Source organism: Hypanus sabinus, chromosome 3 (genome assembly GCF_030144855.1).
Source record: "Hypanus sabinus isolate sHypSab1 chromosome 3, sHypSab1.hap1, whole genome shotgun sequence".
NCBI classification, from domain to species: domain Eukaryota; kingdom Metazoa; phylum Chordata; class Chondrichthyes; order Myliobatiformes; family Dasyatidae; genus Hypanus; species Hypanus sabinus.
The window spans coordinates 34,358,827-34,623,113 of NC_082708.1; the positions used below are offsets into that span (position 1 = coordinate 34,358,827).

The 264,287-nt window shown below is 39.6% G+C and overlaps 6 protein-coding genes across 15 annotated transcripts; 3 read left to right on the forward strand and 3 right to left on the reverse strand.

Moving 5' to 3' along the window:
* Nucleotides 1-20,906: 20,906 nt before the first annotated feature.
* Nucleotides 20,907-84,615, forward strand: supt20 (SPT20 homolog, SAGA complex component). Of its 9 annotated transcripts, none has more exons than XM_059964056.1 (25): nt 20,907-21,076; nt 30,486-30,572; nt 32,364-32,399; nt 32,506-32,564; nt 32,650-32,716; nt 37,957-38,083; nt 38,317-38,420; nt 40,083-40,199; nt 40,629-40,682; nt 42,639-42,778; nt 44,237-44,393; nt 44,489-44,545; nt 45,333-45,404; nt 52,337-52,503; nt 56,359-56,391; nt 56,482-56,599; nt 58,002-58,110; nt 59,579-59,734; nt 66,097-66,409; nt 67,679-67,833; nt 71,469-71,527; nt 77,976-78,095; nt 82,528-82,627; nt 83,393-83,514; nt 84,374-84,559. In XM_059964056.1, exons 2-25 carry the CDS (start codon nt 30,570-30,572, stop codon nt 84,512-84,514), a joined length of 2,586 nt encoding a protein of 861 aa, XP_059820039.1. In that variant the 5' UTR covers nt 20,907-21,076; nt 30,486-30,569; the 3' UTR covers nt 84,515-84,559. The 9 variants fall into 9 exon arrangements, 6 of the variants coding, with proteins under 6 accessions (XP_059820039.1, XP_059820040.1, XP_059820041.1 ...); XM_059964057.1 differs by having other exon boundaries at nt 84,377-84,559; XR_009511113.1 differs by lacking the exon at nt 82,528-82,627 and having other exon boundaries at nt 84,374-84,509.
* Nucleotides 84,616-84,662: 47 nt separating this feature from the next.
* On the reverse strand, nt 84,663-106,514 carry exosc8 (exosome component 8). The gene is made up of 11 exons (XM_059964063.1): nt 106,464-106,514; nt 103,640-103,676; nt 103,365-103,428; nt 99,267-99,340; nt 98,842-98,887; nt 95,837-95,942; nt 95,655-95,700; nt 92,685-92,781; nt 88,582-88,702; nt 86,158-86,264; nt 84,663-84,876 (listed from the first exon to the last, which is right to left on the reverse strand). Exons 1-11 carry the CDS (start codon nt 106,478-106,480, stop codon nt 84,707-84,709), a joined length of 885 nt encoding a protein of 294 aa, XP_059820046.1. The 5' UTR covers nt 106,481-106,514; the 3' UTR covers nt 84,663-84,706.
* Nucleotides 106,515-110,290: 3,776 nt separating this feature from the next.
* On the forward strand, nt 110,291-158,482 carry alg5 (ALG5 dolichyl-phosphate beta-glucosyltransferase). Its single transcript, XM_059964064.1, has 10 exons — nt 110,291-110,530; nt 113,240-113,414; nt 122,634-122,680; nt 123,067-123,135; nt 127,785-127,877; nt 136,086-136,199; nt 136,735-136,794; nt 147,306-147,457; nt 147,987-148,072; nt 158,207-158,482. Exons 1-10 carry the CDS (start codon nt 110,471-110,473, stop codon nt 158,320-158,322), a joined length of 972 nt encoding a protein of 323 aa, XP_059820047.1. The 5' UTR covers nt 110,291-110,470; the 3' UTR covers nt 158,323-158,482.
* Nucleotides 158,483-165,281: 6,799 nt separating this feature from the next.
* rfxap (regulatory factor X-associated protein) lies at nt 165,282-170,943 on the reverse strand. The gene is made up of 3 exons (XM_059964065.1): nt 170,460-170,943; nt 166,660-166,776; nt 165,282-166,452 (listed from the first exon to the last, which is right to left on the reverse strand). Exons 1-3 carry the CDS (start codon nt 170,901-170,903, stop codon nt 166,348-166,350), a joined length of 666 nt encoding a protein of 221 aa, XP_059820048.1. The 5' UTR covers nt 170,904-170,943; the 3' UTR covers nt 165,282-166,347.
* A 5,912-nt stretch (nt 170,944-176,855) lies between these two features.
* On the reverse strand, nt 176,856-186,025 carry ccna1 (cyclin A1). Its single transcript, XM_059963256.1, has 8 exons — nt 185,873-186,025; nt 185,504-185,759; nt 185,241-185,353; nt 184,615-184,838; nt 183,749-183,953; nt 181,298-181,411; nt 180,748-180,881; nt 176,856-180,673 (listed from the first exon to the last, which is right to left on the reverse strand). Exons 1-8 carry the CDS (start codon nt 186,023-186,025, stop codon nt 180,610-180,612), a joined length of 1,263 nt encoding a protein of 420 aa, XP_059819239.1. The 3' UTR covers nt 176,856-180,609.
* A 45,560-nt stretch (nt 186,026-231,585) lies between these two features.
* On the forward strand, nt 231,586-257,599 carry sparta (spartin a). 2 transcript variants are annotated; one of them, XM_059964066.1, is made up of 9 exons: nt 231,586-231,965; nt 232,619-232,720; nt 234,413-235,254; nt 239,111-239,308; nt 241,007-241,136; nt 247,497-247,691; nt 250,380-250,538; nt 253,791-253,881; nt 256,264-257,599. In XM_059964066.1, the coding sequence occupies exons 2-9, from the start codon at nt 232,705-232,707 to the stop codon at nt 256,454-256,456; spliced, it is 1,824 nt and encodes a 607-aa protein (XP_059820049.1). In that variant the 5' UTR covers nt 231,586-231,965; nt 232,619-232,704; the 3' UTR covers nt 256,457-257,599. The 2 variants fall into 2 exon arrangements, with proteins under 2 accessions (XP_059820049.1, XP_059820050.1); XM_059964067.1 differs by lacking the exon at nt 232,619-232,720 and having other exon boundaries at nt 231,588-231,965.
* The last annotated feature ends 6,688 nt before the right edge of the window (nt 257,600-264,287 follow it).

Consider the following 264,287-nt stretch of genomic DNA (forward strand, 5'->3'; position numbering starts at 1 on the left):
AGTATGCGCTTGGAGTCCTGTCGATCTTTGGATCCACATATGTATGTGAGCAGGTGTTCTCCAACATGAACTTTATTAAAAACAAACATCGCGCACGCAACACAGATGACAGCTTGCGATCCTGTGTAAAGATTAAGGTGATGTCATACAGCCCTGATGTGCAGACGCTGTGCGCTGAGGTCCAGGACCAGAAATCCCATTAACCAAGTATGATAAATATTTTAATTGCCTATTATTTTATGTATATTCATATTTTTTCATTGTTCAGTGAAATAGTCCTTTTATTTTTCAGGCTGACAGCTGGCTGATGTTATTTTTGGTTTGCTGCTGGCGGAAAATTTAAGTTCGGCGTTTTTCATAAATACAAGAAGGACTCAAATAGACATTGAGTATTTTACTTAAAAGTAACTTTCAACCCAACGTCTTTTTTTCAGAGTTCAAAATGTTTTTGTTGCATGCAGAAATGTAATTTCGTTTTCTCTGCAGGAGTTCATCAATTTCATAAATGCAACACATTATAGTTTGTTTATACATAGCATAAAGGCAAAAAAAACGTTGTATGCAGTGTTATTTCATTTTAAATGTCAAACGGGTTTTGCGGCTCCCAGTGTTTTCTTTTCTGTGGGAAACGGGTCCAAGTGGCTCTTTCAGTGGTAAAGGTTGCTGACCCCTGACCTAAACAGTATCTTACTGAGGAAGTTCTCTCTCTCTCCCCGCACCCCACCCCCAGTTCTCTCTGGTGTTTATAACAGGATTTTGATTACATTTACTTTTGCTAAAGCCTGTAAAAACTCTAAAGTAAAGGATAAAATTCCTACTGTGGCCCAGAAACGCAGCCCTGTGGCATTGGAAGGCATGTATCCAAGATTTTTTAATGGAAAAATGGATGGATCAAAATGAAGTACTAGAATCCGAGATTAATACAACTTCACAATACTTTTCAGATGTTTAGTTATGAATTCTCTCAGTCTCTGATTTTAAACCCCTATTGTTTTACATTGCCAAGATGTTGATTCTATTATGAAAACAGAATTGAAAGCATCCCATGTTGTTTTCCTCTTACTGTATGTGGGCATCACTAAAAGAGCCAGCAATTACTACCCACTCTAAATCGCAGGTAATTGGAAATGGAAATTAGTAGTCAGTCTTAATAATATGTCTTAGGGGTTACTGATTGGTCAAAACAGGCAAGGACATCAGATTTTTTTTACATTTCCATAGAACAAAAGGGATTTTATTGTAATTGTTCAACAGTTAATAATACTCATACATTCCATTCATTTCATGCTGAATTAGAGCTCATTTTACTGTACTAGTCCAGTAACATAAACATTTCACTATCACTGGGGTAACTGGCACTTCAGTACCTAAGAACCTGGGGTGTATGGGCTGTTCAGGGAGGGGCAGCACATCCGCTGAAGGGGTTCGTTGCATTCATTCTGGGACAGCTCACTCTTCCTTGGGCCCCACTGGACACTCACCCTCACCTGGGGCTCCAGCAGCCACAGCCCAGTACATCACGTCAACAGACAGGCTAAACCAGGTGAGGGGAGCCAGAGGGCCTCAAACTCCAGTGAGAAAGGGGACGTGCCTGCCTAAGCATGTGAAGTCAGCTACGGAGGACTGGGCAGATGAGATCAACAGTGAGATTTAATGGACAAGAGGGTGGTTCTGCAACGCTTTGTGGAGAGTGAAGGGCAACTCCGGTAAGATGCCAGTGTGCTTAGATGCAGCAGCCAGTGTTACTCACTTTCTAAAATTTATCTTTTTATGATCACGAGATCTTGCTGGACATGAAGATCTTAATGTACTGCAGGTCTACCCCTCGCTGGTAGAGAAACTAAAGGAGCTGGACTTACTGTGGATCATGTGCTGTCTGTGTCAGAGAGGCATTGGAGGAGTCAGCACGCAAAGGAGGCATGCAGTGTAACAGAGAGTGATCATCTTAGTTGCTTTTCTTGTGATTGCAAGACCCTGCTGGCGATTGTTAATGCGGAATGCTGCATGTCCAGTCCACTGCTTTATTGGCGGATGGATCATTCATAGCAACGACTAGGCCTCAAGCCTAGGTGTCGCCTGTTTACAGCCATCCAGGAGAGAGGCATCAGAGTCAGTGCATTCCACCAGAGACAGCGTGGCACAGCACACAGCATCCACACTGACCCCAGTGTTCGCTAGGCATAAGCCCGTCCGTATTGTACTCGACTGCAGACTGCTGCAACGTTCGTGGACTCAAGGACTTGGATGACAGTATATTTTTTGTGTGACTGCATTTGACAGCTATCTCATCTGTGCTTGCTATTTTATATTTGCTATCTTATATGTGCTGTGCTAAATGTATCTTGTGTTTTGTCTGACTGTTGGTATGGCGTTTTGCACCTCAGCCCCAGAATAAAGCTGTTTCATTTGACTGTATTCATGGATATTCATGCATGGCTGGATGACAATTAAACTTAAACTTGAACTTGAAATAAGGATAGTTTGCCCAATTACTCTTTTTCTTTGGTTCACTGTGTTGAATATTATTAGTCCCTATCTATTGTAAATCACAATTGACATTTATGTAAACCATAAAATGGGGCATTAAAAGGAACTTAACTTCCAGCTACAGAGTCAGAGCCACAGAGTTATATAGCATGGAAACAGGCCATTCAGTACACCTCATCCATACCAACCAAGATGCCTCACTAAACTAGTTCAGCGACTCTGCATTTGGTCCATATCTCTGTAAGCTTTTCCCTTCTATGTATCCATCCAATATCTTTTACACACTGTAATTCATCTGCACTTAGCCCATATCCCTCTAAACCTTCCCTAATCCATGTACCTGTCTTTTAAGTGATGCAATTACACCTGTCCCTACCACTTTCACGTACGCACCATGCTCTGTGTGAAAATCTTGTCCCTCAGATCCCTTTTAAACTTTTTTCATCTCATACTAAACCCAAGCTCTCTAGTTTTTGACTCTCTTATCCTGTATATCTATGCCACCCAAGATTTTATGATCCTCTACAAGTTCACCCTTCAGCTCTTTCACTCCAGAGAAAAGAATCGCAGCCTCTCCAGTCTCTCCTCCTAACTCAAGCCCTTCAGTCCAGGCAAAATCTTTGTGAATCTTTTCTGTACCTTCTCCAGCTGAATCACATTCTTCCCATGGTATGGTGAACATACTGTAACTGCACACAATATAGCCAATACTGTGCCTGTGACATTGTATAGCTTTAACATAATGTTGCAACTCCTGTATTCAATGGCTCAGCCAATAAGGCCAAGCATGCCATAAATCACCTTCACCATCTAGTCTATCTATGTTGCTGTTTTCTTGGAACTAATGATAAGTGCCATTAGGTTCTTCTGTTCTACAACACTCCAGGGACCCACCGTTCACTGTTGAGTTGTTGTCCGATTGTTGTTGACAAATTTACTTGCAAACGTTTTGTTGCCATGCAAGGAGATATCATCAGTAAGATCAGAGGACAATTCAATCCAACCATCCACCACCCGAGATATACATCTTTCTGCCTCAACTCATAAGCCAATTTTGTATCCAGTTGGCTAGTTTATCCTGGATTCCAGGAAGGTAAATTTTAATATAAATCAGCAGAATGTGTTAGAATTCTTGCCAAGGAGAATATATCTTGGCACACTACTTGTAAATCTAACATAGTAAAAATAAACAAAACAAACATTATTGCTTTACTGTTCATTGAGAGCAAAGAAAAAGTGCTAGGTAGATTGTTGTGATTGGCTTTAGCAAGGGATCCTGGAGCTTGGCTTCTCACATGCATTATAACCTACAAGACAAATTAATTCAGGAGAAAACTCAGCCAATAACAATTTAACTTGAAGCCAAAATTGGTTATGCTTATTTTGTTCGTCTATCTGGAAACTATATCTTGTTTAAGGAAAACGTATAAATTGAAAACTTTAATCTTTAATACTTACATAGTCTCTAAAAGTTATTTAAACAATAAGATATAGGAGCAGAATTGGGCAAAATAAGTGGGAAGGGGGAGAGGCAGAGGAAGAATATGTTGAAGGTAAATGAGAGAGTGAATGGAATTTGCTCTGCAGCATACACTGAATAGGTGAATGTCTTCTTTCTTCCCTGTTGTATATATGACATGTTAAGAAATGTGAAGGAAGTGTTCTGGAATCAGGTTGCAGAACCCACTTCCATTTGTATAAGCATCAATTTTGTAGAGAGCTGCGGAGTGGGAAAATTTGAAAGATACTTGAAGGGTAGAGCACTACAGGAGTTAATTTGCATGGTAATGAAAAGCCAAGAGGGGTTCAGATTCAATAATGGATTATAATTATGGCAAACATGAAGGGTGCTGTAAGATTCAAGTGGTGGAATATTAATAATAAGATTAAAAACATTTTAACTATATTAAATACTAACCAAACAAAAAAGGTTAAACTGAAGATGCATATTGAAAGCCAGGCTCTTTTTTTTCACTTATTTATTAAGATACATTGTGGAATAGACCCTATTCACCTTTCAAGCCAGGCTGCCCTGTAACCCTTAACTAATCATGGGAGAATTTACAATGACCAATTAACCTACCAACCGGTACTGGTACTTCTTTGGACTGGGGGAGGAATCTGCAGCACCAGGAGGAAACCCACACGGTTCATAGTGAGAATATACAACCTCCTGACAGGAAGTGGCAGGAATTGAACCCGGGTCGCTGGTACTGTAAAGTGTAGTGCTAACCACTACTTTTAGTTATTTCATTGTCATCTGTTCATTTTGGAATGAGATGAACAATTTTATTATAGTTTACGTAATTTTGTTTAAAAACATGTAATGAGAATATACAGAGATAATAAAGAGATTAGACATTGCCAATCACTATGTATTTTTACCAAGCTTCTTCTGGAAGGGGAAACTAGAAGAAGAAGCCCTAGATAGCTGATACTGAGAGGCAATGTCCATAACTGCTGTACCACCATACCATGCCATGGGATCTGCCAGGTTCTTCCCATTGAGGGAAAAAGTACTGCTTGGCCAGAATCATTTGTTTTATGGTGAATTTCAATACGCAGAGAGACTGCCACACAATACGCACAAAGTTCAGCATTCGCTATCCAAGACCTGGCAACCTTCAGTAAGAAGAGACGGAAACAACATCCCCACCTCACTGCCAATCAACACTGGCCAGCCTCAGGGACGTGTGCTTAGCCCACTGCTCTACTGTGCCTGCACCCATGAATGCTGGCTAGCCACAGCTCAAATGCCAATTATAAGTTTGCTGATGACACAGCTATTGTTGGCAGAATTTCAGATGATGGTGAGAAGGTGTACAGGAGGGAAATTTATCAGCTATTTGAGTGCAGGTGTAGCACTTTATCCGCTTGCAAGGATAAGTACCAGGAGGGAGTCAGTGGGGAGGGACAAATGGACCAGAGAGTCACAAAGGGAGCAATCCCTGCAGAAAGTAGAAAGCGGGGTGGGAGGGAAGATGTGCTTTGTGGTGGGATCCTGTTGGAGATGGTGCAAGTTATAGAGAATTATGTGCTGGACATGGAGGCTGGTGGGGTGGTAGTTGAGGACAAGAGGAACCCTCTTCCTGGTGGGGTGGTGGGACAAGTGTTACACCTACCCCTACACATCCTCCCTCACTATCACTCAGGGCCCTAAACATGTCATGTCCAACATGTCAGTCCATGGCCTCCTATATCGTTGCAATGAGGCTACACTAAGGTTGGAGGAGCAACACTTTATATCCTGTTGGGGTTGTCTCCAACCTGATGGCATGAACATCGATTTCTTGAACTTACAGTAATGTCCCCTTCACCATTCCCCATTCCATTTCCCTCTCTCACCTCATCTCCTTACCTGCCCATCACCTTCCTCTGTTGCTCTTCCTCCTTTTCTTTCTTTCATGGCCTTCTGTTCTCTCCTATCAGATTCCTCTTTTCCAGCCCTGTATCTCTTTTACCAATCAATTTTACAGCTCTTCACTTCACCTTGTGTTTCTTCCTCCCCTGCCCCCACCTAACCCTGACTCTTCTTTTTTTCTCCAGTCCTGATGAAGGATCTCACCCTAAAACATCAACTATATTCTTCTTGTTTTTTTGATGCTGCTAGGCCTGTTGAGTTCCTCCAGCATTTTCTGAAGAACTGCAGAACAAAACTGAACAATATTTTTCCTCCCTCTCAACACAGATGTATGATTGGGTGAGGGACACTTCCTCTGAATCTTCTGCTCAGCCTGAGAAATTGACTTTGAGAGAAGAGGGAAAACTTGTGAGCTGCACTCTGATCACGCACTCAAGATGGGATTTACTGACCTGCTCCTGGACAAGTTCTGGATTTCTGTGAAAGAAGAGTATCATGTCATTCATAGGAAAGCAATGAACACTTTGCTGCAGTTTTCAACTTCTTACATGTGTGAACAAGTTTTTCTTGTTTAACAAGCATCAAGAATAAGGATAGAAATTATCTCATTTCAGTTGAAGGTGAAATCCATGTGTGCCTATCTCAAGTTTGACCCAGAAATGAGAATTTGTGCAGCAGAAAACAAGCTCACATTTCACATGCTAGGCCTATATTTGAGCTTGATCATGTGAGTTAGTATAAAAATGTTTTTTTCAAAGTCTTGCATAAAATTGTGTCTTAGGCTATATTTTTATTCATATTGCTTTGGCTCATGGTTATCAGTAACTTTACTATTCAACATTGTCAATAAATTTTCAAGTTGAAAACAGCATTAATTAAAATCAATTTACAACCTTTATTTAAATTAGATCTACCAAACCTACTTTTAGAAAAGTTAAATCCCATTTTGGCCTAAGCCACTTAGTTAACAGAAATTTATTATGTTTGCCTTAAGAGTTTTTAAAATTTATGTAAGGGAAAGAAAGATTAATTTCAAGAAAGGGAAGCTTCCTGTTTTGTTCAAGAATAGTTTACTAAAAATGCATTCTCTACTCAAAAGAGCTTTGACAATTATTTTTGGATTATTATATCTACAACTTACTGATCATGCTAACGTACCATGAGCTGTAGATATAATCATTTATATATGAGACCCTGAGACTTGAGTTCCCTGAGACCGGAAAATTATTTCAAGGATTCCTCCAGGGCAAAAAGGTTGAAAATGGCTGATCTAGTACATCTGTAGTATTAGATATTTCAGCCAATAAAAAGTGTGAACTGGACATTATTTTGCAGAGGAGGTCTGACGATAACCACCATGGAAAAGTAGATCAGGGATATTACTGTACTCCAAATTAAATGGTGCAAGTTGGACAAAGGATCACAAGTTTCAAATAGCAAAATGTTGTACTAAGACTGTGCCCTTTATAGAGCTATTAACATGAGAAATTAATTGTCAAGCTGAGTGAAAAAGACAGAAAACACAAAGAAACATTTAAGAACTAACTAGACACAGGGCAGGAAAATATATACGTCTATTCTGGTGACATAATTTGAAATAATACAAGTTACTTTGTCAAGTCCTGATTCATTACGCAAAGTGATGTCACAGGTGACAATATTGAAATTAAAATGCAATTCCAACTCTTACTGATAGAATAACCAGTTAAGGATAAAATGATGCATGAAAGTGTTTTTGCTAGCCAACTCCCAACAAATAACAGAACAAATAAGTCTCTGCATGCAGTCTTGTTCATCTGCTGGGGTACAAATCTTTACGGCAGTGGACAAAAATTATATGAGCCTTAAAATTTCTGAGGTTGTGCCAGTCCTTCACTGTAACTGGCGAGAAACCAATGTGAAACAGTGTGGATCTCTAAGTAAACAAGACTCTGCAACTTTCATCACTGCCCTTTATAAACGGGAGCCCAGCCTGCTGCTCATCAAACAGACAAATGGCTGAGCCAAAGACAGTGGTTTTGTGTATTAGGAATCTGCAATCTACGGTTCAGTGGATAGCCACAGTGGCAAAGTACTTTTTGTAAATTTGGACATTCTGTGCATCTTGCATAAGTGAGAAATGATTCACAAAGGCACTGTAAAGCTCACTCTGTTTAGCATTAACGATGTGGCTTAGCTCCAACTAGGAAGCCTTGAACATTCCTGGGAATGAGGAATCATTTAATGTCACGAGAAATAGGATTAAAATGTACCAATAATTTTTTTCGTATGCACTACTAAATCATGCAAAAGCAACAAGGAGACGTTCGTCATCATTTTCAAGAAGTAATTCTTACATGGGAATAGGTTATCCGTAGATATTTAGTAAACATAAATCACTGATTCGGTTCCTGGAACAGCATAAACTAGAACATATTCTTCTGAGTGCCCCCTGCTGAATGTGCAGATGCAGTCACTCAGCTCATATTTTTATGGCAATTCTTTCTTCAACTGTTTCCCAGTTCAGCTGGCTTAAATCAGATGTCCATTTATGTACGAAATAAGACCAGAAGTAGACCATATCAGCCTATTTACCCAATGCAGCCAATTCCACCACTTAATATAACAATCGATGATCCGATTGTAACCCCGTCATTCCATTGTATCCCCTTTAAACTTATCTTCGTCCACTTTTTTCAAGAATCTGTCTACTGCTGTGTGGTGAACTACATATACCTGTCTGGACACGCCCCCCCCCCCCCCCTTGCTGACTGCTCCTGTGGCTCCTCCCACGAACCCCGGTATAAAGGCAATTGGAGGCACAGCCCCGGCCTCAGTCTCCAGGATGTTGTGTGGTGGTCACTTGCTGCTTGTTCTTTCTTCCAGCAAATAAAAGCCTTTATCTCGCCTCACGTCTCCGAGAGTTATTGATGGTGCATCATGCTGCTTTAAAAATAGTTGAATATCTGCTCCTATTGAACGTTCAGAAAAAGAGTTCCAAAGACTCATGAAGAGAGTTTGCCTCCCTTGTTTTCAGACAGTGACTCCATTTTCTTCATTTCATAGAAACATCCACTCTGTCAAGAGCCCTTGGGATGTTGAAGTTTTCAATAAAATCCCCTCCCAAACTCCAGCAGATACCAGGGATTACCCATCAACCAAATATTAACAAAAAAAAAGCCTTTCCAATTCCAAATCTTGCATGAAATTAGTAAACTTTAATTATCTATTTATAGTCTGAATTACAAATATGCTTTCTCCTCATAACCTATTCCCTTTATTGTATTATTTCAAGACAGAGACAGGATTGGTGCAACAAGTACAATGGCTGAATGAAAGAAAGTTAATCATAAAGTAAGTCTGCAAATGCTGGAAACCCAAAGCAACAAACACAAAATGCTGAAGGAACTCAACAGATCAGGTAGCATCTATGAAAAAGAATAAACAGTCAACATTTCAGGCAGTAACCTTTCTTCAGTTAATATTGCATTTGATTCCATGTGTACTGTAAAAAGTGGATAAGAATTCTTTCTTCTAACACCAGAAATAGACTTTGCACTGACAAGGAAAAAGTATTACAGAATAAATCTTCACAAGATTGCATATTGAAAATGTTGCCAGAATGAAACTTCTCCTTTTAAAGTTGATAGTTAACTACCGTAAATTGCCTCTGGTGTGCAGTTAAGTACTAGAATCTAAAGCAGGGGTTCCCAACCACAGACCCTTACCATTAACCAAAGATTGCATGCACCCCCGGTTGGGATCCCCTCATCTCGGGGGGAGTTGATGGGAATGAGTGCATGAGAAAATGATTTAGAATTTGATTTGTGTAAAATGGGTGCTTGATAATCAGTACTGATCCAGAGGGTCAAAGGGCTTGTTACTGTGTTGATTCTGTCACTTTGAGACCTGTGATCTGTCTCAAGAGGCTGAAGTCAGAAGATCTTTCTGAGAGTGCAAGACGTCAAGCTCCAATGATGTACATGGAACAGCACTGAAAACCTGTGCCAATTAAATGGCTGGAATGTCCACAGACATCTTCAATCTCTCACTACTGCAGTCAGTGGTTCTCACCTGCTTCAAAAGGGCAACAATCATACCAGTGCACAAGAAGAACAGAGTGAGCTGCCTCAAGTCAATCGCCCAGTTGCAACTCCCGTTTTTTGTGAAGTGCTTTGAGACTTGGTTAGTCTTGGCCAGATTTAACTCCTGCCTATGCAAAGACCTTGACCTGCTGGAATTTCTCTACCACTGCAATAGGTCTACAGCTGATGCAATCTCATTGGCCATCCTTTGACTTTGGATCACTTGGACAATAATAATAGCTACATCGGGCTGCGGTTTATTGATTTTAGCTCAGTGTTCAACACCATCATACCCTCAGTACTAATCATTAAGCTCCAAAACCTGGGCCTCTGCAACAGGATCCTTGACTTCCTCATCATGAGACCACAGTCAGTGCAGATTGGGAATAACATCTCCTCCCTCACTTACAGTCAACATCAGCACACCTCAAGGATGTGTACAGGAGTGAGATAGATCAGCTGACTGGTGTCAAAACAACAAATTTGCACTCAATGTCAACGAGGAATTGATAGTGGACTTCAGGAAGGGGAAGTTGAGGGAACACACACCAGTGCTCATCAAGGAATCAGCAGTGGAAAGGGTGAGCAGTTTCAAATTCTTGGGTGTCAACACCTCTGAAGATCTACCCTGGACCAATATACTTATGCAACTACAGACAAGACACAACAGTGACAATGTTTCATTAGGAGTGTGAGGAGATTTGGTATGTCACCAAAGATTCTGACAAATTTCTACATAAGAATATGGCGAGCACTCAAACTGGTTGCATCATCATTCAGTAAGGAGAGGACACTGCACAAGATTTTTTAAAAGCTACAGAAGGTTGCAAACTTAGCCAGCTCCACCATGGGCACAAACTTCCTCAACATCGATGACATTGTCAAAAGGTGATGCTTCAAAAAAGGTGGCATCCATCATTAAGAATCCCCCATCATTCAGACATACTCTCTGCTCATAGTTACCATCAAGGAGAAGTAACAGGAGTTTGAAGACACACACTCAATGCTCTAAAATAGCTTCTTTCCCACTGACATCAGATCAGACAATGAATCCAAGTACACTACCTCACTCTGCTTTTCTCTCTTTCTGCACAACATTTTATATATATACACACACAGTGCCTATAAAAAGTACTCACCTCCCCCCCCCAAGAAGTTTTCATGTTTTATTGTTTTACAATTTTGTATCACAGTGGATTTGATCAAGAGAAAAAGGCTCTTTCGTGTCAAAATGAAAACAGATGACTACAAAGTGATCTAAATTACTTACAAGACTCCACCAGAGCTGTCATAGGCCTCTTGGTGACCTCCCTCACCAATCCCCTTCCTGCACGGTCACTCAGTTTCTGAGGATGACCTGCTTTAGGCAGATTTACAGCTGTGCCATATTTTTTCCATTTCTTGATTATTGAATTAAATGTACCCTAAGGGATTTTCAGTGACTTAGAAATTTTCTTGTATCCATCTCCTGACTTGTGCTTTCCAATAACCTTTTCGTGGAGTTGTTTGGAGTGTTCTTTTGTCTTCATGGTGTAATTTTTGCCAGGATACTGAATCACCGGCAGTTGGACCTTCCAGATACAGGAGTATTTTTACTACAATCAATTGAAACACCTTGACTGTACACCTTTCTCCAAAGCCAGATCTCCATTTAACTGATTATGTGACATCTAAAACAAATTGGCTGCACCAGTGATGATGTGGTGTGTCATATTAAAGGGGGGGGGGAGTGAATACTTATACAATCCATTATTTTGTGAAGGTTGAGGGTAAAACGAAAGCAGCAAAATACAGGGAAATCCTGGAGGAAAACCTGATGCAGTCTGCAAGAGAACTGCAACTTTGGAGAAGATCTGTTTTCCAGCAAGACAATGACCCCAAACATAAAGCCTATGCTACACAGTAGCTGCTTAAAAACAACCAAGTTAATGTCCGTCCTGGAGTGTCCAAGTCAGATTCCAGACCTCCATTTGTGGCTGGGTTTGAAGAGGGCGGTTCAATCATGATCCCTGTTGCAATCTGACAGAGCTTGGGCAGTTTTGTAAAGAGTAATGGGGGAAAATTGCTGTGACCAAATGTGCAAAGCTGATAGAGATCTATCCACACAGACTCAAGGCTGTAATTTCTGCCAAAGGTGCATCTACTAAATACTGACTTGAAGGAAGAAAGTAATTACACAATCAATTAGTTTCTGTTCATATTTGTAATTAATTTAGATCAATTTGTAGAAATTTGTTTTCACATTGACATGAAAGAATATTTTCTGTTGATCAGTATCAAAAAAGCCAAATTAAATCCAAATGTCAGCCCAGTACAGATATTGAAAGTACTGTATTTTTGAACTGCTTTAGCTGAATTGTTAAATAATAGACTTTCTGGTTCTTCAGATAGAACTGTACATGCACAGAACTATTCAAAGAAGAGCTCCATCAGACTGCTTCATTTATTCATGCAGAAGTTCCCATGATTTTCTGCCTACTGCTGACATTCAGTATGGATTCCTGACACTTTTTTCAGTTTAGGAAGGCAAGTTGGATGATTTTTTTTATTTGTCTATTATGAAAGGGTACACTTTGTTCTAGGTTTATGATAATTTTGTACAGCTGATTTATATTGTTGATATTATGGGATATTCTTGATGGATCAGTCACAATTTTGCTCTCTGCCATTTTTATGTATCAGACTAAAAATTACGTTCAGGAGTAAATCAATCGTTGTATACCACAAACATTGTTGACGGAGGAGATAATTTTTCTAATTCTTTATATTAAGCTCAAATTCATTAATGTTTTTCACATTCCAGAAGAGAAGAGCTAATCTTCAGATCTGATGGGAAATTGTCAAAGATATGACAGCTACCTTCCAGAATCAAGGTCACTCAAACATCAGCATGCAAATGATGTTCATGTTTGTGTGTGCCTGGAGGCCAAGCTCTAAGGCATCATTGATGTGTTCACTACTATTACTATAAAATAGGCTTTACTCTCAACACCAATAGACCAATGTCCACTACCAATCTGCTTTTCAACAAATAAGGTTCATGACAAGATCCTGGAATATATGCACTACCTTCCTTATCGCACTGCTATAGGCAGAAGTTCCCACTTACCTCAAAGAGGCAACAATTATACCAGTGCCAAAGAGTACAGTGTGAGCTGCCTTAATGACTATCATCCAGTAGCACTCACATCTACAGTGATGAAATGCTTTGTGAGGTTGGTCATGACTAGTCTGAACTCCTGCCACAGCAAGGACCTGGACCCACTGCAATTTGCCTATCCCCACAATAAGTCAACGGCAGACGCCATGACCTTCAATGTTCCAAATGAGCCTTTGGTCATTTGAGGTAACAGATCTTTGAAGATCTGTTTCAAAGGCAATGGTCTACAAGGCAATAGTGATTTCTGTGTTTTATATGATTCTGAGACCTGGACTACCTTTGGATGGTTCTTCAAGATTCTGGATAAAATCTACCAATGTCATCGACACAAAATCCTCCAAATTCATTGATAGGATAAGCAAACAAAAGTTAACATCCTCTAGCAGACAAACATCCCCAGCACTGAGTCCTGGTTATTCATTTTGACAAAGCTTGGCTGGTCATATCACTTGTGTTACCTAATACCAGACTTCTGAAACAAAAACAAACCTGATTTAATTCTTTGAGGATGTAACAAAACATATTAATGAAGGTAAAGCAGTGAATGTAGTGTATATGGATTTCAGTAAGGCATTTGCTAAAGTTCCCCATGCAAGGCACATTCAGAAAGTAATGAAGGATGAGATCCAAGGAGACATTGCGTAGTGGATCCAGAATTATCTCGTCCACAGAAGGCAAAGGTGGTTGTAGATGGTTCATATTCTCTATGGAAGGTAGTGACCAGTAATGTTCCACAAGGATCTGTTCTGGGGCCCCTCCTGTTTGTGATTTTTATAAATGACCTCGATGAAGAAGTAGAAGGGTGGGCTAGTAAGCTGTCTGATGACACAAAGGCTGGGGGTGTTGTGGATAGTCTGGAGGGTTATCAGAGGTTACAGAGGAACATCAATAAGATGCAGAACTGGGCTAAGAAGTGGCAGTTGGAGTTCAATCCAGCTAAGTGTGAAATGGTTCATTTCAGTAAGTCAGATTTGAAGATGGAATATAATATCAATGTTAAGACTCCTGGCAGTGTGGAGGATCAGCAAGATCTTGGGGTCCATGTCCACAGGACACTCAAAGCTGCTCACAGGTTGACAGTGTTGTTAAGAAGGTGTATGGTGTGTTGGTCTTCATCAACCATGGGATTGAGTTCAAGAGCCATGAGGTAATGTTACAGGTGTATAAGACCTTAGTTAGACCCTACTTGGAGTACTGTGTTCAGTTCTGGTCACTTCATTACAGAAATGCTGTGGATACTATAGAGGGAGGGTGAGGAGGAGATTTACAAGGATGTTGCCTGGATTGGAGAGCCCACTTTATGAGAATAGGTTGAGTGAACTTGGCCTTTTCTCCTTGGAGCAAATGAGATGTGACCTGATAAAGGTGTATAACATGACGAGAGGCATTCATCGTGTGGATAGCCAGAGGTTTTTTTCCCAGGGTTGAAATGGCTAATGCGAGGGAGCATAGTTTTAAGGTGTTTGGAAGTAGGTACAAGGGGGATGTCAGAGGTTTTTCGCACAGAGAGTGCTGGGTGTGTGGAATGCACAGTCAGCGAAGGTGGTAGAGGCAGTTACAACAGGGTCTTTAAGAACCTTTTAGCTAGGTACATGGAGCTTAGAAAAAGTAGAGGGCTATGCGGTTGGGAAATTCTAGGCAGCTTCTAGACTAGATAACATGGTCGGCACAACATTATGGGCCAAAGGACCTGTAACGTGCTGTAGATTTTCTATCTTCTAAAAAATAAACTCTATTTGAAGTTTTCTCATGGGAGGAGATTGAGAAAAAGGTTCAAGATATGCTCAGAATTTCTCTGTGGAAATGGAAAATGTCCACTGACACCTGGAAATCTTCGGTCCATAGTACCCTAAACAAAGAAGGAACATTCAGGATAGTTATGAGAACCTTAGGGCTTTGACCATAAACACCATAAGGAATGCTCTAAATTACCTATCCAAACAGTCTATAAGCCTCCTCTTACCCTGTCATTGGAAGAGCCCAAGAGTCATTTGCCATCTCAGAACTGGGATGGAAGCAAGTCATCTTTAATTCTGCCTTTGAAAAGATGTGAAGTACCTCATCAAAATATTCTGTACTTATTTCATGTCAGAACTACTTAAACAATTCTAAATTAACCTTGGTTCAGTTCAGAATGAATTAAGAATCCTTTTGGAAGTTCAGCCTTACACTGAGATTATATATTTATTTTACAAAATAGTAAACAGCAATAATCAGAAGAAAGAGATAAAAAGGAGTAAAATAAAGACCTATATCATACACCGGTGTAAAAATATGTGATTGTAAGGAGTAAAGAAAGAAACTAATAAAACTAAATTGGAACAATGGACTTAAAAGTAATGAGAGAACAAAATAATAAATGATGGCCTGCTATTTTTTTTGAATTCTGATATTTCCAAATAGAACTGTTGGTTTTATGCTTGGGGCCATTGTCTTGCTGGAAAACATATCTACTCCCAAGTTGCAGTTCTTTTGCAGACTGCATCAGATTTCTTCCAGGATTTTCCTGAATGTTGCTGCATCAATTTTACCCTCTCCCTTCATAAGCCTTCCAGGGCCTGCAGTAGTAAAGCATCACCACAGTACGTTGCAGCCACCACCATGCTTCACGATAGGTTTTGGTGTGTTTTTGATGATATGCAGTGTTTGACTTGCTTCAAACATAGTATTTAGTCTGATGGCCAGAGCTCAATTTTGGTTCCATCAGACCATGGAACCTCCTTCCAGCTGACTTCAGAGTCTCCCACATGCCTTCTGGCAAACTCTAGCTGAGATTTCATGTGAGTTTTTTTAAACAGTGGTTTTCTCTTTGTCACTCTCCCTTAAAGCTGTGACTGGTGAAGCACCCGGACAACAGTTGTTGTATGCACAGTCTCTCCCATCTCAGCCACTGAAGCTCATAACTCCTTCAGAGTTGCCATTGGTCATTTGGTGGCCTCCTTCGCTAGTCGCTTCATTGCATGGTCAGTCGGGTTTTGAGGACAGCCTGCTCTCAGCAGATATACAACTGTGCCATATTCTTTCCATTTTTGATGATTGACTTAACTGTACTCCAAGGGATTTTCAGTGATTTAGAAATTTTCTTGTATCCATCTCCTAACTCGTGCTTTTCAATAACCTTTTCGTGGAGTTGCTTGGGAGTGTTCTTTTGTCTTCATGGTGTAGTTTTTGCAAGGATACTGACTCACCGGCAGTTGGACCTTCCAGTTACCTGTGTTATTTTACTACAATCAATTGAAACACCTTGATTGCACACAGATCTCCATTTAATTAATTATGTGACTTTTAAAATCAATTGGCTACACCAGTGATGATTTGCTGTATCATATTAAAGGGGGTGAATACAAATGCAATCAATTATTTTGTGCTTTATATTTGTAATTAATTTAGGTCATTTTGTAGAGTTCTGCTTTCTCTTTGACACAAGTTGTTTTCTGTTGATGTGTCAAAAAAAGCAAATTAAATCCACTGATAAATGGACTCTTGGCTTACAATTTACCTCAATATGATTTTACACCTTATGGTCTATCTGCCCTGCATTTTCTCAGTAGCTATTATACTTTAGTCTGCATTCTGTTATTGCTTTTTTTTTGTGTTATCTCAATTCATTGTGTAATGAATTGGTGGGTGAACAGTATGCAAGACAAGCTTTTCATTGCGTTTTGATACGTGTGACAATAAGAAACTATTTTTTGTGTTTGAAGTGGCCTCCACTTTAAAAATGAGAGCTGTTGCTGCTCATTCTGGGGCCTGAACATCTGAATGCACCAAGAACTTACGTTCCCAAGTTTAGTATCCCCATATTATTAAACTAATCTAAATAATTGCTTTTTACTTGAATATGCATTTGAAGACTACGGCCCGGTGATATTAGTATGTGCTTGACCGTGATATTAGATTGGGCAACTTTTTTTTGATTGGCACAGATTTAGAGTCGTACAGTTTAGAAGCTGGCCCTTCAGCCCATCTGGTCTATGCTGACCAAAATTCCCATCTAAGCAAGTTCCACTTGCCAATGCTTGGCTCTTATCCATCATAAGGCCCTCTGTTGGTCAGGGTCAACCATTGATTGTGTATTCTAGCTGTCTACATGATAAGCAAGCCAAGACAGTACGATACGGAGAGCAGTTGTTACCCTTACAGCAGGCTCCTCCCTCTCCATGCAGCTGATGAATCTAAAGGAACAGCAGAGACCAATACAATCTAGCACCAGCAGGAGTTGCCAGTCAGAGTTGAACTCAATGTTAGACTACCTTAGGGACTCAAGCTCAAGATTTTTCCTCGGTGGGTACTCCCAAAGCCTTCCCATGAGTGGGTATAGCCACAAGGCAACAGTGGTTTGAGAACAGAGTTTGCCTTCTCCTACAGGAGCTGCCAGTCATGGCTCATGCCCGAAGTGACCGGCTTTAAGATACCAGTAAAACACCTTTGCCCCTTCTCAGAAACAGTTCCATCGAATTTAATATCTAGGTCACATGTGAAGGCCAGGAGGTGGACTTGGTTGTCAGAGGCTATGTGAGACACATGCCATCGGGAGCATTTAACAGGTAGTGGGAGTTTATCCCCACTACTTCCCCCAGCTATGACAACCTTAATGAATCTCATATCCCTCTAAATAAACCTTTCCTATCCATGTACCTGTCCAAGCAACTACTAAATTATATCAATCATAGGCCTGTCAGTTTGACGTCAGTGGTGGGTAAGTTAATGTAAAGTATTCTTAGAGATGGTATATATCATTATTTGGATAGACAGGGTCTGACTAGGAATAGTCAGCATGGATTTGAGCGTGGAAGGTCATGTTTGACAAATCTTATTGAATTTTTGGAAGAGGTACGAGGAAAGTTGACGAGGGTAAAGCAGTGGATGTTGTCTATATGGACTTCAGTAAGGCCTTTGACAAGGTTCCGCACGGAAGGTTCGTTAGGAAGGTTCAATCGTTAGGTATTAACATTGAAGTAGTAAAATGGATTCAACAGTCATTGGATGGGAGATGCTAGAGAGTAGCGGTGGATAACTGTTTGTCAGGTTGGAGGCTGGTGACTAGTGGTGTGCCTCAGGGGTCTGTACTGGGTCCAAGGTTGTTTGTCATTTACATTAATGATCTGGATGATGGGGTGGTAAATTGGATTAGTAAGTATGCAGATGATACTAAGGTAGGAGGCGTTGTGGATAATGAAGTAGGTTTTCAAAGCTTGCAGAGAGATTTAGACCAGTTAGAAGAGCGCGCTGAACGTTGACAGACAGGGTTTAATGCTGGTAAGTGTGAGGTGCTACATTTTGGTAGGAATAATCCAAATAGGACATACATGGTAAATGGTAGGGAATTGAAGAATGCAGTAGAACAGAGTGATCTAGGAATAATGGTGCATAGTTCCCTGAAGGTGGAATCTCATGTGGATAGGGTGGTGAAGAAAGCTTTTGGTATGCTGGCCTTTATAAATCAGAGCACTGAGTATAGGAGTTGGGAGGTAATGTTAAGATTGTACAAGGCATTGGTAAGGCCAAATTTGGAGTATTGTGTACAGTTCTGGTCACCGAATTATAGGAAAGATATCAACAAAATAGAGAGTACAGAGAAGATTTACTACAAAGTAGAATGTTACCTGGGTTTCAGCACCTAAGTTACAGGGAAAGGCTGAACAAGTTAAGTCTTTATTCTTTGGAGCGTAGAAGGTTGAAGGGGGACTTGATAGAGGTATTTAAAATTATGAGGGGGATAGATAGAGTTGACGTGGATAGGCTTTTTCCATTGAGAGTAGGGGAGATTCAAATACGAGGACATGAGTTGAGAGTTGGGGGCAAAAGTTTAAGGGTAACATGATGAGAAATTTCTTTACTCTGTGTAAAGAAATTCCCCCTCGTGTGGAACAAGCTTCCAGTAGAAGTGGTAGAGGTAGGTACAGTATTGTCATTTAAAGTAAAATTGGATAGGTATATGGACAGGAAAGGAATGGAGGGTTATGGGCTGAGTGCGGGCCAGTGGGACGAGGTAAGAGTAAGCGTTCGGCACGGACTAGAAGGGCTGAGATGGCCTGCTTCTGTGCTGTAATTGTTATATGGTTATATAAATGATGACATTTCTGCCTCAAGCACTTCCTCTAGGGCTCATTCTGTCATACTGACCACCCTCTAGGTGGAAAGTTGCCCTTCAGGCTCCAATCACAAACAATCCAAGCAACACACAAGATGCTGGAAGAACCCAGCAGGCCAGGCAGCATCTATGGAAAAGAGTACAGTCAGCATTTCAGACCAAAACCGGCATCGACTGTACTCTTTTCCACAGATTCTGCCTGGCCTGCTGAGTTCCTCTAGCGCTTTGTGTGTGTCCCTCATGAGGAACTGAGAATATAAAAAAATCATTTTGAACCTATGCAACCTCTGGCTAAAAGAATAATAGGGACTGAACAGGAATTTTTGAACTGAAATAAACTCTGCCTTCAGCAGTCCGCTAAAACAGGTTTGTACTAGTTCTCCACAGCTTGCAGAGAGACATTGAAAACTTGATAACATTGTACATTGTACCCTCGTTTGAGTAGAAAGGAGGACTCACCGATAAGGACAGGAAGGAAGATCCACCTGTAATTAAGTCAGAGCCTAGCAAAGGGAATAACTGATGAGGACTGGACAGCACATCCATCTGTAATTAAGCCTTGATTTAGCAGATTCTCTTATCTTTAACTAAGTTTCCACCAACAGACTTGGGCGTACCAGTTCAAATAACATCTTGCAACAGTAACATATGGAGCTTACTATGTATAAATATACAGCTGTAACCTGAGGGAGAAGGCCCACTTGTTGGATGGTGGCAGTACTTTGACAACTGGGTCTCAAACTCCTGCAGGAGGGTGAGGAATAAACTGTTGTAACTATAAGAAGCTGATCTCCCGAGTTTTAACAACACACGCAAAATGCTGGTGGAACACAGCAGGCCAGGCAGCATCTATAGTGAGAAGCACTGTCCACGTTTCGGTCCGAGACCCTTCGTCAGGACTAACCGAAAGGAAAGGTAGTAAGGGGGAGGGGGAAATGCGAAATGATAGGAGAAGACCTGAGGGGGTGGGATGAAGCTAAGAGCTGGAAAGGTGATTGGCGAAAGTGATACAGAGCTGGAGAATGATCATTCTCCAGCTCTTAGCTTCATCCCACCCCCTCAGGTCTTCTCCTATCATTTCGCATTTCCCCCTCCCTCCACTACTTTCAAATCTCTTGCTACCTTTCCTTTCGGTTAGTCCCGACGAAGGGTCTCGGCCCGAAACGTCGACCGTGCTTCTCACTATAGATGCTGCCTGGCCTGCTGTGTTCCACCAGCATTTTGTGTGGGTTGTTGTTTGAATTTCCAGCATCTGCAGATTTCCTCGTGTTTGTTCTCCCGAGTTTTATTCAGATTCAACTTTACCACTCAGATTCCAATCTCTCTCCTCTCACCTTAAACCTAGACCTCTAGTTCTTGATTCCCTAACCCTGAAAAAGAACTTTGCGCACTCACCCTATCTATGCCTCTTCAGATTATGTACACAGTTATAAGATAGCACTTTATGATACTATAGCTCTCATCATCCCTCGTTCCCCTATACCCCCAAGGAAAATCGGCATAACCTCTGTCCATAACTCAGTCACTCAAGTCCCGGTAACATTAACGTAAATTTCCTCTGCACTCGTTCCAGCTTAATGGCATAACCCATATGATGGTTAATTAGCCCACCCTGCACCTATCGTAGCTCCATAAACTTTCTGCAACGTTATTGCGTTGCTTTTGCTAGTCAGGGGCAGGCCGACGCTTCGCTCCCCAGGACCGGACAGGTACACACCCCGCCTGCCGCGAGCGGCCCCGGCTTCCGCCTCCAGACCGGAAGTTTGGTCCCACGGGCGGAAAATGGCCGCCCGGTGGCTGGCGGTCTGTTAAATCGAGTAACGGCTCCGGATTTAAATATTTACAAACAAAAAAGCGAGCAGCCAAGAGCTCCAAATCTCCGCGAATAGCCGGCAATGGCACGGGAACCGGCAAGTCAGCTTTTTTGCATCGATTGTAGTGTGTGTGCTGGGACGGTGGGTGGGTGGCCGAGGCGCGGGGGTCCGGCACTGTCGGACTAGCTTTGGTTGTCCCCTCGGTGCCATTGCACCGGATTCTGGGCGCCTCCGACTGAGGTTATAATTCTGAGTGACCTGTCTGGGAGAGGCGGCCGAATCCTCCACCCTTTTCTACAGGTCGGAGTGGGTGGAAACGCTTCATCGGGTCTCATCGGCCTCTACTGGTGTAGCGAGCACATAAACTAGTTGCTGACAGTTCTCGTGAAGGTACATGTACACACACCACACTACAGAAACGTCCGCTGCTTGTAAGATTGTTATTGAATTGATGTGCCGATAGTTTCTACATTACACCTGAACCATCAACCCTTCTGAGAAATTGAGACTTTTGAGATGAGGTCCGGAAAATAACGTGCTGTTTATCCCGTTGAGTTTTCCCAGTTCCTTTTGTCTGCTCCAGATTCCAGCATGTGCAATCTCTTGTGTCTCCGTAGACAGGAATGTTGTGGTCACAGAATGGGCCCAGTCAGGAAAGGAACTACCAGTATTTTGACCCTCAAAAATTTTGGGACTTGACCATAAGCTCAGCCAATCTGAGGTCTGAAATTATCTGGCGATCGCGTGTTATTGCATCTTATCTAAGTTTGAGAATACTTTTGAGCAAGTTACTATGAAAGAGACTAATGTCATAAAAATAGAAGTAGGTCGTTTGGGTTGTAAGTTTTAAAAAAAAAACCGCTTCCCTCTGGCCGAAGAAGTTTCTTTTTATCTCTTTCCTGAATTGATATTTTTTGAGACTCTGACACTCTTAGTTGTAAATTCACTAGTCAGTGAAAAGATCCATCCTAGCAAGCCCAATAAGAACTTTGTATGTTTCCGTGTGATCACCTTTTATGTACTAAACTATGGAGATTATAGACACACTGAGCTGAATTTCTTCTCATACCAGAATCCTTCCGATTGAAGAATCTGCCCTGTTGATATACTTGTTCTAGTCACAGGGTTGCATTACTTTGGTTTTATTGTTTTAAAATTTCTTATATTTCCAAATAAATTAATTTTTAAATAATTTCAAGTAGATCTAAATAATTTATAGACATGAGTAATAAAATATCTTTACTTTCAAAGACATTTGGTAAGAGTTCAGTTGCCATACTTTCTGCTATTGACAACCCATCAAAATACAAAATCGCTTGAGTATTATTCTGAGTTTTATTCACTTCTTGTGACCCATATCTGGTATGGCAGGGAGTAGAGAGGGGTGCTACTGCACAGGATCGAAGTAAGCTGCAGATACTGTAAAATTAGCTCTGTCATGAGCACTAGCCTTTATAGTATTCAGAACATTTTCAAGGAGAATTGCCTCAAAAAGGCAGCATCCGTCATTAAGGACCCCTTTTACCCAGGATGTGTCCTCTTCTCATTGCCACCATCAAGAAGGAGGTACAGAAGCCTGAAGGTACACATTCAAATATCCAGGAACAGCATCTTCCCTTCTTCCATCCAATTTCTGAATGGACATTGAAACTATGAACAATACCTCACTATTTTATTATTTCAATATATTTTACTAATTTAATTTAACTAATATATATTTTACTCTAATTCAGTTTTTTCTCTATTATTGTTTATTGTGTTGTACTGCTGCCACAAAGTTAACACACATCATGACATATACCAGTGATATTAAACCTGATATGGATTCTATTGGATGCAGAGGGGATATTCAGCCCTCTGCATCCAACTTAAGTACAAGGGGAAAGATTTAAAGGGGACCTGAGGGGCAACTTCTTCATGCAAGTGGTGCTATGTATATGGAAAAGTAAAGTCAAAGTAAAATTTATTATCACAGTACATGCATGTCACTGCATACAACCGTGAGATTCTTTTTCATGCAGGCATACTTAGTAAATCTATAGAACAGTAACTGTAAACAGGATCAATGAACAACAAACTGTGCAAATGCAAATATAAATAGCAATGAATAACATGTGCAGTCAGTCTGCACATTTTCCACCAATACATCTATAAAAGTTTGTCAAGATTTTTAAAAAAAAATTTTTGTTAAGTTTTCAGATGATTACAGAAAGAAAAAAATAATACCCTTCCCCCCCTTCCCCTTAGCTCCTCCCCCCCTAACATCCCTATAGAAAAAAGAAAGAGAAAGAAAGAAGGAAAGAAAGAAAGAGTGCCTGGATATCGGAAGATCCCCACATGCTCCACAGAGTTCGTAATAACTTTAGTTTATATATTTATTTCTTTTCCCAAGTAACCAATTATTTTATCTTCAGAGCACCTATATATTTAATCCTGTCTTTTGTAAATAAGGGCACCAAATTTTCAAAAATGTTTCGTATTTATCTCTTAAATTATAAGTAATTTTTTCAAGTGAGATACAGCTGAAAATTTCATTCTTCCAACGACCTATACTTAAATATGCATCTGATTTCCAAGTAACTGCAATAGTCTTTTTGGCTACTGCCAGTGCAATTTTTATAAATTCTTTCTGATATTTATTCAATTTGGGTTTCGATTTTATCCCTTCAATTTTGCCTAATAAAAATAATATTGGATTATGTGGAAGTTGTGTTCCAATAATTTGTTCCAATAAAACTCATAAATTTGTCCAAAAAGGTTGAATTTTTAGAACAAGACCAAGTAGAATGTAAAAAAGTACCAATTTCTTGGTTACATCGGAAACACTGATCAGATAAATTCGGATTTAATTTATTTATCTTTTATGGTGTAATATATAATTGATGTAAAAAATTATATTGCACTAATCTTAACCAGACATTTATTGTATCTGTCATACTATCAAGACATAGTCTTGACCAATTTGTTTCTTCAATTTTAATATTCAAGTTACTCCCATTTTTGTCTTGACTTATGGACTCCTTGTTTAGTTGCCTGTTATTGAATCAAGCTATACATACAAGAAATAAATTTTTTAGTTTTTCCTTTTTGGATTAAAGTTTCTATTTCACTAGATTTCGGCAATAACATTGTTTGACTTAATTTTTCTCTTAAATAAACCCTTAATTGGAAGTAACAAAAAAGAGTGTTTGATACTTGATATTTATTCTTTAATTGATCAAATGACATTAATATGCCTCCTTCAAAACAATCTCCTATATATCTAATCCCTTTTTGAAACCAGTTGTATAAAAGTTGGTTATCCATTGTAAAAGGAATGTTTATTTTGAAATAAAGATCTCTTTGCTAATAAAGATTTCAATAGACAATAGACAATAGGTGCAGAAGTAGACCATTCAGCCCCTCGAGTCTGCCTCATCATCAACGTTTATCTTATTCCATAAATCAATCAAATGTTTTAGTATTGGAGATTCTTTCTTTTCCCGCATCCATTTAGATTCCCACTTATATATAAAATCTTCTGGTATATTTTCTCCTATTTTATCTAGTTCTATTCTAACCCATGCCGGTTTATCTTCATCAAAAAAAGATGCAATAAATCTAAGTTGATTTGCTTTATAATAATTTTTAAAGTTTGGAAGTTGTAACCCTCCGAGGTCAAATTTCCATGTCAATTTTTCCAGTGATATTCTTGACATCTTACCTTTCCAAAGAAACTTCCTCACATATTTATTTAACTCTTGAAAAAACTTCTGGAGTAATTGTATTGGTAGTGATTGCAATAAGTATTGTAGTCTAGGGAATATTTTCATTTTTATGGTATTTACTCTACCTTCTAATGTTATTGGTAATATCATCCATTTATCAAGATCTTCTTGAATTTTTTTCAATAATGGTAAGTAATTTAATTTGTATAAGTTCTTTATATCATTATCGACTCTTATACCTAAATATTTTATACCATTTGACGGCCATCTAAATTGAGTTATTAATCGACATTGACTATAATCTCCTTTAGTAAGAGGTAAAACTTCACTTTCATCCCAATTTATTTTGTAACCTGATATTTTCCTATATTCTTCTAATCTATAGGATAATTTACGCAACGAGTGCAATGGGTTTGTTAAATAAAGCAGAACATCATCAGCAAATAAGTTAATCTTGTATTCTTCCTGATTAACTCTGAAACCCTTAATATCTGGGTCCATTCCAATTAATTCAGCTAATGGTTCTATTGCCAACACAAATAAAGCAGGTGATAATGGACAACCTTGCCTAGTTGACCTTGCTAACTGAAATGATGTTGAAGCTTGACCATTTGTTACTACTTTAGCTTTGGGATTAATATTTAAGGTTTTAATCCATTTTATAAAAGATACCCCTAATCCATATTTTTCCAATACCTTAAATAAAAAATCCCATTCCAATCTATCAAATGCTTTTTCTGCATCTAAAGCAACTACCACACTCATTTTCTCCCCCTTTTGGCCAAATAAATTATACTAAATAACCAAGTTACATTATCTGCTGATTGTCCATTTTTAATAAATCCTGTTTGATCCATATGTATTAATTTTGGTAAGTATTTAGATAGTCTGTTCGATAAGATTTTTGCTATTATTTTATAATCAGTATTTAACAAAGAACTAGGTCTATATGATGTTGGCTTTACAAGATCTCTATCTTTTTTTGGCAATACTATTAAAATAGCTGTCGAAAAAGATTCTGGAAGTTTATGCGTTCTTTCCGCTTAATGTATTAACTCCATAAAAGGAGAAATTAATAAATCTTTAAACTTTTTATAAAATTCAGGCGGAAAACCATCTTCTCCTGGAGATTTATTACTTTGAAATTATCCTAAAGCTTCTTCAACCTCTTTTAATGTAAAAGGCATATCTAATCTCTCTTGTTCTTCCATATTTAATTTTGGAAGAGTTACTTGTGATTAAAAACCTTTCTATCTTGACATTATCATTTTGTGATTCTGATTTATACAAATCAGAATAAAAATTCTTGTAAGTTTCATTAATTTCTAAAGGTTTATAAGTAATTTTATTTACTCTTGTTCGAATTGCATTTATTGTTTTAGAAGTCTGGTCTATTTTTAACTGCCATGCAAGGACCTTATGTGATCTTTCACCTAGTTCATAATATCTCTGTTTAGTTCTCATAATTGCTTTTTCTGTTTGATATGTCTGAAGTGTATTATATTGTAACCTTATTAATAAGTTGTCTTCGTTTTTCTTCTGTCATATCTTTGAGATTCTTTCTCTAATTTTGTAATCTCTTTTTCCAATTGATCTATTTCTATCATATATTCCTTCTTAATTTTAGAAGTATAACTTATTATCTGACCTCTCAAATATGCCTTCATTGCTTCCCACAATATAAATTTATCATCAACTGAATGTGAATTTGTATCTAAAAAAAACTGAATCTGCTTTTGCATAAAATCACAACAATCTTGACGTTTTAGTAACATTGAATTAAATCTCCATCTATAAATTGATTCCTCTTTATCTATCGTTATCATTGTCATTATCAAAGGAGAATGATCTGACAATATTACTTTATATTCCATGTTTTTCACTCTATCTTGCATATTTGTTGATAATAAGAAAAAATCTATCCTTGAATATGTTTTATGTCTATTTGAATAAAATGAATAATCTCTTTCTTTTGGGTTAATTCTTCTCCAAATATCAATCAAATTTAAGTCTTTCATCAATGATAGAGTTAATTTTACTACTTTTCATTTTGTGACAACTTTGTTGATCTATCTAAAACTGGATCTAAACAAAAGTTAAAATCTCCACCTATTAATATTTTGTCATGTGCATTAGCCAAATTCAAAAAGACCTCTTGTATAAATTTTACATCATTTTCATTTGGTGCATAAATATTCATAAGAGTCCATAATTCTGAAAAAATTTGACAATGTATAATTACATATCTCCCCGCCAAATCAATTAATACATTTTGTATTTTAATTAGTAAATTTTTATTAACCAAAACTGCAACTCCTGTCGCCTTTGAATTAAATGAAGCTGCAATAACATTTCCAACCCAGTCTCTTTTTAATTTCTGATGTTCTTTCTCCATTAAGAGTGTTTCTTGTAAAAAAGCTATATCTATTTTCATTTTTTTTTATGTATGTTAAAATTCTTTTTCTTTTCACCGGTCCATTAAGTCCATTAACATTAAAACTTAAAAAATTCAGTAAATTAGTCATTATTTTCAATTATGTTACTCCAATCTATAATAACACCTAATCTTTCAACTTTTGTGGTATCTTGGGAAATCTTTCTAAAATTCTCCATGTTACTATGTGTATCTTCACCGATCATCCAGGCAGAAAGATAGAAGAAAAATAGAGTGTAAGGAAAAAAACAAAATACCCCCCTACTAATGTTGTGAAAAAAAAAACACATTACCCCACTCTATTGTACGGGTCATGGCGATCACCATGATTACATACATGAATCCCGTAGTAATCGATCCAAAGCTCCCCAGCCCCCCCCCCCCCCCCGCAACATAAAAAAGTGTGTGTGTGTGTATATATATATATATTTTTTTTTTAAAAAAAAGAAAAAAAACACTATTCTCAGTATATCAGAAATTTTGCTTTTCTCCCCTATGTCATCCTTAAATGTCCATCACTTCCATTCATTGTCTCTGTCTTCATCTTTAATCCATTACACTTGGAAATCTCTATGTGTAATTAGTCTGGAAGTTTTTGTGCGAACTTCTCGATAATCGGTAAAAAATCTTCTTTTTCCCTCCTCCAAAAAAATTATCAGTGTTGCTGGGTGATGCATTATAAATTTATAACCCTTTTCCCATAAAACTCTTTTCGCTGGGTTAAATTCCTTCTTTCTCTTCAAAAGGTTATAACTTATAAAAGGATAGAAAAGAACTGCCTTCCCTGCTATCATCAATGGCCCGTTTCTCTTTTTGGCACATTGGGCAGCCGCCTTCAGGATCTTTTCTTTATCTTGGTATCTTAAGCATTTTATCAAAATTGATCGTGGATTTTGGTCAGCTTGAGGTCTTGACCTTAAGGCTCTATGAGCCCTTTCAATTTCAATTAGAGTTTCTCCTTCCATTTCCAATTTTTCAGGAATCCATTTTTGAAAAAAATTTATTGGATCTTCTCCTTCTATATCTTCTTTAAGTCCAACAATTTTAATATTATTTCGTCTACTAAAATTTTCAAGCTCATCAACTTTTTCCAACATTTGTTTTCTTTCTGATGTCCAGGCAGTAATATCATCTTCCATTTTATTCATTCTTTCAACCATGTCTTCCGTTGTAGCTTCCAAATCTATAATTGTCTTTTCCATTTTTCCTGTCTTTTTGTCATTTTATTAAACATAATCTCCACATTTATCTTTTTTTTTTGATTACTTTTAATGTGCCTAATTTACGCATTATTTGCATTAAAGTCTTTTCTATATTTCCAGAAGAACTTTTACCTCCATCTTTGTCTGATTTTTCCAGAGAATCTGACTCTCCCTCCAGTTCACTTTCACTTTCGGTTTCATTCGTAACTGGGATTTGTAGTTCAGGTTGTTCTCGTTTGCGCATGCTCCTTCCTTCACATTTGCGCAGTTCTCGTTGGTCTTTTTCTTTAGAAATGGCCGATGTTGCCGCAGTTTCCTGTTCTATATCGCCGGTGGTATAATGTACCTGAGCCTGCGGTTCTTTGGCAGAGGTGGGACTTGATTCTGTTCCAACTTGCTTTGTCTTCATGGTAGTAGTTTTCTTCATCTTCTGTTTATAAGGCATAGCTTGAAACAATCCGGAGTAGTTTATAAGTAACTTTTAGAAAGTATTAACTAACTTTTCTTCACTTAAACATTAATTTACTGATTTTTTATGGGAGGGCTGGGTTCCAGCATCTCGATCCTACGTCATCATGTGACGTCCCCCTGTTTGTCAAGATTTTTGATGATATGCTGGATCTCCACAGACTCTTGAGGAATTATTGTGCTTTCTTTGCAATTATATTTATATGATGGGCCCAGGGCAGGTCCTCTGAGATAGTGACACCCAGGAATTTAAAGTTACTGACCCTCTCCACCTCTGATCCTCTGATGATTACTCACTCATGGACCTCTGGTTTCCCTCTCCTGGTCTATGAAAGGAAATGGCTGAGGGAGGTGTAATAACCATATTTAAAAGAAATTTAGACAGATGAAGTTTGAAGGGATGCAGGTGAAATACGGGCAAAATGGACTCACTTAGATGGGCACCTTGGTCTCGTGGATGAGTTGGTCCAAAGGGCTTGATTCAATGTGGTTTTGTTACATGCTCGATGTTGGGTGAATAAAGGGTTCATAGAAAGACACGTAGAAATCAGGAAGTTGTGCATGTCATGGCAGGGGGAGGAACAGCTCTTAAACAGACTGGGTTACTGTGAAATTGATGAGAAATTTGGAAGATAGTATGAGGAATAGAAGTCTAAGCAGGAGTATGCCATTTGGTCCCTCCCAGCTGCTGCCACATTCAATAAGCAGTGTGGCACAGTTAACAGAGCTGATACCTCACAGTTACAGCAACTGGAAATCAATCCTGACTCTTGCTAAGTTGGTGTTCCATAAGTTCCAATTTTATACACTGAGTACCTTAAATTTCTTATCAATTAGCTATACGCAAAGCCCTAATGCTTTCTGGAAGTGATAATCCTGCGCTTTTCAAATTTGACAAATGTATTGACAAGCGGGGGGGGGGGGGGAGTGTTGATATGTTTTACATATGTATGTCCAAATCTGACCTTGAGGAACCATAATTCAGTTCAACGTAAATCTAAGAAAGCATGTTTAATATGACAAAATATTCTGTATGCATTCATATACTCGAGTGGTGGGCTAACAGAAAAGTTGTAAAAGGAGGAAGAAGTGGAGGAATATTGGTGAGAATAGTGTGATACAGATACTGAGTGTTCAGTTAAAAGGCAAAGACAGTTAAGTGACAACATAAATGGTAATAAAAAATCTTTATAGGCGGATGAATTTGGGTAGAAATCCATCCTTTGGAAGCATCCCTAATCCTCATTAGTTTCATTTTCTTTAACCAGAATTTTTTTTGTTGTGGCTGTCAGAAAAATGTGGCTTAATTCCAAGGTTCTTTAAATTTGTCATAGCCAGGGCAAGTAGTAGGGTTAGGCTTCAACTACCTATTAAATGTTCCCAATGACATGTAGCCTCTGCATACCAAGGCCTTCATGTGTGGCTTACCTGCTAAGCACAACGGAATGGTTTCTACTGACAGAAGGGGCAAAGGTGGGTTACTGTTGCTTTAAAACCAGTTACATCAGGCAGATGGAGCTCGTCAGCCATAGTTGGCAGCTCATCTCAGAGAAGGAAAACTTTGATTTCAAACCTCCACTACCTTGTGGCTACACCCACTCATCAGGAAGGCTTTGGAAGTAAACCTTGAGGAAAATAGAGTCAATTATTGATACTTCGTGAAAGCGCTGCTAAATTATCTTTGTTTTCAACAGAATTCAAGATCCTTTGGAGAAACATGATTTTCTGTCTGTATTCACAACTTCTCTCCTAATACCCAAGGCCCAATTTCCTTCATAATGGTGAGTTTTGTTCCAGTGAAGAAACTTTATTGTTAACCACTGACTTGAAATAGCTGCTAATTAGTTTCCCTTTCAAAAAAAATTCTTACATGTAAATTGACTTTGCTAAAGGAATTATTTTGATAAAATCTTTTCAAGAATTATACTTAATTCATCAATTAATTTTGAAATAGTGTCATTCCTTACTTAGAATAGTCAATAAAGTGTACTACAAAAAGCAGAATTAATATCTGACCTTAAAATTTAATATTTAGCTGCTAGTTTATTTTGCATGGGCAGTGCTACTTAAACTGGGAACTGACATGAGCTGTACAAGCAGTAAAAAAGTAGTACAGGTCCACAGTCCCTTATCCAAAATTCTGAAATCCTTTTTTGATATCCTTTCATCTACTGATTTGAATATAGGATTTTATACACCAATTTCAGGTAAAGGTATGCATTTTAAACAAAATCATTCCTGGAAGTAGCTCCTTTGCCCAAACAGTTCGCTGCTGGGGCTCTCCCTCCCAATGCTGTCCACAGTAACGCTATCCACAGACTGCCTACTTGTACGTTCAGTGACTGTGCTCTACTCTGCCTTTCCATAAACTGTCTCAAACGATCCACTCCCATGGTATTCTGAGACAGGTTGTCTTTTCGTCAAGCTGGATAAATTGCAACTTTCAGTAAGATATTGTTAAGACTAATGTCATTACAAATTTTGCACTTTTGTTTCTATCTCCTCCAGCTACTCTGGCTGAACCTTGGAAAACTATTTAACAGAAATGATACTGAAACTATCAGAAAGACCATGTACTTCCAATTGGATAACAGTTTCTATCTGTACCATGTCAGCTCATTAACCTTCCCTACCAGTGTTGCTTTTGCACTAAATTGCTCCAACAGCTACCTATTTTGTACTTTCTTCAATTTTGTCCAGCATTTTCCTTAATTAAAAACCTTTAACCAAACCTTTGATCATCCAAAACAATATCCAGTTTGTGTCCCCTTTCATTAGATAAATTTACTTGCAGGCACTAGTGCATCTGTTTCGACCATGTTATATTTGCACTTGTTGATAAGATATGTTTTCAGTCAATGCCATAAGTTAGCACATTGAAGGACTTGTTGCAGCCTTGTAGTTTCATACTGTGAATTTGGTTCTTAATTCTTAAACTAGTTTTAAATTACAGAAGGCAAGGGATGTAATCAGTTATCTTGTTTCTTCCAAGACTTCCAATGTTCAGACTAACTCTTGTCAAGAACCACAATGTACAAAAAATTCTTATGAATCTCTGGTGAATGTAAACCCAATTCTTTGAATTCTTTTCCCTTTAAAATGATGTATGTCCCTTTAAAATGTTAAATAATAATCCTAATGTTTATGATTTTTGATTTTAGTTGTACATTCCAATTTGGTGTTGATGAAAATAAGAATAATCTAGTTTCACATTATGACACTTATTCTGTTTCCTGTAGATATAATTTGGTAATGGAATAGAAACAATTCTCTTTACTGAAGCCAGTGGATCACTTGAAAAATTGCACCTTCTCATATTCAGAATTTCCTCTCATATTGTAGAGGAAAACAATATGCACAAGAAATTCTTGTGAATCTCTGGAGAACTTAATTCTTCAAATTCTTTTTCCTTTAAGATAATGTATCCATTATTTGGAAAGCCAATAATTTGGCATACCCTATGTCAGACAGTAGACCATTTGAGAAAGAAAGGATTTTCAGAACTGATGACAGTGGATTTCTGGTCGCCTTGCTTCTCTAAAATTTCTTAGTAAAAGCATCTTTTTTTGCAGTATCACGCTTTGGAGTATGCATTGGACCGTGCAGAGGTGAGTTATTTACAGTAACTCATCTATTCTGCTGTGTATTATTACACTTTTACTTAACCTGATCCAGTTATTGATTATAAACTATGATTTTTTAAAAAAAATTTAGTATATAATTGGATGTGCTCGGCAGCGACCTCCAAAAAGAAGGCATTCATCAAGTGGAAGGTAGTATTTTGTAATAAAAATATTTTAAAGATATTTTTGACTTACAAAATTGAAATAACTGAACTTTTAAAATGTGTTACTTTAGGAAATCTGTACATCAGAAACTATATGATTTGTACATGGAAGAATGTGAAAAAGAACCAGAGCTGAAGGTATTCATATTGCATGCACCCATTTATGGTTCCTCAATCGTGGTTTTGCTTGAAGTTTTTCATAAAGAAATTTATAGGACCATCAAAAATGTCGGTTTTAATTTAGCATTTTTGTCAATGAGACATGAATGAAAGTTTTGCCAATACTTCACTGGTAGAGAGAAGTTTTAGTTCTGTACTATTTGTTTCTGTACAAAATGGTAAATATAAATTAATTGAGGCAGCATGCTTTACAATGTTAATGACCTAAGTTCAGTTCCCACTGTTGTCTGTAAGGAGCTGGTATGTACTTCCCATGATCATGTGGGTTTCTTCTGGGTGCTGTGGTTTCCTCCTTCATTCCTAAGACATGGGTTAGTAGGTTAACCGGTCTCATGAGTGTAACTGGGCGGCAAGGGCTTGTTGGGCCGGAACAGCCTATTATGTGCTGCAACTCTAAATTAAAAGAAAAATATGAAATTGTTAAATGCTTTTATCTTTAAAATATTATAAATGTTCAACATTTATTTCTTTCTAAATTGAATAAGATGAACTTGGAACACTGCATAACTATTTGCTTAGATGAACAATGTAGGTTCAAATGATCAAGCTGAATTCAATAGACAATAGGTGCAGAAGTAGACCATTCGGCCCCTCGAGTCTGCACCGCCATTCTGAGATCATGGCTGATCATTCACTATCAATACCCAGTCCCTGCCTTGTCCCCATATCCCTTGATTCCCCTATCCATCAGATATCTATCCAGCTCCTTCTTGAAAGCATCCAGAGAATTGGCCTCCACCGTCTTCCGAGGCAGTGCATTACACACCTCCACAACTCTCTGGGAGAAGAAGTTCTTCCTCAACTCTGTTTTAAATAACTGACCTCTTATTCTCAATCCATGCCCTCTGGTACTGGACTCTCCCAACATCTGGAACATATTTCCTGCCTCAATCCTATCAAATCCTTTAATTATCTTAAACGTTTCAATCAGATCCCCTCTCAATCTCCTCAATTCCAGCGTGTACAAGCCCAATCTCTCCAATCTCTCTGCGTAAGACAGCCCTGCCATCCCAGGAATCAACCTAGTGAATCTACGCTGCACTTCCTCAATTGCCAGAATGTCCTTCCTTAAACCTGGAGACCAAAACTGTACACAATATTCCAGGTGTGGTCTCACCAGGGCCCTGTACAAATGCAAAAGAACATCCTTGCTCTTGTATTCAATTCCCCTTGTAACAAAGGCCAACATTCCATTTGCCCTCTTCACTGCCTGTTGCACTTGCTCATTCACCTTCATTGACTGGTGAACTAGGACTCCTAGGTCTCTTTGCATTTCTCCCTTACCTAACTCGACACCGTTCAGACAATACTCTGCCCTCTTGTTCCAGCTTCCAAAGTGGATAACTTCACATTTATTCACATTGAATGACATCTGCCAAGTATCTGCCCACTCACTCAGCCTATCCAAGTCTCCCTGTATTCTCCTAACGTCCTCTTCGCATGTCACACTGCCACCCAGTTTAGTATCGTCAGCAAACTTGCTGATATAGTTTTCAATGCCCTCATCTAAATCATTGACATAAATCGTAAAGAGCTGTGGTCCCAATACAGAGCCCTGTGGTACCCTCCAGCCAGTCTGAGAAACACCCATTCACTGCTACCCTTTGCTTTCTATCTGCCAACCAGTTTTCTATCCATGTTGAAACCCTGCCCCCAATGCCATGAGCTCTGATTTTACTCACCAATCTCCTATGTGGCACCTTATCGAATGCCTTCTGAAAATCTAGGTACACAACATCTACTGGCTTACCTTCGTCTAACATCCTTGTTACACCCTCAAAAAACTCCAACAGATTAGTCAAGCATGATTTGCCCTTGGTAAATCCATGCTGGCTCGGCCTAATCCTATTTCTGCCATCTAGATGTGCCACTATTTCGTCCTTAATAATGGACTCAAGCATCTTCCCCACGACTGACGTTAGGCTAACAGGGCGATAGTTCTCCGTTTTCTCCTTCCATCCCTTCTTGAAAAGTGGGACAACATTAGCCACTCTCCAATCTTCAGGAACTGATCCTGAATCTAAGGAACATTGGAAAATGATTACCAATGCATCCGCAATTTCCTGAGCCACCTCTTTTAGAACCCTCGGATGCAGACCATCTGGATCCGGGGATTTATTAGCCTTCAGTCCTACCAGTCTACTCATCACAGTTTCTTTCCTAATGTCAATCTGTCTCAATTCCTCTGATATCTTATGACCCTGGCCCATCCATACATCTGGGAAATTGCTTGTGTCCTCCCTGGTGAAGACAGATCTAAAGTACGCATTAAATTCTGTTGCCATTTCCCTGTTTCCCATAACAATTTCTCCCAATTCATTCTTCAAGGGGCCAACATTGTTCTTAACTATCTTCTTTCTCTTCACATAGCTAAAAAAGCTTTTGCTATCCCCTTTTATATTCCTGGCTAGACTGAGCTCATACCTGATTTTTTCTCTCCGTATTGCTTTTTTAGTTAAGATCTGCTGTTCCTTAAAACTTTCCCAATCATCTGTATTCCCACTCATCTTAGCCCTGTCATACTTCTTTTTCTTTAATGCTATACAATCTCTGACTTCCTTTGTCAACCACTGTGGCCCCTTCCCCCTCTTTGAATCCTTCCTTCTCATTGGAATGAACTGCATTTGCATCTTTTGTATTATGCCCAAGAATATCTGCCACTGCTGATCCACTGTCTTTCCTGCCAGGGCATCCGCCCATTTAACTTTGGCCAGCTCTTCCCTCATGGCTCCGTAGTCTCCTTTATTTAATTGCAACACTGACACCTCTGATCTGCCCTTATCCCTCTCAAATTGTAGATAAAAACTTATCATGTTATGATCACTACTTCCTAATTTCTCCTTTACTTCAAGATCACTTATCAATTCCTGTGCATTACACATCACCAAGTCCAAAATAGCCTCGTTCCTGGTTGGCTCAAGCACAAGCTCTTCCAAAAATACATCCCTCAGACACTCCACAAACTCCCTATCCTGGGGTCCAGCACCTACCTGATTCTTCCAGTCCACCTGCATGTTGAATCTCCCATAACGACTGCATTACCTTTAGCACATGCCAATGTTAACTCCCTAATCAACTTGTACCCAATATCCACGCTACTGTTTGGGGGCCTGTACACAACACCCATTAGGGTCTTTTTACCCTTACTGTTCCTCAGCTCAATCCACACAGACTCTACTTCCCCTGTTCCCAAGTCACCTCTTGCTAAGGACTGAATCTCATTCCTTACCAACAGGGCCACCCCACCCCCTCTTCCCATATTTCTGTCTCTACGATAGCACGTATACCCTGGTACACTCAATTCCCAGGCCTGATCCCCTTGCAGCCATGTCTCCGTTATCCCAACAATATCGTAGTTCCCCATTTTCATCTGAGCTTCAAGCTCATCTGTCTTATTTCTGACACTACGCGCATTCAAGTATAGAATTCTTAGCCCATTCCTCCTCTCTTTGCTTAAAACACTGTCTACTGTACCTAACCCAGCTCCTTGAACTTCCATCGGGCAAATTGCATCCTGAATTTTGATGACCTTCTCAAGATCACCCAAACCTTGTACACATTTAACCACATGCACCTTCTGACCAACCCTCTGGATCTGGATCCCTGCCCCCTGCACATCTAGTTTAAACCCCCCCCGAGCAGCACTGGCAAATACTCCTGCAAGAATGTTAGTACCCCTCCGGTTCAGATGTAGACCATCCCTTCGAAACAGATCCCAATGTCCCTGGAACAAAGACCAATTATCCAAAAACCTGAACCCTTCCTTCCTGCACCATGCTCTCAGCCTCGTATTAATGTGCATAATCATTCTATTCTTCGCCTCACTCGCACGTGGCACAGGTAGCAATCCCGAGATTGTCACCCTGGAGGTCCTGCCTTTCAGCTTCACTCCTAACTCCCTGAACTCTCTAAGCAGGACCCCCTCACTCACCTTACCTACATCATTGGTCCCTACATGGACCACTACATCTGGGTTCATGCCCTCACTCTCAAGAATAGCCTGCACCCGATCTGAGATGTCCCGGACCCTGGCACCAGGGAGGCAACATACCATCCGAGACTCCCGATCTGCCCCACAAAATCTCCTATCTGCCCCCCTAACTATAGAGTCCCCTAAAACTATCGCTTTCTTCTCTTCCCTCCTCCCCTTTCTAGTTGAGGGTTCAACCTCTGTGCCAGAGGCAGGACCACTACAACTCATTCCTGGTAGGTCATCCCCATCAACAGTATCCAGTATCAATTCCTGAGTTAGCTGAAGTCAACTGCTGGATCCTATTAATTGACCATAAAACCATTACGACAACAATGCTAAAATTCGGGCTTCGAGGGGAAAAAAGAACAAACAGCAGAATTACTTAAGTAATATGATAATTGAGCATTATTACATGTTATTTTAATGTCCTTGATTTAACCTGATGTTAGTAGTAATATAATCACAAACAAGAGAAAATCTGCAGATGCTGTAAATCCCAGCAACATGTACAAAATGCTGGAGGAACTCAGCAGGCCAAGCAGCTTCTATGGAAAAAGAACAGTCAATGTTTTGGGCTGAAACCCTTTGGCAGGACTGGAGAAAAAAAGCTGAGGAGTAGATTTGAAAGGTGGGGGGGGGGAGGGTGAGAGAAATGCCAGGGAATAGGTGAAACTTGGAGGTGGAGGAGTGAAGCAAAGAGCTAGGAAATGGGAGGAACAAAGCCTTGTGTTTCGTTTGAGTAGTCTCCAACTTGATGGCATGAACATCAATGTCTCAAACTTCCAATAATGCATCCCTCCCCCTTCACCATTTCCCATACCCTTGTTCCTCTCTCATGTTATCTCCTTGCCTGCCCATCACTTCCTTCTGGTGTTCCTCCCCTCCACCTTTTTTTTTCTTTCTTCCATGGCCTTCTGTCTCTTTCACCAATCAATTTCCTAGCTTCCTAGCTCTTTGCTTCATCCCTTCCCTTCCAAGTTTCACCTATTGCCTGGTGTTTCTCTCTCCCTTCCTCCCTCCTTTCAAATCTACTCCTCAGCTTTTTTCTCCAGTCCTCCAGAAGAGTTTCGGCCCGAAATGTTGACTGTTCTTTTTTCCATAGATGCTGTTTGGCCTGCTGAGTTCATCCAGCAGTTTGTGTATATTGTTCTATAAGTAGTAATATACAACTATTCTCTTCAAATGGAATTTAATGTTTGTTTATGATCTGGATTTCTGATTTCAGAAATTAAGGCGAAATGTCAACTTGCTGGAAAAACTTGTAATGCAGGAAAGAGTGTCATGTCTTGTGGTAAATTTATATCCAGGAAATGAAGGTTATTCACTGATGCTTCGGGGGAAAAATGGATCAGGTACCACTGATTAACTATTTTTGGTTGTGATGGTCATATGTGATGAATAAATTATCCTTAGAGAAATTATCCCTGCAATGTTAGTACTGTGTTTCTTTTGAATAGATAAAATATTAGCATGCACTTGGTTGACGAAAGCATTGACTGCCCGGGTTTCTGAAATGTGAGCTGCATATATTTTGAAGTTTAGAGTATTAATATCTTATTTGGTATTTGTAAAAAAAAATATTCAGATTCAGAAACAATCCGTTTGCCTTATGAAGAGGGAGAACTGCTGGAATATTTGGATGCAGAAGAGCTTCCACCAATTCTTGTAGATCTTTTGGAAAAATCTCAGGTGAGCTAAATTGTATAAGAGTAGGAACTAAGTCTTCAAAGTAATTCAGTAGAATTGTGAATGGGAGAGATATTCAAAGGCTGTCCCTTTATCACTGTACAAAAATTGGCCGAGATTTTACAGAGCAGCAATGCCACTGTGCTTATTGCAGGTATTGAAGAAGGTGAGCTTATGCATAGACTTTCGCTTTTCCAAAATTGATTGTAACAGTTTCAATCATACATGAAGCTAAGATAAAAAAACGATATACGAAACACGTTTAAAAATCAAATATTTTTATTTTGTAATTTGAATTACATTTGGAGCATAGAGAGGTACAACACAGGAGTGAGCCCTTTGGTCCTCAATGTTGTGCCAAACTAATGAAATTTGACATTTTTGGCAGAGAGCAGTAGAAAGGTTATGAATCAATAGTTATGGCTTAGTATACCATTCAATTCAATTAGGTATCTCTCAACAGTGTAACACTTTTGGATATATAATTTTACACCAAGAATAGTTTGTAAATATCAACTGTTTTTCCGTGCAATTGTGGGAGGCTGAGCCAGGCCACTGTAAGAATTTCCATTGGATACTTGTCTGCTTGGATGTCTAGAAATCATTATCTTACAAAGTTAATCCTCTAAACTATCTGCCATTGGCACTAAAAACTGATGAGTAAGGGGCATCAAAAGTTTAAACTGAATCTGCACTCAGTGGCAAATTTATTAGGTCGGGGTGTGGAACCCGGTGTGGTCTTCTGCTGCTGTAGCCCAGCCACTTCAAGATTTGATGTGTTGTGCTTTCAGAGATGCTCTTCTGCACACCATTATTGTAACACCTGGTTACTTGAGTTACTGTCACCTTGAACCAGTCTGGCCATTCTCCTCTGACCTCTTTCATTAACAAGGTGTTTTCACTCACAGAAGTGCCACTCATTGTATTTTTTTTTGTGCATTTTTCACACCATTCTCTGTAACCTCTAGAGAACATGTGTGAAAATCCCAGGAGATCAGCAGTTTCTGAGGTACTCAAAGCACCCTCCTGGCACCAACAATCATTCCAAGGTCAAAATCACTTGGATCACATTTCTTACCCATTCTGATGTTTGGCCTGAATAACAACTGAATCTCTTGACCATATGGTTGTGCATTGAGTTGCTGCCACATGATTGAATGCTTGGATATTTGCATTAACAAGCAGGTGTGTCTAATAAAGTGGCCACTGAGTATGTTGATGTGGATCCTCAGCCAATCACCTAAGTACACTGATCAATGGATAAGGGGACTGTGAAACTTTGATCAAAGTCATTGAGCAAAACTATCTGTTTAATTTGCGTACAGCAGTCATCTTAATATTTTTGGGCTATTTTAATAGCCGTTTCTCATATCTGAAATCTGTACTCTTAGCAAGCTGCTGATGTAGACAAGTTTTGGAGAAGCATGGCAAGTGGAAAAGCAATTTTTTGATTTTCCTGTTTTTCTGCATATGTATAGCACTGAGAGTTGGTGTTTGATTTCTGCACAGATGGTTTACTCACTGTTAGTAAGCAAGATCTGGACCACTAATTTAAATGGTGAATTGCGCAAACTCATTTCAGTGTTATTTTTGATTAAAATCAACATTACTTCAGGAACTCAATAAACTTAAAAATTTTCATGGAAGGTTTTGTTTCCCTTTTAGGTGAATATTTTTCACTGTGGATGTGTCATAGCTGAAGTACGAGATTATAGGCAATCTGGTCATATGAAAGCACTTACATACCAAAGTAGGCATGTTCTACTTCGGCCCACGATGCAGGTAATAAATTGTGGCTGTTAGAAATTACATTCTCCCTTCCTTATATTCGCAATTCTTTCTTCCCATCTTAGATGGCTCATATTCTCAAGAAAAATGATGTATTGACATTCCTGTCAAGGCTATTGAATGATTGAGATTGAAGCTCTTTTTAAGAGTCCTTCTCTTTCTCTACTCACCATTCTTTAATTTGTTTTCCAGATAACTAAATTTGTTTTTGTGTCCTGAAACTCCTCAGCCTAGCAGGAAAATCATGACATTTTCTGTACTGACGTATAATTGTTTTGAACATTATACTTTTTAAAAAGCTCAAGGTTAAAATTTGTAAAATAATTTACAGCTTTGAATGTGCTTCTGAATGTAATAGCCTACCCTGTTCATCCATTCTAGTAACCTGACTTCTAATTATTATGACTTTGTATTTTTCTGTAGAGCTTAATTTGTGATGTTCATGCAATAACGAGTGACAACCACAAATGGACACAGGTAAATTGTGCAATATTAAATGGAAATATTTATTTTGTGAATCTAAAATCTATATTTCACTTCTACAGCTATTGTTTGAATTTAGTTTTGACTCAATACCAAAGCAGACGATGTCATATGATACAGTACTGGAGGTTAATCATTCCCCCAGCCCTTTCATTCTTTTCAGTCTATCAGTTAGCAGCTTTGTTGTTTTTGACTGCATTCTCCTCCAACATATCCAGCTGGGTAATACAGCACTTTTCTGGTTACTCTCAAATCTATCCAGTTGTATTAGACAGTCATCCTTGGTGCCTCATTTTCCTCCTCCTCCGCTATTTTTATGATGTTTTATGATGCAGAACCAAATTTGGCCCCTCATATTTCTCATCTCCGTCATGTTCTCAGCCACATCCTCCAAAGACAGTTCATCACTTTCTAGATGTACGCCATCACTACTTCAAACAATTTTACTGTCTCTAAACCTATAAGCTGACATCCAGTACTGGTTAAGCAGAAATTTCTTCCAATTTACTATTAAGCAAACCGAAACCATTGTCACGGGTTTCCACCACAAACACTTGCTTTGCCTCCTTTCTTCACTGTGGCAGCTCTTGTGTTTTACAGGGCTATTGTACATTTGCAGGAAACATTTGTGAACCCTTTGCAATTACCTGGTTTTCTGCATTAATTACATAAAATGTGATCTGATCTTCATCTAAGTCACAATAATAGGCAAACACAATCTGCTTAAACTAATAACACACAAACAATTGGACTTCTCCTCAATACTGAGTACACCGTTTAAACAATCACAGTCTAAGTTCAAAAAAGTATGTGAACCTCATCCCAACTGTAAAGCATCGTGGTTTGGGGCTGCTTTGCTGTCTCAGGGCCTGGACAGCTTACAGTCATTGAGGGAACAGTGAATTCAAAATTGTATCAAGACAGTTTACAGGAGAATGTCAGGGTAGCAGTCCATTATCTGAAGCTGAATAGAAGTTGGATGATGCAACAAGACAATGATCTGAAACCCAAGAGTAAAGCAATAACAGAATGATTTAAAAAGAAGTAAATTTGTGTTTTGGAATGGCCAAGTCAGAGTTCAGACCTTAACCCAATTGCGATGCTGTGGCATGACTTGAAGAGGGCTGTTCATGCAAGATATCGCAGAAGTATTGATGACCTGAAACAGTTTTGTTTGGATGAATAGTCTAAAGTTCCTCCTTGCCATTTTGGAGGTCTGATCAGCAGCTGCAGGAAATGTTTGGTGGAGGTTACTGCTGCTAAAGGAGATTCTGCCAGTTATTAAATAGAAGGGTTCTTGTACTTTTTCCAGCCTGGGCTGTGAATGATTATCAGTGTGTTCAAGAAAGGCATGAAAAGTGCAGTTTGTGTTATTAGCTTAGGGAGATTGTGTTTGTCTATTGTTGGAAGATGTAGTATTATTTCATGATGAACAGACCACATATTATGAGTAAAGCAGCAAACCAGGTAATTGCAAAAGGTTCACAAACTTTTTCTTGCAACTATGTATTATTTGAACTGAATTCAGCTTCAGACTACGTACCTTATACGTTTACAAACTTCCAATTTAATTTTGATTACTTCACATTGACACCTTCAGCTACCTTAACTCCCAAGACGTAGTGTGCCATCTCTAATCATCTTGCTCTGTGCTCCTTCCTGTTTTAAGGGATTCTCTAAAAGTTAATTTGTGTGTAGGCAATCTTGTCACTTCTACTTTTTGGAATTGCTGTATAAATAAAAATTGTCATTGTAATAGGAAAATAAATTACTGAACAATTTTAAAGGTTCTCTAGTGTTTTAAAAAGCTACAGCAAATGCATGAAACTTATAAGCCTATATGTGGCTCATTCACCTATTTGATTACCCAAAATGATGTTTACTCTGTTATTTATTTGGTTTAAAGCAATATAATTTTGCTTTTTAAAGTCAATCTTTTTCATGATGCAGGATGACAAGCTTGTCCTTGAAAGTCAGTTGGTACTCCATACAGCAGAGCCACTTTGTCTAGACCCTTCCTTCACTGTTACATGCACAACCAATAAACTTCTTTATAACAAACAAAAGATGAACACTAGACCGATGAGAAGGTGGGTGTTGGAGAAATATTGGGTAAAGTTTTGTATTGATATTCTGATTTGTTCCCAAACTGCTCCTCTGTTTCTCCTAATTAATGCCATGAAATTATTACAGCACATTTCAGGACATCCTTGTTATACCATTATTTGAACTTTGTGAGGAAGAACTTACTCTAATGAACCCTGTCAGAAATAATCAATGCTTGAGATTGAGGTTATTACCTGTTACTGTTTTGGGATCAAAGTTGTTATATACACATGTACATAAAAACTTCAAAACATACAGTGAAATGCATCATTTGGTGTCAAATCAAATTAGCAAGGATTGTGCTGGGGGTACCTGCAAGTGTCGACATGCTTCTGGTGCAATATAACATTCCTACAACTTACTAACCCTAACTGTACCTCTTTGGAATGTGGGACGAAACCAGTGTAGTCACGAGGAAAATGTATAAATTCTTTCTAGACAGCTCGGTATTCTAAAGGTTCCAGTTTCTGAACAAGCCATGGGTGTTATACTGAGCTTTATCCTGCGACCTAGAAAATAAAGAAACAAGGTGAATGAACACCAGGCATTGCATCAAGTTATACAGTATATCATAGAAACAGGCCCTTCTGCCCAACTGCTTCTTACTGACCAAGATGCCCTATCCAAGCATTTGACCCACAACCTTCTAAATCTTTCCAGTCTATGCACCTGCTCAACTGTCCTTTTGTTACACCCTTCGTGTAACAAAAAAAGTTGTCTCTGAAGTTCTCTTAAGTCTTTCAATCTTCCCCCTCTTACCTTAAATGTATGCCTTGTTCTTGACTCCCCAACATGATGGGGGGTTGGGGCTGCAGAAAGACTGAGCACATAATTTTATATGCCTCTTTAAGATAACCTCTTAGTCTCCTCTACTCTAAAGGAGTAAAGTCCTGGCCTGTCAAACTTCTCCCTATAACTCAGTCTTTGTAAATCTTTCCAATTTAATAACATACTTTCTAAAGCAAGGCAATCAAAACTGAACACAATACTCCCAAATGAAGCCTCACTAGTGCTCTGTACAACCATACTGTGACCTCCCAACTTTTATACTCAATGCCCTGATGAAGGGCATTGTGCCAGAAGCCTCCTTCAGCACAATTTCTACCCGGTACACCACTTTCAGTGAGCTGCGTACTTGTACTCTGTTCACAACACTCTCCAGAGCCCTGCTGTTCACTGGGATTTGACTGGCTCATTTCACCAAAATAAATAAATGAAACAAGGTGCAGAACATCAATTTCTACTACTTAAACAGAGCTACTTAATATCCTGTACTTAAAATGGAGGAACAAAATACTCCCCATAGCCTACTTTAATTTGGCCTCTCTTACCAAATAGAATTATGTAAAAAGTGAATTTATACTTATCTTCTGTTTTGAAACCTGTTTGCTGGTTGTTAACTTTTTGTCATATTACAAGTCCATTTTGCCTATTTTCAACAGGAATATGAAGCGATATTCCCGACCAGCATTGAACAAGCAGCAGGAGATAACCCAATGCACATCATCACCTCACCTTAAGTTGTTTGATTATTTACAAAAGAGAAAGGAAAGAAAGCCAGTGTTACCTGTTGACCTTAAAATTTCAAGAGCTGGAAATGTATGTTTTTTTTATTTATCCAACTATAAATCTTGTCAGCTATTGCTTTGAACTGGCATATAGTTTTAACACAATTTCCTCTCCTCTTATGGCAGTGTGTTGACATGTGGAAGCAGAGTCCTTGCCAGCTCACAGTGCCATCTGAAGTTGATGTAAGTCTTTAGTTCTTCACAGAATATCAGTAATATTTTATCAAAAAAATCTCAGAAATAATTGAAACCTTTTTTAGCATTAATCATTAGTAGGTTTTAAAAAAACAGCAGCCATTTGAGGCAGTGGAGAGCTTTTTCATAAACTTGTTCATTATAGATAATTGGACTGTTTTAGCATCAGTAAAATCAAAACGAGTTACTACTTTCATCTTTCCAAAGATATTATGAAAATTGTAGATCTATATTGTTATGAGTTTATCTCATTGAAGCTGTTTTAGAGCTGGTGATTCATGTTGTAAGACAACAAAAATCAAAGATATTTGATCCTGAGGTGTCAATCAATAATAGAAACACATCACTGGAAAATCAATTCTGTAGGGAGCTGCTTTGGTTATGGTTGTATACATGTTGCTTGTATTTTTTTACAATACACTTCTTTTCCTTCTTTTTCTGTATCTCCAAGCCTGAATGTGTGAAAATGCAGTGAGCAAAATAGTTCTGAATTGTCTTACTGCTTAGTCCTTGCAAACTATCAGTGACAAAAATCACTGCTTTTTGAACACAAGTACATACAATTGACACTATTTAAAAACTGTTCAGCAACAGTTTCCTGCCCTAATTAAACAATATAGTGTCCCAAATAAACAAAGGAAATTTGGCTATTTTCTCGATTTTTGTTCTTTAAGAATTGCCCCAAATAAGTGGCTGCGCTAATTAAACGGAATGGACTGTAGTGTGAAAAACTTATATTTTTGTTCATTTTAGTATCAAATTTGCACTTGTCTAGGTGGAAAAGTATGCAAAAGTGGAAAAAATGATCAGATCTGATGACTTGCAAGCAGCAATCTGGCCACCCCATGTAAGTACTACAGTTCTTTGCTTATTTCATTCAAATGCATTGTGGGATCTTTTCAAACACCAGATCTTTCCAAGTACACTTCTAACTACAGCAATTTACTTCATTGGAAAATTAGAGCATCTTGAAATTTTGCTTCAAATTTAGATATTAGATTTTTTAAGTAGGTTTTCAAAATCATTTTAAATCATCAGTTAAAAAATATTAATTCCATTTAATGGAAATGAAACTGAAATTACAAATTTGTAACCGATAAATGTTATTAAAAATATGAAATAATTATAAACATGATTGCAATTGATTACTTCAGAAGGATATATTTGATCAACATTATAGGCATCCGTTAGTCTCGAGAAACCATGGATTTGTATCAGTTGCACAGGCCTGGGCAAGGTTGAATGGGAGTCCGGCAGTTGCCCATGCTGCAAGTCTCCCCTCTCCATGCCACCGATGTTGTCCAAGTAGCTTGGCACCTGGTATCATCGCAGAACAATGTGTGCTTAAGTGCCTTGCTCAAAGACACAACACGTTGCCCTTAGCTGAGGCTCGAACTGGCGACCTTCAGATCACTAGACCAGTGCCTTAACCACTTGGCCAACATTACTGATCTGTATAATTGAATGGGACTCTAGACTCTAAATTTTGACATTTTATTTGATCTGTAAGCTTCATTTGTTCATCTAACAGAAATAGCTGCATTTTCAGGCATAAGTTTCTGTAGAATATACTGTTGCAAGAAAAAGTTTGTGAACTGTTTGCAGTTATCTAGCTTTCTGCATTAATTACTCATAAAATGTGATCTTCATCTATGTTACAATATTAGACAGACACAGTTTGCCTAAACTAATAACACATAAACAGTTGTACTTTTCATATCTTTATTGAACATATTGTTTAATCATTCACAGTCAAGGCTGGAAAAAGTATGTGAACCCTTGTGCTTAATAACTGGTTGAACCTCCATTAGTAGCAATAGCCTCTACCAAATGTTTCCTGTAGCTGCTGATCAGACTTGCACAATGGCAAGGAGGAGTTTTAGACCATTGTTTCAGAATTTTAGGATACCTTGCATGAACAGCCCTCTTCAGGTCATGCCACAGCATGTCAGTTGGGTCAAGGTGCAAACTCTGACTTGGCCATCCAAAACACAAATTTTCTTCTTTTTAAACCATTCTGTTGTCGAATTCCTTTTGTGCTTTGGATCGCTGTCTTGTTGCATCATCCAACTTCTATTGAGTTTCAGGTGGCAGACTGCTACCCTGACATTCTCCTGTAATGTGTCTTGATACAATTTTTAATTCATTGTTCCTTCAACAAGTGCAACCTATCCAGCCCCTGATGCAGCAAAGTAGGCCCAAGCCCTGATGCTCCTTCTACCATGATGAGCTGGGATGAGGTTGTGGTGTTGGTGTACATTGCTGTTTTCCCTCCAAGCATAGTGGTATGCACTTATGCCAAAAGTTCATCTTTTGTCTCATCTGTCCACAGAACATTGTCCCAGAAGTGTGGCACATCCAGGTGGTCTTTTTGCAAACTGGGGGAGATGGCAGAAACGTTTTTATTTTTTGGAGAACAGTGGTGTCCTTCCATGAACACCATTCTTGTTTGGTGTTTTTCTTATAGTGGACACGTGAACAGAGACTTTAGCAAGTTTTAGAAGTTTCTGCAGGTCTTTTGCTGTTACCCTTGAGTTTTTTTTCACCTCCTTCAGCATTGCACGTTGAACTCTTTGTGTGATATTTGCAAGACGTCCACTGCTAGGGAAAGTAGCAATAGTACTGAGTTTATTCCATTTGTAGACAATTTATCTTACTGTGGACTGATGAACAATCGGTTCTTTAGAGATAACTACTCTGTCTACACTACTGTGTACTGTTCTAAATCCTCTGTTAATATGAAAGACCTTGGCCAGTTCAGGAGAAAAGTGACTCCATCCATCATTGATATCTTTCAATTTATGGTATCAAATTTTTAAATTTTTTCAGTTTAAAACATAGAACATGGAAAACCTACAGCACAACACAGGCCCTTCGGCCCACAAGGCTGTGCCAAACATGGCCTTACCTTAGAAATTACCTAGGGTTACCCAGAGCCCTCTATTTTTCTAATCTCCATGTACCTATCCAGGACCCTATTGTATCCGCCTCCACCACCATCGCTGCCAGCTTCTTTTCAAGTGTTTAATATACTTTTAAGTAATCTAATTGGGGAAACAATTCAAGCTGCTAGATTCTGAAACAAAAACATAAATGCTGCTGGAAGAGCTCAGCCAGTCAGGCGGCATCTGAGGAAAGAGAAATCAGTCATCGTGTTAATCTGAAATAATGATCAAAGTTCAAAGTAAAACTTATTGCTAGATTACTGGTCTTGTGCATAACTCTCTCATGTTGTTTTAGTAAGATTCTATGTAGCTTTTTTTTCATTTTTTCAATTTTTTTTCTAAAAACAAACCATATTACTTGGGATTTTTTTTATTACAGTCTCACTGACCTTGGTGCAATGTTGTTCGTTGCATTAGAACTCCTACTTCTCCATTTATTTTTATTTTACAAGTGACATTTGACCTGATTTATTCTATCTTTCATTAAAGTTAAAATTAATTTGTCAATTATGCCCCTGTTTTACAAATTAAAGCCTTGCAAATTGATGCATTTCACTTTACCAATGATAATTCCTCCAAATTTCTTATGGTCTATATTAAGAAATGAACTTTTAATTTCAAAACATCAATTATTAATATAATCAGTTTTGCTTTGTGCTTTCTGTGTGCTGGCCATCTAGCTCTCCATTCTGCTGTTGGAACTGTGTTCCATGTGGTTTTTTTTCTCCCTATTGGTCTTAAAAAGTAGTGATTCATCATTATTCTTTCAGAAATCTAACATTGCTTGTGGTGCAACACTTTCTGTTAGGTTTTCAAAGTTTGCTTAGGTTGGTCAAACAAGTGAATTTTTCTCTCCTTTTGAATTCTGTGTTGACTGTTCATTATGTTTTTGGATTCTAGATGTTTCTTCCATTTTCATCTTTGGTAGGTTTCCATTATTTCTTTCATAACTGATACTTAGCTGACTGCCTCTTTTAAAAATATTAGATATGTGGCAACCTCTGACGCTGTACATTTGTACCATTGTTTTACTAAATGTATGCGACAAGGTGTCTTTTGTCTTTTAGCTCTATTAGTTCTTTGAAAATATAAGCAAGCAATCCATCCATAGCTCTGCTTTGACTTTGATTTGCTTATTAATTGTTTCTCCCCATGTTATTCCAAATACTGTTTCATCATTTCAAGATCATCTAATGTCTTGGCTTTCTAATTCATCTTACTGGTAATAAAATAGAATAAAATAAATATTTCAGAGAATTTTCTATTCTTGATAAGGTTTATATCATTTCAGTCTCTCAATGGCCTTTTTCCACACTGAATTATCTTTCTCTTGATTTTGGAATAATTAATATGGAAAGCTATGTTAGGGGTCGTTTTTTTCCCCCGGAGACTTAAAGAAAAGACTTCTAAAATTATTATCAAATTAATACTGCAGGTGTTTCTTTTATAGCATTATCATATTTGGAAGGATATACTGTGCTAACTAGATATTATGACAGTTATGATCTAATTACTTTTCTGCAAGTTCTCACTGAGTATAATAGATAATTAAGTTTGCTAAGCAAGAAGAGTTAGGAATTTGGCCTTAATACTGGGATAAGTGTACTGTAATGTTTATTTTGGATTTAATTTGCTAAGTTACTGTACTATAAGTGTTTAGTGGTTAAACTTGTTTATCTAGCATATTAACTGGGAACAAGTTTGAGCTAGAAAAAGCTTGAGTGACTGACTTCAAATGTGATTTTTTTCCCCTCCCATGTAGATATTGAAGTGCTAGTTAAAATAGTATAATAAAGCTTTTAAAAATGAAAAAAAAATACACATTCATTACATTCAAGGGGTTAGATTATTAAGACTTCTATCTTATTTTTAAGTGTAGATACTTAAGTTTTTGCCTTGAGAACTCTGAGCTGCTGTGCATCAATTTAATGAGCTCATTATGCTTTGAACATCCCAACCAAATGTTTGAGTGCTTTTAGTTACTGTACATATTGTTTCTGGTGCCCCCAAACAGTATGTTTAAGAATGCCAGTGATAATCATCTATAAGCAGAAAGAATTAGTGAAGAAGTGTGTGACTGTTAAGGGAGTAATGGAGAATTTGCGTGCTCTTATAATGATGGTAATTTAGAACAGCAGCAAAGTTTACTCCACTAACCCTTCTCACATGGGAAGTTGATATGCTGGAGTAACACAGAAATTAAATGGATTTAATTGCTTTTAAATCGGCTTAATGATATTAAGATACCACAAAAGGAGATTTAGAAATTATGAAGCATATTTTAAGAAGTAAGCTCTCAAGGATAATAAACATTGTATTACAACTTGTAACCAGTTTATGAATAGCAAGATAAACATGGTTATGTGTATCTCTGGACAAATGGTATTGTTGTGGATACTTGAATTGTTGTGATTCTGGAATTATTTTGCATTATAAAGTCTGTGCAGTATGACTGGCTTCAAGCTTGTATAACGTTGGGTCAAGTGTCATTTTTGGAAGGATAGCCATTCCTGTGGAGTAGAGTTGTGGAAAGTGGAGAGATTAAACAAGGTAACAGTTAAAATGCAAGCAAATGACTCAACAGTAAGAGAAATCTGCAATGAGTAATGGTAGATTAATTGGGTGGCTGTTCTAAAGACACAGTGGAATCATGATCAAAATATGATTTTTTTTGAAAGAAATGTTTTTCTCAGTTGCTCCCTAAATGTGTTTCTTTTCAGTAAGCCAATGAATATAGAAATATTTATCAAAATCGTGAAAATAAAGTACTATAGATATCTAATATGAGGTTAAGGAAACATTTGGTAAAAGAGAGATACAATAGATTGCAAATACTGGAATCTGAAGCAAAAGTCATACTGCTAAGGGAACTCAGCAGGTCCAGCAGCATTTTTGAGAGAGAGGAAAAGGAATTGTTTGGTGTTTTGGGTCAAGACTGTGCAACAGGACCAAAAATGGAGAGAGAACGTATCTCCTTTTAAACTTGCAGGGTTTCTACTTCCCACACTGATTTAAACTTGCCATATCCCATTTCTGACACTCCCTATTCAATCACAACTACTCACTATTTACTGTACAGGTAGTCCCTGAGTTACGAACATCCGACGTACAGACAACTCGTACTTAAGAATCGAGGCAGGAGAACGCTGTCCACCATTTTAAGTCATTGTGACACCATCTGCCATTTTAAGTCACGACTGTGTTGAGTGTTTAACTTTGTATTTGGCTTAAATTTTTCTTAGTAAGATTCACTTTAAATGCCCTGCCCCCCCCCCACCATTCCGGTTGGCTGTTGGCGCATTGAGATCAGCACTGGGCTCAAGAACAGAGGTTTCCAAGTTCGATTCGGTGACAGACGGCTCCCGTGCCAAGGTGATGTCGAGTTCGCAACTCGACTTTGTAAAAAAAATTGCCACCTCCAGTTTAAATTCCCACGTGGAATATTGTGGATGATCAAATACCCAAACCCACACAGCCCCCACTTGTCCCTTTTAACCTGTCTCAATGCGGTGGTCCTTGGGACCCAGCGGACCTTGGGAGCCAGTGGAGCTCGGGACCCGCCGCCCATAGTGTTTCTGTTCCGTTGACGGGAAGCGATCGCGATTGAAAATGAAGTGGAAATAATAATAATAATAATGGAGTGTTGTGTACAGTTCTGGTCACCGAATTATAGGAAAAATATCAACAAAATAGAGAGTACAGAGAAGATTTACTAGAATGTTACCTGGGTTTCAGCACCTAAGTTATAGGGAAAGGTTGAACAAGTTAGGTCTTTATTCTTTGGAGCGTAGAAGGTTGAAGGGGGACTTGATAGAGGTATTTAAAATAATGAGGGGGTAGATTGAGTTGACGTGGATAGGCTTTTTCCATTGAGAGCAGGGGAGATTCAAACGAGAACATGATTTGAGAGTTAGGGGGCAAAAGTTTAAGGGTAACACGAGGGGGGAATTTCTTTAATCAGAGAGTGGTAGCTGCGTAGAATGAGCTTCCAGTAGAAGTGGTAGAGGCAGGTTCAATTTTGTCATTTAAAGTAAAATTGGATAGGTATATGGACAGGAAAGGAATGGTGTGCTATGGGCTGAGTGCAGGTCGGTGGGACTAGGTGAGAGTAAGCATCAGCACAGACTAGAAGGGCTGAGATGGCCTGTTTCCGTGCTGTAATTGTTATATGGTTAATAAAGTGTTTGGAAAAAGGTGAATCGATCATTGGAAAAGTGTTAGGCTACAGTTGGTCAATGATCAGAACAATTTTAAAGGATTAAGGATAAAGTGAGAATAATGGAGCATGTGCAAGGCCCTGCTCTGATGAAAGCTGTAATTATTAATGAGCAACGCAGTGGTTTAGTTATTGGAATGCATAGGTTTCTTAAGTGTTTTATATGCATAGAAAGGTAAAATATATACTATATACTAAGTCAAACGTTTGACTAACTGACGCTAAATAATACTGTATGTACTTGTTCCGACTTGCATACAAATCCGACTTAAAGACGGACTCAGGAATGGAACACGTACGTAATCTGGAGACTGCCTGTACTTTCTTTACACATTCATCAGGTTAACTGGAAAGTTTGTTATACTTTTGTGTAACATTTAAGAATAAAATGAGTTAAGCTGATTGGGGGTATTAATAGGAATAGAATCCATTGCCCATAAACTCTGCCAGTCTGCTACCGCCAAAGACCCAAGAGTGTTGAACCTCTGGCATTTTACTGTTTTAGATGTTGGTAGAAGTACAAGAGATTTACTGGTAAAACTAGTAAATTTATCTGATTTTAAAAATCTATTTAATGAAGTCATTGAGATTTTATGTATAATTATTGAATTCTTTCAGGAAACAAATGATGAGTATGTTTTTGAATGGGAAGGGACAGATCAAGCTCATGCATCCAAATTAACGATTTACCAATCACCAGATGACCCCCTGTTTTATGGTAAGATACAAATGATGAAGGACTCCAAACCAGAGGAAGAGAACAAACATGTGGTTACTCACATCCCGTAAGTAGAAATGAATAGGTAGAGGATTGAAAGTGGAAGTCGTGTGAATGCAAGATAAATGTTTTGAAATGAAACTTCCTGCCCTGTGTTCAAAACAGAGACCCCAAAGTTGATGTTTAAATACTGATAAATTATATGGAAAGCATTTGGTCATATTTACTTTTTTTTATCAATCAAACAATGAAATTGGGTTATATAAACTTCTGTAGAATTACTTCTTAATAATCTGTATTAGTATATGATGTAAAAAGTTGAACACAGAAAGGCTGAAATTTATATACTTTTTATTCATGTTTTGAGTTATTTCTCCTCCTCATGTTTTGAGTTATCTCACCTCCAAGATAGTAATACAATATTCGTCAGTTTCTGCATCCCAGAGCCAACATTGCTCAGAGTTTGGCTAGGACATTTTACTTTACAATCTAAGTTGATGCTGGATTTACTAGACATGGAAACTGGGTGTACATCTCCCAGGCATTTTGAATGATTTTCAAAATTCAACAGTAATAACAAAGTTCAGTGTAAAAACTGGCTGTGGATGATACTGATTTACTGTTCCAATAAAATCAAGCTAGAAGGAATGGAAATGCTATATAATGTTTTAAAAATCTGAGGAATGAGAAACAGATGTCTGACCAAAATTATCCTGTAAGTGTTCACAAATTTACTCACCGTTGGCACATCCAAGGTTTGCTTGGCATTCCTTCCCCTTTCCTTCTGACCATGCTTTCTTTACGTCCTTCATCATGTAACTTCCACTTTTCCCTACTCCTGAATTGCTAAGCTTTCTTTCTCTGGACTCTACATCCAGTAAATTTTTACTGCATCTTTACTTCCTTGTGTCCATTCTGCGGTTTTTGACTGTTATTTGCCATGGGCTCTTTCCTCGTGCAAACAATGGAAAGTTGGTGATGTTGGGTCTGCTGTCTCTGGGAGATTTAAAACACAACAGATACTGGAATCTGGAACAGAAAAACTGCTGGGGAATGCAGGGGGTTGAGCAGCATCTGTTGGGGGGTGGGGGAGTAGATTAAGAATTGTTGATGTTTTGTGTTAAGTCCTCGCAGCAAGACAGAGTGGAGAGAGAACATGGCGACTGCAACGGGGAGACAGGAAGAGGTCAGACAGATGCCAGTACGTAACAGACAGAGTGAAGAGGGATGAACGATGATGGATAGAAGGAACCAGTTGGAGGAAGGGTGAAATTAGGAGGTAGACACTAGGTAATGATGGGCAGGATCTGAAGAGGATATATAAGGAGCCAGCTGAGGGTGGGGAATGTGAGGGTGAAGGTGGAGACAAGGTGATAAGTGGGGACAAAGGCTACCAGTGCTGGAATCTGATAAACAAGGAAAGTGATGAAGGACTGATGGAACAAGATTGGGGAGGGGATATGATGAGTGGCACATAGATAGTAAGTGGATGAATTCAGGCAGGCAAGGGGTATGAATCTGGTGATAGGTCATGAGACAGGTGTGAGGATTATGGGAAAGGGAATAAAATAGGAAGGCAGAAGGGAATTAGAGGTAAGGGTTATCTGAAATGCAGTTTTTATAACATTCAGTTGTAGAGTATCTGAGCAAAATATAAGGCATAAACACTCAGTTTTGCATCGGACTTCACCTTTGCAGTGGTGAAGACTAAGGATGTACAGGTTGGTGGGGCAATAGCAAGGAGAGTTTAAATGGCATGCAATCAGGAGTTCGGGATGGCAATTGTGAATGGAGCACAGGTGTTCTGCAAGCCAGATGCTTGGTCTTCACTTGGTCTTGCTAATGTAGAGGAGGCCACGTTGAAAGTATGGAATGCAGTTGATGAGCTTGTGGTAGGTGCAGATGAATCTTTGCCTGTTTACATTCTTGAATTGTGGTGAAGGAGGATGTGTAGGAACAAGTGTCCTACATCCTACAGTTAGGAAGAGATTATATTCACTTATTGAACATAAAAATTAAATATAATCCACAAGGGAAAGAGATAAGCAAGTTTAATTGCCTGGCATATTTACAGTTAATTGGATACAATAGGTATGACAGACAGAGCCAATTCTGAAGTTAACAAGTGCCATCGGGTTCTACATTCCTGCTATTTTAGATGGGCATGCTCTCCAGAAATCTGAAATACATATTTTTGTCAATCGATGGGTGGGGCCAGTTTGGGCCCATTCCATCTCAATGTTCCATTCCATTCTCAAAATAACACGTTATGGATTATTGTGTCATTTAGTTAAAATGCTAAAAGTAAAATACATTAGACTGCTACTATCCATAGCAAAGACCAAGTATTAGCTTGATGTCAGTAATTAGTAAGATCATGTCAAACAATTACTTTGCTCTCAGGTTTTGTGCAGTGTATGTGTATGAGAATGTAACGTAGGGTTGGGATGCTCTCTCTTTACATCTCCTGTCTCTGGTTAAGTAATGCAAATACTATGCAGGAAGGAATACAGTGAATGCAGCAAAATGCTCAGAAGTACACACAAATGTGATTGGCTACTCAATTACCTTGCCTCTCTTGCTATTGTTGTTAATTGCTTTCAGAACTAGCAATGCACAGTGTTGGTTACAGTGAGACTGAGTGATAGTATTCTCCTTGGTTATGTTGTCCCTGTTGTTTTGGCAGTCTTCTTTCCGCCTTACTCTGTTTGTCCTGCAAACCTACTAGTCAATTATTGTTGTATATTTATATTTCCTACTTCCCTACTTTTCTTGCCTCCCCAACTCTGCCCAATAGAATGCAATCTCACCGAAAGTACAGGAGCAGCAAGAGTGTGATATTTTCACTGCCTCCATCACCATCCTGACTTGTAACTAGATTTTCATTCTTGATATATATCACCTTATTTGAAAATATGCATCTCATATTCTGCTTTCCTTTTCTTTATCAGTGATCCTTTGCTGAACTCTAAAACACTCCCATTCCTTGGGCTTTTTAGGCATTCTTCCACATCGGTCTTTCAGCCTTTGCGGTGTAGTTTGGGTTTTAGGAAGTGTATTTCAGTCATGACCAAAGAATATTCCTCATAATGTTACAAGAAAGAGTTGTAAATAAATGAATATTACCATATTACATTCAAATGACAATTTAATTTAAGCAAGGAGGCTATAGATACAGAACAATAAATTCTTTTAAAATGTTCAATATAGTTACTAAGGTTTCCTGTTGAGAAGTGCAGTATTTTGTTCAGGGAATTGGTAGAGCTCATGAATTCACAATAAATTTCCAGCAGTATTTTTTTTTTTTTTTGCTCTTTGCACTACTTATTTAATGTATTAATATATTCTTATTGTAATTTTTAGTTTTTTTAGCTATTGCACTCTATTGCTGCAAAATAAAAAAGTTCACCAAGTGTGCCAGTGATATGAAATTTGATTCTGATGGTGCAAACCTCATCTAATGACTTGATATTTGCAAATTTAATGGATATAAAAAGGGGAAAAACAATTTGTTTAGTGAAACATTTTGTGGTTAATGGTTTACTTCTGAAATGTAACTACCAGCAGACAATTTGCCTCACATGCATTAAGTTATGAAAGACTGTTCAGTTTTTTTTTGCTTGTTAGTTGAGGAAAGAATGTTTGCCAGTGTTCTAACTTTAATCATTGTCAAAGATCTATAGGTTCTTTTAAGCTCACGTGACCTGACATATGGGCTGTCAGTTTATAATTGGATTTGAACATTTACATCATGGCAGTAAACTAAAATGTGGTTTTGGATAAGTGTTTTAACAAAGCTTTAACCCACTGCATTTTAAATGTACATTGAACCTCATACATGTTCAACTGTAGATCTTTTAGGTCTTTAGCATCTGTACTGATCTCCTGAATTTCAATTGTAAATTGTTGTTTTGTACACCAGGTTCCCTATAGGTACAAAAGCAGAAGCTGACAGGTGAGTGCCCTTGGTTTTCTTCTCCACTTTCTATACTTAATGTTTTCCATAAGGATTTACTGTTTTAAAATGCATCTTGTTGAACCGCAGGTTTGTAAAGCAGTATTTTGAGGTTTTGCAGCAGGATACCAAATGTCCAGTGAAGATTTCCCATAATTCAGCTGGCTCGGTGAGTCAGAGTCATTTGTCTCCTGGGAAAGAAATTGAGGTAGGTGCATTGTAGTATTTTTACTTGTTAAATATTTAAATATTAGATTGGTGTTCAGAATTATTTGTTAAATCTCTCCATTTTCTTAATCAAGTTCCTAACCCATTGTACATGTGTCCCCACTATATCAGTTGGTGGATTTTATTGCTTTAAAATATTGAAGAAATCACAATTCAGATGATTTCATTAATGTAATTTATTATTTTAAGTAATGAATCTCAAAGTGGTCACTCTCTGATCTCTAGTGCACTCAGCATCTATATTACAGAGAAGCTGAACAAAAAGTATCAGTCTCCCATATAAGATTCTAATACCACTGGTGGTCTTAGTAATTGCAAACAAAAACAAATGCTTTTACCAATTCAAAAATTTAAAAATCACTAGTTTCATATCTGAAGGGTAACTCAATAACTTAATGTATTAAAATCATAATCTGATCAATAAAATAACAAAAAATTGATAATCAGAGCAAGTAGATTTCTTTTAGCCCAATCAATGATATTGTTCCACATGTTCATATTAGAAACTAATAGTACAATAAGGCTGCATTTTTCAATAATTAAAGTAAAAAAAATGCAAGAAATACTCATCAGGTTAGGCAGAATCTGGAGAGAGAAAAAGAGTTAATATCTTTGGTCAATGACCTTTCCTTTGAATAGGCTAAAGTGTTGAGTACTGAATGTGTAATATGCAAAATTAGAAGAGGTGCTGTCCTTGAATATAATGCTGTAGGAGGCCAAGGAAAGAGATGTCACAAATAAGATCAGAATTAAAATGACAAACATCTGGAAACTCAGAGGCACCCTTGTGGACTGAAGGGAAATATTCTGCAAAATAAATCTATTTGAAGTTTGGTGTAGAAGTTCCCACTTTGTGAGCAATTCCAATTTAAATATACTGCGTTCACATTTCCTACACAATTTTTTTTCATATTTTCTTCTGATGTTTGAGACTTCTCAAATCCTCTTGATCTATGGGAGATATTTTTATTAGCATGTTTTGTCTAATATCATTATTATTTGTCTTTCTGGTCTTTGTCCTATCATGCATTTTCCCTTTTGTTCTCTCTGCCCTTCCCCCATTTCTCTTCTTGTTAACATTTTTTCCTTGTTCTCATGATCATAGATTTGTACAGCATAGAAATAGGCTTTTTGGCCAATATGTCTATACTGATCGCACATGCCTGCATTAATCAGTACCCCTTTGTACCTTGTTCAAGTATCTATCTAAATGCCTCTTAAGTGTTTTTGTTGTTCCTGTCTCTACCACTTCCTCTAGCAGCTTGCTCCAGATACTAACTACTCTATCTGTGGAAAAAATCTACAATTTTTTAAAAATCTTGATTATGTATATTCTACATCAATTACACTTTCTGATTAGCCATATCTTTTATGTTTTGTAGCAATCTGAAGAAATTTCTGGATCCGTCCAGTCTTCTATACTGGGAAAGGGCGTAAAGCACAGACCTCCACCCATTAAACTCCCTAGTGGTTCCAGTGCAGGTTCTTCAGGTAAATACTTGTGGTTGAATACCAACTTCATAATCATGTTTTCTGATTGCACATATATCCACACGAAGCAATTGCATCTGGAAAAAATTGTTTTAAGACCGTGACATGTGTCAAAAAAGCATTTCCTTGCCCATAAAGACTTTGCAAAGCGTCACTTAGAAGATGGTGTAAAGGTGTGGAAGAAGGTCTTTTGGTCCGATGAGACTAAAGTGGAATTTTTTGGCCTCAACTCTGAAACGGTATGTATGGCATAAATCTAATACTGTACACCAGCCAGGTAACACCATCCTTACTGTTGAGCATGGGAGAGGTAGCTTCATGTTATGGGATGCTTTTCAAGCAGGAACTGGAAATCTGGTCAGGATTGATGAGAAGATGAATGCTGCTAAATACAGAGATACCCTGGTTAAAAACTTGCTAGCCTCTGCTAGAAAGCTTAAGCTGGGAGGAAGATCATCTTTTAGCAGGACAATGACCTAAAGCACACTGCCAGAGCAACCATGGAGTGGTTTCAAATGAAGAAAATTAATGTTCCTGAGTGGTCCAATCAGAGTTCAGATTTTAACCCAATTGAACATCTCTGGCAAGACCTCAAGATCGCTGTCCACTGCCACTCCCCAACTCACTTGGCATAGCTTGAGCAATTTTTCAAGGAGGAAAGGGCGTATCTTGCTTATAGCGATATATCCAAAAAGACTAATGGCTGTAATAGTTGAGAGGTGGTTCAACTAAAGTACTGATCAAAGTGGGATAAATATTTTTGAACCGACATTTCTGTTTTTAAATTTTTAGTTTCTCATGTTTATAATTTTTTTTGGGGGGGGGTGCTTTACTATGAAAAAAGAGCATGTGATTCAAATAAAAATACTCAGTTAATTTGATCAGGATCCCTGGTTGTAATACTCATTTATGTGAACAAAGGAGTGAATACTTTTCCAAGGCATTAGCAGTACAACTCCAAGGATCAGTATTGTTCTATCCTTGAGTTAGAGCATAGAAGCAGCCCATCGAGCCTGCTCTGCCACTCAATCATGTTATAAAAGTTAAACAAAATATCCCCAACTGTAAAGGACTAACTTTAAAATTATTCACATAGTTTGTGTAGTCTGGCTGTCAAATGTGTCAAATGGTTGACAAATCTTTCAGATGTGTTATTATGACAAATGAGAGATAGTTTGTTAAGCAAGAATGTGAAAGTAAATCAGAGGTTAAAGATAAATGAGATTTATTAGACTAAATAGTGTATTTTTGTTCATTAAATTTCCTTTGTGCCCATCTTTTAACAAATCTAAACAGAGAACTAAAGGCCAGGAAATTGATCTATTTATTTTCTCAAAAGAAAAGGATGCCCAAGAGAAGACCAGAAGTAAAAATGGGGAATGGAAAATTATATGCAATACCTTGCCCAGATTTAAGTGCAAGTTCCTTTTTGTGTTGGACTGAAATATATTTGTGCTCTTTATTTTAGGAAATGTCTTTGGTACATTGCAACCAAGTGGCCATCTGAAGTCCACAACTCCCCCTCCTACTACCACCAAAAGTGCTAATCTGTCTCGAAAGCATTCAGTGGATCAAGTCAACATGCTCTCACCACCTGCCATGTCTCCTGTGGGCTCATCGCAAAGTGAGTGGAATAACTAGCAACATATATGTGGCTAGTTCACTGTTAATGATGTGCATAGGCATCAAGAAGCTAAATTGATTTTCCTTAAGAAATCTTTTGTGATGAACGTGTGCCAGTTTTAAGTGTGTAATTTACTTTGATGTATATAATTGTATGATACAGCTTTTAAATGTTTGTGTACTCAGAACAGTTAAAGTGAAAATAAATGAGTGCTGTAGATGAAAAAGTAAGCTTTTACACATTGATATAGTTGAGTGTGTAAAATAATTGATGGTTTAAAAAAAAACTGTGATAAAGTCAAGGAATCACATCACTTGAACTTGTGTGCTTAAAATCTCTTAGATAAAACAGGGTCAGTGCATTCATTCAGTAAATCACTATGACTACAGAAAATAAGGTAATCCTCAGAATTAACAATTGTATTAATTACTGTACCTGAATCAGAATTACTTAATATGCCCAGAACATGTTTATTTAGAGTCTCCATCATAGTAAAATATCACAGGACATTTATCAGGTTGTATTGGCTCCAGGCCACATGTTGGCAGCTCTCTTTATGTTTTTAAGGAGAATATTAACGAAGACAGGGGAGATTGAAAGGTTCAAGAAAGAAAGCTAAAGAATTTGAAAATTATCTTGTGTGCAAAACCCTGGAGTAATAAAAATCAGAAAAACAAATGGGCTGGAATTAGAGCAGCCTAGTGGTCCCAGGATTATAAAATTTGATGAGGTCACGGAGGTAGGGTGGGTCAAAGAATTGAAGAAACTTGAAAATGTGAATGAGTATTTTAAACTATGTTGTTGGACAAGGAGTCACTGAAATAAGCAAGCACAGAGGATTTGAGTTACTGGAAATTAGTGCAAATTAAAATGCAGCTTGAATCCGTTGCAGTATTTTTGTTTGTGGTTCACAACAGGATGTAACTGGTGCAGTTCAGCAGTGGGTTCAAGGCATTGCTTGGGATACTTTTGAATGTTTTATTCATCAGTTCCAATAGTTCAAATGAGCATAAATGTGTTTGACTAACAAAGAGTCACAATTATTCCCTAAACCAGTGCCAGCTAAAATTGTATTGGATGTTTGTAGAATGTTTGTAGAGAATGGCTGCCATAATTATCATTATATATTGTGGTAGTTCACACTGCAGTGCTTTGAAGTGTTTAGGCATGAATAGTGCTATATAAATACACTGATTTATTTCATTGTAAATATTTTGTAGCTAAGATGATTCTTTATTATGCTTCTGTTTTAATGAACTTGTAAGTCACTGTACTTTCACACAATGACGATAACAGCATCAAACTCCTCTATAATATACCAATTCATTTAACAAAGAAACATTAAAATTAGGGCTGTCAATTAATTAGCATTAACACTGCAAATAAAACTATCTGAAATTGTAACATTTTTTTTACTTGTTAATCGTGTGCATTGATGCAAAATGGTTGCACTGCAGTTTTCAGAACTATATGTAATTTCCCACAATACCTTTCAAAGTCTTCAAGTAAACCATCGCTTTGCTTTGGATGTCCCATTACTTTCATTATGGCTGTTGGCTCTACAACCGCTCCAATCAAGTCCCCTAGCCCCCACGTCCACGCTAAATCCACTCCAGACTCCTACTGACTGACCACTCACAAGTACTGCTGCTTCTAGACCTGATTAGCAGTCCAGTCCGCCTCCTACTTCCATTGCCTTAACAGCCTGCATTAATCTTAGGCATTAAGATGAAGGGAGAATCCTCTGACCCTAAACTCACAAACTCCAAAGCTGCTGACTACAGGCAGCAGGAACATCTGTAAAAAGAAAAAAAAAAGGGCATAGGGAGAAGAGTGGAAGAAAAGGGGTTAGGGTAAGGATAGAGATGGGGGAAATAGTATAGAGGAGAAGCATAGAGCTTAGATTTCTTCATGGCTCTCCCTTGCACCCCTGCCCCTCCATCTCTGTAAATTATGCAAGAAAATAGATCTCCAGGGAGTATATTGTGACATTAAATTGATAATGATTTGTTTGGACTTCGACTCTATCTCCCACTCCCTCTCCTCCCTCCCTCCAATAAATACACTGTTTTTAAGTGCACCTTTCAAAAATACTTGTACTCAATCATACTTTAAATGAAGCGCTCAAAACTACTATTATTATGCATTATTAAATAGTGTCATTAATTACAGTTGCTGGACAGCCCTATTCAAAACTCAGATATGTCTAATATTTGAGAATATCTTTGTGAAAATACATGTGACACTTGTTAAAAGTAATTGTCCTATGGGAAGTTTACTTTTAGAATTCAGTGCAGTACAGTGCAAGGTATTGAATTGTCATGATCTCTATTTATAGGGCTACCGTTTGCGCATTGATGTAAATGCATGTTAATTTTGTGACATCCAATGTGTGCGTGCCCTTAGATGTCTAGTTTATTTCTACATCAGAGTGGAAAAACAAGTAAAATTTTCCCCCAGTTGAATTTATTCTGTTTAGGGTCATGCTCTTTCATAATGACTTTTCAAATATTTTCTATAGAGAAATGCAATTACAAGTGCTTTGTGGAATTAGTGAGAAGGGAGTTACATATATTAAAATTGGAAGGAACATTATCATAAGTGTCCAGTGTTTGATTTGTTTTAAAATACTGCTAAGCATTATTAAACTAAGTGTTTAAAATATTATTTTCTCAGTAATTAGCCTACAAAAGAAACCTTGTATTGCTAGGGCAATGAGCATAAGTCAGCATTAGTCCTTAAATAACTTTACATTCAAAATTTATGAAAGCCTTGCATATCACCATTTTTGTAAGTTTATGCTAGACCCAACCATTTGAGAACAAGAGGCAGTAAACATGAGTCAAGAGTTTTCTTGAATGTTACAGGATTGTATAAATTTTAAAGTTAAACACTATTTACAAATGGAATCAAGATTGATGCAATCTTCATGAGTATTCACAACATTTCCCTATTTCTTCTAAAGATTCCAGCTGAGACAATATAAACTTTCTTGAAAGATAATGGCCTATCCAAAATATGGATGAATGTTTTTGAAAACTGGGTGTTGAGAATTACCATGCTCTAATTTCTGTGCATTGAAATGCCAAAGAAGCTAAATCATGAAAAAGTTAACATAAAATTTTAAACTATCTTCATTTTTTCCATAAATTTTCTTTCAAAACTGAAAAATAAAACAAAATTCTCATGAAGTTCTTGCTCTTATAATTCATGTTATACATGTTAATGCTACCTTCAATAAATATTTTCCATAGTTAGAGATAATATATTTCCATTATCATAATTTATCTTGTTTTACTTCACCATTTTTAAAATTTATGTCTGGCTTACACTTTCAGTTACATAAAATATGAAATACACAGAAAAAATCTGTTGGATGCAACATCTACATCCCTGCTTTAATTGTTTAATTGTTACTTAATTTTCTCTTCCATCTTTCCATGTAGCTAAAGGGTTACGGATTAGGGTTTATTGCCTTTATTGAGTTTTCTAGTTAAGCTCAATTTACACTGAATGGAATAGCAACCTTCCAAGGTGAATAGCAGGGTTTTAAGAGTGACCTTCTGTGGCAAATTGACCAGACTATTCAGCCAGAACTTTGATCTAACATTTCTTCTGCTATGGAGGTAAATTGCCTTGGAAAAGTGGAGATACCTTCAAAAATAAATGTGTTGTCTCAATAAATTGTTCCATAAAACTGTTTTTTCTGTTAAAGTGACAGAGGCAATGGTGATTAAATTTGAAGTCCAGTAATTTTCTCCTGACACCAAGATGCTTTGGTGAACATGTTGCGTATTTCCAATGGTGGAACCAAATTAGGTTCAATCCTCCAAGTGACATTTCCTTATCTATACTGTTGTATGATTATTTAGCATTTTCATTGTACATGGACAAAATTACTGAGATTGTTTCCTGTGTTCATTAGATTTAGCATGAGGTAGTATGTTTTTTAGAATGCAATTTGTTTCTTGTCTTGAAAATGTGGGTGTTTCTGTGTTGTAGCTCCTCCTGACATTTGGTATCAATGATATTAATTCGACTTTGTATCAGAAAGGCAGTATAATGAGCAGATAGAGTGCATAATATTTCTTTAGTATTCATTTGGTACATGCTACAAGGCTAATATCAATTCCCTATCTCTATTTGGGCACTTTTCAAGATTTACTAAGTATACTAACTAATCATGTATACACTTAAAGTCGGTAAATCTCTCCAAGCATAACGACTTCAGTTGTGCAGGATAGGCTGTTCAAAATTTGCCATCATTTATAAATTATTGAGAATATATTTACTACTTGAAATAGCCCATCATTTTTTAAAATGAAAATAATCTCAGGGAGTCAATTCTTTTGGTATCCTCCTCCTAACCCTCCTTGGGGCACTTTTTTCACTTTCTGCAACTTTAATTTATCTGCATCTGTCAACAATATACACTCTTTTGAAATTCTTTATTTGACTTGTAGGTTAAATTGCTTTATATTGCTTCATGAACCATGAAAGAATATTGAGGGGATTGTTGACTACTTTCAACCCGTCTGTGTCTTTTGTGTTCCATTCTATTTAAATGGACTGCTACTGTTTGTAGAAGGCCTTACAAAATGCATTAGTATTGTAAGTGACTAAGTCAAAATGTCGTATTTGCATGACTATCACAACTTGTTATTTTCCACTTTGGATTTTCAGGCTGTCAGTGATTAGCTTTGATAGCTGAAGAAACAGTATTCTGAGATTTTCAGAGCATCTGATCAATTGCTTTTTTGAATTTTGGATCTCATAATACTTATTGGAGCCCCTATTTCACTATTTAGTCTCGTGAATGGAATTCATATTTTATGAAAATTAGCTTCAAAGCTTTTGTATATAAGTATAACTAAACTACTTTCGATGGGCACTAAAAAGAGGTGGGAAAGGCAGTAACAATTTCATCTGATGGTAGAAAGACCATGAAAAATAATCTTCATGTTCGTACAATGTACATTGTTTTCATTATAATTAGTTGACTTGCTGACTTCTCTTGAATTGATCTTGTTAACATAATTACATGTATATAAAAAAAGACAAAGTCTGAAACAAAATGAGAAGATACTAAAAATCTGCAGCAAATCTATCAGCATCTGTAGAGAAAATATAGATTAATCCCTTTGGAACCGATCCTTTTTCAGAACTGGGGTATGAGCAAGTAAACATATTAATACATCTCCACACTTCAGCTTCTTAGAATACAACAGCTTATGCCTCACAACAATTGATGGTGACTGTATATTACATCAGTTTTTGTATTTATACTGACTAATAACACCTGAAATTAAATTAATAATTTTAACATTATTTAAGTCTTTGAGCATATAGTCACAAATTACATCTTGGTTTGGAGAGTTAATTTGCCATAAGCATCAGCAAATCTTATTTCGCCCACTATATTAAAGGAATATTTTTAGAGTGCCTGTAGAGCCACTTACTTGATAGAAGGGTATTAAAAATGGCATCAATCCTCTTTTAGATAATAGTGGGGTGACACTGTTTATAAATGACACAAATTTTTGTTCAGATCTCTTTAAAGTAGTTGATTTGGAAATTTGTAAAAGTCTAAACTAATTAACTCTTCTGTTGTTAAAATATATTATAAAAAGCAAACTTTGCATGTTAGACTATGATCCTACAAAAATTATTACATATGGTCCTTGCATTTTAGAAGTAAAATTTGGAAGACCTTCAATAAGCTTGATATGTGCAATCATTATTAAAATGTATTCTTATCTATGGTACAAGTTGTTCTCATCAATAATCTGTAAAATTATCAATTTTATAGTCACTAAAATATATTAGTAGTACACAATAAGGTCATTTTGCTTTTGCATGTATGGCCACTATGGTATATGTATTGCAAGATTACCATTTGGGAGAATGTGTAAGTCTATTTAACCCAATGGTGTTTAATGTATGGCAAGAACAATATTAAAAAAAATCATACAATACTGTATGCTCTCTATTAAATATTATTTCAGTGTGCATAGGCAGAGCATAAAAGTTGCAGTAAATTGATTTAGATTACACATTTTTTCGGAAGCAGTGTCAGGTTTTTTTTCAAAGTATAGCTTTCTAAGTTGTATACTCCATCTGCAATGTGTGAAACGATTGTATCACTCAAAATAAATGGAAAATTATTTGATTTAAAGTTTGCATATGGCCTTGAAATGTGCTTGACAGCTATGCAATTGCAGGTCGTTGTGTCTATTCTTTTGAAACACATTTCCTCCCTCAGCATTAACATTAAATGCTTTTTTTTTTGCTCAGTTTTGCATAAAATCTTTACATCAGTTTTAAAGTAATAACCTGGCACTTTTTCTTTTCTTAATGAGCAGGATCTGGGACACCCAAGCCATCTACCCCTACACCAACCAACACCCCTTCATCAACTCCACACCCTTCTGATGCTCAAACCCCCGTATCTACAGCCACTCCCACAGCTACCCCTTCTATACAAGAATCAGGCCTCAACCCGCAGACCCTTTTAACCCCTTTTGCCCAGCAGCAGTTGGCGCTCAGTCAAGCTCTGCCAGTAATGACCATTCCTCTTTCCACCATGGTAAATTCCATTACAACAGGGAGTTCATCCACCCAGGTGATGACAAACCCAGCAAGTCTCAACTTCATCAATGTAGTGGGGTCTGTTTGGTAAGAAAATTTATGAATCTTTTAGTACATTTAACTGGATATATAAACAATGATATTGAAGTGAAATGTTATCTGTATTTAGACTTTTTAGACTTTTATTGTGGCTCGTTCGGACAATATGCTGGTTAACTGCAAAACACTAAAATACATGTACCACAACAATACACCCAGAAATAAATACACTGTGTTTGTGTTTTACTACATTGGTCTTAATGAAGGGTCTCAGCCCAAAATGTTGACTGTTATTCTTCTCCATAGATGCTGCCCGAAATGCTGAGTTGCTTTGGCATTTTGTGTGTGTGTTGGTCTGGATTTCCAGCATCTGCAGAATCTCTTGTATTTGCCTTCAAAGATTCCTCTTATTGTGTTATAACAGAGCATTCATACCACATTGTGCGAAGCCACTTTATCTTGTCTTTGTAACATTTAATCTTCTATGATTGTAATAATTTTCCTTGGGTTTACCTTATTTTGGTTACTTCAGAGTTGTAGTGAAAGGGTTTAAACATTCAGTTGCATGAAGGGATCCTCTCTGTCACTAATCATAAAATCAGTCCCAAGGAGTAAGCAAATTTGCACCCAACTTCATTAGATAGCTTTGTGTGTTTTCTTCTGTGTACCACGCAATGTAATGCTTCAGATTGTCTTGGCTTCACAATGGCATAAACAAAGATTAATCGATATCAGTATTTCGTTGTTTGAAAATAGTGAAGATTTGTAACGTCATATGCAGTTACTACCTGTTTGAACATTTAAAATTTTCATTTTAAAAATGCATCAACATCAGGTGAAGTTTGGTAATTGTTTGGCAACTTCTGAAATGAGAGTTGTTGTCAAACAGAAAATAAATCCAGATTTCACAGACCTATTTAATCTTTGATCTACCCTGAAATGTTTCTGTTCTAAAGTATGATGATTGCATTTACTGCCTAGAATGGTGTTAGTCATATTTTGTTGAATGATTTTCTTCTTGTGGAAGGCATTCTCTGATTCTAATGATTCACCTAGCAATTCCTTTCTAATTACTGCTACTACCACCACCCTACATTATGATGACAACACCGCTACTGAACTATATTCACTAATGTTTTTTATGACTTCTGGTGGGATTTATTTTCTACAACCCTGTTAGGTTTTAACTTTCCCAATTCTTCAACTGTACAGTATATAGCATGCTTATCCAAAACTAATGCTGAAAAAGTGGTCAAATAGCTGAAAGGAATAAGAGACATACGGACAATGCTTTTGTTTTTTTTTTCTCCCTTCCAGTGGAGCACAGTCATTAATGAGTGGTTCAAACCCCATGTTGGGGAGCAATTCTGGTGCCATAACCCCTACTGGTATAAACCTAAGCAGCATTATACCACCAGCAGGACTGGTGCCAAGCTCTCTCCCAGCTGCTATGCAATCTGCAGCCCAAGCAGGTCAGTACTAAATAAACTATACTGTTAATAAAGTGTTTTTAACAATTAACATTGAACTCTGGTTATCTTTGTTTTCTGCGCATTTCCAGATTAATTTGTTCAGGTTATGCACTTATTTCTCAGTAAAAAGTTTTATCAGCATAGTTTGGCATTGTGTAGGAAGCTGTATAAAAAGTAGTACTATAAAGATAGTAATAGAAATAGACCAGAATAGTATGCTCCAGAAGTAGACCTATATATGTTAATATGGCAAGAAAACCAATAAAAATGTAGTATTTGTTCAGTATTAATTTTTAAAATGGCAGTCTTGTATTTATTGCCACATAATATGGACAGTGTTCTTGAAGAGTAATGAAAAAAATACCTGCTCGTGGTGGAAATCAGGAATAAAAGCAGAGAATACTGAAAATTTGCAGGTTTGGCAGTGTCTTCTGGAGGCTGCCAGACCTTCTGAGTATTTCCAGCATCCTCTTTTTTTTCCATGCTACAATGTTTTTGTTAGATACATGTTCTGAGGCCTGTGTTGTTACTCCTCTCGTACTGTTGAGATTATAAGATTATAAAATCTCAACAGTAATTTGTGTCTTATGCTGCAAACATTTAAGCCAAACTGACAACATAGCAGTTGATGGACAGTTCTGAATGGATATATTCTCTGTTACTCTCACCACAAGGAAGAAGCCCTTTGAAAGGTTAAACAGATTTGCACCACTTCCATATCTGCTTTCAGAACACCTGCCTAGTTTTTAAATTGATAGTGGTGGATTACAGTTTAGATTTAACAAAGTTAATATGACTACAGGTAAGAAGAGTCTGATATTGGTCATTATTTTACTATATGGGATAGTAGGGTGAGAAGTCATTTAAAACTGGTTTCAGGTCATACAGGTTCTTGTTTTTTTTCAATGGGGTATGGAATCAAAGGAGCTCTCTTCTATTTGTAATGTCATAATGATGTCTATATTTTTTTCATATGGAGTTATTCTATAAAATTATTTCTTCTTGCATGGTTGGACATTATTAAATGCTTTATGATAGCAAAACACAATGATATCTGAAACTGAAAGTATTAAAAGATGAGCACAGGTTTCATCGGCTAGGTTTATATTCCATTAAATAATGACAATTAGGAGGTGATATAATTCATTATGTATAATGATAAGGATGGGGTAGTTATTGATAAGCTTCATCCTCTGAGGGAATCATAATAATAAAATCAGTGTTCCAAAACTTGGCATGAAATTAGGATGCACTTTTGAACTTGGAATTGTAGAAATCTGAAGGACTAGCATTCAAGAAACTGCAGATTTGAATTTAATTGATCAAGATCGGTAGACTTTTGTTGGTTAAGAGCATTGAGGGTTATTGAACAAAAATGGATGAATGAGGTGTCTTGAAGCAGCTGTGAACTAATTCAATCAAACTGAATTGAATGTTTCAAAGTGTTAATCTGGAACTAACTCAGCAGCAGAGAACTTAAAAGCTGTTGAAATTTACAACAGCTTTGAATTTGTTTCTATGACAGTTAATTGGTGAAGTCAGCTGAATATCTGGATAACTGACTGCAGTATTTTGCTTATTGTAAATATAAAGAAAGTGCCTAAACAGAATAAATTTAGCTTATTAATGCAAGACTCACAAGTTCAGCTTTCAGGCATTTTAATTGAAATTCAAATTAAAGTGAACACATTTTCAGAGATCTTTTAAAATACAGTAACTTGATACTTTATAAATAGTTTACATTAATTCTGAATAGCTATTTTAAGTCTAATTGGATTTCTAAGCCTTGATTAGAAATCCAAATTGATTAGAAATACAATGTGCTTAATCTGATAAACAAATCAAATGTAATATTTATTATACTGCTTAATTACAAAATTTGTGCTTGATGATTGGTTAAAGGATCATTTTTCTTGTTGTTGCACCCAAGACTTTTTGTCTGAGCTGACATAATTTCTGGTGTGGACCTTGCAGTTGACAATTACTTTTGGTCCTCATATATGAGCCGTAAAGTGCAAATAGAGATTTCATTAAAGAGGGAAGAGTTAATTTCATAAGAATTCTTCATGTGATTTGAGTGCCGAACCTAATTGATTTCCGCACTGTTGCTGGATGCCAAAGATCCTGGCTGATGCTAGAGTAAGATTAATATTTGAATGTGCAGATTGACCCCTAAAGAGATTGTAACACCTATGTTCAGGTCAGCAGTCACTTCATCTCATAAAATACAATGTTCAATCTGACTATCTAAAATTTGGATGCAAGAATCAAACATTCGATGTGGATGCCATTGTATTTACAAAGCAGCGAAGATCACATTATACAATGTATACATTATACATATTTTTCAGCAGAAGGGTAATGAGATGTGCCAGGACGGCATGATAGGCCAAACGGCCTCTTTCCATAAATTTTTTGATTCTATATAATTCAAACAAAAATACACAATTTCTGCCTCAGCAGAGCGCCAGTGTTATATAGCACAGAAAAGGACCTTTAGCTCAACTTGTCATGCCAAGCGAGGTGCCTTCCTCAGCTAATCCTGTTTGCATTCATTTGGTCAATAATCCTCTAAAAACATTCCTATCTGTGCACCTGTGCAAATATTTTTTAAACATGTTAACTGTATGCAATTAGCTTCTGTGAAAATCAGTCCCTCAAATCCACTTTAAATCCTTTCTCTATTCACCTTAAATCTATGCCCTCTAGCATTAAACTCTCCTATCCCGGGAAAGCAGGCTGTGACCATCTACTTTATCAATGCCCATCATGATCTTATAAACCTCTGTAAAATTACTATCCAGTGTCTCCTCATAACAGAAGCCCTTCAGTCCTAGAATTTTTTTCTGCATCCTCTCAAGTTGCATCCTTCCTAGTATGGCAACTAGACTGCATACAAAATTCCAGGTGCTATCTTTCCGATATCTATACCGCTGTAGCGTCACTTCTTAACTCTTTTACTCAGTGCCCTGATAGGTTAAGGCAAGCGTGCTATATGCCTTCTACAACCTTTTGTCGACCTGTGTCACCACGTTCAGGGAAACATGTATGTGCACTTAAGTTTCTCTGACCTACAGCACTCTCTAGGAACGGCCATTCTTTCTGTATATTCTGCCCTGATTGAATGTCCCAAAATGCATCATTTTGAATGTATCTTTTAAATAATATCTGCCATCCCTTTGCCCACTTTCCATGTTGATCTAGATCCAGTTACAGTAGCTTTGACACCACTGGACTTCGATTATACATTCATATACATCCTTGGCAATTATTCTCAGTGCCAAAACTTGTTTTGCAAAGCAGTATTTTTCTGATATTGATCAGAATGTAAATGTACTGAGGCATTGCTACATCAAATTACTTGGATTTATCAAAGGTGATACAATACCAAATTAATTCCATGTAGATTTTAGGCTCCAGATGAATATTTGAATTTCTCTCAGATCCATGTGCTAAATCATTAAAAATATACCAGCATCAGGACCTTTCAAACTATTTAGAATGACGAAAAACTACATAGTTTGAGGATAATGCATGTAACCATATGTTGAAGAAGGCCTTGCACCAGAACATAACTGCTTTTGAATCAAATAATTTAATTCATAGTACCTAATATATCACTGCTTTCTCTGCAGGTGGTTCATTTGTTGGTTTAAAAAATGCTCCTGGTTTCAGACCTCTGAATTTGCTTCAGGTAGGGTTCCTTTATTATAGTGTCATCCATTATTTTCATTCATCACCTACATATTCAGGTTATTGTGCCATAACTTATCTGAGGTGGCTCATGTTTCTAGCTAGTATTTTTGAAATGCAGAATATGGCATGTTTAGAATGAAAGGTAAAGTACCAGTTCTGATCCGAAATTAACTTGAAATTCAGAATTCCTAATATTACTACCACATTCTTGTTAATCTTTCATTTCTCTTGATTTAAAAATTTTACCAGAACAAAATGAGTATGGGTCTTGAACTTCAAATGCACCCTTCCCCAACTTAAGTGTTAAAAGTTGACATAAAACACTTTTTAAATCACTGATTGGACAAAACTTCTATTAACCTGTAGTTTATTCTTTGCAAATTTGATAACACTGTATTGTTTTTAGGTATTCAGATGCCCATATACATTCTTAGCACTTATTTTTACTATATTCCATTCAAAAAGTATATTGGTTGTGACTTTAATGTATTCTCAGGTATTAAGTTCTTCACATTTGCATGTCTCACATTATTATCTGAAAACAATTCTGATTTTTAAAAAAACAAACTACTTTTCACATTTCTTACTTGGATCAGCCTGCCACATCAGACAGAGGTGGAGTTGGTTTGGGACACGTGAAGATGAAAATAACATACAAAGTTTCCTAACCTATTGTTCCAGTGCCCTTCTGTTTAATTATGTCATTTATGAGGTTACTTTAGAACAAGTGACTATAGAGCAAACCCAATGACACATAACCTAACATTGCGAAGTCTATCAAGGAAAACGAGTCCACCTCAGGACCTCTTCCAGAACTGTCATTGTTACTCTAACAGGAAGGTGACACTCTTGTGTACAGGTACACGTGAATACCATTATCAGAGTACTGAATATGAGCCAGCAGATCCACAATAGAAAATAACTGTAGCTTTTCCTCTCAAAGATGATGTTCTTGAGTAGTTTATTGTCTTTGTCACCAATTTTGCCTTTTAGTGGTGCACTGATGTGCTTTGCTTTTAGTCACATTTTAACTCTTTATTAATTAGATTCCAGTTTCCTGATCTTTACAATTATGTACAGTACATAACATGAAAAAATGTATACAATAACCAGTTTTTTAAGTGTATATTGCCATTCTTGGCACACAGTGAAGTGGTGTTTTTCATATTCTTCTGTGGAACGGATTAGTGGCAAGGTCGAAAGTAACATTGATGTAATTTACATTAACACTTTATTTGCTAGGGATAGGGGCAAATAAAGTTGACCCCCTCTTTTGTACTCTATACACACCCAAATAAATATTAATATGCCCTATAGAACTCTAAAAGCATTAACATGAATTAACAAGCACATCAAAATGTCTAAATGCTTTTCAAAATAATGTTGGCTAAGAAACTACTTCCAGTGAAACTCAAGAGCAATAAACCTTTTGAAGTTAAAAGGCACAGCTCTGTACAAAGTTTGCTCTATTAGAACTGTGCACAACAGGGAGCCACTGGCACAAGTGTTGTAGAAACTGATCACAGACAGCGATTGATTCCTCAACGTGTACATTTATATAGATATATCTATTACAAAAAGTCAAAGTATGGCACAGGGCCAGCTTTACAAGTACCAGATCTACAGATAGCAATCAGTGGATGAGTCCTAAGTATATTTCAAATTTTATTTCTTGCTTTTTTTTAATATAATGTGTACATTCCTTCCAAAAACACTATCCACCATGTAGCAAATATTATGTTCTGGTTAGGTAAGCTTCTAATGGTTGCATCAGTTTTGAACCATAAGATAAAAGAGCAGAATTAGGCCATTTGGCCCATTGAGTCTTCTCCAGCTTTCTATCATGGCTGATTTATTATCACTGTCAACCCCATTCTCCTGCCTTCCCCACGTAACCTTTGACACCTTTACCAATCAGGAGCCTATCAAACTCTGCTTTAAATATATCCAATTTCTTGATGTCCACAGCCATCTGTGGCAATGAATTCCATAGGTTCACTATCCTCTAGCTAAAGAAATTCCTCCTTGTTTCTGTTCTAAATGGAAGTCCCTCTATTCTGAGGCTGTGCCCTCTGGTCCTAGACTCCCCCACTATAGGATACAAGCTCTCCACATCCACTGTATGTAAGCCTTTCAATATTCTATAAGGTTCAATGAGATCCCCACTCATTCTTCTAAACTCCAGCAACTACAGGCCCAGGCCCTCATGTTAACCATTTCATTCCCAAATCTCGTGAATCTCCTGTGGATCTTCCCTAATGCCAACACATCTTTTCTTAGATAAGGGGCACAAAACTGCTCACGTACTCCATGCAGTCTGACCAATGCCTTATAAAGCCTCAGTGTTACTTCTTGCTTATATTCTAATCCTCTCAAAATAATGCTAACATTGCATATTCCTTCCTTACCATTGATTCACCCTACAAGTTAACCCTTCGGGAATCCTGCATGAGGACTCCCAAGTCCCTTTGCAACTCTGAATTTGAATTTCTCACCATTTAGAAAATAGTCTATGCCTCTTCTTTGCCCATTCTCCCCAGTCGCTGTCCTTTTGCAGACTTATTGCTTCCTCATCAATACCTACTCTTCCACTTTGTATCATCCACAAACTTAGCAACCAAGCCATTAATTCCAGCATCCAAATCATTGACCTATAACATGATGTCGACTCCTGTGGAACACCAATAATCACAGGCAGCCGACCAGAAAAGGCCCACTTTTTGCCTTCTGCCAGTCAACCAATCTCTATCTATGTTACACACTGTCTATGCTACTATCTTTTCTGTAATACTATGGGCTGTTATCTTACTAAGTAGCCTCAAGTGCAGCATCTTGCCAAGTACACAACATCCAATGACTCTATTTTGTCTATCCTGTCATTTTCTCAAAGAATTCCAACAGATTTGTCAGGCAAGATTTTCCCTTAAGGAAACCAAGTGTCTCCAAGTACCCCAAAACCCCACCCTTAATAATGGACTCCAGATTCCCTATGCTGGTATTCACAAACATACCTTTTGTTCTAGGCTATCTTCACTTGACTCTTTAAAGCAACAAAAAACTATTTTGCTGCAGATGTTCAAATTGTATCCTGTCATGTCAGTGGAGTTCATTCTGAAGGTATTGTCATACTTTTCCAACTCTGTGATAAGATATGACTCCAAAGAATCAACAGTGAAAGCATTCTTTCAATCTACCACAAGTTGTCTCAACTAGTCCTTCCTCATTAAAGTTGTCATGATGATTGGTAGTTGTATCAGTTGTTGATCTAACAATTAACATGCAAAACAATTGTATAAGGCACGATTCAAAAAGGCATGAAAATGCAGTACATGGATAAGCTTAATTAAATATATACTCACCCCAGTTCTCACTCCGTGTACCAAGATTACAGATTTCGGCTTATTCCAATAACTTGATAAAATAATCTGTCAGTTTCTGCATAACATCTTTAAAGAAGATTTTTTGTGTCATCTTGCACAGTGCAAGAGGATTTGCCACTATACTATTTGCTTCCAGCTCAATTGCCAACATTAGCTTTAATATTTTATGCTTGCATACTGGATTATTTTGAACTCACAAGCTATCTTGAATGTTGTTCATGTTCAAGAAACTGACCATTCATCTGATGTACAAAGTGAATGGTTCCCAGCTCCATCATGCTTAGGTATGACAAGTTAGGGCAGTGATGTTGTCCCCATATTTAGCAATGTAATTGTTAAAACCTGGTGTATGGAATAGTCCAGTGATAGATAAGGCCTCCAACAAAAGATTCCACAAGAAAAATCAGTGTGTATAAACACTGAAAATTTCCCACATGAGAATCATCAATATCATTACCTTTCAGCAAATCATTCAACCAGTCACTAGGATGCATTGTGGCACAACAAATTATATATCCAAAGAAATGGTCATTTGCAAATCCACACCCTTGTTACAGAACATTGAATGTCTTTGGAAAAAGTTTCAGACTGTCTGAAAACTTAACATTATCTTGGTATCTAATAGTGCATAGCGCGCGTGCACACACATTCTCCTTGCATAATACTACCCGATTTATTTTTGATCATGAGTGGACAGCATAATAATGTCATTACCTTTAATTGTTCACTTGGAAATACTCAAGGAAGGACTTGTTCCACTAATTATATATATACACCTATAAAACTTGGAACTCCATTTGTTAACCATTTAACCATATTTGTATTAACTAATGAAAGAGCAACACAAATCCCACTGAATACTAAGGAAAGAACAAAAATCTAGTTATTTTTTCAATTTATGTTGATTTTATCAGGAAGGAGAAAAGTGGAGAAATAAAAAATTGTAATAGAATTGATAAAAACATACTGGAAAGAGCTGATGTAGTTGAGGATACCAAATCCATTAGGATGGATATTAGACTGATAGATATCCACTAGAGGCTATTATTTAGTGAGAATGCTAATAACATTAAATGGAAGATTTTTAATAGGAGATTGGCGCAGCCACATTTGCACAGGTGAGAAAAGATCTACATACAAAGCTAGACCTCTCTATTGATTAAAGATCTATTTAACAGTATAATCTAGAGTAGGCCCTTTGAGCAGGGTCACCCCAGCAACCTCTGACAATCCTGATTTAACTCTAACCTAATCACAGGCTAATTGGTCATTGTAAATTGTCATATCTTTGGAATGTGGGATGAAACTGGAGCACTCAAGGGAAGCCCATGAATTCTATGGGGAGTACATACAGACTCCTTCCAGAGGATGTTGGGATTGAACTCCAAACTGAGACACCCCAAGCTGTAATAGCGTCATGCTAATTGCTACGCTGCCGTAACTGAGTAAATGTAGACTTAAATAAAAGTCATAATAATGCAGAACCAAGCTGAAAACAAAGTAAAGAGAATAGAAGAAGGAAATGAGCAGTGATTGAATGAATAAACATAGGTCGTAACACAGTACAAGAGAAATGAAAAAATATGACAGAAGGCAGTACACACAAAATGCTAGAGAAACTCAGCAGGCCAGGCATCATCTATAGAAATGAATGAACAGTCCACGTTTCAGGCCAAGATGCAGTATTCAATATAGAAAAGTCATTTTGTTCAGCAAGAAGACATACTCCATCACCAAGGCTCTGGCAACCATTTTTCAATTCTCCTTAGATATAGGCACAGTGCTGAGGAGTGGTGTTTACAAATGTTTCTCAACTTAATTTAATGCAAAACTAATTGTTATCAGCAATATATGCATACATAAATTATTTACCTCATCAATGTTTTTCTCATCAGACAAATCAGAATATTGCATGATTGGTAAATAAATTATGATATTAATATTGTTGCTTTGCAATGAAATAGAATATTTTACTGAGATGTATCAAACAAAAACCGGTCAACTGTGCAAAGCATTATCAACAATCTGCCTTTCTCGGAGGATAGTGGCAAAGCCGAATTAAAATTAATTATCGTTGATCAGGATCTGATGCCAGGTTATTTGATATACACACTCCACGTGCAATTGAAGTACTACATGCTCTACAGTGAGATCTAGGACTTTGTTCAAAAGATGTTATAAGGTTTATTAGTAGAAGCCTAAACTGAAAATCCTAATAAGTGGTGTGACTTGAAGGCATTCCACATTCAACAAGACTATTGTGGCTCATATCTGATGAAATAAATTTACATATATGAAAGACTAATGGTGGCTCAATTATAATTGCTCTTGGACAAAACTTCAGATTTGTAACCAAAGATCAAAGGAGTCAGCTCCAGAAAAAATACATCATTCTTTTTAACTATCTCTTTGGTAACCTATGGCAGAAACTCCTCTGAAAAGTGGACATCTGTGAAATGTTTATACAAAGCATGCACACATGGGGTATAGCACCTCGTAAAGGGTATGGTGTTGACTCTAAAGTTGGAGATCCTATGTTTGTATCCCATCATGAATAGCAGTGAAGTTGAAAGGATCAACTTTCTCTTAAAGATATGTCATTAAACAATTAATCACTAATACAGCAGAAATGCTGGAACAACAAAACAAACAGCATCTGTGGAAAGAGAAACCAATTAACATTCGGGTCAACAACACTTACTTAAAATTAGATCAGATTCACTAATATCCTTCCAGCTGATCTAACCCAGGCAAGACCATTCTCTTCCATTCATTCCTTGGTGCCTTCTGAAGTGTCCACAAGCCATTCAGTTTAAGGCAAGTGGGGTTGGGAAGTAAATCTATCCAAGTTGTTCTCACAAATCCTAAACAAGACTTTTAATAAACTTGCAGTGGAATGGCCTTGACATTTGCTTTTCAAAAAATGGTAATAATTTGATTTATAAGTGGGTTCTTAATGAAGAACTTCTGTAACAAGAGGCTTTAGTAATATACTGTCATTAATACCATATAATCCAAACTTAGATAGTAGTTTGTCTTTATTTTACATTTTTAATCCTATCTCAGCTGTCAAGTGGTCCACCAGTGATCTACAATCCACTGCAGCAGCAACAGCTCCCTCAGTTTTCTCAACTACAATCATCCCAACAGTCTGCAACTTCCAGCCCTCAGCAGCAGGGAGAACAGGTGCATTTTCTTTGTTACAAAACTAGTAACTCAAATTACTTATAATTAATGAACAGACCACAGAACACAGTTGAATTCTTTTTAAAATGCCAAGATTCTAGATGTTGAAATGGTGATTATTAAAATTGTTGAGCTGCTAGTGCATAATTTTCCAACTAGTTTGTATAACAAACAGTAAAATTGAAGCACTACCAGCCTAGAGTTTAAAATTACAAACAAGGATATTTGGTCCATGGGATTTTCAGCCCAGAATTTAAAATCGCGAACAGAAATGGTTGATCTATGGGCATTTTCTACCATACAGTGTCTATAAAAAGTATTCACACCCCTTGGAAGTTCTCAAGTTTTATAACATTGAATCGCAGTGGAATTAATTTGCCTTTTTTGACACTGATCAACAAAAAGAGACTTCTGTGTCAAAGTGAAAATAGATCTCTACAAAGTGATCTAAATTAATTACAAATATAAACCAAAATAATTGATTGCTTAAGTATTCACCCTCTTCAAATCAGTATTTAGTAGGTGGACCTTTGGCAGCAAATACAGCCTAGAGGCTGTGTGGTTAGGTCTCTGTCAGCTTTGCTCATCTGGACTCTGCAATTTTTCCCCATTCTTTACAGAACTGCTCAAACTCTTGTCAGATTGAATGGGGATCATGATTGAACAACCTTTTCATGCCCAGCCACAAATTCTCAATTGGATTAAGGTCTGGACTCTGGTTTGGCCACTCCAGGACATTAACTGTTGTTTTTAAGCCATTCCTATGTAGCTTTGGCATTATGCTGGGGTCATTGTCTTGCTGGAATACGAATCTTCTCCCAAGTCGCAGTTCTCTTGCAGGCTGCAGCAGGGTTTCCTCCAGGATTTCCCAATATTTTGCAAGCCCTTCACAAGCCTGCTACATCCCCACAGCATGATGCAGCCACCACCTTGCCTCACGGTAGGAATGGTGTTTTTTTGATGATGTGTGGTGCTTGGCTTACGGCAAATATAGCATTTAGTCTGATAGCCTAAAAACTCAAGTTTGGTTTCATCAGATGAAGAACCAGTTGACTTCAGAGTCTCCCACGTACCTTCTGGCAAACTTTTCGACCGTGGCTTTCTCTTTGCCACTCTCCCATCTCAGCCACTGTAGCTTGTAACTCTTCCAGTGTTGTCAGGTCTCTTGGTGGCCTCCCTCACTAGTCCCCTTCTTGCACAGTCACTCAGATTTTGAAGACAGCCTGCTCCAGGCAGATTTACAGCTGTACCATGTTCTTTCTATTTCTTGATGATTGACTTAATTGTACTCTAAGGGATATTCAGTGACTTGGAAATTTTCTTGTATCCATCTTCTGATTTGTGCTTTTCAATAACCTTTTTGTGGAATTGGTTGGAGTGTTCTTTTGACTTCATGGTGTAGTTTTTGCCAGGATACTGACTCACCAGCCATTGCATCTTCCAAATACAGATGCATTTTTACTGCAATCAATTGAAACACATTGATTGTACACAGGTGATCTCCTTTTAACTAATTATGTGACTTCTAAAACCAATTGGCTGCACCAGTGATGATTTGGTGTGTCATATGACAGGGGGTGAATGCATATGCAATCAATTACTTTGTTTTATATTAGTAATTAATTTGGATCACTTTGTAGAGATCTGTTTTCACTTTGACACAAGTGTCTTTTTCTGTTGATCAGTGTTAAAAAAGCCAAATTAAATCCACTTTGATTCAATGTTGTAAAATAATAAAACGTGAAAACTCCAAGGGGGATGAATACTTTTTATACGTACTGTATCTTATAGGTTGATTTGTAGCATTGGTAGTTAAAAAAATGGCATTTGGTAATTTCATTTTGTTATTGCCATTTAGAGACAAAATTTTATAGAATGTATATTGATACAAAAAATGTGATATGGGAACTTTTTTATCCTAAACTCTAAAAACATTATATGTTAAATATTACATAATTAAGTGTCTCAATTAGCCTGCATGTCTAATATCCAGGCATTTATAGATAGAATCTATGAATTTGTAAGTTGTGCTTGCCGTTAAGATTATTGATAGGATTAGATTGCAAAATATTTTAATGTTTTCAGTACATATTTGAATGTTTTCTTTAAGGTAGTAAATCATGTTATTGGTTTAGAATTAACCAGTATTCTAGTCTCATTTGGTGTGATCCAGAGATAGCTTGCAAATACTGAACATATGAATATTTAACATTATATAGTCTTTGATTTAGTCCTTTGGGTTCTGTTTAAAGCCACAACAATGTCTTCATTTACATGGCTTAGAATATAACAATCATTTTTAATTCTAATGCCGTCACTGTAAATATTTTAAAGTATCATGCAACATAATTAAGGCTGACGTTGTTCATTTACTCTTGATGACCAAATATCAATTATTTACACCTTAATAAGATATGGCAATATATTGTCATTCAAGCATTTTAGTTTTAGAATGATTTTTAAAATGCGTAAGCTGTTGACAAATCAGATTTCTTTTGAGTAAAGAATGTTAGTCATGACTGAACTGGGTTGGGTTGAGAGCAATAAATTCAGATGAGTACATTCACAAATTGCAGTGGGTGATTTGGAATATGTTATTAGTTATGTCATTGCAATTTATTTCAAATCAAAAACTCATCTTTACAAAACCGATTTTTAAAAAAGCACAAAAACTAAATCAGAAACTAAAAAATTAAATTCCTAAACATAATAGTGACACCCATTGAAACAGTCAATATTTTGTGTTGTATTTATTAATATGGAGAGCTACACTGTTTGTGTAGATATTAATTATTTGACGGTTAATCGTTTCAGATTTGTGAGCTTTTATGAAAATGTTCAAATTTTGCTGAGATTAAAATCCTATTGCAAGTAAAATATATTGGAGCACCAAATATAGAATGTGATCATAAAGACTGAAATTCCTTATGACTATAACTTGTACAGTTATTTCTCTGCCGCAAGCCTCTTTTATATTGGACCAGCTCTCTACCTAATAACATATTAGCTTCAATGCAAATTTTCAGGCAAGTTTTGATTTCTGTCCTTCCACACACTTGTAATGTTTTGCTGAAGTAAATTACTCTGGACAACAACAATATTTTGATTAAATTCAGTTAGCTTGGTGGTTGATTTGATATAGGGTATTCTTTGCAAGTTACCAGCAGAATTTTATTTATTTATTTAGAAATACAGCACAGTACCAGACCCCTCTAGACCGACAAGACCGTGCTGCCTCAAATATACTCATGTGACCAATTAACCTACTAACCCATATATCTTTGGAATGTGGGAGGAAACTGGAGCACCAGAAAGAAACCCATGCAGTCAGGGGGGAAAGCATACAAGCTCCTTACAGACAGCAGCGGAATTGAACCCGGGTTGCTGGCACTGTAGTAGCGTTATGCTAACCGCTACGCCACCATGCATGTTATTAAATCCACAAAAATGCAGCAGTACCAATGGCAATCTTTCAAGGCAGATCATTGAACCTGCTTTATTTGTGTTGGCTTGGTTAAGATGGGTTATGGTATTGCTTCATAAAATGCATGATGCTTTCTTTTTTGCCAGCTTTGTTGCATCAAGGATTGTCTTTCATGTTTCCTTCTAAATTTCTCTACTCTAGAGAGCTATGGATACTCAGCTGTTCAGTTTATTCAATTAGATTGATAGATCTTTTAATATTAAGAATATCAAGGACTGTCAATATTGTGCAGGAAGATTGAGATGGAGAACGAGATCGTATTGAGTAGGCCAAATAGTTTTTTCTTTACATATTTTAACACTGGATGATATTTCTATAAGCCATTCAAGTAAACGATTACTTGAGATGTACAGGGTTTTATACTGTTTCAACAAGATTGCTTATTTTTAAGAATTCCCTTTTATCTTCAAGCTGAAAAATGTTTAAAAAGTGTTTGAGCAACATATTACTCAAACACTGAGAATTTAGTTTATTTTGAAGTACTATTTCTGGAAAGTTTTGTGCTTGTTGAGGCAAACATGCATTGCAATGCATACAACTTTAATGATTTGCTCTCTTTAATTTAGTCATTCTTAATCAACCAAAACTGTATTTAACTATATTTAGTTTTTATTTTCCTTTGTTCGACATAAGGATTGAATTCTTGTAGTTTAGGAAAATATTGAAAAAGAAATTACATACAGAGGGGTGGGACTATTAGATTGTTTGAAATCGAGGAACTAGGAACTTCTTACAATTGACAGCATTTTTTAACAAAATAGCAAAGCTTTCAGGAAAATAATTTTAGGATCCAGCCCATCAGCTGATTAAATCTTCCTATTTTTATGTTGTTTTTTTGTTTGGTTTACTGAGATTGAATTTAGTCTAGAAGTTGTAGAAATATCAAATTCACAGTACTTCACATAGATGCATAGAACTCAGATGTAGGAACTCTGTTCTGTCCAGCAGAATTCTGACCAGGCTCCAACTAGCCAGGAACAGGCTTTGACAGCTCAGCAGACTGCAGTCATCAACCTAGCAGCAGGTTTTGTGCCTCCACAGGCTGCAGGTACATGCTATAAAACTTTAATCTTCTGACTTGTTCCTTACTGCTTCACTTACATTTTGACAACCTACTGTCTAGCTGCCTTGTACTTTGCACTTCTGCTAACAAATGCTTTTTCCTTGTAAACGTATGGCACATCCAGTGTGATACAAAGTGCACTGTAGTAAAGGGTCACCACCAACACTTTAGAAATTTGAATGCTTGTATTTATTTTGTTGCATTTAACCTTTTAACACCTTTGAGCTTACCCACCTTGCACCACCCCCAAAATATGTCTGTTACTTTGTTCAATTATTCCTTTGAGTTTCAGGGACTACACCAATTAATTTAACTTTGTTTTTTTTAAATTTCCTAATTAAATCATTAGGCTGACTTATCAATTAGTGTACATTTTCATAAAATTGTATCATTTAACCTTGAATATTGTGTATTATTTTACTGAACGTAAGTAAACAAATTTGCCAAAACTAAAACTGGCACCTGTAAATTGAAACTAATGCTTCATAATCAAATAGACATTTGCAAAAAATTGGACTGAACTTCTACAAATATCCATTAGAATACTTACAACTGAGACAATCTGTAAATGAAAAACTCAGTATATTTATCACCTTTTACTATTCCATAATATTTAGCTGTGTTTCTGATGCAGACTGTTAGGTGGATTCTACTGATCCCCTTTGTTACAATCTTTCCCTATCCTGATTTTTCTCCCTCATCTAATCCTCTTGTTGTCCCTCCCTTTTCCCCTACCTCTCTCCCCTGTAGTGTTGTCTCAGCTTGGCTCTGCTGTGAACAGACCCGGGCAAAGCCTTCCTCAGCAGAGACTCCAGCTTACATCTACCTTACAGCAGCAACAACAAGCCTTGCAGCAGCAGCAACAAATACAAGTAATCCAGCAACTTGGCTACAGTTACATGAAATATTTAAAAAAAATTCTCAGCTCCAAAATAAAGAAAGGAGAAAAGTCAGATACTGCCCAAAAGAAAAAAATATTGTTTGAATCTGAGGGTTGGCAGTTGGAAAACAAATTGGATGATCAAGATACAATTATCTAATCACTTTGGAGCACTGAATTTACATTGACATCCTAGCCATCCACCTTTCTCTTGTATTTATGCTCAAGAAGTGCTTGTGGCACGTTGACAGATAGAACCACTGCAGGCAATGTTCCCTATCTTTACCAGTGAAGCTTTGGTATGCCTGCAATTGGAATAATATTAAAAATGAACTTGTTGATCCTCTTACATATGTATACAAAATGAATTATGAAAATACCTTTCCGGAAAAGATCCCTGTGCCCATGGTTTTCGTTGCACTTTGTCCTGGATATATTGATATACCATTGTCTGACTTGGGATATGTCAGTCCAACACAAAATACTGAGCCTAGCACAGGTGCCTCTGAGTTGCTGACTTGCTGCAGTTCTGTTACCGGCTACATCTGCTTCCAAATGGAAATACTAAAGCATTTTTAGATCAGACATTGACTAACAAGCATGCAGTTAGCTCTGCTGGAACAAGTGTTTATGTGTCAAATTGTCTTAACTCTTCTGTGCCACTGGTGCTGCTTGACTGTAGTCATTATGTTTGTGGGTTTAATTTCTTTTTCCTGCTTCCATCCTTAAACATTTCCAAAATGTTTAAACTAAATCATTTTGTTGATGTTGAGATTCCAGTTTGACTCATTTGAAGATTTTTCTTTAAGTCTTATAATTATGGTCATCTGTTTCCCTTTCTTTCCTGACAGCAGTTGCGATACTTGCAGCATCAAATGGCTATAGCAGTTCAAATTCGACAACAACAGCAGCAGCAGCAGCATCAACAGTATTCAAGCAGCCAGTCAAAAAATAAGAGGAAAAGAGGGACTCCAACTCCACCAAAATCATGAACCATTTCATGGTTTTACCTTTAATGCTGCTTCTGGAATTTACCTTTTGTGGTGGTGAATGTTTTTTAATTATTTTTAAAATGAAACTCATCCATGGTGTATATAGTATAATCTTTTGTTCCAGTAAGAAACATTTTCTGAACTTGAGTTTAAAAACATGTATATATTTATTTGATTTGAAAAATATTTGGTTTATTGTACAGTCAAACTTTCACTTGCAGGTTTAACTATTCTCTCTTTCGCATTTATAATGGGTGTTACACTCTTTATCACTTCAGTGAGCAGCTTATGAACTTCTCTGTGTCTTGTTTGTGCACGAACAATGCAGTCCTGAAGTTTTTCACTAGAGAGAACACTTCCTCCTCCATGTGGAAAAGAAAAAGATAATTTGCAACAAAGTTAGGCTCATATGTTTTTGATGTGGAAAACATCCAAAGAATGACATTTGTTGGATATTTTAAAATCAATTTTATTTAATGAAAAAATGAAATTGGATACTTTCTTACTTTAACTGCAAATATTTTGAAAAGTAGTTTGAAACCTAACCAATGCTGAAAATCTGGAAAAAATCATGTACAGATTTAAATATGATCAATAATTATGCAATACAACTGGACTATTATTGAGTCATTTTCAAGTCAAGATTTCCAATGCTTAAAGTAATTGCACTTGGGTGAATAAAAAAAATTCTAAAACCTTGATTCCAAAACATAGTTCTATTAGTCAAAGCCTAGGTTTTCTTATTGCAAATAATATTGCTGTCTATTAGTTTTAATAGACTTTAAACAGTTCAAAAGTACAAGAATGAACTGGGGAGTGGGGGACACAGCAAGAAAGACAATGAAAGAAGATTAATCTTTTAGCCCGCCAGTGACTAGGGATAGCAGGTAAGTGGATAAATGGGATTATGGAGATAGATGTAGGGGGAATGATCCTGATATTTCTGCTCTGGATCAATTGATAAGGGAAGGTGGAAAAGTAAGCTCATGGATTGTGCTTCATGCAATTAGAGAAAAATTCTCGGGTTTAAAATAATGCTGTTAATGTCAGTTTCCTGGAGGATAGTGTTGAAATATTTTATGAAGTATAAAAGCAGCATGAGTTAGATCAGATACAAAATCAAGTTTGAGAGATGCTGAACACAGGTGGAACATAGATTTTGGTAATTGAAAATGAGAAGAGTTCCATTAAGGATCAACTGATATACAGAAATCATAAGTCATTACTTTCAGACTGAGCACATGATATTTAAATAGCCCAAGTCATGGAAAAATTATCTTTGTCATTTTTACTCCTTTAAGAAAAAGAATGTCAATACTTATTATTTATTTTAAAACAGATACAAAGCACTTCTTTAATTGTTGAGCTGATACTTTCATTAGCTATCTCAATTGTATTTTCTGATAATAAGGGTCTTAACTTTAAGATTCTAACTAGAATCATGTCCTTTCCCTAATGCCATGCTATAATTTCATGCTCTTCCATAAACGGTTCCGTTATCAGTAAAGATCAATTAATGGACCAAGACAGCCATTGACACGTGAAAGTGTTTTTCATCAATTGTAAAAGACCAGATCAAAATATCCAACAAAAGTCTCTGCCAAATTGACTACTTACTGAAACTAACACTTATATAAACACACCTGGTTTATGTACAGCACAAAGTCTGTCCTCTTCATCAATTACTATTGTAACCATCCCCGATGACAGGGCCTCCTCCTCAGCCGTAGGATCTACAATAAATATTGTGCTTTAATGGAAAAAAAAGAAAAAATTTTCAGAAGACAATTCAAATCAAATGAGCCATTTCTATACTGTCGACTTATAAATGATAGTATACAGTGATAATATTACAGATTTGTGGATCATGTAAAACTCAGTGCCTTGAAAGTAATATGCATGTTAAAATATTCATTATACTTATAAAAGTGTTCACCAAAAGTAAAATAACATGTTATAATACCACTCATAATTGTCTTAAAAGTACAATAGCATATCCTGAGTATATCCAACACATCGATATACCAGTAAGCACAAGTGTGGACTGGGGGGAGGGGAGGTGAAAACCAACTGCCATAGTAACACAAGATATTGTGATCTTTTGTGTTTGTTTTCTACTAATATTACTAAAAGAAATTAATCTTTCAACATTCATTCAAGTGACAAATCCTTTAGTCTTTTTCCTTCATTTATACAGCAATTGTTTTGAATAAAATCCATAGTAATGGAAGACAGGATTATATGGTATGTTGGACACTTACCATTCATCTCTAGGACCCGGATCACTTTTAAATAAAGGGAACTCAGACTATTATCCACAAAACCTCAACCCATTTTCTGGTATTTAAATAATGAAAACAAACTATGTTTAAAATCTCACGACTAGAAGAACCTAACAGATTATAAACTGATAATGTGAAGGATTGCAATGCCTGTTTACACTGGAAGGTGTAAAAAAAGACACACAAACACAATAATTCTTATCTGAGGTAATCTTCAATACAACAATTTCCTCCATAACCAGCATATTTTTCTACTGGTATTCATATTGTTGAATCGATTTATTTAATGGGCATTTATTGCACAGCCTTCATTGTCCGTGTTGATAAGATGGAGGTAAGCCATCTTCTTGAATAAGTAAAATACTTTTGCTGAAGGTGCCCCTGCATTTTTGTTGAGTGGGGCTGTTTCAAGGCTTAGATCTAGCAGCAATGAAGAAACAAAGCATTTCCTCAGCAGAAGAGTTGATAGAAAGGTTCCAGTGGTGGTGTTCTCAACTGGCTGGTGCCCTTTTTCTTTCTGGTAGTAAAAGGCTAGGATGTGGGAGGTGGTGTTGGAGTAGTTCTGCCAGGTAGCCACAATACACGTTATTAACAGTACACACTGCAGCCAATAAATCAGTGGCAAATAGACTGAATGTTTAGGGTTATTAAAGGAAGGGCAATCGAACAGATTGTTTTGCCCTAATTGGAGCAGAACAGCTTATGTTGTTGGATCACCACATGGCCAAGCAATGGCAATGTATTCTTTCATACTAATATCCTCTACTTAATGAAGAGACTTTTGGGAGTTTGCAAGTGAGTAATTTATTGCAGAATACTCAGTCTCAGAACAACTTGTAGCCACAATCTTTACTACAGTTTGCAAAATTAAATTTCTGCCCAGTGAAGACTCTTGATGCTGTGAAGTAACAAGGATAGGGTAGATGATATGTATAGTATATTAATTATGGAAGAAAATATAGCAGGTAGTCCAAAGCCTTAGGGATTACTTTTGAAATCATTACTTATCAAGAAAATAAATTCAATTGATTTGCATGCAACACGGTACCATATGATAACTGGCTCAGATAAGGGAGGCACCAAAGTCATTATTGTAGAAGAATCCCTGCTCCTCTAATTTCTGCCATGTTAAAATTTACCTGACATGGAGATTGCTTTGGTTTAAGTTGCATACATTAGCAAACAATTTTGCATTAGTTTCAACATAGATCTAGTTTTGCACTTGCTTGAACTCCCAACTTTGATTCAGTAGCATGTTTTACCATCTGAATGCAATAACAAATCTGCTCAATCGAATTACATTACTATATTAAACTCGAAATTAGAGTAAAATCTTACCAAAATTAAAAATGTAATTTTCACTCTTAAACTTTTATTCCTCCTGCCTTCCATTTCAAAGTAAAAGAAAAAAATCTCTGCCACTCATGCAGAGTAAATTACGAAAAATTAACTGAGATTAGCAGATTAAAGAATGCTAAAGTCAAAGGAACCAGCATAAAAAACCTGCACAAACATATCTAAAAATGGTTATTACTTAAACCCAAATGACTATTAACAAATTTGTTAGAAAAAGTGCAATTAGCTAACACAAAGTGCTTGCAGACATAATGCTCAACATAACCACCAACCAACAAGGCCAAAGGTACAGTGATTTATGTTGATAGTGCAATAGTCTGACCATTATTCAATATCAGGAAATAAAGTGATTACCCAGCAGTTGAGGTAGACACAGGCAATTAAGAGAATACATAACTTTGTATAAAATACTGTAACAACCAAACTCACTTATCAAAAATGGCAAAAGATGTAGCAACTGGGTTCTTTCTGATATTCAGTTGATTTTTCTGGTTCATGTTAACTTCTGCCAAACCTGTTTCTTCACTGATGGACACTGAAGGCAACTGGACTGGGTTGGGGGGGGGGGGGGGGGGAAGGATTAACAATCAATCATGTAAAATAGGTATCATTTAATGGTGAATAACAGCCTATTTAATTACATGGAAGTTAGTGTAAACTGTCTACAATGAAAATATTTCAATTGCTATATTACCATATTGATCTAAGCTATTCTCTAAAAGCAACAATACAGTATAAATCTTTTACTAACTGACCAATTTGTTAACCACTTTGACAGTTTGCAGCAGAGAATTCCACCTCCAAACCGCCAAAGGCAAAAGTAAACATTCACTTGCTCTTAAGAATTAATGAATGGGCTGGGGAAGTTTCAATCTTTAATAAAAGGAAAAAAATATCACAGAATGGGAGTAAAGACACAGCAGGCACAGAAAATGAAACAGCAATGCGTGACTCATAAGCCCTACTTAAGCAGAATTTCACTCCTCTGGGAAAGGAATAATAGGAGGTAAGTGCTCACCAAAAAGTGCACACTATCATTTCCAAATTGTCGTAAGTGGCTAACTACACCAAACACAACAACTTCACAACATAATTTGGCTTTGTAAAAGAAAATAATTTTGCAGAGATATTCAGCTGCAGCTTTTGAGTTGAAGTACAGTAAAAGTGAATGTTGCTATTTGCATTTTACATACACTGACATGCTGCACATTAAGCAACAGTATAATACAGAATGTTGCGCAAGATAATACTAAAAGGAGGGTTGCAAATTCAAGTGTGTTACAGTCAGGGTATGGATATTCAGTACATCAGGTCCTACACCTGAATGCAAGGGGGATGGGACCCAGTGCGATAGAGCAGTGGAAGAAATGCATGAAGTAAAGCCAGATATAACACAGAGAGGCTTTGAGGAAAGAGAAGCAGAATAAAGGGTGTAAAGGTAGAAGGGCTAAAGTACGTGTACTTCAATGCAAGAAGCATCAGGAACAAAGATGATAAACTGAGAGCTTGGATACATACATGGAATTATGATGTAGTGGCCATTACAGAGACTTGGCTGGCATCAGGGCAGGAATGGATTCTCAATATTCCTGGATTTCAGTGCTTTAAAAGGGATGGGGAAGGGAGGAGCAGCAGCATTATTGGTCAGGGATACTTTACAGCTACAGAAAAGGTGGGTAATGTAGCAGGATCCTCTTTTGAGTCAGTATGGGTGAAGTCAGGAACAGGAAGGGAGCAGTTATTCTACTGGGAGTATTCTATAGGCCCCTTGGTAGCAGCAGAGATACTGAGGAGCAAGTTGGAAGGCAGATTTTGGAAAGGTGCAAAAATAACAGGGTTGTTATCACGGGTGATGCCCTAATATTGCTTGGCGCCTGATTAGTTCTAATGGCTTAGACGGGGCAGAGTTTGTTAAAGTGTGTCCAATATAGATTCCTGTCACAGTATGTTGACAGGCCAACTAGGGGCAATGCCATACTAGATCTAGTATTAGGTAACAATCCGGGTCAGGTCACAGATCTCGCAGTGGGTGAGCATCTGGGGACAGTGACCCATGCTCCCTGCTTTAGCGTTACCATGGAAAAGGATAGAAGCAGAGAGCCCAGGGAAATTTTTAATTGGGGAAGGGCAAATTATGAGGCTATAAAGCTAGAACTTGCGGGTGTGATTTGGGATGATATTTTTGTAGGGAAATGTACTATGGACATGTGGTCAATGATTAGGGATCACTTGCAAGATGTTAATTGTCCCGGTGAGGAAGATAAAGAATGGTAGGGTGAAGGAACAATGGGTGACAAGTGAGGTGGAAAATTTAGGCAGGTGGAAGAAGGCAGCACACAAGGTTTCGGAAGCAAGGATCAGATGGGGCTATTGAAGAATATAGGGTAGCAAGAAAGGAGCTTAAAGAGCTGAGAAGAGCAAGTGGGCATAACAAGGCCTTGGCGAGTAGGGTAAAAGAAAACCCCAAGGCATTCTTCAATTATGTGAAGAACAAGAGGATAACAGGAGTGAAGTTAGGACCGATTAGAGATGAAGGTGGGAAGATGTGCCTGGAGGCTGTTGAAGTGAGCAAGGTCCTCAATGAATACTTCTCCAGTATTCACCAATGAGAGGGAACTTGATGGTGAGGACAATATGAGTGAGGTTGATGTTCTGGTGCATGTTGATATTAAAAGAGAGGAGGTATTGAAGTTGTTAAAATGCATTAGGACAGATAAGCCCCGGGGGCATGTGGGAATATTCCCTAGGCTGCTCCACGAGGCGAGGGAAGAGATTGCTGAATCTCTAGCTAGGATCTTCATGTCCTCGTCCACGGGAATGGTACCAGAGGATTGGAGGGAGGCAAGTGTTGTTCCCTTCTTCAAAAAAGGTAGTAGGGATAGTCCGGATAATTATAGACCAGTGAGCCTTACTCCTGTGGTGGGAAAGCTGTTGGAAAAGATTCTTAGAGATAGGATCTATGGGTATTTAGAGAATCATGGTCTGATCAGGGACAGTCAGTATGGCTTTGTGAAGGGCAGATCGTGCCTAACAAGTCTGATAGAGTTCTTTGAGGAGGTGACCAGGCATATAGATGAGGGTAGTGCAATGGATGTGATCTACATGGATTTTAGTAAGGCATTTGACAAGGTTCCACATGGTAGGCTTATTCAGAAAGTCAGAAGGCATGGGATCCAAAGGAGTTTGGCCAGGTGGATTCAGAATTGGCTTGTCTACAGAAAAGAGGGTCGTGGTGGAGGGAATATATTCGGATTGGAGGGTTGTGACTAGTGGTGTCCCACAAGGATTGGTTCTGAGACCTCTACTTTTTGTGAATTTTATTAACGACCTGGATGTGGGGGTCGAAGGGTGGGTTGGCAAGTTTGCAGAGGACACAAAGGTTGGTGGTGGTGTGGATAGTGTAGAGGATTATCGAAGATTGCAGAGAGACATTGATAGGATGCAGAAGTGGGCTGAGTACAAAGTAAATGGCAGGATACTTGGTAGTGTGGAGGAGCAGAGGGATCTGGGGGTACATGTCCACAGATCCCTGGAAGTTGCCTCACAGGTAGATAGGAGAGTTAAGAAAGCTTATGGAGTGTTAACTTTAATAATTCGAGGGATAAAATTTAAGAGTCGCGAGATAATGATGCTGCTCTATAAAACTCTAGTTAGGCCACACCTGGAGTACTGTGTCCAGTTCTGGTTGCCTCACTATAGGAAGGATGTGGAAGCATTGAAAAGGGTACAGAGGAGATTTACCAGGATGCTGCCTGATTTAGAGAGTATGCATTATGATCAGAGATTAAGGGAGCTAGGGCTTTACTCTGCAATCACCAGAGGGCATATGTACAAAACTAAGGGAGGGAAGTTTAGGTTGTTTGTTTGTTTTTACAGAGGATTGTGAGTGCCTGGAATGACTTGCCAGGGGTGGTGGTGGAGACTATAACATTAGGGGTATTTAAGAGCCTCTTGGACAGGTACATGGATGAAAGAAAAATAGAGGGTTATGGAGTAGTGTGGGTTTAGTACTTTTTTTAAAGAATTATATGGGTTGGCACAACATGGGAGGGCTGAAGGGCCTGTACTGTGCTGTAATGTTCTATGGTACTCTTTGGAGAGAAAGTGGATGAGAGGAGACATGATAGAGGTGTCCAAGATATTAAGAGGAATAGACAGAGTGGACAGCCAGTGCCTCTTCCCCAGGGCACCACTGCTCAGTACAAGAGGACATGGCTTTAAGGTAAGGGGAGGGAAGTTCAAGGGGGATATTAGAGGAAGGTTTTTTACTCAGAGAGTGGTTGGTATGCGGAATGCACTGCCTGAGTCAGTGGTGGAGGCAGATACACTAATGAAATTTAAGAGACTACTAGACAGATATATGGTGGAATTTAAGGTGGGGGGTTATATGGGAGGCAGGGTTTAAGGGTCGACACAACATTGTGGGTCGAAGGGCCTGTACTGTGCTGTAATATTCTAAACTCCCAAACTGGACAGCACGTTACGGAAGAAAATGAAGTATGTCTATAAATTTTGTAATTTGGAATGCTCACCATTTTTCAGTGCTGCTAACAGTGCTGTTAAACAGGTATCCAGCAAGTTCCCATCATAATCTAAGCACATCATGTCGCAATATAAAACCCATGCAAGCTAGAACAAAATAAATACATCAAAACTCAGGTTATTTTTTTTTCTGAAGCTTTCTATAGGCCCCCTTACATCACCTATGGTCTAATTAAATTGCATATGGAGTTTCTTTTTTCTGATTACTATCTAATAAATCCGGATGTCATGCAAAACAAATCTGGATGTAATACCACTCCAACTAAATACCCTTCATAAATAATCAGTGCTTGAGTACGATATTCTAAAGGTAACTGCCACAGTGGGGAGTATTATTAACCCACTGGCATGTCAACCAACAATCTACAGAAATATCAACTTGCTGACAGAGAAACAATATGCAGGAAATTATACAGAGTGTCTTTGACCTGAAACATCAATCTTGTTTCCCTTTCCACAGATGCTGCTGGTTCTGTTGAGTGTTCCACATTTTTGTTTTAATTTGTACAGAGAAATAGTTAACATATCAGGCTGAAGACCTTTTATCTTCAGAAAGGTCACTGACTTGAAACCTCATCTCTTTATCATACATGCTGTATGATTTTACTATTTCCAGCATCTGTGGGTATTTATGACCGGATCTCCAAAAAGAAATACCTTGAAATACCTCACATAAAATAATGTGTGCACACAAACACTAGTTTCTGGGAACTTGTGCCTTAATTTAAAAAAAGAAACTCAATTTCCTCATACAAACAAGGGATGACAGACCCTCAATGTAAGTATGATAATGATTACAAGGCATGAAACAATGGAGATGACACAGTTCCCTATCTACTCAATCTTGGTAACTATCCTGAAATTGAACCAACCCTTGTGCCATGTTTAACAAGCACCTAGGACTTCAACTGCTGTCAAATCTAATTCATACCCCCATGTCTTGCATCAACTCACGTGTCACTGAAACTCTCAAACATGAGAGTTTGAGAGGTTTCCTTCACAGAGACCATTTCAATGCATTCCTCTTCACTTGCCTAACTCATTATATTTTCCATAAACATAAAATCCTAGCCACATACATCCTAAATTGCTCCATGTCTAGTTCACTATTCACATGTGATCATTAACCCACAGTGGATCTTGTTAAGCAATGCCTCAAAAGGCCATCAGTTTTTATTTCCAATCACTGACTGGTCTCATCATTTTCTAATTAGCTCTCTAAATCTCTTACAGTATTAGAATTCATCGAAATAATTCACCTCCTCAAATTCTGGACTTCAGCACATCCCCAAATAAAATCATTCCACTATTAGAAGCCTATTGAGATACAAAACTCAGAAATATTCTCCCCAAACCCTCTCTTGCTTTGCTATCTTCCTTTTAAATGCTTCTTGATAGCATTCCTGTACTACATTATTGGACACTTGCTGCATTAATACAGTAAGTGCTATGTAAATACAAACAGTTGTTGTTACAATAAATTTGCATCTTTCTAAAGCTTTATCCAAATTATTCCCCTCTAATCCACTACATTACCACCTAAGCCAAATAAATGTTTGTCCATTGCCAAGAGATCTCAGGAAGATTTTAGTTTCAAACAACCGCTTTAAGATATGGAAACTTATGGAGAGATAAAGTGCATAACCAGTCCTTCAGGTCACACTGCCCAGCAACCCCCAACAATCTTCTAACTTAATCACAGGACAATTTACAATGGGTAATTAACCTGCCCAGTACATCTGGACTGTGGGAGAAAACCAGAGCACCTGGAGGAAGCACACATCCACAGGGAGGAATGTACAGAAACTTCTTAAACAGGACCCTGGGATTGAACTCCAAACTCTGATGTCTCTACCTGTAACAGCATCACACTAATTGTTACACTACTGTGGCACCCCTATTGAGCACCATAAGATCAATCCTCAGTCCAATGAAGCATCAAAATTCAATACAAAGGTTAAAGCATATTAACCAAAAGAAAAACAGTACACTAAGAGATTTATGATTGCAACAGAACAGCATTTGACCTAATTTATTTTGTAACCAAAATTTTTGTTAAATTTGAAGAACTATACATATGCTTAATCCCACACTTAACAATTACTGTGAGAAAGGTGGTTTGAGGTATCCTTACAAGAAACCAATGAATATCTTCAAGAATAGCTGCTAAAAATATACAAATAATGCTCTTTCAATATTTTCAAACTTTATCCGGCTCAAATTAAGGCTGAAATTCAGTTGGACTAGTCTCTGTTAATAAAAAGCAGGGATACAAAATCCTAGTCCTTTTAGGTCTTTGGGCTCATCTACATAAATTGGTTGAGCAACAGATGCCAATCATTGCACCACACCAATCCGTTTGAATTTATTAGTAGTGATATATAGTATTTCAGTTGGACAGGTGGAGCACTCTAAACTATCAAAGGCTTTCTTTTATTCTGTGTCTCACCTCCAGCTAGCTACCTCAGGTTCAGTTGCTTAAAATCCTGAATGATGAATCCACCCAATTCTAATCAACTCAATTAGAATCCTAAAATCAGCATTGGCACTCCAATTGAGAAAATGCAGGATACCTGATGCAAAGTTTAGCATTAACATTGCACGACCAAAAGTTGCCTATTTTTCAATTAATGCATTTTTAGGGAGGATAATTATGAGACACAGCAACTACAAATTCACCTCAACTCCAGTATAAATTTTTATTTAAAAAATCTGGCAAAACATAATCGGCTCCTTTTTCTGACTTCTTTTAAAAATTTGTGTCTGAAAGCTGACAATCAGATTATTCTTATTCTGAATAATATTGATATATTATTCCATGTTATTCAGAATAATAATATACATTTAAGTTTAAATAATTGGCTATCTTACTTCAAACACTAGCAAATTAAATGGAATTATGAAATTTGTTTAAAAATTTTATTTCAGAAATGCACATAAATACTAATAATTTTTCTTACCTTTCCTTTCTCAATACAGAGATCCTCCTTCTGTATAACTTGAGAACTAAATTTTAAAAAAGCAAAAGCATGATTGAATTGCTTCAATGAATTTTAGTTTGCCATAATGCTATACATTTGCCAGATGTTAATTATAATAAAAGATCAATTTGAAAAATTACAGGTAAAATTAGAAGACTTACTTTTCTATGACATCAAAAATAAACTGACTTGCAGCTTGTGCTTGTTCCCCAGGAGGACCTGGCCGAAATCTTGAAGAACATAAGGGTGGTAAATCTACATTTGGTACTGTAATGAAAAGCATAAGTACTCTTTATTTAGGTTCAACCAACTCTAGTACACTAATACAGTCAACACAAAATTATTCTGATTAAAAAAGGCTAACAGTATTTCATTAAGTCACAAGCAGTGAGAGGGAAAGAGGTCAAAATTAAGATAAAAGATGAACTGTTGTTTTTGAAGCTTCTTATCACTAGCTCAAGGCATCATAAAGAAATCCACAGCCAACAAATTATTTCTGAAGTGTATCACTATTCATATCCAGTCAAAACTTCAATAGAGAAACCCATTGATAGTGCTAGTGACTGAGTATTGAATATTGGAAAATAAAGGACCTTCCTGCTCTTCAGATAATGCATTCCTGAATAGGGTTACATCAAATTCATTCAACATCTCATCTCAGTATTGGAGTGCCTGACAACGTAGGATTCCCTCAATACTATACAGAAGCTCAACTCCAGAATCAATTCTCAGTCTCAGTACAACAAAAATAAGATTTAATGAACTAGCCTTGGTAACCGTGCACATGAAAGAAATTAATACACAAAATACAATTTCCTGCCAAATAGGCACATAGGGAACAAGTTCATATAGATTTTATTTTAAAATCTGTATGATTCAGTTGCCCAACCAATATACCAAATAAATCCTCACAGAATCTGAATCAAACTCAGAAATAAAAATAATGGTTATTAATGCAATCTGTTAAATTCACAATCAGAATCAGGTTTATTATCACCGGCATGTTGTCGTGAAATTTGTTAACTTAGCACAGGCATGGGCAAACTACGGCCCGGGGGCGATATGCGGCCCGTTAAGCTTTTTAATCCGGCCCGCAGAACTTGATGAAATTATATTAATAAACCTTGTTAACGTTTTTTCCCCGCAATTCTGGCGTTTTCCCAATAGATGACGCACTCTATATACATTGACCTTTGTTGAGGTGCAGCGTATTACTCCACATTTGCGCTTTACTCTTTGTTCGGCTCGACCTATTTGTGTGAACAGGCGTTCAGCGTCATGAACATCAACAAAACCAGCCACAGATCCAAGTTAACTGACCAACACCTCAGATCCATCCTGAGAATCGCCACAACAAAACTAAATCCAGACTTTGATGCGCTGGCTAAAAAGGGAGACCAACAACACTGTTCCCACTGAAATTAAAAATAAGTTTCTTCGTTGTGTTATGTAAAAAAATGCATTTGAAAATATTTTTTTCAATAAGCCTTACATGTTACATGTCATTTCTGTTAAGTGATGGACATGAGTAGTGCGCAGGTGCACGTACGTTCTCAAAATAAAAAATGCGCTCCAGATCAAATAACGCGCTCCGCATACTGGCGCACTGTCACTGTTCTGTCATTGTGCTGGTTGTTGTTGAGTTTTGGCACGGGACAATTGAATAAGAAGGAGCAGGACAAGTAGACCTGCATCTCCTACCGTTTTTGAAATAAAGAGAGTCAGGAGGAGAGTGATGATGATAATATCTTGAAGGATAACAGAATTTTCAGTGCTTTAAAATAATAACTGTTACTATTAAAAAAAGCTGTATTTTATTCATTTAATTTTCAGTGTTTTAAAAGTCATTTCAATAAATAGCTAAATACCATGGGACTTCAAAGACAGATATTTTGTTGTAATGCATTTGTTCATTTTCAACTGAAACTAAAGCACATGTTTTCTACATATCCCATGATATTTTATTTTCTCTTATGAGGTGTATTACCAAAACACTCCGTCCATCTGCTCCTGTCAAATTTTAGAACCCTTTGTGGCCAAGTCAAAAAGTTTGCCCACCCCTGACTTAGCAGCAGAAGTTCAATGTAATACATAATATAGAAAAAATAAATAAATCAATTACAGTTTAAATATACTGAATAGATAAAATATTGTGCAGAAATCAGTATATTTAAAAAGTGAGGTAGTGTTCATGTACAGAGATACAAAAACTAAAGGCTGTTCAGGACCTCAAAACTTTCAATTGACGCTAAATTAGATCATGGTGGATCAGAAGCAAAGCTAATGAGCTGCCATGGCTACATTTTCATTAAGACACTTATCCTACCTATTTTTAAATATTTCAGCGGACCCGGAGTTCACAACCTCATGGACAGGGATTGTTTCAGGTTGTTGCTGTTTTTTGTGTAAAAGATCATTACTATCTAGCAGTTATAACCTTAATATCTTACCTCCTTACGCTGTACCCCTCCAAAGTAGGTAAAGTCTCAGTAACTCTCCTATCGAACTCTTTTGCCTTTAGAAATATCATAATTACATTTATCTAGGTTTAGACAAATGTTCTTATAGCTACCCCAGTGCATATTCCAAGCTTCCTAATACATTTCATGACCTTCCTTGCCCAAGATTAAGCATAACAAGTCTATCAGTGAACTATTCTTACAAGATTTGAACATATGAATCTTTTGTCCCTCCACAGCTCCTAGTTTCCTGCCTGATGTTTATGATTTGACACGTTCCCCACAATAAACGTTTTCTATCATTGTTTCGGCCATTTACTCTGTATGTTGATGGCCTATTATTGTGCAAATTATGTACTGAAAGTTTGTTTCCAGTTTTGTTAAAGATGTAGAATTTCAGTTGTCATTTTGTAAACACCATTATCAATTAAAAAACAAATTAAGCTAAATAGAACTAAGCAAAAAGCAAAGTATATTTAACCAGCTACCTAACATTGAGAACGATACTTGTACTGCAAAATTAATCATTCATTGCCAACCATTCTATGTGCAGTCAATTCATTGTCTCTATCAATGTCACAATAAAGCGTCAGGCTTAATCATTTTGCAAGAATAAAATACTGCCTAAGAATGAAGTACGAAGCTTTGATATACCATTGCAATGTTATAGACTGAACTACAAATTGATATTTTAACCATTAACTCACCTACATACCCTTTATCTGGAGCATCCACTGTTGGTGCTGCAAATTCCTGGAAAATAAAAGTAAGTTTAATTTAATAAAACATATTGTTCTAGATGGATTAAAATAGTGCAACATTGCTGCAAAACCTAAGTTAAGTTGAAGTAGTCAAAACAGATTTATAATTTGATGCAATTAGATGTGTTTTGCATACAGTTCTCAGACTTTATTTTGCATTTTACTTTCCTTTTTATGTTGGGATAACAGATTTTTCAATATCTTGTTTAGAAACATAACCTGTAAGCCAATGCATGTATTTATCCCCTCCAATCCAAGAAGTCAAATGAACACCAAACAGTGACTGGGTAAACATTCAGACATTTCACCTCTCAAAGTTAATCTCAAAAATATACGGGTTATAAGAGAAAAGCCAAATACAGAAAACTCACCACTTTAATACCACAAACTACTGTCGTATTCCCCAACTTCACCAAAGCAGAACCATCCGCAGTTGTAATTGAGCCTGTAATGAAGTCAGAGAACCAACATTTTCAAACATGCTTTGGATGAACAACTGCTTTGAAAAAGATTTTGCCATTTAAAAAAAATAGTAAATAAGTAAAAATGCACTATCACATAATGTAATTTAATGCAATCTTGAAGGAAGTCCAAAATACTTGCATTCTTGCATTGTATTGTGTTATGGAATCATGATCTCCAATGTCAAAAATAAATCAGTCAGTGGAGCTTTGTCTTAGGTAATACATGTATAATGTAATTATAGTAATATAGTCATGTACATTATGGTAATATAAATCTAATTATAACAATTGTACACTTCATACTATTATATGTTCAAACATTGAGTTCTGCCAAAGTTTTAATAGAAGTTAAAATCACAATAGTAAATAAGCTAATTAATATTAATATGTTTACTAAACTTCAAATATGCCCTCTCCACTGCATGCTTTGCAAACTGTCTTTCTAAGCTCTTACATTCTAAGAAAACATTCTAATGAGAAGAGTCAGGCATTACATCAATGAACGAAAGAGAGATTCATGGGGTGGGGGGGGGATGTTCTAAAAGCCTCATTGAATAGTAGTCTTTATGAAGGGTTCTGAAAGCCCTTAATATTATTTGACTACTAGAGTTCAATTATTACGATGAACAATTTAAATATGGGACAATTATATTTTCAATTTTATGATCTTAAGATAGTTATTTAGCAAATTCATTATTGATAATCTTGCAAAAGTTCCAAATTTTTGAATAGCCCCTATTGTGAATGGGGCATCATTGTTCAGAAATAAAAGAAAATGAGAAACTAGGGAACCACTGAAGGGTCAGCTTGACATCAATTTCTGTGGAAAATACTGGAATCCTTAATGATAATAGTAAGAGCACTTAGTGGATCATAATATGATTAATCATACCAACAAAGTTTAGTCAAGTGAAAGAATCCTTTACAATTCAGTATCACTTTTTCTTTGGAGTATAACTGGAAATCTTCCCCAAGTTCTAGAGGGGTTCTGTTCCTGTGAATTGTAATGCAAGCAGTTTGTAAGCCAGAAATGTGGCTACAAATCAAGCTCTTAAATAACAGAAGATGAAAACAACCCAACAGTAGCAAGCAAATGCACTGCCCCCAGACTTCCAAATACCCATTTGCATGTATGGGCTATACTCAAGTCAGGTGTTCAGATCTTGGGAAGGACCTGTTGTACCATAGATAATGGAGAAATCAATAAAATAATCTGAAGGCATTTTTTTTTAAAAGAAGTACCTACTCAAAAGGTTATTGCACGAATAAAGGATTATTTGGCTTGGGAATAATATATAGTTAAATGATTAGAGGATCGAATTAATGCACAGTTCTGACCGGCACAAGATGTGGAGAGCAAAGGAAATTCTGTAACCATGAGAAAAGATTGGATGATGCGGTTATTTTCCATGGAACAGAAGACGATGAACAGGGACTTAACTGAGGGGCATAATAAAGAATCTGGATAGAGTAAATAACAAGTTTCTATTTTCCTCAGCAGGGGTGAAAAACCTGTCATAAATTTAAAGAAACTGGCAGAAATATTAGAGGAAATTAAATGAGGAAACCTCTTCCCCAAAGTGGTAAGAATGTCTGGAAAAATACTTCAAGAACTATGGCTCAATTGCCTGATGGTGAGATGGAGTAATGTAGTTCTTTTTCATCCATCTTTTCATAGAGATAATAAATTGAATAGCCTCCTTCTCTATCTTGACCACAGCAAAAAACGTTAGGCTGCTGTTTCATCAACATTAATCAAAAAGCTATAAAACCTGCGCCTCTGTACTTCCCTCTGCAACTGAATTGGGAGACCACAATCACTATTAAACAAGAGAAAATCTGTCGATGCTGGAAATCCAAGCAACACACACAAAATGCTGGAGGAACTCAGCAGGCCAGGTAGCATCTATGGAAAACAGTAAACAGTCAATGTTTCGGGCCAAGACCCTTCAGCAGAACTGGAGAAAATAAGATGAGCAGTAGAGTTAAAATGTGGGGGAGGGGGGGAGAGAGAAACACAAGGTGGTAGGTGAAACTAGGAGAGAGAAGAAGTGAAGAAAGAGCTGGGAAGTTGAGTGGTGAAAGAGATACAAGGCTGGAGAAGGGAGCGTCCGATAGGACAGGACAGAAGGCCATGGAAGAAAGGGGAAGGAACACCAGAGGGATGCATTAGGCAGGCAAGGACATAAGGTGAGAGATGGAAAGGCGGTGGGGGAGCCATTACCAAAGTTTGAGAAATCGATGTTCATGCCATCAGGTTGGAGGCTACCCAGACAAAATACACAGTACTGTTCCTCCAACCTATGTGGCCTCATCGCGACAGTGGATGGCCACTGGGAGATCCCGCTTTTTCTGGCGGATGGAGCAGATGCTCAGCTAAGCGGTCTCACATCTAATCAGACTACCTACATTTTCATCCAAATAATAAACATACACTTAGTAGCCACTTTAGTAGGTAACCTGTATACTTGAGAAAAGAGTAGCCAACGTTTCGGGCCGAGACCTTGGCTACTCTTTTCTCACGGATGCTGCCTGACCTGCTGAGTTCTTCCAGCGTTGTGTTCGTATTCTTTGATCCACTGCACCTGCAGTTGTATTTTTGTGTTTTGAACCTGTATACTTAATTGTTAATGCAAATATCTAATCAGCCAATCATGTGGCAATAACTCAATGCGATAAAGCATGCAGACACGGAGAAGGAGTGCTATCTAAGTGATTTTGACTTTGGAAGGATTGTTGGAGCCAGACTGGGCAGTTTGAGCTTCTGAGAAACTGCTCAGCTGGGATTTTCACACAGCCTCCAGTTTACAGAGGATGTTGCGAAAAGCATCCAGTGAGCAGGTCTGTGGATGCAAAAGCCTTATTAATGAGACTGATCAGAGGACAATGGCCAGACTAGTTCAACCTGACAGGAAGGCGACAGTAACTTCAATAACCATGCATTGCAACAGTGATGTGCAGAAGAGCATCTCTGAATGCACAATACTTTGAACCTTGCAGTGGATGGACAACAGAGGCAGAAGACCACAACAGGTTCCACTCCTGTTTGTAATAAAGTGGCATTGAGCGTATATTACAAGCACGAATGGTCAGAGGCCTCATCAGAAAAACATCAACTGTCTTCTATGACCAAGATAATTTTGGATCTCATATAGCTTAACTAACTGGACTAGCCAACCACGAGAAACCTCAAGGTACTGAAGTCCATCTAGACAGCTGTTCTACATTCATCATCCTTTTTGTCATTTCTTTAAAAAACTCAAAATTGTGAGGCAGGACTTCCCGCATACACTTCATGTTTTCCCAAATGCAAATAAATCTCGTCCCTCAGAATCTTCTCCAATAATCTCCCTATCACTGACATAAGGGTTTTGGCCTATAATTTCTTGGTTGGTCCCCATTAGACTTCATGAAGCAACAACAATAGCTATTCTCCATTCTCCTAATATGTTGCCCAAGGCTGAAGAGGATACAAAAAATTTCTGTTAAGGCCCCAGAAATCCCTTTTGTTTCCCTCAGTATCTTGAGATATACATCCCATCAGGCCCTGGACAATCTTATTGCTTTCTGTCCAAATCATCCAACACTACCTCCTAAATATGTGCATGCCCTCAACATACCCCTTTCTAATCTCACAATCATCCATGTCCTTCTACTTGGAGAATACTGATGCAAGGTACTCATTTAGGACCTCACCGACTTACTTCCCCGGCACGTTTATACATATTCCCTGATTTGTCCATGGGTAGGCCTTCCAGCATTCGCAGATTTCCTCATGTTTGCAGCTCCAATACCGCAAGTTTTTTGATTCTTCCTAATGACTTCAGCAGTAATTTGGTGCAGTTTCGTTTAATTATCTGGAAATTATCAGGATTGTTTTCCCCAAGCTGTAGCATAGAATATTTTGCAAAAAAATTGCCTTTAAGAAATGAACATACAAAGTTCCTCCAGTTTACAATTTTATTTAAGTGAACTTTTACAAATGAAGTAAGTGAAAATTCTCACCTATATTGAGCGTTGTTGTTCTGAATTCACCCAATTCCCTTCCATCAGGTCGACAATTTTCTTTCTAACAAACATGCAATTTTTTTTTAGTAAGCCTGTTTTGTATCAAAATTCATATTATAAAAGCAGTATCTGGAGACCTCATGGAACCAATCCACAGTTCTTAAGGGTATATTTATGTATTTTATCATGAATTGCACATGGAGCTATCAAAGAAGATATAAAATTTTCACAAGTTACTTGCTAGAGATTAAACAATGAGGTGGGTAACTTACCAGGAATTTTCTGTAATATTCCAAGGGTTCTACCGTTCTAGTAAAAGGATAAAAAAAAAGTAGGCCACTTGTTGCGTCCAAGTATTAAAGTACATTCTACAGCAATACTAAAACGTTCATTAGTAACATTTTATACATTCACAGCTTCCGTATGATACAGGAGCAGATTATTAGGTCATTCAGTCTATCGTATTATCTTTTACTATTAATTCATTATTTTAAACTTACTTCAAAACTTTACTAGGTGTACATGTGTTCACATCACTCTTAAGGCCTAACATAAACCATTTTTTTTTATCCGTATACAATACTCAATTGCTAACCAAACGTCATGAAATAGCTTTTATATAGATTCTGTTGAAACATTCCCTTAGTGGGTAAATAAGTACTAAACATTTATCCATTTCATTAAATGCACAATCTGTATCATGATACCAGCAACAATCAGACAACATTACAAATCAGGGTGGCACTGCAACATAGCAGTTAGCACAGCACCAGTGATCACTGACTGGGGTTCAATTCCCGACAGTGTAAGGAGTTTGTACGTTCTCCCTGTCACATTGTTAGTTTCCTGCAGGTGCTCCGGTTTCCTCCCATATTCCAGACACAAGGGGTAGGGTTAGTAAGTTGTGGGCATGCTACCTTGCCGCCAAAAACAAGCACTAACAGGCTGCCCCCAGCACATTCTCAGACTGTTGGTCATTGACGCAAACAATGCTTATCACTGTATGTTTTGATGTACGTGCAACAAACAAAACTAATCTTCAAAAAAGTTAATCTTCTAGTATTGCAGATCAAGTGTTTGCTTTTCAGTTCAATCCCCCAATACGAGCTTAAGCTTTCAGTCATCCATCTTCTGGACAGCAAATACAATAACTCACCCTCCATCATTCATTGTATATAACCTACCCTTTGTCTTTCCAAAGTGTATCTGCTTGCATTTATCAGCATTAAATTACTTCTGGCATAGTCTACCTGAATTCCCCACTGATCACTGTCGAGCCTATGATCCTTCTCTTTAGTAACAACACAAATTTACAAGTAATTTTCAAACTTACTAATCAATCTCCAATATTCATACCTAAATTGCAATAAGTGCATACTTCCCAAAGTCATAACTTCCCAATCACACCCTCTGCCTCCTGTTACCAAGCCAGCTTTGAATCCAATTTGCCAACCTGCTTGAATCCCTTTGGACTCTAATATTTGTACCAGTTTTAGTGTAAGACCTTCGCAATTTCAACATAGAAAACAGGTAGACTACAGAATACTCTGAAGATTTAAACAAACTGGTCAGGCAGGCTCTCTACCAAACAAAGCCACAGAGACATACAACATGGAAACAGGATCTACAGCGCACTACTGTACTGACCAACAACCATCCATTTGTACTAATCCTACACTTAAACTCAGTCTTTATTCTCTTTGTGTTCTCATGCTACCTTTGCTATTCCTGCTATGGAAATAGACACTTCAGTCCACTGAGTACACGTTGACCATAGAGCACAAATTTAAACTAATTCCATTTTATTCTCCCTGCGTTCTTATCATCTTGCTGAAATTCCTTCATTCGCCCTCATGCTTAGGGTAATTTTTCAATGGCCAGTTAACCAACCAAGCCACACATCTTTGGGATACATAAGGAAAGTGCTCGTTGTCACAAGAACAATGTGCAAGCTCAATACTGTACAGGAGATAAAGTCTGAGCTTGTATTGCTGGACCCTGCAGGACAGCAGATCCACAGCGCTATCCTAGCTACACTACTGTTCCAATACTTCTCACCAAGAGAACATCAGTAACAAGGAAGGAACATACTGAAATAAATACAAAGATTTTCTCCCCCTGCAGTGCTGCTATCGAATCGGAACAGTGAGTTTCACAAGTTTAACAAAAGGAAAAATTTCAAGGCAAAAGTTTCATTCATTCCCCTCCATGTGAAAAGCTGCCATTCCTGCTCCAGACTAAAACAACAGATTTCTTTAATAGTGCAGAAAGTTAGGACCTGCATCTGTGGTTTGCTAAATTGAACATCACCATGAATCTGCTTAAACTATGAAGGAGGATGGTGGATTTTGATATTGATAATTCCCTTCCTTCCCAGAGTCCCTCCAGCAGATTGCCAGTTGCTCCTAAACCATCAAGTGCTAGGCACAAGGTCAATGAGACCACCCTCTCAAACCAGGTTTAACAATGAAAGTGTAAACTGATGAAAGCAGAGGTCAGGCATCATCTATGCAGATCGAAAGAGTTAACATTTCAAATTGATCTCTCTGATCAAAATAAAATTTATTACCAAAGAACATATATGTTACTATATACAACCCTGAGATTCGTTTTCTTGCGGGCATACTCAGTAAATCCAAGAACCAAAATAGAATCAATGAAAGAACGCACCCAAAAGGGCGGACAAACAACCGACGTGTACAAGACAACAAACTATGTAAATACAAATGAAAAAAAATTGAATTAATTATAAATGAATAAGCAATAAAAATCGAGAACATGGGTCCTTGACCCGAACTACTAACTTGTTCACTCCTTCCCACAAATGTCCCTAACCAGATTCCCAGCATCTGTACTATTTGGGATATTAGTTACACCCAGCCAGGACCCCTAGCTACCCACACAGACCCCTAGGGACCCCCGTCTCACTCTACGCACAAACCCCTCAAGAAGCCATCCCCTATTCCCCGCAAGATCCCCGCTCCTCGCACAACCCATCGGAACACCCCCCTACTCCCCACGCAGGCCCTTCGGGACACCACTCCACCAAAATCCCTGCAAAACCCCTCCCGTCCCAACACCAACCAAAGCACCCACTTGAATCCAGCCGCCATCTTGCGCTCACTACACGTGAGACCAACTCATCACTCCACCCCGTGCCGCATATTCAACATGCCATCTATCCCGAAAAACAGAATACCCGCAGCCGACACTCACTAAATTCGAATAATTACACATCATGCCCCGCGATTAAGCTCAACTCTCCGCAGTGGTGTCCTTTACAGTTTAATTTATATTTTTGTTGAATGTGCTGAGGTGAGATCACAAGCTGAAGCCGGGTGAAGGGGGTCGGCGGTGGTTCCGTGTCATCCGGACGGGTTGATTGTCACTCGCGAGTGACCTGAAATTTGTTAATTTAGCGGCAATAGATAACATAGAGGAAGAAGGAAATAATCAAATAAGTAAATCAATTACAGTATACGTTTATTGAATAGATTAAAATTCGTGCAAAAAGAAAAATAATATATTGAGGTAGTGTTCACGGGTTCAATTTTCATTTAGGGATCAGATGGCAGAGGGGAAGAGGCTGTTCCTAAATCGTTGAGTGTGTGCCTTAAGGCTTCTGTACTTCCTACCTGATGGTAACAGTGAGAAAAGGGCATCCCCTGGGTGCTGGCGATCTTTAATAATGGACGCTGCCTTTCTGAGACACCGCTCTCTAAAGATGTCCTGGGTACTTTGTAGGCTGGTGCCCATGATGGAGCTGACTAGCTTTACAACTTTCTACAGCTTCTTTCAGTCTGTGCCGTAGCCCCTCCATACCAGATAGTGATGTCGCCTGTCAGAATGCTCTCTATGGTACAACTATTGAAGTTCTTAAGTTGACATGCCAAATCTCTTCAAACTGCTAATAAAGTATAGCCGCTGCCTTGCCTTCTTTATAACTACATCGATATGTTGGGACCTGGTTAGATCCTCAAAGATCTTGAGACCCAGGAACTTGAAACTGCTCACTCTCCACTTCTGATCCTCTATGAGGATATTGGTATGTGCTCCTTCGTCTTACCCTTCCTGAAATACACAATCAGCTCTTTTGTCTTACTGACATTGAGTGCCAGGTTATTGCTGCGGCACCATTCCACTAGTTGGCATATCTTACTCCTGTACGCCCTCTCGTCACCACCTGAGATTCTACCAACAATGGTTGTATCATCAGCAAATATATAGATGATATTTGAGCTATGCCTAGCCACACAGTCATGGGTATACAGAGAGTAGAGCAATGGGCTAAGCACACACCCCTGAGGTGCGCCAGTGTTGATCGTCAAGTGTTTCACGTTAACTGTCCCCCTTTGGACTCATGATTTAATGATTGCAAATAATGCTTAAGGTCCAAGGATGTGAAATTTTGCTGAGAATACTGTAACTAGGTGGTGTGTGGTACACTGGTTAGGTATAGTACTCATGCACCCCCCACCCCAGCTCCATCGATGCTGACCTTAATTCCGGTCTTTGTGTAGTTGCACGTCCTTCCTGAATCTCCCTGGGTGTTTCATCCCATAACACAAAAACCCTTTAATGGATGTGAATGGTTTAAAATAAATCAAAGGGGAATTGACCACGTGAGAAAAAATAAAATGCAGGGCTACAGGGAAAAGAGGGGAAATGGGACAGGGAGCTGGCATGGACATGATGTCCCCTGGCATAACAAATGGATAGCTGTCAGAAGTGTGCCAATATGTTTAAGCTTCATTTTTACTGGTATTTTCATGTCAACATTTTACTTTTGCCACATTACAAATATGCAAAACAACTTCATTTGTAAACATTTTTCCATCTACTTTTAAGTGAACATACGTTATCATCACAATTCTGCCTTGATATTTGAGAGGGAAACATTGACCAGGGCACCCAAGTAATGCCTCTGGTACACGTCCATAGCTTTTGAGGATAGAGGGACCTGGTTTCCTTTATTATGTAACATTTTAAAAGCTCTGTCAGAGATGCCAGATAAAACAATACAAAGAAATGAATACATCTCTAAACTCCAAAATGTTTGTAAATCTGGTGGTTAGGACAGGACAGTGACTCTTACAACTGCTCCAGTACAAACTCTCCCACACTGCTATTCAAATTCCAAGAAAATAAATCTGTAACCCTCAGAATCCAACTGCAACTGTGGATTTGTCCCATTCCTCTTTAATTCACTTTGATGCTGCTCTCTTCAAAAGGAGCAGCTTTCTGTTGTCCTTAATTTTTCCCTGATGGCTGGTAAAATACAGTTCAACACGACTGGCCGAACGCAATAGGAATTTCGCAGATGTCAGGATACCTAGCATCGATGAAATAATGGATTGGGCTTTGCAACATATGTATTTCCATTTCTCAAGAGGTGGGTGTAACAGCTTTTAGAATCAACTCGCTGTATTTGGCCTGGGAATGTTTGACTTGACAGTGTAGAGGAATTTTATGGTGTACTTAAACCTGTATTTTGTCTGTCCATATGGGTATTTGGCATGACAGTTTTATTTTCATTAAAATCAAAACTTCACTTTTTTTTTTGCAGTGGTGCTCTAGAGTACCAGCGGACAATGTGGGCTTGGACATCCAGGCACAAGCTGTCAGGATGGACGGACCCCTTTGGCCCACAACCTGAACATGGTACAGTACCTTGACCAAAGGCAATTAAATATGGCATTTCCTTCACAAGGTAACACTGACAGTAAAACTCTCTCAGCTGTGTGTTTCAAGTATCAGCTGTCCCCCACAATAGGCAACATATGACCCACAGTTTACAGCTGGCCCATGGAATGGTTCTGTTAGGCCGCACTTCTGAACGACAATTACCTGCACCGTGCAGGCCCCTCCCACCAGAAGTAGAAACACCTGTCCCCAGAAATGGTTTTACAATTGATCATCACAATTTTATTGACTACAACGCCTCTTAAATGCTTTGAGTTTCAAACTACCTGTCAGATTTGCTGGTAAAACAATTTAAACATGTAAAACTCTTGAACTTGTTTAAACACATTTAAGTAAACAATTAACTACAATTAAGATTACTCCAAAAAAAATTAACATGGAATTTGACTTAGCATCATTCCTTTCCGTCCAGATGAGTTAAATGTTTGAAGCTATGCTGGGTCCAAGCTGACTATCCCAGAAAACTGCAGGAATATGGCATTCTCCCACCCAACACCTTAGAAACCCATTTCCTCCAACAGTTAGAAAGAAAAGGGCATCAAACACATGGGATCAACACAGTTTAACAGTTGCCCTCCAAGCCACATGTCACTGGTGAAAATTCCATTATTTTCTCTCTAACAGCATTGTGAGCATAGCCACATCTGAAGGTTTACAGCAAAAGTCAGCTCACCCGCAACCTTTGGAAAGGTAACTAGGGTTGGGCAAGTAGATCCTGGCTCAGCCTGCAAAACCCACACACCGTAGATAAATAGTTTTTAAAAATAGGATGCGACTGCTAATTGGCTACACTGTTGAGTACAGGAGGAAGGAAACCTTTTTGCAATTGTTTCGGATCTCGGTGGATACTGTGTACATTTTGTAAGTAAAAAAGCATGTACTTGTTACAGAGGGAGTGCAGCAAAGATTCGTCAGACTGCCGGATTTGTAGAACGCTCAGAGACTGAGCAAATTTGTGCTGTAACCTCATGAATTAAAAGAATAATGAGATATCAAAATTTACAACCACGTTAAGGGGCTTTTCGGGCTGGATGCAGAGATTTGTTCCCGTCTACTGCGGAGCCTGGTTGGGGAAAGAGGGGGAACAAAGTGCTTCGCGGATTCAAATGCCCAGGTATGAGCTGCAAGTGCGTTGGGGCAGCAGCACACTGGGCGTTTGCATGGGTCGACGGGCAAGCGCGGAAGCTCCCGTGCGGCAGGGGGCGATAGCGCTGTGCGCCAAGGCCGTCTCCGCCCTGGCGCTCCTGTCACCCGGAGCTCCGGGCTCAGGACCCTTTCCGCTTCGCTGTTCCACTCTCATAGGCTGGCGCGGTTGCCACGGCGCTGCTGCCGAATGCTCCGCGGGGCCGGCTAGTACCAGAGGTGTCCTGGGTCCGGTGGCTGCAGCCGGTCGGCGGAGCATGGGGCTGGTCGAGGTGCTGCAGATCCTACTGGCTCTCGCTCTTGCAGCTCTGACCCTGGTGAGTCTGGTCCTGGCCGGTCAACTTTTGCAAACTCTCTTCCACCGAGTTAGTTTGCTGAGAGATTAGTCATGTTCTGGATGACAACCTCCCTTGCATCGCTCCGTCAATCAGGCTTAGTAGGCCTTTCCCTATATCATCTTTCCGACACCTGGTCCATCCACTCCATCCAGAGCCGTGATTCTGCATACTTGCTCTAGTCTTTACAGTTGAAAAAAATGTATGGAAAGTACACCGCTTAAAGCAAATTGAAACTCATCGGTGACTTGTTTCAAACTGTGAAAGAACTAAGATAGTGGCTTTCCTCTGGTACGGTTAAATCTGAACGGAAGATGAGAAAATGTGTCGGATTTCGCATCAATTTTAACAGATTTTGTACACGCCATCGTCTCCTTTACCATCCTATACCTGCAAATTAGGCACTACGTTTGAAACCATTATGTTCCAGTTAGAAGTTTTATATCCAGCTAAACTATTGTTGGCAGCCTCTTAGCTGAATTGCTATATTCTCACATACTACATCAACAAAGCAGCTAATTTTTTGTCCCAACTTCACTCGGCTTGCGAACAAGTACTCTTATCCCACGTTAGTGTAGCCTTCAGTGACCATAATTCCTCAACTGAACTGTGCTACTAGATTCCATAAATTCAAGATCAGGAATTGGGATAGCTCAGTGAACTAGCAAAGATTTGATGGGCCATGTGGATCCTATGTTATAGAGAAATCATGATCCATAATTGCTCAAAGAGCAGAAAGAATATTTGAGAGCTGGAGGTCATGCCTCTGGAGTGATACCAGTTCACAGGCTTCCTGCTTGCTCTCTCTAGCCCCTCTTGCCCCATCTGTGGAACGGTCTGTGGTTCCCACAATGGCCTCATCAACACTTCAGAACCCACAACACCAGGGTGTAAGCAAGCCATCCTCCAGACTGATATACCACTATGATCAATATCTCCACAATTCCCACCTTCATTTCCATTAGAAATCTAAAACTAGGTAATTATCTGTATTTAGTACAGCTAGCTTTTTTAACATCTCCTGGTTATCAGCTTCTAGCCCATTGAGTTTCTCAGCTACATGCTCCTTTGTTGTGTGACTTCACCAATATCATCTTCCTTAAAGGGTGAGACAGAGTATTCGTTTAGTATCTTGGTCAAGCCCTCTACCTCCAGGAGTAGATCTTGCCCCTTTGATCCCTGATTGGCCCTACCTCTTGCCACTCATTGAGGATCATTCGTGTTCCTTTATCCTACCCTTTCTGAAGTCCACAATCATCTCTGGTCCTGACATTGAATGCAAGGTTGTTGCGACACTACTCAACTAGCTGGTGTATCTCCTGTGTGCTCTCTCGTCTCCATTTGAGATCCTGCCAACAATAGTTGTATCGTCAGCAAACTTATAGATGGCATGGGTGTAGAGAGAGTAGATCAGTGGGCTAAACACACATGCCAGTGTTGATCATCAGTGAGGAGGAGATGTTATTACCAATCTGCAGAGATTGTGGTCTTCTGGTTAGGAAGTCAAGGAACTAATTGCAGAGGGAGGTACATAAGCCCAGGTCTTGTAGCTTTTCAATCAAGACTGTAGGAATGGTGTTAAATGCTGAGCTGTAGTCAATGAATAGTATCCTGACCTAGATGTTTTTATTGTCCAGTTGATCTAAGGCCACAGGAAGAGTCACTGACATTGTGTTTGCTGTAGACCTATTGTGGTGATCAGCATATTACAGTGGGTCCAGGTCCTTGCTGAGGCAGTTGTTGATTCTAGCCATTACCAACCTCTCAACAGATTTCATCTCTGTAGATGTGAGTGCTACTAGATGATAGTCGTTAAGGCTAATCACACTACACTTCTTGGGTACTAGTATAATTGTTGCCCTTTCGAAGCAGGTGGGAACTTTTGACCGTAGCAGTGAGAGATTGAAAACGTCTTTCAAAACGCCTACCAGATGGTTGGCACATCCTCAAAGACGGCCTGACATCAGCCTCTGAGACAGAATTCACAGGGTCACCAGGTGCTGCAGGAATCCTCACAGCTGTAGTTCTATTGTCTTTTCAAAGCAGGCATGGAAAGCATTGGTAGTGAAGCATCACTGCCATTCATAATGCACTCTGGTTAAACATCCTAGTTGGGTGGTCTTTCATTGATTCTGTTATACTTACTCTGGACTTGTTAAGCATGCCTACCAAAAAATAAATCTCAGGGTTGTATATAGTGACATGTATGTACTTTGGTAATAACATTTATTTGAGCTTTCTTTACACTCACTGGACAGAAACTGCATTCTGTATATTAGAAGAGCCCACTTAGATTTATGATCTGAAAACAGAATTTTAAGGTAACTAGCAATATCCTAGGAGATATTTATTCATAAGTATGATGAACTGGAAAGGCTTAGAAATCAGATGCAGTAGGTTTCAAAAGGAAATTCGATAAATAATGGAAGAGGAAAGTTGAAATCTCAGATGGCAGAGCAGAAGATACAGCTAAATGGATCGCATAAAAATGGCCTTGAAAGCTACCTGACCTCTCCCCATTCGTATCATTATTTAATGTGACTCATGTCATTGCTCTTTGATTGTACACCAAATGCTGAATTTCACTGTTTGAGAATCATGTGGTTTGTAAAGTAAAAGCAGTCCTTCCTTGTGTTTTACATGATCTGTTCTGCAATTTTAATGGTCTCTTGTCTTTTTCTTCCCCCACAGCTTGTATTTATTGTGCATGTGACAGCTATAAAAATGCCAAATCTTGCTCGTGGAGAGAAAGAAAAATATTTCCTGAATCAAAGTTCTGCTGGGAAGGAATTGTTCCCCAGTATCCATGATCCTTCCACTAAGGAACTATCTGTTATTGTCCCATCTTATAATGAAGAACAAAGATGTAAGTTTTCCTTTTTGAATGCTGTAATTCTTGAGACAGTTTGGGAAAAATGTAAATAGAGATTTCTGTAGCTTCTGATACATGTCCAGCTATCAAAAGAAGATAAATTGTTCATATTTTAGAGTTCCATGATGTGAATATATAAAAAGAAAATGGTGCTAGCCTCGTTTCACTGGTTATGCACTGGCGTCTTCATCACACTGAGCACACACTCGAGGGTGACTCTACTGTTACACAGAAGATGCTGTGCTGTTGGAAGAGCTGTTTTCCAACTATGTTTTTTTTAAACTTTTTTTATTGAGTTTTCAAATGATTACAGAAAGAAAAAAAAATACCTTCCCCCCTCACTCTAACATCCCTATAGAGAAAAAGAAAAAAAAGAAAGAGAAAGTGCCTGGATATCGGAAGATCCCCACATGCTCCACGGAGTTCGTAATAACTTTAGTATATATATTTATTTCTTTCCCCAAATAATCGATTATTTTATCTTCGGAGCACCTATATATTTAAACCTGTCTTTTGTAAATGCGGCGCCAAATTTTCAAAAATGTTTCATATTTATCTCTTAAATTATAAGTAATTTTTTCAAGTGGAATATAGCTGGAAATTTCATTCTTCCAACGATCTATACTTAAGTATGAATCCGATTTCCAAGTAACTGCAATAGCCTTTTTGGCTACTACTGCCAGTGCAATTTTTATGAATTCTTTGATATTTATTCAATTTGAGTTTCGATTTTATCTCTCCAATATCGCCTAATAAAAATAATATTGGATTATGTGGAAGTTGTGTTCCAATAATTTATTCCAATAAAACTCTTACATTTGTCCAGAAAGGTTGAATTTTAGAACAAGACCAAGTAGAATGTAAAAAAATACCGATTTCTTGGTTACATCGGAAACACTGATCAGATAAATTTGGATTTAATTTATTTTTTGTGGTGTAATATATAATTGATGTAAAAATTATATTGCAGTAATCTTAACCGGACATTTATAGTATTTGTCATACTATCAAGACATAGTCTTGACCAATTTGTTTCTTCAATTTTAATATTCAAGTCACTTTCCCATTTTTGTCTTGACTTATGGATTCCTTGTTTAATTGCCTGTTTTTGAATCAAGCTATACATACAAGAAATAAATTTTTTAGTTTTTCCTTTTTGAATTAAAGTTTCTATATCATTAGATTTCGGCAATAACATTGTTTGACCTAATTTTTCTCTTAAATAAGCCCTTAATTGGAAGTAACAAAACAGAGTGTTATTTGATACTTTATATTTATTCTTTAATTGATCAAATGACATTTATATACCTCCTTCAAAACAATCTCCTATATAATCCCTTTTTGAAACCAATTATATCAAAGTTGATTATCCATTGTATAAGGAATGTCTATTTAGAATTAAAGATCTCTGCTAATAAAGATTTCTTTGTCTCATCATCAACGTTTATCTTATTCCATAAGTCAATCAAATGTTTTAATATAGGAGATTCTTTCTTTTCCCGCATCCATTTAGATCCCCATTTATATATAAAATCTCCTATTTTATCTAGTTCTATTCTAATCCATGCCGGTCTATCTTTCTCAAAAAAAGATGCAATAAATCTAAGTTGATTTGCTTCATAATAATTCTTAAAATTTGGAAGTTGTAACCCTCCTAGATCAAATTTCCATGTCAATTTTTCCTACGATATTCTTAACATCTTACCTTTCCAACGAAACTTCCTCACATATTTATTTAACTCTTGAAAAAACTTATGGGGTAGTTGTATTGGTAGTGATTGGAATAAGTATTGTAGTCTAGGGAATATATTCATTTTTACAGTATTTACTCTACCTTCTAATGTTATTGGTAATATCATCCATTTATCAAGATCTTCTTGAATTTTTTTCAATAATGGTAAGTAATTTTATTTATATAAGTTCTTTATATCATTATCAACTCTTATACCTAAATATTTTATACCGTTTGTCGGCCATCTAAATTGAGTTATTAATCGACATTGACTATAATCTCCTTTAGTAAGAAGTAAAATTTCACTTTTATCCCAATTTATTTTGTAACCTGATATTTTCCCATACTCTTCTAATCTAGAGGATAATTTTCGCAACGAGTGCAATGGGTTTGTTAAATAAAGCAGAACATCATCAGCAAATAAGTTAATCTTGTATTCCTCCTGGTTAACTCTGAAGCCCTTAATATCTGGGTCCATCCTAATTAATTCAGCTAATGGTTCTATTGCCAACACAAATAAAGCAGGTGATCATGGACAACCTTGCCTAGTTGACCTTGTTAACTGAAATGATGTTGAAATTTGACCATTTGTCACTACTTTAGCTTTGGGATTAGTACTTAAGGTTTTAATCCATTTTATAAAATATACTCCTAATCCATATTTTTCCAATACCTTAAATAAAAAATCCCATTCCAATCTATCAAATGCTTTTTCTGCATCTAAAGCAACCGCCACACTCATTTCCTCCCTCTTTTGAGCCAAATCAATTATACTAAATAACCGAGTTAAATTATCTGCCGATTGTCTATTTTTAATAAATCCTGTTTGATCCATATGTATTAATTTTGGTAAGTATTTAGATAATCTGTTAGATAAGATTTTTGCTATTATTTTATAATCCGTGTTTAACAAAGAAATAGGTCTATATGATGTTGGCTTTAAAAGATCTCTATTTTTGGCAATACTATTAAAATAGCTGCCGAAAAAGATTCTGGAAGTTTATGCGTTCTTTCTGCTTGATGTATTAACTCCATAAAAGGAGGAATTAATAAATCTTTAAACTTTTTATAAAATAAAATTTCTTGAAAGTTTCATTAATTTCTAAAGGTTTATAAGTAATTTTATTTACTCTTGTTCAAATTACATTTATTGTTTTAGAAGTCTGGTCTGTTTTTAACTGCCATGCAAGGACCTTATGTGATCTTTCACCTAGTTCATAATATCTCTCTTTAGTTCTCATAATTGCTTTTTCTGTTTGATATGTCTGAAGTGTATTATATTGTAACTTCTTATTAATAAGTTGTCTTCGTTTTTCTTCTGTCATATCTTTGAGATTCTTTCTCTAATTTTGTAATCTCTTTTTCCAATTGATCTATTTCTATCATATATTCCTTCTTAATTTTAGAAGGATAACTTATTATCTGACCTCTCAAATATGCCTTCATTGCTTCCCATAATATAAATTTATCATCAACTGAATGTGAATTTGTATCTAAAAAGAACTGAATCTGCTTTTTCATAAAATCACAAAAATCTTGACGTTTTAGTAATATTGAATTAAATCTCCATCTATAAATTTATTCCTCTTTATTTATCATTGTCATTATCAAAGGAGAATGATCTGACAATATTCTCACTTTATATTCCATATTTTTCACTCTGTCTTGAATATTCGTTGATAATAGGAAAAAATCTATCCTTGAATATGTTTTATGTCTATTTTAATAAAATGAATAATCTCTTTTGGGTTAATTCTTCTCCATATATCAATCAAATTTAAATCTTTCAACAATGATAGAGTTAATTTTGCTACTTTTGATTTTGTGACAACCTTTGTTGATCTATCTAAAACTGAATCTAGACAAAAGTTAAAGTCTCCACTTATTAATATTTTGTCATGTGCGTTAGCCAAATTCAAAAAGACCTCTTGTATAAATTTTACATCATTTTCATTTGGTGCATAAATATTCATAAGTGTCCATAGTTCTGAAAAAATTTGACAATGTATAATTACATATCTCCCCACCAAATCAATTAATACATTTTGTATTTTAATTGGTAAATTTTTAACCAAAATTGCAACTCCTCTTGCCTTTGAATTAAATGAAGCTGCAATAACATTTCCAACCCAGTCTCTTTTTAATTTCTGATGTTCTATCTCTGTTAAGTGTGTTTCTCGTAAAAAAGCTATATCTATTTTCATTTTTTTAATGTATGTTAAGATTATTTTTCTTTTCACCGGTCCATTAAGCCCATTAACATTAAAACTTTAAAAATTCAGTAAATTAGTCATTATTTTTAATTGTGTTACTCCAATCTATAATAATACCTAATTTTTCAACTTTCGTGGTATCTGGGGGAATCTTTTTAAAATTCTCCATGTTGCTATGTGTGTCCCCACCGATCATCCAGGCAGAAAGATAGAAGAAAAATAGATTATAAAGAAAAAAACAAAATACCCCCCTTCTCATGTTGTGGAAAGAAAAGAACACAACATTACCCCACTCTATTGTACGGGTCATGGCAATCGCCATGATTACACACGTGAATCCCGTAGTAATCGATCCAAAGCTCCCCAGCCCCCCCCCCGCAACATAAAAAAGTATATATATATAAGAAGAAAAAAATAGTATTCTCAAATTTTGCCTTTCTCCCCTGTATCATCCTTAAATGTCCATCACTTCCATTCACTGTCTCTGTCTTCATCTTTAATCCATTACACTTGGAAATCTCTATGTGTAGTTAGTGAATAATTGGGAGTTTTTGTGCGAACTCCTCCGCTTCTCGATAATCAGTAAAAAAATCTTCTTTTTCCATCCTCCAAAAAAATTATCAGTGTTGCTGGGTGACGCATTGTAAATTTATAACCCTTTTCCCATAAAGCTTTTTTCGCTGGGTTAAATTCCTTCTTGCTCTTCAAAAGATTATAACTTGTATCAGGATAGAAAAGAACTGCTTTCCCTTCTATCCCTTTTCTCTTTTTAGCACATTGGGCAGCTGCCTTCAGGATCTCTTCTTTATCTTGGTATCTTAAGCATTTTATCAGAATTGATTGTGGATTTTGATCTGCTTGAGGTCTTGACCTTAAGCCTTTCAATTTCAATTAGAGTTTCTCCTTCCATTTCCAAGTTTTCGGGGATCCATTTTTGAAAAAAATTTGTTGGATCTTCTCCTTCTATATCTTCTTTCAGTCCAACAATTTTAATATTGTTTTGTCTACTAAAGTTTTCAAGCTTGTCCATTTTTCCCAACAATTGTTTTCTTTCTGATGTCTAGGCAGTAATACCATCTTCCATTTTATTCATTCTTTCAACTATGTCTTCCGTTGTAGCTTCCAAATCTATAATTGTCTTTTCCATTTTTCCTGTCTTTTTGTAATTTTATCAAACATAATTCCATATTTATCATTTGTTGATTACTTTTAATGCGTTTAATTTTTCTAATTTATGCATTATTTGCATTAAAGTCTTTTTTATATTTCCAGAAAAACTTTTACCTCCATCTTTGTCTGATTCTTCCAGAGAATCTGAATCTACCTCAGATTCACTTTCACTTTCGGTTTCAATCGTAACTGGGATTTGTAGTTCAGGTTGCTCTCGTTTGTGCATGCTCCTTCCTTCACGTTTACACAGTTTGTCGTTGGTCTTTTTCTTTAGAAATGGTCGATTTTGCCGCAGTTTCCTGTTCTGTATCGCCAGAGGTGAAATGTACCTGAGCCCGCAGTTCTTTGGCAGAAGCGGGCCTTGATTCTGTTCCAACTTGCGTTGTCTTCACGGTAGTAGTTTTCTTCATCTTCTGTTTGTGAGGCATAACTTGAAACAGTCTGGAGTAGTTTATAAGTAACTTTTAGAAAGTATTGACTGATTTTTCTTCACTTAAACATTAATTTACTGATTTTTTACGGGAGAGCTGGGTTCCCGCGTCTCGATCCTACGTCATCATGTGATGTCCCCCCCCCACCCCCGCAACTATGTTAAGCATAAGTTCTGTGACACAATTGGAAAAGCACAGTGGTGCAGATAGTAGAACTGTTACCTCACAGCATCAGTGATCTTGGTTCAGTCCTAACCTCTGTTCTCCTTGTGACCAGGTGAGTTTCTCCAAGTGCTGTGGTTTTTTTCTCACTTCCCATAGACTGTAGGATGGCTACTGTACAGTATTGTCACTGTAAATTGCCCCTAATGAGTTTGTGAGTCACAGATTCTGAGGGGTATTAATGTGAATGTAGAGAGAATAAAATTGGTTCGGGAATATTAGTGTAAAAAAATGTAGCCAGCATGGACAGCCAAATAAACTGTTTTGTGCTGTATCCATCTCTGGTACCATTTTTGCTGAGGACAACATGGGATATTCTGGTTGCTTGGCCAATATTTATGTTTGTGCGAGATTGCTGTGAGTGCTATATGACCTACATTATTACAACAGCAATTAACCGGTTGTAAAGTGATGGAGGACCTCTTGAGAGTATAGAAATGCAAGCTCTACATTTATCAAAAGCATCACTGCATAGCAGAATCAAGTTTATTATCACTGATATTGTGAAATTTGTGTTGCAGCAGTACAGTGCAATATGCTCGTATGCAAACTCTGTGAACATCTGATTCCACTGCTTCCTTAAGTCCCTGAATTTTTGTCAATATGCTTCAGGTACCAGCTCATAGGCCCAAAGGATAGCCTGTTTTACTTCCTCATAATCCTCTGCAACCTGCACAGACAACGCCGCATATGCTTGTTGAGGATCCCCTTTAAGTACACTTTGTAACAACACCACCCACTTATCCCTAGGCCACTTCTGGTTCGCGGCCACTTTTTAAAGATGTGAGAAGTACCGATCAATGTCTGTCTCCTCAAACGGAGGTACCAACCTAATCTCTTGACTTAACATTAAACCTTTCCCCACGGTCTGCCCCACTATCCACGTGTTGCCATTTCTCCCTCGAACTGTCGCTGTTTTCTGCCTCCTCCGCTTCCAACTTAATTCTCTCCAGCCGCATCTCTTCTAGACGTAACTGGACCTCCACTTTCCCTACAGGAAAGTGTTCTAACACCTCCGGCTTGAATATCTGCATCATGACATAATGTTCAGCTATCTTACGTTGTATCTCTGACTTCGTTGTCCCTTTCTTAACCTCCTTGAGTTCCAAGGTCTCCACTATTTCCCACAACTCAGACTTTTTAGCCTTCTTAAAACCCACAGGGCCCAGACTTAACAGAAACTCGCCAACATCCATTTCTGCTGCCTGCATTTCTGGTTTCTCACACAACCAGAACAGATAAGGGAATTCTACCCCAATTCACTGGCCCCTCAATTTGGTAATTAAATCCCAGACGAGCCCCCAATTTGTTAGGTACCCCATAACTGGGTTAGCAGACCAGCAGGAAAGACTGATACGTTGGAGTCTGGTGAATACTGTAACTAAAGGTTTGTTAGTAAACTAAACAATACAGTATCAGAAATGCCAATATACATATAAAACAGGTTAGCAATAATAAAAACAGAAGTGTAGGAATAATAAGCAACAGTAAAAAAAAACAAGCTCTAACAAGTCTAGGGGTAAATGTATTGTCATAGAAGAATATAGAGTTCGGTTCGTGCTGAGGTAGTTGTTGTTGCAATGTTAGAGAGAGAGAGTGAGCGAGAGGTGAGCAGCTGCAGCAGGCAAACATTCCGTTGTCTTCTTGTTCCGTTGTACCGTTAGGGTCATCGATTATGACCCTTCCGTTCCAGGCTAGACCGTTCTTCAGTGATGGACTCGTCACCCAGGCAAGGGTGGACACACACACACACACACACACACACACACACACACACGTCCCCACCGGTCTGCCTTCATACACTGTGTTCCAGACCGATTCTCCTGAACCGATCCTCCAGGCCCCCACCTTCCTGTGGGTGCACAACACGCTTTCAGTGTCCACTGATGTGTCTGAGGGTGTCTCCCCAGATCCGTCTTTCATTCCCACTGACTGGGTATCAGCTATCCATCAACTCAACATGACCATGTCCATCAAACTAGTCCACTCCTTGCTGTCTCAGCAAGAATGTTAATGAGCAAAGAAGTGTCCTTGTAGCAAAAGATTGTTTACCTTTCCATCAGTGAAGAAGCCATAATACATAAATCATTTGTCTCTCTCTCTTATCTGTGGCAGATGCCTCTACCTCTGTTCTTCGTCTCTCTCTCTCATTAGCAGCATAGTTCCTGGGGGGGGGGGGGGTAGCTCTGGACCCCATTTCCATCTGGTTTGTTCACCACACATAACAATGTAAAAATTACTACTAAAAATGTAATAAATACTGTAAAAAGAGAACAAAGTAGTGAGGTTATATTCATGGGCTGTTCAGAAGTCGGACAGCAAAAAGGAAGAAGTTATTCCTAAAACATTGAGTGTGTTTCTACATTGAGTCTGTCTCTCACCCCTGATGGCTGTAATGAGAAGGTGGTGAGGAACCCCAGTGATGTATGCCACCTTCTTGAGGCACCACCTTTTGGAAATGCCCATGATGGAGCTGGCTGTGTTTACAACCCTCTGAAGCTTTTTTGGATCCTGAGCATTGAAGCCTCCGTGCCAGGTGGTAATGCAACCACTCAGAATTCTCTCCTCGGCATATTTGTAGAAATATGCTAGAGATCTTGGTGACATACCAGATATTCTCAAACTTCCAATGAAGTATAGCCACTGCTACGTCTTCTTCATGATCACTTCAATATTTCAGGCCCAAGATAGATCCTCAGAGATATTGATGCCTATGAACTTGAAGCTGCTCATCCTTTCCTCTGCTGACTCCTCGATGAGGACTGGTATATGTTCTCCCAACTTCTTCTTCCTGAAGTATATTACAAATTTCTTGGTCTTACAGATGTTGAGTGCAAGGTTGTTGTTGCAACACCACACAACTAGCTGATCTGTCTCACTCCTGTATACCTCTGTCACCATCTGAGATTCTGCCAACAATAGTTATGGCAATAATTTTGATGCAATGGTATTGTTGATTAATGTAGCAAGCTTTATTCAAGTTGTAACTGAAATAAACTTTACAAACCCTCAAAAAAGTGTAGACGCCTCTGTTCTACACCTTTATCACTTGTCAAATACTGAAATGGAAAGATTGGAACAGACAACAGAAATTAAAGAACAATAATTTTGATTTACTATGCTACGTCTTTTTTTTCATCTCTGTAATTAATATTTCTTTATTCTGTTTACAACCATTTTCTTTCCCAACATCCTTTGTTACAACTTTTATTCCTCATCTTACTTGCCGCGATATAGTTCATTCTAACTGTGAAGTGCTTCCACAATACCTTAGTGTTCAATATTTTGCAGTCTGCAACATGGTACTCTTTATTTGCAATATGACCAGTGTATTCTGAGTTGAATTGTAGTGTTCCCTAAATTTTAATGCAGAGAAATTTTGTTAAATAACACATTTAAATTAAATCTAAATACTCATCTACTCATGCTTTTTCTTTAATTTCAGTACCTCTGATGATGGATGAGGCGCTAGAATATTTGGAACAAAGACTGGTATTGAGGTTTTCTTTATTATTGCTCATTGATTTCATTCATGACTTCGTGATTTATTTGGGTGTCCTTAAAATGTGAAGAGCTCAATTGGGTTTTTACCTTTTTTTAAATATATTCTCATTTTTATGTTGGGGTAGTTAATTGGATTGTAGCAAAGAAAGCTACTGTGTCTATAACTGTAATGTTAGCTTCTCAACTATCAGCACCTCACCCCATTCTTATGTCCTTTACAGTATACCTTTACAAAGTTCCATTTCTAAGAAATATTCGGTTCATATTTTATTTTTTATAATATGTGACATGAAATATTATCTAACAATTTGCACCTTCAGATATAAAACCTAAAGAGAGTTATATTTTAACATTTTGTTTTTTTTTCCTTGTAGAACAAAGACTCTTCATTTTCTTATGAGGTGATTGTGGTAGATGATGGAAGCAAAGACAAAACGACAGAGGTAAAAATGATCCAAAACAAGTCTATGAGAATTCTTGTGTTTTGGTTCAATAAAATAGCTGTAATGGGAAAAGATTGCTAGGGCTCTGACAGAGATTTATAAATCTTGACTGGTCTCACAGATGAGGTGACAGATGACTGGTGGAGGGCAAATATGGTACCTTCTTGACGAAAAGCAACAAAAAATATCTAATGATTACAAATCTGTGAGTCTAATGTCAGTGGTTGGAAACATTAAGGGGGAAAGTGCTGAGAGACAGGATTAATCTACATGTGGAAAAGCAGCTTAAATTTGTTGGGGTGGGGGGGAGACCCTATCTGCAATTTCGTTGACTGTTTTGAAGAGGTAACGAAGTCTTTTCATGATGGCAGTATGACGGATGTAGTTATTACAGTAAAATTTTTGACAAGGTCCCATATGGAAAACTGGGCAAAAAGATTAGATCCTTGGAACCTAAGACAAGTTGATAAAATGGATGCAATGTTAGCCTGGTCCTACAATGGTGGAGAATTGTTATTGTGATAGTGAGTTTGTGATCAATGGTGAATCAATTGGTGCTGGGACCCTCTCCGTTTATTAGATGCATTAACAGTTGGGATGTGAATATAAAATCATGATTGGTAAGTGTGCAGATGACAGGAAAAGCTTTGGAATCAGGTGTTTAAATCCAAGGTTCTTTTAGAAGTCAGGATCGAGACATGAAGTTTGTTGCTTCACGATTGCTTTATTAGTAGTGGTGGGGGAAGAGGACCCCAGGGGCACAGCGGCAACAAGAAAGGTCTCAGCCTGGATGTGAAAGCAGCCAAGATTGGAACTGGAGGCTGCGTAATTCGCAATGTGAAGGCATCCAGGGTCGTTGGAACTGAAGTTGGTGTGATCTGTGGTCTGGGGCCACCCAGAGTCATTGAAGCTAGAGTCGGCAACTGTATCCATCAAAACCAAAGTTGGAGGTGGCAGGGGCTGCAGTTTGGAGATGGGTGATCTTCTGATCCTTCTTGGACATGAGGAAGGAGAAGAACTGGAGGCTGAAGGCATAGATCCAGCGGAGGATAAAATGTTGGAGAGGTCCATGGCTGGTGGTGGAGAGTGATATCCTGAGTCGTGTCAGAGACTAAGACGGCCCACAGATATCTCTGCATGGCGGAGAGGGTGGCATGTAGAATTTGGAGCATGAAGCAGTGGGAGAAGCAGCCAATCAAATGCAGATTCCAGGGATCTTCAGTGTGTCTAAACTGGGATGCCTAAAAACGTAGCTGGAAGGTGGCAGTAAGGACGAGTTCCCAGGAAGGATACATGGCTGTGGTAGCGAGGCTGGATGGGCACATGGTTGAAGAGTAGCAAAGATCACAAAGGGGGAGCCGTGACAAAGGGTCTCACTGGACTCTCGTCGAAGAGAAGATGTAAACAACTTCAGGGTACGCATTCCTTAAGAGACTTTGGAGCAGCGGATCATAAAGAAAAGAGATTCTGCAGATCCTGGAAATCCAGAGCAATTCACAAAATGCTGGAGAACTCAGCAAGTCAAGCAGCATCTGTGGAAATGAGTAAACAGTTGATGTTTCCGACTTGACCCTTTATCAGGACTGGAATGGAATGGGAACGATGTCAGAATAAGAAGGTGGGTGGAGGAGAAGGAGGACAAACTAGAAGATGATAGGTGATGCCAGGTGGGTGGGGAGGGGGGCATGAAGTGAGAAGCTGTGAGATTATAGGTGGAAAAGCCAAAGGGCTGGAGAATGAGGAATCTAACAGGAGAAGAGAGTGGACCATAGGACAAAGGGAAGAAACAGGCTCTGGGGAAGGTGATAGGCATGTGAGGAGAAGAGGTGAGAGGCCAGAGTGGAGAATTGAAGAAGAGGGAAGGGAAGGTGGGTTGCGGGGGGGAGAGAAATCAATCTTCGTGCCATCAGGTTTGGGGCTACCTAGACGGACTATGAGGTATTGCTCCTCCAACCCAAGAGTCACCTCATAGTGGCAGAAGAGGAGGCTGTGGACTGACATATTGGAATAGGAATGGGGATAGGAGGCGTGTTTGAGAGTGTGCTGACCTTTTGCATCACAACCTGGTATTCCAGCTGCAGTGCTGCTGATAAAAAAGCCTTGCAGAGGGTGGTTAGGGGAGCGGAGAAGGTTATTGGGGTCTCCCTACCTTTTGTCCAAGACCTCTTTCAGAGTCGATGCCTCCAGAAGACAAGGTACATCATTAAAGACCCCTCACACCCTCTCCATGAACTGTTTGTTCTTCTGCTATCAGGCAAACATTACAGGAGCATCAAAACAAAAATCACAAGGCTACTAAACAGCTTCCTCCCACAGGCAGTCAGACTGCTAAATAGCTGCTCTATCTGACTCTGCTTTGGACACTTTTAACTCGCACTGTACACTTATAACTTGATTTTAACCGACATGTGGCTGTTGTGTTTTACTATTTATTGTTGTGTTTACTATTTGTTGCGTTTCTTATGTTGTGATTGCACTTGCTCCTGGGAAATGCTGTCTCATTCTGCCCTGCAGAGCTGTTGTATGGTTGGAATGACAGTAAAGTTTTTGAATCTTGAATCTTGAAAACAAACTGGTTGGCCACCAGGAAATTCTGCTTTTTGCAAATGGACCAGATCCCCCATTGTAAGTTGGCTCTCACCAATGTAGAAGAGGCCACATCAGTATCACTGGGTATAGTAGACAACCCCAACAGGTTTGCAAGTGTAGTGTTGCCTCATCTGGAAGGTGAGGGTCCTGGATAGAGGTGAATGAGTAGGTGTAGCACTTCTGCTGCATGTCCTAGAAAGATCCAAATTCATAACAAGGTACAGTAGATTGTGAGGTGAACAGTCCATCTTTCTGCACAAGGAATGTTCAATGGTCTTACAACAGTAGGATAGAAGCTGTCTTTGAGCTGGTGATACATGCTTTCAGGCTTGGATCTTCTGTCTGATCAGAGTGGCTGGGTGGGGTCTTTGATTACGCTGTCTGCTTTACTGAGGCAGCTAGAAGTATGAGTCTGGAGGAGAGGCTGGTTTTTATGATGAACTGAACTGTAGCCACCATTCTGTGCAGTCACGTGCAGAGCAGGTGCCATGCCTAGTCCTATAATGCATCTAGATAGAATGTTTGGTTAGGTTTAATGGGAATATCCTGAATCTCTTTAGCCTCCTGATTAAAGTGTAGGAACTGGTGAGCTGTTTTGGCCATGGTGTCAACATGGTTGGACCAGTACAGGATATTGATGATGTTCAGTCCAAGGAACTTGAAGCCCTCAACCCTCTCAACTTCAGCACCATTGATTTAAAGAGGAACATGTGCACCTCAAACCACACCACAATCCTCCCCACACCACCTTCCCGAAGTCACTGACCAGCTCTTTAATTTTGCTGACATTGAGGAAAAGGTTGTTGTCATGGCACCATGTCACTAGACTCTGTTTCCTTCCTGTGCTCTGGACGTGAGGTTGGTAGGTTAATTGGCCTGTGTAAGTTGTCTGTAGTTTGTAGGTGAACAGTGGAATCTGGTAGAGAGAAGTTAATGAGAATGGGGAGAGAATAAAACAACAAAAAATGGGATTAACATCAGATCAGTGTGGTTGATTGTCGGTGTGGATGTGAATGACTGAAGGGCCTGTTTCAATCGCTGTATCTCTGTGACTCTAGAATGTAACAGCATGGAGATTATGGTAAAACTTTATAAAACATTGGGTCAGCTGGAGCTTTTCTTGTAATTCTATCATCACATCTTAAGACGGTCATGTTTGCACTGGTAGCAATGCATCAGGATGTTGCTTGGGATGGAGTGCTTCAGCTATGAGAAAAGATAGGAAAGCCTGGTTGTTTTCCTTGGAGCAGAAGAGCCGAGGAGTTACCCTATACAGGTGTACAAAATTATTGGAGACGTAGTCTAGAGAGTAGGATTCTTTTGCTCATTGTAGAGGCGTATAAGACTAAAGGGCATATGCTTCAGTCAAGGGGTGAGAGGTTTAGAGTGGCTCACGTTGAAATATCATCTACTTTTCTCATTACGTTCTACTGATCCACTGAGCATCGATAGCATTTTCTGTTTTTATTTCAGTTTTTGCAATGTAAAATCACACTGTCTGAAAAAAAATGAATGGAAAAGTATATGTACATATCTCTCATTTTGTAACCTATAAAAAACAATGTTTTTAAAAAAAACTCATGCAGTTCATGTTTTTAAAGGAACCATTTGTTTTTGAAGGAGCCTAACGTTCATGATTAATACTCTTGAAAAGTTTGCTGAGTATAACAGTTATTCATGTGCATTATCCATTGAGCTAAAAACAGTCTTTAATAGAGCCGAAGTATAACTCTCTTCTACTTCAGAGTGTAAAACTAAGATAAAGAGCAAAATCATAATTACATTCTGGAACTCTGATAATGGTTCTGCAGCTTCTTCCATTATTGGAGAAAACCAGTAACTGACCCTTTGTAAAGTCGGCACCGATGACTAGTACTTCACTTTTAGGATGCTCATCAATCAAATTACGGTTATTGTAAGAAGAAGTACAGTGTAATTTAATGCACATAATGGTGACATTGAATTTGGTGCCAAACTTGCAAAGAAATCTTGTTAAAATTTAGTCTGGAAATTTGCCAGATTGGTTACCTCATGACATCTTCTGATTAAATCCGTTGTAGGTCGGTCTAAGATATTCTAAGAAATACGGATCTGATAGGGTACGTGTACTAACACTAACAGAAAACCGTGGGAAAGGTGGAGCTATTAAAATGGTGAGTTAATTTTTTTTACATCAGATCCTTTAGTGATAGAAATTAATTTCTTAATTTCTGTAAGCTTCTGTAAAATTTCTGATTCAGCATAACAATTTACTGGTACTGAATGGTACAGAGATGTTGGAGCTAACTAAATCTCATGGAATTAAAGATGAATTTTCTAATGCAGATGGAATTATCTTCAGTGCCATTGTTTTGGTTCCACAATTACGGTAATACAGCCATTCATTGTCCCTGCTTGTTAGGTTCCCATCCCTATTTATCTAACTTAGTTTCATTTCCCTTCATATATTTCCATTCATATTTTCACATGATAAGTTGCAGTTTTGAATTTTTATTTGCTTCTTCTCAACCCCACAAAGCAGAAACAGATGTTTGCAGAATAGAGTTCAAGTTTTCCACTGCATTCTGTCAAGTAATTCTGCCTAATTTTGCTAATTAATTCATTCATGTATAGTAACTTACCCTCCCTTGTTTTCAATTCTCCCATAAAAATGGTTTCTCTCTGTCTATGCACTCAACTTCTTAATGATCAGCACTTAAGATCACCCCTTTGTTTTCATCACTCAACTATAATGAGTCATCTGGTACTATAACATTTACACATCAGACTTGCAGCTTCCCACACAGTGGCAGCACTTTTTGAATTCCAGCATTCTCTATAAAATCTTTTGAGATCTGAAGGGTTCATAATGCTTGACACACAATTCCCATGTTCCTTCTCAAGCCTTGCAACTCAACTCAGCTTATATAGTATTCAGGTATATTCTTATAGGCCATGGAAATTCATTGCAACATAAAATATAAACTGTTTCTGTATATTTTGTTGGTGCTCCGTAGAAGTTTTGCATTTGCCAGAGAATTTGTCGTACAGAACTCCCTATTAATGCCATCTCAAAGTTAAAGATTACAGTGCCATGTAAAAGTATTCAGCCCTCATTCCTTTCTTCACATAATTGAGTATTACAACCAGGGATTTTAGTCAATTGAACTAAGAATTTTTACTTGTGATAACATGCTCCTTTTTTCACAGTAGAGGACTTTAAAAAAAAGGCAATTTTAAAGTATAGGAAACTAAAAATTCAAAAACTGAAATGCCAGCAGATCAAAAGTATTCACCCCCTTTGCTCAGTACTTAATTGAACCACCTCTCTCAGCCATTACTGCCAGTAGGCTTTTTTGGATAAGTCTATTAGCTTTGCATAATATCATGGAGGAAGATTTGCCTATTCCTCTTGCAAAATTGTTCAAACTGTACCAGGTTGGTTGGGGAGCGGCAGTAGACAGCAATATTGAGGTCTTGCTAGAAATGTTTGATCGGGTTAAGGTTAGGAATCTGACCGGGCATCTCAAGGAAATCAATTTTCTTCATTAGAAGCCACGCCTTAGGTTGTTTAGGTTGTTGCCCTGATGAAAGACGAACTTCCTCCCCAGTTTAAGCTTTCTGGTAGAGGCTAGCAGGTGTTATCCAGGATCTCTGATGTACATTCAGTACCTTTCAGCTGGTCTTGTACCCTTTCCCAGATTTGTGCTCATTTAATATCATTTCCATGACTTGTCTTGAATGTTCTTTTGTCTTCATTTTGGATTGCTCTGTTGAAAATCTGCCATACTGTTGGAACTTTGACAGAGAGGGGTTATTTATTCAGGTGATCCCCCTATTTTCTACATCAACAAATTGGGAGAGATGATAAGGTAATATATAGTATTGCACCTTAGGAAAGTTTGTGTAGAAATTACAAAGGGAGAAAATTACATTTTCAACTTCATATTTGTTTCAATTTTAAATAAATTATTGATAGGTTTTAGAATTTTTTTAACTTAACATGATGCACGATTTTTTGTAGATTAGCTCAAAATATATATTAGCTTATATATTTTAAATGTAGAAAATGAGACAGTAAAATGTGAAAATAGTTGTGAGGGCAGAGCATTTTTTCAAAGCACTGTATAATGAAAATTGGAAGGGTCACAAATCCAAAAGGCTTACAAAACTGTTTGGCCTACCATTGATGCCACCTGATCTGCTAAGTTTTTCAAGCATTTTCTTTTTTTGTAGGTTTATAATGGTGTATCTGATGTGGTTTTATATATATAAAAAGCTAAAGATGCACAATAAACAGGATTTAACACTGAACTAACTGTGTAAGGTATTTGATCAGAAGCTTGATCAAAGAGGTGGGATTTCATTAATGTCTTGAAGGAAGGAAAAGAGGCAGAGAGGAATTGAAGATCATAGGAATTTGTCATCTGAAGGATTGCCCACCAATAGAAGAACAATTAAAATCAGGTATGATTTAGAGGCCAGAACTGGATGAACATATTTCTTAGGAGATGGAATAGATGATATCAGAACAGTCCACATTACCGATGTGAATGTAGACAGTCTTGCTGATAATGTGGACATGGTTAAAAATTCAGCTCAGAGTCATATTTGACTCTATATTTGTGAACAATTGAATGCAACCTGAGAAATTTGCCAGTGAGACAGATGAAGCCAGTATCTTTGAAACTGAGTTTATTGTGAGTGCTGAGGCTGAAGACTGGATAAATGATTTCCACCTTCCCATTTATTTGGAGGAAATAAATGAATGAATTCACTTTATTTCTTATATCCTTCACATACATGAGGAGTAAAAATCTTTGTTTCTGTCTAAATGTGCAATGTACAATCAGAGTACTTTATAATAAATAGAACAGTCAATGTAACATAGAATACACTCAAATCAGCATAAGTTCATTGGTTTGATGGCCTGGTGGAAGAAGCTGTCCCGGAGCCTGTTGGTCCTGGCTTTTATGTTGCGGTGTAGCAGTATGCTACACGCAGCGCTGAAATAACGACACGGAGTCTGCGAGCTGCAGTTGCAAAAAGAGATTTATTCAAACTTCGCGGCCTCGCTTTAAAGCCTTCCTGATCCCACCCTCCCCAGGCGGGAATGCTGTATGCACAGTCCCGTCCCGTCCCGTCCCGCGCGCGGGCTTTTCCCCATGCTGGTGAAGCAGGCTTGGCGCCCTCTTTGGGACTGGCCTCAATGCCAGCGCGCGCCACTTTGTGAGCCAGTTCGAGTGCGCTGGGAAGTGGGTCGCCACAAACCCCCCCCCCCCCCCCCCAGTACCGGCGATACACCCTCCAATGTCCACAGTCTAGGTCGGACTCTATTTGGGAGGTCTGCCTCTGCGCCGCGGTGCCGGAATTTCGACTGGCTGCGCTAAGTCCACATGGGCCGGTTTGAGTCAGTCCACCATGAAAACTTCCTCTTTCCCCCCAATGACCAGCACAAATGTGGACCCGTTGTTTCTGATCACCATAAACGGCCCCTCGTAGGGCCGCTGTATCGGTGCCTGATGTCCGCACCGTCGTACAAAAACGAACTTACAGTTTTGCAGGTCTTTGGGTACACAGGTCGGGTTCTGCCCATGCTGCGAAGTGGGTATGGGGGCCAGGTTACCAAGCCTCGCGTAGTCTGCCCAGGACTGCTGTGGGTTCTTCCTCTTGCCCCCTTGGGGCTGGTATGAACTCTCCTGGGACGACCAGGGGTGCGCTGTACACCAACTCGGCCGACGAGGTGTGCAGATCCTCTTTGGGCGCCGTGCGGATTCCAAGCGGGACCCAGGGAAGCTCATCCACCCAGTTAGGCCCTTTGAGGCGGGCTATGAGAGCTGACTTCAGGTGACGGTGGAAACGCTCCACCAGTCCGTTCGACTGTGGGTGGTAGGCGGTTGTGTGGTGCAGCTGTGTCCCCATAAGGCTGGCCATCGCTGACCACAGGCTGGAGATGAACTGGGTGCCTCTGTCGGAGGTAATGTGGGCCGGTACACCAAAGCCAGATACCCAGGTGGCAACCAGTGCCCGAGCGCAAGATTTGGAGGTGGTGTCGGTGAGCGGGACCGCCTCTGGCCATCTTGTGAACCGGTCCACGATAGGAGGAGCCGCGCTCCTCGCAACACTGGCAGGGGGCCCACGATATCCACATGAATGTGGTCGAAACGCCGGCGGGTGGGGGGGAACTGCTGCGGCAGAGCTTTGGTGTGCCGCTGCACCTTGACTGTTTGGCAGTGCATGCACGTTCTGGCCCATTCACTGACCTGCTTGTGGTGTCCGTGCCAAACGAACCTGTTGGCCACCATCCGGATGGTAGTCCTGATGGAGGGGTGCGCTAAGTTGTGAATGGAGTTGAAAATGCGCCGCCGCCAGGCTGCCGGATCGACGGGGCGGGGTTGGCCAGTGGTGACGTCACAGAGTAGGGTCCTCTCACCTGGGCCTACGGGGAGGTCCTGGAGCTGCAAACCGGAGACTGCAGTCCTGTAACTAGGGATCTCCTCGTCTGCCTGCTCTGCCTCCGCCAGTGCTTCATAGTCTACTCCCTGGGACAGGGCTTGGATGTTAGAGCGGGAGAGGGCGTCCGCCACGACATTGTCCTTTCCCGAGACAGGCCGGACATCCGTCGTGTATTTGGAGATGTAGAACAGATGTCGCTGCTGGCGGGTCGACCAGGGGTCGGATGCTTTCGTGAATGCAAAGGTAAGAGGTTTGTGGTCCGTGAACGCGGTGAAAGGCCTACCTTCTAAGAAGTACCAGAAATGCCGGATTGCCAGGTATAGCGCCAACAGTTCCCAGTTGAAAGCACTGTATTTGAGCTCGGGTGGTGGTAGGTGTTTGCTGAAAAACGCCAGGGGTTCCCAGCGACCCTCGATGAGTTGTTCCAGCATCCCACCGACTGCCGTGTTAGATGCGTCCACTGTGAGGGCAGTAGGGACGTCCGTTCTGGGGTGCACTAATATCGCGGCATTTGCTAAGGCTTCTTTGGTTTTAATGAAAGCGGCGGCAGACTCCTTGTCCCAGGTAATGTCCTTGCCCTTACCTGACATCAGAGCGAACAGGGGGCGCATGATTCGGGCAGCTGAAGGGAGGAAGCGGTGGTAGAAATTCACCATACCCACGAATTCCTGAAGGTCTTTGATTGTGTTGGGTCAGGGGAAATGGCGGACTGCGTCTACCTTAGCGGGCAGAGGGGTTGCCCCGTCTTTAGTAATCCTGTGGCCCAGGAAGTCAATGGTGTCGAGCCTGAACTGGCATTTGGCCGGGTTGATTGTCAGGCCATATTCACTCAGTCGGGCGTAGAGTTGACGGAGGTGGGACAGATGCTCCTGACGACTGCTGCTGGCTATGAGGATGTCGTCCAAGTAGATGAAAGCGAAGTCCAGGTCGAGTCCCACTGCGTCCATTAACCGCTGAAACGTCTGTGCGGCATTCTTTAGGCCGAAAGGCATGCGGAGGAACTCGGAAAGGCCGAAAGGGGTGATGAGTGCCGTTTTGGGGACATCGTCCAGATGCATCGGGATTTGATGGTATCCCCGGACGAGGTCTAGGAGAAGATCTGTACGCCGTGCAGGTTTGCTGCAAAGTCCTGAATGTGTGGCACAGGGTAGCGGTCCGGTGTTATAACCTCGTTCAGCCTGTGGTAGTCGCCGCATGGTCTCCAACCCCCTGTTGCTTTGGGCACCATGTGCAGGGGGGAGCTTCATGGGCTGTCGGACCGCCGTATGATCCCCAATTCCTCCATCCTCTTGAACTCCTCCTTCACCAGTCGGAGCTTGTCCGGGGGAAGCCTTCAAGCACGGGCGTGGAGGGGTGGTCCTTGTGTTAGGATGTGGTGCTGTATGGCTGCCGTGAACTGCAGTGCCAGAACCGATGGGAAATCTGCCAGGACTCTGGTGAAGTTGTTGTCAGACAGCGTGATGGAGTCTAGGTGTGGGGCCGGCAACTGGGCTTCACCCAGGGAGAACGTTTGAATAGTCTCAGCGTGGACCAGTCTCTTCTTTGGCAAGTTGACCAGTAGGCTGTGAGCTCGCAAAAGAATCCACTCCCAGGAACGGTTGGGTTACGGCGGCCATTGTGAAGTCTCACATGAACTGGCTGGAGCTGACCTGTAGCTGCACCGTACGGGTGCCGTTGGTCCTTACTGTGCTGACGCTCGCGGCCCTCAGGGCGGGACCCAGTACTCTGTTGCAGGTGTTGTAACTCGTCAGAGGTAAGACGCTGATCTCGGCTCCGGTGTCGACCAAAAAGCGGCGTCCCGACCGCTTGTCCCAGACATACAGGAGGCTATCCCGATGGCCAGCCGCCGTAGCCATCATCGGCGGCTGGCCCTGGCATTTCCTGGGAACTTGAAGGGCGGGCTACAGTGGCAGGCTTCTGTGCCCCACCGCTGGTGGTAGAAGCACCATTGTTCGTTGACGTCCTCACCCCTGCCTCTGGTATTAGCGGGCTCTGCGGCCTGGCCTGGTCTGGTTTGCTGCTGGGAGCGTGGCCTGGTGATCTGTGTGACGGACGCCCCGCTCTCCTTCTTGGTTTTCCACAGCACATCCACCCAGGCCGCCACCTTCCGGGGGTCGCTGAAATCCGCGTCGGACAGCAGCAGGCGTATGTCCTCGGGCAGCTGCTCCAGGAATGCCTGCTCAAACATGAGGCAGGGCTTGTGTCCTCTGGCCAGGGACAGCATCTCGTTCATCAAAGCCGATGGTGGCCTGTCCCCCAAACCATCCATGTGCAGTAAGCGGGCAGCTCGCTCATGCCGTGAGAATCAGCAAGTCCTTATGAGCAAGGCTTTGAATTCTGTGTATTTGCCGTCCGCTGGGGGTGACTGTGTGAACTCCTCAACCTAGGCCGCTGTTTCCTGGTTGAGGGAGCTCACCATGTAGTAGTAACGTGTGGCATCTGAGGTTATCTGCCGAATGTGGAATTGGGCTTCTGCTTGCTGGAACCATAGGCATCCAGAAGCTTGGCAGTTTTAACAAAACTGCATGAACAGATGAGGCATTGTTCATTTTCAGCCCAAATATCATTTGGGCCGTTGGGGTCACCAATTGTAGCGGTGTGCTACACACAGCGCTGAAATAACGACACGGAGTCGGCGAGTTGCAGTTGCAAAAAGAGATTTATTCAAACTTTGCAGCCTCGCTTTAAAGCCTTCCTGATCCCGCCCTCCCTGGGTGGGAATGCTGTAGGGGGCGCGTATTCACAGTCCCGTCCTGCGCACGGGCTTTTCCCCTTTTCCCCTTCCCCTTGGCGCCCTCTTTGGGACTGGTCTCAATGCTGGTGCGCGCCACTTTGTGAGCGAGTTCCCAGTTCGAGTGCGCTGGGAAGTGGGTCGCCACAGCGGTACCATTTCCCAGATGGTAGCAGCTGGAATAGATTATGGTTGGGATGGTTTGGCTCCCCAGTGATCCTACGGGCCCTTTTTACAAACCTGTCTTTGTAAATGTCCTGAATCATGGGAAGTTCACAACTACTGATGCACAGGGCTGTCTGCACCACTCTGTGCAGAATCCTACGATTAAGGGAAGTACAGTTCCCATACCAGGCAGTGATGCAGCCAGTCAGGATACTCTCAATTGTGCCCCTGTAGAAAGTTCTTAGGATTTGGGGGCCCATACCAAACTTCCTCAACTGTCTGAGGTGAAAGAGGTGCTGTTGTGCCTTCTTCAGCACACAGCTGGTGTGTACAGACCATGTGAGGTCTTCAGTGATCTGGATGCCAAGGAACTTAAAGCTGTTTACCCTCTCAACCCCAGATTCATTGATGTCAATAGGGGTTAGCCCATCTCCATTTCTCCTGTAATCCACAACCAGCTCCTTTGTTGACATTGAGGGAGAGGTTGTTTTCTTGACACCACTGTGTCAGAGAGATGACATCTTCCCTGTAGGCCACCTCGTTATTGTTTGAGATAAGGCCAATCAATGTAGTGTTGTCCTCAAATGTAATTAGAGCTATGAGTGATGACACAGTCATGGCTATACAGGGAGTAAAGGAGGGGACTTAGTTCACAGCCCTGAGGGGCTCCTGTATTGATAAATTGAGAATTTCAAGTATTTGGATATAAACCAATCCAGCAAAAGGCTAAAAATATTAGAACTAGGTGTTATCAACTTTTTGCATCTACTAGGTAGCATTTTTGTGTTTCTGAATGATGTCATCGTGGGGAGGAAGTAGATGAGGAAAGAAAAGATGCATAGATAGAGGCAAGAAAGTAAATCATTGTAAGCAATTGTAGCTGGCTGCAGCTAGATCAATGTGAAACAAGTAAAGGTTAAGAAAGGTCTGAACTGTTCTGTCTCTTTCTTAGCTGCACTGAAGTTTAACTGTGTCATTAGCATATATGCACGTTATAATACTAACCTTGAAGCACATTATTTCTGGTCAGGGTGTACTGAGCTCTCGAGGAAGATTTATTCTGATGGCTGATGCTGATGGAGCTACAAAATTTGCTGATATTGAGAAAGTAGAAGCAGGCTTGAAAGCTCTGCAGCCAGGTCCGGTGAGTATGCCCAGCATTTATTCTGATCTGTGGAAAATGCAGAAAGTTATCTGCAAATGAAATCAATTATTTAGAAGAAGAATTATTTAGTTTATGTTTTTCTTTTAAAGTAATTTGAATGGAATTAAGCGTAAAAAAAATTGCTTTGATACCTGAATTATAAAGGATACTAGCAAGTTGTCTTAAAACAACCTTCTAACCCATTTCTAGAATTCTGCAAGCAAAGGAGAAAGATTTCTTAAGTTGTACAATATAACTAAAATGAGCAAAATACTCGATTTATGCTAGGAACAGTTCCTTATATATATATTATAATTGATTCCTTGGGCCCATGAGTTACTGGAATTATGTGACCATAATTGATTCATTGGGAAATCTATTCCATAATTTGTATTGCGTAAGCTGCTAAAATGTTATTAAGAGACTTAAAGTGCTAATGTAACCTATTTGACACTGACATGGCTTGAAAAATGCCATCTCACAATAAGTTAATAATTTTGGGAAGCTGGCTAACTAAATTTATTCTGTCTTTTAGGATAACATGGCCATTTCATGCGGATCTAGAGCTCATTTGGAGAAAGAAACAGTAGCCAAAGTAAGAGCAAATATTGAGCAATAAATAAATGGATTTGTAATGTGAATTTGAACCCATTGTATTGTTGAAATTAAATAAATGTTTTAATCAGGTTAAATCTACAGGGTACAAAGTTTCAATGATCGTTAAATAGTATAATTTGCATATTTTCCTTTAATCTAACATTGCTTAGTTTAAATTGATTCAAATTGAAATAATACAAAGTACATTGGAAACTTCTTAATTAGTTCATGGCTGAACTATTGGTAAATATTGTGATGTTCTAATTGGTGGCTTGAGATCAACTCTTCAATCCTGACTTCATCAAAAGGCTACACTGCCAAGGTGATAACTTTCAATGTTTCTGACATTCACAGAGTAATTCACTTCTGAAGCAGATTCTTTAGCCCAGCATATTTATGCCAGTAATCAAGTACCCATCGGTATTAATTCCAAATCCCAACACTTGGCCTTGAGTCTTCTGTGTTTTAGTGATTTAAGTGTTTGTCCAGATACTAATTAAATGTGAGAATTTTTGCTTTCATCACCCTTCAGGTAATGCATTATAAATTCCAATCACCCTCTAGATGAAAAAGGGAATCTGAAGAGGAATGTTTTCATCCAGAGGGTGATTGGAATTTAGTCAAACCTATTCCCTGGAAATGTTTTAGACCCTATTTTCGGGAAATGTTTCTTTCTATCTACTCTATCCATGGCCTTTTTTAGTATGCCCTTATCAGATCCCTTCTCCAACTCTCAACCTCATCACTCTCAGGAAAACAAACCTAGCCTATCCAGTCTTCCCTCGTCACCGAAAAGCTCCATCTATGGCAATGTTTTGCAAAACCTTCTTTGCACCCTCCTTGTTGTAATTGCATCTTTTCTATAATGTGACAAACAAAACTCTAAATAGTACTACTCCAGCTGCATTAAATAAAGTGGTAGATAAAAACAAGACAGTTTTAGAAAAACAGTATTAAATAGATAAGTAGCAGAAAATAAGTTGCAGCAGCACCGGAATATCACAGTAATGCACAAAGTGCCGTTAGTACAAGTATTTGAATCCTTGTGTGTGCTCACAGTTTCAGTCATTGTTCTGTTGGAGTGGTGTGATGGAGGCCACAGCTCTGGGGTAGAAGCTGTTCCTCAGTCTATTTGTTCTGGCTTTTAGTGTCCTGAACCTTTTGCTGGATGACAGCAGGTCAAACAGGGAGTGGCCGAGGTGTGTGGTGTCTCTGGTTATGTTGATAGTTTTCCTCCTGAGTCTGCAGGAATAGATGGTGTCCAGTCCTGGGAGCTCCATCCTGACAATTCACTGAGCCACCTTCACCAGACGATGCAGGTCTTGTCACTCAGCAGCTGTGCAGCTGGCATACCACACTGTTGCACTGTTGGTCAGGATGGTTTCAATTGTGCTTCTGTAGAAGTTAAGCAACAGCTTTTGTGGGAGTTTGTCCTGTTTCAGCTTTCTGAGGAAGAAGAGTCTTTGTTCTGCCTTTTGTATAAGAAGTGAGGTGTTGGTGGTCCATGTCAGTGAGGTGATGGTGGTCCATGTAAGCGAGGTGTTGGCGGTCCATGTCAGCGAGGTGTTGGCGGTCCATGTCAGCGAGGTGTTGGCGGTCCATGTCAGCGAGGTGTTGGCGGTCCATGTCAGCGAGGTGTTGGCGGGCCATGTCAGCGAGGTGTTGCTGGGCCATGTCAGCGAGGTGTTGCTGAGCCATGTCAGCGAGGTGTTGCTGGGCCATGTCAGCGAGGTGTTGCTGGGCCATGTCAGCGAGGCGTTGGTGGTCCATGTCAGCGAGGCGTTGGTGGTCCATGTCAGCGAGGCGTTGGTGGTCCATGTCAGCGAGGCGTTGGTGGTCCATGTCAGTGAGGTGTTGGTGGTCCATGTCAGCTGTTCTGACAGCATAACTCCAAGGAACTTTAGGTTTTCCACATTTTCCACTACCTCTCCATGTATGGGGGGGGGGGGGTATACTCTGTCCTTTATCTCCTGAAGTCAGTGATCATCTCTTTTGTTTTAGAAGTGTTAAGGACCAAGTCATGTAGTTGTATCGTAAACTTCCAGCTCGTCTGAAGGCCAAGAAAAGGAAAAAAAAAATCAGTATAATGCAAACACATCAGTGCCAATATAAATATGAGCATCTAATGCTGGTTTATAGATTGATTCAGAACTGAGTTCCAATCCCAGCCTTTAAAGATTAAATGTTCAGTTTGCATACCTCTGAAATTATGTTGTTTGTTGTCAAGAAGTGCTGTAAATGACTAGTTCTCTTCACGTAGAGGACAGACAGCTAACCCCAGAATTTGAAATGAGCATCACATTGGCTTGATTGTTTGAAGTTTTGTTTGTTTTGTTTTAAAACTTCCAGGGAGCCAACATCACAGATGACCTTAATGGCAGCTCTCATTGAAAATGATGAAAAACATCAAATATTCTCATTTTAGCCTACTACGCTGAAAACCACAACTGCATATCTAATATGTACAGTCAGTGATGAGCTTCTTTTGTAATTTATTTTTTTTATTTAAGTTCATCAAACAAACATTTCCATAAGATGTATTTCAGACATTGTACATATACATCATATAATCATATATATCACAAATCTCCACAAAGTATTTATCTGAGGTATATACTTATAGAAAAGAGTGGAAAGAAAAAACAAGCAAAAGGAAAGAACTATGTACAAGTAGGGAGTGATTTTTTTTTACAACAGATTCATTGATTTGTGAGAATAAAATCAGGCCTATGAGGCATTATGTAGTTAACCATTTTTCCCAGCATGAATTGTTCCAGCTTATGATTAACAGATGCTGTTATCTTCTCCATTTTGTAAATGCCCATTGTAATTTCCATCCATGTATTTAAAGTTGGGCTCTCCTGTGATAACCATTTCTTAGTAAGAGTCTTTTTACCAGCCACCAACAGTATATTTATTAAATATTTATCTCTTTTCAACCATTCTTGAGGTATATATCCAAAATATATGGTCTTATTCTCCAAGGGTATTTCACATTTAAAGATGTCTTGTAGGGCATTGTGTATCCCCCTCCAATAGTTTTTGATAACAGGGCAGTCCCAAAAAATATGATAATGATTTGCATTTTGATTTCCACAATTTCTCCAGCAAACAGGGAGGTTACTATCATAATGGGATTTCTGAGAGGGTGTAATAAAATATCTTATCAAGTTTTTCCATCTAAACTCCCTCCATTTCTGTAAATTGGTACACTTCCATTGATATCTCCATATTGTTGTCCATTCTTCCTCAGATATAATTATCCCTCCTTCTTTCTCCCATTTTGTTTTAATGTATGAAGTCGAATATGTTTTAAGATTTGACAACCCCTGTTACATGCTTGAAATGATTCTACTACCATTATCTGAATTATATGCTTTTCTAAAGAGCTCTATCAAGCATGTATTTGCCTTGGTTACATTTTTAAGCGTCTTATAAACATGTTGTCGCATCTGTAAATACCGATTAAAAATCTTGTTTTTCTAGTAAGTGTTTTCTCTTTAAGCATTTCAAAACTGAACAGTGTTCCTTCTTTCATTATGTTGCAAAGAACTGTTATTCCTTTAGCTGTCCAGTCCTTAAATCTAGCATCCAATTTATTTGGTGTAAAATCAGAGTCATATGCGCACCATTTAAGAATTGCAATATCTCCCTCTAGATTATATTCTTTTATAGTGGTTTTCCATTTTTAAGAGTCAATTTCACCCATGGGTTATCAATAGTATTTATGTACCTTTGCAGGTTTTCAGCCAAAATTCCTTGTGTGGGGATGGGAAGTACCCACTCCTCAATGTTTTTCCATTGAGCGTCATATGATGGGCTGCACCAACATATCACAGCTCTCAATTGTGCTGCAAAATAATAATCTCTAAGAGAAGGCAAGCACCATCCCCCCTTTTCCTTTGCTAATTGCAAAATTTTGAGATGAACTCTAGGCCTTTTACCCTGCCAAATATACCTTGATAGCATCTTGTTCCATTCATTGAATTAATTTTGATTAATCTCTATTAGTAGGGTCTGAAAGAGATATAATAGTCTGGGCAGTATATTCATTTTTAAAAATTCAATTCTTGAACTGAGACTGAAAAAAGGAATCAGGCTCCATCTTACCACATCTTCCTTAATTTTTTTTATATAGAGGCTGATAGTTACATTCTGATAATTTTGCCAAATCTTTTGGCATAATGATGCCCAAATATTTGAAAGAATCTGTGTGCCATGCCCAGGGGTATCGACTTGCAATTACTCTTGGTGGGCTATAGTAATATGAAAGTAATTGGGTTTTATCTAAATTGATCTTGTATCCTGATAATTGACCATATTGTTCAAAGGATTGCATCAAATTAGATAAAGAGTATGTTGGTTGCCCTAGATCGGGGGTCGGCAACCTGCGGCTCCCGAGCCATTTGTGGCTCTTTCACCTCTGTACTGCGGCTCCCTGTGGCTTTGGGAAATAATTGGTCAGTATTTAATTAAAATGTATTTTATGTTAGTTTGTTAGCTTTTGAAATGTAATTATGGTGATCTTGTACAACCTAAGTGTAGCGACACATTTCCTGCCACATCCGAAACGGCTCACAATTAGCCAGCATTCCGGCTAAGGGAGATAGCCTACGGGGGTTTGTGAGTACGCGTCTTTTGCAGCATCTGCGTCCATGGGGGCTGGGTTGAGGGAGGCTTAAAAGCAAGGCTGTTTAGTTCGAATAAAGCTATCTTTGACTGCAGTTTACTGACACCGCTACAACGTGTTTTTATCGCTGGCTGTCCAGACGGAAGGTGCTGAAACGCTTTGTCGCGTGTCTGGAAGAAGTGAAAACTTTCCTGGGCAGCAAAGGGCTCACCTTTCCTGAGCTGGAACAGCCAGAGTGGCTGGAAAAGCTACACTTCATGGTAGACATGACAGCGCACCTGAACACGCTGAACACAGCTCTTCAGGGGAAAGGACGTACAGCCCTGCACATGTTGGAGGATGTTTTGGCATTCGAGCGCAAGTTGACAGTGCTTGCCAGAGATTTACAGAAAGGCACTTTGTCTCACTTCCCCAATTTGAGAGAGTTCAAACAAGGTCACGACATGATAATTTCGGAGTATTTACATTCTGCAATCATCGCAATGCAAACATCGTTTGGGGAACGCTTCTGTGAGTTCAGAGAGGAAAAAAACACATTATCCTTCCCGGTCACTCCCTTAAGCATCGATCCTTCCCTACTGAATACGACTGCATTGGCAGGTGTGAGTCAACCTGATCTTGAGATGGAACTGGCCGACATAGCCGACAAAGACATATGGGTGTCCAAGTTTAGACGCTTGACAGCAGACCTTGAAGATGTTGCCCGTCAGAAGGCCGTTCTTGCTCAGAAACACAAATGGAGTGATATTGAAAACCTCACAGATGACAGCTTGCGATCCTGTGTAAAGATGAAGGTGACATCATACAGCCCTGATGTGCAGACGCTGTGCGCTGAGGTCCAGGAGCAGAAATCCCATTAACCAAGTATGATAAATATTTTAATTGCCTATTATTTTACTTATATTCATATTTTTTCATTGTTCAGTGAAATAGTCCTTTCATTTTTCAGGATGACAGCTGGCTGACGTTATTTTTGGTTTGCTGCTGGCGGAAAATTTAAGTTCGGCGTTTTTCATAAATACAAGAAGGACTCAAATAGACATTGAATATTTTACTTAAAAGTAACTTTCAACCCAACGTCTTTTTTTCGGAGTTCAAAATGTTTTTGTTGCATGCAGAAATGTAATTTCGTTTTCTCTGCAGGAGTTCATCAATTTCATAAATGCAACACATTATAGTTTGTTTATACATAGCATAAAGGCAAAAAAAACGTTGTATGCAGTGTTATTTCATTTTAAATGTCAAACGGGTTTTGCGGCTCCCAGTGTTTTCTTTTCTGTGGGAAACGGGTCCAAGTGGCTCTTTCAGTGGTAAAGGTTGCTGACCCCTGCCCTAGATAGATCAAAATGTCATCCGCATAACAAGCCAATTTATGCTCTGTCCCTTTAATAGTAATTCCCCTGATATCTTTATCTTGTCTGATGTATTGAGCTAATGGTTCCAGATATGGCGCGAAGAGTAGTGGTGACCATGCACAACCATGTCTCGTGCCCCTTTTTAGGGTAAGACTATTTGATAAATATCCATTGATTTTAATCCTAGCAGTAGGATTGTCATATAGTGTCTGAATAGTTTTAATAATTGTGTCTTGGAAACCAAATCTATGTAAAACTCTGTAAAGAAAATTCCAATTTACCAAATCAAATACTTTTTCAGCGACCACGCTTATCACTATTGCTTCGATTTTATTTTTTGTATATGATCCATAATGTGAAATGTCCTTCGTATATTGTCTTGAGTCTGGCGTTGTCGTATAAAACCTCTCTGATCATTACTTATCAGTATGGGTAGAAACTCCTCTAATTGTTTGGCCATGATGGAGGTAAATAACCTATAATCTACATTAAGAACGGATATTGGTCTAAATGACCCCCATTCCATTTTATCCTTGCCTTCTTTCGGTATAGCTGAGATTATCGCTTCCTTCCAACTGGGTGGCACTTGTGCCTTTTTTAGAGCCCAGTTCAGTGTGGGGAGTAAAAGGAATGAACTCATTTTAAAATTCTTTTTACCACTCTGCTGTATACCCATCTGATCCTGGTGACTTGCTTAATTTAAGCCTACTAATTGCAGCTTTTAATTCAACTTCAGTTATGTCAGCAGTCAGCCTTCTATTTTGTTCTTCGCTTAAAGTGGGTAACTAGAGAATTCAAGAAAATGTCAGTTTGGGTTATGCTTCCCCCTGGAACTTTGGAATATAGCGTTTTGTAAAACATTTCAAAAGCTTCTTGAATTTCACTTAGCTTATTTTTTATCATTTTCGTTCTTGAGTCCCTAATTCTATGAATTGTATTTTCTGCTATCTTTTTTTTTCAGTTTCCACACCAGTATTTTCATAGATTTTGATCCACTTTCATAATGTCTCTTTCAGAAACATTAAGTTTTTCCTGATCTCTTGAGTAGCCAAATTATTTATTTCATTCCTAATTCTTTTAATTTCCCCTAATGTATCCTGTGCCAAATTCAATTTGTGTTTTTTCTCTAGTTCCTTCAGTCTATTTTGTAATTCCTCTAATGTTTTATTCCTTATTTTTTTCTTATATGAAGATATCGCTATAATTTTCCCTCTTAAGACTGCCTTCAGAGTATCCCATAAAATGGGAGGTGAAACCTCTCCATTATCATTAAATTCTAAGTAGAGACCAATTTCTTTTTTAATTTGTTCCTTAAAGTACGGATCATTGAGTAGACTTGAATTTAGTTTCCAAATAGTATTCTTTGGTTGTAGGTCAAAATCAACAGATAAATATTATAGGTGCATGGTCAATTACATCTATTGTCCCAATTCCACAGGTGTTTATTTTGTCTTTGTCTTTCCAACTGTTATGTAATAGTCTATTCTTGTATATACAGAATGTGGAGCAGAATAATGAGTGTAATCCCTTTTCTGTCAGGGAAAAGGTCCCTCCATAAATCAATTAAACCAACATCCTCAAAAAGTGTATTAACTTTCTTATGTAAAGATTTTGTTTCATAGGTTTTTCTATTGAAAGAGTCTAAGTTTGGTTGTAATTGTAAATTTAAGTCTCCCCCACTTATCAGGAGACCTTCTGTTTCTGTTACCATAATATCAGTAATTTTCTGAAAGAAACCAATATCACTTCCCGGGGGTGCGTATATATTCAATAGAGTAACTGGATTGCCGTCTATATTCCCCCTTACCAGAATATATCTGCCTTCTTTATCTCCCATTACGAATATTTTTTCAAAAGTTAGCTTACTTGAGATAAGAATAGCAACTCCTCTCCTATGTCCTGACTTATATGAGGAGAAAAACAGATTAGTGAAGCCCATTCTCTTTAGTTTTTTATGCTCATTATCACTTAAATGAGTTTCCTGTAAATATACTACATGGGCTTGTTCTTTTTTCATTTTGGATAAAATTCTCTTACGTTTGATTGGATTTAATAGCCCATTTACATTAAAAGAAATGAATTTTAGCTTGTCCTTAGCCATCTGTATTTATCTGTCAATGTGTCATTGAAATTAGAATAAAACTTAATCGATCTACTCCCTGAACAAATAAGAACCAAGAAACTCAAATAATAACAAAAATGGCAACAAACATGTGATTCCAAGGCTGAGGTCTCTAGTAAATGACCCTCCGTTGAGGTAGAGGAAATGTCTCGCTGTGGGGGATAACCCCTCCTATTTGTGAGTTGAGGGCCCCATTGCAGTATTCATAAAAGTCAGTGAACAAATCCATTACACAGAAAAGATTTCCCTGTGTACTATATATACATATATATATACACACACACATTACACATATACATATATGCACACATATACATTTATATATATATATATATATACATACACATACATATTCTTATTTTGGTGGGGAAAAAGGAGTAAGTGAGCGAAGAAAGAATAACAACTAAGTAATATAAAATCCACATTATAAGTATTTCTCGAGATAGGTATATCACCGTGTACTTTTGCTTCTGTTTAGCTTCTCAGCATGTTTAAAGTTAGCCAAACCTTTTGGCTTTTCTGAAAGGGGTGAGGACTGTCTTTGGGGAAACTCCTGGTCTCTTCCTGATATGTTTCTCTCGGCTTCCTCCCGTCTCCTGCCTTCTCGATTCTCGCACTATTTCCCAAGCTGAGCGAGACAATTCCTCAGCCAGGCTTTCTTTCGTTTTGGTCATGCTGACGGACAACCCTCTGGCCTTCGTGTCTGTAGTTGCCTCTTCCACTGTCTGGTACAACTGCGACCCGTTGTCATAAAACACTCGAAGTTTAACAGGGCATGGAGTTTGAAATCTAATCTTATTTTGCTTTAGTACTCGCTTTACTTCGGAGTATTCTTTGCGTTTCTGGAGGACCGCGGGGGGGGGGGGGGGGGTAATCTTGGTTGAAATGTATTAATTTAACCTCTATAAACACTATCTTCTGACCCCAGGCCCTTCGTAGAATCTCCACCTTGGTGTTGTACCGAAGGAATTTTATTATTATTGAGTGTGGCTTTCTATCTTGGGTAGGTTTTGGGACTGGCGTTCTCTCGATTTCCAGCTTCATAGCCGGGGGAAGATCTAGCGCGTCCCGCAGTAACTTTCCGACAAACTCCGTCATAGACGGGCCCTCCACTCCTTCGGGAATGTTGTAGATTCTGATATTTTTCCGCCGTGATCTTCCCTCCAGATCAAGCAGTTTACCTTCTTGGTGATGTATGATTTTTATTGTCTTGCTCAGTATCCGTTCCACGTTTTGAATGCGATCTTCCACCTTCTCAATGTGAGTCTCTGGCACCGCTATTTTTTGATTAACACTGGTGAGCTCTGCCTTAGTATCCCGGAGCTGCTGCTTTATTTCATTCTGGACTTCGAAGACATTCACCGCTTCGACTGAACGAGACCTGGCGACCGCCTCGCTCGCACGCGGTCGGGTCGGAGAGCCGCTTGCTGCACTCCTCTTGGATGCAGGCTCCGCAGTGTCGCTTTTTTAATTTCTGTTCTTTTTCCCCATTCTTGCCCCTCTTTTCAGTTCAAATATTTTCTGAAAAATATTATATTTGACAGGTTAATGGGGCTTAATACATGTTTTTCCGAAGGAGCTAGTGCTTAAGCTACCACTCTCGATGATGACGTCACCAGAAAAACCCCAGTGATGAGGTTCTAATGCAGTTGAACGATTCACATAAAACCAATGGAAATAGACTGGTCTGTGACCGGCAGAATTTCTTTCAGCTTCCTATTACATCCTAAATTTGTGCTAGTAAGTTAATTGACTACTGTAGTAATCTGTTTTGTATGCACAGTAAGTGAGAGAGAATAAGTTGCTACAGAAATAAAATAAGAGGGTGATAGAATTAGGCAGCATCTATAGGAAGAAGTACTGTCGATGTTTCGGGTCGAAATTCTTTGTCAGGAGTCCTGACGAAGGGTCTCAGCCCAAAACGTCGACAGTGCTTCTTCCTGTAGATGCTGCCTGGTCTGCTGCGTTCCACCAGCATTTTGTGTGTGTTGCTTGAATTTCCAGCCTCTGCAGATTTTCTCATGCAGGGTAATAGAATTGTTGGGATTCCTCTGGCAAGAGCCTACTTGAACCCAATGGCCTCCTTTGTTGTAATAAATGATATCCTTTTCGGTCATTCCTTAGTTCGTCATTGTTTCTGAAACATAATGATTTCTAATTTGAAAGTGTCTGCAAAGCATCTATTTCATGTGCATGCTATTGTCGTAAAGAAATTCCCATGCCTGTACTCATTGGGGCCTACTTTTGTTTTTCTTATTCTTTTCCATTTTGCACTCTCAATTCTTAAAATACAATTTTTTTGAATCTTACAAGCATTTTTCATTTTATTTTCCCTGTCATTTTTTGAACTACGTCAATTTTGTTATCAACATCTTTTGATGAGGTTTTAACTTCCGTTTCAGCGTTCTTATTTTCGGACGTTACTCATGTATGGGTTCCATTTTCTGGTATGGTTTCTGTGTGTAAGAGGAGTGAGGGATACACAATGCGGCTTCAAGCTTTTAACTAGAGAAGCAGCTCGAAGGACCTTCTCAACTTTGCATGTGGACCGATGGTATGTTTTTGAATTACACCATGTTACAAAGTTTAAAGTGCTTTTTGGATGTACAGATTTATTGAATTTGCTTAATTTGAATCTTTAAGTAAGTCAATTTTGTATTTGTTAGGGGATTGCACTACTGTTCCATTTTGTTGCATAAAGTAATTTATAAATGAACTGTATATAGGAAGAAATGGATTTATTCACAGATCAGGTGAGTAAGATGGACGAGTTCCCTGGAAGGTAAATGGAAGTGGTGCCCCAGATCCAGCATGAACTACTCTATTACCTTGAAAACATTGATTGATTTAGCCCTTAATCTTCTGTATTCCAATTACAAATGTCTGTCTCTAGTGGATTATTTAATGAATGATCAGACTTTAGAACCTAATGGCCAGCTGTCATTGTGAAAGGTTGTGAGAGACAGAAAGAGAAAAGGTGGAGAAACATGTTTTTAGGGTGTTTTGTTCTTTGTATACACTGTGAGCTTACTACTTGTTTTCCTTCCCATAATCTTATAATGTTTTCTTCTACTACATTTTAGGGCTTTTGATGTGGAGCTTCTCTATATAGCCCAATGTTTAAAGATTCCAATTGCAGAAGTTGCCGTTCAATGGACAGAGATAGAGGGTAAGAACCTTATGTAGAAGCTAATGAAACCACAGCCACCACTTACTCTTGCCCAAGCTGTACCAAACTATATAGATCTCGGATTGGCCTCTACAGCCACCTGAGGGCTCACCAATAGACAAGCCTTTAGGACAGGTTCTCAACCTGAGCTCTACACACCCCGTTCTTAATGGTATTGGTCCATAACATAAAAAAGGTTGGGAACTCCTGTCTTAGGGGAACATCTTATTCAACTCGAGTGATCAAACTGCTTGAGTCTGATATGCAGAAAATGCTAGAAAATCTCAGCAGATCAGATAGTATCTGTACAAAGAGAAACTGTTCATGTTTGGATTCAAAGTCTTTTCATTAGAAATAGTGTAGGTAGTAGAGAAGGCAGGGGAGGATGGTAAGAGGGTTCTTAGTGAAAGGCTGAAATTGTGTAGTTATTATGTGGTTGGTGAGCTCCTTTATGCTATGATTGCTAATATTGTGAAGTCTGGGTAATCTAGCCCGCTGTGTTTACCAGCATTTCACTTTTAGTTTCAGAAGTAGTCTCTTTGTTTTTTAAATTTTCAGCTTGTGTACAAAGTTGGGTTGGCTACTAAAGGAATTTTGATTGTTTGTCTCTCTTGCTGTCTCCCCAGTTGTTGCTGCCTTGCATCGTAGTCTCAATGTTTATTCTTTTGATGTTAGAATAGTATATGTGGCTGAAATTAGCTGGTTTTCATATATGGATATGTTCCTTTTATAAACTGTTCCTAGAATACTGTTGAAATAAAAGTAAAATGTAAGGTTTTCTAAGGAGTGAGCTTTAAAGCTTACATCAGAAAATATATAGTATCAAAGATTTTGCTCTAGTTGGTGTGTGAAAGGAAGTAGAGGATTAGAATTCTTCTTTTAGAAAGAGTATTTGAAGTGATTTCACGTTGTAACCGTGTTTAATTTTTGGGGGGCATTTATTTGATAATTTTGTAAGGTTCAACACCTTAAATAATTCCTCTAGCTGAACCTTAATCTAAGTCTTTACCAGATTTCCAACTAACAGTTCTCCATTTTTTTTTGTGACTGGGGCCATGAAAGTAATAACTGGTTACATAGCATATAGAATATAGAACAGTACAGCACAGTAAAGGCCCTTTGCCCCACAATGATGTACTGACCTTTTAATGTACCCCAAGATCAATCTAACCTTTCCCTCCTATATAACCTCTCAATTTTTCTTTCATCTGTGTGCCTATCTAAGAGTCCCTTAAATGTCCCTAATGTATTACCATCCCTGGCAATGCATTCCATACACTTACCACTCACTGTGTGTATTAAAAAAAAACTACCCCTCACACCACCCTATGCTCTCTTCCAAATCTATTGAAATAACAACCTCTCATATTAGCCATTGCCACTCTGGGGAGAAAGGTGCTGTCTATCCACTTTATCTATGCCTTTGATCATGTATACCTCTGACAAAACCCCTCTCATTCTCCTTTGATAAGTCCTACCATGCTCAACCTTTCCTCATAAGACATACTCTCTAATTCAGGCAGCATCCTGGTAAATCTTTGCACCCTCTCTAAAGCTTCCACATCTTTTCTATATTGCGGCAACCAGAACTGAATACAATACTCCCAAGTGTGGTCCAAAATATTTTATAGAGCTGCAACGTTATTTCACAGCTCTTGAACTCAATCCCCCAACTAATGAAGGCCAACACTCCATATACCTTCTAAACTATCCTATCAACTTGTGTGACAACTTTAAGGGATCTATGGCTGTGGACTCTAAGATCCCTCTTTTCTTCAATGCTGCTATGAGGCCTGCTATTGATCTTAGAACATAGAAAAACCTACAGCACAATACAGGCCTTGGGCCCTTTGCATCACTTTCTTCTGGATTGAACTCCATCTGCCACTTCTCTGCCCAGCTCTGCATCCTATCAATGTCCCACTGTAATCTACAACAACCTTCTATACTATCCAGAATACCACAAAACATCAATAGTCACTGACTTCCTGGTAGAATATGCTCCAACTACTACCACCTTCTGCCTTCTGTAGGCAAGCCAATTCTGAATCCGTGCAGCCAGGTTTCCCTGGATCCACGCATGTTTCCTGACTTTCTGAATGATCCTATAATGGGGAGCCGTATCAAACGTCATTCTAAAATCCATATACACAACATCCAAGGCTGTAACCTTCATCAATTTGTCACTTCCTCAAAGAAATCTTTCAGGTTCATGAGGCTGACCTACGCCCCACAAAGCCATGTTGATTATCCCCAGTCAGACTATGCCTCTCCAAATGCTCATAAGTCCTGTCCCTAAGAATCCTCTCCAATATTTTGTCCGCCACTGATGTAAACCTCACTGGTCTATAAATCCCAGGATGAATGCTATGACCTTTTTTTTTGAACAAAGGAATGATGTTTACCATTCTCCAGTTCTCTGGTACTACTCCTCTAGCTAGAGAGGATGCAAAGGTAATTGCCAATGGTACAACAATCTCTCCCCTCGCTTCCCGTAGTAACCTGGGATATATCCCGTACATCCCCGCAGACTTGTTTATTCTAATGTTACTACACTGCTCCAACACTGCTTTTTTCTTAACCTCAACAAGCAGTAGCACATTAGTCTGTTCTACACTGATCTTATATTCATAAAGGTCCCTCTTCCTGGTAAACACTGCACTATTCTTAAGGATGTGTCCTACCTCCTGTGCCACAGCATGTTTCCCTCTTTACCCTTGACTAGTCCTCACCTCATTCTTTACGAACAGAGCCTTGAAGAATTATTCACCCCTCACAACTATTTTCACATTTTATTATCTCATTTTCTATATTTAAAATATATTGAAGAAGGATTTTTAGCTAATGTACAGAACATTGTGCGTCATGTGAAATTAAAAGAAAAATTCCAAAACTATCAACAATTTACTAAGAATCAAAAACCAAAATAGTGTGGGTGGAAAAAGTAGTCAGCCCCTTTGTAATGACTGTGCTATACTACACAGGTGCAATGCTATACTAACCATGTTGGTATTACCTCAACAACTCACCCAATTTATTGATATAGAAAATTGGAGGATCACCTGTTTTCAATGATTTCATAGTAAATACTCTTTCTCTCTGTAAGATCCAACGGTATGGTATATTTTCACCAGACCAAACCAAAATGAAGACAAAAGAACATTCTAGATAAGTCAGGGGAATGATAATAGAGAAGCACAAATCTGGGAAAGGATGCAAGACCACCTCAACGACATTGAACATCCCTTGGAACTCAGTGTAGTCCATTGTGGAAAAAATATGTAACTACAGTCACACTGCCTAGGTTAGAATACTCCTCTAAACTTTGTCACCAGAGAAGACTGGCACTTATAAAAGAGGCTAGTGTGACACCAATGATCACTGAGCTGCAGCAGTCAATGGCTACAACTGGAGACAAAGTTAATGGCCCCACATTCAAAACGCTGGTGGAACACAGCAGGCCAGGCAGCATCCACAGGGAGAAACACTGTTGACATTTCGGGCTGAGACCCTTTGTCAGGACTAACTGAAAGGAAAGATAGAGATTTGAAAGTAGGGAAAGGGATACAAAGTGATAGGAGAAGACTGGAGGGGGGTGGGTTGAAGCTGAGAGCCAGAAAGGTGATTGGCAAAAGGGATACAGAGCTAGAGAAGGGAAAGGATCATGGGATGGGAGGCCTCGGGAGAAAGAAAGGGGGAGGGGAGCACCAGAGGGAGATGGAGAACAGGCAGAGAGAGAAAGAAAAAAAGGGAGGATAAACTAAATATATCAGGGATGGGGTAAGAAGGGAAGGAGGGGCATTAACGGAAGTTAGAGAAGTCAATGTTCATGCCATCAGGTTGGAGGCTACCAAGCCGGTATATAAGGTGTTGTTCCTCCAACCTGAGTGTGGCTTCATCTTGACAGTAGAGGAGGCCATGGATAGATGTATCAGAATGGAAATGGGGCATGGAATTAAAATGTGTGGCCACTGGGAGATCCTGCTTTCTCTGGCGGATAGAGCATAGGTTTTCAGCGAAATGGTCTCCCAGTCTGCGTTAGGTCTCACCAATATATAAAAGGCCACACCTGGAGCACCGGACACAGTATACCACATCAGCCGACTCACAGGTGAAGTGTCGCCTCACCTGGAAGGACTGTCTGGGGCCCTGAATGGTGGTGAGGGAGGAAGTGTAAGGGCAGGTGTAGCACTTGTTCTGCTTGCAAGGATAAGTGCCAGGAGGGAGATCGGTGGGAAGGGATGGGGGCGGACGAGTGGACAAGGACGTCACGAAGGGAGCGGACTCCCTGCAGGCCATTAGTTGATGGGGTTGGCATGCAGGTTATATCACCCTCCCCAGGAGACAGGCATGAAGGGGACCCCAGCAGCTGTGGTCCAAGGGATTCACCAGCCTGATGCTGACAGTGAGGGAGCCTGGTCTCAGCGATCCCTGCAGAAAGCACGGGGGGGGGAAAGATGTGCTTGGTAGTGGGATCCCGTTGGAGGTGGCAGAAGTTACAGAGAATTATACGTTGGATCCGGAGGCTGGTGGGGTGATAGGTGAGGACAAGGGGAACCCTATCCTGAGTGGGGTGGTGGGCAGATGGGGTGAGGGGCAGATGTGCAGGAAATGGGAGAGATGCGTTTGAGAGCAGAGTTGATAGTGGAAGAAGGGAAGCCCCTTTGTTTAAAAAAGGAAGACATCTCCTTCATCCTGGAATGGAAAGCCTCATCCTGAGAGCAGATGCGGCAAAGACGGAGGAATTGTGAGAAGGGGTAGCATTTTTGCAAGAGACAGGGTGGAAAGAGGAATAGTCCAGGTAGCTGTGAGGGTCTGTAGGCTTATAGTAGATATCAGTAGATAGGCCGTCGATCTGCAGATTCCCTTGTGTTTGGTTCCACATTCTCTAAGGTCTTGCACAAAAAGGATACTTATGAAAGAGTGGCAAGGAAGAAGCTGTGTTTAAAAAAAAACATATCCTTGCCTATAAAGACTTTGCAAAACTCACTCAGAAGATACTGTAAAGATGTGGAAGAAGATCTTGTGTTCGGATGAGACTAAAATGAAACTTTTTGACCTCACCACTAATCTGTACGTAATAGTGTAAATCTAATACTGCAGATCAACCAGGTCTGCAGTATGGTAGAGGTCGCATTTGGTCAGGATTGATGAGAGATCCTGAATAAACACCTATGAGCCTCTGCCAGAGAGCTTAAACTGGGGAGAAGTTCATCTTTCGAGAGGACAATGATCCAAAGCACACTGGCTCAGTAACCATGGAGTGGCTTCAAATGAAGAAAATTGATGTCCTTGAGTGGCCCAGTCAGAGACCTGACCTTAAACCAATCAAACATTTCTGGCAAGGCCACAAGATTGCTGTCTACTGCCGCTCCCCAACTAACCTGGCACTGCTTGAGCAATTTTGCAAGGAAAAATGGGTGAAACTTGCTTCATCACTTTATACAAAGCTAATAGAGTCTTATCCAGAAAGACTAATGGCTGTGAGAGGTGGTTCAACTAAGTACTGAGCAAAGGGAGACAAATACTTTTGAACTCCAGACATTTCAGTTTTTGAATTTTTAGTTTTTCGTGCTTTACAATTTTCACTTTTGGGGGCCTGCTGTGAAAAAAGGAGCATGTGATTCACAAATGAAAACTCTCAATTAAACTGATCAAAATCCCTGGTTGTAGTACTCATAGGAACAAAGAGTAGGGGCTGAATACTTTTACAGGCACTGTACATGTGGAATGCCGTGGGGCTTTCCCTAATTCCACTCACCAAGGCTTCTCATGTCTCCTTTTAGCTATCCTAAGCTTCTTAAGTTCCTTCATTGCTACTTTATAACTGTTAAGAGCTAAGAGCCCTGTCTGATCCTTGCTTCGTAAGCCTCCAATATGCTTCCTCCTTGCTCTTGACGAGATGTTCCACTTCTCTTGTCAACCATTATTTCTTTACTCTACCATCCTTTCCCTACCTCAATGGCACAAACCTCTCCAGAACCCCATACAAGTGCTCCCTAAGCAACTTCCACCTTTCTATTATACATTTTCCTGAGTATATAGAACAGAAATATACAGCACATTACAGGCCCTTCAGCCCACAATGTTGTGTAGACCATGTAACCTACAATAGAAGCTGCCTAGAATTACCCTACCGCATAGCCCTCTATTTTTCTAAGCTCCATGTACCTATCTAAGAGTCTCTTAAAAGACCCTATTGTACCTGCCTCCACCAATGTCGCCAGCTGTGCATTCCACGCACCCACCACTCTCTGTGTGAAAAGCTTATCTCTAACATCCCCTGCTCATAAGCACCTTAAAATTATGCCCCATTATGTTAGCCATTTCACCCCTGGGGAAAAAGCCTCTGGCTGCCCAAACAGTCAATGCCTCTCATCATCTTATACACCTCGATCAGGTCATCTCTCATCCTGCATTGCTCCAAGGAGAAAAGACCAAGTCACTCAACCTATTCTCATAAGGCACACTCTCCAATCCAGACAACATCCTTGTAAATCTCCTCCGCACTCTCTCTATAGTATCCACATTCTGTAGTGAGGTGACCAGAACTGAGCACAGTACTCCCAAGTGAAGTCGGACCAGTGTCTTGTATAGCTGTGACATTACCTCACAGCTCTTGAACTTAATCCCATGGTTGATGAATGCCAGCCTTCTTAATAACACTGTCAACCTGCATAGCATCTTTGAGTGTCCTATGGACACGGACCCCAAGATCTCTCTCATCCTCCACACTGCCAGGAGCCTTATAATTAATACTATATTGTGTCTTCAAATTGGACCTACCAAAATGAACTACTTCACACTTATCTGGGTTGAACTCCATCTGCCACTTCTCAGCCCAGTTCTGCATCCTATCAATGTCCTGCTGTAACCTCTGACAACCCTCCAGACTATCCACAACACCCCCAGCCTTTGTGTCATCAGCCAACTTACTAACCCACCCTTCTACTACTTCATCCATATCATTTATAAAAAGCACGAAGAGGAGGGGTCCCAGAACAGATCCCTGTGGAACACCGCTGATTGCTGATCTCCATGCAGAGCTCAAACCATCTACAACCACCCTTTGCCTTCTGTGGCAAGCTAATTCTGGATCCACAAAGCAAGGTCTCCTTGGATTCCATGCCTCCCATACATCTGTTCCTAATTAATGATCCCAAGTTCCTGACTAATAGCATCATTATTCAGCATCCCTAATTAAATACTTTCTTGTACAGTCTACTCCCTCCTGTCCCTGTCCAAGACAACTGAAAGTCATGGGGTACTGGGTCAGTCTCCAAAATGCTCACTCACCAAGAGATGTGTCTCCTGACCAGGTTCATCGCCTAGTACCAGATCTAGTATGGCCTCTCCTCTAGTCGGCGTGTGTACATATTCTATCAGGAATCCTTCCTGGACACGCCCATCAAAATCTGGCCCATCTAAACCTTTTGAATTGAAGAGGAGTTTATCAATATTAGGGAAGTTAAGAACACCCATGACAACAGCCTTGTTATTTGTATTTGTGCTCCTTTCCAAATCTGCTTCCTGATCTGCTCCTCAGTATCTCTGTTGCTGCTGGTTTGGGGAAGGGGGAGTGGTTGTGGGGTGGAGGCTATAGAGAAATCTTAATAGAATGATTGCTCTCTTCCTATTTCTGACTTCCACCCTCATGGCATCCTCCCTTCCTGCAGCTGTGATAGTATCCCTGATTAACGATGCCACTCTCACACCTGTTTTACCACCCTCCCTGTCCCATTTGAAAACATCTAAAGCTCTTCACTCACTGAAGTCAATGTCCAGTTAGTTGTCCAACATGTTATTAAGTGATGCTGGTATACGCACAGGTCATTTTGAGAAAAGTGGAAAGGTGCTCGGAAATAATTGAATTTCCATAATGTTTTGGGTTTTCTAAAAAGTTTAAAAAATGAAGTTCTAAATACACCTGTCAACAGAATGAATCCATTAATAAGCTATGGCTAGAGGCCATGTCCTAGAAGGCGAATACATAAAAAAGTAAATGGATAATATATGAACACAATGGCACACAATTCTTCAGTTGCTGTAGATTTATTGGAAGCACATAAATAACAAGGAAGCACTATGGACTGGGTTACACAGACAAGTAAACTTGAGCTGTGAGTATGTAGATCCACAGATACTGCAAGATCCACTTTGTTCAGGTATACCTTTTTGTATCACCAGGGAAATCTTGCTCCAGATTGGATATTTGTTTTTGTGCCACTTTTATCAACACAAACTTCTATCCATTTCAGAACTAAATAAAGATTACAGAGGAGTAAGAGTTTGCTGACCTGAGGCAAATTGGGGTGGATAAAACCCCAGGGCCTAACATGGTGTTTCCTTGGACCCTGCGGTTGACAAGTGCAGAAATTGCCAGGGCCCGAGCAGAGATATTTAAATCATCCTTGGCTTCAAAGGATTGGTAGATAGCCAATGTTGTTGTGCTATTCAAGAAAGGCTCCAAAAACAAATCAGGAAATTATAGACAAGTGAGCCTTACTTCAGTCTTGGGAAAGTTATTGGAAGGAATTCTGAGGCACCAGATATATATATTTGGATAGACATGGACTGAATAAGGATAGTCAGCATGGCTTTGTGAGTGGTAGGTCTTGTCTAACCAATCTTATAGTTTTTAATAGTTGTTACCAGGAAAGTTGATGAAGGCAAGGCAGTGTATATTGCCTCCATGGGCTTTAGTAAGGCATTTGACAAGGTCCCATTTGGGAGGTTAATCAAGAAGATTCAGTCACTCAGTATTCAAGATGAGGTAGTAAAGCCCATGGAGGCAACATACACTGCCTTGCCTTCATCAACTTTCCTGGTAACAACTTTTTAAAAACTCTATAAGATTAGTTAGACTAGACCTGCCACGCATTAGCTTTGTGAGAGAAGCCACAGAATGGTAGTAGATGATTGCTTCTCTGACCGAAGGCCATTGACTAGTGGATGGGTGCAGGGTCAGGTGTTGTTTGTTGTCTGTATCAAAGATCTGGATGATAATGTAGTAAACTGAATCAGCAGATTTGCAGATGACACCAAATTTGAGGATGTAGTAGACAGTGAGAAAGGCTATCATGGCTTGCAGCAGCATCTGGACCAGCTGGAAAAATGGTCTGAAAAATGGCAGATGGAATTTAATGCATTTTGCATTTAAGTAGGACCAACCAGGATAGACCTTGCACAATGAGTGGTAGGTAACTAAGGAATACAGTAGAGCAATGGGATCTGGGAACACAGATCCATAATTTGTTGAAAGTAGCATCACAGCTAGATACGAATGTAAAGAAAGCTCTTGGCACATTGGCCTTCATAAATCAATGTATTGAGTTTAGGAGATGGGATGTTATGTTGGAATTGTATAAGACATTGTTGAGGCCTCATTTGGTGTATTGTGTGCAGTTTTGGTCTCCTGCATATAGGAAAGATGTAAATAAGGCTGATAGAGTGCAGAAAAAAATTTACAAGGATGTTGCCAGGTGTGGGAGACCTGAGCTATGAGGAAAGATTAAATAAATTAGAACTTTATTCATTTGGACATAGAAGATTAAGGGGAGGTTTGATATACAAAATTATGTCTGGTGTGGATAGGGTAAATGTAAGGTCATGGGTTAAGTCTGAAAGGTAGAAAGTTTAAGAGGAACATGAGGGGAAACTTCTTCACTGAGAGGGTTGTGAGAGTGTAGAATGAGCTGCCAGCACAAGGGATGCATGCGAGCTTGATTTCAATGCTTAGGTGAAGTTTGGATAGGAACATAGATGGTAGGGGTATGGTCCCTGTGCAGATTGATGGGAGTAGGCAGTGTAAATGGTTTGGCACAGAATAGATGGGCTGAATGGTCTGTTTCTATGCTGTACATTTTTATGACTCTAATACTTAAGACTAATTCTGATTCAAACCTGAACTAAAAACACGTGCTCAAAGCATTCAGCAAGTTAAGCAGTATCTGTAGATACAGAGTTAATATTTCAGCTTGAAGCCATCTTGTCAGAACTCAAGGAAATGTTTTAACCAGAGTCATTAACTTTCTGTATCCATGGATGCCACTGAACCTGCTGAATATTTCCTGTTCTGAATCTAAATGCATCTCTGGTTTCCTTAAATGTTATTTTATTTATCTTGTGTTTTAGGATCCAAGCTTATTCCCTTCTGGAGTTGGCTACAGATGGGTAAAGATCTCCTCTTCATTCGATTACGTTATCTTACCGGTGCCTGGAATCTAGAAATACCCAAAAAAGTTAATTAAGTTATTGCACTGTAATTGAGAAGGTGAAAGGAATCGTCAACAGAAATATAATCAGGGGATATGATGAAACAAGAAACTTGCTGTAGATGGCAGCAAAGTTTATTTTACTTTCATTTTGTAAATTGCATGCCGGTGAATAAAGTGGAATATACAGGTTGAATTATTGGTTAATGCGAAGTTAAAATGACTCAACCAAAAAGATACACCACAGGGGTTATGTTTAATGGTTTATCACCATCTTGTCATTGTAATAACGTGTTGTAGTTCTCTTTTCCTGTAAATTCAGACAATGTATATTTTGTGCTGTATAATTGACAGCACTGTCTTAAAACAGTCTTGTATAATTTGGTTGCCAAATTCAAAAGAACTGCCATGCCTCATTATGGGTGAAGCATGAGTAAATGATACAAGTTGTACTTGTGTTTTTTATTTTTAATCCTTTATTCTGTATATGGGTTATTAAGCACTTTCAGATTCCTAAGTACAGGTTTGATTAGCTGAGATAAAATCAAATAGAGCTGGTCTTAGAAACAAAAAAATCACTCAGGCATCATTTGTAGCAAAAAAGGACAAGAGGAGGTTGTGTAGGATAATGTGTGGGTTGTATTCCTAGACAATGACACAGATTTAAAAAAAATTCTATCCTTGGGATCCCTAAACCACAACGTTACAAGAAAATTTTAATAATGTCTACAATTCACTTCATTGCTGAAGTGTTTTTTTTGGGGTGTTCTGAGCGTCAAAGGTGCTATATAAATGTAAAGCTGTCTTTTCTATTTTCAAAATGTGATGGTTTACTGAATATTCTTTCTAAGCACTTGTATTATTTAATACTGGAGAGATTATACAGATATCTAAAAGTGTCAGTCAAAACAGTATGGGTACTATTCAATGTCATGAGCACAGGATATTGAATAAATTATAAACAAACAGATTAAATTGGGTCTGCGTGTTTGTAATTAGAGAATTTCCAATAGTGAATAATCAAAAAATATTTAAACCAGAATTAGTAGAAGATGCAAGTTGCATTGCTTGGCTTAAAGATCTATTCTGATGTCCCTCATTCCCTGTACTTGAATGATCACATGCATTAGATCTGTTCATTTTGAACACAGACCAATTGCTGCAGAATGAAATGCAGTTTTCTAATGGTGCTGTGAAGTACAAGGAGTTTCTTTGTCATTGTTTGTGCAACCACAGATTTCATCAAATTCCTGTCCAAATAATTTTATGAAAGATTACAGCAAAATGTGAATGGATGTCAGATTCAAATTTTGAATCAAAATAGCATCCACAATCTCTAAGAATCAGTTGATTTAAAAGTTGCCAAGTTATAGAATGGATTGTCTAGGATGCATGCATGTAACCTAACCCAGGAGAATTTATTTGTAGTAAGTAACAAGAGGCAACTGATCTCGGGTGCATTGTTAGACTGGAGCAGCTCTGGTTGTTGTCTTGGAATAAAATCAAGAGGAGATATGATAGAGATAGTAACTAGTTTGATAAATGTCTAACATCAGAAACAAGATATTGTTTGTAGAAGTGATGTTTTTTAAAGAGGGAATTGGTTACACACCTGAGAGAAAATAGTGGAAAAAACAAAGAAATCCACTTGACTGTTTTGATTTACCAATTATTCACTGACTCAGTGCCCTTGAATAGTTCCATTCTGTGGTGTAACAGTTCTGTAATTTATACTTCTGTTTTCCTGTTGGATATCATTGTGAACTCTTTAATATTTTTAAATTATGTCTATGTATTCAAATGTAAGTGCTGGTCCCATACCCTGAAAAACCAATCTATACACCTCACACCTGTCAGAACATTTTTAACCACCATCTGTTTTCTAACCTTTTGTCAAATTTGTAACCATGCTAATCGTGAACATTTTACCCTTTAGACTTCAGTTTTGCTAACATGTCCTACCTACGTTGTAGCTATTTATTGGGTTCTATATATAGCAGCCCCCTCATCCACTTTATTTGATAAATCCAAGCTAAGTATGTTACCGTATTATTCAAGTGGCTGTACATTTTTTCCTGGATTAGGTTGTAAAGACTTTCCCTAAGACCAATGTTAAATTGGCACTAGATCCTTTTTGGCTTATAATTGCCAAGTTTATCCTGTTTTTAGAATAAGGTAGTACAATGCTTCAAAGCCCTTGTTTCTTTTGAATCACCTTATCTAATTAGGATGAAAAGATGATTGTTGGAACTGCAGATTCTACTCTTTCCCCCAGCAACGCTACCTGGACCCAAATGTGATCAATTTTTATTTATTTAGCACCATTTGTATAGGAAAATATTGTAAGGTGTTTGAGGTATAACAGCATGGCAGTTAGCATTAGGCTATTACAGTGGCAGTTCATTTCCACTGCTGTTCCTAAGGAGTTTCCATGTAATGGAGCAGCATGGTAACCTAGCAGTTTGTGGGACGCTATTACAAGCTGGCGACCTGGATTCAATTCCTCTGCTGTCTATAAGGAATTTGTACCTTCATCCGATGAAAGATGGGTTTTCTCTGCGTGCTCTGGTTTCTTCTCACATTCCAAAAAAGTACTGGCTAGTATGTTAATTGGTCACTTGTGTAATCAGGTGGTGGGGTCAGTGGGCCAGAAGGACCTGTTACCCTGTTGTATAACAAAAGTGAAAGCACATTGAGAGTTTAATTCCAAAATTAACATTGCATTTTCATTGTACATGCTGATGGTCTCAAGTAATAGTAATAGGCATCCGTTAGTCTAGAGAGACCATGGATTTGCGCTTTGGAAGGTTTCCAGGGCGCAGGCCTGGGCAGGGTTGTATGGGAGACCGGCAGTTGCCTAAGCTGCAAATCTTCCCCTCTCCACGCCATTGATCTTGTCCAAGGGAAGGGCACTAGGACCCAGGCAGCTTGGCACCGGTGTTGTCGCAGAGCAATGAGTTGTTAAGTGCTTTGCTCAAGGCCTCAACACGCTCGAACCAGTGACCTTCAGATCACTAGACTGATGCCTTATCCACTAAGCCACGTGCCAACACTATGGTCTCAAGTACCACTTTGAAACTAATTTTAAGCATAAAATATAGCAAAGAAAGATTAGGTAATAGAAAAATTGTAGAGTTCTGAGTTGAAGAACAATCTAAGTATCCTTAACCATGGTTTGGAAAAAGCTAATGTACGTAATTAGGAAAATTGACAATATTGTTCACTGCTAAGAAATTGAATTTAAAAGGATATTCTTTAGTTATCGGCATTGATAAGTCCACATCTGGAATCTTGGATGTAGTTTTGGTTATGTTTATTGAAGGAAGGACATTATTGCATGGTTTCCTGAATTATAATGAAGGGGATTTTTCTCTTATGAGTAAAGTTTGAACAGGCTAGGTTTGTATCTGCTGGAGTTTAAGAGGGAGAGAAATGATTGAAACAGATAAGATCATGTTGGATGTGGGAGAATCTTGAACTAAGGCTTCTGCTTAAACATTAAGTTACTCATATGAGACCATGATGAAGCAATTTTTTTCTCTGATGGTTCTAAGTCTTTGATCTTTTATCTCAAATGGTGGTAAAATTTTCACACGTGAATGAAAGATAGTAATGTAGTTACGGTCAGATCAGCCACTATCTTATTTAATGGCAGAGCAGGCTAGAAGGGCCATGTGTTCCACTGCATCGTTGTATTTTATTCATAATTCGTTTGTACAACAATGGAAAAGCTTTATAAAATACTAGCAAGATCTCTAAGATGATGGCACTATCACAAGGAGAGATTGGATCAATTGGGTCTATATGTTGGAAAAAGTAACAAAAAATGATAGTATATTAATATATAACATACAATTGATTGGAACATCTGATAATCCAGCACCACCAAATTGCCAAACTTGCTATATTATTAATGATAAAACTAAATATAATAGGACACTTGAAGTGTTGTAATTCCTTGATGCATGTACAATATTAGGAGTAGGTGATGACTTAACTCCTCTAACTTATTTCACTATTAAGCAAGATTATGGCTGATCTGACTGTATTTCTGCATTTCCTTCTAGCGACAGCAACCAGTCCTCTCTTGATGATGGTGGCATCTGTCAGTCTCAAGAGACCATGGATCTGCGCCTGGAGTGTCCAGGGCGCAGGCCTGGGCAGGGTTGTATGGGAGACCGGCAGTTGCCTATGCTGCAAATCTTCCCCTCTCCATGCCACCGATGTTGTCCAAGGGAAGGGCGCTTGGACCTATGCAGCTTGGCACCGGTGACGTCGCAATGTGTTGTTAAGTGCCTTGCTCAAGGACACAAACACGCTGCCTCAGCTGAGGCTCGAACCAGTGACCTTCAGGTTACTAGTCTGAAGCCTTGCCCACTAGGCCATGCACCAACACTTGATAATCAAATAGCAATCTACCTCTACTTCAAAAATATTCAAACTCTACTGTCACCATTTGAAAAAGAGTTCTAAAGATGTTGTTACATTTCAGCCTCATTTGTCTCTAATGGACAACATAATATTGAAAGGCATGGACGGAGTGGATGTGGCCGAGTGGATTGTTTCCCATGGTGGGGGAGTCTAGTACAAGAGGGCATGGCTTAAGAATTGAAGGACGCCCATTCAGAACAGAGATGCGAAGAAATTTTTTTAGCCAGAGGGTGGTGAATCTGGAATTTGTTGCCACGGGTGGCAGTGGAAGCCAAGTCATTGGGTGTATTTAAGGCAGAGATTGATTGGTATCTTGAGAAGCCAGGGCATCAAAGGTTATGGTGAGGCGGTGGGGGAGTGGGACTAAATGGGAAAATGGATCAGCTCATGATAAAATGGCGGAGCAGACTCGATGGGCTGAATGGCTGACTTCTGCTCCTTTGTCTTATGGTCTTTATTGAAGCAGTTGTAGTTTCTCTTACACATAAGGAAACATCCTCTCCACATCCACCAAGTCTGGTACCCTTGTGATTTTGAATTGTTCAATCATCCCCTCTCATTCTTCTAAACTCCAGTAGAAGCCTAGCCTGTCCAATCCTGCTCATAAGATGACTTGTCCATTCCAGTATCAGTCTCTACCAAAGCTCTGAACTGTTTCTAATACAATCTTCCTTAAATGAGATCAATAATGTAGACAGTACATGATACATTGCCCCCATCCCTGAAGCATACCCCATTTTGCTAGCAATTCTACAAATAAACATTATCTCACATACTCCATTTTAGCTCTTTGCCACATACTGTTATACCTCTGAAATCTATGTACTCTTCATAACTATCTACCTTTGTGTTTGTAGAAAATCTAGCAACCTCCTCTTCCAACATACTTTAAATTGTGAAAATGAGGTAGGCACCAGCAGTTACCCCTATTTCACATCACTGATTATTATCTTACCATAAGTTCATCTGCCCGATGGGCAGAATGTACACTTATGCATTTATCTTTATACATTTACGAGATACATTTATGCATCTTCAGTTTGAATGCTGACAACCCAAGAAGCGGACTTTCCATCTAGAAGTAGCTGCTCCTATCTAGGAGGTTGATTATAATTAATGATAAAAAATTCTTCAGAATAACACATTTTATTAATGCCACTGCTCTTGCATTACAAGTGTTGCATCTTACCCAATTTAGCCATGTTTATCTGCAAATAATGAGTTATTTACTTGGTACATGGACAAGTAAGCCATGTAATAGGCAGTTGATACAGAAAGCTTATGATATATTGAGGAACGATACATCAAAACCCCATGTGCAAATAGTTATTCTAACAAAGATGTTACTTTGTACTACTGAACTGTTTAAACTATTATTTTCTTTATTTCATTTTCATCTAGAATTCATTCCAAGGATGACAATTTTCCCTTCTGTATTTCACCCAAGTATACATTTCTTAACCTGAAGATCATGCCTGTTTAACAAAGGTCAATCCAGATCCTGTCATCATTTTCAATTAAAGCACATTACTGAATTGTTTCAGGAGAAATCTAAAACAGATCCAACTGTCTGAGTCATTAATTATCAGCAACATCCTAGCCTACAAATAATTGTAATTAGAAACAACAAGTCTGCTTGTTGACTTGGGTTGCAAGCACTCAAATAGAACAAACTTATCTCACACTGGAATTTTAAAGCCCCCTTTTTACAATTAATTAATTTTATTCTAGGATTTATTTGATTTCTTGAATTTAAATATCCATGTAACTGGATGATATATCCAGAGTTTTAGATACTATTAGCACTGAAATTTGATGGGTAGAGTCCTGATTTGAGAATTTTAATCACGATACCTGTATACTTTGGTCTTTTGCTACACTCAAGTTTCTTTACAGTTCATTATAAGCTTCTCAAGAATGATGTGGAGCCAGATGTTAATATTAAACATTTAAATGTACAGAAATGTAGATTAGCATGAAAATATTTCACAATATTTCAATTATCTCTTCAAATATGATTACAAGTTCACAAATTCATGAATTAAACCATAATTTCATTTTTAGTCATATCATTTGCAGAATCTAAATCCTCCAATTTCATTACAATATTTACCATTATGTAAAACTCATCTCCACCTATCTCTGATTCAAAATGGAGATTAGAATCTATTTAAAAGTTTCTTTTTCCCCTCAGCTATTTTTGGTGCAATGAAATCTCAGGTACACCTCAGCTGATAACACACGTTTCCAAGTCAGAGAGCAGAGTTTAATACTACACATAAAAAGTAGTCATGTCATCTTATGGGTTTACTGATTAAAATCATGGTTTCTCTCATCTGTGAGACTGAGATGAGTGATATACAGAATTACAAAAGAGAAAATAGTATTAATCAGAAAAACTTGTCATATTTACTTTAATGAATCAGAGACCTAATATGACCAACCTTAACAGTCAGAGAATCAATGATCTTCCTGCGAATTTATATGCTGTAGATAGATGAGCAATTGTTTATAATCATAATAGAAAACTAAGTTTATTTCTTCAAAAGGGACAAACACCAGAAAAGATTACAAAGTCATGATTTATTTAAATACAGTATTTTACAATATGGTTAAAAAAGATTTAACACATCCACAAATAAATTTCAATTTTACTCAAATTTTACCCAATTTTGCATTGAAGTTTTACAGTTTAAAACAGTAATATACATAGCTACAAATTCAAATCTTTTTAAATCACATTAATTTCACATTTAACGCCATGCTTGAAGTATGGGAAAAACATGATTGTATCTCTACAGCTGTGATCTATATTGATTTCTTGATTACCATGTTAAAAGGCTGTTGTATGAAAGCAGAAACTAAATTTTCCAAAGATGTCAAACCTAAACTAAGCCAAATTTCATAACTATTTTAAAAACAGGGTCCATGACAGTCCAAATAAGGGGTCTTGAGCCAAAATGTCACTATTTATTCCTTCCCATAGATGCTGCTTGACCTGCTGAGTTCCTCAAGCATTCTGTAAGTGTTACTCTGCATTTCCAGCATCTGCAAAATCTCTTGTGCTTTTAGAAAAGGGGATCCTTTATTGCACGAAAACAATCTTAGTCTCTTCAATTTAAGATAATGCATTTTTTTTTAAAAGGTCCCCCTTTATCAGCAGATCTTGAGATATCTTTCAGCACAACAATTAATATTTAGAATAAAACATGTTACATATCAGTGCAAGGTTAAGGGAGCTTTCTAACTGCAGTGAATCTGAACCTAACCTAGAAATGGCTCAACATTGATGCAGCATCCTGCCTGAGAGAATTATTCCATTTTCCTATCACCATTCCTTCTGATAAGACTACAGCATTCACTAGGAAAAGGGTATTGGTGAAAATGTAAATTAATCGAATTTTGAATTGGATACAGTGCCTTAAGTTGAACATTCCAATGCACTTTATGGCGTAGCAGCTATTTCCCTTGTTGCTTTTTTTTTAAAAAGCAAGTGCATGGGATTGTTTATACAGTTGAGTGAAAACACTGGAAATGCAAAAGCTCTGCAAAAAAAAATGCCAAACTTGCTTCATTCCTACCTTCCATTATTTAAACTTTTATCACTTGATTTGTTTTGTAAAGTAAGTATCACATTGGCTCTTGAAACTGCTGCCTTTGGGCAAGGGCTCGGTTACTCAGCAATCGTTGCTGTTCTTGTAGAAATTGGATAACTTCTGGACTTCTCAATAATGACTAAAATTAAAATTAATAATATTAAAGACTTTCACTAAGAAGTCATAATAGAATTTCTTCTACATTTACATTCTATGCACCCCCGGCAAACACAGGCATGCAGGAAGCAATATTGCAACTTAAAATTAAGACGTAGTGACAGTTCAGACATTAGTTGCAAGTGCGTACGTGCATAAGTGAAATTTAGTCAGTTACTGGAAGACTCACCAATCTCTTTTGATTTAAAACCTGCTCAAGAAGACTAGCTTTACGACTTGCTTGATGTACAATCATACAGCTTAGCCGCTGTTTAGCAACAGAAGCAGGTCTTTCATCTGTGTCATCCTGTGGAACAAAGAGAAGCAAATAAAACCATACCCAAACAAAAACATAGAACAGCACAGGTCCTGCAACCCAATCAACAAGTCTGTGCCAAACCTGAAGCCAAATTAATGTATTACCATCTGCCTACACGTGGTCTACATCTTTCAATCCCCTTCCTTCTCATGTGCCTGCCTAAACATCTCATGTTGTTATCACATCTGCTTCCACCACTGCCCAACAACACGTTCCAGGCGCTTTCCACTGTGTGAAGCAATTGCCTTACAGATCTCTCTTAGACATTCCCTGCTCCCACCTTAAATCTATGCCCTCTAGAATTAAGCATTTCCATCCTGGAAAAAACACCCATCTACTCATCTGTGCCTCTTACAATTTTATATACTTTTTTCAAATCACTACACAGTTTCTGATGCTCCAGAGTAAAACATACACATTTGTCCAAACTCAACTTAAAGCAAAACACCCTAAACCAGGTGAACATCTTCTGCAACCTCTCAAACCTTCCTGTAATGCTGTGACCAGAACTCCAAACATGCCCTAACCAAACTTTATGGAACTGCAGCACAACTTACTAACTACCAGAAATCAATAAGGCCAAATATGCCATCTTTATTAATCTAATTATTTGTTGCCACTTTAGAGGACAAAGATCCTTCTGTACATCAAGAGCATTGTGTTATTTTTGCAGTAATGTCTGGTCATGTTGTAATTTAGCTGAAACACAAATTTGCATTTAAATTCTGTTTGTTGCATAAACAAAATATTGATTTAAAAATGATGCTCTACAACTACATGTTATAAAAGCAATGACTCAAACAGTGACATAGAATGCGCTGTAACAGTACAAAACAGTTGGATAATATTTCTGGCTCAAATACTTACAGTGGATTCTGATTAATTGGGACACGTCAGGACAGGTATGTTTTGGTCCAATTATGCAGCTGCCCGAATTAGCCAAAATTTTATGGAAATAGTTAAAATATTAAAACATACAAACTACTGTTTAACTGAGTTACAAAGTGGATGTAAATGAAATGTAGAGAAAAAATTACATTAGCAATACTACTACAGTACTATAAAACTGTATTAGTACCTAAAATTTACCAGAGGAACTCAGTGTACACAGCCACATTCTTTTAATTTACTATAAATGAACAAAATCAACGCAGACACCTACTGCAGATAATCAAACACTTATGCGATCCATTGCTTTCTTTGAACCTTATAATTGTTGTATATTGTAGCCAAGGGAACTGTTCAGAATGGCACTTTAAAAAAAACAGCCTGTTTCATAGGCATCGTAGACATCATCTACACAGAATTTATGAAGCAAGTCAGTGAGTTTTCTAAATTTCGATGTATCTCCACTTACAGCATCAGCACTGTCTTCTCAGCATGTGCTTTCTTGAAGTTAATGTGGTGTGAACACTTCCAGAGACAACCAACCATCTGCTGCTTTCAAATCTTCATAACAAGCTTCTTAGCCAGCACCTCCGACTTGTTTTTTAAAAAATCATTGGTCCACTGACACTCACGTCCATTTATAATGGGAACTCATTGAATGAGGTTCTCTTCAACATCGGGATCCTTACCTTCACGCTTTTGTTTTTGGGATGTTCCCTGTCCTCTCATAATGCCCATTCTTCTCACAGTTCATCTTGCAGATGTATCAAGCATGCAGTTGTAGATTTTAACACTCTGCCAGCTGGTGTTAGGTGGATGACTTTTAATTTGCTCCAGCAGGAATTTTTTTGGCTAGTGTCAAATCTTTTCATGGCATCTTGGCAAGGGTCTGAATTTTTTTAAGTCAAAATATAAACATAACATTATTAAAAATCACTGCTTTTTGAATCAGCGTCCTTCGGCCCAAAACTAACAATGGAACACAAGTACACATAACTGACACCACCTAAAATCTTTGCTAGAAGCACAGTTTAGTATCTAATGGTCACACCATTACACACTACAGACACTAGTGAGAAACTGTTCAGCAACAGTTTCTCCTGTCCCAATTAAGCAGCATGGTGTCCCTAAAAAATAAGAAAGGAATCCTGGCTATTAATGAGTTTTAGGAGTTGTCCCAAAAAAAATGCTGTCCCGATTAACCAGAATCCACTGTTGCTCTATCTGATTTCCTTTCACAGCTTTAGAATGTCCAAACTGGCTTTACTATTAAATATTTTTGTAATGTGGCATTGACAACAGGCAAACTGCACAAAACCTACATCCAGAAGTAGTGTGAAGAGGACATTTTAATCGATGATAGATATAATATTGGTCACATAGGAGATCTCCAATAATCTCAAAATTAGTAAGGGGAAAAAAATAATGTGTCTTTTCACTAGCTTCTCCAGGCTACACAAAAACACTTTAAAGAAAATGCTGGGGGGGGGGGGGGGAATGGCCAGCAAAGCAGCTGAAGTAAGAAAAACAATAAAGTGGGAAAAGATGCAAGTTAGTTTTTAATAGAGAGAAGACAGAGGAGGAATGCACAAGACTGAAGAGATGTCTGTGATAGGGTAAATAAAGATGGCTTAATTATTGGCAGCTATCGGCAAATTGAGCTTCTTGGACTGCATTATGTGTGAGCCTCAAAATAGTGAGAGCTCACCAGCAGGCTAGACTTGTACAAATAGTACAAGAAAACAGAACTAATTAGAACATGAAAAATACTGGAAAACAGCTGGAGGAACTCAGCAAGTTAGGCAGCAACTGTAGAGGCAAAGAAATAATTGTGGCTTTGGTCAAGCCCCTGTAAAAGTATTGAGAGTGTGGTGGGAAGGTAGCCAGTATAAAGAGGGATCTGACTGCACTGGTGGTACAATGGGGACTGATGAGCAGATGGAACAGTGGGGGAGGATCAAAGGTATTACATGAGCCAAGATGAGGGAGCGATAATGGACAGCTGGGGAGAAGGAGGAAGATAGAGGTTGAGGTCTGAAGATAAGTATAACTAGATGAAGAGCGGATTTAACCACATGGGGAGGCAATTAAAATAGTAGGCCTAGTGTGAAGTATCCCAAGTGCATGATGAGTGGGGCAGAGTAACAAACTGAGATAATGGGGCAAGGAGGAAATAGGACGAGTGGATCTAGGTCGACCAGGAATGGGAAAGGAACACCAGAGGTCTGAGTTACCTAAAAGGTGGAAACTTCAACATGCATACCATTGGATTGTAGGCTATTCAAGTAGATTAAGGTGCTCTTCATCTTGTTCACGTTTGGCCATACCTTGGCATTTAAGAAGGCCAATGAGAAACAAGTCAGCGTTGGAATGGGAGAGATAAGTTTAAATGATACACAACCAGAAACTCAAGATGCCTATTAGAAAGATAAATAATTTTCATTTCTGATGAGGGACATCTGTTTAGCACAAAGGACAGGACCTAAAATAGTAATGGATGGATATTTCATTCACAGTACTCACAACTGTGTAAGTAGTGAAAAGAAGGAAAAATACAAGGGGTCAGAGTCGTTGAACTAACTACCAATACAGATTTAGCCGAAATAGCCTCATTCCATGTTGTAACTTAAGTTTCTGTGGAACCGAGTTATGTCTTCTGCAAATAAATAAGTACATAATAAAAATCTCAAAAGTCCAATGGAGGGCTCAAAGAGCACGAAAAGGCAAAACAAATACATCAATGAACCAATTCTGATGAGTCCAGTAAGAGCAAATGTCCTCACATCACTCTTGTTTGTGCTGGCCAAGGCCTGGACACTCTTCCTCTTCTTGTACTTGTCTTTATAAGTTTTGTTGCGGTGTTTCTTGCACATCCAGGGCTTCCTCGGTTTAGCCACTTGGGTAGTGGTCTCGGTACATCCCTCATACACACACTTTCTAGTCACCCTCTCGCTGTCGCCGCTTTCATCTTCATCCTCCTCCTCCTCCTCCTCCTCTTCATCCTCCTCGTCGTCCTCCTCATCCTCCTCCTCCTCCTCCTCTTCCCCGGGGCTGTCTCTGTTCTCCGAAGACTCTTGTGCTCCCCGCCCTCCGTCAGGGTCGGCATTAGTTTCATCACAAGCCTCGTCCATGTTCACCGTGGTCAATTCATGGTAGCTGACGTTACACGAGGGAGGGGTAGCGGACTCTCCACCTGCCCACCCGCTATCGTTACCTCCCGCACTCATTCCAATGCCCCGAACCCTGAACCCCCATGCGGGAACTACGTAAATCTCGCGCGATTTGAAACACCCGCCTATTTCCGCAGCCAGCGACGCTTTTCCCCGCCCCCTATCACCTGCACCAATCCGCTGCTTCGCTCCCGTTCCCGCCGAGCATGCGCACATGTGTGGCCCGAGACGCCCTGCCTGCGATCTCGGCGGCTAACTGTTAGCGAAGATTAGGTTGTAAATCATAGCATTTGTCTTCACGAAGGCATAGGGGACTACCGATGCGGGAATCTAGAGGAAAACTCCAGACGCTGGAAGAGGTTAGCGGAGCGTAAGATGCGATTTAGGCCATTCAGTATGTCAAAGTCTACTATGCCATTCAGTCATGGTTGATGTATTAATCCTCTGCCTCCTCCTGTTAATTTTGACGTCCTTCCTAATCCATCAACCTCCACTTTAAATATACCAAATGACTTGGCTCCACAGCAATGAATTCCACATATTCACCCTGCTCTGGCTTAGAACATAGAAAACCGACAGCACAATACAGGCCCTTCAGCCCACAAAGCTGTGCCGAACATGTCCCTACCTTAGAAATTACTAGGCTTACCCATAGCCATCTATTTTTCTAAGCTCCATGTACCCATCCAAAAGTCTCTTAAAAGATCCTATCATATCTGCCTCCACCACCGTTGCCGGCAGCCCATTCCACGCACTCACCACTCTCTGCGTAAAAAACATACCCCTGTCATCTCCCCTGTACCCAGCACCTTAAACTTGTGGTATCCATTTCAGCCCTGGGAAAAAGCCTCCGACTGTCCACACGATCAACGCCTCTCAACATCTTATACACCTCTATCAGGTCACCTCTCATCATCCTTCGCTCCAAGGAGAAAAGACCAAGTTCACTCAACCTATTCTCATAAGGCATGCTCCTTAATCCAGGCAACATCCCTGTAAATCTCCTCTGCATCCTTTCAATGGCTTCCACATCTTTCCTGCAGTGAGACGACCAGAACTGAGAGTACTCCAAGTGGGGTCTGACCAGGGTCCTATATAGCTACAACATTACCTCTTGGCTCCTAAATTCAGTTCCATGATTAATGAAGGCCAATATGCCTTAACCACAGAGTCAACCTGTGCAGCAGCTTTGAGTGTCCGATGGACTTGGACCCCAAGATCCCTCTGATCTTTCACACTGCCAAGAGTCTTACCATTAATACTATATTCTGTTTAAGCCATTCCTCCTCACATCTATTCTAAAGGGGCATTCTTTTAATCTGAGGCTGTGCCCTCTGGTCCTAGAATCCCCTTTATGCCCAGTCTATTTAGGCATTTCAGTCTTAGGTAGGATTTACTGAGATACTCTATCACCATTATAAACTCTAGCAAATACAGGCCCAGAGCCATCAAAGACTTCTCATATGTTAACCCTCTTATCCCGAGCATCATTCTCATAAATCACCTCTAGTCCCTCTCCAAAACCAGAACACCTTTCCTAGATATGGGGCCCAAAACTCCAAATGCAGCCCTTTCAATGCCCTTATAAAGCCTCAGCATTACGTTCTCTATTTTGAGAGGACATATTCTAGTCCTCTCAAAGTGAAGGCTGACTTTGTATTTGCCTTCCTTTCTATAACTCAAACTGCAAGTTAATCTTTAGGGAATCCTGCACAAGGACTTGCAAGTCCCTTTACACTGCTGATTTCAGAATTCTCTCCCCATTTAAAAAAAAAGCCCGTGGATTTATTCTTCTATCAAAGTGCATGACCATACATTTCCCCACATTGTACTTCACCTGCTACTTCTTTGCCCATTCTCACAACCTGTCCTGATCTTTCTGTAGGCACCTTGCTTGCTCTCCACCTATCTTTGCATCATCCACACACTTGGCTACAAAGCAATAAATTCCATCATCCAGGTCCTTAACATTTAAAGGAACACCACTGGTCACCAGCAACCAGCCAGAAACGGCCCCCTTTACACCCACTCTTTGCCTTATGCCTGTCTGTAAATCTTCGATTCATGTTAGTATCTTTAAAGTAATACCACGGGCTCGTGTGTTGTTTAGCAAACTTATGTATGACACCTTGTCAAAGGCCTTTTGAAAATCCAAGCAAACAACATCCACTGACTCTCCTTTGTTACTTTTTTAAAGAATTCCAGCAGATTTTTCAGGCAAAGTAGCCACTGAAGGAAACCTTGCTAAAATCAGACTATTTTATCATGTGATTCCAAGTACCCCAAAACCTCAATAATGGACTTTAAAATATTGCCAACTACTGAAGTCGGGCTAACCAGTCTTTAATTTCCTGTCCTTTGCTTCCCACTCTTCTTAAAGTGAAGAATGAAATTTGCAATTTTCCATTCCTCCAGAACTAGTCCTGATAAATCATTCTTGCTACTTGCCCTTTAATTTGATCAACCGCTGAAACTCTTATTATAATTTATGCTTGTTCATGTCTCTTCACCGCAGTTTACAAAGACAGCTAGCTAGATCATCATGGTTAGGAGTACATTTCATCATTATTTCTTGACTTCCACACCATTAGTGAGGCAGTATCTGGAAAGGAATAAAAAGTTGATGTTTTGGACTAAGATCCTTCATCAGCACTGGAAAGGAAGAGGAAAAGAAGCCAGAATAGGATGGTGGAGGGAGGGGAATGAGTTCAAGCTAGAAGGAGAAGCCAGGTAGGTGGGGGAGTGGAAATGAAGTGTGAGTTGATAGGTGGAAAAGTAAAGGGCTGAAAGAGGAGGAATCTAATTTAAAAAGAGGATTGTGGACTGTGGGAGAAAGGGGAAGTGAAAGGCAGATGAGGGAAAAGAGCTAAGAGAATCAGAATCAGGTTTAATATCAGCACCATATGTCGTAAAGTTTGTTAACTTAGTGGCAGCAGTACAATGCAATATATGATAATATAGAAAAAAATAAGTACATCAATTACAATTAGTGAAAAAACCAAAATAATCTTTAAAAACTGAGGTACTGCTCCTGGGTTCAATGTACAGTTAGAAATTAGATGGCAGAGGGGAAGAAGCTGTTCCTGAGTTACTGAGTGTGTGCCTTCATGCTTCTGTACCTCCTTCCTGATGGTAACAATGAGAAAAGGGCATCTCCCAGGTGATGGTGGTCCTTTATAATGGACACTGCCTCTCTGAGGCATCGCTCCTTGAAAATGTATTGGATACTACAGAGGCTAGTACCCAAGATAGAGCTGACTAATTTTACAACTTTCTGTAGCTTCTTTCAATCCTGTGCAGTAGCATCCCCCCCCCCCCCCCCACCACCCCCCATACCTGACAGTGGCGCAGCCTGTCAAAATATTCTCCAAGCTACATCTGTACAAGTCTTAGGTGACAAACCAAATCTCCTCAAATTCCTATGAAATCTAACCACACAGTCGTAGAAATAGAGTAGACCAGAACAGTTGGCTAAGCTAAGGGGAGCCAGAGTGGGGAATGGAAGAAGAGGGAAGGGTGAAGGGTGGAAATTACTAGAAGTTAGAGAAATCAATGTTCATGCCAACAGCTTGTAGGTTAGCCATTCGAAATATGAGATGTTGCTTCTCTGAGAGTGGCCTCATCATGACAGTACAGGAGGCCATGAACTGGCATATAAGAAGGGGAGTGGGACTGGAATTAAAATGGTTGGCCACCAAGAAATCTTGCTTGTTGCAGATGGAGCAAAGATGCTTGACAGAGTGGTCCCCCAATAAATGACAGTTTCACCAATGTAGATGAGGCCACATCAGGAGCACTGGATATGGTAGATGATCTCAACAAAACAGAGGTGTTGCTTCACCTGGAATGACTGTTCGGAGTCCTGAATGGAGGTGAGGGAGGAGGTGAATGGGCAGATGTAGCACTTCTTCCACTTGCAGGGATAAGTGTCTGAAAGGAAATTAATAGGGAGGGATGAATAGACAAGGGAATCACAGAGAATGATGCCCATGTTCCTTGGCAGGCAAAATAATTTGATTGTTAAAATTTACCTAGAGTGGGGGAGGAGGTAAAGATGTGTTTGGTGGTAGGACCCCATTGAAGATGCACTTAGCAGGCAAGTACACATGCCAATGATGGGTAATTGTTTGATGTCAGGCATAAGCAATTTGCTGGGCGGACTTCATAGACCTTACTGCCCTCATTTAGATAAAGGCCGCAATTGGTCTTCTTTCAGGACAGGGGTTCCTAACCTTGTTTATACCATTCACCATTACCATTAAGCAAGGGGTTGGGAACCCCTGTTTCAGGACAAGGTTGCTGTGGATGTACACTGGGATAGTGAGCATGTTGTGACTGAACACTCAGTATGTCAAGCTACATAGATGAGACCATTTTCATGTGCTGTCCTCTTCCATGTTCAAAAGTACAGTCCTACAAAGGGCAGGAATATCAGACTAACTTTTAAATGCCACCATTATTTCTTATGATAGTCAAATGTTTATAGAAGGTGATTTCTTGAAGTTCAGTTTTCAAGTTTTTAAAAGAGGTGGTTTGGGGAGAGTGAATGCTATAGTTGATATCTTCCAAATCTTTATGTTATGAAATTGGAGGGTAGCAATGACTAACCTGCAGTTTATAGAGTCAAAGGAAGACCAAACAGGAAAGTATTGCGATCATCACACCTTGAGGTAAGCAGCACAGAGGAGGTTTTAGCAGCAGACAACCTCAGCCAAGTGGTATATGATGATACTGTAGTAGGAACAGAGTCTTCACCCCAAATTAGAATCCGATTTAATATCATTGGTATATACAATAGCAGTATATTGCAATACATAATAAACATAAATTACAATAAGATTTTTATAAACATATATATATTAAATCAGGTGATAGGGTCTTTAATAATGGATGTCACCCTTTGGAGGATACAGTCAACGCTGGGGAGGCTAATACCCATGAGGCTGACCATCAGCAGTGGCCCCTCCATAACTGATGGTGATGCAACCATTTTAGGTACTCTCCATGGTATATCTGTAGAAATCTGGAAGTCTTTCATGAAATACTAATGAAATCTACACTTTTTCCTTTGAAATTGCATATGTTGGACTCAGGATAGATCTTCAGGGATATTAACACCCAGGAACTTGAAACTGCTCACCCTTTCTACTGCTGATCTCTCGATGAAGAAGACTGAATGTACCCTCAATTTCCCCTTCCAGAAATCCACAATCAATTCTCTGTGGACTTACTGATGTTGAGATGCAAGATAGTTGTTACAACACCATTCATCCAGCTGATCTACGTCACAACTATATGCCTCCTAGAATCTGCTAATAGTACTGTCATTGGCAAATTTATAGATGGCATTTGAATTGTGCCTAACCAAGAAAGAGTAGAGCAGTGGGCTAAGCATGCATCCTTGAGGTGCGCCATTGTTGATCGTCAGTGAGGAAATGATATTCTTGATCACTGACTGACTGAAGTGAAGGATCTAATTGCAGAGGGAGATACAGATTCCCAGGATTTGGAGCTTGTTGATTAGTACTGAGTATCATTGTTCTGAATTCTAAGAGTAAGCCTAGCAATTATAGGCGTGTAAGTTTGACGTCAGTGGTGGGTAAATTCATGGATAGTATTCTGAGAGATGGTATATATAATTATCTGAATAGACAGGGTCTGATTAGGAACAGTCAACATGGATTCATGCATGGAAGGTCATGTTTGACAAATCTTATTGAATTTTTTGAAGAGGTAACGAGGAAAGTTGATGAGGGTAAAGCAGTAGATGTTGTCTATATGGACTTCAGTAAGGCCTTTGACAAGGTTCTGCATGGAAGGTTAGTTCGGAAGGTTCAATCATTATATCGAAGTATAAAATGGATTCAACAGTGGCTGAATGGGAGGTGCCAGAGAGTAGTGGTGGATAACTGTTTGTCAGGTTGGAGGCCGGTGACTAGTGGTGTGCCTCAGGGATCTGTACTGGGTCCAGTGTGGTTTGTCATATACATTAATGATTTGGTTGATAAATTGGATTAATAAGTATGCAGATGATACTAAGATAGGTGGCATTGTGTATAATGAAGTAGGTTTTCAAAGTTTGCAGAGAGATTTAGGCCAGTTAGTAGAGTGGGCTGAAAGATGGCAGATGGAGTTTAATGCTGATAAGTGTGAGGTGCTACATTTTGGTAGGAATAATCAAAATAGGACATACATGGTAAATGGTAGGGCATTGAAGAATGCAGTAGAACAGAGTGATCTAGGAATAATGGCGCATAGCTCTCTGAAGGTGGAATCTCATGTGGATAGGGTGGTGAAGAAAGCTTTTGGTATGCTGGCCTTTATAAATTAAAGCACTGAGTTTAGGAGTTGGGAGGTAATGTTAAAATTGTACAAGGCATTGGTAAGGCCAAATTTGAAATATTATGTACAGTTCTGGTCACCGAGTGATAGGAAAGATGTCAACAAAATAGGAGTTAAGAGGAGATTTACTAGAATGTTACCTGGGTTTCAGCACCTAAGTTAAAGGTTGAACAAGTTAGGTCCTTGTTCTTTGGAGCGTAGGTTGGGGGGGGGGGGGGGAACTTGATAGAGGTATTTAAAATTATGAGGGGGATAGATAGAGTTGACATGGATAGGCTTTTTCCATTGAGAGTAGGGGAGATTCAAACATGAGGACACGAGTTGAGAGTTAGGGGGCAAAAGTTTAGGGGTAACATGAGGGGGAATTTCTTTACTCAGAGTGGCAGCTGTGTGGAATGAGCTTCCAGTAGAAGTGGTCGAGGCAGGTTCGGTATTGTCATTTAAAGTAAAATTGGATAGGTATATGGACAGAAAGGAATGGAGGGTTATGGGCTGAGTGCGGGCCAATGGGACTCTCACCTATTAGGTGAGAGTAAGTGTTTGGTGTGGACTAGAAGGGCCGAGGTGGCCTGTTTCTATGCTGTAGTTATATGGTTATATATGGATGCTCAGATGTAGGTACTGCTATGGTCCAGGTGTTGCAAGACCAAGTGGAAAGCCAGTGAGATTGCATCTACTGTAGACCTATTGTGGCAGTAGGCAAATGCAGGAGGTCTAGGTCCTTGCTTGGACAGGAGGTGACTGACTAACCAGCTCTTTTCAGTAGATGTGAATGTAACTAGGTAATTGTCATTAAGGCAACTCAGCCAGCTCTTGGGTATGATTGTCTCCCTTTTGAAGCTGGTGGGAACCTCTGACTACAGCAGAGGTTGAAGATGTCCTTGAACACTCACCTGTTGGTTGGCATAGGTTTCCAGTGACCTACTATATACACCATCAGGCTTAACCTCATTAAAGATGTTCTGACAGATTACAGGGTCAACAGATGCTGTAGGGATTCACATGTCTAGTTTTAATCTCCCTTTCAATGCATGCATAATATTTAAGATCAATTACAACACCCATAATGAGAAACAAGCAGGATTAAAACAATTGGCCCCTCAACCTTGCTGTGCAATTCAATAAGATCACAGACAGTCCTATTTTAGCTTCAATACCAATTATCTGCTCTCTTCATATACACTTTGGCTCCATCTTCAAATCATACCCTGAAGCAATGAACACCACCCATCCTTTTGTTTTGCAGCATATTTTAACTAGATTTGTCTGCACTCTGCTGCCAAAAGATTTCATATCACATCACTGCTTGAGTAGGAGAGTCAGACCTCACAGAAAATACATTCCCTCTCATCAGTCTTAAATTAGCAACCCCTTCTGAAACTGTGCCCCTTGGAGCTAGATAAATTTACTTGGAGAGACATTCTCCAAGTATCCACACTGAACACCACTAAGGAGTCAGGAGTCACAAGTCCACCCATTTTTCCAAGCTCCAGTGAGTGGCTAGTCAACAGGTTCCAGAATGGCTTATCTGTGTAGAGATGAATCTCCACATTCAACACTACAAAAGGTACACTAAGCAAAGGCAGAATCCAAATATATGTTAGCACAATTTAATTGACATCAGTATTACCTAAATCAGCACAGAAACTGTCCCTTCAGCCCACTGTATCCATATGGGCATGTTGAAATCAGTCTTGAAGACATTTTACTTCTGGATCCTTGCACCCAAAAGTAGTGGGATGTCTGATAGGATAATGAATCTAACAAGTGGTGCTAATTTGAAGAAACAATCTGCTATTGGTGAAGACTGAGTATTCATCTATAGTTAAATTACAAAGGCTACAATGAAACAAGGATAAAATCCTTTGTTTGGCCATTAGAGGTCTTAATTATAAATTCAATGTGATCTCAGCACCATAACATAGGCCACATTGTCTCATTACAATGGGCTTTTCATTTTAGAAACCAAGTTCAGATTATGTAATTGAATTTAGATATCCTATCATGGAGTTAGGCTTCATATTTATTTCTGAACTGTTGCTCAAGCCCTTGTGTTGCCATGAGACTGGCACTTTTGATTTGTTGGGTGTTGCATGCAATCTCAAACTTGATAGCATGGAAATAAACTTGCCTTGTGAAATTCAAACAGGAGAATGTCTGTAGATGCTAGAAATCAAGTAACATACTCAAAGTCCAGTCCTGATGAAGAGTCTGCCTGAAATATCAACTGCTTGCTCTTTTCCCACAGATGCTGCCTGGCCTACCTGAAAAACTGTTCAGGGTTACATGAAGTCAATTGTTTCAGTATGCTGATTCAACAGAAATCATTTCTTGGAGGACAGATGCAAAAATGGCAGTTCATAATATCCATCCTCATTTACACACACCCCCATCCCAGGCCTATACAGCTGAAACAGTTATTTTCTTCAAATACAGGTCAATTGAGCAAGTTTCTTATTACTACAATTTCAATAAAAGCAAAAGTGTAAATGTACAGATTTGACCGGAACCTGGTGCTGCTGAATCTCCATATTTGGAATGCAAACAAGGAAATTTGCAGCTGCTGGAAATTCAAGCAACACACACAAAATGCTGGTGGAATGCAGCAGGCCAGGCAGCATCTATAGGAAGTACAGTCAACGTTTTGGGTCGAGACCCTTCGTCAGGACTAACTGAAGAGATGAGAGATTTGAAAGGGGGAGGGGAGATCCAAAATGATAGGAAAAGACGGGAGGGGAGGGATGAAGTTAAGAGCTGGGAGGTTGACTGGTAAAGGGGATACAAGGCTAGAGAAGGGGAGTATCATAGAATGGAAGCCTTGGAAGAAGGAAACAGGGAGGGGAGCACCAGAGGAAGATGGAGAACAGGCTAGTTATTGAGAGGGAGAGAAAAAAATAAGTGATGGGGTAAGAATTCCATATTTGGAATATCATTGCAATGTTTGCTGCTCTTAGTTACTTACAAATCATTTACATTGTTTTGCAACTTCTTCACCAAAATGACTAAGATCACTAACTGCATGTTGTTGTTTTTTTTTTAAAGTGCTTTATTTACTGCCCCAATGCAGAGTACAATATTCATTTCTCATCCAAGAAACTTAGTTAAAAATGAGAGATGATTTGCATTTAGATTTATTAAAAATACATGTTACTCAATTTATAAAACTAAACTAATTTTTTTAAAAAGTAAAATACTGTAGACTAGGGGCTCCCAACCTGTGTCCTCCAACCTCTTTATGGTAGGGGGTCCATGACATTAAAAGATTGGGAACCCCTGCTGTAGACAAAATTGCACTAATATTCTAAGTGTCATTCCAGTCATGGCCTACAGCCACATGGAGATGACCAGCAGCATTCCACAAATGATAATGTTGCCATGCCCAGTTCAGCCTACTTTGGTATCAACATTCAATTTTCATCCTTCAATTGCACTTCAGTTCCAGAGGTAAAGTTGCTGGGGGTTCAATGAGAGAAATTCCCAGATACCTGGAGAGAAGCATTACATTTATGTGAAAAATATTTACAGATTAGATTGAATTAAAAAACAAAAAAAAACTTACTTTGAGCTTTTGTACTTTTCTTTAATTGCTTGTTGTGGCTGGAATTTTGCTTGAAGAAACATCTTATGCAAGTCATTCAGACAAGGTACAATATCAGACAGCGTGTAACCAGTGAATGCAGCAAGAGATTCTGGCTATCAAGCAAAAGTTACAATTTCATTAGTTTTCATTGTTGGTAATCAGACTTGCATGTAAACTTTAATTATGCAAAGTCCAAATCATTAGTGCTCGAAACTCAGCTCAAACTAGACGAAGATTTGCCCCAAAAATCAGAGTTAGATTAGAATTTTTTTTAAAATTTCAAAGTGCCAATGTTCAAATTGTTTTATAGGATAGATTGGCTTCAGTTAGTCAATCCTCCAAGCTGTGATCCAAACCAAAATATTAGTTTTATTGTACTTTATAGGATCATGCCTTTACCAAATTTTATCTACTGGCTAACAGTTCTATGTGATTATCAGTTTGACATATGTGTCATGTAAAGGCCAGTATGAAGTGCTGTCTTTTCAGTAATTCTGTTGAACATGTCATTAGTACAAAAGATACTTACCCAAAAAGCTTTATTAATTGTGTAGTTTGCCAAGCTATATGCAGCTGCTGCTGTCAGGGAAGGAATGTACTTGAGACATACATCAGTTTCCAGTAAACTTAGTTCAGCTATATACTGTAGATAGAAGAAATATTGTTAGCTAGTTAACTTCACACATTAGATCATTAGAGATAAACTTCATTTTAGAGGTTGCACAAGACAAATTTATTCCAAACTTTGACCAATTCCAGTGCCAAGCTTTCAGTGCCAAAACCTGGAAGAACTCAACAATGAGCAACATCTATTGAGGCAGAGATAGTTGACATTTTGGGTTGGTATTTTGGATCCAGATGCCAACATCTAGATTCTTGCATCTCCTACCAAATCTGGAAAATATCTATTGACAAAGTTACAAATTCACCACAAATACTCAAGACACCATTTCAATTAAAGAAACAGCTTGACAAGTCAATTATCTTTAAACTCCATCCAGCTTCAATCTCAAAATCTGCTTCTGGCTGTTTGAACATGTACTGGTCTATCCCAAACTGGATTGTAATAAGCAAATCATATCAGTCAGGCTTTTAATAATTAGTGCTCGACATTCTTCAAGAATCACATCATTTGTCTTTAATGCACTGGCATATTCAAGTTATTGCCCTGGCAGTTCCTCGATGTCCAGAAGTTGAGTTTTCCTGTACAGGTGCATTAACAATTAAATAAGTGGGCCACATTGCAGTTTGACATCTTCGATCAGAATGCATTAGGTTCAGCAATATCTGTCACATGCAGTTAGATTCAATCTGGCCTCATTTCCCACTTTTCTACCCAAACTCTGGCCTTTGCAGAAATCAAACAAGCCCTTCACTTTATATTCATTCCTTCTTTGATGTCTCCTCATTACAATTTCCAAATCAAAGCACAATTCCTCTTGTCAGCTAGTGACCATTCCTCAAGTACATTTTAATGGTATTCCGGTGATGTGTCTGTACCTTATATACAGCAATGACTGCAAATTTTCACACCAACAGGTAAAACATTTAATTTGCCATCCCATTTCCTAAACCCTCAAGCTTCATGGGAAAGGACCTAGATATTTTGTGTAGTAACATTTAGTCTCTTTAAAGTTTTTATTACTTTCCCCAGAGTCAGTCTACTTGCCAAAATTTCACCTAGTTAATATTTGCAGCATCTCAAATTTGCTTTCCTACCCAAGTTTGTCAAACATTGTGCTTTAATCACACTTCTTGCAGCATGCCATCAAGAAAAAAAAACTACAAGTCATCATCTGTGCAGCAATTGAGATTCTTAAGCACTTCTTGAAGAGCAACTTTTAAAGTGGTCCAGTCAATCCCCCCCCCTCCCAGATTGAGAGATTCTGCTCAATTGCACAAGTATCAGCATTTTCCCCCCATGAAAATAAGGCAATTGGCCTACATTTCTAAAGGGTGTTACAATTGTTTTCCTAATCCACAAAGACCAAGATTCTAGTGCACCTTCCATCATTTCACAGCTTAGAATGGAGATTCAAGTCCAAAGGAACTCAGATTTGTTAGTGGAGCTTTAACCATAACTATCAAGTCCTATATTTATTTTTTCTATCAGATGTTCATAATTTTCTACAAAAACTAAAAATTTCTTATTTCCTAGTCCCATCCTCTTGGGATATGTGTACCAAGAACAGCAGGCTAATTAACTGATTCACATTTGTCCTCAATATACAAAACACTGCCATAGAGACAGTCAATCCTTCCAGTTACAAGATTCAATCCTCAAAACTGGCTTTAGTTTTTAATTCTAGATTTTCCAGTTTTGCTCCAGCCATTTTCAAATCCAAGACTGATTTGCCAGCCAAATTTCTTCTAGTTTATATTTTAACTCCTCTAAGCTTGCACTTTGGATGGAATTGAAGGGTTGACCTCAGGAAGGTTTGAAAACCATGTGTACTCCAATGTTAATGGGTTATCCACCATCTTTCTGATTAAATCCCCTGAATATCTGATACCATTTCAAGCTAGCTCTTCAAATTCATTGGTCCTATTTTAGAGATAATTTAGAAATTAAGGGAAATCAACTCTTATATTCTTAAATTAGAACTGGTTTTCAGTTTTGTTGGCAAGACTGAACACGTTTGTAACCAGTACACACACCCCCAAACCAATTGATTTATTTCTTGGCATTTAGATACAAATATTAATTCCAAAACTGAACTAGTAAAACATTCACAACTTCAACTTTAAATTATTAAATGGATTGCGATTTTAGTAAATTTCTCAATTCATGCAATACCCTGAAACTTATCATTCCACTCCATTCAGCAGATTCATTTTTCCCTTGAGGGAACGACTGTTCGACCTTGGGAACTAAATAAATTGTTACCCATTTTATTATTAAAAAAGTAGATGTCAGTTCAAAGATAAACTTGTACTAGCCCAGTTATTGGGACCAATTTCACAAACCAATAGTATGTACCATAGCCAGGGTTCCCATTTGTCCTCCAATTCCCTTTTCCTTTAAAAATTGTGTTAGGAATTGGTTGACTGTCGGTACTGCCACGCCAAAGCTCAAAACCTTGAGGATGAGATGCTCCATGCGTAAGAGTTGCTTCCTTGTGTATGTGTCGTCCGTTATGTAGACAAATTCATCAACTTCTGGGGGATATATTTCTTCATATTTACTAAGGAAGAAATAAGCAGAGAAGTTTAAAATCTACACAACTTTTGTGTTTCGCAATTAAGCGCTGCTGTTTGCTGGATGCTGTTGCAACTCGACGGGACGGAATTCAATTCCATAAGGAGTTTGTACGCCCTCCCCTTGAAATAGGTGGGTGCCGCCGGGTGCTCCAGTTTCCTCCCACGGTCCAAAGACGTACTGATTAGTAGGTTAATTGGCCATTGAATAGTTTATTTTTAATTAAAAAACTGCAATGTCTCTCAATCCTTCACAAATGTTTCCATTACAGTCTCTACATGTGCACTTTTAGCCACCCACGTTGCACTGTCATATTTGCATTTCTTTGAGGAGTATACTCCCCACCACTCTACCCCTCAACTCCCGCGGGAGAAGAACTAAACTGTGGTCCTTCCCCACCGGGCTCTTGCGGTGGCTGCACCAAGTTTCAGTGCGTCCCCCAGCACGTACTCCTGCAGCCGAGAATGTGCCAGTCGGCAGCATTCTCCCACAGAGATCTCCATGTGCTGGTAGACCATCAATTGGCCATTATAAATTGTAATGTAGTTAGACAGGAGTTAAATCGGAGTCGCTGGGCGACGCATCTCGGACGGTCAGAAGGCCCTATTTCGCGCTGTATCTTTGAATTATAGAAAAATAAAACTTACGATGCCACCAGCATGGCTGCTGTCCCTACAAGTTGCAATTTTCCTCGTAGTACCGACATACATGACAGGAATCTGTCCAAGTAGTTTATTGCCAAGTACAAAGTTTCCGTTTGCAAATTGTACTCCTCGCTGACTTCCACCAGCCAATCCACAAGGATGCAGCGCATACTGGCTGTTATATCTGGTTGCTTCCTCATGTAATCAATTTTTGGCCTACTCCTAACCTGAAACGTTCAGATTTATTTTGTTAGCCAAGTTATATCCGATGTACAAAAAAAAATAAGATTTGCTTCTGCGAAAACAAATTTCATTTGATACCCTCCACTATACATGCCCATGGTAAACTTGAATCTGGCCTCCCTATCGAAATGAATTGTTCCTTGCCGTACCTGTCACGGTGAAAGTGAATTGTAGTTGGATTCGGGTGGACCGTGTTACCGAAATGACGTCTCTAGTGGTTCAGTATAAAGATCTGTCGAGGTATTTGTATTAACCCACAATATTCAAAAGCGTTAACTTTAATGCTTTAAATTACTTAAGTGTGACTTTTAATAAGAGACAACTTTAACAGTCGGAGAGTGTTGGAAATAATCTCGACTACAGCAAAACCAGTACGCAGAACTTACTTCGGCTTCTCGAAGGTATTGATAAATGTCTTCCGCATATTCTTCCACAGAAAGAAAATCTACATGTTCACAATTGATATGTCGAACTGATGTATCTACTACCATTGGCGAAGCTGCAGAGGAATGAGGTATTTGAAATGAGCGATAAAAGGACAAAGTAATGCGTTTTAGAAGCCGAAACGCAATAGTAACAACAAAAGTAGCAAGGCATTATTCCAGTTAGCAAATGACAAGTAGGCCAATAGTTTCAGTTCAGATTTTACCTTCACTAAGATCCAATATATTGTTGCTCACTGGTTTGGAAATGTGACTAACTTCCTCCAATCTGGTTTCCAAATCGGACGTCAGATTATGTTTTGATACCTCAGCCTCATCTTGCATTTCATCCTCTATGTAAATACTGAAATTCGGGTTGGGTATAGAAGTAACTGGGCGCGCCCCAAAAACGGTACTGCTCTTAGTAGTAGCGAAATCATTCTTTGTGTCCAGTGCAACATTACCATTGGGTTTGGGAGGAACCTGAGCAAGTTAGATAGAAGCAGATGGACGAATCAGAACACGAAAGAGAATGTTTAAATAACTTAATAGGTTGTACAGATAAATAACGGTTTTTGTAACCAAATACTTATTACCTGATAAAATGAACGTTTCTGTTGATCATTTTCATTTAACACTCCCAAAACCGTTCGTTGTTTTTGAAGAACAGGACAACTTTGTGGGACAGAATAAACGTTCTCTCGATTAGCGTTGCTCCTTACAGCCCCAGGAACATTGTTCCTATACATGACTGAGAATAGTTTTCCTCTGGCTCCTAAACTACTCGAAACAATTTCGGATTTCTACGACTGAGTACACAACATAAAAGAGAACGATTTTAATTGGCCTCTACGCGCAGAGTAACTCGCTCTGATTCAATTTTATGTAACAAATTACTTTCAATCAGCCCGCGTCTATTAAATCCCACCAATCACCTTCCGTTATTTATGCACATGTGCATTAAGTTAACTCCATGGTAACGCGGTAAACTATCGGTTTCACGTGATTTCCGTATCGTCTCTGCGGCTGCGTGTTACTTAGGTGATGGCAGCATCCCTGGGAATTTAAAGCAATCTGTTCGATCACGAAGTAATTAATGCTGCGGACAGAACGCAGTTAATCTCTGAAATTGACGATTTTTATTAGTGGTTAAAATAGAATAGGAGTCATTTGAAATAATTCCCTGATCAAGGGTTGGTTTGTTATTGTCACATGTATAGAGGTCCAGTGAAAATACTTGGTTTTGCATGCCATCCATGCAGATCATTTCATCACATCAGTGCATTGGGGAAGCACAAGAGAAAAAAATTCCGGAATGTGGGATTACGTTTTACAGTGACAGAGAAAGTGCAGTGCAGGCAAATGATAAGTTGAAAGGTCATAGCAAGGTAACTTGTGAGATCAAGAGTCTGTTTCATCATACCAGGGAAGCGACTGTTCAAAAGTCTTATACCGTAGGAATAGAAGCTGCCCGTGAACCTGATGGTACATGCTTACAGGCTTTTGTATCTTTTGTCTGATGGGGGGGGAGTGAATAGGGTCTTTGATAATATTGCCTATTTTATTGAGGCAACGAGAAGTGCAGACAATCCGTGGAGAGGAGGCTGGTTTCTATGTTGTGCTGAGCTGTGTCCACAACTCTGTGCAGTTCCTTGCTGTCCTAAGCAAAGCAGAGCGACTGCAATACAAATCGGTGATGCACCAGGATAGGATGCTTTCTCTGGTACATCTATAAAAAATGGCGAGGGTGAAAGGGGAATGTAACAGAATTCTCATTTTGGTTCTGATATACAAAAAAAAAACAGATAAGGAAGTAAGGCCAAATAAGCATATTGGTTAACTATTAGGAGGCGAATAAAAGAGAAAATGGGCAAGTGTTCAGGTTGGGGGGAAAGAAACTGTGTGCAAGAAATCACAGTTTTCATAAGATATGTGGATAATGGCTTAATAAAACAGATGTCCAAGTTTGTTCATCATGCCTCAGTGCAGTATTGAGGAACAGATGCACCATCAGATAGCAATGATTGTAAATAGTAGGGCATTAAGAAAAATCAGAACTAACGTTGTATTCTGGGGTTTTTTTGGAAATTTTGTAGTAAATGAGATGGTTGAAGGGGAACTTGCAGATACGTTGTGTTAGATTGTTATTTGAAAAAACCACAGTTAAGAGCTTAGGGCATTCAAGAGTAATGTATTACTATGCAAAGAGGGCTGGTTGAAAAAAAAACCCTTATTTCACCTATCACCTGCCAGCTTATACTCCTTCTCCTCTTCCCACCTTCTTATTCTGAGTTTTCCCCCTCCCTTTCCAATCCTGATGAGGGGTCTTTGACCAAAATGTCAACTGTTTATTCCTCTCCATAGATGCTGCCTGACTTGCTGCATTCCTCCAGGATTGCTCAGAATTATGTGTGAATTTTGTGTTGATCTGGATTTCCAGCAGCTGCAAAATCTCTTGTGTCCACCAGAACGGTGTATTCTGAGTTTCTTATCGAAGGAAAGATATATTTGCATTGAAGGAAGTTTAAAGAAGATTCATTGTTAAGTTGATTACAGGACATCAGAGATGTCTGCCAAAAATGGGATCAGCCATGATCTCATTGAATGGTGGTCCAGACTCAAGAGACTATATGGGCTACTCTTGATCTTATTTCATATATTTATTGTTTTTTTTTGTTTTCTAGCTGTATAATGTGAAAGGATTCTTTCTGAACTAAAATGTAATTATTATTGTAGCTCTTGGTAAAGGGACTAAACTTTATTCAGACCTAGATATTTATATTTACAGTGCTTTCAATCACATCAGTAGGCCTTCTGACTAAAAATGAAAGATTGTAAATACTCTAATGTTAAATGAAACACTTCTTGAAATTGAAGGGAGTAAAATATTTTGCTTACAATAGACAAATAAGTTGTGTAGAAATCAGACTTTTGGATATTACTATACATTTAAAACATAGGGATAGTTTAAAACAAAATTACATGCAATTTGGGATTAACATTAATCAACCGCTATGATGTTACATTTTAGATGTATTAAAGGCTCACTTACATTGTTGTGTGTTTGGCCAAGTCATACAGTAGACAGACAGGCTATTCAGGCCACTATGTTCACGCTGACTAAGTACCCATCTATATTGATCCCATTTACCAACACCAGGTGCATAGGCTTTTATGCCTTGGCAATTTAAGTTCTTGCCCAGATACTCAGAGTGATGGAATCATTGAGCAACACAGTACAGTACAAGCTCTTTGCCCCACTGAGTCAACGCTGACCACAGTGCCCACCTATCTCATCCAATTATCTGGATTGGGCTCATATCTGCCTGTTTCTTATCCTTGCATGTACATGTCTATCCAAGTGCTTTTTAAATGATACTATTGTAAGTATACTCAAGTCCCTTTTAAATCTTTCTCCTATCATGCTTTTCTTCCCTACTTCCCTACTCTAGGGAAAAAATTGATACTATCAGCTTTTCTATGTCCCCCATGATTTTAAAAACCTCCATAGGGCCCATTCTCCTACCCTCCTGGCAAACCTCTCCCTGTAACTCAGGCCCTCTAGCCCTGGCAACATCCTCATACATCTTATCTGCACTATTTCCAGTTTATCCACATCTTTCCTAAAACAGTACACAAACTGTACACAATACTTAAAGCATGACCTCACTCACAACTTATACAACAGCAACATAATGTCCCAACTCCTACACTCAATGCCCTGACCTAATATGTTTTTCACTCCACCCTATCTCCCTGTGATCCCTTTTTAAATGTTTTAGAGTACTTACCTTCTCAGACAGTGCATTCACCCTCTCATCTCTTCTAACTCTCTCACTCCTCACCTTAAACTTATACCTCTGTTATAGATATTCTGACTATTGAAAGACAAAGAACAATACAAAGCATCATTTAAATGTTCTGGAATAAAGCATCACTCTTCTCAGTTTTGCCTCCACATTATCGAGATGAGCACATTTTTATAGACAATAGGTGTGGAAGTAGACCATTCGGCCCTTTGAGCCTGCACCGCCATTCTGAGATCATGGCTGATCATCTACTATCAATACCCAGTTTCTGCCTTGTCCCCATATCCCTTGATTCCCCTATCCATAAGATACCTATTTAGCTCCTTCTTCAAAGCATCCAGAGAATTGGCCTCCACTGCCTTCTGAGGCAGTGCATTCCACACCCCCACAACTCTCTGGGAGAAGAAGTTTTTCCTTAACTCTGTCCTAAATGTCCTAAATTTTTAGACTAGTATTTCATTGCATTACTGAGGAACAGATGCACCAGAGGAGAGTTGGCTTTCCCCAGGATTAGAACTACAATGCCATCTGTCTCCCCAGATGGATATAAAAGATTTTAAGGCACTATTGAAAGAAAAGCTTCAAAGATTATGCTGGCAAGTACTTAACCCTGAACCATTAATAAATTTCACCCACTGCTGTTTGAGTTTTTATTTCCTGCAACTGCATATCCTCCAAAATACTTAATTGTCTGCACATCCCAACATGGTAAAGTTGCTTAATAAATGTACTTTGAAATACCTTTTGCTTTCACAATGAAGGGAGCTCCAATACCCTTAGTGAGTACAGCTTAATAATCTCCAAAACAGATGGAATGCATCAAATGAATTCGATTTCAAAAACAGCAAATGGATAAAGATTGTATGCTGTTTTACTTAAATGAGTATAGAAGGATGATGTATTTATCTAACTATCGATTTGTAGCCGAATCATTCCGGCCAAAGATCCCATATGTAAATACCTAATTAGTGAGAAAAAGTCGTAATTACTTAACTATTGTTGCTGTAAACATTGGACAGTGTTCTTTTGATGCAGTAACATCGTTTCAAAATCGAGTTTTTTTCCCGTATAGTCGGCATCAAAACGTCCTTATTTTCAAGGAAACGAGAGTTTCAATTTGACCGTCAGTTACTGTTTGCAGCTAATTAATATTTCGTTCTGTTGTTTCTTGTGCGACGGGCAGTAACAATGAAGTAATGCTATCGCCGATATTGGATTCGACAATAATCATATGGATTATTATGTTATTCTAATATTTGTAATTTTTCCAGAAAGCTTGCATATGCTAATTTTTTTCAGTTGCGCCTGCAATATCTTTCATTTGCATTGCTCATAATTTCTCTTTTTAATTTGCGTACAAATAAAAACATGGAATCCACTCCAGAGATATTAATATACAAGGCATCTTAGAACTACATATAATCGCATGTTACTTTATCGGGTTGATGGTCAGCTTTACACTCAGACCCGAGCTCTATAATTAGTCACCAACTGATTGCGTTCTATTTCTAAGGACGCCGAGTACCTCACGCTTTTCGGCTCAGCGTGCTGCAGTTACTATGGAGCCAGACTGCACAGACTGCACTTTCCCCGGTCCCTGTAGTGTTGCAGCAAATCGAGCAGCAGCAGTTTTCTACTTCAACTTCGAAAGCGTAACGACCTTAATAATCACATGCGAAAACACGATGTCATTATTTCTATTCCTAACCTCCGAGGCATTTGGGAATTTTAACTAACTGAAGCGTGGCCTTCTAAAGTCTGGTTAGGTACCATATCCGATGCGGACGCTAGCGACCATAGTTTTCCATGCAGATCTATCCCTCGTTCTTTGGATCACTTCCATTTCCTCGATGTGTACGTACAAACAGGTCGGGCCGCACCCGTGGAAAGGAGCAGTCAACGTTTCGGGTCAGGACTTACGAAGGGTCTCGGCCCGAAACGTTGACTGCTCATTTCCACGGGTGCGGCCCGACCTGTTGAGTTCCTCCAGCTCGTTTGTACGTGTTGATTTGACCACAGCATCTGCAGTGTACTTTGTGTTTACTCCTCGATGTGTAGTCACCTGGCTAGGCTTTTAATGTACATAAGCCTAGGGCTTCCTCTAGTTTTGTTGCCCTCAATCTTTCCAGAGACTGAGTTTTTCTAGTTCATCTCTCCGCAAGATATGTCCTAGGAATCTGAGTTGTCTTTCTCTTACTGTTGGTATGATTGATCTAACTGCTTGGGCTCTTCTGAGAACTTCTTCATCTGATGTGTGTGTGGTCCATGATATTTTTAACATTCTCCTGTAGAACCACAATTCAGCTACTTCTAGTGTCTTTTCCATTGCTGGGGAAATGGTCCAGCATTCACTTCTGTAACTCAGGATAGAATAAATGTAGCACTGCAGTATTCTGTTTTTAGTGTACATTCTCATCTTTCTGTCTGTTAATATCGTCTTCAGTTTTTGGAAATCTTCTTTTGCCATTGATATTCTGTATTTGATATCTGTGTCGCACCTACCATCACTTGTTAATAAAATAATATAAACTGCCTTTTAGTATAAAGGCAACACAAGTGAATGTGCAGATGCTGGAAATAAATGAAAACACAAAATGTTGGCAGAACTCAGCAGGCCAGGCAGCATCTATGGGAAGAGGTAGTGACGATGTTTCGGGCTGAAACCCTTCATCTTGACGGTGATGAGGCCACATGCAGGTCGATGGAGCAATACGTTATCTCCCGCCTAGGTAGCCTCCTACCTGCCGGCATGAACATTCCAACTCACAGACCTCCATTGATACCCCTGCCCCCCCCTTACCCCTTCCCTATCTATAATCTTAGTCTGGTTCTCTTTCTCTCTCTTTTTCCCCCCTCACTATAATCTCCCCCCAGCCCTACCTTTCTTTCTCTTTTATTTCCCATAATTCTTCACCTTCCCCCAGCCCATTTCCCTTCAGCCTATCACTTCCCAGCTCTCTACTTCATCCCTCCCCCCACTTCTTATCCCCCCTCGACCATCCCATGTTACTTCACTCCTGATGAAGGGTTTCAGCCCAAAATGTTGTCACTACCTCCTCCCATAGATGCTGTCTGGCCTGCTGAGTTCTGCCAGCATTTTGTGTTTTTATGCCTTTTGATATAATTTACTTTACAAATGAAACCTCTGTTGATATTCTCATATTCTAGGTCTGTCATAATGTCCCCACTGCCAGTCTGCTAGGAGCATCCATACAATCCAAAAAACGAAAAATACAAAGGAACATGTTTGTACAATGGTTAAATGCAATAAGTCAGTCCGTGAGTTTTACTTCCATTCTCCTGCCTGTCCTGGCCATTGTTTTGCAATTTGCCATTGTTCTCATTAAGATTATTCTCAATGCCATTCTACTTCAGACAGAAGCAACATTCACATTTAAGCAATTCTCTGCCATATTTTAATTTGGATGTGCTTTACTCGATAGAAGTAAATATTTTCAATCTTTTCTGGAGCTAGACCCATACACATACTGTTGTAAAAATGGATTTTGAAATAAGAAATACAAAAACAGTTAATGTAATTGTCAAGCATCTGCCATTCCTGTTGCTGTCTGTAAGGAGTTTGTCCGTTCTCCCCATGACTGCATGGGTTTCCTCCGGATGTACCAGTTTCCTCCTACAGTCCAATGAAGTTTAATTGGTCATTGTAAATTGTCCCATAATTTTAGGGTAAAATCAGGAGTTGCTGGGCCACATGGCTCTAAGGGCCAGAAGGGTCTACTTCACACTGTATAGGTAGATGGACAAATAAATAGATAGATAAATACAAATATATAAAGTGACTTTCCGCTATGCATTCAGGCATCTGGACTGATTCAGATTCCTGTGTAATTACACAAGTCCTATTGCTCCCAAGGGTGTAAAAGCATCACTGGATAGGTCTGCATTTGCATTTCTATGAACTAAGATGAAAAGAGCACTCTTTCTACATGAAGTGACCAGTTTACATCTGGTGCCTTGTCAAAAATCTACATCACTCTCCTCTGGAGTAATGACTAACTGCTCACCGGCCTAGATAGTAAATGCTTGCAGGGTATCTTATTATCCAAGTATTAGAACATAAAATGATAATTTATTTATAATCTATTAGTAGCAACATTGCAAATCTATTTTATATGTTTGCAGTGTTTTTGTCTGTTTCCTTCATTCCACAAGATATGTAAAACACATTTTTCATCAGTTGTCATTGGATTGAACAGCATTGCCTGCTGATCTTGTTCATGAGTTCAAGAATTGTGGAGGCAACAGGATTACCTCAGCAACCACACTGGCTGAGATCATCTACTTATTTTAGGAATAAACCTTAAAAATTATGTTCTATGTCACGAATCACCAGAGAATATTTCAGTATCCATTTCTGGTGCCAACGTAGCATGCTACAACTTACGAACCCTAACCTGTATGTCTTTGAAACGTGGAAGGAAACCAGAGCACTTGAGGAAGCCCACACAGTCACAGGTAAAAACTTAGTGACAGTGGTAGGAATTGAACCAAGATTGCTGGAGCTGTAAAGTATTGTGCTAACTGCTATACTGCCATGCAGCCCGGAGATGGAAGAACTCAGCAGGGCAGGCAGCACCTATGGAGAGAAATGAACAGTTGACATTTTGGGTAGAGACCATTCATCAGGATCCTTCAACAACCCTCTATAATGGTTAAGATATTAAACCAAAGTACCATTGGTTCTCTCAAGTGGATAATACTTCCTTGCCAGGTTAAAAAAAGTCAAATAATAAACCAATTTTAAAGTATTCCATTGCATCAGGGAAAAATATCACTTTGAAACCTATTACAACATATCCATTAGTGACTCCTGTTTCCTATTGGCATAGACTTTCTAGTCAGCATAATGATGGGGTTTCCTGCACACTTCTGATTGGATGGTGTAGCAAGTTCTGGCAATTCAACGTAAATATCTAAAAGTTGCTGGCCAAGTTGAGCTGCACTGTCATTAATGTTGCAAAAATATCTTGCTGTCAGCTGTCAGTACTCATTATATATTATCAGTACCTATTAGATAGCACAGTGCTTTCCAACCTTTCAGGAATCCCTAAAAAATCTTTAATAGAGAGTGGTAACTTCAGAAATCTATAATCCAGGAGTCATTATACAGTTGTAGAAGTAAACAACATTTTTCTACTCATTTTTCAATCTGATTATTTACAAGGATCTTTTAACAATTGTATGTGACAACTTGTACCATAGACCATGAAGAAGAGGTAGAGTATGGCATTCATTTCTGTATCGCTGTAAGAATCTGGGTAGATCAGAAAAGAGAGAAAGAGATAGAAGGGCAGCAGTTTACATGACATTGGAGAATTCAATGTCCATGCCATCAGGTTGTAATGAGGCAAAATATGAGGTGCTGTTCAACTGGTTTCCAATGGCATGAACATCGAATTCTGATGGTCCTCCTGTATACACACAACTCCCCGCACAACACCACTCCTACTACCACTCTCAGCCTCTTATCACCCAAATTCATTCCCTTTCTCCACCTACTCCATCTGCCCATCACCCACACTCTCCTTCCACTGAGTCCCCTCTACCCCCAATTGTTCCCATCTGCACTCCTCACACCCACATCTGGTTCCATGCTCCACCTTCCTTTCTAATCAGTTTCCATAATGCACACCCCTTTGTTGCCTCCATTTATCATCTCTTAGTCTCTCACTATTTCCTTCCTTCTGTACCTGGCTTCATCTGCCAAACATCCCTCCTCATCTGAATCCACCTATTGCTTGCCAGCATTTGTAGCCTTCACCACTCTATACCAGATTTTCCCTCTTAACTCTTTCATTTCAGAGGAAGGCCAAGATTTCACAGTCCATTTCCTTCTATAGATGCTGCCTAACCCACAGACTTCCTACAGCAGTTTCAATATTGATTCAGATTCCAGCATCTGCAGACTGTGTCTCTGTATCCCTTACATCAAACAAACTGGCAAGTATTCATCCCATTTGGAACTATTCCTTCAGTAGCAAATGTAAATCAGTGAAAGTTGTGGGGGGGGGGGTGGTGTCAGTAGGTTTTCACACCACTTCAGAGGCTTTCAAATACTACTGTTCCAGTGTCTTTATTTGAGATTGTGGGAGTAGTGGCAATATCTACATGTTATGAAAGAAGATGTGGCCTCATGGTACCTAGATTGATTCCTTTCCACCCACCATGAGTTCTAGAGTTCCAAGACTTCAAATATTTATTAAGGCACTCAAAGAAAAGTGATCCGGTACGGAAACGATGGTTATAATAGAACACAGCATTTCTTAACCCCAGTCATTGTTCTACTGAATGGGAGAGCCAAGCTTCACTATTCACACAGATGCTAATATAAAAGTGCCAAATTTAGATTTCAGCTTTGTGCTTGAAGATGACATTGAGATGGCTCCAAGCCAAATAATTCTTGAACTCTTTTCAGAATTCACGACATTTGTTTTCAGTTTTACCTTGATCCACAGGTCTCATAATCTCCTAGTCAGCTGTCCCGACCCCCTTAGACAGAGCCCATAGCGCAGGGTGAAAACTGCTGCTATCGGAAATTGTTAATGACAAGTCTCAGGAACAAAAGTTATAGTCATTTTAAAAATAAAGGACTCAGGAAACCAAGACAGAAATTGATAGAGTTGTTATTGAGACATTAGTGTCAAAAGTAGCCGAAGTCCTTCTATCTCAGTCCTTCTGATGCACATCCGTGTTTTGCACTTAACTTTGCTACACTGTTGAATCACTTTTAGGATCCTTTATTATCGGATTGTGTTGGCCTCCATGAATTCAATCTGTACCTGCAAGTTATGGAATGCTGTTGGGCTTTCTAAAGAATATTCCATCATCTGATGTGGCACAACAGCAGGAATTTGGAAGACAATAGATGGTTTTAATAATTAAGAATCAAAAATAAATAAAAGTAGAGGCTTTCACAACCAAGAAACAGCTTAAATGTAGCAACTCAAATGAACCATCCCTATGAATCAGACCAGACCCACTGCACCCAAAAGTGCTTATTTTCATGGTGTGAGGTGATCCTGTTCTAAGGCTGATAAACTTTAACTTGAATATACATCAAGACAGACAGCAGAAAATTATTTTAGTGCCATTAGTGCACAGTTCCATAGTACAGTGATTATGTCAACTGTAACACACACAAAATGCTGGAGGAACTCATCAGATCAGGCAGCATCTATGGAAATGAATTAATGGTCAAAATTTCAGGCTAGGACCATTCATTTAAGTTTCAAAGGTTCATTTTATTGTCAAAGGATGCATGTACAATACAACTCTGATATTTGTCTTCTCCAGATAGCCACTAAATACAAAAGACCATGGGTATTGAAGAAAGAAAAGACACCAACTTCCACCCCCAGCATAAAAATGAAAAGAAACAAAATTCGCAGATGCCCAAAAACACCCCCTCCTCTGCAGCAAAAAAACTGCCACAATAACAATCACCAACCCCTTCACTCACAGAAAAGAATAGTGCCATTAACAATCTCCCAGACCCCTTCCAGAAAAGGACAGCAGCAATAACAATCCCCCAAACCCCTCACTTACAAAAAAAGAACAGAGACAATAACAATCCTCGCCCCCCTCACTCACGGAAAAAAACAGCATCAGTATCCCAAACCCCCAACACCCACTTCTTACACACAAAAGTTAACAGATCACCCACCCACCAATTGTCCACAAGAAAGGACACACCAAAAAGCTGAAGGAAACCAGTATGAAATACAATCCAATAATCACATAAATATCAGAATATAGGAAACATGTTTTCGTCTGCATTCAAAGAGAGCAACCACACAAACTTAGTCCTGCCATAAAGAGTGAGTTGACTCGGGGCTGAACACAGCCGATCTGGCTGCTGACTGCCCCTGTTGTGAGCCATTGCTGATGCCCTCTGCATTCACCTTGATGCTTCAATCTTTCCCACCACTTTGAGATAGAGTCATCATGTCTCCACACCTTGTCTCTGGTCTTTTCCATGAGTCAGCTTATGGTCTTGATTATCTCCCCCCCCCCCCCCCCCCCGACCCCCGTCTCTGATTCCCATGAGGCAGCTCTCGTGACACTGCCTAGCGCTAGATCCTTCAATCAAGTTCCAAACCATCCATCACAGGCTCCAACAGTTTCTGTAACACAAACAAGATAAAAAAGAACAAGCAGAAGGTGTAGAGAAAGTGTAATAATTGGAGGAATTTGCTATCTGGAAGACATCGTCCAAGGAATCATTCAGGACAGTAGTGATGTCATGCAGCAGATAATTTTGCATAAATGACTGGACCTAATACATGCAAGCCATAAGATGTTTCACCTAATTTAAAGAGTGATTTCCTAGTAGGCCTATAGAGAATGCTGTTTTAAGATAAGTATTTCAGATCACATCAAGTTGGGTGAGATTAGAGCTAGAGGTCATTGGTTGAGGATGAAAGGTGAAGTATTTAAGGAGAATCTGAGGGGAAACTTCTTCACTCAGAGGATGGTGTGAATGTGAAACAAGCTGCCAGTGGAAGTGGTAGATGCAGATTCAATTGTAACATTTAAGAGAAATTTGGATAGATACATGAATGAGAGTGGGTTGGAGGGATTTGATCTGGGTGCAGGTAGATGGGACTAGGCAGAAGATCAGGTTGACATGGACTGGATCAACTGTGCCTGTGCTGTCGTACTCTATGACTCAATGTGCTGCATGGTTATGTTAAAACATATTTTTCATTATGACATTTGCAATACATTGATGTTTGTGACCGCCTTGTACTTCATTTTGTGACACAGAGAAAAAGTGTTTGGTCAGATCTTGCATGAAGCATAAACTATTAGTCTAGACACTATTTGTGTTGTACAAATATCTGTCAATTAGTATTTTTGCCAAAACAACATCTGTTTCTCACCTGCCAGTTATTTGCAGGGCCTTTCTTTTCTATGTCTGCAGTGAAGAAAAGTTCTGTTCAGTTTATAGAAGCTCAGTGGGGAACATGAGTTTGACCCAAGGGCATTTGGCTTGTCCATTTTCATTTAGACTGATAGATGTGAACATAACACCAATAATTATAGCTTGCTAATTTTCCAAAGCTTAGCTTCAATTGCTTGTAAGTATTTTATTAGGAACCTTACTATTATTTAAGATTAATTCAAGCATTATCCTCCCACATTGGTAATGTTAGTGGGTGATCCTACAATATACCAGTTGTGCTTCTTGATCTTTTTTAAGTATATCAGTAAGTGAATTACCATACACACAATTTCTGTAATTAGTATGTTTGTTCTTAGCTAGTCACTAACTACCACAGCTATTTGCAACACCTAAACCCTTCTGTTTGTCCAACAAATAAACATTTGTCTTATTGATAGCATTTCTATATTTTCATCCAATTTCAGATAATCTGGGCAAGTATAGACCAGAGTTTCTATCAAAATTTTAATGAGTTTTGTAGATCTGTGAATGTGTTGTCTAGCCCCAGCCATATGGCATAACTTTATAAATGCTTGACAGTTCTCTCCCCTCCCATCAGAACTAAAGCTCGAGAGCACATACCACAAGGCTCAAGGGCAGCTGCTGTCTTGCTATTACATGACTCTTGAATGAATCTCCTCTATGATAAAGATGAGCTCTTGATCTCTCAATGTACCTCAGACTTCATTTATTGTACTGTCTACCTACATTGCTCTTTGTCAGTAACTATAGCTCTATATCCTGCATTCCAGATGAAGGGTCTTGGTCTGAAATGTCAGCTGTTTATTCCTTTCAATAGATGCTGCCTGACCTACTGAGTTCCTCCAGCATTTTTTATGTGTTACTCTGGATTTACAGCATCTGTAGAATCTCTTGTGTTTCTATCCTACATTCGATTCTTTTTTCCTTTTGTATTACCCACACATGTAATTATGATCATTTGTCTGTCTAATGCTTGCTGATCTTACTCATTAACTTTAAGTAATTTGTGCACAGGGGTGCCCAGATCCCCATGAACACTAATAACCAAGAAATCAAAATCAATCAGTCAAGATAGTTTAATGTTATTTCCAATACATAAGTGTAAAGGGAACAAAATAATTATTACTCCAGCAGCTCATAGAAAAAACAATAAAATAAAGAACATAGTAATAAAAAACACAATAAATATAAATATGTAAAATATATACATTTATATATTATATGATTTTATGTCCTTGTCACTAGGAAATTTATTTTAAGTTTCCAGTATTTGCAGTTGTTTTTTTTTAATTTTCATTTACTGTAACATTTTAACTGAATAAATACATCTTCTAGCCATTCCAAGAGTGTTTGTAAATAAGGTAACTCTAACAGCAAATAATAAAGTAGTGATGGTAGGGGGTAGGGGGTAGTGGGGTGGGTTAGCAGATGGAGGTGTTGATCAGCTTTTCTGCTTGGGGAAAGTAACAGTTTTTGAGTCCAGTGGTCCTGGAGCGGATGCTACATAGCCTCCTCCCTGATGGGAGTGGAACAAACAGACAATGAGCAGGGTGGATGAGATCACTCATGATATTACTGGCCCTTTTCTGGAACCTTTCAGTATATATGTCCTTGATGGTGGGTAGGGTGGTGCTGGCAATGTGTTGGGCAGTTTTGACTACCTGTTGTAGAGCCTTTCTGTCTGCTGCAATACAATTTTCCATACAATGCAGTGATGCTTTCTTCTGCATATCTGTAGAGATCCCAGCTTCTCTGCAGCCTCTTCAGAAAATAGAGGTGTTGATTATGCAGAATGTGTTGTGGGACAATGAGATGTGTGAGAGGTGTGCACTCCCGGCACTTTGAAACTGCTGTGCCGTGGATGTAGAGAGGTAAATATCTTTCAATCTCTCATTAGTTTACAAAATATTTAAGTTTTTTTTGATAAAGTGGATAATCTCCCATTTATCAAAAAATTACTGAAAGTCTGCCTTCATCCTCCTCATTAGCTCATTACCAACTATCTTTACATCATCAGCAAATTCCAGTATACTTTAATCCCCTCACCCAAAGCATGGACACTGGTGCACTCCAGTAATTAGCCTGCAAAATCAAAAATGCCTTTAGACATTCGACTCAGGTACAACGCCCTCCCTGCATCTAGCTTGTCAAGTCCTTTTAGAATTTTGTATGTTTCATTGTGACATCCTCTCTTACTTCCATACTTCAGAGAATACAGTTTGTATTTGGATTATCACTCATTTTACAGTAAACCCCCTTCCCTGGTGTATTGTCACTAATGCACTATTGCAATAAGGTTTCTTTATTACCAGTGACTTCTGAACAAGCATATCAATATTGCCCATGCACTCACATAGTTTTAGAAATATTCTACTTTTCTATTATGGACCCATAAATGGAAGAGAATAAACTCTCATTTTTCCATATTACTTTTCACCTGCCACATTTATCCTCACCTGTTTGTTCAGCTTGTCCATGTCCTCCTTAAGCTTCTTTACATCCTCCTCCGAACTCACAATCCCACCTGGTTCAGTATCATCGGAAAACTTGGAACACTTTAGCAATAGTATGATCACTTTGATTATTTTACACTAAAATTGACTTTTTATTTTAATTGTATGCTTCTTGTAAAACTTGTGTATAATTTGTGTTTGTTTTCAGTTTTTGTGTGAAGCTGCTTCTGATTCTCTGTGCCTGTGAATTTGCTGCAAGAAAGTTTTTAATTATACCTGTGTGTACATGTACTTGTGCAGAGGATATTAAATTTGACTTTTTGACTTTGAAATATGGCAAGTCATTGTTTCTTTTTGTGAAAAGCCAGGAGTCCAAGCACTGATCACAGCATAACTGGGGAGTGATTCCCACAACTTGCTTTCTACCTGATAACTAATTCTCAGTCGATAAAGATATATTACCCCTGGTGCCATGCGCTTTTACCTTGTTTATCATAACCTGTGTGGGACTTTATAGACTGCCTTTGGAAAGTCCAAATGTAGCAACTCCACTGATTCAACCAGATCTATTCTCCTCATCACTTCCTCAAAGAACTTCAGCAGATTAATAAACCACAGGTTACTTATTATAAATCCACATGGACATTTTTCTTATTATTCAGTGTTAGATTATTACATCATTCATTATGGATTGAAGTACTTTCCATGCCACTGCTGTTGCATTTAACAGCTTGGTAGTTCTTTGTTTCCTCCGACCTTTTTTCATAAATAGTGGGATCATATTTGTTACCTTCCAATCAACAGGAGCTTTTAAAGTTATAGAACTTTGAAAGACGTTAACCCGAACATCCACCATCCATCATCCCCAAAAACTTGGTGAGGCAAATCATTGGGTCCCTGGAAATTTTTAGCTTCTGCATTCACCAATTTCTCCAGCACTATTTTTGAATTATGCTTAGTTCCTTTAGTTGCTCATTTTTGCTAGATGCTCAGTTCTCTTCTCTATCCAGTCACTTTGCATGTGATTTTTTTGGTAAATAATGTACATTGATAAATAATGCTCATGCATTATGGTTGCCATAACTTGCCATTTCTATTCCTTTCACTAGACGTGCCAGGAAAATAATCTTTTCTTCAATGTCAACAAGATGAAGGAGATGGATTTTGACTTCAGGATACCCACACTGTTCACACCCCTCTTTACATCAGCAGCATGGCAGTGGAAACTACGAACAGTTTCAAACTCCAGGGAGTGCACATCACACACATGACCCCAAAATACATCCTCCACAGTCTTGAAAGCTCATCAATGCCTCTACGTTCTGGTGAGGCTGAAGAGAGCTGGACTATGTACAACTATACTCACGACCTTTTACGGATGTGCAGTTTAGAGCATCCTAAATTGCTAGGTCATTGTGTGGTTCGAAAACTGCACTGTGATGGACTGGAGGCTCTACAACACCTAGTTAAAGCTGCCTAAAGCATTACTGGCACCAGCCTACCCGCCATCAAGGACACGTACTATATATTAGAAAAGTGAGAAAAAGCACAACAATATCATGAAGGTATTCCCCCCCCCCCCCCAACCCTGCTTATTGATTATTTGTCCCACTCCTATCAGGGAAGAGTTGACGTAGCGTCCACACCAGGACCAATAGACTGAAAAATAGCTACTTCCCCATTACGTCAGGCTGATCAATATCTCCACCCAATAACTCACCCACCACCCCCCACCAACACAACATCCACATCAACTGCTCCTTTCCAGAGAACCTCAGGACCCTTCATCACCACCGCCCCGCCATGGACTGCCACTTTTCTGTTACTTGTACATTGCATTTTATAAGGTTGCTTTTAAACTTATACACTCATCCATTAGATGTACCTGTACACCTGCTCATTAATACAAACAGCCAATCATGTAGCAGCAACTTAACACGTAAAAGCATACAGACATGGTCATGAAGTTCAGCTGTATTTCAGACCAAACATCAAACCGGGGAAGAAATATGATCTAATGGAGTGATTGTGGATCCCAGATGGGGTGGTTTGGGTATCTCAGAAACTGCTGATCTCCTGTGATTTTCACACACAACGGTTTCTAGAGCTTACAGAGAACAGTGCTAAAAACAAAAAAAAAATCCAGTGAGTGGTAGTTCTGTGGATGTAAATGCCTTGTTAATGAGAGAGGTCGGAGGAGAATGACCAGCCTGGTTCAAGCTGACAGAAAAATTACAGTAACTCAAGTAACCATGTGCTACAACAGTGATATGTAGGAGAGCATATTTGAAAGCACAACACTTCAAACTTAGAAATGGATGGGACACAGCAGCAGAACACAAACATACATTCAGTGGTTAATTTATTAGGTACAGGAGGTATCCAATAAAGTGGCCACTGAGTATAATTATTGTGTTTTTTATGCTTATTGTGATTTTTTTTAATGTTGCATCTGAACCAGAGTAACAATCATTTCATTCTCCTTTGCACTCATGTCCTGAAGAATGACAATGAACAATCTTAAATCTTGAACCTCATTCTGGAAAGTGAGCAAGGCAAACATTTAATGCCAGTTATATAAATATACCAAGGTGATCAAAATGGTTTTTTGAGCTATCCATCCATTTAACATAATGATCAGTAAACAAACAAGTGTTTATTTATTTGTGTTAGTTGTCAGTTGCTCGTTGCACAAAGCTGGACTATGCTGGTGCATGTTTGATTAAAATTACTGCATATCACACAACAATGCCTCATTTAAAGTTAGAGGCAGTCTTCAATGTATTATTCAACATAAGCTACCGAGGGCTTGTTACACATGGCAATAAGAAGCCAGTTTTATAAACATGTACTTACTTCCTGCTATAACGAAGCTTATAACAATAATCTTGGCATATTTCAGTATTTATTTTAACCAGCTTCAAAGAAAGATTGAAATATATTTTTAAATTTATATGAGTTTACTAAAATAGGATCCTGATAGAGAAATTTATGTTGTTATTGGTGATAGATTAAATTCTTATATAGTTTCCCCATTGATTCTGAAGAACAATCTATTAACAGGAAAAATAATCCTAACATTGAAATAGTCCAGGAGCCAAGGCAAGTGAATCAGAGGCCTAAATTCAGATTTCAAAATGGCAGCTGGAAAATCTAAATTTAATTGCAATGGATTCCGGTTAATTGGGACAGCTGTTTATTTGGGACAACTCTTAAAGAATAAAAGCTAATTGAGAAAATAGCCGGGATTCCCTTTGTTTATTTGAGACATTATGCCGTTTAATTGGAATAGGAAATTGTTGCTGAACAGTTTCAAACTAGCGTCTGTCTCGTGCACTTCTGTGGACGTTACACATTATTTAGAGTAAACAGTTTTTAAGTAACATCACTTGTGAGTGATGGTGTATAAAAAGCAGTGATTTTTGCCTCTGATAGTATTGGAGTATAAAAGTTGCATTGTTTGCTGTGTAACCAAAACTATGTAGTCAGCTTTGAACTTGCTATTTGCTATGCATGTATCCAATTTAGTAGGAGAATGAAATCTTAAGAATGTAGAAGACAATGGTGTGTTAATAAGAGGCTAGCTAAGAGATGTAGATTATGTAGTCAGCTTTGAGTTTGCTATTTGCTATGCATGTATCCAATTTAGTAGGAGAATGAAATCTTAAGAATGTAGAAGACAATGGTGTGTTAATGAGAGGTAGCTAAAGAGATGTTTTGCTTTGAACTTGTTTGCTGTGTAACCAAAACTATGTAGTCAGCTTTGAGTTTGCTATTTGCTATGCATGTATCCAATTTAGTAGGAGAATGAAATCTTAAGAATGTAGAAGATAATGGTGTGTTAATGAGATGTAGATTAAGAACATTAAGAACATTAAGAGATGTAGATTAAGAACATGATTAAGTCAATGTGTAGAAACAATAGTGGCAGGTGTACTTGTGATACGCAAAGGTAAACCAATTGGATATGCTAATGCAACTAAACCAGGAGATTGCTATAAAAAATGCTATGTCCATGGATCGGTGGGCAATCAGCAACTAGCTCAATGACTGTCTCAGCTTTGATTTGCAAATTAAAGTTTAACCCTTCTTGAAGAATCTTCGCATCTCCTGGTCGTTTGTGGGGCACGAGAAACCACGACAAAATTGGCGACCATGACAGGACCGGAAAGAGACCCATGGAAAGGAAATGGCAGATTGGGGACGCTTCCCAGTCCTCTAGGGACCCCCACAAGGCTAACAGAATTAAGGGTGCACCCAAACAAAAGGTAAGCGCTTTTTGCGACAATTTGGACTAAGAGTTCTGTTGGTTTTGGGGAGGTCTTGGAGTCTCAGAAGTGTGGAACCACTGCCGAAGGGTCTCTCCAGTCCAAAGAATCTGACAGAATTGGGGGTTAACAGGAGGCTCAGAGGATTGATCAAGAACAATGCAGTGAGGGTAAGTACAAATAAGCCAATAAGAAGTTAAGTGAAGAAAAATTCCACGTGGTGTTGGTAAGTCCCTGTGGATACCGCTTCATATAAAACGAAGGTCTGAACGGGCAGAGAAAGGAAAAATAGAGAAAATCCTCGTGGATACCACCTTAAGAGATAAGGGTCTGAATAGACGAGGTGCAAAGAGAAAATCCCTGTGGATACTGCTTCGTATGAAACGAAGATCTGAACGGGCAGGACAGAATAGGAAACAAGGACAGTCCAATATATAGTTTAAAGCGCTGGTAGATAGACGATAGACTAGGCATAGAATTAGAGTAAATAATATTATCCAGTAAACGAACTGTGAATCTCTGAAATACCTTAAAAAGAGAGAACAACATGACAGGTAAAGGAACGGCAGTAGAGATTCTGAGCAAAAAATCCCGGTAGGTAAATATGAGATCACAAAAACTTCAGAAAAATGAGAAAAGAGAACCAAAAACCTGGTCACAAAATGGCCAAGAGAAGGAACGTTTGATGTAAGCTTGTGCGAAGAAATGGAGGGACTAATTAAAAATTACAAACCAAAAGATATATCTAAGAAAAGAGGGCAAAAAAGAGAACAAGAAATGGAAGTGCTAAAACTCTTCAGAATGGAGGGAGAAAGGCTGAGGAGGACAGGTAGAATATTGATTACAAACGAGGAAGACACTAAGGTGCTGGAGAAACAGCCTGTTAGAGAGAGAGGAAGGTACGGTGAGAAGCTGACTTCAGCTCCGTACCCGGATGCGACAGAGACAGAAAAACCCCCTCCGTATAATGAGGAAGGAACCCCTAAGCAGTGCCCCCTGCTGACGGGAACAGTAAACATGCAGGGAGAAGTACAAGTTTGGGAAAAAAAACAATACGAGAAGGAAAAAGCGGCAATATGGAAGGAGATACAGGCAGAAAGGATAAAGGTGGAACAGGCAAAGAGAGAAATGAAAGAAGAGATTGAACGGACAAAATACTTGAGAGAGGAAAAGGGGTATGAGGAGTATCGGTTATACCATAGAAATGAACAGACTAGAAAAGAAAGTGGCTCATCAGGGCAGGAAGAGATGAGGCATTCAAGAGGAAGTGGAAAAAAGATAGGAGATGAGAGTCTTGGAGAAACACAAGAGAGAAGGGAATCAAGCACGAGTAAGGGTCATGAGGAGTCCCTGCCACAGGTGTACAGACACGGACAGGAAGAAAGGGAAGGTGACTCATTGGAGGAGCAAGAGTTAAGTGGAGAGAGAGAGGATGCGAGAATTTGTGGGGAAGAGGTAGGAGGCAGAAGCCTAGAAGAGCAGAAGGAGGCGGCAGGGAAGCGACTTGCGGAAGTAGAGAGAGAGCCAGATAAGTTACTGAGAGGGGATTGCCAGAGGAGATGCGAAAAATACTCCAGGGGCCAACCAAGTATTGAATCAAGACAGAAAGGAAGGACTCCACAGGGAGACCGAGGGAAGAAGAGGACCCCGGAGAAATTTGTGTGGGAGACAGTAAAGACATACCCTGAGACAGATGGGGAGTCAGGTGAGGAGGAGAGGCAGGGCAGGTGGGAAGAAGGAGGAAGAATGACGCCGTTGTTAGTTCAAGGATCAAGACAAGTACAGTACATCCCTTGGGGATCCCAGGACCTAGAAGGGCTGAAAAACACTGCCCAATCTACATGAAGGAGCAGGGAAATGGATTAGAGCCTTTGAAGAAGAAATGGCGGGATGATTATTGGCTATGGGAGATTTGAAGGCTCTATTGATAAGGTTGATGGGAACCTCCAAATTTAATGAACTAATGGAAATGGCTGGCATAGTAAACTCGAACGACCCGAGAACTGATGGAGACGGGTTTGACAGAGTGAGGCAGAGGGTATGGCAGGCCCTCAGGAAGCTTTATCCACCCAAAGTGGACCCCAAGGCCTTAAAGGGGGATCCACTGGGAGATACTGAAAACCGAGCAGCCTATGTAGAAAACCAGTTGAAAAGGTGGAGACTGGAGACTGAGCAAGAGGTGGAGAATAGCTTATTTATCACCACTGTTCCGACATAGCATTTTGGATGCAATGCCTCCGCAAGTAAAATCCAAACTGGAGGAAGTGGTTGGGCTGACGTCAATGACCCCACAAGAATTTAGAGACCACGTAGTCCATGCGGTTGAGAAATACTGGAAAGACAAATGAAGGTTGGCTGAGCAGCAGGAAGAGGTGCAAAGAAAGTTAATACAAAAGCAGCTCAAAGAACTCAAAAAGAAGGAAAAAGAGAAAAGCAAAAAGATGCTGCCAGTAACCACCGGTCCAAGTACAGCCATCGAACTGGATGAAGCACGGCTATATGGAGGAACCGATCATACTGTAAGACAAGGGCCGGAAAACCCCATGCCAATAATCAACGTCTTTGGAGGAGCATTCCCACAAATGCCCTATCAGGAACAGACTAAATTCAAACTGCCCAGACAGGACTGGAAGTCCCAAGGAAGGGGACAGAGAAGCTATGGGCAGAGGGGACCAGTGAGGAAACAGGGGGAAAGAGAGGTAGAAAGATTGTGCTGGGGATGTAATCAGCCAGGTCACACGAGAAGAGATTGTCCGTTTACACCATGGCCTGTCACACACCAGCAGGAACCGATAAGAAGGGAACTAAAGTTTAGCCAAGGACCAGCCCCCACAGGCCCAAGCGGACCTGTGAACCCCTATGCGAGGTATTAGGGGTGCCCCGAGAGCTCGAGTGGGAAGGGACATTATCCAATGATAACAAGGGAGGCAGACGAGGAACCCATTGTTCGGGTTATGTTAGAAGGATAACTGACACCAATGATGATAGATACTGGAGCCACGTACACTTGCGTACAGCCACAGTATGCCCTTCACCTTCCCATGTCAGGAAAGTTTATTAAGACGGTAGGGTTCTCGGGGGAAAACACAGTTGACACAGTGCACAGCTCCAATGCAGTTGAGAATGGGAAATAAAGGAATTGTTTTGCCGGTGCTAATATTTAAAGGAACTCCCAATTAATTTGTTAGGCAGAGATGCCTTATTGAAACTGGAATTAAAATTAGAATGCACCAGAAATGGGCTGAGTGTGGAAAGAGCAGGGACTCAATTGATAGTGCGAGAAGACAAGAAGGCTTTTGGATAGGAGACATCGCAGATCAGATTCAGGAAACCTGGGAAAAATGGAAAAAGGGCGTGCAGGCTATATTACCCAGGGCGGTAATGCCCAAATCTGAGCTACATTATACAGTGATTTTTGACAAGACTCAGAACAGGGAGTTAGAGGAGAGATGGCACCTGGAGGCATGTACCCAACAGCACCTGGAGGGGGAGGCTGTGATAATTGGAAAGCAAGAGGCAGCTTTACAAGTTAAGTGGAACACCTTTTTAGAAAAATGGTACAGGATACTGGAGGCTGCGCCCCACGTAACGTTGTTGGTAAACAAGGGATATCAGTCTAAAGACTTAGGACCCTTAGTTAAGAGTGCTGAAACCCTAACAGTGTGGAGGAAAATCACGCCAGAGGTGTGGATATCAGAAGACAACAATTGCATTAAAATAATGGTAAGTGTAGATATGGTAGGGACAGTGAGAGAGGTCAAAATAACTCCTCAACCACATATGACATTGCTGGGAAAGGAAAGAGGCCAGCAGAAAGATAGAAGATTAGATGAGTTGCCGTCTGTTCTGTGGTCACAGCATGACATGGATGTAGGGAAAATAAAAACAGCTAGTCCGGTGGAAATAAGGCTGAAAAGGGGAGCAATTCCACTCAGGAGACCACAATACCCTCTAAGACCAGAAGCAGAATAGGGAATAGCATCAACAGTGCAGGGGTTGCTTGAAATAGGAGTGCTTAAAAGAACAAACAGTCCATGCAATACCCCGTTGCTGCCGGTCTTCAAAGCAGATAAATCTAAGTGAAGATTGGTGCATGATTTGCGAGCGGTAAATGATGTGGTAGAGGACTGGCCAGCGGTAGTCCCCAACCCACACACGCTTTTGACTAATGTTCCATCAGAAGCAAGTTACTTTTCAGTGATTGATTTGTGTTCGGCTTTCTTCAGCATTCCTCTAGCCGACCAGTGTCAGTATCTGTTTGCATTTACTTACAGAGGTGCTCAGTATACCTATACCAGAATGCCGCAAGGGTTTAAACATTCACCACATGTTTTCAATCAGGTGTTGAAGGCAGACCTAGAGGGCATACCATTGGAAAGTACATTGTTACAGTATGTGGATGACCTGTTGATTTGCTCCCACAGTAAGGAACATTGTGAGCTGGACACGATAACTCTGTTAGAGAAGCTGGCGCACGGAGGACATAAAGAATCCAAAAAGAAACTGCAATTTTGCACGAGCAAGTGGAATACTTAGGCAGGGTAATATCCAAGGGAGTGAAGGCGATAGCACCAGATCAGATTGAGGCAATAACTAAGGCCCAAAACCCCAGACTGTAGGGCAGATGATAACGTTTTTGGGAATGGCGGGGTACAGCTCAGATTGGATAGGAGAATGTGCTGAGATTTTTGCACCTTTGAGAAAGATAATGAAAGAAGCAGGACATACAAATTTGAAGAACGGCTTACAGTGGAATGAAGAGGCGGAGATAGCTTTCAATACTATTAAGCAGGAATTGCAGTCAGCACCAGCATTAGCTTTGCCTGACTACGAGAAGGTTTTTCATTTGTATGTATCCAACCGACAGGAGGATTATGTCACAGCGGTTCTAACACAAGAGACAGGCACAGGAAAAGCAAAGCAGCCGATAGCATACTACAGTACGAGACTAGATGAGGTGGCTCAGGGGTATCCACCCTGTTATTAGGGATTGGCGGTGCTGTACTATGCATATGAAAAAGCATCATCTGTAACCCTGGGCTATCCTGTGACTCTGTACACACCACAAAGTAGCAGAATTGCTGGAAAGAGGGAAATTTGTGCTGACGCCAGCCAGGATAGCAGCGTATCAGATGCTATTGACATTTCCAGATATAACTATATAGAGATGCACTACCAGTAATACAGCCGATTTTATCCCTTTGGGCTATGAAGGAGAACCCCATGATTGTGTAGGGAAGACGATGGCATTTGTCAAATTGAGAGCAGATTTACGGTCAGAACCACTAGAGGATGCAGATAAAAAGATTCTGTTCGTAGATGGCTCTTGTTATAGGGACTATGATGGAAATCATGCAGGGTTCTCAGTAGTGCAGCAGGATCAGTTGAGCTATAAGATTATTAGGATGGAGTCCTGTCCCCAACCGTGTTCCGCCCAACTAGTGGAAATCAAAGCCCTGACAGCTGCGTGTGAAATGATGGAAGGTGAGAAAGTAGACATTTATACTGATTCAGCATATGCTCATGGAGTATGCCATTTGTTCAGGGCAGTGTGGAAACAGAGAGGTTTTAAAAAAAGCAGTGGAGATCCCATACAACATTGTCAGCAAATTCTAGACTTAATAAAAGCCATAATGAAACCTAAAGCATTGGCTATAGTAAAATGCCAGGCACATGAAAAGGGAAATGATGTAATAACAAAGGGAAATCAAGCTGTGGACGAGGCAGCCAGAAAAGCGTCTGGCTGTCATTGCCCCCCAGGTAAGCCTAGCTCCAGAACCTGTGGTAGAGGACCTAATTGAAATACAAGGTAAGGCAACTTTGGCAGAAAAAGGAGGAGTTTGTGTGATGTTTGGAGAGAAGTGCTATACTATTATACCAAATAACACTAGTCAAGAAGGATGGTTTACTAAGGCAATGTATAAATTGAAAAGTCTAAGAAAGGAAGTTAAACAGAATGCATGGTTCGGACATCAGTTATTTGACTGGTTAGAAAGTAGACTCGGAAGATGGGGAGCATGGCTGACTAAAATGGCAATAACTGTCAGTATTTTATTGTTGAGCTGTGCTGTTTTCTTCCTTGTCTTGTTATGAATGTACCACAGCTCTGAGGAGCGGAAGGGTGCAGGGGAGCCCCCTCCTTTGTGAGAATCACAAGAGCATTATTGGGTTGGGTCAGAGGACCCAGGAAATGAGAGAGAGAGACCTGGCCATTGTCTCCTGGAGACAACGTTTGTGGATTGGGGACTATGCTACGTGCAAGCCCTCGGGCAAAGTGGGCTGGTTGAGAGAGAGATTGCATCACCCCAACCTGATTGACATCTACTACCCGGCAAGTTAAGATAAAAGGGGGGGGGGGCTGTAGGGACAGCCCCTCAGACGCACCAGAAGAAATGCTAGCGATCCCGTAATAGCAGGAAGCCATTTGAAGGAAGCCACGTGCGTTCGGTTCCCTTGTCTGGGAGCTGGTGGCTGGTACCACGGAAAACGACTTGGAACTAACAACGGGGAACCAACTCCCCCGACTCAACGGATTGGCCTCATAAAAGACCCAGGCAAGTTTCAAACCGTCTCTCTCTTAAACCCAAAGAGCTGCAGCTTGGAAGGACAGTGACTTTTATCTTTCCATCGGACAATACAATATCCCCTGGACAAACGATAGAGCTATTGCTTAATTGATGTTTATTATTATACCCGCGTTTTTAGATTGAGTATTGACGACGTATTTTATCTGAATGTCTGTATTAATCTTATTTTTGTGCCCCTTTATAAATAAAGACTTTTAAAAATAGTACCATCAGACTTCAACGGGCCTCTCTATCTTTACTGGTAAGTGACCCAGTTATGGGGTTCGTAACAACAATTGGGGTTCTCGTCTCAAGATTTGAAACCAAATTGGGGAGCCAGTGAATCGGGCTTGTAAGTACAAACTTGGATCTGGTGCGCGGGTAGCCAGATGGGAAACCAGCAAAGATGGACGTGGATGAATTTATAGAAAACCTGACTCTGTAGGTGCTAGAGGCGGCTACCAAATCAGACTTGGTAAAGTTGGCGAAGGGGTTAAACCTCGCTGAGGTGAGGTCGTCCATGAAAAAGCGGGAGGTGCGAAGGGCAATAACCCAGTATTATATTGGGAAGAATGTGTTTGCAGCTGAGGTATTGGAAAATATCCCTGAAAAGGTACCAGCTAGTGGGACGGCTCAGTTAGAGTTGGAGAAATTAAGGCTGGAACATGAAATCAAGTTAAAGCAGCTGGAAGCAGCCGAGAAAGAGAGAGAGAGAGAAAGAGAAAGAGAGAGAGAAAGAGAAAGAGCCGAGAAAGAGAGAGAGAGAAAGAGCCGAGAAAGAGAGAGAGAGAGAGAAAGGGCCAACAAACAAAGGGAGCATGCGCATCAGCTAAAGGTGTTAGAGGTGAAATGGGATCAGGAGCTCCAGCTAAGGGCGTTAGAGGTGAAAAGGGAGCAGGAAAGAGCTGAGAAGCAAAGAGAGCATGAACTTCAGTTAAAAAAGCTGGAAGCAGCTGAGAAGGAGAGGGAGGCAGAGAGACAGAGGAAACATGACTTGGAGATGGAGAAGTTAAAGCAAGAGCAACGCGGTCAGGGGTCAGACCGAGAGGACCGGTTTGATGTCAGTCGGGCGTTGAGGTTAGTACCCCTGTTTGAGGAGACAGATGTTGATAGTTATTTCTTGCTTTTTGAAAAGGTGGCAGTGAATCAGGAGTGGCCCAGAGCACAGTGGGTGGCGTTGTTCCAAAGTGTGTTAAAAGGGAAGGCACAACGGGCATATGCGACGTTGTCCATGGAGGAGGAGAGTTATGACAAAGTAAAGGCAGCCATTCTCCGGGGTTACGAGCTAGTACCTGAAGCCTATAGACAAAAGTTCAGAAACTTACGGAAAGGGTGGAATCAGACATATACCAAGTTTGCCCATGAGAAGGGTGTGCTCTTGGACCGTTGATGCACCGCAGAAATAGTGGGCGAGGACTATGGGCGTCTCAGGGAGTTAATTTTGATTGAGGAATTTAAAGGTTGTGTTCCGGAGGAAATCCGGATGTATTTGAATGAGAAGCCGAATAAGTCCATCTCAGAATTTGCTAGGTTCGCAGATGAATATGCCCTAACCCACAAGACAAAGTTTTCCTCGAATAAAAGTTCCCCAAGATACCGCGGGAACGATCGAGAAAGTCCGCCAGCTGAGGCAGAGGTCCCGCCGGGAGCTAGTGGTAATGTTGAGGGGGAAAGGCCAGATGGCCAGAGATTTCAGGGCTTGACCTGTTTTAATTGTGGGAAGAGCGGGCATGTTGCGTCTCGGTGCTTTGCTCCGAGGAGGGAGACGGGGAAAAAGGAAAGCTGCAGTCCCTCTTGGGTGTGCCGTGGTAATCAGTAAATCGACAAGAGAGCCCCGGGTAGACAGAGTACGAGAAGGATCTGAGACTTGTCTTTCACATGGAACTGTGTCTTTGAGGAAGGGGGAACCACCAATTCCCGTACGAATCTGGAGAGACATGGGGGCTGAGCTGTTGTTGATCAGCAGTTAAGGTACTAGAATTTGGTCGGAAAGTGGGAATGGTAGCGGTGAGGGGAATAAGTAAAAGGATAGAAATGGTGGCCTTACATGAGGTCATTATGGATTGTGAGCTGGTGTCTGGACCCGTTGAAATAGGGGTGCCATCAGAATTCCCGAGAACTGACACGGACGTCCTTCTCGGTAACGATTTAGCAGGTGGTAGGGTTTGGGCAGCCATGATGAGGACCAGCCGGCCGGTGAGTGTTGAGGCTCCACCCCTAGAGTCCCAGATCTATCCGGCATGTGCAGTCACTCGCAGCATGTCGAGACAGGCAGCTGAGAACGAGAGCAGTTTAAATCTGGCCAGTTTTGATTTGGCCGAGATGTTTCTACCGACCCTGTACCACGAGGGTTTAGAGGGTGGTAAAACGAAGAGTAGTAAAATGAAAGAGGGTAAGGGAGCGGAGGTAGATCTGCCTTTAGTGAGGAGAAAGGTCCTAGAGGCAGAAAATAAAGATGAGGAACCGATAGAGTGGTTAAGAGGTCCAGAGTTGGACAGGGATGATCTGTCTGGTTTGGCAGAACTATTTGAGGAAGTTGAAACTTCTAAAGGTGTTCCCGATAATGAAATGAGGGCAGTCCTAGATGAAAAGGGTGCCCTTACCTCGAAGAAGTCTGCTGGGTTGGCAGATGAGGTTGTTTCAGCCCACAGGGTTGAGTTTACTCCGGAAGGGAGTTGCTCAGAGAGTACCTGGGAGGATCGGGGGAAGTTAGAATTTGAAAAGGGTACGGGTATTGAAAGCCTGGAAGAGGCCAATGTTCCGTTTGAGTGTGTCCAAGATGGGGATGCACGTGGTACTGAACCTGGTAACGGAGCTCAGAGAAAGTCTGAGGTATTTAATTCAGTGGAATGGGGCAGCTGTCCTTGTGGGTCAGATAGACTTGGTTCAGTGGAAAAAGGGTTAACCTTGGTAACGGTGGGAAGTGAGAGTTCCCAGGTGTTTGTGCTCGAAGGTGTGTTCAAAGTTAATGCAGAATTTAAGAATGGGGAGATAAGAATTATTATTGAAGGAAATGGAAAATCTGTAGTTCCTAAGTCGAATGAAGAAATTTTAAACAGGCAGATCACTTACAGAGTGAGCCGGGAGATAGCGGGGGCCCCCCACTCTATTGTTATGCCAGCATGTGGTGTGAAGAGGCTGAATTCGAAATGCTACTTGAAGAGTTCGAATTAAAAACCCATAGCGTGAAGGGTCCTGACGAGAGGGCTAGCCACTTGTGTAAAATTAAAGAATTGGGTGGAAATGGTCTAAGTTTGGGACACCTGTTGATAAAATAACCCCTATGGAAAAGGTGGGTGGGAGTTTACCTCGCCAGATTACTCAAGTTCCCCACGTGGGAACTCACCGGCAAAGAGGCGACGGTTAATGGTGATGCCATTTTAAATAGCAAAGCAGGTTGTACAGGATTTCGCCAAAGCCTGTGAATAATAAAGACAACCCCCTTGGAAGCCTGCCTGTTAAGTGAAAACAACCAAAAAGATTAGTATTCACATAAACTTTTGTAGATGCACATAAGCTAAGATCACAACTCCTTAGTTTTGTTGCTGGAAAAAAAAATAGGTGGTTATTAAGTTGAAGTCTGATGCTACAAGACTTTAGTAAGGTACAAGATAAAAAAATTAAAGGAAATGCCACTGTAATCGTTAACCGTTTGGATGCTGAATTGAATGTATCACTGTATTACTCTGTAGAAAACAAAACTTTCATATTGTGTTAGATTCTAAAACCCTGTAAGACTCTGTACTACTTCATTTCACTGCTGGTGAAAACGCTTTGAAGAAAGGAGGTGTTATGAATGTACCACAGCTCTGAGGGGCCAAAGGGTGTGGGGGAGCTCCCTCCTTTGTGAGAATCGCAAGAGCATTATTGGGTTGGGTCAGAGGACCCAGGAAATGAGAAAGACCTGTCCTTTGTCTCCTGGAGACAAGGTTTGTGGATTGGGGACTATGCTACGTGCAAGCCCTCGGGCAAAGTGGGCTGGTTGAGAGAGAGATTGCATCACCCCAACCTGATTGACATCTACTACCCGGCGAGTTAAGATAAAAGGGGGGGGCTGTAGGGACAGCCCCTCAGACGCACCAGAAGAAACGCTAGCGATCCCGTAATAGCGGGAAGCCATTTGAAGGAAGCCACGTGCGTTCGGTTCCCTTGCCTGGGGGCTGGCGGCTGGTACCACGGAAAACGACTTAGAACTAACAACGGGGAACCAACTCCCCCCTACTCAACGGATTGGCCTCATAACGACCCGGGCAAGTTTCAAACCGTCTCTCTCTTAAACCCAAAGATCTGCAGCTTGAAAGGACAATGACTTTTATCTTTCCATCGGACAATACAATATCCCCTGGACAAACGATAGAGCTATTGCTTAATTGATGATTATTATTATACCCGTGTTTTTAGATTGAGTATTGACGACGTATTTTATCTGAATGTCTGTATTAATCTTATTTTTGTGCCCCTTTATAAATAAAGACTTTTAAAAATAGTACCATCAGACTTCAACGGGCCTCTCTATCTTTGCTGGTAAGTGACCCAGTTACGGGGTTCGTAACAGTCTCAAGTCTCTTGTAATGCGTGCTGCAACCAAACAATTTCCGATGCTCGTGGCAATTACTGAAGCAAGCTTAGTGGAGAAAGAAAATGTATCGTTACAGCCTACAACACCTGCAGGATGAACAAGAGCAAAACAACATTGTGGGAGTAGATTGTAAGGGCTTCTGAGTTTTTTTTTCCCTGTCTCAGGTACAAAGGGACAGGTTTTTGGCTCAGCGGCCCAGGGTAACAGGGCGAGAATACTTTGAGGTCTTGGTACAGAAAATTATAGTTTAACCCAAGATTTGGGAATAAGTGCTTGAGTTTATTGGGGCTTTTGTGCGCGGACTCTTAGTTTCCTTTCTCTGTGTGAGACCCTGTGGATCTCAAAGGGGGGATATATTGGAGTATAAAAGTTGCATTGTTTGCTGTGTAATCAAAACTATGTAGTCAGCTTTGAACTTGCTATTTGCTATGCATGTATCCAATTTAGTAGGAGAATGAAATCTTAAGAATGTAGAAGACAATGGTGTGTTAATGAGAGGCTAGCTAAGAGATGTAGATTATGTAGTCAGCTTTGAGTTTGCTATTTGCTATGCATGTGTCCAATTTAGTAGGAGAATGAAATCTTAAGAATGTGGATGACAATGGTGAGAAATAAGCAATAAGACAATTCTGAACTGTTTTGCTCACTGCAGATGCAAGCATTCAGGCTTGGAGTTGCAAGAAACATCTGGGAATGAAAGTTAAATGATCTCATGTCTTCAGTAAATTAGGAACTTCAAAGAATTTGAAGGAACACTCAATCATATTGAATGTTACAGTGAAAAGTAAGATGTGGAGGATGCAGCAGTTTCTTACCAGCATCAGTCACGTGCACTTTTGTGGTTGTTAGACATTTAGAACAAATTGTTTTTAAATATCATCAGTTGTGTATGCTTGTATTATGTAATTCATTTGAGCCAGCCAGCCAGCGCTGACACTGCTTCATGCAAGAAGGCAATGAAGGCAATCCATTATCTTCATGACAGGTCTGCCCTTATTTTATTTATTTACAGTCAATAAACAGAGCATAAGAACACAAGAAACAGGAGCAGGAGTAGGCTAACTGGCCCGTCAAGCCTGCTCCTTCATTTAATAAGATCATAGCTGATCTGGCCATGGAAAAAGTACTCGGCAGCATTCACTGTATGGATTCCTCTGTCGATAACTATTAGTGACTAATACAGTTTTATAGTACTAATTTGTTCTGTATTTCATTTTACATAATTTGTTAGTTAACCAGTACTTCCTCTTTTTAAACTATTTCCTGAAAGCAAGTATCATCAGGCTCAAGGACAGCTTCTGTCTTGTTTTGACACTTTTCTTATATGATAAGATGGACTCTTGACTTCACAAACTATCTTGTTACGATCTTGCACTTCATTGTCTTCTCAGCAACTGTACCATTTAAATCTGCATTCTGTTAGTGTACTACCCAATGCAATGTTACAGTGAATTGGTCTGTGAACAATATGCACGACTAGTTTTTCATTGTACCTCGGTACATGTGACAAAATAAACCAATTTATCAGCCTCTGCATCCAACACATCATCATCCGCTACACTTTTATAAACCTACTGATTCCCACGGTTATCTTGACTAGACCTCTTTCCACCCTGTCTCTTGTAAAAATGCTGTTCCCTTTGCTCAGTTCCTTCACCACCACCACATAAATTCCCAGGACACAGCTTTCTGTTCCAGGACATCAGAGGTGTCCTCCTCCTTCAACAAACAGGGTTTCCCTTCCTCCACCATTGATGCTGCCCTCACCTACATCTCCTCCATTTCCCAAACATCTTCCCATCACCTTAACGGTGATTGAGTTCCTCTTGTCCTTATCTAACACCCCATGAGATTCCACATTTAACATCTTATCCACCACAACTTCCACCACCTTCAAACAGATCCTACCACTAAACACACCTTTACCTCCCCCCCACCCCGGCTTTCGACAGGAATTGTTCCCTCCATGATTCCTTAGTACATTTGTCCCTCCCCACTAATCTCCCTCCCTGCACTTCTTCCTACAAGCGGCTAAAGTGCTACACCTGTCTATACACCTCACCCCTCACCTCCATTCAGGGCTCCAAACAGTCCCTACAGGGGAGGCAACACTCTACCTGTGAATCAGCTGAGGTTGAGTATTGCGTCCAGTCAAGTCAAGTCACTTTTATTGTCATTTTGACCATAACTGCTGGTACAGTACATAGTAAAAATGAGACAACATTTTTTCAGGACCATGGTGCTACATGACACAGTACAAAAACTAGACTGAACTACGTAAAAAACAACACAGAAAAAAATTACACTGGACTCCAGACCTACCTAGGACTGCATGAAGTGCACAAAACAGTGCAAGCATTACAATAAATAATGAACAAGACAATAGGGCAGTAAGGTGTCAGTCCAGACTCTGGGTATTGAGGAGTATGATAGCTTGGGGGAAGAAACCGTTACATAGGCTGGTCGTGAGAGCCCGGATGTGTCGGTGCCTTTTCCGAGACGGCATGAGGGAGAAAAGTTTGTATGAGGCATGTGTGGGGTCCTTCATAATGCTGTTTGTTTTGCTGATGCAGCGTGTAGCGTAAATGTCCGTGATGGCGGGAAGAGAGACCCCGATGATCTTCTCAGCTGACCTCACTATCTGCTGCAGGGTCTTGCGATCCGACATGGTGTAATTTGCGAACCAGGCAGTGATGCAGCTGCTCAGGATGCTCTCAGTACAACCCCTGTAGAATGTGGTGAGGATGGGGGGTGGGAGATGGACTTTCCTCAGCCTTTGCAGAAACTAGAGATGCTGCTGGGCTTTCTTTGCTATGGAGCTGATGTTGCGGGACCAGGTGAGATTCTCTGCCAGGTGAACACCAAGAAATTTGGTGCTCTTAACGATCTCTGCTGAGGAGCCATCGACATTCAGCGGGGAGTGGTCGCTCTGTGCCCTCCTGGAATTAACAACCATCTCTTTTGTTTTGTTCATTCAGAGACAGATTGTTGGCTCTGCACCAGTCCATTAGCCACTGCACCTCCTGTCTGTAAGCTGAGTCATCATTCTTGCTGATGAGACCCACCACGGTCGTGTCATTGGCGAACTTGATGATGTGGTTCGAGCTGTGTGTTGCAGCACAGTCATGGGTCAGCAGACTGAACAGCAGTGGACTGAGCACACAGCCCTGGGAGGCCCCATGCTCAGTGTGATGGTGTTGGAGTTGCTGCTCCCAGTCCGGACTGACTGAGGTCTCCCAGTCAGGAAGTCTAGGATCCAGTTGCAGAGGGAGGTGTTCAGGCCCAGTAGGCTCAGCATTCCATTCAGTTTCTGAGGGATGATTGTGTTGAATGCTGAACTGAAGTCTATGAACAGCATTCGAACATACGTGTCTTTTTTGGCCAGGTGGAGGGTGATGGCAATGGCATCATCTGTTGAATGGTTGGGATGGTACGCAAACTGCAGGGGGTCCAGTGAGGGGGGCAGCAGCGTCTTGATATGCCTCATGACGAGCCTCTCAAAACCAGTGCTCCCAATGTGGCCTCCTCTTCATTGGTGAGACCCGTTGTAAATTGGAAGACTGTTTCATCAAGCACCTCAACTCTATCCGCCAAAAGCTGAACTTCCCAGAGCCTAACATTTTAATTCTGACTCCCAGTCCCATTCCAACATGTCAGTTGTAAGGCCTCCTCTTGTGGAGGAGCAACACTTTATATTCTGTCTGGGTTATCTCCCAGCTGATGACATGAATATTAATTTCCCCTTCCCCCCTTCTGCTATTGCCCACTCTGGCTTTACCTCTCCTGACGTGCCTATCACTTCACTCTGTGTCCCCTCCTCCTTCCATTTCCACTCTCCTATCATATCAGATTCCTTCTTCCCCAACCCTTTTCATTCGTGTTCTTTAGTGAAGGGAGGCTTTTGTCAGGTTGACTTTTTGACTCCACACCTATGACAATGAAATTGACCTTAAACTGTTTCTGCAATATTTCACAGCAAAACATTGCCCTGGAATTTTGTCAGCAGTGAAGCAACAGTGCTTGCTAGTAGACTCAAAGAAGCAAACTTCAATTTTTCTGACACTATTTGATCAAAGGATAAATGCCCACCACTGATGCTCAAAGTAAGTTCAAAGTTCAAAGTAAGTTTATTATCAAAGTACGTAAATGTCTCCATATACACCCCTGAGATTCATTTTCTGCAGGCGTGCTTAATTAACCAATAAAAGAATAATAACCATAATACATTTAATGAAAGGCTGCATCAACATGGGTGTTCAGCCAGTGTGCAAAAGATAACAAACTGTGCAAATACAAACCGCACACAGACTTCTATAGACATTTGTTAATGTTTTAGATGTCATGCCGTATCTTCGCAAACTCCTAAGGGAACAGAGGCATTGCCATGCTTTCTTTGTAATTGCATTCACATGCCGAGCCCAAGCCTAGTCCACCGAGGAATTGAAAGTTGCTGACCCTCTCCACCTCTGATCCTCTGAGGTGGATCTCTGGTTCCTCCTCCTGACGCAAATAATCACCTTCTTGGTCTTGCTGACATTGAGTAAGAGATTGTCATTGTGGCACCACTCAGCCTGATTTTCAATCTCCTCCTATATGCTGATTTGTCACCACTTCTGATGCAGCCTACAACAGTGGTGTCGTCAGCAAACTTGCATTTGACTTGCACGTCATAAGCGTAAAGCAAGTGGTGCACCTGCGCTGCCGGAGATTGTGAAAGAGAAGCTGTTGCCAATCTGACCAGACGGGTCTGCAAGTGAGGAACTGAGGATCCAATTGCGCAAGGAGATATTGAGGCCAAGGTCTTGAAACTTATCGATTAATTATCAGGATGATGATATGGAATGCTGAGCAGTAGTTGATAATGAGCATCCTGATGTATGCACCTTTTCTGACTAGGCTTGAGTGAAGAGCTAATGAGCTGGCATCCGCTGGGAACCTGTTGCTCCGGTCGGGATATTGCACTGGGTCCAAGTCACTTCTCAGGCAGGAGTTGATATGTTTCTTCACCAACCTCTCAAAACCCTTCATCACAGTGGATGTTAGTGCTACTGGATAATAATCACTGAGGCAGGTTACACATTCTTCTTGGGCACCGATGCAAGTGAAGTCTCAGATACCGGGACCGTATCTCAGAATGCCAAAGCGAGAGATTAAGGATCTCAGTGAACATTCCAGCCAGTTGATCAGCATGGCTCGTTAGTACTTGGTCAGGTGCCCTACCTGGGCCAAGCACTTTTTGAGGGTTCACCCTCATGAAGGCTGCTTGCTCATTGGCCTCAGACTGAAAATCACAGGCTCCCAGGGGTTCGGGGAGTTCATGATGGTTCCTCCATGTTTTGGTGATCAAATCTGAATAGGGATAGTCAGCACGGTTTTGTCAAGGGCAGGTCATGCCTTACAAGCCTGATTAAATTCTTTGAGGATGTAACAAAACACATTGATGAAGGTAGAGCAGTTGATGTAGTGCATATTGATTTCAGTGAGGCATTTAATAAAGTTCCCCATGCAAGGCTCATTCAGAAAGTAAAGAGATATGGGATCCAAGGAGACCTTACTTTCTGGATCTAGAATTGGCTTGCCCACAGAAGGCAAAGGGTTTATATTCTGTATGGAGGTCAGTGACCAGTGGTGTGCCTCAGGGATCTGTTCTGGGACCCCTACTCTTCGTGATTTTTATAAATGACCTGGATGAGGAAGTGGAGGGATGGGTTAGTAAATTGGCTGATGACACAAAGGTTGGGGGTATTGTGGATAGTCTGGAGGATTATCAGAGGTTACAGCGGGATATCAATAGGATGCAGAACTGGGCGGAGAAGTGGCAGATGGAGTTCAACCCAGACAAGTGTGAAGTGGTTCATTTTGGTAGGTCAAACTTGAAGACAGAATATAGTATAAATGGTAAGACTCTTGGCAGTGTGGAGGAACAGAGAGATCTTGGAGTCTGTGTCCATAGTACACTCAAAGCTGTTGCGCAGGTTGACAGTGTTGTTAAGAAGATCTATGGTGTGTTGGCCTTCATCAACCGTAGGATTGAGTTCAAGAGCTGTGAGGTAATGTTACAGATATGTAAGACCTTGGTCAGACCCTGTTTGAAGCACTGTGTTCAGTTCTGGTCACCCCACTACAGGAAGGATGTGGATACTATAGAAAGAGTACAGAGGAGGTTTACAAGGATGTTTACCTGGATTGGAGAGTGTGCCTTATGAGAATAGGTTGAGTGAACTTGGCGTTTTCTCCTTGCAGTGACGGAGGATGAGAGGTGACCTGATAGAGGTGTATAAGATGATGAGAGGCATTGATCATGTGGATAGCCAGAGGCTTTTTCCAAGGGCTGAAAAGACTAACATGAGGGGGTATAGGTTTAAAGTACTTGGAAGTAGGTATAGAGGGGATGTCAGGCGTAAGTTTTTCACACAGAGTGGTGGGTGCATGGAATGCATTGTCGGCAACAGTGGTGGAGGTGGATACAATAGGGTTTTTTAAGAGACTCTTAGGTGCATGGAGCTTGGAAAATAGAGGGCTTTGTGGTAGGGTAATTCAAAGGTAGTTTCTAGAGTGGATTACATGGTTGTCGCAATATTGTGGGCTGAAGGGCCTGTATTGTGGTGTAGATTTCTATGTTTCTATGTTTATGTTCTAAAGTGAGCATAGAAGGCATTGAGCTCATCTGGAAGTGAAACCCTGTTGTCCATTTCACTTCATTTTAGTTTATAAGAGGTAATAACATTCAAGCCCTGCCACAACTGTGTTATTCTTGCTACACTGAATTGCCCACACTTGGTGTTTGGCTGCACAGCTATCCCCAGCGTTATCTCTACAATGACAGGGTTAATGGTGGGTACTGGCCTTTGAGCTTATGTATCCAAACACGGAGAGAGGGACACAGCAGCTTTCATAATCACACTTTGCAGGTGGTAATGAGAAAAAACACAGGATCTAACCAGTCTGCTGAACCATGGGGAAGGTACTGACAGTTACAGCACCATGCTAGCCAGAGTGTCTTGGGACCCACACTTCAAGTGCCGAGTGACTACAATGGGCACCCATCCTGCCCAGTATAAGCCCTCATAGACAACATTTCCACACTGAGCAAGGGATTATTCACTGCTAGATTCTCACTAGGTCCCCAGCACAGTGGTGAGATAGGGAGTGGAGGGTAGGGATTCATTCAGGGTACCCAGCACATAGTGCAGTCAGTAGCACGTCTCTATCTATATACGCTATCACTGATTCCATCCTGGGAATACATTTTGAGGACTAAGCAAGATATAATTGATCACAGTTATATTGTTGCTGAACTGTGCTAATGGAATTGTTCCCTTTTGGTGTTTTGTACTGATTCAGCATTATTCTGAACACTTCTTTGAATACTTTCCACTTAGTTCACATAGAAGTTTCTGGAACAGATGCAGTATTTTTGGCCCTTTAGTTTAGCTCCATTGATAATAACTGAATTACAGCTGTAATGGAAATCAGATAGGAAAATCACTAATTTTATTGTGGACTTATTTTTGGTTTTCAAAGTTGCATATAAATTGAAAACCATATCTCACAACTCTAGATCTAGTACAGTATAACCTGCATAAATTTTTCCTGAATACATTTAGAAATTTGCTGCATTTGCAACATACACTGTTGTGTTTCTTTGGATATCTTTCCGACCTCTGTACTACCAACTACATCAGAAATCAGAGGATATATAAATAATTATCCCCAGTCTTGCTTGCTGTGGTGTTCTTTTTTGCAATTAATAATTTTTCCATTATCAGATTTCCCTTATTAAATGCTATCTTCCTGCTTTTACAGAATTTCCCAAAGTGCAGAGTATTACTGAGGATAGTCACATAGCAGTTAGTGTTAGGGCCAAGATGGCTGTTGGTTAAAAGCAACGGCTGGTACTAATAATCAAATTTACTACTAATGACGTTTTTAAAAATTGCTAATATACCAAAATGTTCCATGGATTTACATAGAAATGTTGTCAAACAACATTTGACATGGCACCTCATAAGAAGATATTAATTCAAAAGATCAAACTACATAAGGCAGATGAGAGAGGAAGAGAGAGAGCAAGAGAGAGAGAGAGATGTGGGGGAGGAGAGATTACAGAGCTAGGGAAGGCTGAGCCCATGGATGAACTTGAAAGTGATGACACAAACCAGGGCACAGACTGATCTTCGGGATTTTCAGGAATTTAGTCTAGTGTTACCTTTCTCTCAGATGGAAGTAATAGATTTGATGGTTGTTGTTACTATTTTGTTATTCTCAACATTGATCATAAGCACAAGAGCAGGAAACGTGTGAAAGAAGCTATTTCAATAAAGCTACAGCATTTTGGAAAATATCCAAAATACATTAGGGAAATACCTTATGTGGCAAGAACAATTAGAATCATAAAGTTTGTTCCTTTCTGTACTTTCAATATCCATCTAATCAGGTCTTGTACCTATGTATAAAACCATGAATCTTACATTCATTAATACCATCAAAGGAAATGTATGGAATACTGAGATAATGCAGTGGTATGATGGCGCATGGCCTAGTGGACTAGTAACCTGAAGGTCACTAGTTTGAGCCTCAGCTGAGGCAGCGTGTTTGTGTCCTTGAGCAAGGCACTTAACAACACATTGCTCTGCGACGTCACCTGTGCCAAGCTGCCTGGGTCCTGGTGCCCTTCCCTTGGACAACATCGGTGGTGTGGAGAGGGGAAGGCCTGCAGCTTGGGCAATTGCCGATCTCCCATACAACCCTGTCCAGGCCTGCGCCCTGGAAACTCCAGGCGCAGATCCATGGTCTCTCAAGACCGATGGATGCCACCAACAAAGATCACAATAATATTAATGTTAAATGTACATAGAAAATAAAAGCTAAATTGCATGACATGATATTACCAAAACCAGGGCTAACTGTTTTGATGTTCAGTTATGGGTTCTGGACTCTGCATTAGTCATTTCCTCATATAACTTTTAAAGTGTGAGGTTTTGCATGTGGAGTTTTAATTTCTGGCTCAGAAAAAGCAGTTCTCAGCTAGCTATAGTATTACTACAAGAGGTGATTTTGTTCCTCTTTATGCAGTTTCCAAATAATTGTGAAAAAGAAGCAGTGTTGGCAACCTACTTCCTGGCAGAGGTCCCATTGGGCATAAAATCAAAGCATAACCTAAGCCCAATCTATCCATCCAATCAGAACATGTGACGCAAGCTCAAAGATATTATATTTGATACTCTATCTGACGTTGATCCACAAAGTGTGACACTATTGGTCTCAGGTTGGGTGGCTAAGTATACTACTTAGAACCAAAAATGATATCTCCATGAAAAGCAGTTTCCCGTGTGCATCTATTTCCCTGCTGTTCAACAATCCCTTGTCTGACTGGTGAACAGTGCATCAGGTACAGTTAAAGATGATCCCTTGTCTGACAGATGACCAGTGTATCAGATAAATTCCCGTACCACTACTCTTTAAAAGTATTTAACCCCTGTAGAAAATTCATCATCTCACACAATCCAGGAAAATACCTGACAAAATTCAGAAAGGGGTTACTTTAACTAAAACCAGTAATTGCACATTTTCCCATCTTTAATACATTAACTGCCTTCCAATAATACTTCCACTTCTTTAATGAATTTACTGACTGGATGACTAGGAAGAACTGAAGAGCTTTGATAACATAATATATGAACACTTATGGTGCTGAGGATATGTTTGTTTATGTACTGAATACATTACTATAGATAACTCAATCAGACTGTAGGAGGATACAGAGACACTTACTACACAGAAATGTTTTCTAGTTGTTCACCTGGTAAACATAAAAGATACAGAGCACTATATGAAGAGGAGGATACTTATCATATATCCAACATTATTAAATCTGATAACTTGGTTATTTCCCCATTAGTGGGAAATTATTATATTGTGATGTTACAACAGGGATTGTCTTTGCTTGAAAAATACCCAACTTGTCTCTGAAGCCCCATAAGTACCATTTTCTCTGAAAATCATAACAGAGATGAAGAATGAAAAGAAATCCAAAGCACAATATAATAAAAAATGCACATATCTTTATCAAAGAACACAGCAAAACTGCCGTTGAGTCTAAGGTGAAATTCTGCAAACTTTTAGAGTGTACTTATTCAATAGGTTTCAGTAGGTGCATTTAATGTCAGAGTAATGTATACAATATACATCCTGAAATTCTTTTTCTTCACAAACATCTACGAAAACAGAGAAGTGCCCCAAAGAAAGACAGTTAAAACACTCAAACCCCCAGCTCCCCCCCCCATGCACAAGCAGCAGCAAGGCAACGACCAACCCCCCCCCCCCCACCCCACCAGCAAAAAGTGTCAGCACCCTTCACCAAGCACTCAAGCGTGCAACAAGTATCAGTAAAGACACAGACTGGCAGTACCCCAAGAATTACCCGTTCACCCGGTAATTCAACATACCACAGGCTCTGTCTCTCCCTAACAAGGGAAAAAGAGGTGTCCCATTTCACAGTGAGAGGGAAGACATAACAAACAACTTGCTGATTTACAGGGTTAAAAGTCTGTAGCTTTGCTTTTTCTGAGCTCTGCGCCCAGAGAGTTGGCGTCAGAAGGACACCCCTCTCCAGACACACAACCGCCGGCACCTAACCCGCTGCTCCTGCTGTTCCGTGTTCTTCCGCGATGCTCCAGTCAGGAGCACCGGCCTATATTCAGCATTTCTCAGAGCCACGAAAATCCGGAACCCTGAAGATGTGCTCACCCTCCAGGCTGCGTGCTTGGGATATCAAAAAATGGCCGGTCATGAAGCCCTGAGAGTGGGTCTCATTCCCACAAAGAACCAAAGTCAGAGAGTAACTGCACGTCAGGGTCTTCAAAAGAATCTAAAAAGGAAAAAGAAATATCAAAGATAGAAATAGAGCTGTTTCTAAAGATAGAAATATAGAAAACCTACAGCATAATACAGGCCCTTCAGCCCACAATGCTGTGCTGAACATGTACTTACTTTAGAAATTACCTAGGGTTACCCATAGTCCTCTATTTCTCTAAGCTCCACGTACCTATCCAGGAGTCTCTTAAAATATCTTATCCTATCCACCTCCACTGCCATTGCCAGCAGCCCATTCCACGCACTCACCCCTGACATCTCCTCTGTACCTACTTCCAAGCACCTTAAAACTGCACTCTCGAGTTACCCATTTCAGCCCTGGGGAAAAAACCTCTGACTATCCACACGATCAATGCCTCTCATCATCTTATACACCTCTATCAGGTCACCCTTCATCCTCCGTTGCTCCAAGGAGAAAAGGCCGAGTTCACTCAACCTAATCTCATAAGGTATGCTCCCCAATCCAGGCAACATCCTTGTAAATCTCCTCTGCACCCTTTCTATGGTTTCCACATCCTTCCCATAGTGAGATGACCAGAACTGAGTACAGTACTCCAAGTGGGGCTTGACCAGGGTCTATATAGCTGCAACATTATCTCTCGGCTCTTGCAAGCAAAGAAGTCACCATTTAGCACCATCTTGACTTTGCTCCGCCTCCTTAGATTTCTCTTGTACATCACCTCAGTCAGGTGAGGCAGATGAAGTCTATTTGACAACAAGATTGTTGTAGTATCTGTGCACTCATTTCTGGGTTGCAGTGAGGTTGCCCTCTCCCTGGTTCATATCACGTGGGGCCAGCCGAACATGATAACTTAACAAATTCAACAGAAGGAGAATCAAAATCAGGTTTACCATCACTGGCATATGTCATGAACTTTGTTATTCTGGAGTAGCAGTACATTGCAATACATAATAATAAAAATTATAAATTACCATAAGTATATATAAATAAATTAGTAGTGCAAAAAGAGAGGTGAAATAGGGAGGTAGTGTTCATGTGTTCATTGTCTATTCAGAAATCTGATGGCATCGTGAAGAAGCTGTTCCTGAAGCATTGACTGTGTATCTTCAGGCTCCTGTACCTCCTTCATGATGGTAACAATAAGAAGGCATGTCTTTGGTGATGGGGGTCCTTTATGATGGTTCCTTGTCTTTTTGAGGCACTGCCTTTTGAAGGTGTCCTCAATGCTTGGGCTGGGGTGCTAGTACTCATGATGAAGCTGTATGAGTTTACAACTTTCTGCAACTACAGTATTTCCGATCCTGTGCGGTGCCCCCTCCATACCAGTCAGTGATGCAAACAGTTAGGATGCTCTCATGGTACATCTGTAGAAGTTTGTGAATGTCTTTGGTGACATACCAATTCTTCTTAAACGCCTAATGAACTATAGCTGCTGTTGTGCCGTCATTGTAATTTCATTAATATGTTGGGCCCAGGATAGATCCTCAGAGATGTTGACAGCTGGGAACTTGAAACTGCTTACCCTTTTCACCTCTGATCCCTTGATGGGGATTGGTATGTGTTCCCTCAACTTACCCTTCCTGAAGTCCACAATCAATTCTTTGGCTTACTGACTTTGAGTGCAAGGTGGTTGCTGGTGCACCTCCTCATCACCATCTGAAATCCTATCAACAATAGTTGTGTTTTTGGCAAATTTATACGTAGATAGCGTTTAAGCTGTGCCTGGCCTTACAGTTGTGGGTGTAGAGAGAGAGCGTAGAGCTGTGGGCTAAGCAAGCATCTTTGAGGTGCACCAGTGTTGAATGTCAGTGAGGAGGAGACGTTATTTCTGATCTGCACTGACAGTGGTCTCCTGGTGAGGAAATTAGTTGCACAGGGAGGTACAAAGGCCCAGGTTTTGGAGCTTCTTGATTGGAACTGAGAGTATGCTTGTGTTAAATGCTGAGTTGTAGTCAATAAACAGCAGTCTAACATAGGTATTACCGTACAATTGTCCTGGTGATCCAAGACCGAAGTGAAGAGCCAGTGAGAATGCATCTGCTGTAGACCCATTGTGGTAATAGGCAAATTGCAGTGGGTCTTGCTCAAGCAGGAATTTATTCTAGCTATGACCACCCTCTCAAAGCACTCAATTACAGTAGATGTATGTACCCCATGTGATAGTTGTTACGGAAGCTCACCTTGTTCTTCTTGAGCACTTGTATGATTGTAGACGTTTTGAAGCAGGTGAGAATTTCTGACTGCAGCAGTGAGAGCTTGATGCTGTCTTTGAACACACCCACAAGAGATTGGTCCACAGTCATTGGTATCAAGCACAGTTCCAATGCTGTCACCTATAGTCTATCTCTTGGCTAGTGATTTAATTTATTAGGTGCCAGTGCCTGAATTGGGGTTATTGTCTTGAGATCTTGTTTGGCTCTTTGGTGATATATAGTAAGTTATGATAATATTATGCTCAACATTTTCTTAGGATTCTGTTCATACCCCCCACACCATTCCTATCTAGCTGGAGGATTGCATCTTTCAATCCCGGCGTTCATAGCATCCAGGAAGATCAGCCCATCACCATTTGTTGCACACCAGTGTTTTCTCAAGGTTGGGTTACAACTCCTTGGCTGCATCCACAGCTTTCAACATTGGAGTGTATGCAATAATGACCATCACATGATGTTTCCCTGCACGAGTGAACCAAATAATCATGGGATATTCAAATATTCCATGCGGTGAGCTGCTGAAACTTCAGACAAGCACTCTCTTGGGAATAGTGCTCATCCCTTGAAGATTCCTCTTCTTGTTTGCCCTTCCAGAGGAATATGTATGCATTGCCTGTCAAATGGGCTACCTCACCAGGACAGTGATGACACTGTTCCTAGAGTTGTACAGAACCAGGCCCTTTGGTTAGCACATCAATGATAACTATTTTGCCCATCTGCACTAATCCCACGTGCCTGAATTAGGTCCTCATCCTTCTTTAACTTGCATATTTAAGTGTATGTCTAAATGTCTCTTAAATGTAATAAATGTATCAAGTTCCACCAGGATCACCTTAAAACCTCTAACTCATTTACTTAAAACTATGCCCTCATGCTTTTGATACTCCTTTATAGAAAAACCTCAAATTTTCAGGGCTATGCAAACAGAACATTGTTCAGGTGTGTTGTGAAGGGACTATCCCTGTGGGTCCAGGCATTCCATGTCCCAAATTTAATGTTGTTATTTTTAAATCAACGTGCATACTGGTTGTACATCAGCCTCCATGAGGACTTGAGCAATAGGGGCCAGGCATTATAGACGAGGCGCTGCTGCATAGACATTATTGTGTAAGATGCCTGTCAACTGGCATTAACTCATACGACTGTTCAGTCACAGGTGCTATTGCATTTGTTACGTACCCCGTAACTGGGTGTCAGACCAGCAAAGATAGAAGTATCCATTGAAGTCTGGTGGTACCAAACTAAAGGTGTTTATTAGTAAAATACACAATACATTATCAAAAAATGCAAATATACATATAAAACAGGTTAGCAGTAATAAACCTAAAAGTGTAGGAATAATAATAATCAATAATAAACAAGCTCTATCGATGTCTAGGGGTAAATGAATTGTCATAGGAAAGTATAGAGTTCAGTTCATAAATGCTGAAGTAGTTATGGTTGTTGTATTGAAATCGTTGGAGAGAGAGAGAGAGTGAGCGAGATGTAACAGTAACAGTTGCGGCAGGCAAACCTTCTTGTGGCTTTCTTAATCTGTCGTATCATTGTGGCCATTCAGTTATGACCCCTCTGTTCTTCAGCTAGACTGTTCTTCTGTGGTGGTCTCGTTACTCTGGCATGAGTGGACACACACACAAGTCCCCACCGGCCCTGCTGTGACACTGTGAGCTTTACTGACGGATCTCCTGGTTCGGTCTCCGAAGCCCCCACCTTTCTGTGGGTTCCCAACACTCAATCAGTATCCACTGGTGTGTCTGAAGGGTGTCTCTCCAGACCTGTCTTTTTATCCCCACTCACTGGGTCTCAGCTATCCATCAACTCTGAATGACCATGTCCATCAAATCAGGCCACTCCTGCTATCTCCTGAGGAATGTTAATGAGCAAAGTACAGTCCTTGTAGTAGAAAGTAAATAATTCAGGAAGAGTCATAATACAGTAAATCAATAGTCTCTCTCCCCCTCTTATTTGTATCAAATGTTCTTGCCTGGGCTTTATCTCTCTCTCTCAATAGCAGCATAGCAACAGCAATAGTTAGTGGTTCTCAGAAGGGGGGGGGGAATGGTTAACTCTGCACCACATTGTCCATCACTCATAACACTTTCCACACCAAATGCACCCCCATCTACTCTTCCTCCTTTTGTCCTTTTGACCCTGAGTACTCTGCAATCTTGAGTCTTTTTTTTCAGTGTCCTCTGTATCCCTCCCATACTCCCTTGGACATCTTCCTTCTTCTTGCATTCTGCTCACTTCCTCCTACAGGTAGATTCCATTCTGTCCTAAAGTGCCTGCCTGGCTTGCTGCGTTCCACCGGGGTGGGGGTGGGGTCTTAAATTTCCAGCATCTGCAGATTTTCTCCTGTTTCCATTCTCTCCTTTCTTTCCCCTGGCATAGTTCTCACCCCACTTGTAAACTTCTCTTGCCCACTTCAAACCATCCTCACACTTCCCTGACATGTTGCCTGAGCAGCTGACTGGAAGGCACAATGCATGTTGCTTATGTTATTATGATCCATTGACATGTCATTTCTTCCAGGTCCCACTGTAACCACATCCTGCTTGACTGATGTCATCGTTATGTGTTGTATCTCTAAAACATAAAGCTAATCGAAAGCAAAAGATGGGAGCCGGGCGACAACGTGTTGTTTCGTTTATAAGCGACGCGCGCACGTATGACGTGATTAAATGAATTACTTAATCAAACGATGTATTTACAATACTACTGGAATATTACTTTGATATTAAATACAGAGCCGTCATCGCACTGCAAGACCGTGCAGCAGCGTCACGAAGCGAGCGCCTCCTCCTCCGCCACAGTGAGGTTGACGTGAGGCGGTGGGAAGGTCCGGATCACTCTGAGTGGCGACTGAATCCCGGAGGGTTGTCCTGTCTAATCGGAGCCACCTCGCCGCATGTAAATAAACAGTGTGTCGGAGCGGACGGAAAATATTCGCGTGTTTCAGTTCCCGGCGTAACTGAGCCCGGTTCGCGGAGTAGGGAGGGATTCCAGAAGTCCAGTAGGTAAGCTCGGGTTCGATTGTTCTCGAACATGTCCTGGCTGAATGCGACGAGTCCCTCTCATTTTGTCGCAGCTCGTAAGTCAAATCTACAGGCTGACTTTAGTTCCACGACTTTTGACCGTTATGTACCTTTTGCGCTCGATAAAAGAAATTCCAACTTACTCGGCCCTCAGTTCAGAATGCTAAAACTTAAGGCCTTGGTTTTAATGCTTTTCAGTTTTATCCCGGGTTCTCGCTTTCCTTTCATAATAGGAAAAGATGTGCACAGAGCCTGTTGAAATGTCTGTAATTTCCAGCCACAATAGTGTAGTAAGGCATGATGAAGAAGCAACACACGCAAAATTGAGCGGACCAGGGGACCTTTCGGCCCGAAACGTCGACTGTACATTTTTCCATTGGTCCTGCCTGGTTTGCTGAGCCCCTCCATCATTTTATGTGTGTTGCTCGGATTTCCAGCATCTGCAGATTTTCTCTTATTTTCGGTATAATGAAGAAGTTGGCCGATAATTAAAAACATGCAGTTCATTTACAGAACATAAGTTTCAGTGAAAGGGAGAACAACGGTTTGGTCAGAAAAGTGCCAACTTCCTTTCCTATTTCTTCGTCTTCCCAAAAGGCTAACAAAATTCAGCATGCCTGTGGTGACTCTTACAGATGCACCATAGAGAGCATCCTATCTGGATGAATCACAGTTTGGTGTGGCAACGGTTCTACCCAAGATCATCAGAAATTGTAGAGAGATGTCAGTACAGCCTGGTACGTAATGAAAACCTCTATTAATTCAATCTACATGTCCTGCTGCCTCTAGAAAGCAGCTGATGTAGTCAAGGACTCCTGTCATGTCAATCACTCTCATTCCCCTCCTGTTGAAGATTTTAAAAAAATCCTGACAACATGAACCACCAGACAAGCTTCTATCCTACTGTTATCAGTCTTTTGAATGGACCCCTTATCTGCTAAAGGTTGAACTCGTGAGGTACCCAGTCTACCTAATTCTGGCCTGTGCACTTTCTTTGTCTTTCTGCACTGTCTTTTAGTTGCTTCTCTGTGTCTGTAATACTATTTTGTGTTCTGCTTTCTTTTTACTATGTCATTGTAGTTGTGTACAGTATAATGTATAAAACAAAAGCTGTATCTCAGTGCATACAGTATGATGAAATATCAATAAAAGCTGTATCTCAGTGCATACAGTATGATGAAATATCAATAAAATCCAGGCCAGAGAAGTGTGAGGGCAGTGCATGAGGGGAAACTATCAGTAACTATCAGGATATCAAGTGTGTCAAGGAATTTGGGAGTACGCATCCAGAGATTTTAAAAATGGAAGGATGTCAATAAGGTGGTTCAAAGATGTGAGATGTTTTTGTTTATTTCCTGAGATGTTCAATATAAGATCAGGTGCACCATGTTGGAACTCAGTGTGAGCGTAATTAGCGTGCAGGTGACAGAAACTCTCATGACATCTAAACAAAACTTGAATGTGTTCTTGAAGAGTGAAGACTGACAGGGCAATGGTCCTGCAATGGTAACTGTCATTTCAAGAGGACTGGAAAATAAAAGCAAGGATATAATGTTGAGAGACTTTATAAATCATTGGTGAGGCCTTACTTGAGTATTGTGAGGAAGTTTGGGTTCCTTATCTTAGAAGGGTTTACTGAAAGGAGGGTTACAAAAATGATTCCAGGATTAAACAGCTCTTGTCATATGAAGAGTGTCTGATGGCTCTGGGCCAGTGTTCACTAGAATTCAGAAGAGTGAGGGGTGACCGCATTGAAACTTACTGAACGAACGGTGAGAGGCCTGATAGTGTAGATGTGGAGAGGATGTTTCCTATGGTGGGAGAGTCTAATAATAGAGGAAATAGTCTCAGAATAGAGGGCTGTTCGAGGAACTACTTTAGCCAGAAAGTGGTGAATCTGTAGAATTCTTTGCCACAGGCAGCTGTGGAGGCCAAGTTGTTATGTACATTTAAGCCAGAGGTTGTTAGATTCTTGATTGGTCAGGGCATGAAGGGAGGGGATTGGGCTGAGGGGGAAATGGGATCAGCCAGGATGAAATGGCAGAGCAGACTCAATGGGCCAAATGGGCTAATTCTGCTTCTATATCTTATGATATATAGATTTTCATTGCCAAGATTTGTATTGTGCCACAGAATCAGTTGAGATATATAATTAATTTATGTAGTGCAAGACAGAGTGAAAAAAATAGAGGTGGTGTAGATGGGTTCATTGTCCATTCAGAAATCTGATGGTGGAGGGGAAGAAGCTGTTCCTGAAGTGTTGAGGAACCATTGTTGGTGGGGGCAGTGGATAATTTTCCAGGTTTTTAAGGAGCAATTTTCAAGAAAACCATGGTGAATGAAAGAGCAGAGATGCAGTCATGAGCATTTTGAATTAATTTCAGTTGTTCTTCTGTTTAAATAAGTTTATCATATTTTAATTTTATTAGGTATGGAAAGTTGCAATCTTCCCACCAAGAATAAACCTGAGAGTCTTAATCATATCAAAGAAGAATATAAACAGGCATTTATCTTGATAAATAAAGGTCTTGCTGCAGATGAATCGGGTCAAAAAGAAGCCGCAAAGCAGTATTACAAACAGGGAAAAGTGCATTTACATAATGGGTTGCATATTCCAACAAATACTCGTGAATGCATAGGTGCTGAGTGGGACGTGGCTCGTCAAATGCAAGATAAAATGAGTGCAGCACTAAATAACATATGTACAAGACTGACTATTTTGGAGCTTGATGAAAATCCGGCAGCATCTAATCAATTAAACCAGACACCTGGAACTTCAGGGTCAAATTATCCAAAGGCAGAGTCAAGACTATATCCAGTTCTACCGACGCTTTGCGAAGAGAAATCTTCAAATCCACCACCTGCCTCTCAGTCTTCTGCTGTGAAGATGAACAGAACTGCAAATGGAAGCTCATCCTGTACAGCCCCTAATCTTTCATCACTAGATACTGTACCTGTAATAAATGAGCTGCCTCCTGTATACACACCTGAGGCTGTAGGTGGGCATATGACACTTTCCTATGGCACCGAATCTGGTGAAGTGGCCGTTGTAGGTGATGGCGCCTATGGACAAAGTACACAACCCCGTTCTTTGGAACCACTCAGTATGGATGCCTGTGAACTTATTTTAATTGAACAAGGTGTACAGATTTTCTACGTAACCCCTGATGGACAAGTGAGTGCACCCTCGTATCCTGGATTTCTCCGCATTGTGACATTTTCAGAGAACGGTACTGTTGCAGCACAAGGCAGACCACCACCTTTTCTGCAGGTAAGAAATCTTCAGATAATTGAAAAGATATTGTTTATTAACTCTGTCATCAGAATGTATAAAGTTTATTGATTTTATTGTGCTGGAGTCCAGTTTCTTTTATTGGTAATTGTTAAAAGAAATTGGAAATAATAGGAGACGTACAAATAGTTCAGTTTTTTAAAGTATTTTTATATACTGTATGTTTAGAGTAATTTTTTTATCATCTACCTAACTACCTGCTAGGAACACACACAAAATGCTGGTAGAACACAGCAGGCCAGGTAGCATCTATAGGGAGAAGCGATGTTGACGTTTCGGCCCGAAACGTCGACAGCGCTTCTCCCTATAGATGCTGCCTGGCCTGCTGTGTTCTACCAGCGTTTGTTGTTGCTTGAATTTCCAGCATCTGCAGATTTCCTCGTGTTTCCCTGCTAGGAATTTGGTTTAAGTAAACTTATAATCAAATAACGATTTGGTAAAAGCTTGAGAGAAATAGGTTAATAATAACTTATTTATAGAGTACTTTTCATACAAACAGTGTAGTTCAAAGTGCTTTACAATAGGATAAAGCGCAAACTGAAAGTAAAAGAAAAAGATGTTAGGTGAAAACAAGGTTAAATAGCTTTTGAGCTGCCGTTTAAAAGCGTCAACTGAGTCTGCATCCTTTATACTTTTAGGGATTGAGTTCCACAGTTTAGGAGCATAGTTCAAAAAAGCTGATTTACCAGTTATCTTTTGAGGGTTGGAACGTAGAACTGTACATCACATTATGGGGCCTTTAGCCCACTACATTCTGTGGACTAATATAAACCTACTCCATGACCAATCTGACTCTTCCCTCCTATGTAGCCCATACCTTCCATTTTTCCTACCTTTGTCTGCCTTTCTTAGAGTCTCTTAACTGTCCTTGTTGTATCAGCCTTTACGACAACCCCCAGTAGTGTGTTCCAGGAACCTGCCACTTGTCACATTTATTAGAAACAAAACCTACCTCTGGCATCTCCCTTAAACTTTCTTCCATTTACCTTAAATGCATGTCCTCTGGTATTGGTCATTGCTGACCCCTGGGAAAGAGATGCTGGCTGCCCACTCTCATAATCCTATATATCTCTATCAAGTTGCCTCACATCTTCCTTCACTCCAAAGAGAGAAGCCATCTTACTCAATCTTTCCTCGTAAGACATTTTCTTGGTTCCAGGCAGCATCTTGGTAAATTTCCTCTGACCATTTTCTAAAACTTTCACATCGTTCCTGTCATGAGATGACCAAAACTGAACACAATACTCCAAATGTGGTCTAACCAGTGTTTTATAGAACTACAACATTACCTTGTGGCTCTTGAACTCAATCCCCAACTAATCAAGGCCAACAGTATATGCCTGCTTATCCATCCCATCAACTTGAGGGATCTATGGACTTGGATCCCAAGAATCCTCTATTTCTCTACACTAAGCATTCTGCTATTAACCTTGTACCCTGCCTTCAAGTTCGACCTTCCAATGCAAATCTCTTCACACTTTTCCGGGTTGACCTCCATTTGCCACTTCTCTGCCCAGAGAATCTTGAAAGTTCAAAGTAAAATTAATTATCAGAGTACATACATGTCACCGCATACAACCCTGAGATTCTTTTTCCGTGGGAATACTTAGCAAATCTATAGAATAGTAATGGTAAACTGTAAACATCAGGAACTGCTAACTATAAACAGACTGAGCAAATGCAGATATAAATAAATAGCAATAAATACTAAGCATGAAATAACAATGTAGCAGAGTCCTTAAGTGAGTGTGGTTATCACCTTTTGTTCAAGAGCCTGATGGTTGAGGGGTAGTATCTGACCTTGAACTTGGTCGTGCGAGTCCTGAGGCACCTGTGCCTTCCACCTGATGGCAGCAGTGAGAGAAGAGCATGGCCTGGGTGGTGAGAATCTTTGATGGTGGATGCTGCTTTTCTATGGCAATGTTTCCTGTAGATGTGCTCGATGTTCAGGAGGATTTTACCCATGATGTACTGGTCCTGTTTCACTACCTTTTGTAGGATTTTTGGCTCAAAGGCATCGGTGTTCCCATACCAGGCTGTAGTTCAGCCAGTCAGCACACTTTCCACCACACATCTATAGAAATTCACCAAAGTTTTCAGTGACATGTCGAACCTCTGCAGACTCTTGTAGAAGTAGAGGAGCTAGCATGCTTTCTTTGCAATAATATTTATATGATAGTGTTACGGATTCAAGCAACAATAAATATGAATTAGGCAAGGGTTTTTATAACCAACAACATGTTTATTAAACACTGAAAACAAACCCCCCCCAAAAAGTAAACAAATCACTAACATAACCGGAAATCAGCTGCTGTGCAGCAGCTTAAACAGTTCTTAAAGCAATGAAGCTTAAACAGTTAATAAAGCGATGTTGCAAAAACAGTTCTTCAAAGTAATTTTGCAAAAGTTCAAAATGCTCACAGTCCATTTTAGGGAGAGACTTTTTAAGATGATTTAAATTTTCTTTCACGTCGTGTTGCTTCAGTTCCCAAATCGAACTTTTCCCACGAAGACTTTACGTTACAAAACGGCTTAAAGGCACTGACCTTTTCTTTACAACACTGTACTCAATCCTTTCTGCTATTTCGCAGGGATTAACATGAGAACAGTCAACGAATTCCTTCCGAATAAGGATCAAACAAGGTCGAACCTGTTTCACCGTCGAAATCAACTCTCCTCGATCTTTCATCTCCCGAACTCTGATCTTCACTCTCCACTGATTCTCAACTAGCAGTATTATAAAGAAACTGCTGGCAATGACCTTTTAAACTTTAGGTATTAGATAAAACTTCATCTTTCAACTAAATTGCGTCATAACATTAAATCACGCAGCGGCATGAAGTCAACATGGCAAATCCAGCCACGAACTGCCCCTCCTCACAGGGAGGGGTCCTCCTTTTAGACCCTGTTTTTTTAAAAAAAACCTGTCACATGACCTCTACTGGCGGGAAAATGACGTCACTCCACCATCACAAGACCATTACCTCAAGTCCAGTATAACTTCAACCCCAGTCATGTGATAAGGGTCACGTGTCACGGGTACGTAACAATAGGCCCAGGACAGGCTCTCTGAGATGTCCTGGAATCTTTCGCAGTAAGGAACTGCCAATCAATAGTAGGGATGTGAAGTTACCCATGACTGCAATCCTGTTCATTTTGCATCCTTCCAAAATGAGGCCTACTTACATGGTCCTCAGTGACAGAGCTGCTATTGGGGAGCCCATCGAATACTCCCTGTAGAGTGGATTGCCCCTTTCCTGTTTCTGACTTCTACATACAGTGATTCAGTATACGATTCCTGCACGACATCCCCCACCTTTTGCCAATGTGATGTCCCTGATTAGTAATGCCATTCCCTACTGCCCCCATCTAATCACTAAGCCCCAGATCATCAGCAGCCAATCCTGTCGTCGTGACAACCAAATCTTTGTAATGGCCTCAGCATTGTAATTCCATGTACCGAACCATGTGCATTGTTAACTACCCTATTCCTAATATTTCTTGTATTGGTGACAATTGCTGACCTAGTTGTCAAATAGATCTGACTGCTGGTTTAAACTTGGTGTTACAAGGAAAAATAATAATAAATCTTACTTGGAGTAAAACCAAGATGCACTGGAAATCAGCAAGTCAAGCAGCTGTGAAAAGAAAGTTAATGCTCTACGTCATTTTGATATAATGCATATCTTTTTGAATTGAAGAGTTACATTAGATTTTTAAATAGTTGATTTAATTAATCAGATATTATTGTGTATTATGTTGCCAATACTGTAGAAAAACAAAGTTCTTAGCAACACAATTCTTTTTGTTTCCTCGTCTGGATTTTATTGTCTAGGTTTGTGACTGGGTATATCCACTGATACCCAGTCAATCTCCTGTGCTGCAGTGTAATAATGGAGTGTACATGTTTCCAGACATAATGTCACAAAATCCTGATGTCTACGTTGGAGTAGTGTTATCCTCAGAGCTGCCATCTTCAGACCACAAACTCTTTGAAGACTTGTTGAAACAAATGACTTGCTTGAAAGTTCAGGTAAGTTTCAAGAACTCAGATACATTGTACTACCTATATAAATCTGTGTGGACAGAATGCTGGAGGAACTCAGCAGGTCAGGCTGCATCTATGGAGGGGAGCTCTGATGTTCCTGACATTTTGGGCTGAGACCCTTCTTGAGGACATATAAATCTACCACTTGTATAACTTTAGTTCATTTTAAAATGTGCAAACCTTTTAAACTATACAAGTGTTTTTAAGCATTTATTGTTTTGGTTTGATGGCAAGATCAGTATTTATTGCCTTGGCTGCCTTGAACTGCTGCATTATGCTTATGCTGAGGGTACTCCAAAGGACTGTTGTAAAGTGAGTTCCAGATTTTGACCCAGTGTTAAAACAGTATTGCTATACTTCCACATGGGAGGAACTTGCAGATAACTGTATTCCCTAAATCCTTCATCCTTCGAGGTGGTAGCCCTCAGGAGTTTGGGAAATGACATCAGACTAGCCTGAGTGAGAGCAATAGATAATGTACAGTACAGTTATTGAGCACTGGTGGTAGAGGAAATAAATGTTTAGGATGATGAATTGGTTGCTTCAAGCAGGCTGCCATGTACCAGGTAGAGACAAGCTTCTTGAGAGTATTCTGTCACATTCCTTACTTGACTCCTTTGGTTAGTGGATGCAGCTTTGGCTTATCATGAGGCCAATCACTTGATGCACGCCTGTTGGCTTTTGACCGGTACTACTACTGCTGCTGCTGCCGCCACATAGGCCACTGACTGCAGCTTGCTAGAGTCTTCCAAGTTGTCCCCAGGTGTAGTCAATCTTTGAAGATCCTTCCTTTCCCAGAAGAGGTGTTGTGGAGCTTCTGTTGGCATTTCTGCAGCATTGAGGTTTTACAGGATGGGTTTGCATCTTGCAGTTGGGCTCAGGACTGTCCATGGTGGAGTTGACCTGCACTTGTTGGCACAGTGTTTATGTGGCTGACCCAGTTGAGTTCCTGATCTTTCCAATGTCATCTTCACAGTGGTAACGTCTTGGAATCTCAAGGGTAGGTGGCTAATCTCTTCTGTTGGTAGCAGTTATTGCTTGACACTTTACTGGCACAAATGTTAATTGCCATTTCCCAAACAATGTCTGAATATTATCTGCTGCATGGCTGGGTGGGCTGTCTTTAGCGTTCCTAAGCTGAGATCTGCCATGAAGAATGGGGATGATCTTGAACCTCTTCCTCCAAATAACCATATTATTATTTACCACCATGTTAAACAAAATGTGGTAGGACTTAGTGGTTTTGTGAGAAATGTCTGTGAGATTGCTTAACTTTATATTTATGGCATTTTGCATCCTGTGTTGCAGCTTCAGTAGGTTGGTATAAAAGCACTGCTGTAAATATTCCGCAGGTAAAGCAGCATCTGTAGATAGAGAGGTGAATACCTCTGTGGTTAACAACACCTTATGGTTCTTGGTAATGGGTCTTCAACCTGAAATGTTCACTCTGTTTCTCATTCCAGTGATGCCGAAACTCCTCAGGTAAGGATGTTTAGATGAATTTTCATAATTCTAGACTGCCAAGATGAGTGCTGATGTCACTCAATGTCTTAACATAGTTTATTGAGCTTTTGTACAGAGATGGAGTATCACTTTTTTTTTAGAAAAGAGATGATTACCAAGCTTTTTATCTTGTTTTGTAGCATGAAATAACTTGTATTTCACTAGATTATTTCTGTTTAGGATTCTGAAGCTTCAGCTAATGACATTAATTTGAGTGAAACGGTGCCGCTGAATCATGAAACACAATCAAGTAACCAGGAGCATGTCCTGCCGGAGTGGAGTGAAAAAGTAGCACGTGGAATTTTAACGGGTAAGCAGTTCATGTGCGCAAGAAACAGAACTATGTCAGCTTTTAGAAGCATGTATGTAAGTCAAGTACTTAATTAAATAGTGGTTCACTTTTTTAGGTTTGAATAGAAACAGAAGCTTAGTAATCAAACAGCATCTGTATCGAGAATAAATTGACATTTTATTTCGAAGACCTTATGTGGGAGAAAAAAGCAAATTTGCTCAGTTTTCCAGTATAGATAGTTTTTTTGATTTTTTTTCAGTCTTGTTTAAAAGTTGTGATGCTATTTGCCCATCTCAATTTAAAGTTTTTGATGACTGCTTTTCTTCAATGTCCCAAACCATATATATTCTAAAAGCACCATTTTGGTCCACAGTTTTATATGGAGTAGCAGTATTTCTCAATCATGTGATTAAAGATTATTTTTCCATCTTAGAGGAATGTGCACTCAGTGGCCACTTCATTAGGTACACCTACTCATGACTGCAAATATCTATTCAGCCAGTTGTATGGTAGTAACTCAATGCATAAAATAATGCAGACACAGTCAAGAGGTAGTTCAGACCAAGAATCAGAATGGAGAAGAAATGTGCTGTAAGTACTTTGACCGTGATTGTTGATGCCAGACAGAGTGTTTAACTATTTCAGAAACTGCCGTCAGGAATCGGTCTTAGCCTGAAACATTGACTGTGAATTAATTTCCATACATGTTGCCAAACCTGCTGAGTTGCAGATGGTAGCAATGTGAAATAAGATGGAAACAAACATGAAAAGTTAACTCCTTTAGAGTCCGTAAGACAAAGGAGCTGAAGTCGGCCATTTGGCCCATCGCGTCTGCTCCACCATTTCATCATGAACTGATCCAATCATGCCTTTAGTCCCATTCCTCCACCTTCTCACCACAACCATTGATTCCCTGACTACTCAGATACCGATCAATCTCTGCTTTAAATACACCCAATGACCCGGCCTCCGCTGCCGCCCGTGGCAACAAGTTCCACTGATTCACCACCCTCTGGCTAAAATTTTTTTTTCGCACCTCTGTTCTGAATGGGCGACCTGAAATCCTCAAGTCATGCCCTCTCGTACTAGACTCCCCCACCATGGGAAACAACTTTGCCACATCCACTCTGTCCATGCCTTTCAACATTTGAAATGTTTCTATGAGGTCCCCCCTCATTCTTCTAAACTCCAAGGAGTACAGTCCAAGAGCGGTCAAATGTTCCTCATATGTTAACCCTCTCATTCCCAGAATCATTAGTGAATCTTCTCTGAACCCTTTCCAACGTCAGCACATCCTTTCTTAAATAAGGAGCCCAAAACTGCACACAGTATTCCAAGTGAGGTCTTAACAGTGCCTTATAGAGCCTCAACATCACATCCCTGCTCCTGTACTCTATTCCTCTAGAAATGAATGCCAACATTGCATTCGCCTTCTTCACCACCGACTCAACCTGGAGGTTAACCTTAAGGGTATCCTGCACGAGAACTCCCGAGTCCCATTGCATCTCAACTTTGAATTCTCTCCCCATTTAAATAATAGTCTGCCCGTTTATTTCTTCTACCAAAGAGCATGACCGTACACTTTCCGACATTGTAATTCATTTGCTACTTCTTTGCCCATTCCCCCAATCTATCCAAGTCTCTCTGCAAACTCTCTGTTTCCTCAGCACTACCGGCCCCTCCACCTATCTTTGAATCATCAGCAAATTTAGATTAGATTAGATTGTGAGGACACTCAGTCCTCATTTATTGTCATTTAGTAATGCATGCATTAAGAAATGATGCAATGTTCCTCCAGTATGATATCACAAAAACACAAGACAGACCAAGACTAACTTACAAAAACCACATAGTTATAACATATAGTTACAACAGTGCAAATCAATGCTGTAATTTGATAAGGGCAGACCATGGACACGGTAAAGGAAAGTCTCAAAGTCCCGACAGCCCATCACCTCACGCAGACGGTAGAAGGAAGAAGAACTCTTCCTGCCATGAACCTCCAGCGCCGCAAAGCTTCCCGATGCAGCCTCTGGAAGCGTCTGACCACAGCCAACTCTGAGTCCATCCGAAAAACTCCGAGCCTCCGACACCGAGCACCATCTCTGCCGAGCGCTTCGAACCCGGCCCCGGCTGCCAAGCAACAAGCAAAGCCGAGGATTCGAGGCCTTCCTCTCCGGAGATTTCTCAATCGCACAGTAGCAACGGCAGTGAAACAGGCATGTCAGAAGTTTCACCGGATGTTCCTCCGTGCTTCTCACGTCCATCCCCATCAAATCAGGATTGTGCACGGTCCCTACTTACAGATAACGCATATTCATTCCTGGAGTGGCCGCGCGCGCTGCTGTCACGCTGCCATTTTCTCGCCATCTTAGCCACAAAGCCATCTATTCCATAATCCAAATCATTGATATACAACGTAAAAAGAAGCGGCCCCCAACACGAATCCCTGCGGAACACCACTGGTAACCGGCAGCCAACCAGAATGGGATCCCTTTATTCCCACTCTCTGTTTCCTGCCAATCAACCAACGCCCTATCCACGTATATAATTTTACCGTAATTCCATGGGCTCTTATCTTGTTCAACAGCCTCATGTGCGGCACCTTGTCAAAGGCCTTCTGAAAGTCCAAATACACAACATCCACTACATCTCCCTTGGCTAGCCTACTTGTAATTTCCTCAAAAAATTGCACTAGGTTTGTCAGGCAGGATTTTCCTTTAAGGAAACCATGCTGAGTTCTGCCTATCTTGTCATATGCTTCCAGATACTCTGTAACCTCAGCCTTGTAACAATCAACTCCAACAACTTCCCAACCACCGATGTCAAGCTAACAGGTCTATAATTTCCTTTTTGCTTCCTTGACCCCCCTCTTAAATAGCAGAGTGACATTTGCAATCTTCCAGTCCTCCAGAACTAGGCCAGAATCTGACTTTTGAAAGATCATTGCTAATGCTTCCACAGTTTCCACTGCTAATTCCTTCAGAACACGAGGGTGTATTCCATCTGGTCCAGGAGATTTATCTACCCTGAGACTATTCAGTTTCCTGAGTACTTTCTCTGTCGTAATTGTGACTGCGCATATTTCTCTTCCCTGACACCCTTGAGTGTCCGGTATATTGCTGATGTCTTCCTCAGTGAAGACTGATGCAAAATACTCGTTCAGTTCCTCTGCCATCTCCTTATCCCCCATTACAATTTCTCCAGCATCATTTTCTATCGGTCCTATATCTACTCTCACCTGTCTTTTAGTCTTTATATACTTGAAAAAGCCTTTAGTATCCTCTTTGATATTATTTGCTAGCTTCCTTTCATAGTTTATCTTTTCCCTCTTAATGATCTACTTAGTTTCCTTTTGTAAGCTTTTAAAAACTTCCCAGTCCTCTGTTTTGTGTATGCCCTCTGCTTTGCTTTTACTTTGGCTTTGATTTCTCTTGTCAGCCACGGTTGTATCCTTTTTCCTTCGAAAACTTCTTTTTCTTTGGAATATATCCGTCTTGCACCTTCCTCACTCCTCGCATAAACTTCAGCCACTGCTGCTCTGACGTCCTTCCTGCTAGTGTCCCTTTCCGGTCAACCTTGGCCAGTTCCTCTCTCATGCTACTGTAATCTCTTTTACTCCACTGTAATACCGACACATCGGATTTCGGCTTCTCTTCCTCAAATTTCACAGTGAACTCAATCATGTTGTGATCACTGCCTCTTAAGGGTTCCTTCACTTCCATCTCTCTAATTACCTCTGGTCATAATCATTGAGCAATATAGTGTGGATACAGACCCTTGGCACAATGAGTATGTGCAGACCATGGTACCCACCTAGCTAGTCCTAATTTTTTATGTTTGGCTCGTATCCCTCTAAGCCCCACCATTCCATGTACCTATCCAAAAGCTTCTTGAATATTGTTTTTAAATATTGTACTTGCCTCAATTATCACCTCTTGACAGCTTGTTCTGTATACTCACCATCATCTTCATGAAGAAATTGTTCCTTGGGCCCTTTTCAGATCTCTTCCTACTCACCCTGAAAATGTGCTTGTTGGTTTGGACTTCTCCACCATAGGAAAAATTCTGTTACCATCCACTTTATTTATGTGTTTCATAATTTTAAAAACTTCTATAAGGTCCCTCCCATTCTCCTATGTTCTAAGAAATAAAGACCTGGCTTGGCCAACTTTTCTAGTCCTGGCAACATTCTCAAGTCTCTTCACTCTCTTCAGTTGAATTGCGTCTTTCTGATAGTAGGCTGACCAAAACTTGGCACTGTACAAAAGTGTGGCCTCACTAGCAACATGTACAACATATAAAATAATGTTCAACTCCTATCGTCAGTGCTCCAGAGGACAGTGTGGTAAATGCCTTTTCACTATCCTCTCTGTCTGTGACACTGTTTTTAATGATATGTGCAGTAGTACTTCCAGTTCCCTCTGTACCATTACATTCCTTAGTCCCATACCATTCTTGGTATAAGCCCTACTCTGGTTTGTCTTACCAAAAAGCATCACCTCACACTTAGCTGTATTGAAATCCATTTGCCATCCCTTGGCTCACTAGCTTGTAGCCTACGATAACCTTCTTCACTATCAACAACACTTCCTAATTTTTTGTTATTTGCAAATTTACTGATCAAGCCTTATGGCTTTGTATCCCAATCATGTATATAGATAAAGAATGATAATGTCCCAACATCAACCTCCATTCCAAGAAACAATCTTCAACCACCACCCTCTGTTTCTTATCTTGGAGCTAATTTTCAATCCACCTAACTAGGTCTCTTTGGATTCCATGGGATTGAACCTTCCAGACCAGCCTACCATGTTGTCAAAGGCCTTGCTAAAATCCAAAAGGATGACATCTCCAGCACCACCATCATGTACCTTTTTGGTTACCTCTTCATAAAACTCCAGGGTTTGTCAAACACGACTTGCTATGTACAAAGCCATGCTGATTCCTTGTTATCAAACTCTGTCTATCCAAATACTGGTAGATTCTGTCCCTCTGATTTCGCTCCAGTTACTTCCTCACTACTGATATCAGGTTGACAGGCCTGTAGTTCCCTGGCTTGACCTTGCTGCTGTTATTAATCGAGTTGTATTGTTATGTCTCCCCGCTTGCTGTGAAATGGGGACTTCTCTCTTTCCCGTATTCGGGGGAGAGAGAGAGAGAGAGAGAGAGAGCCTGTGGTGTGTCGAATTACTGGGTGAACGAGTAGTCTTTGGGGTACTGCAAGTCTGTGTCTTTATTGATGCTTTGCTGCATGCGTGAGTGCTCAGTGGGGGTGCCAGTGCTTTTTTGCTGCTGAGGAAGGGGGGGAACATTGCTTTGCTGCTGCTTATGTGTGGGAGGGGGCTTTGGGATTCTAACATTTAACTGTCTGTCATCCTTTGGGGCACTCCTCTGTTTTCGTGGATGCTTGTGAGGAAAAAGAATTTCAGGATGTATATTGTATGCAATTCTCTGACATTAAAAGTACCTATTGAAAACTTAAGCTACTTTCCAGCGTTTGGGAACCGCCAGTGGCTAAAGATGATCTCTGCAATTTCCTCTCCAGGCTCCCATGCAACTTGTGAATGTACTTGGTCAGGCCCTGGTGATTTATCCACATTAACATACTGTATGATTGCAAATACCTCCTCCCTGCTAATATGAACATCCCTCTGTATTTCCTCAGTAAATACAGTGGGAAAATATTTGTTTAAAAATCCCAACCATTTCCTGTGGCTTAAGACGTAGATAGCCTTGTTGCTCTCTAAAGTGACCTACTTTTCAGCTAGCTAACGTTTTACCCTTAATATAACTATAGTATCTCTTGTGATTTTTCTTAACATTACATGCCATCTCTGTTCCCTGCAGGTTTCCGTCATTTTATAGCCATTGAGGGATTTTTTTGCTTTTGGCTTCCTAGACCCAATGTATGATTTCTTTTTCTTGACCATTCTCAATATTACTTGTCTGCCAAGGTTCCCTGGACTTGCCAAGTTTGCCTTTCAGCCTAACAACACCATGCTGTTGCTGGACACTTGCTATCAAGCTCTTAATAGTCTCTCGCCTCCCATTCCTTTTCCTTCAAGCAGGTTCACCAATCAACCTCTGTTAGATTATGTCTAGTTCCTCTAAAGTTAGCCCAGACCCAGTTTAGGAGCCTAACCTGTTCACTTGTCCAATCCTTGCCATAGATGCTGCCTCATCTTCTGGCTTTTTTCCTTTTATTTCGGCACTCCATTAAAATCGGACTACTTAAGTCTTGAGAATCAGTCTGAAAACATTGATGGAATGCCTTTTGTGTGTAGGAAATTCTGAGATGAAAAAGGATTGTGTAACTCACTTCCTGTCAACATGATTACTATTATCTTTGAAAATTGAAATCTCATTATTTTTCAGGTGCGTCTTGGTTGAGCTGGGGTTTAGTTAAAGGTGCTGAGTTCACTGGTAAAGCAATCCAGAAAGGAGCCACTAAACTGAGAGAGCATATTCAGCCTGAAGATAAACCTGCAACAGTCAGTCCCACTGTGCAAAAAGGACTAAGTGTTGCACGACAAGCAACAGGAGGGGCTGTAAAAGTCAGCCAATTTTTGGGTAAGTAAACAATCTGGATCATTCATATCACCGACCTGGAAGCCACTGAGAGTGTTCTCAAGCAAAATATAATATCTGGTCATAAATGTAAGAGATTCTCCAGATGCTGGAAGTCCAGAGTAACACACACTTTGGAAGTTAAGCAGCATCTATGGAATATAGAGTCCACATGTCAGGTCGAAACCCTTCATCAGAACTGGCCTGAAATGTTGACTCTTTATTTCTATAATATCTGGTCTATACATTAAATGGGTTTTAAGGAGCGTACTTCAAAAGAGGTGGAGAGGTTTGGTAAATAGGGTGGATCTTTGTATTTGGGCTCTTGCATTGCTGAAGGCACAGGGATGAATATAGAGTATATTAAAAATCTGGGATATTCAAAATTTTCAAAATTTGCAGACTTTTAATAGGGTACTGGGGCAAGAGAAAACTGCTGTTTATGTCTGGGATGAAGCTATGAAGGAATTTAACAAGTATGTGTATCTTTAAATGGAGACATGGCGCAACACTCCCTGTAGGCCATCAAAGACCAGAATGAAAGTGAGTATGGCTTAGGCAGCCGAATTTTGAATAAACTTAAGCCTAAAAGCAGAAAATAGTGGGCAGGCCAGGAGCATGCTGGAATAGTTAAGACCAGTGACCAAAAGGCATGGATGAAGTTTCAAACTAAGGATATCTGAGACAGGACAGAGTCAAGCAATTTTAATACTCTTAGTAACTAGGCAGGTGTACACTCAGTGGCCACTTAATTAGGTACACTTGTACAACTGCTTGTTAATGTAGCTATCTAATCAGTTAATCATGTGGCAGCAACTCAATGAATAAAAGTATGTAGACATGATCAAGGGGTTTAGTCATTGTTCAGCCCAAACATCGGAATTGAGACTTAATATGATCTAAGTGTCTTTGACTGTGGAATAATTGTTTATGCCAGATGGGGTGTGGTTTCAGTATCTCAGAAACTGCTGGTCTCTTGGGATTTTCATACACAACAGTCCAGAGTTAATAGGGAATGGGGCACAAAACAAAAAAAGTCCAGTGAGCGGTGAAAATGCCTTGTTAATGAAAGAGATCAGAAGAAAATGGCCAGATTGGTTCAAGTTGACAGGCAACATTAACTCAAGTAACCATGTGTTGTAACAGTGGTGTACATAACAACATCTCTGAACACACAACATATTGGACCTTGAAGTGGATGGGCTACAGGAGTAGAAAACCACAAACGCACTCAGGGTCCAGTTTATTAGGCACCAAAGGTACCTAGTAAAGTGGCTACTGAGTGTACATGGTTGGATGTTTGTTTAACATCAGCCTCCATTGTCCAGAATAAATATGGAGTTGGTGACTAGGCAATGGCCTTTGGCAAGCAAAGAATACTGTGGCTTCACTGTTCTAAATATTTGATGGTAAGAAATTTCTCCTCATCCAGTCCTGAATGACGGATAAGCAAGGTGAGATTTGAATAGTGATGTTATGGAATTGAGGTTGTTGAGTAATGATTTATTGAATACAAGTTACGGGGTCAATGAGAAGTTGTAGCCGTAACGGAGTCAGGCAGTTTATGGATGTGCTGGTTATATTTGGAGCATTTAAGAAACTCTTGGGCACATGGTTGATAAAAAAAAAATGGAGGGCAATGTAGGATGGAAGGGTTAGATTGATCATTTTGTAGGTTGCCAAAGGGCCTATACTGTGCTGTAAAATTTTTAATATTCTGAAAAGAACTTCCTAACCTAATTGCATCGTCTAGGATTAGGTCTGTGGCCATTCAGGTAGTAGCTCGGAGTATTTTTTATAGTACTCGGGGTTTTTCCCTCTACCACCTTCTTAAGCAGGACATTATAGACCCCTACCATGGGTTGCCAGAGTGGAGGAGGGAAGGAATCCTCATTTGCCTACCAATCCTTCATCTATTTAATCTATTCCCTGAGTTCTTGGTTAAGGTCATTTTCTGTTTGCTGTATCCAGGCCCCTTAAACTTTATACTCCTATTTTCCTTCTCTATTGTTTCCAAAGACGGCAGCTTTCACATATCCAGCGTAAAACTCTGCTGAAGGAACTCAGCAAGTCGAGCAGCTTTTGTCTCCACAGATGCTGCTGAGCCCCTCCAGTAGATTGATTATTGACCCAGATTCCAGTATCTATAATCTCGTGTGTCCTTGGCTTATCAAATATTTCTTCATAGCTACAATTTTATAGTAAGCAACATTCTTGTAAATTCCTTTTCATGTTGTTCAGTGTAGTCAAATCTTTATTTTTTTGATAACCTTTATCAGAATGATAAGGTAGCATTCATCCTTTGATCTAACTGGTGTATAAAGTTTTAGCATAATTTCTCTGCTCGTGCATTCTATGCTTCGGTCAATAAAATAAAGCTTTCCATATGTCTTTATGTTCGCACTTACTGATATGTTAGCAAGGTCTTGGTAGTCAATGCAAAATAAAAGGATTTTCATAAGAATTTAATGAACTAATCATGCCATAGCATCAACAAAATAGAGGAGATCATAGCTTGCGCTTGAATTTTGTCCTTTACCTTTAATTGTGGAGGATTGTATGTTCATACACTTTTTTTGTATCTTTGGTTTATACTTTATACAGTCCATAGTGAAGGCCCTTAAACTAAGTAGTTGTATATGTCTGAACCTTAAAGGTAGTTTTACATGTCCTCTTTTCATTAATTCACAGTTGATGGACTTTGTACTGTTGCTAGTACTGTTGGAAGAGAGCTTGCTCCACACGTAAAGAAGCATGGAAGTAAACTTATTCCAGAATCTGTTAAAAAAGATAATGGTTCAAAAGCCAAGCTAGATGGAGCCCTTATGGTGGCAGCAAGTGGAGTTCAAGGTACAGTTCATATTTTGCATTTTTATTAGCTTATTTGATATCCTTGTTGTTTTCCTTGTTTTCTGTCATACAGAATAACTGTTAAATTAAGACAATTCATGTTCAATAAACTTGGTGCAGGAAGAGCATTATTTAGAAGAGTAAACTTAATTATTTTTTTAAAAAAGCAAAGTATTGGGTCTATGAAGGGTCCTCTACTGTCAACCCTTCCAAATGATTAATGTAAGTTGTTTGCTCATATCCTTTTTGGGTGTACATACAAGTCCATGGTTCACAATACAATAAAACTCCAATAGGTCACACCCTTGGGACTTTGGTAGAGCTGAACTAGTGTAGATTATTAGACGCTACTGCAGTTAATATCACAATACACTTTTAATACATTTAAAATGTTTTCGGTCTCTAGGGTAGTAATCTCAGGATTGCTGCCTGTGCCACGTGTTAGTGAGTGCAAGAATAGTATGATCAGGCGTATTAATGTGTGGCTGAGAGACTGGTGTAGGGGCAGGGCTTCAGATTCCTGGATCATTGGGGCCTCTTCTGGGGAGGTATGACCTGTACAAAAAGGATGGGTTACACCTGAACCCAAAGGGATCCAATATCTTGGCAGGCTCATTTAATAAAGCTGTTAGGGAGAGCTTAAGCTAATTTGGCAGGGGGATGGAAACCAGAGTGATAGGGCTGAGGAAGGGGGAAACAGAAATAAATCAAAGATAGCGTGCAACAGAGATTATAGAAAGAACAGGCAAGAGATGAGGCTTAATCAAAGCCAGTGGCATGAGTTACAGGGCAGTAGAGGTGTGGTGCAGTTAAAACAGAAAGCAACAAATACTGGACTGGGAGTGTTGTATTTGAATGCACGCAGCATAAGGAATAAAATAGACAATTTGAAATTCAGCTACAGATTGGCAAGTATGACGTTGTGGCCATCTCTGAAACTTGGCTAAAGGATGGCTGCCATTGGGAGCTGAACATCCAAGGATATACAGTTTATCGGAAAGATAGGTTAGTAGGCAGAGGAGGTGGTGTGGCTTTGTGTATAAAAAATAATATTAAATCATTAGAAAGAGAATACATAGGATTGGAAGGTGTAGAGTCTCTATGGGTTGAGTTAAGAAATGGCAAGATTAAAAGGACCCTAATGACAACTGTATCCAGGCCTCCACACAGCAGCCGGGATGTGGATTACAAATTACAGCAGGAGGAAGAAAAGGCATGTCAGAAAGGCAATGTCATGATAATCATTGAGGATTTTAACATGAAAGTGGATTGGTAAAACCAGGTCAGTACTGGACCTCAAGAGAGAATTTGTAGAATGTCTAAGGGATGGCTTTTTAGAACAGCTTGTTGTTGAGCCCATAAGGGGATCAGCTGTGCTGGATTCGGTGTTGTGGAAGGTTCTGGAGGTGATAAGAGAACTTAAGGTGAAGGAACACTGTTCACAATTTGATTGAGTTCACATTGAAATTTGAGAGGGAAAAAATTAAATCCAATGTGTCGGTATTTCAATGGAAATTACAATGGCATGGGAGGGGAACTGGTCGAAGTTGACTGGAAAGGACCATTTACAGGAAAGATGGCAGAGCACCAATGGCTGGAGTTTTTGCGAAAAATGAGATATGTGGAAGATATGTTCCAAATCAGAAGATATTTTCAAAGGGAAGACGGACACTACTGCGGCTGACACATGAAGTCAGAGCCAAAGTATGAGCAAAAGAGAGGGCAGATTTATACTGTAACTATTGTTTATGTTTTTTTTTCATCTGCAATGGAATTTGTATGTTTGTAATTTCTTTATTAATATATCATTTGTATTCTGTCCATATTACTACTAATAATAAAAAGATTTAGAAAGAAGAGAGGGCAGACAAGGAAGCCAAAGCCAGTGGGAGGATAGAGGATTGGGGAGCTTTTAATAACTTGCAGAAGGAAACAGAAGGTCACTTGGAAGGAAAAGATGAATTATGAGAGGAAGCTGGCCACTAATATCAAAGAAAATACTAAAGGCTATTTTAAATATATAAAGGGTAAAAGACAGTCGAGGGTAGATATAGGACCAATACAAAATGACGCTGGAGATATTGTAATGAGAGATGCAGGCATGGCAGAGGAACTGAATGTGTATTTTACATCAGTCTTCACAGTGTAAGACATCTGCAGTGTACCGGACCTAAAAGAGTGTCAGAGAAGTGAAGTTAGTGCAGTGAAGATTACAATTGAGAAGGTGCTCAGGAAGCTTAATGGTCTGAGGTTGGATAAATCTTCCTGGACCTGATGGAATGCACCCTCGGGTTCTGAAGGAAGTAGCTAGAGAGATTGCGGAGGCATTAACAATGATCTTTCAAGAATTGATAGATTCTGGCATTGTACCGGATAACTGGAAAATTGCAAACATTACTCCGCTATTTAAGAAGGGTGGGAGGCAGGAGAAAGGAAACTATAGATCTGTTAGCCTGACAACAGTTGTTGGAATCGATTGTTAGGGATGAGGTTATGGAGTACCTGGAGGCACATGACAAGATAGGCCAAAGCCAGCATGGTTTCCTGAAAAGAAAATCCTGCCTAACAAACCTACTGCAATTCTTTGACGAAATTACAAGCAGGGTAGACAAAGGAGATGCAGATGTGGTGTACTTGGATTTTCAGGAGGCCTTTGACAAGATGCCACACATGAGGCTGCTTAGCAAGATAAGAGCCCATGGAATTACAGGGAAGTTTCTAGCATGGGTGGAGCATTGGCTGATCGGCAGACAACAGAGTGAGAATAAAACGATCCTATTCTGGCTGGCTGCTAGTAACAGGTCGGTGTTGGGACTGCTGCTTTTTACGATGTATGTCAATGATTTGGACTACAGTATTAATGATCACATCGTTCACTAACAACAACACCCATTGTTGATGTAACACCTATTCAATAAACTGATAAAAGACTAATGTAGGGTGACATGGTAATGTAATGGTTAGCAGAACGGTTTACAGTGCAGGTGACCCAGATTCAATTCCAGCTGCTGCCTGTAAGGAGTTTGTACGTCCTCCCTATGACTGCGTGGGTTTCTTCTAGCTGTTATGGTGTCCTCCCACAGTCCAAAGATGTACAGGTTAATTGGTCTTTGTAAGTTGTCCTGTGATTCAGCTCTGAGTAAACCGGGAGATTGCTGGGCTGCGTGGTTCAAGTGCCTGGTCCGCACTCTATCTCAAAGTTAATAAATAACCAATAGCTGCTGTGAATTCTGTTTTTGCTTTCTTACACAGGATTTGCAACTGTCTGGAATGGTTTAGAATGCGCAGCAAAATGCATAGCCAAAAGTGTTGCAGCAGAAACTGTTCACACGGTGAAACACAAGTAAGTTTCTTTTATTATTTGTGGTGGTGGTGGTGTGGAGTGGAATTAAATAAAAATTCAGTTTTTACAAGTTGTTTGTATTTTGTTGACATCTGATATTTTATGTTTTCAGAGACAGAAGCTCATTTGAAACAGCTTATATTTTATTGATTAAGTTAGCTTTTGGACATGATATCGTGATCATTATAAATCATTTTGGTCTTTTTTATAATACATCTTGCTGCTGTAGAATAATTTTCTACAAAATGGATGTAGAAATATTGCTGACTATATTTTCCACAGAATCCTATTGATAATCAGAAACTTGCTTTCTGCTGTTCCTGCGAATTGTGGAAATTCAATCCTTGCATCCTAAGTGAGCTAGTTATTTTGACTAGCTCGTTAAGTGAACTCCCATTTTAAAATTTTCCTAACTCCTGCCAGCTTTTGCACTGCGGTCCTATTCCCAAAAATATGGAGAAGGTTAATAAAATGCCTTTTAGTTTTATAAGGTTTTTTTTTTACCCAGGGTTGATGAATAAATGACCAGAGGGTACAGGTTTAAGGTGAGAGGAGAGAGGTATAACATGAATGAGAGATTTAAAAGGGACGATTTTTTTCATCCAGAGGGTGATCCTTGTATGTAATGAGCTGCCTGACAATGTGGTTGAGGCATGTACCTTAACAGCATTTATAAGGTACTTTAACAGAAACATGGATTAGAATGGTTTAGACGTGTATAAGCCAAATATGGGTAAATAAGACCAGCTTATTTGGTTGGCATACTCCTGCTGGGTCAAAGGGCTTTTTTTTTGTGGCATATGATTCTTAACTATTGTAAAGTTCTGCCTATGAACTGTTTACATTTTAGATTTAGTTACTACTAACTAATTTCACATATGGAAATAAGTGTACAGATATTTCCTCAAATGGCTTGCCGTAACTTGTACACTGCTCAAAGATAGAGGATCTCCAATTTTGAACCCTGTGCTGAGTTAATTGATCTTAATCTGTGTAGATCAGGGGTACTATTTTCCTAAACACAGGAGATTCTGCAGATGCTGGAAATCCAGAGAAAACATGCACAGAATGCTGGAGGAACTCCATAGGTCTGGCTGCATCTATGCAGAGGAATAAACAGTTGATGTTTCCAGCCTGAGACCCTTTTTCAGACCTTGTCCCGATGAAGGGTCTTGGCCCAAAACATTGTTTATTCCTCTCCATGGATATTGGCTGAACTGCCGAATTCTTCCAGCATTTTGTGTTACGTTACTATTTTCCCATCATGTTTCATTTCAAATGACTGAAGGTGAATGGAGCTTTTAATTTTTAAAAAAATCATTGATCTCGCTCCTTAAAATTACCCATGGTTCCATTCCCCCTTAACAGCTTGGTTTTCCAGCTACACCTAGGCAGTTAAATCCCTGGAACTGTTACTGCCTTTTAATTTGCAAAACTTGACATGCATCTGCTTTCCTCAAACCCCGACAAGTTCACTTTTCAAAAAAAGCATTGCCTTGAACCCTGCTCATAGTTAGCAATGTCTGTAGTAATTTAGCACTGCTGTTCAAGCCTGCTGTGCTCTGTGCTGTTTGCCTCATTTTTGTCAATGATCTTTCTATAGTGAAGCCATAATCTTTCACCATTAGAAAATATTTATTAGCTTGGGTAAATAAAACTGCCTCCCTTTCCCCAACCCACCCACAAATTTTACCCATGCTTATTTGAGATAGTTAAGCCAAACTCTGGTGATTAGTATGACTTTACAAAGTGTTATCCTTTATCTGGGGCTACACAAAGAATATCACAAAGAAAACTTCTTGCTCATTTTTCACTGATTGTTAAAGGGAAGATAAATTTCTAGATTTGAAGTCACTATGTACCATCCACCTTTATGAACTTGTGTAGATTTCAGGATTACATTGTAGGTTTCCTGAAAATTGGGGAAAAAATGGTCTCGTGTGTACTTTGGCACATTTAAACTAGCTATTATCTTTGGCCACAACCTCTTGTACTTATTCCATGTGGGTTGAACAGCTAGCTTAGCAAGTGGTCTGTTAGAGTGATCCATTAAGTATCTAGATGAGAAAAGACAATAGACAATAGGTGCAGAAGTAGACCATTCGGCCCTTTGAGCTTGCACCGCCATTCTGAGATCATGGCTGATCATCTATTATCAATACCTGGTTCCTGCCTTGTCCCCATATCCCTTGATTCCCCTATCCGTAAGATACCTATCAGGACAAAAGCAAAAAAAAAATCAATCCTTGGTAATGGAAGCAAAAGTAGGGGTTTGGTAATAATACTGCTGAAAAATGCAAGTAGACTTGTTCACATTTGTAGCTGTCTGCCTTTTCTGGCTCTTCTGCTTTAAATGATTATTGATGATCCATTCTAATAAAGGTACGGTGCTGCTGCTGGGAATGTTACAGACAACGCTGTAAACTCTGCCATCAATGTTGGTGTGACAGCTTTTAATATTGATCATCTGGGCATTAAAGCGATAGCACGACGCACTGCCAAGGAAACTGGAAATGCTATTCTCAAAGACTACAAATTGCAAGAGAAACAAGACAAACCAGTAAAAAAAGATTGATTTCACCTTTGAATAATTTGAATTTAGCTGATAAAATTAAATTCTAACATGCAATTTAACCAATGCTAATGAACTACTGTTTTGCAGAGTTATATTTTCAAATAACATGTAGGTTGATCTCGAAAGCTGAAAATCCTAAGGCACTTTGAAACAATGGCACTGAGTAACTCTCTTTTGATTGTCACATTGGCTTTATGATATGTTTATAAAGCATGAAAACGCTGGCTTTTTTTCCCCTCGATAACAACCTATCCCTATGAAGAATCTCTTTTAGATTTCTCATCTATGTTGAACTGAAGTGGGTGTGAATCAAAACATGTTATGATGCATATAGAAGTTTGGATTTGTTCATTAGATGTGATTTTTTTTTGACATGGCATGGGGGTTTGGGAAAATAGACAAAAGTGATTACAGTATTTAAAGTCTTTTCCTTGCATTTGCACCTAAAATGTATGCATCCATGCTGCTACATTGATTTAGGGTTTTGTATGCAAAATGACTGTGATTGAATGAAGGAGATAATGGATGTGCATTTTGTATAGAAGAATATTTAAGAGTAAGAATAAACCCAATTAGCAGCATTGGTATTTTGATATTGTCTGAGTATGTTTAAAGCTCAACTCAGTTGTGATAAAGCAAACAATTGTAGAAAAAATTTTTGCACTGGTAGCAATTTTTGCGCATCAGGTCATATGAGTGACCAAAACATTATCAGCACTGAGGAAAAAGAAGGTTGCTATTTTCAAGTTAGTCTAGTAGAGTGGCTTCAAATACTAATCCTTAATGGAAGAAGTTTATTGTTTTTATTTGTAATTATTTCTTTAAATTGCAAGAAAATATATAATTAGTAATCTGTAAAATGATATGTAAATTTGTGAGAACGATAACATAGAATGGTGAAAATTGAACAGGTGTTGCTGCTTCCTTAAAGATGCTGATAAGCAACTGTAACTACTGCTTCGGTAGAATAACATTTCACCTGTATCTTGTGCTTTAAGCTCGCAACAACCTTATTCACAAAGTGCCTTTGTTTGAGCCATCCTACACCATGTAGATATATTTGTACGATTGTTTATTTAAATGGTACTAATAGATTTGAATAAAGTTACTCTATTCACATAACAAATGATCCCCAAATCTGCTTACTTTTGGTGCTCTTATAGTAAAATACAGAGAACATGACCAAACGAAGGGTCTCAGCCTGAAACGTCGACAGCACTTCTCCCTATAGATGCTGCCTAGCCTGCTGTGTTCCACCAGCACTTTGTTGTTTGAACTTCCAGCATCTGCAGATTTCCTCGTGTTTGCACCAAAATCTTTAGCTAGCTTTACTAATGTTGAACAACTAGGTATGATGTACAATAAATCTGAGATGTACTGGCAAAGGTTTCACGAAAACTACTGGTCTTAATATTCTCCTGTCAATAACTGACCAACCAAAAAGAATGACCATGCAACGTTTAATACCTCAGCTGGCTACCCATTGACTATCCTTTCACTTTCTTCCTGCATTTTTTCTTGTCAAAACATTAGGAGTATATAATTTGGCTCATTTTCCCCCATCCCTGGCTTTATCACTAAGTTAATTCTTCACAAAAGGGTCCTTAAAGAAAACTAGCATCTACACACTCTGAAATTCTTTTTTTTTGTCTTCTGTCAGACTACTATGGGTAACAAGTTTTGGTAACATCAGTCTTGATCTTTGCCAACCTGTTCAGTCAGTCACTCCATTCTTATGGTTTCTCATCCAATTACAGAATCAGAATCTGCTTTAATATCACTGGCATATGTCATGAAACTTCCTGTTGTGTGGAAGCAGTACATTGCAATACATAATAAAGAACTATAAATTACAATAAGAAATATAATATAAATTCAACAGGTAGTACAAAAAGACAGCCAAAAAAAGAAAAAAAATATATAGTCAGGTTCATTGACGGTGGTGAGGAAGAAGCTGTTCCTAAAACATTGAGTGTGTGTTCTCAGGCTCCAGGGTCTGTCCAAGGTGATGGGAGTTCTGAATGACGGATGTCGCCTGGGGATGCTGGGAAGGCTAGTGCCCATGATGGAGCTGGCAAGAGTTTGCAACTTCAGCTTTTTCTGATCTTGTGCAGTAGCCCTTCCATAGAAGACAGTGATGCAACCAGTTAGAATGCTCTTCTCGGTACATATGTAAAAAAATTTTGGGAGTCTTTAGTAATGTACAAGTCCTTAACTACTTATAGCATAATGAATATTTGTCTCTGACTAACCCACTAATGGCAACAAATAATGGGCTTTCTGAAACCAAGTCTCCCACAGCTGTACAAATCATCACAACAATATTGAATTCCACAGCCCTCTAGTACCTTCTTTTCAACTGATTACAGCTTCAGCAATCTGGTGTTGTGGAACACTGTATTTCTGTTTGAAGAGGCTCTAGATTGAAAATACATAATGGAAGGTGCACGTTGTCCCCATGGGCAACATCAGTGGTCCCAGTAGCCAAGAAAAATGGGTCTGACAGGATCTGTGATGATTTCAAGGTCACCATCAACACCCTTTGCCCAGGATATAGCATATCTTACTTTCAGCAACACTTCAGCAAAATGGACTTTGCTGACACCTACCTACAGAAGGAGATGAAAGAAGAGACCAATGTTTTTCTCACCATAAGCACTCAAAAAGTTTTTTTCGCTATAAGTCTTATTTTTGGAGTAGCATCTACATCTGCACTGTGGCAGTACGCTGTGGACCAAGTGCTGTCCAGGAATTCAAGATGGCATTGTTACCAGTGAGGATGTCAAAGAGCAACTCAAATCTCAAAACCATGATAAAAAGATTAGAAGATTATGGGTTTAGAGTACGACGCAACAAGTGTGAATTCTTTAAACCAAGCATCACTTTCTGTGGTCACACCATCGACGCATAAGAATTACACAAGTGTGATGAGAAAATTCAAGCAGTGGTGGATGCCCCAAGGCCAAAGGACATGTCACAGTTGCGGTCCGTTTTAGGATTTATCACTTACTGTAACAGGTTCTTGCCAAACCTGGCTACAGTGCTCCACCCCTTATTACACAGATTGGAAAGAAACGGCAATGGACAAAGCAGTGTGAAATGGCTTTCAAAAAGGTAAAGGAAATGGTGACATCAGACACTACTCACTCACTATGATCCACATTGTTCAGTGAAACTTGCTATGCTCTGTTTTGGATGCCAACAGGTCCAGAAGGTGTTTAGAGCTGTCAAAACCACTTACTGCAATCCCATAGTTGCATAATCAGGACTTGTGATATCCACCACCTGCTCCCATGGCCTCACGTGACCCTGATCAGGAAGGCTAAGCAGATGCTACACTTTGCCCAAGAGTGATCTGTAGGCTAGCAGAGGGAAGGAGCGCCTTACACCTCCTTCAGTAGATACGCAACTCTACCCCGCCAACCAGGATGTCTATATAGGAGTTGTAGTATATAATAAGTTATATATGTTTATAGTTGAGATGTATATTGAGTTAAATTTTATAGCTAAACAGGGAATAGTGTGCATTTTATATTTTAGTAATATTTGAATAATATTGTTGATACATTGTTTGAGTACTGTTCGTTGTTTGCATTGGTTATATGTGAATGGTTCATGTCATCATGTTATTTGCACATGCGTCGTTTAAAGTAAAAACAAAACTAAGACACGTTCTCCTGGGCTTCTGTTTTATGTTTCGGAGTTATAAAGCATCGGTTCACATTACTGGAAGTATAACGTAAGCAGGAGTTGAAATCTGGGAGCTGGTTGACTATTAACAATTAAAGTTAAACATCAACCTGGAAAATGATGGCCTACTGAGTAGAATGAAGTTCCAGAACACCAAAGCTCACCTCACCCCCGAGACTGGATCTGCTTCAGAATTTTGTGCAGCTGATATTAAACAAGGCGTCACAGCAAATCTCAGGAACAGTCTGTACCATTGTGTCTCATGTGGGAAGTAACAGCGTCTGTTTCAGCCATCTGCTTTCTGCTCAGACCAATGGGACTTGAAGCTGGAATCTTCAGTTTTAAAGATTTTACTAACAATCTGAATAATCCCATTTATTAACATCGTAAGAATGCTTACTTAAATCTGGCAAGGTGATGACTTCCAACTTGCATCATCAAGTGAGTCTCTATGAAATCAGTTTAAGGTCCCTTCAGTTGTTTTATTTAAACTTGAATAAATTTTATTGCACCATTTAAATTGCAGCACAGATTCAAAATTTAGTAACATTTCATGTGAACAATTAAATGTAAAATAAATGGCTTTGCAAATTCACTTGTATCAAAAGTGAACTATTCCAAATAAACCAGCTTAATATGACAATCTTGTCTTTTGTAACTTGATGTTGTCAAAAACATTAATGCTTTATTAGCGTGCAACCAGGTTTCACTGCTGCTATTCGTTCCAGTCTTGATTGAACCTGCAAATACAAAGAAAACTTGTTATACCTTATGAAGTTTATGCAATAGTGAATCAATTATAAAATCAGGTGGTGGTGGTGATCTGGGCCTTCTACCTCGGCTTCATTTTCTTGCACTCCCCATTTCCCTCAATTCCTTTTAGAATCCAGAAATCAATCAGTATGATTTGAATGAGCTCCACAGCAGCAGAGATTCACAAAGTAGAGAATTTCAAAGGCTCTACACCATTGATAGATGAAAGCTTCCACATTTCAGTCCTATGTGGCCCAGCCCTAGTTCTAAGATTAGCCAAACAAATCTGTTAGAATTTTGTACATTTCAGTGAGATTACTAATTATAAACTGTGGAAAACACAGATTAAACAGAATCAATGAAAAGAGAAGCAGTTAATATTTCAGGTGGTACAAAAGATAAAATATATAATATAGTCTCACACACACATCTTTAGAAAAGGTCTGTTCAAGAGACTGATAACAGTGGGATAAAAGCTGTCCTTGAACTTGGTGGTATGTGTTCTCGTGCTTGTGTATCTTCTGGGGGGAGGGGTTCATTGATTATGTTGCTTGCTTTTCTGAGGCAGCAGTAAGTGAAACAGAATGTGCAGGGGAGGCTGGAAAGGGAATGCGTGAAATGGGGTGACATAATACAGCCATTAATTGGACAGTTAAGTTTCTTTGTGTAAAGTGTTTTCAATATGTGAAGTGAGGATATGTTGTGCGGTCTGCTTTATTAGGATAAGCCCCAGGTCTTCAACCAAAAACATTAGCAGATTTTCATTCCACAGTTGCTGCTTGAATAGTTCCAATTTTCTTTTTGTTTTATTCCTGTATTTTCTGGAGCTTATAAGAATGAACTTAGAACAGTACAGCACATTACAGGCCCTTCGGCCCACAGGTTGCGCCGACCCTCAAACCCTACCTCCCATATAACCCCCCACCTTAAATTCCTCCATATACCTGTCTAGTAGTCTCTTAAACTTCACTACTGTATCTGCCTCCACCACTGATTCAGGCAGTGCATTCCACGCACCAACTACTCTCTGAGTAAAAAACCTCAGAGAGGTTTCGTCTCTGCAATTTTCGACAATCCTCTACACAATCTACAACACCACCAACCTTTGTGTCATCTGCAAACTTGCCAACCCACCCTTCTACCCCCACATCCAGGTCGTTAATAAAAATCACGAAAAGTAGAGGTCCCAGAACAGATCCTTGTGGGACACCACTAGTCACAACCCTCCAATCTGAATGTACTCCCTCCACCACAACTCTCTGCCTTCTGCAGGCAAGCCAATTCTGAATCCACCTGGCCAAACTTCCCTGGATCCCATGCCTTCTGACTTTCTGAATAAGCCTACCATGTGGAACCTTGTCAAATGCCTTACTAAAATCCATGTAGATCACATACACTGCACTACCCTCATCTATATGCCTGGTCACCTCCTCAAAGAACTCTATCAGGCTTGTTAGGCACGATCTGCCCTTCACAAAGCCATGCGGACCATCCCTGATCAGACCATGGTTCTCTAAATGCCCATAGATCCTATCTCTAAGAATCTTTTCCAACAGCTTTCCCACCACAGACGATAGGCTCACTGGTTTATAATTACCTGGACTATCCTTACTACCTTTTTTGAACAAGGGGACAACATTTGCCTCCCTCCAATCCTCAGGTACCATTCCCATGGACAACAAGGACATAAAGATCCTAGCCAGAGGTACAGCGATCTCTTCCCTCGCCTCGTGGAGCAGCCTGGGGAATATTCCATCAGGCTCCGGGGACTTATCCGTCCTAATGTATTTTAACAACTCCAACATCTCCTCTCCCTCAATATCAACATGCTCCAGAACATCAACCTCATTCATATTGTCCTCACCATCATCAAGTTTCCTCTCACTAAAAGTCCTACCTTCACTCCTTTCATCCTTTTGTTCTTCACATAATTGAAGAATGCCTTGGGGTTTTCCTTTACCCTACTCACCAAGGCCTTCTCATGCCCCCTTCTTGCTCTTCTCAGCCCCTTCTTAAGCTCCTTTCTTGCTACCCTATATTCTCAATGGACTCATCTGATCCTTGCTTCCTAACCTCATGTATGCTGCCTTCTTACACCTGACTAGATTTTCCACTTCACTTGTCACCCATGGTTCCTTCACCCTACCATTCTTTATCTTCCTCACCAGGACAAATTTATCCCTAACATCCTGCAAGAGATCCTTAAACATCGACTACATGTCCATAGTACATTTCCCTGCAAAAACCATCCCAATTCACACCCTCAAGTTCCAGCCTTATAGGCTCATAATTTGCTCTTCCCCAATTAAAAATTTTCCTGTCCTCTCTGATTCTATCATTTTCCATGATAATGCTAAAGGTCAAGGAGCGGTGATCACTGTCCCCCAGATGCTCACCCACTAACAGATCTGTGACCTGACCCGGTTTGTTACCTAATACTAGATCTCGTATGGTATTCCCCCAGTCAGCCTGTCAACATACTGTGACAGGAATCCATCCTGGACACACTTAACAAACTCTGCCCCATCTAAACCCTTGGAACTAATCAAGTGCCAATCAATATTAGGGAAGTTAAAGTCACCCATGATAACAACCCTGTTATTTTTGCAACTTTCTAAGATCTGCCTTCCAACTTGCTCCTCGGTATCTCTGCTGTTACCAGGGGGCCTATAGAATACCCCCAGTAGAGTAACTGCTCCCTTCCTGTTCCTGACTTTCACCCATACTGACTCAAAAGAGGATCCTGCTACATTACCCACCCTTTCTGCAGCTGTCATAGTACCCCTGACCAGTAATGCCACCCCCTTCTCCCCTTTTCCCCCCTCTCTATCCCTTTTAAAGCACTGAAATCCAGGAATATTGAGAATCCATTCCCGCCCTGGTGCCAGCCAAGTCTCCGTAATGGCCACTACATCATAATTCCATGTATGTATCCAAGCTCTCAGTTCATCATCTTTGTTCCTGATGCTTCCTGCATTGAAGTACACATACTTTAGCCCTTCTACCTTACTACCTTTACACCCTTTATTCTGCTTCTCTTTCCTCAAAGCCTCTCTATGTGCTAGATATGGCTTTACTCCATGCACTGCTCTATTGCTCCGGGTCCCATCCCCCTTGCAAATTAGTTTAAACCCTCCCGAACCATGCTAGCAAACCTACCTGCAAGGATATTGCTCCCCCTTGAGTTCAGGTGCAACCCATCCAGGTCCCACCTTCCCCAGAAGAAATCCCAATGATCCAAAAATCTAAAACCCTGAACCAACTCTTCAGCCATGCATTCAACTGCCATCTCCTCCAATTCTTACCATCACTATCACGTAGCACTGGCAACAATCCTGAGAACACCACCCTCGAGGTCCTGTTCTTCAGTCTTCTGCCTAGTTCCCGA

What these genes read in the sequence shown, in the direction of transcription:
- ccna1 (XM_059963256.1), bottom strand. Translation starts at nt 186,025, where the DNA reads ATGTATAGGAACAATGTTCCTGGGGCTGTAAGGAGCAACGCTAATCGA. An exon ending in GCAGCCATGCTGGTGGCATC is followed by an intron (nt 183,954 to 184,614) that starts GTAAGTTTTATT and finishes TTTCTTCCTTAG; the next exon opens with TAAATATGAAGAAATATATC. An exon ending in GAAAAGTACAAAAGCTCAAA is followed by an intron (nt 180,674 to 180,747) that starts GTAAGTTTTTTT and finishes GCTTCTCTCCAG; the next exon opens with GTATCTGGGAATTTCTCTCA.
- rfxap (XM_059964065.1), bottom strand. Translation starts at nt 170,903, where the DNA reads ATGAGTGCGGGAGGTAACGATAGCGGGTGGGCAGGTGGAGAGTCCGCT. An exon ending in CCAGCACAAACAAGAGTGAT is followed by an intron (nt 166,777 to 170,459) that starts GTGAGGACATTT and finishes TTTGTTCCACAG; the next exon opens with GATGACACAGATGAAAGACC. An exon ending in TTTTAAATCAAAAGAGATTG is followed by an intron (nt 166,453 to 166,659) that starts GTGAGTCTTCCA and finishes TTTTAATTTTAG; the next exon opens with TCATTATTGAGAAGTCCAGA.
- exosc8 (XM_059964063.1), bottom strand. An exon ending in TCCAGATAAAGGGTATGTAG is followed by an intron (nt 95,943 to 98,841) that starts GTGAGTTAATGG and finishes TTTTCATTACAG; the next exon opens with TACCAAATGTAGATTTACCA. An exon ending in TTGTGCTGTACATAAACCAG is followed by an intron (nt 84,877 to 86,157) that starts GTGTGTTTATAT and finishes TTCCACATGGAG; the next exon opens with GAGGAAGTGTTCTCTCTAGT.
- alg5 (XM_059964064.1), top strand. Translation starts at nt 110,471, where the DNA reads ATGGGGCTGGTCGAGGTGCTGCAGATCCTACTGGCTCTCGCTCTTGCA. An exon ending in CTCTTGCAGCTCTGACCCTG is followed by an intron (nt 110,531 to 113,239) that starts GTGAGTCTGGTC and finishes CTTCCCCCACAG; the next exon opens with CTTGTATTTATTGTGCATGT. An exon ending in AATATTTGGAACAAAGACTG is followed by an intron (nt 122,681 to 123,066) that starts GTATTGAGGTTT and finishes TTTTCCTTGTAG; the next exon opens with AACAAAGACTCTTCATTTTC.
- supt20 (XM_059964056.1), top strand. An exon ending in TACTTCGGCCCACGATGCAG is followed by an intron (nt 40,200 to 40,628) that starts GTAATAAATTGT and finishes ATTTTTCTGTAG; the next exon opens with AGCTTAATTTGTGATGTTCA. An exon ending in GCAATCTGCAGCCCAAGCAG is followed by an intron (nt 67,834 to 71,468) that starts GTCAGTACTAAA and finishes CTTTCTCTGCAG; the next exon opens with GTGGTTCATTTGTTGGTTTA.
- sparta (XM_059964066.1), top strand. An exon ending in GACCACCACCTTTTCTGCAG is followed by an intron (nt 235,255 to 239,110) that starts GTAAGAAATCTT and finishes TTTATTGTCTAG; the next exon opens with GTTTGTGACTGGGTATATCC. An exon ending in AGCACGTGGAATTTTAACGG is followed by an intron (nt 241,137 to 247,496) that starts GTAAGCAGTTCA and finishes ATTATTTTTCAG; the next exon opens with GTGCGTCTTGGTTGAGCTGG.